This window comes from Monodelphis domestica, chromosome 6 (genome assembly GCF_027887165.1).
Source record: "Monodelphis domestica isolate mMonDom1 chromosome 6, mMonDom1.pri, whole genome shotgun sequence".
Classification (NCBI taxonomy): Eukaryota; Metazoa; Chordata; class Mammalia; order Didelphimorphia; family Didelphidae; genus Monodelphis; species Monodelphis domestica.
In genome coordinates this window covers 49695585-49983942 of record NC_077232.1, presented here as the reverse complement: position 1 = coordinate 49983942, position 288358 = coordinate 49695585, and the positions used below count along the sequence as shown (strand labels likewise).

Sequence of the window (288358 nt, the reverse complement as noted above, 5' to 3'; positions counted from 1 at the left end):
ATTTTCTAAAAATATTGTAAAAATGTAATCAGTGGACTCCTTGGACTTTGTCTACTAGTAGATGGCAGGCCCCTACCCTTGTCCTTCTCACACTGTTAGTATATTCTGCCATATGGCCCCTTCCTCTAATTGACGGGTTCCTTCCAGAGCTTCTATTTTAAGGAAAGAGTCCAAGTCATGGGCATTTTCCATAGGTTCTACCTAATATCCACTAAAATATAAACTCCTTGAGGACAGATTATCTTTCCTTCTGCTTGTATTTGTATTTCCAGTGCTTAGCACAGTGCTTGGTGCCTGCTAAATACGTATTGCTTTGGCTTGTTAACTTTGGAAGGTGGTAGCATCCTCTGTATTGGAGACCAGAGACTATATGCCCATTTGTCAGATACATTATTGGAGATTCCTTCTGCTTATAGTTTGGACTAGACAGCCACTCAGGTCCCTTCTAATTATAAAGTTCTGTGATCCTACTTCACATTGTTTCTCTGGACTTTACTTTTCCCATCTGTCAAATGATTATGGAGTTGAACTAAATCATTTCTCATTTTCTTTCAGCTCTAACTCTTATGATTTTTTTCATCCATTAACTTAAGTTACTTTTCAAAAACTACCAAAGACAGTGCCTTATTCTGTTAACATCAAGCATCTGTTGTAAGAAAGGAAAGGAAATCAGATTTAGACAGGGGTCAACATTTTTATTGCCTCCCTTCCTCCCCTACTGAAGGTGCTGAACTACCCAAGGGGTCACTTGGAAAGCAAAGAAGAAAAAAAGGAAAGGACAGCCTGGCTTGTGAGCATTAATGAGTTCTTTGATGGAGCTGTTAAACATTTTTCAGAAAATGCTCCCTTTTAAAGACTTGGGGCATCCAAGCTTGATGTGGGTTGGCTGATTCGGCAGTTTATTCTGACCGAAATCAGCTGATTTATCCTACTTTGTTATTAAACTTCTCAAGAATGGAGCCCAAACGGGAAGCCTGAGAGCCCTCCCTCCACAATGGGAGGCTGCTGCTGGACATCTGTTTCTCATAAACTACTACCAAGGAGCATAACAGGCCATCAACCTCTCATACCTGAACACCAAGACTTTTCGAAACTATTTTTGTTTCCGGCCACTCTGGTTCTGTCTCCCACACTGAGGCTAAATTGGAGAAACTGATGTCAGTTTAACAAGCAGTCATCCACACTGATCTGGTTGAGGATTTTTCACCATTTACATAATCATCACTTCCAACACCACAATCCAACAAACATTTATTAAGTGACCACTGTATGCCAAGCACTGTGTGACACAAAGAAAGGCAAAGGGCAGTCTCTGATCCCAAGGAGCTCATAGTTTCGTGAAAGGATGAATATACAAACAAACTATGTATAAACAAGCTATCTACAAGACAAACTGGGGAGAGTCTTTGAGAAAAGGCACTAAAATTGGTGTTCATCAAAGAGAGGCACAGAGTGTTGGACTTGGGAGCTATGGTGACCCCACTTAAAATTCACCATGCCTCTTACTGTGTGACCACCAATAAATCACTCTCTCTGAGTCACAATCATCTCTAATACTGAGTTATAGATGGATTTCAATCTGTTTCCCCAATTCTGAAGCCATGAGCCATCAATAGTGTGTTAGAGATTATAAAGTCTTTTACATATTCCTTTCATTCAATCCTTCCTGTAAGACAGATGGGTAATGCAAATATTATTTTTTTATTTTAAAGTATTTTTCCATGGTTACATGATTCATGTTTTTCCCTCCCCTTTTCCCTCCTCCCTCCCAGAGACAACAAGCAATTCCACTGGGTTATACATGTATTATCACTCAATATCTATTTCCAAATGAGGGGATGTCCCTCATTTGGGGAATTGCTGAATAAATTGTGCTATCTGGTGGTGATGGAATATTATTGTGCTGTAAGGAATGATGAACTGGAAGATTTCCGTGTGAACTAGAAGAACCTCCATGAACTGATGCAGAATGAAATGAGAAGAACCAACAGAACATTATATTTAGAAAGTGAAATGCTGTGGAACAATCAAATATAATGGACTTTGCTACTAGTAGCAATGCAATGATCCAGGACAATCCTGAGGGACTTATGAGAAAGAACATTATCCACATCAAGAAAGAACTGTGGGAATAGAAACACAGAAGAAAATATATGACTTATCACTTATATATATGGGCATATAATCCGGGGTTTGGGTTTCAAAAGATTGCTCAGACTGGATAATAAACACAATTAGATAATAATTTCATTAGCTTGTTTTTACTATTGTTATTAGCAACTTAACTTCTTTTTCCCACCAGTGACCTTTTTCCTTAGGAAAGTATACTCTGAATTTAGACCATCCTAAAATGGATAAACTTTGTCCTAATGACTAACCTATCAGGAAAACCAAGTATTCAATCCCTGACCCCATATCCAATATATACATACAGGTTCTTAATTATCACCAACAGCAGACATGAGAAATCCGTGGAGAATGGGCCAACTAAAACATCAATATAACCAGGAGAGTTTGGGTTTATGTATCCTTCAGTATCTTTGTTTGGGAAAGCTCATTAGTCTGAAAGTCTGATATTTGTAAATACCTCCCAAAGCTCTCCATAGTGTGATCTAGGTTCTGGGATTCGTTTTCTATAATCTAGTTATCTACACTTTATAAAGAGGTAACATGTGTATTGATGTGATCAATCTTCTCAGCATCTGAAAGCTTCTCCACACATAGCACAATCTATTTCTAGGAGTGCTCTGGGAGCCTACAACTTAAATCATGGTAGCATCCTTAAGAACCTTGAGATTTTCAAAAGAAATCAATCTAACAATACAATACAAAACAAATTTAATAAGTGTCTACTATGTTCTAGGCATTGTGCTAAGCCAGAGGATATAAATAATAAAAAGAAAAGACAAGCTCTCTTCTCAAGAAGCTTAAAATCTAATGGAGGAAGATAGCACAAAAAAGGAAGCTAAAAAGAGTAGGGGAGAAAAGGCATGATGATGATGATGAAAGGAATCCAAAGAGTGCAGTTCATAGGAAGTGAAAAATTGGCAGGGTTTCTGAGTCCTCTTCACATGAAGGCTTTCGGAGGTTTTTGTTTGGTCCTCCTCCATCCCTCCAGTCAGAAAGGCAGAGGTTATTGAGGAGTCTGATGAGATGTGAGTACCAAAGTTGAACCAATCTCCAGGATGAAGAGTTTCTTGAATTTTTCCTAAGGGAAGGAGGTTGATGATGAAGGTAGAGTGGAATCCAAGAAGTACAGCTGATGAGAACTGAATATATACAGGAAACAAGAAACAGGTGAGGAATGTCTTTTGCTCAGACTGTGAAATGCAGCTAAGGCAGTCCATTGGATTAGAATAGCATTTACTTAATAACAAGCATTTTACATTGTAGGCACTGGTCAAAGAAAAAATAATCCAAGTAGTCAAAAAGAAAGGGTTCCCATACTAAGGAGCCACAGTCAGATTCACAAAAGACTTGACAACAACTACCACAAAGGACAGAAAATCTTGGAATATGATATTCCAAAAGACTCTCAACCAAGAATACCTTCTCCTACATAACTGCAATCCTATGAGAGCAGGGAGTGTTTTTTTTTTAATAAAATGGAGAACCTTTAAGCATTCCTAATGAGAATACCAGAGATAAATAGAAAGTGAAATGCAAACACAGGAGGGTAGAGAAAACTTGGAAAATAAAAACATTCGAGGTATTGGAAGAAGCTAAAAGATAATAAACCACTTTTATTCTAATAAGTGGAAAGCAGCAAATGACTTCAGAATCCTATATTTTCAAAATTAACAGAAGGAATAAATAAAAAACAAGACAAACACAGATCTTTAATGTGTGTTTGTTCCATTTTGTTAATATTGAGAAAGGAAAAGGAGGGGAGAAGGTCTTAACTAAGGAACAGATTAATTAAAAAGGGAAGAAACTTGCTATTTCCATCAGTGGGGCAGTAGTATAATATTCAAACATGATAGAGGTTGGACTGGCACGTATCTCTAGACCTCATTCTGAACTAATGAAATTAAGGAGAATTTATCACAGAGCAAGAGCAAGAAAGAGAGAGAGAGAAAGTTTGATACAGAACTATATTAAACTTAACAGGGAGATTGGCAGGGATAGAGAATTAAAAGGAAGAATATAGTCAAAGAGGAAATAGTCAAAAGAAAAAGAGATTGGGGAAAAGATGATGGCAGAATGGAATCCAAGAAGTACAACTGATGAGGAATGAATATATTAAAGAAACAAGAAATGAATAAAGAATGGCTTTTTGCCCAGACTATGAAATGCAGTAAAATGGGCAGTCCATTGGATTAGATAGCATTCCTTTAATCAACAAGCATTTATTAGGTACCTATTAACATTGTAGGCACTGGTAAAAGAAAAAATATTGGTGAATAAAAGGGGGCAGAAGAGTAGGAATAGATTATTTCAATAAGACAGCATTTCCCAGAGTTCTTTGGGAATACCTTGTAGCTATTACTAGTTAAATATGATCTGTCTCTGGAAATTACTTAATTAAATCCCTCAATTAATAAACATTTTACTAAACACCTACTGTTCTAAGTGTTGGGAGACAAAAAGAGAAAAAAGTCAGTCCCTTCTCTCAAGGAGTTTGCATTCTAATGGGAGAGTCAATATGCAAATAAGTATATACAAAACAAAATAGTACAGAATAAATAGAAAAATAATCATCAGAGGGAAGACACTATAATTAACAGATGGAAAGTTTCCAGTAAAAGATGGGATTTTAGTAGAGATTTAAAGGAAGACAGGGAGGTCAATAGTAGAAGTGGAGGAGGAAGCATTCCCAGGCAAGGGGGACAGTCGGAGAAAATGCCCAGAGCCAAGAGATGGAATGTCTAAAACATAATAGAAAGGATTCTACATAATTCTTGACTAATCATGACAACTTTATAAAAATATGTTTAGAGATAAACTTTATAATACATAAATATTAAAAAATATTTTTGCTGACTAGAGTACAATAAAATTTATAGTCAATTAAAGAACATTTAAAGACATTATTCAAAATTAAATAGAACTGAATAATGCTGCCATCAAGAATTAACACAAAACAAGTTATGGAAACAAAAAATAATTTCTTCTTGTCAAAAATGAGAAGAATGATAGAACCTATCAAAAATCTTTGGGATGCAGCCAAAGCAGTTCTTAGGGGATATTTGTATCTCTAAACTTTCATCAGACAAAAAGAGAAAGAACAGATCAATGATTTGGACATACATACAACATTTTAAAAAACCTAGAAAAGCAATGCCAAAACAACTAAACTCAAAAACAAAATTCTGAAAAAAATTGAAAACAAGAAACAGTGAATTGATAAACAAAACCAGTTCTTTTTCTTTCAAATAAAATAAAACATAGAAACTTTTAGCTAAATTGCTAAAAAAAAATTAAAAAAAGGAAAAGCAGGACAGTTACATGGCTCAGTGGATAGATAGCCAGGCCTAGATCTGGGGGCTTCTGTATTCAAACTTTGCCCCAGACACTTTCTAAACTGTATGATTTTGGACAAGTCACATAACCTCAATCACCTAGCCTTTACCACTCTTTCGTCTTGCAACCAATACCAATATCAGTTGTAAGAGTTTTTTTTAAAAAGGAAAAGAAAAACAAATTGCCAGTATCACAAATGGAAAAAGAGGACTCTACAAAATAAGCTATTTTGCCTCATTTTAAGTCAATTAAAATTATAACAAATTAAATGGATGAATATGAATAAAAATATAAAATACCAACACTATCAGAATACAAAAGAGAATTTTAAATAGCCAGTCATAGATGAAGCAATTGAACAAGATTATTTAAAAAAAACTACTGAAGGAAAAAAATCTCAAAATCAGAAGCATTTACAAATGAATCCCTTCAAATATTCAAAGAACAAGTAATTTTGCTATTTCAGAATTTATTTATAAAATTAGAGAAAGAGACCATTCTACCATCTTGTTACAATGAGACAAATATGACCTGGATATCCAAATCAGCTAGAAAAAAGTGGAAAAGAAACTTTTAAATCAATATCTCTAATAAATATCAATACAAAGTCTTCCATTTTTAACTCAATCCTGTATATCAGTTCCAAGACAGAATAGCGGTCATTGTAAAAGTTAAAATTAAATCTTTAATAATAAAAATATTATATTTTAAGGGATTTAGTAATGATCATTAGAAATCAAGGAATTAAGAGGATAAAAATTAAAAATCACATGCCCATGGCTGGTTAGCCATTTTTAAAATACCCACTCACTACCATCACTGCTGGCTACAAGCCCAAGAAGAATGGGACTCTCCCCATCCTGGCATTATATCCTCTGTCTACAGGAAGTATGTAATGACAGGAAGTCAGTGGGCTCCCAGGAAATGTAGTTCTTTTTTAGGGTAACAGATTTTCAATTATACATAAGGGCTATGCGATGAGGGTCAAGTGACTTGCCCAGGGTCACACAGCTAGAAAGTGCCTGAGGCTAGATTTGAACCTAGGATCTTGCATCTCTAATTCTAACTCTCAATCCACCAAACCATCTTCCTGCTCCCTGTAGTATAGTTTTGATCAACTCAGGCACATAGGATAAGGATTTACTCTTCAACAAAAACTGCAGGAAAAATTGAAAAAGAGTCTGGGAGAATTTAGAATTAAATCAGCATTTCATACCACATACTAAAATAAACTCCAAACAAATGCGACCTAAAAATAAAATATCATAGCATAAACAAACTAGGGAAGAATGGAAGGAGATATCTCATTCACAATTATGGTCAAGAGCAGAATTCTTGACCAAACAAGATGGTAAGCTGATCTTAGGTTTTAAAATGAAAAATTCTGGTTACATAAAATTGAATAGTTTGAGGACAAACAAAAACAATGTCGTTACAATTAGAAAAGAAGCAGTTAATGGGGGTGGGGGGGATCTTTGCTGTATCATTCTCTGAAAATAATCCACTATCCAAATTATATCGGAAATCAATGCAAATATAAATGAACAAGAGTTATTCACCAATTGATAAAGCCAATGGCTATGAATAGGAATTTCTCGTGGGAAGAAATCCAAGTCATAAAAAACCAACCTTCTGATAACGGTAAAATGCAAATTAAAACAACTCTAACTCTAACTAAAACAACTCACAACTATTAGGTTGGCAAAGATTACAAAAACAGAAAATGCCCATTGTTGTGAGAAGACAGGCAAACTAATGGACTGTTGGTAGAGTTATGGATTGGTCTAGCCATTCTAAAGGCAATTTGGAACTATATCCCAAAAATCATGAAACTTTGCATAATTGGTAATATCATTACTAGGCACATACCACTTCCAACCCCACCCCACACAAATAAATAAATAAATAGATCAATCAATAAATAAAAGATAGATAGAAAGGACTCAAATATGCAAAAATATAACAGCACTTTTAGCCATAGCAAAGAATTAGGGGGAAAAAAGTGGGTACCCATCAATTGAGGAATAGCTGAACAACTTATACTATAAATCATTGTATTATATATTGTACTATATTAATATAATGGAATATTATGACTGTCCTATAAGAACTGTCAAAAGGGATGGATTCAGAGGCACCTGAAAAGATTGATTTTAATTTATTCAGGGTTAAGTAAACAGATCCCAGAAAACCATTTATACAACATCATAATTGAAAACAACTTTGAAAAACCTAAGATCAGTGTAATGCCCATTGTCAGGCAAAGCCAGGACTCCAAAAAGACTAAGGATGAAAAATGTCTCTGTCCTTTTAATTGAGAGGTGATGGAACATGTAGGTGCAGAATGAGCATTAAATTTCCAGACTTAACCAATAAACAACAAATTTGGCTTTTTCGACTGATAGATTTTTGGTTACCAGATATGTCTGAGAAACAATGGGGCATGGGGTCATGAAGAGTCAGACACGACTAAAACGGATTGAACAATGACAAACAAGACAATCTGCCCCACCAGAAGGAGTTATCTCCCTGCCATCAGTGAGATCACAAATCTATTAAAATATCGAAAAAAGAGGAAAGCTGTGGCAGAGCTGCCAATACTAATAAAAGCTCATTTATTTTATAGTGCTTTACAAATACAAATCGATTAATCAAATAATTTCGTCTGCTATCCGTGATTCCTGAATTAATTTGATCTTATTTTCAACACAACTCTTCGTGGGTAGGTAACGTAAAAATTCCATGTAATAAAAGAAAATGGCGCTTGAATAACAGGGTTGGGATCTGCACGCTGTTCTCTTGACTCCAGGTCCCGTGATCTTGGCGCCATACCACTATTTCTTGGTTTTTTGTAGGTTGGGGGAGGAAGGTGAGGGAAGACGATAATTTCATCTATGTTGAGAACTCCTAGATGAAGATACTCTTCCTCCCAATAAATATGAGACTGTGAACTCCTTGAGAAGAGTGTCTGGCATTTCTTGGTATGTTGTTGTTTTTCAGTAATTTTGTCATGTCCAACTCTTCATGGACTCCTTACCATACTGTGGGTATTGAGAAAAAGAACGTATGCTGGAACTACATCCCCCAGCATGCCTTGCACCTCTCAGAGTCCCTCCCCCCTACTTCCTGGAGTGGGATGGTCTATAAATGGACCAATCCCGCGCCAGGGGGGACCTTTGAAGGGGACGTGGAGCTGGGGAGCAAAGCAGTGTAGAGGAGAATAAAGAACCCTTTTCTTTCACTTTTTTTCTACTGTTCTTTTTTTTTTTTTTAACATATCACAATACCAATAGTATTCATGGAGTTGTCTTGGCAGAGATACTAAACAGGTTTGCTATTTCCTTCTACAGTTCATTTTACAGATAAGGAAACTGAGGCCGAGTTATATAATGTGCCCAGAGTCATATACCTAGTGTCTAAGGTCTTCTTGATTCCACATCTGGTGCTTTATCCACGGAGCTACCTAATTGCCTGTTTTTGAATACCCAACTTTGAGCATTGTGCTTAACACCTAGTAGGGGCTTATAAATATGTATTGACTGACTAACTGATGTTCCCATCTGCTCTGCAATTTGAAGTCTTAGAGAGTTGCCTGAGACATTAAGTGGATAAATGAATTGTCCAGGGTCTTACAATCAGTAAATGTCAAAGATTATTTGAATCCAGGTCTTTCCTGCCTCTGAGGACAGTTTTCTACCCACCAGGGAACTTACATCTGTATTCTATTACTTGAAAAGTTGAGTTAGCAAAACTTGCCATAGTGTCTCATGACAGTAAAGCTCTCAGCCAGAGTGCATACATAGCATCACTAAACAAGAAAGAGGACAACATATTGCCTGGGAAAAAAAAATCCAAAACAATCTCTAAAAGCATATGTGAGTGACAGATTTCATAACCAATTGAAACATTCCCAGAAATGGAAAAATAAGTCCTTTTGGCCTTCTAGAAAGCAGTTGTGTTTTCTGAATTGTTTTCTGCCTTCAAATCAACTAAACATCCATCAGTCCTCAGATTGTCACAAATTATCGCAAAAAAAAAAAAAGAATTCTTAAACCTAACGAATGGAAAAAAATGTGTCCTTGGCACTAGTGGGCACATTTTTTAATAATAAAAAAAAAAGCCAACTCAAGTCAAATAAATTAGCATTTGTTAAGGTTGAAAAAGACTTTACACAAGAAAATAAGACAGACAAATCTGTAGAAATGTTTAAAGAAAATTTGCCTTTAGACTTCCACTTTCTGAAGAAGATACTATTAATTTTCACTTGAATCTTAGGGCTCCCTCTTGTGCCTAAGAATACCACACCTCTGAGCTTTATGCTTACCAGTACAAATGGGGAAGAGAATAATAATAATAATAAAATCTGTGTATAATGTTTTTGGCTCTTTGAAATCCACAAGTCTGTGAATTAGTTACTACAGATATCACCACTTCCATTTTCCAGATGGAGAAACTGAGTGTCAGAGAGGTTGTTGTCTGTCCATGGTCACTCAGCCAATGAACAGGATTGCTTCTCTCCCCAGTGACTTTTCAAAGACCATCAGCAATTAAATAACAATAAATTTCATATTTTCCTAGCGCCTTAAAAGACTCTCATATGGGGTTATTTCATTTGTGTATACAACAACCCTGCCCTCAAGGCTATTATCCTTATATTTCAAAGAAGCAAAAAAAGGGTAAAAAAAGTTAAGTTACTTGTCCAGGGTCACACAGAGGTAGGGTTTGAATTCAAGTCTTCCTGACTCCAACTTCAACATTAAGTTGAAGTGTCACTCCCTGACACTATGGCAAGTTTTGCTAACTCAACTTTAGGGTTTGAATTCAAGTCTTCCTGACTCCAACTTCAACATTAAGTTGAAGTGTCACTCCCTGACACTATGGCAAGTTTTGCTAACTCAACTTTTCAACAGTCCATCTGTAAGAGTACACTTCCTGGAAGGAAACCCCAATGGATTAAAAAAAAAAAATAGTCTTAGTCAGAAAGACAAATCCAAATCTAGTCTCAAGCACTTACTATCTCTGTGAGGCTGGGAAAGATACCTTAACCTCTGTCTGCCTCAGTTTCCTCATTTGTAAAATGGGGATAATAATCTTGTTGGGTTTTTTTAATATGACCTTCCACCTCAGAATCAATCCTATATATTGATTCTATTCTAAGGCAAAAGAGCTAAGTGATATGGTTAAATGATTTGCCTAGAGTCACCTAGCTAGGAAGTGAAGTGAATCTAGGACCTCCCATCTCTAGGACTAGCTCTCTAGCCACTGAGCTATCCAGATGCCTCCATCAGGGTTGTTTTAAGGATAAAATGAGATCATATTTGTAAAGTGCTTTGCAAACCTTAAAGTGCTACATAAATGTTACCTATTGTTATTACTATATATTTATGTTTTAATATCATTTTATTAAATTACAAACTTTAATATATCACAGTATTATCACTACAGGGATAGAGGCTAGCCCTATAATTTCATTGTTACAGGAGACTCATAATATATGTATTAGCATTCTGATGTGATTTCATACCCATTCCTCCTATCTGATCAACAAACATTAGGATATGCTTACTAAGTATTAGCCATGGTACTGAGCCCAGGGACCCCCCCCCCCAAAAAAAAACAGTCCTTGCCCTCAAGGAAATTCTATTCTAATGGGGGAAAACATGCATGAACATAAATAGGTATATACAAGATATCTACAGATGGTTTTTTTCTCTATTTTAAGAAAAAGAAATAAGCAATTTGCCCAATGTCATATATAGATAGCCTAGTAAATGAAAGATTATATAATTGAAAATCTGTTACCCTAAAAAAGAACTACATATCCCAAGAGCCCACTGACTTCCTGTCATTTTGTACTTCCTGTAGATAGGATAAAGAGAGTGGGTGTTGAGGCTCTTCCTCCTCTTTGGCTTGTAGTCAGCGGTGATGGTGGTAAGGTGGGGATTTTGAAATGGCTAATCAGTCTGGGCACATGGTTTTTATTCAGTATCCTTTATTCCTTGATTTCTAATGATCATTTAATAAATCCTCCTTAAAATAAAATATAATATTTTTATTATTAAGATGTAATTTTAAATTTTACAGCATCCAAACTAAAATCTAGCATCCAAACTAAAATCCCATGACCACTGACTACCTACCAATAACTCAACGCTCTTTCCACTAGATCTTGAATCTTCTTTTTAAAAGCAAAATGAAGTTATTTCATCTATATCCCCTTTCCCACACCTATCATAAGCTTGTCACGTTCAGAGGACACCCTCGGTTTCCATTTCTTATAGGTTTCCCTACAGGCGTAGATGAAGGATCCAAGGGAGATCAGCTTGAAAATTGTTTGATTTTTTGTCACAGAAAAGCACCAGATTATAGTCTTGGCTCTTCCAGTCACATGTTGTAGAACCTTGGGCAAATTACTTCCCTCTCTAGAGATTCATTTCTTCTTCCACTCAAAAGGAGGTATGGAAGGATTGGACAAGACAATCTCCAAGGTTCCTTTCCAGCTCCAACATAAAAAGTTCTTTATGTTAGCCACCAAACTTTATGTCCTTTTCAACTCATGATTCAGGATCTTGAGAGGGATTAAATGAATGACCATATATTTGTTAACACTTGTATCTGAATTTTAAACATAAGGAAAACCCAGACAAACATTCCCATAAAGACATTCTATCCTTCCCACAGACATGCCTAGGATTAGTGACAAACACAAACACGTTTCTGGGAAGGGTAGTAATTTGGAAACATTTTTTCAAACTTAACATTTCAAGTTCTCCCTGAGTAATATGGCAGGCAGGCAGTTGGGAAGCATCAGGGAAATTTAGAGGAGGATATTTTTATATTCAAAGTCTCAATTCAGTAGAAATCCTGTCACTGATATTTGTACTCCAATAATTCAAAAGTAAGTAGTGTAACTTTAGGGGGTCATAGGTTAGGCTTGTGATCTGATGAGAGGGATTTTTAAAATGTCAAGTCTAGGGGGCAGCTGGGTAGCTCAGTAGATTGAGAACCAGACCTAGAGATGGGAGGTCCTAGGTTCAAATCTGGCCTCAAACACTTCCCAGCTGTGTGACCCTGGGCAAGTGACTTGACCCTCATTGCCTAGCCCTTACCACTCTTCTGCCTTGGAGACAAAATACAGTATTGATTCCAAGATGGAAGGTAAGGGTTTTAAAAAAAGTGTCAAGTCTATAGTAATTCTGCCCTTAGAGTTGTAGTTAGGAAATATGAATGGCTCATGAGGACATCCTGGGTTAGAAGAGAGAAAAGTGGGTAACAATATACTGGGGATTAGGGTCCTATCCCCAAGAAAGAAAGTTCTCTCTCCCCTATAAGGTTCTCAGAAATGCCCATGGCATCCCTTGTGCCCAAAACAAAGGGAAACGAGGAAATGCATAGGACAAGTCTAGATATTGATGAGAAATAATATTCAGTCTCCTAAATGTAATGAACTAGGAGGGGGCAGCTAAGAGGCTACAAGGGGGGCAACTAGGTGGCTACATTTCCTAGCTATATAACCCTGGACAAGTCACTTAATCCCAATTGCCTTGCCCTTAGAAATCTTCTGTCCAATACATAGTATAACTTCTTTTTTTTTTCAAGTTTTTTATTTATTTTATTTTAATACATTATTCACTGGAAACAAAGATCGTTTTCTTTTCCTCCCCTCCCCTCCCCCCCCCCTTTCCCTCTCCCATAGCCTACGCATGATTCCACTGGTTATCACATGTGTTCTTGACTCGAACCCATTTCCCTGTTGTTGGAGTTTGCATTATAGTGTTCATTTAGAGTCTCTCCTCAGTCTTATCTCCTCCAACCCTGTAGTCAAGCAGTTGCTTTTCAGCAGTGTTTTTACTCCCACAGTTTATCCTCTGCTTGTGGGTAGTATTTTTTTTTTAGATCCCTGCAGATTGTTCAGGGAAATTGCATTGATACTAATGGAGAAGTCCATCACCTTCGATTGTACCACAATGTATCAGTCTCTGTGTATAATGTTCTCCTGGTTCTGCTCCTCTCGCTCTGCATCACTTCCTGGAGGTTGTTCCAGTCTCCATGGAACTCCTCCACTTTATTATTCCTTTGAGCACAATAGTATTCCATCACCAACATATACCACAATTTGTTCAGCCTTTCCCCAATTGAAGGGCATCCCCTCATTTTCCAATTTTTGGCCACCACAAAGAGCGCAGCTATGAATATTTTTGTACAAGTCTTTTTGTCCATTATCTCTTTGGGGTACAAGCCCAGCAGTGCTATGGCTGGATCAAAGGGCAGACAGTCTTTTATCACCCTTTGGACATAGTTCCAAATTGCCCTCCAGAATGGTTGGATCAATTCACAACTCCACCAGCAATGAATTAATGTCCCCACTTTGCCACATCCCCTCCAGCATTCATTACTTTGCATAGCTGTCATGTTAGCCAATCTGCTAGGTGTGAGATGATACCTCAGAGTTGTTTTGATTTGCATCTCTCTGATTATAAGAGATGTAGAGCACTTTTTCATGTGCTTATTAATAGTTTTGATTTCTTTGGCTGAGAATTGCCTGTTCATGTCCCTTGCCCATTTGTCAATTGGAGAATGGCTTGATTTTGTGTACAATTGATTTAGTTCTTTATAAATTTTAGTAATTAAACCTTTGTCAGAGGTTTTTATGAAGATTGTTTCCCAATTTGTTGCTACCCTTCTGATTTTGGTTACATTGGTTTTGTTTGTACAAAAACTTTTTAATTTGATGTAATCCAGATTATTTATTTTGCATTTTGTAATTCTTTCTAATTCTTGCTTGGTTTTGAAGTATTTCCCTTCCCAAAGGTCTGACATGTATACTATTCTGTGTTCGCCTAATTTTCTTATAGTTTCCTTCTTTATGTTCAAGTCATTCATCCATTTTGAATTTATCTTGGTGTAGGGTGTAAGGTGTTGATCTAAGCCTAATCTTTCCCATACTGTCCTCCAATTTTCCCAACAGTTTTTATGAAATAGTGGATTTTTGTCCCAAAAGCTGGGATCTTTGGGTTTGTCATATACTGTCTTGCTGAGGTTGCTTGCCCCCAGTCTATTCCACTGATCCTCCTTTCTGTCTCTTAGCCAGTACCAAATTGTTTTGATGACCGCTGCTTTATAATATAGTCTGAGATCTGGGACTGCAAGACCCCCTTCCTTTGTATTTTTTTTCATTATTTCCCTGGATATCCTTGATCTTTTGTTCTTCCAAATGAACTTTGTTATGTTTTTTTCTAAATCAGTAAAAAAAATTTTTGGAAGTTCCATGGGTATGGCACTAAATAGATAGATGAGTTTGGGTAGGATGGTCATTTTTATTATATTGGCTCGTCCTACCCATGAGCAGTTAATGTTCTTCCAATTGTTCAAGTCTAGTTTTAGTTGTGTGGAAAGTGTTTTGTAGTTGTGTTCATATAGATCCTGTATTTGTCTCGGGAGATAGATTCCTAAGTATTTTATTTTGTCTTGGGTAATTTTGAATGGGGTTTCTCTTTCTAGTTCTTGCTGCTGAGCTGTGTTGGAATTATATAGAAATGCTGATGACTTATGTGGGTTTATTTTGTATCCTGCAACTTTGCTAAAGTTGTTGATTATTTCAATTAGCTTTTTGGTTGAGTCTCTAGGATTCTTTAAGTAGACCATCATGTCATCTGCAAAGAGTGATAATTTGGTCTCCTCCTTGCCTATTTTGATGCCTTCAATTTCTTTTTCTTCTCTAATTGCTACTGCTAGTGGTTCTAATACAATGTCAAATAATAGAGGTGATAATGGGCATCCTTGTTTCACTCCTGATCTTAATGGGAATGGATTTAGTTTATCCCCATTGCAGATGATATTAGTTGATGGTTTTAGATATATACTGTTTATTATTTTTAGGAATGACCCTTCTATTCCTATGCTTTCTAGTGTTTTTAGTAGGAATGGGTGTTGTATTTTATCAAAGGCTTTTTCTGCATCTATTGAGATAATCATGTGGTTCTTGTTGGTTTGCTTGTTGATGTGGTCAATTATGTGGATAGTTTTCCTAATGTTGAACCAGCCCTGCATCCCAGGTATAAATCCTACTTGATCATGGTGGATGACCCTTCTAATCACTTGCTGGAGTCTTTTTGCTAGTATCCTATTTAAGATTTTTGCATCTATATTCATTAGGGAGATTGGCCTATAGTTTTCTTTCTCTGTTTTTGGCCTGCCTGGCTTTGGAATTAGTACCATGCTTGTGTCATAAAAGGAGTTTGGTAGGACTCCCTCTTTGCTTATTATGTCAAATAGTTTGTATAGTATTGGGGTTAACTGTTCTCTGAATGTTTGATAGAATTCGCTGGTGAATCCATCAGGCCCTGGGGATTTTTTCTTAGGAAGTTCTGTGATGGCCTGTTGGATTTCTTTTTCTGATATGGGATTATTTAAGAAAACTATTTCTTCTTCTGTTAGTCTAGGCAATTTATATTTTTGTAAATATTCATCCATATCACCTAGGTTGGTATATTTATTGCCATATAGTTGGGCAAAGTAGTTTTTAATGATTGCCTTAATTTCCTCTTCATTGGAGGTGAGATCCCCCTTTTCATCCTTGATGCTATTAATTTGCCTTTCTTCTTTCCTTTTTTTAATTAAATTAACCAGTACTTTGTCTATTTTGTCTGTTTTTTCAAAGTACCAGCTTCTAGTCTTGTTTATTAGCTCAATAGTTCTGTCACTTTCTATTTTATTAATTTCTCCCTTAATTTTTAGGATCTCTAGTATGGTTTTCTTCTGGGGGTTTTTAATTTGTTCATTCTCAAGTTTTTTGATTTGCATTTCCAATTCCTTGGTCTCTGTCCTCCCTAATTTGTTAATATATGCACTCAGGGATATGAATTTTCCTCTAAGTACTGCCTTGGCTGCATCCCATAAGGTTTGAAAGGATGTTTCGCCGTTGTCATTTTCTTCAACGAAATTGTTAATTGTTTCTATGATTTCTTCTCTAACTATCCGATTTTGGAGTATCATGTTATTTAATTTCCAATTAATTTTTGATTTGGCTCTCCATGTACCCTTGCCGATCAATATTTTAATTGCCTTGTGATCTGAAAAGGCTGCAGTTAATATTTCTGCTTTTCTGCATTTAAGTGCCATGTTTCTATGACCTAGTGTATGATCTATTTTTGTGAATGTGCCATGTGGTGCTGAAAAGAAGGTGTATTCTTTTTTGTCCCTATTTATTTTTCTCCATATGTCTATTAATTCTAATTTTTCTAAGATTTCATTCACCTCTTTTACCTCTTTCTTATTTATTTTTTGATTTGATTTATCTAAATTTGATAGTGGTTGGTTCAAGTCTCCCACTAATATGGTTTTACTGTCTATTTCCTCCTTCAATTCTCCTAGTTTCTCTATTAAAAATTTGGATGCTATACCATTTGGTGCATACATGTTGATTAGTGATATTTCCTCATTGTCTATACTTCCTTTTAGCAGAATATATTTACCTTCCCTATCCCTTTTGATCAGGTCTATTTGTACTTTGGCTTTGTCAGATATCATGATTGCAACTCCTGCCTTCTTTCTATCGGTTGAGGCCCAAAAGGTCTACTCCAACCTTTAATTCTAACCTTGTGAGTGTCAACCCGTCTCATATGTGTTTCTTGAAGACAACATATGGTAGGGTTTTGGGTTCTAATCCAATCTGCTATTTGTCTGCGTTTTATGGGTGAGTTCATCCCATTCACGTTCAAAGTTATGATTGTTATTTGTGGATTCACTGGCATTTTGATATCTTCCCCTAGTTCTGACCTTTCTTCTTTAGCTTTCTCCTTTTGAACCAGTGATTTACTTTAGGTCAGTCCCCCTAGTCCCCTCCCTTGAGATGCTTCCCTTTCTAGTCCCTCCCTTTTTGTGCTCCCTTCCCCTCCCCCCTCTCCTTCCCTCCCTTTTTGTACTCCCTCCCCCCTCCCCCTCCTTAATTTTCCTTTCTTTCTTGCCCTAATGGATAAGATAGAATTCAGGATCCCACTGGATCTAGATGTTCTTCCCTCTCAGATTTGATTTCACTGAGAGTAAGGTTTAAGTAATTCCACTTCACGCTCTCTTCCTCTCCTTCTCATATGAGAGTTCTTCCCCTCCCCTTCCCATGTGTATCTTTATATGGGAAAGTTTATTCTATTGATTCCCCCCCTATTTCTTGAAGTTAATCTTAGTATTATCGTGGTTCCCCCCTCCCTTTTCCTTTCTTTGCCCCAACTTTCCCCAAATCTTCTTAATGCCCCAATCTTTCCCTATGCATGTTTCTTCTAACTACTCTTATGATGATACAATTTATGAGAGTTACACAAAACATTTTCCCCACATATTAATATATATAATTTGATGTAAATGTAGTCCTTATAGAAGAGAGTTTGACTTAAAGAAAAAGATAAGATTTATCTCCTTTTCCCTTTCTTTCATATTTACCTTTTCATGTTTCTCTTGCTTTCTGTGCTTGGATATCGAACTTTCCACAGAGCTCTGGTCTTTTCTTAGCAAATGCTTGGAAATCTTCTATTTTGTTGAATGCCCATACTTTCCCCTGGAAGTATATAGTCAGTTTTGCTGGGTAGTTGATTCTTGGTTGGAGACCCAGCTCTCTTGCCTTTCTAAATATCGTGTTCCATGCTTTGCGGTCTCTTAGTGTGTTAGCCGCTAAGTCGTGTGTGATCCTTATGGGAGCCCCCTTATATCTGAAGCTCTTCTTCTTGGCTTCTTGTAGGATTTTCTCCTTTACTTGGAAGCTCTTGAATTTGGCAATTACATTCCTAGGCGTTGTCTTTTGGGGATTTAGTATAGAAGGTGTTCTATGAATCCTTTCTATTTCTATTTTGCCCCCTTGCTCCAGAATGTGAGGGCAATTTTCTTTTATAATCTCCTGTAGAATAATATCCAATTTGTTGTTTACCTCTGGTTTTTCTGGGAGACCGATAATACGGAGATTTTCTCGTCTTCCTCTGTTCTCCAGGTCCGTGACCTTCTCAGTGAGATATTTTATGTTTTCTTCCAATTCATTAATTATTTGGGTTTGCTTTATTGATTCTTGCTGTTTTATCATCTCACTTTCTTCGAGGTGCTTAATTCTGGTCATTAGGGACTGGTTTTGCTTTTCAGCCTTGTCTGCCCTTCTATTGGATGCTTTGAGTTCTTTTTCCAATTGAGCAGTCTTATCTGTCAGACAGCTGATCTCTTTCTCCCATTTTTCTTTCCAGAAGGTTTCCATCTTTTGGATAAGTTCCAGTTTGAGATCTTCCAGAGCTTGTTGATAGTTTCCATTTTGGGAGGCGTGTTCTGAATTTTTTTGGATTTCCTCCTCATTCTCCTCTTTTCCTTGGGTACTTCCACCATAAAAGTTTTCAATAGTCACTTTTTTCCCTTTCTTCCTGGAGGCTTGATTTTGGGCCATGTGAGCCATCCCTTTGGTGGTTTTATTCCCCTTTCCTTTTTGGTCTGGGGTCTGGGTTATATGAGCGGTTTTTCTGTGAATTTAGGTTGCTTCAGACTAGTTCTTCCCAGCCTCCGAGCCCAGGTATTCAGCTCCGCCCAGATAATCAGCCCTGGTCCGCGTTGTTCAGCACAGCCCGCCCCAAGTACAGCTCCGCTGGGTTCTCCAGTGAAAGCGCCCTGAGACATTTTTTCCTGGCAGTCCCCAGATCCCAAGGACCCTGGAGTGCCCCCCCAGACAGAGACGCTCCCCACTCACTCGCTGTCCCGGTAAGCGCTCAGGTAGCTCACTCTGGTTTAGTAGGGGAGGTGGGGTGGGGGAAGGGCGGCTCAGTTCACTTTTCTGTGCAAGCTTTTCCTTCTTATTTTAGTGTGGAAATGTTCAAGCCCCACGTACCTTTGCCTCTGTGGGGTACTGGGGAGTCCTTCTGTTCCTCCAAAGGTGATTTTATGCTCCTTTGATGTAGTCTATTTCGTTCGGTGCCGGGGAGAGGAAGCGTGTGGCGTCTAGATTGCAGCCATGATTACCCGGAAGTCCCATAGTATAACTTCTAAGACAGAAGATTAAAGTTGTTTTGTTTTGTTTTGTTTTTTAATGCAGTGGGCTGATTTATAAAACATAAGAGTTGTACTAAATACTAAATACTTATTTTTTTCCTTAAACCTACCTTCCATCTTAGAATCAATACTGGGTATTGGTTCCAAGACAGAAGAGGGATAAGGGATAGGCAGTGATTGTTAAGTGACTTAGCCTGAGTCACCCAGCTAGGAAATGTCTGAAGTCAGATTTGAACCCAGAATCTCTCATCTCTAGATCTGGCTCCCTATATATTGAGTCACCTAGCTGACCTCTAAATGATTTATTTTTTTATTTCATTTTTTTCTTCCCAATTATATGTAAAAACAATTTCCAACATTTTTCAAAGAATAATAAGTCTCAAATTCTTTTCCTCCCTCCTTTCCTACCCATCCTAAACCAACCTCCCCTGAGGAAGTAAGCAATCTCATATAGATTTTACATGTGCAATCATGTAAAACATTTTTCCACATTAATCCTTTTGTGGAAGAAAATTCAACAAAAAAAAATAGGAAAGTGAAAAAAGTTTGCTTTGGTCTGGTGTAAAGGGAACCCCTTTCCTCCCAGGATCATGAACTTTCTGCTCATCCAAACCAGCCCATTTGCTTGACTGGAATGCTCCAAACAGTGAGACTTTGATTTTCTCCTGAGACGTGATAGACCAGCACAGAGGGAAAGGAAGTGACATGGAGAAAGAGGAATATAAAAATGAGACTTATAGAGGAGATCAGGGTCTTCTCTGGAGGTTTTTGGCTATGGGTCTTTCTGTGATTCAGCATTAGTGGCTAGGGTGAAAGACACTCTCATGGGCTGGTAAGATTAGAGTGGTAGGCTAGGAAATATTTTTCATATTTCCTTCCCTCCTTATTTCTTTCTTAGACTATATTTATATTAAAATTAAATTGTTAAAAGCTACTATCATCCTTGTGACTTAAGAGTTTACTATTTTATAAATGGCAACCACAACAATCTTTAATTAATATTACATTTGGTGTAATGTTAATTTTCAATATGACAGTCTGGATCCAGACTCCATAATTTCTTTCTCTGAAGTAGATAGCAATGTTTATCATGAGTCCTTTAGGACAGTTTTGAATCATTATATTGCTGAGAATAACTCAGTTATTCACAGTTATTCACTATATTGTATTTCTGTCACTATGTACAGTGTTCTCCTGGTCCTGATTATTTTACTCTGGTTCAGTTCATATAAGTCTTTCCAGGTTTTTCTGATTTCCTCCTGCTTTTCACTTCTTACAGCACAACAGTATTTTATTGCAATCATATACTATAACTTACTCAGCCATTCCCCAATTGAAGGGTATCCTTTCATTTTCCAACTCTTTGCCCTCACAAAAAGAACTGCTTTAAATATTTTTTGCACATATAGATCATTCCACTTTTTGTTTTTTTAATCTTTATGGTTACAAACCTATTAACAGTATTGCTGGGTCAAAGGATATGTACTGTTTTAGCCCTTTAGGCATAGGTCCAAATTGTTCTCTAGAATTATTAAATCAGTTTACAACTCCCCCAACAGTGCATTAGTGTCTCAATTTTCCCATATCCCTTCCAAGTTTTGTCATTTTCCTTTTCTGTCAGGATCCATTCTGATAGGTGTGGGGTGGTACCTCAGAGTTGTGTTCATTTCCATTTTTTGCATAACTAAAGGGACCTTTAATTACTTTGTCAGAAAACTGTCTGTTCATAACCTTTGACCATTTATCAACTGGGGAATAACTTGTATTCTTATGTACTCAAATAATTTCTCTATGTATTTGAGAAATAAGGCCTTTATTAGAAAGACTTGTAGAATTTGCACTATTATGATTGCTCTGCTCAGGAATGTTTGAAAGTTCTCTATTTCATTGAATATCTATTTTTCCCCACGAAAGATTGTGTTCAGTTTTGCTAGGTAAGTGATTCTTGGTTGAAGTTCTAGCTCCTTTGCCCCATGGAATATCATTATCCAAGCTCTCCTATTCTTTAATGTAGATGCTGCTAAATCTTGCATTATCCTGAGTGTGACTTCACAATATTTGAAGTGTTTCCTTTTGGTTGCTCACAATATTTTCTCCTTGACCTGGGAGTTTGGGAATTTGGCTATAATAATCCTGGGAGTTATCCTTTTGGGATCTCTTTAGGCACTGATCAGTGGATTCTTTAAATTTCTATTTTATTCTCTGGTTCTAGAATATAAGAGCTGTTTTCCTTGATGATTTCTTGAAAGATGATATCTAAGCTTTTTTATCATGGCTTTTAGGTATGTCAATAATTCTTAAATTGTTTCTCCTAAATTTATTTTCCAAGCCAGTTATTTTTCCAAAGAGATAGTTCACATTTTCTTCTATTTTTTCACTCTTTTAACTTTGAGTGTTTCTTGATGTCTCATGGAGTCATTAACTTCCATTTGCCAAATTCTAATTTTTAAAGCATGATTTTCTTAAGCGATCTCTTTTACCTCACTTTCCATTTGGTCATTTCTACTTTTTAAAAAGTTCTTTTCCTCAATGAATTTTTGTACCTCTTTTTCCAAAGGGCCAATTATGTTTTTCAAGAAATTGTTCTCTTCAGTGAATTTTTGTACATCTTTTTCAATTTGGTCAATTCTGCTTTTTAAGAGTTCTCTCCTTTGGAATTGTCCCAGTCTGTTTTTTAATGTATTAATTTCTTCAGTATCTTCTGTACCTCCTTTATCAAGTTGTTGACTCTTTTTTTCATGATTTTCCTACATTACTCTCATTTCTTTTCCCAATTCTTCTTCTACCTCTCTTATTTGATTTTTTAAATCAATTAAATCAAAATTAATTCTTTTTGGGCTTGAAAATAAAATTTTTTGAAACTTTAGATGCAATAGTATTGACTTTATTATTTCTTTCTGACTTTGTATTTTGGTCTTACCTGTCACCAAAATAACTTTCCATTTTTTGTTGTTTTCTAATTTTCCAGCCTTTTTCTTTTCTTTTAATTAAAAAAAATGTGAAAGTCAGGACCTGTAATTGTGGTGAAGGGAGCTCTATTCCAAGCTTCAGGTTCTTAGTGCAGCTGCCTTCAGAGCTGGCTCTGGGAATCTATCTGCTTTCAGTTCTTCCAAAGTGGTATAATGTAAGGAGAGATGTGCTTAATACTCTCAGGTCCTGTGCTCTGGTCTGTGAGTAACCCTAAAAACTCTTTTACCACTTGGAATTATGACCAGGGTTCCCTGATCCCCTGTGGCTAAAAGTGATGGTGTATGCTTGTGCTCTTCCTCCCCCTGAAACTTTGCCCCAAGACTGCTCCTTGGATATGGGCAATGCAACAAGTCTAACATCTAGCCAGCAAAGGGACAAAAATTCTCAATAACCTCCTTTCAAGCAGTTGTTTGATCTCCCTTATGGCTGAGAGTTCCAGAATCCTCTGCTGTTTCAGCTGTGCCCAGGACCCTTTGCCTCCATGGGGTCTGCCCTCGCACACTGTTTTGCACTCTTCCTCCACCATGGTGCACTAGATCTCTCGTGCTGGTTTTCCAAGTTGTTTTGGGCTTAAAAATTGCTTCACCCCATATTTTGTGGGTTATGCTGCCCTAATTCATTCTGAGACATTATATCAGTTTTTTTTTAAATAATTTGGTAGAGATGAGATGGGTCTGTGTATCTTTCCTGCTATCTTGGCTTTAAGGTCACTTCTAAATTCAGACCGTAATAATGTTGACAAGACAAGAGAAAAATATCTTAATTCACGATCCAAAATCCTTTTCCCTCTATCAGGCAAGAACAATGTAGTTACCCTTCAGGACACAAATTATCAACCTAATATTCAAATTTTCATCAGAGAGCTCAAACTGCAAAACAGAGCAAAGAATTCCCAAGTTGTCCCTACAATTGCTACAGGATTCAAGAAATCGCTTCATGAACAGATTTTGTTCTTTAGCCCTTTTCTGTATTGTCTTTCTCAAGTTTGTTTTGGGGATTTCTTTAGGTTTTTGCTTCCAAAGATAGACTTTACTAAAATTAGGGAATAGAATTAGCTTGCATGCCTCTAGTTCTTTCATCACAATGATCCAGTGAGCTAGGCAAGTCAAGCCTGTTTCCTGGGTCAGATTCTTACTGGGCAAGTAGCCCTGAGCAAATGACTAATCCCTTAGCCTCAGTTTCTTCATCTGTTCAAGCCAGTATCAATCTCACAGGGTTGGTGAAAGGATCAGATGAGATGATATAAAGTGCTTTGACAACTTTCAGACACTATATAATGTAAGATATAATAAATATTGGCAACCACATAATATAATAAAATTATTAACCAACCATTTAATTTAACCTTTACAATAAATAATATCTATTAGGCACCCCAAGGCCCCCAGAGGTGAAGGTGACATGACCAGGAGATGTTTCAGGCTAGGTCTCAAACCTATATTCTAACTCCTAGCACACACATACTCACACACCCAAAGTTGGGGGGGGGGGGGTGTTGATTCCATTTGATATGAATTCAAATCATTATCCAATTCATTTGCCTACTTCTCTAGTCTCCTACAAAAAGTGAAAGGGATAATCATCATTGCTCAAATTTTCTATGATAGTTTTAGGACATAAGGAAAAGAGAATATTAAATGTATGTATACTGAAGGTTTACAAAAGATTTAGCCCATTTTCTAGAGGTTCAAGTCATTATTCAATTATTATTCAGTAATTCTATTAGTCAATTAACTTCCCATTTTTCCAGTCTCTTGAAAAGTTGAATAGTAATTAAGATTTCTATGGCTTTTCCCAAAATGCTTTACAAAAACCCTCCAGTGGGATACTACCAAGAGACCTGTGAAAGTGGGTGCTGTATTATTGCTTCTAATTAGCAGATGAGCCAAGTGAGAGGGCAAGTGACTGGCCCTCACACACGCACACCTACCTAGTAAGTAAAGGTGGTATTCAAAGCCAGGGTTTCCTGACTCCAAGACTAGCACTCTTTACTCGACACATAAAGCTGCCTCGCCCACAAAACCAATTTGTCAGGGAGATTTGCCTTCTGCTTCCAGTGACTCATGTTCTAATCAATTAACCATGTCCTTAAACACATTGTCCTGGGGCTCAGAACTCCGCCGTTGTTCTGTTCCTCAGGAGAATGATTGCGCCCAAATTTTTTCCAACTAAAGAATTTTTTTTTTCTTGGAGAAACAATGTTGAAATTCATGCCATGCCCAACCACAGTGACTTACACTTAACAGCCAATTAACGAATGTTTGTTAACTCAAACAAGAATGGTTTCAACTGGTAATCAAAACCCCAAACCAGTGCAATGGGTACTCCTGAATTTAAATGAGCAAATTAAGAACATTTATATATGGGGGGGGGGGGCAGTAAATGGCAGATAGAATTGCTGGGTTACTGTAGACAACCTGAAAAGTCATGCAGAAGGAAAAACATGCCATCTGGCTAAAGATAGATAAAAGTTGACAAGGATTTTTTAAAAAATTATTAAAAGGTAGACCTCTAAGCAAGAAGCTAATGAGATTAATTTGGATTCCTAGCAAGTTTAAAGTTCATATTGGAAAAGTGAATTATTTTTTAGCATTTAGAAAAGAAAGTAGTGATCACTAAGAACCACGGGTTCATCAAGACTACATTGTGACAAATTAGCATCTTTGCTCTCTTATTTTTTTTTTTCAGTCAGGATCAATAGATCAAAGCACTATCTTCAGTAGAGAATATTTGTCTTTCAGGAATGGAGGAGGATAGCTAAGTGGTTAAGTGGATCAAGGACCAGAGCCCTGGAGTCAGGAAGACTCATCTTCCTAAGTCAAATCTGGCCTCTGACACTTACCAGCTGTGTGACCTTGGGCAAGTCACTTCACTCTGTTTGCCTCAGTTTCCTCATCTATAAAACGATCTTGAGAAGGAATGGCAAACCATTTCAGTATCTTTGCCAAGAAAACTCCAAATGGAGTCACAAAGAGTTGGACACAAATGAAACAACAGCAACATTTCAGGAAAATACTTAAAGTCTCTTGATATTCTTGTGGACAAGAAGGGCTGGATTTCAGACAGAACCAATCAATTCAATTGAATTGAGAATTAATCGAATGATCAGACTCCAGAAGTAGAGATTAATAATAGCTAGAATTTATGGGGCACTCTATGATTTGCAAAAGTCTTCATGAATTATAAATATGATAATGCAAGACAAAAAAGTCTTCAAAAATTAACTCATTTCATCCATAAAAAAAATCAGAGGAGACAGATGTTATCATTCCCATTTTACAGATGATACGATATAGACAAAATTTGTCCAATTATGAGTGACTTTCACAGGGCCACACAGCTAATAAGTATGTGAGACTAAATTTGAACGCAGACATCCTATCCACTGTAACCCCTAGTACTTGATTTGTTGTTGTTGCTGTGGTTATTCGGTTGTTTCAGTCATGACTGTTCCTGACCCCATTGGGGGTTTTCTTGGCAAAGATCCTGGAATGGTTTGCCACTTCCTTCCCCAACTCATTTTACAGACAAGGAAACTAAAGGCAAATAGAGTTAAGTGACCTGCCTAATTGTCCATAATCAGTTCTTAATTGATTGACAACAAACTGGAGGGAGGTCTTTGTCACCCATGAACATATTCTTCACCCTGTTGATCAGAGATTTAAATGAAGGGGCAGAGGGCATGTTCATCAGATTCACAGATAACACAAAATTCAAAAAGACATGCTAACTTGTTAGAAGTCAACATCAGGTTCTACAGAGATACCTGCAGGTGAGAAAGATGGATTTAATTTTAAAAGATGGAAGTGAAATGAGATAGATGTAAAATCATTTGTTTGGGTTCAAAAAAAATCAACAATATTGGCTGCCTATGAAGAAAGCTTCCATATCCAGAGCAAGGGAGGAGAAAAGTCTTCTGTGCTCTGCCAGGATCAAACACTCTCTCCAATATGGTTATTTAGTTCTGGTCAATATTTTTAGGAAATATATTGCCAGTGTAAAGGTGAAAATCACCTTTGAAGGTTGTTATAATATTAAAACTATGGCCACCAAGGAATTTACTTATGAAATTCCTAGAATGAAACACTCAAGTCAGAATAGAATTTATGGTGGTTTAATCACAACGGAAGTAAGAAAAAGAGAGGGAGAGAAGGAGAAAGGAAGAAAGGGAACAAGGTTAACTCAACCTTCTGGCAGAGAGACAGAGGGAGTTTAGGCCCAAAGGGCCAAGGTAGAGAAGGAATCAGTCCTTGACTCACATGACCGATCTGAAGGGAAGCTGTCTGTGGGCCTCCTCCCTGCTCAAGCTCCTAGCAGGAACTCCCGCCTAGCCCTGTCCACAGGAAATGAGCGAATTCCAGAGGCTGTTCCCTACCTCACTTCCTGTGCCTCACAAGTGCCAATGGTGGCTCAAGCTTGGCTTAGGACAGCCCAGGTGGGCAGTTAGTTATTTCTGATTTGTCATTGACTAGCACATGCCCATGTAGTGCCCATGTGTGCACAATTTTGGATGCTAGACCAAGCAAGATGGAGATTTTAAAATTCACAATCCCCCCCCATGATGATTGGGGGACAAGTCTTCCCAATTGATCACTAACCTAAGCATACTGCACCCCAAAAAATTCTAACTGCAAGTGTATACAAAATGTTGCCCTATAAGAGGAAAACTCTAATAGTTGTAGATTAGGGGAAATAGAGGAGAGAGAAAGATAGCAAACCAATGTTTTGCTGGGCGCATTGACAAAAGCCAATTAGGGGGCAGTCCCCTTTGGCATAAGAGTGTACATTTGAAATAAATTCAATCAACCGCACCCCAAGGTTCATTCTGGATCTTCCTGTGGTGAAAAGGTTTAGATATCTTTCTGCAAACAGTTCATTCTCTGGATTCAGTCAGTTAGCAAGCTTCTTCTCTGAAGATCTATCTCGAACAAAATTTAAATCTTGGATTTTATGAAATACAATCCCCCCTGAAGAAAGTGTTGAAAAAAACACTGAGTCCAGCTGAGGATGCAAGGTTTAGATGTGGGGGGGTGTGAGTTAATTCAAAAGGAAAACAAGAACAAAAATGAAAACAGAAGGGAAAAAAGGGAAAAATTTAAGGGAAAAAATATAAACCCTTTATATATATATATATATATATATATATATATATATATATATATATTTATATTAAAGAAGAATTCAAAATCAGTATCAAAATATCAAAAATCTATGTATACAAAATTTTGAGAAAGCAAGAATAAATTTTCTCACAGGCCCCTGTATTAGGATCCAGTTAAGTAATTTCTAATCCCATAAGTCTGTAGGACAGAGTGCAGTAAATTTCACTTGCCCATTTGCAGACAAGGCTACAGGAAGTTTCCATACTATAGGAGAGAAAATTTTTATTTTTTATTTATTTATTTTTTAATATATATAGGGAAGTGTCATTCCCTCATCTGATTTTACCTTCATTCTCAGGGATGGATGGAGCCAGGATGGTAGCCAACCTTAGGTACTTGTCTGTAGGTAGTTTCACGAAGAGTGTGGATACAAGGAAGACCTACATCTTAACGTATGTCAAGTGTTGCAACCCCGAGTCACACACTAGGTTCAAGTCCTTAGTATTGGCTTAGAAGTGCATCAATCCTACCTGGATTGGTCTTTGATTTTTAAACCTGTGAGCTCTTTTGGCATTATCCAGGTTATCTCTGTGCTCCTTTTCTGATCCCGTTCCTAGAATCAGACACAAACATTAATCATAGTCCCACAACAATTATCAATAAATGGCAGGTTCCCATAGTCTAAAGCTGTTTGGGTGCATATTAATAATAATAACAAGTATATATATTTAAACTAATATTATTGTAGAATAAAATTGATATTGATTGTATGTACCTTAAGTACATAAAAGTTTGTTATAATATTAAAACTATGGCTGCCAAGGAATTTACTTATGAAATTCCTAGAATGAAACACTCAAGTCAGAATAGAATTTATGGTGGTTTAATCACAACGGAGGTAAGAAAAGGAGAGGGAAAGAAGGAGAAAGGAGGAAAGGGAACAAGGTTAGCTCAACCTTCTGGCAGAGAGCCAGAGGGAGTTTAGGCCCAAAGGACCAAGGTTGGGAAGGAATCAGTCCTTGACTCACGTGACCAATCTGAAGGGAAGCTGTCTGTGGGCCTCTTCCCTCCTCAAGCTCTTAGCACGACCTTGCATCTAGCCCTGTCCACAGGAAGTGAGCAAATTCCAGAGGCTGTTCCCTACCTCACTTCCTGTGCCTCACAAGTGCCAATGGTGGCTCAAGCTTGGCTTAGGACAGCCCAGGTGGGCAGTTAGTTATTTCTGATTTGTCATTGACTAGTACATGCCCATGTAGTGTGGGTGTGCACAATTTTGGGTGATAGACCAAGCAAGATGGAGATTTTAAAATTCACACCAGTGTTGAAGTACATCCATAGGAAGCTGACGATGGAGGGGAGGGAGAAGTTATATGGAAGTGGTTGAAGGAATAGGAATGTTTAGATCAGAGATCTTGGAAAACAGAAAGAATTGATGGGGAGGGAAGAGTGACAATTGTTGTATTTAAGTATTTGAAGGGCTAGCATGATGGGATAGGATTAGACTTTTCAACTTGATCCCAGGAGAAAGAAGCAATGGGTAGAAACTGTAGAGAAGCCAAGGATGGCTAAATACTAACAATCAAATAATAAGTTCTGGAGAAAGAGGTAAGAAAAACAATTCCTCCCTTCAAAGAGCTCACACAGGAGACAACATGCAAACAAGCAAAACTATATATTTAAGATAAATAAGAAATAAGTAACAGAGGGGAGTCATTGGAATTGAGGGGTTGGGGAAGGCTTCCTGCAGAAGATGAGATTTTAGTTGGAACTTAAAGGAAGCCAAGAGACAGAGTGGAGGAAGGAGGGAGACCCATCCATGAGAGATAGTTAGAGAAAATGCCCAGAGCTGAGAGATGGGATATCTTGTTTTGAGGAAATGTCTCCAGATTGAAGACAATGTTTTGGGAAGTAAAGTATAAAAAGCCTGGAAAGATAGGAGAGAGCTACAAGGAAGAATTTCCTAACAACAAAAGGAGCATGGATTCCATTGGAAGACATTGAGTTTCTCATCAAATTAAGTATTCAGGGAAAGGCTGCATGATCTCTTCAGGGGTGTTGTTAGAGGAATTTGTGGTTGGCTGTAGATTGGAATAATGGATCCCTAAGAGGCTGAACAGAACTAGACAGGACTTGTCCCTTTTAGCTGTATTTTTATTTCTTGTGTTCAAGCCAGCCAATTCAACTGCCTTTTGAATTTCTTCAGATGCCAGATGTAAACCCCTGGGCTCCCTCAGATGGCATAGACTGTCAGATCCAAACCTCTGGAGTATTAGTGTATACAAATAATCCTGTCCAGTTCAGCTCTACCATTCTATCATAAACACTAGTTCTCTGTGAACACTTATTTTTAAGTGTTTTAATTCAAATATCATTGGACCCAGAATATATCTTTGGTTTATAGCATTATCACTATAGAGCTAACTTCTCCCAGAAATGCTATTTCCCCTAAAGTCATGTTTTCAAGCTGTGGATCAATGGCTTTAAATGGGAATATATCTTTAATTAAAAATACTCCTCTGGAAAGTAATGAATGCTGGAGGGGATATGGCAAAAATTGGGACATTAATGCATTGTTGGTGGAGTTGTGAATTGATTCAATCATTCTGGATGGAAATTTGGTACTATGCCCAAAGGGCTCTAAAAGACTATCTGTCCTTTGATCCAGTCATAGCACTGCTGGGTTTATACCCCAAACAGATAATAAGGAAAAAGACTTGAACAAGAATATTCACAGCTGCTCTCTTTGTGGTGACAAAACAAAATTGGAAAATGAGGGGATGCCCTTTGATTGGGGAATGGCTGAACAAATTGTGGAATCTATTGATGATGGAATACTATTGTGCTTAAAGGAATAATGAACTGGAGGAATTCCATGGGAACTGGAGCGACCTCCAGGAATTGATGCAGAGTGAAAGGAGCAGAACCAGGAGAACATTGTACAGAGACTGATACACTGTGGTACAATCAAATGTAATGGACTTCTCTACTAGCAGTAGTACAATGATCCAGGACAATTCTGAGGGACTTATGAGAAAGAATGCTATGCAAATCCAGAGAAAGAACTGTGGGAGTAGAAACACAGAAGGAAAACAACTGCTTGAGCACATGGGTCAATGGGGATATGATTGGGGTTGTAGACTTTATTAATATTATTATTAATAACATGGAAATAAGTCTTGATCAATGACACATGTAAAACACAGTGGAATTGAATGTCAGCTCTGTGAGGGGGTTGCAGAGAGGGGAAGGAAAGAACATGAATCTTGTAACCAAGGGAAAATATTCTAAATTAATTAATTAAATAAAAATTTCCAAATTTAAAAAATACTTCTCTGTAAAAATGAAGGAATTGGATGAAATGATTGTCAAAGTCCCTTTGAAAGATAAAAAAAAAACCTGAGTCACTATAATGATTTCATATCCTAATCAAAGATACTTTAAAAACACCTTTAAATCCAAATTTCCAGGAGCATCTGCGTGGTACAATAGATGGAGGTCCTCAGATACTTCCCAGCTGAATGACCCCTAGCAAGTCGCTTAATCCCCATTGCCTAGTTGCCTAGCCCTTATCCCACTTCTGCCTTGGAACCAATACACAGTATTGATTCAAAAACAGAAGGTAAGGTTAAAAAAAATCCACATTCCCAGAAATTCAAAATCAATGATAATGTCAAAAGATATTTATCAAGATAGCACAAGACAGCTGATGTGAAATGGACTGAATAACACAATTCAATGTCATAAAAATAATAAGATTAATAGCTGCTGACATTTATATTGTGATTTAAGGTTGGAAAATCATGTACCAGATGTAAGCCCACAAGGTCCTGCCCTCTGGATCCCCCAGAGTCCACTTGCCAGGTTCCAACCAATGGACTGAGATGCCAATTGCAGGGGCCTTGAATGGCAATTTACCTATCTTGATTGATTTATTCTCCTCCCCATACCCCCCATCTTTAAGGCAGTAGGGGAGAACAGAACCATCTGGACTTCATTCAAACCAAGATATTCAGTTGCTTCCCATGCTAATACTCCCAGGCATGGAATCACTCCAGAACAGAAGACCATCTCATCTGGACAGAAATGGGTCATTAAGGCCATGATAAAACAAAATGAGTACACATGCCCAAGTGAGCATAGCATCCTTCCATTTTCCCCACAGAGTAGATTGGAAAAAAGAATTTTTCTACCCAGCAACAGCAAGAAAGGGACGTTGGTTTTTGCACCTTCGCTGGAATGCTACCTGTCCCTTACGAGTACCTGGGTGACCACCTGTAATCATGGACACACTATGGCAAAGGGGATCAAGTGCTGAACTGGAAGTAAGGAAGATTGGAATTCAAACTCTTTATCTCTCACTTACCAGCTGTGGGACCTGGGCAAATCACTTCAATTCACTGGACAATTCAATTGTTCTCTATAGTGATAAAAAAAATAGCACCTGACTTATAGAAATTTTGTGGGGCTTAAATGAAATATTATATGTAAGTACAATAAATAAATACATAAAGAGTCATGTAAAAGTGAGCTATGATGTTCTATAGCTAGCATAATAACAATTCCTTCAATTGATATGATGCTCTGTGCTTTGCAAAGTGCTTTAAAAATATTTTTATTTTACCTTCACACCACCCCTTGGATATAGATGCCCCCCACTTTAAAAATTAGGAAGTTGAGGCAGGCAAAAAGTAGGGACTTGGCCAAGGTCACACAGCCAGTAAGTGTCTAAGACTGGATTTGAATGCAGGTCTCTCACTGATTCCAGAACCAATGTTCTATCCACTATACCACCCAAATACCCCAATATTAAGTGACTTAATCTTTCCCAACCTCAGTTTCCCCAGTTGTAGAGTGGAGATTTACTACCGTTTTTACAGAATTATAGTGGACAATAGCCAATGTCAAATGGAAAGCCCTGTCAGAAAAATGTGTCCTAATTATTATTCTGAAGGATTTAAAAGAACTTTCTGTTTCTAGAACCTTTATAATGAGATTTCTCCTAAAGAGAGAATCTATCCTTAAGCTTGCAAGTTCCTGTACTTGTTTTTGGAAATACTGTGAAAAGTCTAATCAGGCTACAAATAGGAAAAGGAAAAGATGACCAATGGCAATTGCATCTTTTACTACCAACATGATCATTAATATTGAATGTCCTTTTAATCTGTTTAACGTTTTAATTCTAAAATCATGCTTTGAAGTTCTGTTGGAGGAACTCTATAATCTTCATGTAAGAACAACATACCCCTACCACCTGAAATAACAAAAGTTGGGAGTTTTGAAAGAGATTTGTTGGTTCTGGCCTATCATGAAAGAGGGCAGCCCATTCCACAGATTACCCATTTCAAAGTGGGCCAATTTAACTAATTCAGAAGCAAAAATAGTTCATATGGTTAGCAGAGAAACATAAATTTAACAAATGGACTGTCAACTACTTTGAAAAAGAAAAAGTTCTGTGTAAGAGAAAAGTGGGGAAGGAGTGTGTGTGTGTGTGTGTGTGTGTGTGTGTGTGTGTGTGTGTGTGTGTGTGTGTGTGTAGGGAGTTGTTGTGTAATACACAAGCCAAGCTTGTGGCTGCCATCTTTGTTATTTTCACAGCAGCAGAGATAATCTACTCTGTCATGTGGTTTCACTGATGGAGTTCATCCCAGTTGGAATTGGTTTGCAAATCATCACTCCTTTGTCCTTCCCTGGGAAATCCAGTAATCTGAATATGATCTTCTAAAAACTAGGGGACTGAGCAAAATGAGTTCTTTTAAATAATGGGATTTCTTGTCAGGTTGGTACGAAACTAGACTAACGCTATTTCTTGGCATGAAAGGGTTAAGCACTCAGTTTTCTAATCTGAGATTTGAAGCAAGTAAACATTTTCATATGTGCTCCATTCATTTCTCAATGCTCATAGTCAGGGATTCTTAATCTTTGTGTGTGTGTCAGACTTCCCTTGGTAGTCTAGTGAAAATTATGGGTTCCTTCTTAGACTGATGATAAAAGAAAATATAAAGGAATAAAAAGGAAACGAATTCTATTGAACAGTTGATGTTATTCAATCATGTCCTTACTTTGGGATCTTCCTTTTTTTTTTGGCAAAGATACTGGAGTGGTCTGCCATTTCCTTTTCTGACTCATTTTTCAGATTCGGAAACTGAGGCAAACAGGGGTACGTGGTTTGTCCAGGGTCATATACCTAATTAAGTGTCTGAGGCCAGTTTTGAACATATATTGAACATACAATTATAAAAAAATTTTTTAAGTTCTCTTTTTTTGCCCCCCAGAATGGAATAAACAGAATGGTCAAACCCATGCTGAGTATCATCATAATCCTGCCTTCTTTCTCCTTTCTTCTCCTCACCATTTTTGACTCACATTTTTCCTAGTGATAACATTTATTAAGTTTCTACAGCATACAAGGGATTATGCTAGGTACCAGGAGCACCAAAATAAAAATGATAGTCTTAACCTTCTACCAACAGCCTTCAACACAAGAGGGAGGAAAAGGTGCCAAAAGGGAGTATGAAGAGCTCTAGAACTAGGAGAGAGAGGGGAAGTGATTTAGGGGGAGGCTTCATAGAGGAAGACATATGACTGAGTCTTGAAAAAAGATAAGAATTGGGACAGCTCAGTGGCTCAGTGGATAGAGAGCCAAGCCTGGAGATAGGAGGTTCTGGATTGTCTAGGTCTGCTCTAATTATTTATGTTTTGTCTCTATCAGTGGATGATGGCCCTTGAGGGCAGGGACTGTTTGGGGCATGTATTTTTTTTGTTTTTGAACCTTTCCTTCCATCCCCAGTGCTTGAAACACTGCTTGGCATGTGGTGAGCACATGATGATGCTTCTTGACTGACTGACAGAAGAGAAGAGCTAAGAGCCTGAAGTTGGCTGGCTGTGCCATATGAATGGGAGAAAGGAACCTTATCCATGCCAGAAATGATCTGTGGGGCCCCTTAGAGTCCCAGCAATGGCCTACCACTTCACTCCCATAGTTACATAGATGGTGTAAGTTTCAGAAATAGGATTGGAATTCATGACTTCATGGATTCCAAATACATAATCATTGCCACAACATCACATTAGCCTCCCTGACTAAACTGCAAACTCCCTAAGATAGGATGATGTCTTATTCTTCCATGCAACCCCAACAGCTGGCAGAATGCTTTATACAAAGCAAATACTTAAATATTTGCTGATTAATGTCAGAAGACAATTATTGAAACTTGTGCTAATATGTAATCTGGAAAATTTTTAAACTTAATAAAAAACAAATATTTGTTGATTGAATAAAGCCTCTTGCCTTCTCTGTGACTCAGTTTCTTCATCTATGAAATGAGGTGATTGGACTAAGGTCCTTCCAGTTCTCAATCTATGATTTGTGTGGATAGAATTTGCTTCCCAGGACTCTCTTACCCAGCATCCCATTTGCATGCTCACCCTGAGTGAGAACACTGCTTGCATACATAGGGAGGATAAAGTTTTGGTGTGACCCCACCTCTCTCTCTCTCTCTCTCTCTCTGTCTGTCTGTCTGTCTCTGTCTCTGTCTCTCTGTCTCTGTCTCTGTCTCTGTCTCTCTCTCTCTCTCTCTTTCCTTAAGTAGCTGGTGAAGCTGGCTTTCAGCCAGGCAGGAGAATTTACACATATGGTCTTATTTTAGTTAGAAAATTAGACTTTGAACTTCTATTTCTTTTTTTTTTAATTCTTGTACTTCAAGTGATTATTAATAAACTTTATAAAATTAATACTTAGAGTTATTGATAGTAACTTAAATCTTAGTTTTTATAATCCTGACATGTTTATTTTATATTTAAACAGAGGGGTTATTCTTTAAAATTTCATAGGACTGTAAAATTTCCAAAGATTATAGAACTAACAGACAGGGGCAGCTAGGTGGCTCGGTGGACTGAGAGTCAGGTCTAGAGATGGGATATCCACAGGGTTCAAATTTGGCCTCAGACATTTCTTAACTATGTGACCTTGAGCAAGTCACTTAATTCCCATTGTCTGCTTTTCTGCCGTGGAACCAATACTGAATATTGATTTTAAGATGGATCTGAAGGGTTTAAAAAAAAGACTAAAGGGCAATTTTACACATAGACTAGCACAAAAAAATAAGGATAAAGTCGAAGGTTAGGAATCTTATCTAATCTCTAAGCATGGGCCAGACAAGGGAGCTATGGGAAGGTAGAATCAGGAAGGGAACACAGGTGCCCTGCTCTAGCTCTGGCATAAGATTTGCAAGATGGATCTGCCAGCAAGACCCTCAACCTTGCAATTGTTGACCATGGAAGGATTTCCTGAAGGGACTCACTGTATGGATTTCCCTACTTTGGGGTGGCAGCCAGAAATGTACCAGGCCACTTCGGGTGTGTGATCATTTCCTTATCCCACTGGATAACTTATTAATGGTTTGTTTATTTTAGCCTTGGCCACAAAAGCCTGCATTCTTTGAATGCAATACCTTGAAAAGCCCAACACTACGTTTCATTGGACCAACACAATAACAGGGCACTGTTAAGAGTAGAAGAACCATTCATCTAAGCTGGGAGTTGATTAGGTTGCAATCATTTTCCACTGGTGCCTTCTGTCTCTCAAAAAGTATTACATTTTTATTATCAATCTAGAGCCTTAGTACTCATAGAACTGGTTTTTTTCAGTGCTTTAACTCTATGTTAAAGCACAATAATTCTCAGGTTCCTCATCTTTTTAGCTAGGAACGTAAAAGAACTCAAAGAAGAAAACAAACTGTCAAAGAATGTCATTCCTGGAGGCCAGACACTTATTCAGATGTGTTTGTCTTTATCCCCTTCTCCTTTACCCCCAATCCCAGTATATACCATGGCAGACTCAGTCAGCATTAAAAAGATAGGAATTAAACTGAAGATTCAAGTGCTCTCTAAATATCAACTGTTATTACTCCGAGTGCAAATAGGTCCCCTTCACTCCAATGACGGTGATTTCCATTGATTGCACCTTAGTTACATATTTCAATGACTTGATCATGTCATAAACCAAGAAGAGTTGTGTAGGGAGTTATTTTGTACTCTTGATTAAGCATATTGAAATGAAACCAAATATTTTTAAAGTAGCCTAACTTATTGATACAAAAAGAAAAGGAATGTATTGTTTAAAATGATATATTCTTCAGCAGTTGGTTAGGAAATTCTGGATCCCCATGGCCAAATGGAAAGAGAGGAACGGACTGGGACCCACGAGTCTTAAAGCTGGAAATTCTCAGAGGCCACCTAGTCCAAATCCATACCTGAACAAGAATCCCCTGTGGTCATTCAATTGAAGGCACTAAAATACTGGGAACTTCACCTATTGAGGCAACTCATTATATTTATATACTAGTTAAACTTTGTACAAAAAAAAAATATATATATATATATATACATACATACTTGTTTTTCCATTGTATGCAGATTTGAAAGTAAAATGTACCATTTCTCTGTTGTATGTTGGATTATGTAGGAAATGTTTGTGAACAATTCAACAAGTGATTAAAAAAAATCCTACTCATGGATGTTTTCTGTAGTATCTTGACATTTGTATTAATAGTTAAAAGTTCTAATTTCACTTCCAAATAAAAATAAACTCACAATTTTTGGGGGGGGGAAATAAATAAAAATACACACACACACACACACACACACACACACACACATATATATATATATATATAAGTCTTATCTATCTTCCATCTCAGGATCAATACAATGTGTTGGTTCTAAAGAAGAAGAGTGCTAAGGACAAGGCAGGGAGTTAAGTGACTTGCCCAGGGTCATACAACTAAGAAGTATCTGAGGTCAGATTTGAACATGGGACCTCCTATCTCCAGCTCCAGCTCTCCATCCACTGAGCCACATGTAGCTTCCCCTACATTCTATATTTCTAATTGTCAGGGGGTCTCCTTACATTAAGTCTAAGCTGGCCTGCATTGGAGTGCTCCTTCCAGGTGAAATCAAATTATTAATCACTTCTCTGGATCTGGGTTCTCCAATCAGTTTTCAACTCCCTTCACTCTATCATCCAAAGTCTCCATGTTTTTCAAAGGAATAGTTTGAGAGATTTCACTAAAGGCTAGGTAAATCCTAATACATGTAACTTTCCCCTGTTCTGTCAGCCTTAGTAACACACACACTCATACACATACACACACACACACACACACACACACACACACACACACGGTCAGTCTGACATAATTTATTTTTATTGATATCTATAATCACTGTTTCCTTTCCAACAATCTAGGAGACTCCTTAAAAGAGCTTTCTAGAATTTCGCAAGGAATCAAAATCAAATTCATTGACTTGTGCTGATTCCATTCTCTTTAACTTTGGGGAAAAATCAGAGCACTACATGCTTTTCTCCAGAAACTATATTATTCTCAACAATATTTCCAAAATCATTGACAATGGTTTAATAATGAAATCCTCTAATTCAGGGATTCTCAATTCAGCATTCCTGAACTTGGTGGAGTTTTTTTTCTTTAATTTTACTATTATTTGTCATTTTTTGGTAATTTTGTGTATTCTACCTTATGAGTTTAAAAACAAAAATGTTTAGAAGAATGTTTTCTAGAATTTGTCCATAGTCTTTTTTTAACCCTTGCTTTCCATCTTCATCTTAATTTTCCATTTGTACATAGTCTTCACTTTATTGTACCAAAAGGAGACCATGATACCACAAAAGGTTAAGAACCCCTGATTTCATCTGTGAAAGACCTAGCTATTCTCAGCAATACAATGATCTGGGACAATGCCCAAGAACTTATGACAAAGAATACTCTCCACCTCCAGAGAAAGAACTCTCAGAGTCAGATGCACATCAAAGCATACTATCATCCACATTAGTTTATTTACACTTTTATTTGGGGTTTTGGTTTTATATGACTATTCTCTTACATTAATGACCAATATGGGCAAATGCTTTGTATGATAATGTATGCATAATCCAGATCAAATTGCTTACTATCTCAGAAAGGGGGAGGGAATAGAGAGAGGAAGAAAATTTGGACTTTGTAATTTCAGAAAACATGTGTTGAAAATTATTTCATGTAATTAGAAAAAAGTAAAATATCTTTGAATTTCAAAAAAAGAACCCGTGATCTAGGTTCATTCATTACCCAAGACTGGAGTTCATCTGGGTCTGGCAACTTGAGCTCATTACCGGTAGTACTCTTCCTAGTTCCCTAGTTCTAGTAAGTATTCACCTGCTTGTTAGCCATTTTTGTTCTGTTGCTTCTAATCTAAATCCCAGTCTTTGGAAAGCAAAAGAGAAATAATCCTTCTCACTACTCCCACCATTACCACACCCTTCACAAGCTTTGTTCATCTCTATCACTTCTTTGGTCCTTTTGTTACACAATTTATCTGTAAATTATTATGTCCCTAGCTTTTATTCAACCTCAACTCATTCTGAGAGTATTCTCACAGGATTAGGCCATTGCTTCTTTATTCATCCTCTATTAACCCACCCTTCCTTCTTCTTTCTTCAGTTGCTTCCATAGGACAAGGAACATAAAGAGAAAAAGAAATAAAGAAGGTAAATAAAAAAGAAATTAATAATATACATATTACTTAAGCCCTTTTCATTCTTCAACCCTATTCCTTCTTTTAATTCAGTTCAATTGTGAACTAGAAAATAAAATTCAGAATAAACTAGAAAGAAAGAGAAATAGAAAAAGGACAAAAGGAAGAAAAATTTAGGAAATAAGTCCAGTCAAGTTATTAAAGCTGAATCGGAAGAAATGAAAAGTTTTTAACTACTAGCCTAATGGAGAAACAAAAGAGAAGGGTCAAAAAAAGGGAGTAAATCTGAATATATGAGAAAGATAAATGAACAATTTAAATAAATTTTAAAATTTCAGACCCAGGCAAGGGAAAAAAAGGGGATCCTATGGGAATAGACTAGTGTCAAAGCATATTACATAAAACTAATTGCCGAGACAAAGTAATGCCTAAAAAGGGGAAGATTTTAAAATTCAGCATAAAAGGAACAAGTGGAGAAAAGCTGAAAACTATACAACCATGATTTTAGATGTGAATTGATTAAACAATTCAGTAAAACAAGAGAAATGGACAAAACTCAATAAGTTTAGTCTGTAACATGTGAATCACATCCAAAAATAGAAACAAATGTCTATTACAGTATTGAAAAAAATTTCCTCCATATCAAGTGAACTCAGAAAAGGTGTCACAATCATGCAAAAGCAAAAATAGAATTCATATTATCAATAGAGATTAACAGGGAAACACCGTGTTAAAGGAAACAAATTATTGGCCACTACAAATGCTAAACATATGTGTACAAAATGACATAGAATCTAAATTCACAAAAGAAAAGTTAACTGAATTGAAAAAAAGATATAGTAACAAGATAGGACACATCAAAGTTCTTATCTTAGAACTAGAAAAAACTAACAAAGATAAACAAAAAGGAAAAATAGAACTGAATAAATTGTTGTATAACTTATAACTGAAGTATTTCTTCTAAATTAGAATATTAATGAATGTACATATTGCTTAAGTCCTCATCCCTCAAGTTCTTCTGTATTTTTCCCACTGATTTACTCCCATAAAAACCAGAAGAAAAGAAGACCCAGGTTCACATCTCAGCAGTGATACCTGCTGGATGTGTTTCTTTGGGTGCGTCTTTTAATATCTTGACCTCAGCTGCCTCATCTGTAAAATATGGACAATCTCTCTTGCCTTAACTACCCTCGCCAGAGTAGTTTAAGGAAAAGGGCTTTGTAAACAGTAGAGCTATATAAATGTCTGATTTATTATTCAGATACATAAAAATAAGCACAATAGATTATTGCCTCAGCAAAACAAAATACAAGGTGGAAAGGTCTCCTTAAACAAGTTGTTTCCTATGTATATATTATTATTTAATATTTTGTGACAAGTGTAATTATGTGAATAACTTTGTTCAAAAATATACTCAGAACTAATGTTTTAAGTGAGATTTAGGGGGCAGCTGTATGGCTCAGTGGATTGAGATCCAAGCCTAGAGATGGGAGGTCCTGAGTTCAAATCTGGCCTCAGACACTTCCCAGCTGTGTGACCCTGGACAAGTCATTTAACCACCATTGCCTAGCCCTTACCACTCTTCTGCCTTGGAACCAACACACAGTATTGACTCCAAGAAGGTAAGGGTTTTTTAAATAAACAAATAAATAAATAAATGAGATTTAAGTCAGGAAGATATGTGCATCTCTAAATTTTGTAGAGAATGTCCTACCCAGAATACAAGTAGAAGTATCTCATTTAGATAGTAAAGTACTCCAGATGCTCTTATTCATAGATGTCTTTGTCCTAATTGTTTGACATCAAGAACACTACAAAAAAATTCTCAGTAAAATCCACAGTTATTTGAAGAAGGCTGAACTAGAGGGGGAATAATTATATGAAAAAACATCTTACTTATACTGTAGTACATCCAATAAAATAGGCAACCCATTGAGTTAGTCAGACTGACTTCTCCTCTTCTCCCTTAGCATTCTCACCTTAGTTATCAGATTCACTCTCCTGGCTTCAATTATCATCTCAACACAGATGACTCTCAGTCTTAATTTCTCTTTTGACATATATTTCCATTACAGATCCATTGGACAAAAATCTACTTGATCTCCCACTATCTCAAACCTGACCTGTCCAAAGTGAAACTCCTAAACTTCCAAACTTCTTAATTTCTTTTGGGATTCCCATCCTTCCAGGAACCCAAGCATGTAACTTTGGCATCCAAAGTTTGGAGTCAATGTTCTCTTTTCCTTACCTTCTGAATCCAATTAATTACCAGATTCTATTGATCTGTCCTCTTTGTTCTATTCATACTATTCTTATCACCTCTCTTCACCAAGACCTGTTGCAGTAACCTCCTAACAGGTCTCCACTGTCTTCAGTCTCTCTCCTCTCAAATCTATCCTCCACATAGTTGCCAAAATAACCAATATCTGACCCCATCACTCCTTTGCTCAAAAGCTCTTACTAATAGGATAAATTGAAAACTTCTTCAGCCAAGTCTTTAGGGTTCCCAATCTGGCTCCTTTCTCTCTTTCCAGTCTTATTCTACCATATTGCCTTTCAAGAATTTTATTTTCCAGAAAAACTAGACTATTAGGCATTTACCAAGTTTAACATTCCATCTTCTCTCAGCTCCACACCTTCATAATAGTTAGCCTCAGTTCCTAGATAATGGGCCTCACTTCTAGTTCTCAAAATCCTTATCTTTTTTCAGGATCCAACTCTATTAAGTCTTCCTCATTCTTTTTTCCAGTGACCTTTTAATGGCCTTTCCTTCCTCAAATTATCATGTATTTACTTATACGTGTAGATGTAATTTCCTCTGATTGAATGTACTTTCCTTGAGGGCAGAGACTATTTGTTTTTTGTCTTGGTATGCCCAATACCTAAAACTGGACCTGTAAATAATAGGCACTTAGTAAATGTTTGCTGATTAACTGATTGTATACTTCTGCTATAACAGAAAAAGAAATAAATCTAGATTAAATGTACTTAGGTTCAAATTCTGACTGGTTCCCTTGGTGACCGTGGGCAAGTTACTCCATTTCTCTAGGTTTACCTAATGCCCTTCCAGCTCTAAACCTATTTTAGTGGAATATAAGCTTTTTGAGGGTTGGCACTATGATTTCTGTCCCTCATCACCTAACATATAGGGCTCTGCCCCATAAAGGGTGAATGAATGCACACATGAAAAGCTAAACAATACATACAAGACATTTGATGCTAAGTGCCAAATGAGTGGTACAGACACTACCAGAGGAGTTAAAAGGATTCCAGAAGGGCACGCTGTGGGCTGCTGTGGTCCAGACTTCAAGGAATTGGAGCTTTGACTGCCCCTTGAAGCATAAATAGGGCAGAAAGCAATTATAAAGTTAAGGATTAGGAGCTCCTCCAACCCTCTCTCCCACCCTCACCTAACCCTCTAACAGCTATGCCATTTCAGCAAGGCACATTTCTCCAGAAGACTCAGGAATGCCAACTATAATTTAGTCCAGATGTGCATATAAAGACAATGCTTAATGACAGATTGTAACATTGTGCAACTCTCACAGATCCCAGGTTTTGTAACTTTTTTATATTGCAACTTTCTCATGTATCTAAAGCAGATTCCAAAATTTCTGTTCAATACTTTAAAAAATATTTTAATAATGTAGAGCAACTAGAAGAGATACAAAAAGGGATCAGGTGCAAGAGGAAAACTAACATAAAGCCTTGAAACTCAGCTATCTGTCCCAGGGTTGCAGAATCTGGGACACAAAAAGGAACTAAGCCAGTCCTTCTCCAGAATCACCAGATTTTGTATTCTAGAGGAAGGATACCCTTTTCATCCACTGCAGGTAGGGGGTTCCCAGGCTGGTGCTACCTAAGAATACTAGCATTTTGCAAAAAGTTTATTGAAGAATTTGGTAATCTCACATATAGAGGGTAAGTTAATGAGAAAGGATACCAGTATTCCTTAACCTGAATATTTTATCTTTTTTTTTAAGTTGATGAAGGAATGGTAGAGAAAAGGAATGTCCCCCACCTCTAGGCAATCTGAAAAGAAATTATTGCTCCTTTCCACATGAATAATCTGGATTTCATTATACCAGGGCATTTTTCTATGGGGTTGATCTCCTGCCAAAAAAAAATCTAATCAATACTTTTCTTCTCTGTTCAGCAAAAGAAGTATTTTGAGTGAAATGTGGCCAATATGCACTCACGATCTATCTTGCCTTCCTTGGCCTCACTCATTATTTCACTCTACCACAGACTACATAGAAGGTAAAGACCTTTTTTTCAAAGAGGCTCTTTGAGGAATATTTATGATTGATTTTAAACATGGTGGTATGAAGCAATGGAGTTCTAGATTTGCCATTCAAGATCTGATTTCCATTCTAATTGTCATTTTCTTTCTGTGCGACCTACCTTAGGCAAGTCATTCAACCTTTGTGATCCTCATTTTCCTCATCTGTTAACTGGTGGGCTAGGGACTGGATTAGCGTTGGTCTTTAAGGACTCCACTAGCTTTAAAATCTAGGATCATATAAACATTCTGGCTGGCAAAAAGTCAGTCTTTTCCTCTTGTTATATTCAAACTGAATTATTGCATTACCACAGAAGGAAAATAAAATACCATGAAAATTTGGACCAACATTTTCAAACATTCATCTGGACCTTTCTCTTTGGGTCAAAAATGACTCAAAAAATTGATTGGAGCAAAATAGCGATTTTCCTGGCACTACTTTTTCACTTAGGCACCTAGGTGGGACAGTAGATAGAGCACCAAGCTTGGAGTCAAAAAGACTCATCTCTCATCATGAATTCAAATCCTTCCTCATTTACTAGCTCTGTGACCCTGAGTAAGTCATTTAATCCTGTGTGCCTCAGTTTCTCCATATGTAAAATGAGCTGGAGAAGGAAATGACAAACCACTCCAGTATCTTGGTCAAGAAATCCCAAATGGGGTCATGAATAAATGGAAATGACACAATAACAATATTTTTTCACTTATGGCTCTGCTTTGAGAAATAATTCTTTTTGACTGGGTACAGGGAGCTTGGGACACTGGACTTGGGGGAAAAGACCTGGGTTCAAATTCCAGCACTGACAAAATGACTCTGAATAAGTTCAGGTAACCTCTTGGGGCTTCAATTTATTCAATCAGTCAATTCTCTTTTCTCAGATTTTGAACCAGATGATGCCCTATGGCAGAGTAGGCAAAAGTTTTCAAATTCAAGTGCCCAAACTGCAACTTCAAGCTGCTTGTGAGCCCCTAGCATTACCCCAAAGAGCAGAGGGAGGAAGTGCCCGCTTTAGGCAACTGGGCAGAGGGGCGGTGCATGCACAAAATGTCCTCAGCCTCTGGAAGAGGGAATGGAGAAGCTTCCTGAGTGCCACCTGGGCACGCATGCCAATACTTCATGGACACTGTTCTATAGCTATGATCCCAAATTCTGATTTATCACGGCGTTGAGGCACTACCAGAACACTGCTAAAAAAGCAAGGGTTATTAAAAAGACAACTGAATCTTAATTATTAAGGATGTACATGTGGATTACCCAAATGGTCTAGGCCAGTTTCATGATATTTTCCATCAGGTTCCCAGGCCTAGTGGATAAAGCGTTGGACCTGGAGTGAGGAAATTCTGGGTTCAAATCTGGCTTCAGATACTGATTAGGAATGCAGCAAGTCTGGGAAAATCATTTAATAGCTGCCCACCTCACTTTCCTCCATTGGACACTGACCCCTGGAAACAAAGCTCTGGTCACGCTTCCCCTATAGTTTTGCAGTCAAGAGGCCATAATTTTAATAGCACCAGGGAGAGCTCCCAATTAAAGGATTTCATCAGTGAAAGGATCATTCGCCCTTTGTATCCTCCACAACTCAGATCTTCTTTAGTTGGCTTTGTCCTTAATTGTGGCCCTTCTGTCTTTGAGAAGGCAAACCATGGTCTGAGGAAGAGTGAAGGGCTCTCTATCTGAACTGGATCTCGAGGCTTCCTCTTCTAGGCATTTTGGGAGTTGAGCTGGAAAGTTGACTCAGCTGTGAACTTTAACAGAGACTGGTTCTTTAGGAGCCATAAGTTCCTTCTTTTCTAATTGTCTTCTCCCATCATTACCTGTGAAGAAAATTAATATTGGATCATATTAGTTATAAGTAATATTTCTACAGGAAATCATTTTCTCCTTAGTCTGCCCTCCCAAGGGCAGGCTGGAACAGCCAAGCTAAGATTTCTCCCAGCTGCCCAAGCCATCAAATTGGGCTGGAACTTTTGGTCTTTTGATAAGACCTTGAAAGGGTTAAAAGCAGAGCCCAGCTACCATGTTGAACTTTGATCCATTCTAGAAGTAGGGGGTGGCTGGTGAAAGGGTGTGCCTGGTATTTTTCTTATTTAGGCAAAGATCCACCTCTCTTGGGATGAAGAAAGGATGGAGGAGTTGAGGTTGCCAAGTCCATCTCCTCATTAGCTACTTACCAATTAAAGATGTCTGGATATTCAAGGAAAGGGAAGTATAATGAGCTCCCCAAAATGTATTTATAGATCACTATGAAGGAACTTCCTGGTCTTTGATCATTAATTTATTTGTTTTATTTATTAATTTATTGGTTAAATGCTAGCCTAATCAATAAATGATATTCTTACCCCACTGCTCTCTTGAATATTTTTCATTCAAACTCTCCCTCTGACACTTATTAGGTGTGACTCTGGGCAAGTCACTAAACTGTTTGCCTCAGTTTCCTCATACTTAAAATGAGGATGATATGATAATAGCACTTACCTCCCAGGGTTGTTGTGAGGATCATATATTTGTAAAGTGTTAATTGCCAGCCATTATTTACATAGACCAGTAATTCTTAGCTTTTTGTGTGTGTTCTACAACCCCTTTGGCAGTTTGGTGAAAGCTATACACCTCAGAATAATGTTTTTAAATGCTTAAATACATTGGATGACAAAGATGATCAATTTCATTGAAATATCCATTAAAAAAAACTGTCTTAATCATAATGTTACTAAGTGTTGATTCTAAGACAAAAGAGCAATGAGGGTTAGGCAGTTGGGGTTAAGTGACTTGCCCAAGGTCACATAGCTTGGAAGTGTCTGAGGCCAGATTTGATCAATTTTTTCCAAGTGCAGGGTCTTCAGGTTAAGAACTTTTGATCTTGGATAAAGTAAATCAAATCAACAGCACTTATTAAATGCCCACTATATGCCAAGTACTGTGTTAGGCATTGAAAACAGGAATGAAACAGTCCCTGGCATCAAGAAACCAACATTCTAATGAGGGAGATAATAAGGGACCAAATGAAGGAGGTAGCAGTGTGAGTGAAGAGAAGAGGGCAGAGTTGGAGAGATGCTGGGCCAACAGAATTCACCAGAATCGGCAAATGAGTGATTACATGAAATGAGGGAGTGCAGAGCTGAGGAAGATCTCAGGGTTATAAATTGGGCTACTGGAATATAGCAATGCATTCAACAAATATGGAAGCTCTGAAAGGGCCTCCTCAGTTTGAAGAGAGAAGCTCTGTTTGGGGGCATTTTAATTTTTTTTTAATTTCCTAAGCCCTTTCCTTCTGTTTTAGAAACAATGCTGTTATTGGTTCCAAGTGTAAGAGAGGAGTTCCAGTTCCCCAGTGTGTGTGTGTGACCTCCCTCTGGTTATATATTACACAAGGCAGAAGAGATAAGGGATAGCCAATGGGGGTTAAGTGGTTAAGTGACTTGCCCAGGGTCCCACAGCTAGGAAGTATCTGAGGCCACATTTGAACCCAGGACCTCCTGTCTCTAGACCTGGCTCTCAATCCTAGCCACCCATCTGCTCCTGGAAACATGTTGAATTTGAGAGGCCTGCAGGCCCTCCAGTTGGAAATGTTCAACTGGCAGTTAGTGACACAGAGTTCAAGAGAGACACTAGGGTTTATATACATGCGTCTGGGAGCCATCTGTATGGAGATAGTTACTGAACCCATTGGAGGCTTCCTCTGATACCTCTTAGGCCATGGAAGTGACTTTAGATTATTTAAAAGTTGGATCACACTATAATGGAGCAGCAGGTCCTATACCAAGCTAGAGAGTCTTTTAAGTTTAAACTCACGAGAGTCTATGTGTCCTCATCAGAAGACTAGCCTAGCCAAGACCAGTCTATCACCAGAAGGATCACCAGAAGCTCCACCAAGTACTGATTTTTCTGGCCACAGAGACACATAAGGGAATTGATTAGGCTTACCATCAGTGAAAGGAATACCCAAGCTGATGAAGCAACAATTCATCTGAAGAATAAAATGTTCCACCTCAGTATCAAATTTTAGAAAAAAGTCGGATTATGTTGTCCAGTTTCAAAGTTAATTTTCCCATGGGATTCCAAAAATTATTTCATTGGCTTAAACAAATTGTTTCATTTTTTAAAATTATTTGTCCCACAAATGGAGGCTCTTACCAGCTCCATTTCTGACCAGTGATAGATCTCCCCTCCTTAGTGTGAAATTGAGATTTATACCCTATAAAATAGGCAGATAATAGCTCAGGATTTTTGAGCCTCCACCTCCCAAGTTGTAAGAATCCAAGGCAGGCACCACTATAATGACTATTTTAGTTTTTAAATTTTATTTTGCTAGCATGTTCATTTAAATTGATTTTTTAAAAACCACCCATACCTTCTGTCTTAGATTAGATACAACGTATTGGTTTCAGGGCAGAAGAGAAATGAGGGATTGGTCATTGGAGTTAAGTGACTTGCCCAGGATCACATAGCCAAGAGGCCACATTTGAAACCAGGACCTCTCTTCTCCAGGCCTGGCTCTCTATTCACTAAGTCACTTGGATGCCTCTAAATCGATATCTGAAAGCTCCTTAGACAATCAAAAGCTGTCAAACTATTCTCAGCTTTGTTCTTTGAAGGATTATAATGGTTGCATTTCAGAAACTCATAATTGTATGTAGGGTTAAAGAAATCACTTTCCTCAGAAGCCCAGGAAGCTTTGTTTTGGAAATAATACACTTGCCTGTGGTCAACAAAGTTAGCATCAGAGAGAATATTTCAAACCCAGACTCTTCTGACAGACCCAGGGCTTTTCCCAGCATCCTTGTACTTCTCTCCCTCCCAGGGTTGTTGGGAGAATCAAATATTTGTTAAAGCACTTGGGTAGTGGCTGGAACAAAGGAGACACTTAATGTCTGTCCCCTCTTATACCAAACTGCTTTTTTCATGATGCCTCAGGTTCTGATGGCCCAGTCCAGTCTTTCTTGTCCGGTGGCCTGAGTGATTTTCTCCAAGGGCTTACACTCTCCTATGTGCTAAGTCTTGTAGGCAAACAGCTGTTCTGTCTTCCTATGGTTGATAATGAGCCCATGCTTGACCCACCCCTCAACAAGAGCCTTCCCTACTCTCTCTAGACTGACCTGGAGAGCCTTCTTCAGTCAAGTCTCAATGATTTCCTCATTCCAGGACCATTTACAGGGCTCTCTGCACCCACACTGTGCATTGACTTGCCCCAAAACACACTCTCTTTTTCTCCCCCCACCTCCATGCCCTGTAGTCCTCCTTGTGGCCATCCTTAGTTGCGAAGTCTCTAATAACAACCCCACTCCACCATTCCTCAACTCCAGTGACTCCCTCTCTCTCTTCTCTATGTCTGCCCCAAAGCATCTAGTTGGTGCTAAGCTTTGGGGGTGTAAATAAAGGTAAAAAAATCAGGCCCTGCCATTCAGGAACATCATCTCATGGGAGAGAGAACGTGCTAACACCTAGGAGCCAAGAAGGGTTGACTGAAACAAGGTAAATTGGAGGCAAGTTCCAGGGGAGGCTCTGGCATTGAGGATCAAATTCTCTTTTGAGGGCCATAAAACAAGAGGTTGAGAAGAGTGAGTGACAAAATTGAGGTATCAGGTGGATACAGGATTTAGTGATGAGGAGGAAAAGAGATGGGATGGTCACGAGATAGGGCAAAAGAATTAAGGAGAGGCTTTGTTAAGATTAAGGGGGATACTGCAGGAGGATGGGAAGGAGTGATTACATAGGGCAAAACTCGAAGCAAAAGGAGAGAGCTGGGACAAACAGGTTGAGATGTTGGGGGAGAAATAGTAAACAGTGGAATTTTGAATAGCCTTGAAGTCAAAGGTGGCTTTGGAGGCAAGTGAAGCCAAAGTTGGGGACATAACTGATTAAACAAGATTGGCTCAGAGTACATAAAAAGGGCTGAGATTTGGTTCAGTGTTAATCAGAGGGAGGGGTAAAAGATGGGCACGGTTAGACTATCAGTCTGGAGTCTTCTAAGAAATATCACTCAAACATCATGAGCTCTGCTCCCAGCTTGGGTGTCATTCTCAACCCTCTGGGGCTCTCTCTCCATATGAAATCCTGTTTGCCTTTTAAAACTACTTCCTACCTTTCCAGAATTCTTACATGTGACTGCCCGCCACATTTCCTGTGATCCTGCAACTGTCCAACTTGCTGTTCCTTGCCAGGGCCATTTCAAGTTATACCACTCAACCACTTAGGCAGGAAAGAGCAGACCCTTAGATTTCAAACTAGGACCCGATTCAAAATTCAGCACTTTCAGGGGCTCCTTCCTAAGAATGCTTTCTCTTGCCTTTGCTGGCTCTTCTTCCCATCTTTATCATATCCACCAGGGGTCCTATTCTTGGCCGACTCCTTCTCCCATCTCTTGGCCATCTCCTTTGCCCCATGTTTTAACTAGCACACGGCTGTATAAATCACCACCAAATTTGCCTTCTTTATTGAACACATCTCTCTGCCTGCACACTATTTCCACCTGGATGACCCAGAGGCCCATCAAATTCTACACATCAAAGCCTGCTTGTCTTTTTCTCCAAGAATGTTCTTCCTTGTGAATTCCTGCTCCCTGTGGCACCACCTTCCACTCTGCCTCCCACATTTCTAACCTTGGGGAAGAGTTAGGCTTGACTCTCTCTCCCTCCTCTTTCATATCCAATCCTTTGTTCACATTCAGGGTTTTATGCTATATAAAGCACTTTCACTTTCTAGTGCACAGAGCCAAGTCACTCACCAGCTCAGAATTTTCCCCTGACCCTTCTCAGCTGCCACAGCCCCTTGATAGGCTCCAGTGCCCAGCTTTCCTCTGCTATCCCAATGCCATCCCACTCTCTGACCTATCAAATTCTGAGCCAGCCTTCCCTTCTCTTCGAGGCCTTTCCTGATCCCTGGGCTCACAACTGATTTTCCTTCAGAACTTTGTTTTACCTCTTCTATTGCTATGTTAATGTAAAATGGTGATGTGATGATGTTTTAGAGATTTATGGTGACTAAGTACCATAAGAGTAGGGATCACATCTCACCTACAATTAGTGCCATTTCCAGAACTGGGCACTTTTTGTGCACACGGTAGGGAAAGACTTTTAAGTGTTTATTTAGGGGGCAACTTTGTGACTCAGTGAGAGCAAGGCCTAAGGAGAGAAGGTCCTAGGGTCTAATCTGATCTCAGACCCTTCCTAGTTGTGACTCTGGGCAAGTCACTTAACCCCCACTGCCTAGCCCTTATACAGCATTGATTCTAACAATGAAGTTGAGGGTTTTTTTAAGTGTTTATTTAATGAATAACAGAAAATCATAACAATGACTAAATCAACTCTCTGAATCTAAAAGTTCTCAAATATCCTAATTTTGCTTTGCCCCCACTCCACTCCTACAGTTTGCTACTCTCACCATGCTACATTTTAGGATCATTAATATCAAATGCTTTTTAAAGTTACACTTACATTATTGAGACACTGGCCGGCTTTATAATCTCCATAATATTCTGGGGATTTATGGAGTAGCCAGATGGTTCTGAGTTGCTTTCTAGTCTCCACTTTTCCCATGTCATTTGATTAAGTCTAGAAGACCTCTGTCCTCTAAACCTGTTGCTCACACCATCCCTCTTTCACCCTTCCCCGAAGGCTGTCTGACTGCTGGTGGATTTCTGATCGCAGGAATGCCACAGCTAGGTAACAAGGGAGGCTCTGCCAGTCCTAAGAGACATTGGAGGTGTTCTGTTTCCAAAAGCTGCACCTGAGAAGATAAATCACCAAGAGTTTGGGCCCGGGTGACATGGGCAGAGCTGTAGAGCAATTCTTTAAATAGTTATCACTGTGACAAAAACTTACTGATGTTTATATTGCCACAATAAATTTTCATTCCGTGGTCTTCTAAAAGGAAAAAAAAAACAATCAGACAATGATAAAAAGTTTAAAATTTTAATAAAACTGTGGGCTGTTTAAAAAAAATAACTCTTTGATACTCTTGTTGGTCTCAATTTATCAATAAGATCAGTTATATCACTTTGTGAAAAAGATCTGTATTTATTTCCTTTTAAACAGTAAAAATGCATAATTCTGGGACACAGATTTTGAAGGAGTAGATTTTTAAAAACAACATCATTTTAGGAAACTAAATATCATTTCAGCCAAGTTCAAATATAAATGATCATCAACTGATCATTTTCTCCAAAGTACTATCTGATCTCTAAATAGCTAAATAACTGTCATCGCTACTATGAGTTATCTCTCGTCACAAAACTCAGGACTCTCAGCTCAGCTTTCAGGCCAATAGTAACTGCTAGTTGGTGGTTTGTTTTTTCAAACGAAATTTTTGCGGGAAATAGTAAAATCACCAACAAATCTAGTTTCTGATTCCCATATGATGCCATCCTATAAAGATTCTTTTAAGCTCTCTGGAATAAGCAATTTAAATGATTATAAGATTTATTCTAATTACATTGCCATACATAATCTTAAATCCAAAAAACATACATTGTGGACATACATTATGGAAGAACATAGGAACGATCTTTGATTTTATTGATGTTACAGAATAGTTATAAGCAAGTTAAATACAAACATATTTCTTAATTGCATAGATACTAATTTTACAAACATACAACCTTGAAACATTTATAAAAATAAAAAAATGTGCAAATATCTCCCTTAATTAACTTGAAGGTTCCTACTGACAAATACAAAAATGATAATTGATAAATCATCACAAAATATTGAGCTACAACTGAGTAACAAAAATAGTTCCAGTATTTAAAAAGAGGGTAGTTTAGTGTTTCAGCTATTTGGTCCATATACTATCTTTGTATTCTGTACAGAGTACCCAGGCAAAGATTACCCTTGTTTTTATGAAAGAACAATGACGAAGATCTGTAAGGCTGACTGGACATAGGCCTTTTGCTCTTCTTCACAGTAACAGTCTTTGCTTCCTTAGATGGGGGAATGTAAATAGGCTTCCACGGGATTGGATTATAAAAGCTTGGTGGTGGGCAGGCAACTCCATTGTAGTAACCTAAATATGAAAAATAGATTGATTACCCTCCAAAAGCCCTCATGTTTAAAAGCCCAAAAAAGAGAGTAAATCATTTCTAATGAATACTGGAGCCAGATGAAAAAACAATTTAAAACTAGCATCTCAAAGAAAACTTCACTAATGTATAATAACTGAGGATAAGCAATTGTAAATTGGTCTGGCATTAGGAAAAGTTTGAATTTGAACATATTTAAAAGAAATGCATCTTAATTTGGAACTATGGCCAAAGGGCACTAAAAGACTGCCTGCCTTTTGATCCAGCCATAGCACTGATGGGTTTGTACCCCAAAGAAATAATAAGGAAAAAGACTTGTACAAGAATATTTACATAGCCACACTCTTTGTGGCAAAAAGTTGGAAAATGAGGGGATGCCCTTCAATTGGGGAATGGATGAACAAATTGTGGTATCTATTGGTGATGGAACACTATTGTGTCCAAAGGAATAATGAACTGGAGGGATTCTATGTGAAGTGGAACGACTTCCAGGAATTGATGCAGAGCGAAAGGTTATACACAGAGACTGATACATTATGGCACAATTGAACATAATGGACTCCTCTACTAGCAGCAATGCAATGATCCAGAACAATTCTGAGGGACTAAGAGAAAGAACACTATCCTCATCCGGAAAGAACTGTGGGAGTAGAAACACAGAAGAAAAACAACTGCTTTATCACATGGGTTGATGAAGATATGATTGGGGATGCAGACTCTAAATGATCACCCTAGTGCAAATATTAATAATATGTAAATAGGTCTTGATCAGCGACACATGTAAAACCCAGTGGAATTGTGCGTTGGCTACGGGAGGGGGATGGGGGAAAGACCATGATTCTTATAACCATGGAAAAATATTCTAAATTAACTGATTAAATAAGATTTTCAAAAAAAGAAATGCATCTTTCCAAATACAGTCAGTCCTAAAGCTTTTTTAAAGTGTCTACTGTGTGCCAGGTATCATGCTAAGTGTTAATGTGACACACTGGAGCTGAAACAATAAATTTTACTACCAAAACATCATATGAGTTCATTAAAAACCAAACTGGCAAGGTTAAAAACAGTTGAAAATAGCCTTACCTATCTTGAGTCTCTTGCCTGAAAATGTTACTGATTTTAGACTCAACGTCTCACAAGAATAGGCATGAACATTTACAGAGAAGAAATGATACAGAACATTGAATATAAAATGAATTGCATGCCCAAGTCTATTAGTGAACTGGTGTCATGAAAATGAATGAGGATTTGCTGCATTACTATAATCTTAATACACAATTAGTTATTAACAGTTCCCATTAGAATGAATGTAAGCAAGCAAATGGAGTGATGGCTCCTAACAACTAAATGCAAGTCTGTGAAAAAAGGCCATATGCTAAATACCATGCAAAGTCCAAATTCACCCTTTCACATATTTCATTTAAAATATATACAAAAAGAAAAAACAACATAATTTGGATACAAAGACTACCACCAAGCAGCTTAAGATTGAGACAGTGGGGCAGAGTGGAAAGAATACAGGGCTGAGAGTTTAATGAGATGTGGCTGAATTCTATCTGTGATGTTCACATTGTCACCTGAAAGTATCCAAGTGTCAATATCCCACTATATAAAATGAGGAGAATCATAATAATACCTACAGTATCTCCCCTTTGGGTTGTACTGGATTTTTTTAAAGGATTAAATAAGATAATAAATATAAAGTACTTTTTTTATTAAAGCATTAAATTAATGTACTATTTTTCAGATATTATTATGATACTATTCCTACACAAAAATTACCTAAGGAAAAAATGAAGTGATAATAAAAAAAGCTATCAATAGAAAAAAATTTTTAAAGAAAAAAAATCCATTAAAAAAAAGTCACCCAGCAATTTAACTACTTTAACAATTAAGTCCTGGTGAGTATGGGGATAACTAGTCATAGCTTTGTCTCTGCCATTCACTCATCTGATTACACTGATGCTACTTAATTATTACCCTTCTTCAAATAAGTAGAAACCAAATAAGTAAACTTGGTTTGGTACCTGTAACTGATGACCTCTGCAATGAGTGGGAAAGGCCACGCCCTGACAGCAGGAATGTGTCAGTCATATAATGGCAGTCCCCATCAATGGGGAAGATATTTCAACACACACTTCACTGGGGTGGTCAAAACAAAGTCTGGAATATGTTTTATTGTGTGAACACAACCAAATGGGAGTATTTTTAATAAATCACTTAGACATGTGAAGGCAGCTGTCAGCAAGTTATGAGCTTCCAAAAGAAAACACAAAGAAAATGTGCCCCACCATCTATAATCAGACCAAGCTAAAGAGCAACTGGCTTTTTTTTTCCCCTTCTGGTTCATATGTTGTCTAGTGTCTGGAGTTGTGAGAATAATCTCCCAAACAGATCTGTAACTCTAGAGTAGCAAACATGAAACTTCTCCAGAAAAAGCCTTCATTGGCCAGCTGGAAGAAATGTCAAATTTTATATTGCATTTTCATCATCAAACATTCTCATCGATTTAAGGATATAGTTTTACAACTGCTTTAGAGGTCACAGCTTTTTTTTGTTTGTTTTTTTTAAATAAAACCCTCACCTTCTGTCTTTGAATGAATACTGTGTATTGGTTCCAAAGCAGAAGAGTGATAAGGGCTAGGAAATGGGGGTTAAGTGACTTTCCCAGGGTCATACAGCGAGGAAGTTATCTGAGGCCATATTTGAACTCAGGACTTCCCTCCAGTCTCTGGGCCTGACTCTCAATCCACTGAGGCACCCAGCTTCCTCCTGACAGATGCTTTTAAAAGAAATTCAATTATGATTCAGAACAACAGTAAGTTTGTAACAACATATAGATTTTATACCTCACTTGTGTAAACCTTAAAATTCCTTAGACTTATAAATGTTGGAAATTTCACCATTGGGAAATTTCATACTTGGAAAATTTCTTACTGATAGTCTATTGGAATGTGAACCCCATTGACATGGGAGGTTCCTCCTCCTCCTCCCTTCTTAAGATTACTTTAGGACAGAAACCTTTTGCTGAACAATGGAAAGGGCTTTGACCTATGCTTAAGCATAGAACAGGAATTTCTTTGAGTCATGATTGATTTTAGAATTGATACAATGGAGATACTTGGAATCAATCTCCACCCTACTCAGTCCTAACAGGATTGAGGAAGGGCTGCAGCATAGATCAAAATTTAATTATTCCAATCTCTACCCTACTCAGGTTAACAGGATTTAGGAAGGGCTGTAGCAAAGGATCAAAGATTTAATTATTTGAAAATATGACCTTCAACAGACATGTGCAAAGCCAGAGACCTCTGGGCGGTCCTGGGTTAAGCTAGAGCCTCCATTGGCACAGGGAAATTGATGGACAGTGATTGGTAGATGTGAGAACTGAGGGGAGGGAACTTGGATGGTTTCCTTAAAGATAGAGGGTCTGAAGACACAGGGTGGTGGTTGAGGAGTTGGTCTGAGTGGTTGGAGTGTGCTCTGAGAAGCTTGCTCTGAAGGAAGCTGAAGGTGGGGGCCTTTGAGACTGTTTCTCCATTTTGGTCACGTGAGTAATAGGGACTGATCTCTTTTCTTTGCCCCAGCTAACTAAGGGCTTGGGCCTTTTGGCCCAGCCTAAACAGAGGGGGTATTTAAGCCCTATTCCCTTCTCTCCCCTTTCTCTCTCTCTCTCTCTCTCTCTCTCTCTCTCTCTCTCTCTCTCTCTCTCTCTAATTCCTTTCTTCCTCCTGTTTGTAATTAAACTCTATAAAAGGCTGACGGCTGACTTGAGTTTTCATTTAGGAATTACATAGCTGAATTCCTTGGCGACCTTAAATTAATATATATCAGTCTTTTAAAGTGATTTCCTTGTCACACTTGCTGAAATACTCATTTTAGATGAAAGGAGTTTTTTCCATAAGCTCTTATTTTTTTTCAAGAGGAAACAAACAACATGAACTTCCTCCCCTCAACCATGATCTCACTCACTTGTCTTTATTCAGGTCACAGAGTACAAGAACTAACCTGTCAATTTCCCATTGGCATAACCATAGCTCCTTGGAATGGAACGAGGTTTGTTTTTCACATTTTGTAGCCATTCCTTGAACTTCTTTTCAGAGATTTCTTTTTTCTCCTGTTGTTCAGCAAGGCGCTGCTTTTCTTTTTCCTTAAAATGATGAAATCAAAGACTTCATAAAGGATAGTATTTGAATCTGCATTAAATTTGATCATTCTACCTAAGAGACTATTGGATTTGTTTTGCTCTTAGTTTTCTACTTCAACCATTCATTAGTTATTAAAAAAAAACAAAACAATTATCTGAGGGTGATTAGGGGGAAATTTACTCTTGCCTGGGACTAGTAAAAGAGTCTTTTCCTTAGGATCTCTCAAGTCAGCAAGGGGGAAACTTGTCTTTTTTTAAAAATATATTTTGAACATTATAATGACAAATGCATAATGTTAATACCACTAAATGTTCCAAAATAACCTAAATTTGCTTTATGCCTAAGCAAACCCCTCTCCACTAAAAGTGAAAAACACAAGACAGCATAACCTTACTCAAAATTAGCATATTTTCTATTTTTTTTAAACACAGGACTCGAAGATAATGAACATCAGATAATAACTTATCTCATGCTAACTTTATAATGTCTTTAAATCTTTTCCCAGATAAACCAAGCTCACATAGAAACTAAGAGATGAATGCTCAATTATGATCATGAAATCAGAATGGTCAAAGAATCAATGTTAACATTTAAACATCATACAGATATCTGAAAGATGAGAAAATCTAAGGCCTAGAATGTTAAAAGCTCAGAAAATCAGTGTGTGTCTACAAAAAAGCCAAGATGAGGATCCCAGTCTTGTGACATTCCCTGTACCATGCTGGATCCATACCTTTTCTTTTTTTTTTTTCTCATGTTCTTCAGCCATTTTTTTCTTTAACCATTCATTATATTTTTCTTTAGCTTTTTCTTGCAAATGCTCTTTTTCTAGATCCTTCGCTGCTTTTTCTTCCATTTCTTTATTAAGCTTCCGTTCCCTTTCTTTTCTTTCCTTTAAAAATAAGAAACACAAGAAAACCCTTCAACAAATGTGCTCAACAATGTATTTGATCCTAGATCTTCTTGTTATAATTAAGAGGCAACATTCAGTCCTGTAGTTCTAATAACTAGCAAGACTATATCAAATGATAAAAAGTTCATTAAATTGAAGTCCTTAAAAAGGACAGACTACTTACTCCAAAAAGGAATTGTGCCATGTATAATCCTTTGATAATGGAGTTTACAAATATTAACAACCTGTTCATCAATTCAACAAATATCTATTAACCATCTAACGTACAAAGCTGTAGGGATGCAAAAGCAGAAATGAAACCAACCTCAAAGGCATATATTCTAATGGGAGCAGGCTAGGGTGGGCGAAAAGTATTTCAGCATGTACATAAACAAAAATTATACAAAGTAATGTAAAAATTATTATATCATCTAATTTTGCTTTCTACTTAGGATTTAAGGATTGTCAAATACAAGATTTTGCTATCGCATATTAAACACTGCTCCAAGACTTTGCTGGCTGTTGAGCTCTGGCAAAAACAGATCCCAGAATTCTAAGGGATAAAGCCGACAATTTCCCTTGAAAATTCAAAAATCTCTAAGCTCTAGTCCTTCTAAACCACCAACTGAAAAAGAAAACTACCTCCCAAAGGAGATACATTGATTGAAAAGGACCTAGATGGATTGGCGATGAAGAAAACCCAACTAGGGACCTTCTAGGGTTGGTGAAGCACAAAAACCCTTGAGACTATAGAAAAACAAGTTTATTTAGCTTATGAAGGTTAGGGAAACTGATAGATAAATTCCACAGGGTCCCTCTGTCTCCAAAAAACTTAATCTCCACCCACTTTTCTATACTCCCCTCACAAGTAGGCTCTTCTGGTCTTCTCAAGTGCTCCTTAACAGCTCCCTGATCTATCTAGACCCAAAACCCATTGACTACCTTAGATTGTCTCTAAAAGGCTGAGGAGACAGGACTCACAGGTGGACTGAGTCCTTCCCCAAGCCTGGGGTTGGCTTCCTAGGTAAAACCCAAAGTCCTAGATGTAAAACCCTTTGGTTTACCTTAGCCAAATTGCCACAGTCAAATTGTTCCCAGCACTTCAGGGAAACACAGATCTCCTCTCCCGGGTATTCCTCTAGATCTGTGAATTTTAAAACTATTTCACCCTAATCAGACCATTCTTTAGAAGATGTGATTTAGCTATTTCCTGATCAGAACAATGGAGATACTTGGAATAACAGAATCAGGTCTTGGAAACTACATTTCTCCTCCCTTCTTAGTTTAACAAGATTTGGAAGGCCTGAATCAAACTTAAAGTCCTCATTGGTACAGATGAGATGCAGGAAAGTGATGTAAAACTGTCTATATAAGGCATGTCACTTCCTGTCTCTTTCTCCTTCTCTGGAGAGGCGACTCTGGCTGAGAGTGTGCTAGGCGTTTTGAAGTCTTGGAGTGTTGGGTGGTGAGTTTTGCCCTTGAGCTGAGATTCAGGTTCGAGCATCTTAGCTAAGCCCCTTTGGAGGTCAGGCTGATTCTTCCCTCCTTCACACTCAAAACCTTACTTTCTAGATCTCCTAATCTTCCCGCCAGTTACTTGCCCCTTCCTTCTTCTGTCTTCTTAAATCTCCTCCACTATATCAATTAAATCACCATAAAATTTCCAGCTGAGTTTGGGTGCTTCATTAGGATTTATAAATAAAATCCTTGGTGACCAAATATAATTATTAAATTCAGTCTCAACCATAATTTTAACCCTTAAAGACCCCAAAACCTCCTAGTTTTTCCACAAAACTAGTTAGTTCCCAGGAGTTGATGATCTATTCTCCCTTATAGCTCAGAGAGAAGGCAGTTCTGGAGTGATCGTTTTTCTCAATTAACTCCCAAAAACCCCCTCTGCAGAGCTTCCCCTTCCAAAGTCTTTTCCCAGGATTTATGGCTAAATTCTCTTCTCTCTCTTTTAGAGACAATCCTTTGCATTTTTCCCTATCCCTTATTCCTCTTATCCTTACAAAAGGAAAGTAAGCTAAAGACAACTCAAATTCTATCCAGTATGTTTCTTAAGCATCTTATTTTTCAAATTTAAAAAAATCTATTAAAAGATGTTTTTACACAAAATATTTTGTTTCCTTTTTATTTGGAGGGATAAAATAAATTTTAATTCACTTACAAAAGTGCTCACGTAATAAAGAATCAGAGAACAATTTTCAAAATCTAGAAAATGTAGGAAATGTCCTATCAACCAGAGAATGCCTGCCTCTATAAAGTAAAAAAAAAGATGGGTTCAAATTCAATTCTTTCCTTGAAAATCTGGCAAAATACATATTTTATCCCCTCCCCACCAATAACAAGAAACAACTCACTGAGTAATGTATAAAATGGCAAAGCACTATTTTCCCAAAAGTGGAAACAGAGGAAGGTAAGTCACTCTAAGATGTCAAAGTTAGTATGTGGGATGAGATTCAGTGTGTAATTCTCAAGAGTAGTATTTGGCTTATTGTAACCCCAATTTTCAAGACCTCATAGTATTACAAGTCTTTAGACTAAAACTGCCCTCCCACCCCATACAACTTTAAGTTTTCCTGACCTATTTTCAAAAGTCTTGGGAAGAGTTTATCTATACACTGGGAAGAAAGCCAAGCTATAAGCTAAGCTGAAGGAGAGAAAGTACAGTGAGTTTCAAAAGTAGCATTACGGTCCCAGCCTAGGAATCCCATGATAGTCATGGGTTTTTCTTGATCATAGGGATCTTTAGGGGTACACAATGTTGAAAATCACATGCTCAAGACTGTAAACGTCACAGTCCCACCTTCTGTTAGATTGTAGAGAGGGGAGGAGAATCTTGCATCAAAATTATTATAAAAGTCTGTGATTGTACCTAGAAGAGAAGACATTTTTGCCCCAAGCAAGCTGCTTGTGTGGGCAGAATCCCTTTTCTTCTCCTTTCCCTCCCTCCTCCCCATTCCCTGCTGTCCACTGTTTTCTTAGAATAAAGCTGCTTTTCTCTGCCAGCATCTTATCAAGTCTCCTGTCTGCTCAAAAGAGTGATTTCTGGAGGCATGAGACTCCCCAGAATTCCACTCCACACAGTAAGAAACAGAAATGATCCATAGGCTTTACTTTTTGCTGGAAAGCTAGTCAGGGCAGTGGCTGTTACAACTACAGGATGGGTGGAGTGGGGTGTGGGGGTACTCTTCCCTCTAAACAACAGAAGGCCACCAAGAATCACTCTGTTTAAGAATCTAAAACTAAAAACAAACCTTGGAGTAACACAACTGATTATGATGATTTCAGATAAACCTGGGAAGGCTTGTATATACTGATACAAAGTGAAGTGAGCAGAACCAAGAGAACAATTTATTCAATGACAACAACACTGTAAGACAAATAGATCTGGAAGACTTGAGATTTCTGACCAACCAAAAGAACCACAGCAATTCCAGAGGACTCATGCTCAAATATGTTGCCCACTTCTAGAAAGGGTCAGAACACTGATTAAAGTTTTTTATTCCTTTGATGGGCATGGCTAATGCAGGAGTTTGTTTTGATCGACTGTACATAATTTGTAACAGTCTTGTTTTTCTTGCTTTAATATACAGGGGAGGTGAAAGGGAAAGAATTCAGAATTGAAAATAAAAATAATATATAACACAAGTGATTTGTAAAGTGAAAACTGCATATAGAAATACTTTCACAATTATGGTCAAAAGAATAAGTAATTTTGTTTATATAAATTTGAAATTTTTCCTTGTATGAATTGAGTAAGGAAAAATTGTCCAAAGTAAATATGGAAAAGGAACTGGCATCCTACATAGGAATTCCTCTGGAACAAGAGGAGGTATAAAGAATATAAACTACTTTCATAGAAAGTAATAGAGGGCTGATGTTTTAATAATATTTTCAAACAGGAGGGAAAAACTAGTGCAGAGAGCAAAAGAGCATTAAGAGATTGAACAGTCTCAATATGCCCTGATCTGCTTTGGACTTTACAGGTATAATTCCCCCCAACCTCTGATGAAGCCAGGCAGAATCATCAAGGAAACTATTGGTAACTTATAAATAACAGAGAGGAAAGCAAAGTCAGGAAAGGCAGTAGGAGTAGAAGAAGATGTAGAAAAAAGTTTTGATCAACAATGGAAAGAAACTGGGAAATGGCAAGAGGAATTATAAATTATTAAGTTTGAATCATAAATCTCAATCTATAATGTTGAAACCTATAAACAAAATGTAAAGGAGTGAGCTGCACAAGGAAAGTTCTTATTTTTATATGCTCAGCAATGTTGAGCACACAGTAAGCCCTAGAAGAGAAGAGCAATAGAGTTCAGTGACTGACTTGCCCAGGGCTCGCAAAGTCATTAAATGTCGTGGCCAGTTCCTCCTAATTCCAGGCCTTCCCCTCAATAGAATCCTAATATTGGTTAAAGGAACAGACTTACACAGTGCTGTCAGGTGAGGAAAGGGCTACAGTATAAACATGTTTTCCAATTGGTTGTTACAGACATTTCTTTCTCTCTCTTTTTTAACCTTTATCTACCTTCCTTGTATCAATACTAAGTATTGGTTCCAAGGCAGAAGTACAGGCAATGGCAAGCTAGGCAATGGGGATTAAGAGACGTGTCCAAGGTCACACAGCTAGGAAGTATCTGAGACAAGACTTGAGCCCAGGATATCCTGTTTCTAGGCCTATCTACTGAGTTCCCTTGCTGTCCCCTGTCCCCCCCACCACACACATTCATTTCTCATAATGCTACACAAAGAATGTTTTCCCCATTAATTTTATTTACAAAAATCATAAGAGCAAACTATAGACCACACTTCAATTGTGTTTTATGGTTCCAAAGTGCTTTCTATGCATCACATGTGAGCATGTGATGCCAAGGTTGAGATAGACAAATCAATGTTATCACCCCCATTTTACAGATGAGGGAAGCAAGACTACCAGAGTTCTATGACTTACTCAAGTATATAAACTAGTAAAAGACTAGGCCAGGCCTGGCCCAAGCTCCTCTGCATCTAATGTTCTTTCCACTACACCAGATTTGAAAACAATGTTTCCAAGGAAGCAAAGTACCCAAAGAATACTGTTACTTAAGATTGAAACCACAGGGAGTTTTTCTAAAAAATTATGTCTTAAATATTGACTAAGTGGTTTTAGAATTATCTGGTGTTCTGATGAATAGTATCACTCTTGTTACAATGGTAGCTTTTATCCAGAAACATCTACTTTATCTGTGGTTTTGCAGACAATTATGGAGTCAGACGTCTAACTTGTGGGACATGTCCCTTGATAAACATCTAGTAATTTGGGAGCCAGATGAGTTGACTTTCATTCTTCTGCAATTCCTAGTCCTGTGAAACACATCAGTAGAGCCTCACTAAACCTTGTTCTGGCTCTCTGGGATCCTTTCTTTCCTTTCTCCCCTTGATTTCTGCAGCCATTCCTATAAAAGGAGGCTCTGAAAAAGGACAACTTTAGCAGTGAACAAACTCCAATTACAAGTCAAGCACCCTTTACCTTGTGTTTCTATGTCAATAATTGCCCACTAGTCACAAAATTACTTCTAGTTTCTAGAGTTCTCCCTTTGGATAGGCAAACAAATGTCTACCCAAAAGGAAGAGGAATCATGGTAGAAATAGCAATAATAAATTGTACTAGATAGGTGGCCTTTGCTAAAACTCTATGAATATATAGACATATTAACCCTACACTACATGAAATAATCAATGCCATATTATGAGAATTAGGGCATGGCTTTCATGTAAAAATATTTTAAAATAAGTCTCTTTGAAAACAAAATCGAAATTATGGGCAAGAAAAAGAAAGCAAATGTCCTTCAAAGAAGAGAAAGAAAGAAACTTAAATTAGTAAGATTACACAGAAAGAAATACAACCAGATAAGATAAGTCACTTCTTTTTAGAGTCACATTTCAAGAAAAGAGGCCAGTGAAAAGGATATCATGAATGCCACTTGTTGCTTTGTTAGGCAGACCAAAAGGAAAATGACCTGAAGAAAGAAACCACTCTTGATATGTCTAAAATACGAACAGTCTAAGGCAGCTAAAGACCACACATGGTGAATATAAACAGGGAAGAAGGAAAAAATGAGATGCCAGACAAGAAGAGAAGAACCAGGGGCTCCCACTTTTGTAAACGGATATTAAAATAGCCCACGATGAAAATCAGAAGAAATCTGAGGGAGAAAATTAAAGTAAATCATAGGATCCTAGATTGAGAGCTGAAAGAGATCTTAGAGATCCTCTGGTCTTAATCCCTCACATAATGCATTAGGAAATTAAGATTGAAAAAAGTCACATGATGTACAGTCATTAAAAAAAAAAGTCAAACAACAGAACCAGCATTAGAATCCAAGTCCTCTCAGTGGAATAGACTGGGGGCAAGTGACCTCAGCCAGACAGTATACGATAAACCCAAAGATCCCAGGTCTTGGGACAAAAATCCACTATTCGATAAGAACTGCTGGGAAAATTGGAAGACAGCGTGGGAGAGATTAGGAATTGATCAACACCTGACACCCTACACCAAGATAAATTCAAAATGGGTGAAAGACTTAAACATAAAGAAGGAAACCATAAGTAAATTGGGTAAACACAGAAAAGTTTTTGTACAAACAAAACCAATGTAACTAAAATCAGAAGGAAAACAACAAATTGGGAAAAAATCTTCATAAAAACCTCTGACAAAGGTTTAATTACTCAAATTTATAAAGAGCTAAATCAATTGTACAAAAAAATCAAGCCATTCCCCAATTGATAAATGGGCAAGGGACATGGATAGGCAGTTTTCAGATAAAGAAATCAAAACTATTAATAAGCACATGAAAAAGTGTTCTAAATCTCTTATAATCAGAGAGATGCAAATCAAAACAACTCTGAGGTATCACCTCACACCTAGCATATTGGCTAACATAACAGCAAAGCAAAGTAATGAATGCTGGAGGGGATGTGGCAAAGTAGGGACATTAATTCATTGCTGGTGGAGTTGTGAACTGATCCAGCCATTCTGGAGGGCAATTTGGAACTATGCACAAAGGGCGATAAAAGAATGTCTACCCTTTGATCCAGCCATAGCACTGCTGGGTCTGTACCCCAAAGAGATAATGGGGAAAAAGACTTGTACAAAAATATTCATAGCTGCACTCTTTGTGGTGGCCAAAAATTGGAAAACAAGGGGATGCCCATCAATTGGGGAATGGCTGAACAAATTGTGGTATATGTTGGTGATGGAATATTATTGTGCAAAAAGGAATAATAAAGTGGAGGAATTCCACGGAGACTGGAACGACCTCCAGGAAGTGATACAGAGCGAGAGGAGCAGAACCAGGAGAACATTGTACACAGAGACAAACACACTGTGGTATAATCGAACGTAATGGACTTCTCCATTAGTGGCGGTGTAATGTCCCTGAACAATCTGCAGGGATCTAGGAGAAAAAACACTATCCATAAGCAGAGGACAAACACCGAGGAAAAGCAACTGCCTGACTACAATGGCTGAGGGGACATGACAGAGGAGAGACTCTAAACGAGCACTCTAGTGCAGATATTAACAACATGGCAATGGGTTCGAATCAAGAACACATGTGATACCCAGTGGAATCACGCGTCGGCTACGGGGGGTGGGAGGGAGGAAAAGAAAATGATCTTTGTCTTTAATGAATAATGCATGGAAATGATCAAATAAAATACTATTAAAAAAAAAAAGAATCCAAGTCCTCAAACTCCAAATTCAATGCACTTTCATCCAACACCAGAATGCCTCTCTAAATAGCTAATGGGACCCTAGGGACCATGTGTATTCAGAAATAGAGATCTTTCCTGAGTGCACACTTAATCTCTAAAATAAAGAGATGTCCAATTGGCATCCACAGGATATTCAAACTCAAAGGCTCTAGTGTCCTAATTATCTTCCAGCAGCAATTTCCATTCTGAAATGAACAGTAGTATCTCACAAAACCAGATTAGGTTGAATGCCACCAATTATATCACCTCATGCCATTATATTGCATTCTTAGAAATCTAGCAACTTTGTTTAATTAATTAATGTGGCAAAATTAGCATCATGGAATTAGAAGATAAGAAGCTTATAGCAGGAAGAATGGCACAGCACAAGGCAGTTTATAAATATAAATTTCAAAAATGCATAAACCCAAAGCCTTTGTCATATTCACACCTTCTGAGGTCACCCAGCTTGTCAGGCTAAGAGTAGGATGGAGAGTAGAGTATGAGAACTATCTACAGCTACCTGAAAAGTTATCAAGTGAAAGCTATTTTGTTTGGCCCCTGAGAGGAAGACCAAGAGGTAAAAGTTACATGGAAGCCGGCATTGACTCAACACTACCTTTTAAGGACATGGTAAAATGGGGGGAAGGGAGGAGGGAGCACACTCATATTTATTTGTTATCATGGAAGAAAACATTTACCACATGGCAAAGAGCTATACCCTCTTTCATTGAATGTCTGAAAGTTATAAACAATTACCTTAGATTTTAATAAACACTTCTAATATATATATATAAAATGACCTTGTAAGTCAACTCCCAATTATGCATCTTGTAGGGGGGTAGAAGTGAGGTATAGAGTCCAAAGGAGAGCAGGACAAAAACATTTCTATTTAGCTTTAGAATGCTAAGGAAAAAAATAAACTCAATATATTATTTTAATTGATCTTCAGAAAGCTATTGTGAAAATGAAGAAAACTGTTAAGAAATAACATGAAAACTAAAGATTGATTAGTAAATTACTTTTAGAGAGGATTAACATAAAATTCCAGAGAGAAGGAAGCTAAGGTGCTCTAAACAGCCTAAATTAGCAACATAACTTGGAAGCTTGCAAAAGAGACTGTCATATGTTGGAAGGAAACTGTTCTCCCTCTCTATTACTGAGAAGGAGAATTTCCTAACAACATGTAAAAGCTTTCACCACCTTCAGAGAAGAAATGCCATTAACAAAGCATAACATAAATTCCATTTTATGATTTTCTCCAGTGAGGTTGCACAGCCCAGGAGCAAGAGTAAAGAGTTGGCAATTATAGGTAGACAAGAGCACACAGACAAGGCAATGAGGTCTTCCAGGGAGAAAATATTAGTTCAAACTAAGGCTAGGCATGAGAACAAACAGAAGAAAAAGTCAGAAGGAGACAAGGCACCAGAGCTTACAATGAGGGTCAAGGGAAACACTGAAGAAAATAAAGGAGTTGGAGGAGAAGAATTAGGGGTTGTGGCCAGGAAGAGGGAGTGGGGAAGTAGTCCCCGTGCCAGGATGGCTGGCTAGGGCACAGTGGAAGGGGCTTCTGGAATAGGAGGCTGAGCAAGTAGGTGATCGAGACATTAAAAGGATTGTCATATCCAAGGTTAATGGCAAGGGATGAGGTGGGGAGAAATGTCATAAATAAAGGGCTTCAGTCATGGAAGGAGATGGGGAAATAGTCTGCAGGAATCAACAGATAATGACCCCAAAAATGGAGAGTAGGACCTACTCCTGCCCTAGGGGTTGAGGTGGGGTTTTGTGGTAGAAGAGAGAATCACAGGATTTCAGTGATGACAACCATCTTAGAGAGCATCCTGTCCAAATCCCAGCATTTCATAGTTAAGGAAGCCAGTTTAGTGAGCTTGGTAAGTGACATATCCAAGATAAACATCAGGCCCTGGACTAGAACCCAGTTTCTTAGACTTGTAGTCCTCGGCTTTAGTCACTAAAGTTCACTACCAGGAAGACTCTGTAACTAATTACACAAAATAAAACCAATAAAGTCAACACACTCCATTTTGCTGCAATTCAGAAGCCCATAATGAATATAAGTAGATGGGACTTTACTGTAATCATGAAAAACCACAATGATGATTGATAAAAAAAATTAGTACTAGAAGCGCTATCCCTTTAAGTAAAATTGGAATATGATGTACTAAAAATTGCTATGAAAACAAATGGCCATTTTCCACTCCATATTGTGATCTACCAAGTCAAATGGTGTTACACCTGATTCATTCATGAAATAATATCTAAGGAACATCAATTGCCCAAAGTAACAAAACAAAAGGAAGTCTGGAGTGACTTATAAGGAGTTTGTTATGGAAGAGGAAATCAGAAACATAAAAGAATAACTAACATCGGAGACCATATATGATAAGCACAAAAACAGTGAAGAACATAGACATTATTGAAAGGCTATTTCAGGCTAACAAATCAAAATGGGGCAGTTCAAGTTGTAGTCTAGGATGCAGAGGTGTATTAGGAGACAAAACAAGAAAGGTAAACTGAGGCCCTACTGCAGAGAGCCTTAAAAACAAGGCTAAGTAGTTCAGACTTTGTCCCAAGCCACGAAGAAGCTCTTTGATGGCTTTTGAGCAGGCTGACACAATCAGAATAATGCTCTATCAGTAATAATCTAGTGAAGAAAACAGGGTAGATGAGGAATGGATAAAGAGACCAGAGGTCTCAGGACCAGGCGTAGTCATGGAAATGCAAAAGGAGTGATATATGCCAAGACTAAAGAGGAGCTAGATGGGAAGGGAAAAGGAATCAAAGTTTGGGGAAAAAATGATGACTTCAAAGGACCACAGATTTAAAGTGGGAAGTGACCTTTGAGGTCATCTTTTCCAATCTTACATAAACTGAGGTCCAAAGATGGTAACTGACTTACCCCAAGTCACACAGTAAAGGAACAGAAATTCCATTAACACTGAGAGTCTGAGGTACTAGCAAGACATCCAGATGGAAAAAAATCAAAGTAAGGGGCTGAAGAGGTATAGGATTGGGGGTCATGAAGTAGGGCAAATGGAGGAGATTCTCCAGGAGAACACAGAAGAAGAGAGGGCAGAAGGGCTGTAGGGAATTCCTCCACTGAATAGGCAGAAGGAGGAAGAAGTAGCAGCAAAAGAAAGAAATTAAGATCAAGAGAAAAATAAGGATTAATAGCAACAAGGGAGTCTGGCCTGACCCTGATTCTTACCTGTTCATTCTTTTTTTGAAGCCATTCCTTGTGTTTTTCCTCAGCATACTTTTTTCTTTTTTCACGCTCTTCGGCTTCTTTTCTTTTTTCTTGTTGTAGACTTATTTCCTTTTTTCAATATAAAAAAGTAACATCCAATAAAGTATTTAAATCAATGTAAAACAAACCAAATTATATAAAAATATTATTTCCTATTATAGTAAAAAATGGTACTACCTTAAGTAATTGCTATAATGAAAAATCTTTGATTAAAAAACTAAGGGAAAAAACACTAATTAAACCATTCTCAATAGAGTTATGAATCCATTCTGGCAAACAATTCAGAACAATGAGCCCAAAGTCACCAAACTGCATATCCTTTGACCCAGCAATAGTATTACCAGGCCTATACTCAAAAAGATCAAAGAAAGGGGGGAAAGATCCATATGAACAAAATATTTATAGCAGCTCTTTTTTTTGGAGGCAAAGAACTAGAAATTAAAGCAAGGCCCATCAATTAAGGAACGGCTGAACAAACACTGGCCTAATGATGTAATAAAATATATTTTAAGAAATGACGAAAAGGGATGGCTTTCCAGGAGAACACTGCACACATTAACAGCAATATTGTACCATGATCAACGGTGAATGACTTGGCTATTCTTAGCAAAACAAAGATCTAAAGGACTCATGATGAAAAATTCTGTCTACCTCCAGAGAAAGAACTGATGAAGTCTGAATGCAGAAAGATCAAATATTTTTTGGATGTTTTCTTTCAAAATCTGGCTAATATAGAAATGTTTTCCATAAGTACACATATATAATCTATCCAATTGTTTACTTTCTCAGGGAAAGGAAAGAAAGAATTTAGACTCAAATTTTTTAAAAAGCAAGTATTAAAAATTGATTTTTATATACATTTAGGAAAAATATTAGAAAATAAAAAGATGATTTCACAGGAAACCAGGAATAGGTATATGAACTGATGGCTAAGTGAAGTGAGACAAATCAGGAGAACAAGTTTAATAGAATTTATTCCCAGAAGGAGCAACTAGGTGACTCAGTGGATAAAGTTCAATGCCTGGAGATGAGAGGTCCTGGTTTAAATTTGACTTCAGATTCTTCCTAGTTATGTGACCCTGGGCAAGTCACTTAAGCCCAATTGCCTAGCCCTTACCTCTCTCTTTGACCTTAGAATCAATACAGAGTTTTGATTTTTTAAATTATTTCCCCCCCATAGTTTTGACTCTAAGATAGAAGGTAGGGATTAAAAAAAAAAATTATTCCCAGGTATTTCAGTCCCTTCCTTACCTCTCCACATCATAGAAGGTATCACTTGACAAAAAAAATGTGTGTTGTAAAGATTAAATGTAACTCTCCCCTGATTGTGAAAATGAAATTAACTCTCCCCTGATTGTGAAGATTAAATTAACTCCCCTGCCCATTTTTAGATGTAATCACCAAAAGTGTAAACATCCCATTTAATCATTAAGTGAGAGAGGTCTGTGTCCCACGTGTGCAATAGTGAGTGACAAAACAGAATCAAACTACCTACCCCCTTGGCAGTCCTAAGCAAAGCTTCAACTGTAATTGGAAGATGTAAAAGTGGAGGAAGGCACAAGAAATGACACAAAAGAAAGTGTCTTTAAAAGGGAGTTACAACTTCCTGGGAGGGATCTTCAGAAAGAACTTCGTCTTCTTTTGGAGTTCTGAGTTCAAGTTGGAGGCTGGTGAAGAATCTGCTGACTGGACCTGAGACCCTGTACTTGGTGAGTCTGTTCTTAAATCTCTTCCTTTGGACTGACATGTGGTTAGAGAAGGAGCTGGCTCCTTTCCTGGATTTTTTGAAGAGACTAGCCTCAGGAGAGAACTACCCTCTTGAGAGAGGCTCCCTGCATCCCCAAGTCTTCAGCTCAAGGTCAAAGCTTCTCCAGCTAAGTCTTGCCTAGGTTGAGTCAGGGGGTCAGAACAAATACTTAGCATGTAGACTAAATATCTTACTCTGTCCTCTCTCTGATTTCTTACTTCAATCTTTCTATATTTTGTAAACAAATTGTTAAATAAATCTCTTTGGAATTTCATAAAATTCCTGGTGACCCTATTCTTAAATAAGCCAGTCCAACCTTTATAACCCCCCCCCCCCATATCTATATCTATATATAATGTATTTTGTGTTTCTATTTTTCGGTTCATTCTTTGGAGATGATCATAAGTTGCAATTTTCTGGGGAACTCACACTCCTTAGGTGGAGAAATGAGGGTTAAAGGCAATGAGGAAAGGGTTGTTGAAAATGGCTTGCCTCACTACTCCCTCCCAGAGTCCCTGAATTACTTGAGGGACACAAAATGGAGATCTCCCCTCAGTGAAGGCTTGCCCCTTGGTGGCCATGCCAGCCCTCAAGGGCGGCAGAGAAGTCATCTTTACAAGGATAGGTATCAGGGACCTCAATCAGGAAATGCACTGCTTTGAGGCGCTCACAAGCCTCCCCCTTGTGTCTTCTTGAAAACTGGAAATAAGATGGAGTCTGCCAATGGACTTACTCTCTAGATGTAAATAAATGAGATTGAATTCACTATCTGACTGCTTATTTGATTTAATTGTTGATTGAGGCAAAGGGTAGAGGTTAGAGGGGTTGTGGATCGCCCTAAATCTCTATCTAAATAAAACTAATTACTGAAGTACAAGGTTTTCTTGTAGGCAGGGGAGACAGAAAAAAGGGGAGAGCACTGCTCACCAATATGAGTACAGTATCTCAATATTTCATGGAATGAAAGTCTTTGAAGAAATTAGGTTTCTTGACAAGAACCAACGATGCTTTAAATAGGAACCTGTGATGTTAAGATTTCTGTCAGTGTCAGAAATCTCCATAAGTGTCTTGAAAATGGCCCAGAGAAACAGCTCCTTCCTTCCACTCCCTTCTGCGTCTCTGTACCCACGACCTCCTCCCTCAGGAAAATTTCCCAGAAGTCCTTGTTCAGTTTCCAACTGCCGTTTCTGCCTCAATCTCTGTAGAGCTCTCCCAACAGTTCTTTTTTTCCCCTACTCCCCATCATTACTAAGTCATTCTTCAAAAATTAATTCTATAGCTGTATAGAATGCTCTCTTGGTTCTATTCATTTCATTCTTCATTATCTCATGTAGTTTTTCCCAAGTTTTTAAAAAACTAACCTGCTTCTTGTTTCTTAAGAGTGCAATAGTATTCCATCACAATCATACACCACAATTTGTCTAGCCATTCCCAAATTGGTGGATATCCCCACAATTTCTACCACAAAGAGGGCTGCTATAAATATTTTGAAACATATAGATTCTTTTCTTTTACCCTTTATCTCTTTGGGAACAGACCGAGCAATGGTATGCAATGGTATTGACAGATCTAAGAGCATACATAGTTTTATAACTCTCTGGGTCTAATTTCAAGTTGCTCTCCAAATGGTTACATCAGTTTGCGTAGTTTCACCAACAGTGTACCAGTGTTCCCATTTTTCCACATCCCCACCAACATATGTCATTTTACCCTTTTATCATTTTAGCCAATCTGATAGATATGAGATGCTATCTCATAATTGTTTTGATTTGTATTTCTTTAATTAGTAGGATTAAAGCATTTTTATATACTTATATATGGCTTTGATTTCTTCATCCAAAAACAAGCTATTCATATCTTGTGCTCATTTATCAATTAGAGGATGGCCAAGTAACTTTTTAGAGATACAATTATCTGTTCCATACTATTAACACTAACTTCTTAGTAAAATTTCAACTATATTGTATTTTGCTTAGTTTTTCTACATGTACATTTTGGCACCATTAGTACACTACAAACAGATAACTCGGAACCACTATGCCTGAGGGGAGGTAATAAGAATAACTTCAAAGTTTTTTGTTGGAGATAAAGGATAGGAATTAAAGTATCCATGAAGCAAAACAGGCAAGAGAGCTCATACCTACATCAAAGGATAAATTTTCCTTGGAGAAGACAGAATTCACACAGATTGCAATCAGACCTGGATTACCTATGAGCCTGGTCCAGTTTAGGTAGCTTAAAAATTTTTTCTTTCACTATCACAAGCAAGGTACTGAGACACATCTCTTGATTCCCTTCAAAAGAAGTGTCAAATGCACAGCCCTGACTACGCTCCCAGTGTGGCCTAAAACCTGATTAAAATTGATTTGGGAAATATTTAACAAAATAAATGAAAATACAATAAAACATAAATTATGTTAATATGTGATTTTCTAAACCAATCTGTGCCCTCAGAGATCCTAAGGTAGGGCTAAGTGGCCCTGGTGTCCATGTAAATTTAATACCACTTCCCTAAAGAATCATTCACTTAGAAAAAACAATACCCATCATTCCAATTTCCCAACCAACAGGATCCTAACACTAGTGATGTAGATTTGGATCAAGTTAGGGAGGGCTTTAACAAAGGGAAAATTTCATATTTGATCCCAAAGAGAACAGAGCCACTAGAGTTTATTGAAGATGGGAGTAAAATTATAATCTCTAAGATATCACCTCCTGTGGGAACTAAGCTATCCTCGTTGCACCTCGAAACAGTCTTTCCAATGTCAAAAGTCTAACTCTCAATTATCTTTCCTTTTTCATCACAAGTACATCTTCTGAAACATTTTTGTAATCTATACATGGAGGGGTAAAAAACTCTTAAGACCCAAGAAAGTTAAATAATTTGAGAGCAAGAATGCAAATTAAAGGGGGCAGCTGGTAGCTAAATGGATTGAGAGCCAGGCCTAAAGACGGGAGGTCCTAGGTTCAAATTTGACCTCAGCCACTTCCCAGCTATGTGACCCTGGGCAAGTCAGTTAATCCCCATTGCCTAGCCCTCTTCTTACCACTCTTCTGCCCAGGAACTAATACACAGTATTGATTCCAAGACGGAAGGTAAGGGTTTAAAAAAAAAGAATTCAAATTAAAATAATGAGTAACTTCATTTTTTCAAGGTTCTAAAGCATAACATATGGTCTATTTTTAAATTATTATGTATGGAAATATATATGGATAACATTGTTGGGCAAGAAGTTCTTAACACAATATTACAGATAGATTCTAAAGTAGCAGTGAAGGTCTAATATTTTGGCTTTCACATTTTATTCAGACATTTGCCTTTTCACACCAACAACTTAAAATAAGAATGAATTTTTCAATAGGAAAAATTTTCAATAAGAAAAATTAAAACTGCCTGATTTATTTCTGGGAGGCAGCATGTTAATTAGCACTGAACTTAGGAGTCAAGAGACCTTGATTCTGATCCCAGAACTATCATAAATTTGTTGTATGATCCTGAGAAAGCCATTTAATCTGGGCCTCAATTTCTTATCTGTCCATGGAAAACGCTGAGGGAAAGAAATAGCTCTTAATGATCTTTTTTTCTCCCCTACCACAAGTGTTTCATGAATGTCCCTTGAAGCTGAAAGGAAGTAACTATTTAGATACCTCAATGCTGACAAAATATATGGAATACTGATACAGTCAAATGCAAAAGTTATCATATTTATTAGGACACTAAGATTTCATGAAAATTCTCATTTAAACTGAGAAAAACATGTACAAGCTCATATATACCTATTAGATAAAAAAGAAACTTGCTTTGTCATTACCTCTAAGATTCTGTTTTGTAGACGAGCACGTTGTTCTTTTTCTTTGCAAACAAACCATTCTTCCCATGGTGTCAGACTTGTCTCTAATATATGGCACTGCAACTCTTTGTCTGAACTTTCTTTAATTCTGTTGATACATAAAGATATGCTAAACTGGTTAATAAGTAGATGCTGACCTTAACAGTCAAATTGTTTTAGAGAGTGAAAGTGAAATGTAATACAGATTTTATTATGACATTTTAAAAGAATTCATTAAAATATAAACAATGTTTTCCTCAGCTTGACTACCAGATTAGTCAATCATGAAGGAAAGGAATTCTTGGGACCACAACTCAAGGGGAAAAAAACTATATCCTGAGGGAATTTGATTAGCATTGCTAGGATCATCAATAAATGCAAGTCATTTAAATATTAACCACTGAACTATCTTTGTATTCATGCATTTCTATCAACAGGGCAAATAGAAACTCCCTAGAATTATGAAATAAATGTTCAGAAAACAAAATTTTACTTTAAGAAAGGGCAAGGGACTTCAGATTCAGAAGACCAGGGTTTCAATTTCAATTTCAAATCTTGACACTTGGTGTCATCCCTCTAAGGTTCAACACATTTATCCTCACTGATAAAATGGAGGTGATATTTTTACCATCTTATCTATCTCAAAGGGCTGTTATGAGAAAATCACATCATCCATCTTAAAATAACACAAATGTGAGCTGTCATTTTAATTCTCCATAAAATCCTACTGCAATGCCAGAGAAATACTATATGGCAGATTTTATTATGTTGGAAGGCTTTGAGACAGACTGTGTCTGCCTTCTAAGGACCTAGCTAATAGAGAAACTAAGGCTAATCACCAAGAGGATGGCCATTACGACATAATGAATTATTTGGCTTGGCAATACATAAGAAAAAAACAAACAGAAGCCCAGTAATAAAAGGTCCTCATTTATTATAAATAAATAGGCAATATCCTTCCATTTCTGCCATGTCAGTGGTAGAGTCAGAAAAGGAAGCAGAGAGTATGAAGTATTTGGACTACCTCTAAAATTTCAAATCTGTTCTGGTCTTTTCATCAAGAATGCTTGGAAATCAGAGCAGCTCAGTAGCACACTGGATAGGGCACCAGGACTGCATTTGGGTGGACCCGGGTTCAAATTTTACCTTAGATACTTCCTAGTTGTGTGACTCTGGGTTAAGTCACTTAATCCCAATTGACTAACCCTTGCTGCACTTCTGTCTTAGAATTAAAAAAAAAAAAAGTTCAGAAATCTTCTATTTCATTAAAGATTCATTTTCTCACCCAAGAATTATACTCAATTTTGACAGTTAAGTTTTTCTTGGATAGCCTTTATCTCTGGAGCTTTTTGGAATAGTCTTCCAAACTCTCCATTCTTGTATTATACTAGCTACCAGGTACAACGAGATCTTGATTGTGGTGACTTGTGCTTGGAATACACTCAGTTCCTATATTCCTGGCTGCAAGGGTTGAGCCTAATTAATCCTTAGTCTGATGGCTAAGATAAGACTCCACTTTCTGTAGAAACTGTTACTACTATTGGCCCTGCCTTCAGTTGCAACTGGGGACTCTGGGTTACTGGCACTTGGCCTTGCTCTGGGCCTCTTAATACCAGGCTATTTTGCATTTTGCCTCCCATTTACCCTGGCTTTTCTCCATTCTATGTTTCCATAGGGTTATGGTGGCCTCTTTATGTAGTCTGATTGTATGGAAATTCATATCTGATTCTCATTGCTTTTATTTATCACAGTTCCTTCTTGTGTATTATTAGAGCTTTACTAGGGTATTTGAGGAAGAACTTGGGTTCCTCTAGGTCCTACCTACATCATCATCCTCTCAACTACATGTATAAATCTGGAAATCATCTGTATAGAATCAACAACTAAAACCCAAAGGAAATGATAAGGTCATCAAGAAGGAAAATGTAGAAAAGAAAACTAAAGAAAGTCTAGAACAGAGCTTTGAGAGACTTGAATGGTTATGGGGAGAGGTAGCAATTATCCAGCAAAAGTGACTGAATTGGAATATCATAGTATGAGAACCAGATCACCACTTATATTATAAAAATCAGAAGGGGAGAGAATATCCATGAAGGAGTACCAAATCAGGATCAAAATTATCAGAGCTCAAACTGGAATATCAACAGTATCAAATTCTACAGGTCAAAAAAAAAATAAGGACTAGAAAAAAAGTGATCAGACTTAGCAAGACAAGAGAAAAGATAAAGCTGACTATGAATGGCCTTTTCTTTTTTCCTAAAGTAAGAAATCTGGTTCTCTGCTTAGAAGGAAGGGAGAGGAACAATACAAGAGGCCAGAGGATAGAAGATTTGGAAGAGCCATTGTGAGGGGTGCAACAGAGTCAATTAGATTAGAATAACAGAACTGCCATGCACTCATGAGAATCTAGTTGAGATTAGCCAACATAAATTTGAAGAAAACCCAATCAATATGAATAAATGACCTCAACTGGCATTCAGAAATATGCAAGAAGATGGACAAAAGGTGAATGGGGATAGTAACCCAAGACTGGGGTTTGGCAGAGCATACTGGTGATAAGACAAGGGTTTAACTAAAGATTCAAAAGTAGAAAAAGGCATATACTTGAACTGGGTTAACTACAGGGTCAAGATTTTTATGAGGAAAGGACAGAGAAATAAAAGACTGGGAAAGGAGGGATAGAGTGAATAGAAGTCTCAGTGAGGCCAAGGAATAGTTTTAGGAAAAATGAAACCAAAGGAAAGATAAAAAGAAAGAAAGCTGTGTAATCAGACAGAAGGATTTCAAGAATACTTTCTTTCCTAAGAATATGGAAGTGTTGGACATGCCAAGTACCAAATACCACTAAAAAGGAAAAAATGAAATTGAAAATATCTTCACCAAAAAGAAAGCATTGCTATTATGGGATACATACCAGAATCAGCTGTCTAAGTATAGTCTCATTATCTACTAGTTAAGCGATAGGCTTAACCAGCATTAAATCAGAAGGATAAAAACAGTAGTATGAAATAGGCTGAAAAGAATCCTAAGGACAAGAGCAGTTTTATTTATTTGGAGGAAAAAAATCAAGGCAGTGAATAGTGCAATATTACTCTATCCTGTCAAGAATGATCTTTCAACTGTGTAAGACTGTAGGCACACATGTCAAAGCCTCTTATATACCATCATGGTATCCAAAGGCAGCACAGTTGCTAGAATGCTGGACGTGAAGTCAGGAAGAACTTCAAGTCTTGTCTCAGACACTTGTTAGTTATGTGAAACTAAGCAAGTCACTTAATGTCTCTCAGCCAGAGATTCCTCAACTGAAAAATAAGGATCTAAAGCCTCACAGAGTTGTGGTGAAGAACAAGAAATAATAAGTGTAAATACTCTGCTCAACCTAAAGCACTATACAGTTACCATAGTTAGAATGAAGAGTAGTGGACTGGAGGTTGGTATGGTTAAGCAAATTAGAAACTGGTTGATCAAAGCAACCCCACCAAATGTTGATTAATAGAAGAATGTCAACTTAAAAGCAGTTTAATATCAACCAAAAAGTAGTGCTGTGAAACCTCTGTGGTTAGACCTGTTGTACTCAACATGTTACTCAATGAGTCAGAAAATGACATGAATGGCATGTTTACCAGACTTGTAGGTAACACAAAATTGAGATATAATTAATATAGATGATGAATGGATCAGGATAAAAAAAATACCCGTGGGAAGTTAGAATAATTGAATGACTCTAATAAAGTTTAATTGAACAGGGTTTATGAAGCTGGGCACTTAAGTTTCAAAAAACTAACTAAAAGAGTACATGAAGAAGACAGTATGGCTAGACCGTGGTTCATGTAGAAAATACCTGGGTGGTTTAGTAGGCTGCAAAAATGATTATGAGACAAGAACATGAAGTGGTAGTCAAAAAAGGTAATGAGTTAAGTACATTAACAAACAGTGACAAGTATGAGAAAGGTGGGGTGGCTAACTGCAGTGCCCTGGGGCAAGTCACATTATCCTAATTGCCTAGCCATCAGCTGCTCTTCAGCCTTGGAACTGATACTTGGTACTGTTTCTAAGATGGTTTAAATAAAAACAAAGAAAAAGAGATGGGTCAGTCTGTCCTGGTCAGAACACAAGAAGACACCATGCTCAGTTTTAGATGGCCCATTTCAAGAAGGATCAACAAACTTGGAGACCTAAGATCTACAGAAAAAAATTGGGAATATTTAGCTTGAAATTTCAGGGGGTTCCTGGTTCCAGAAGCAACATATGGAAGGATTTGACTTCTGTTTGTTTGGCCCTAGAAAACAAAACTAAATCTATAGTGTAGAAATAGCAGAAGCAGATATCATAGCTGAATGTAAGAAAATTTCCTAATAATTAGTGTTACCTAAAAATTAAATGGTCTACATTAAGGACATATTGAATTAAGGTCTCTTCCAGATCTAAAACTCTACTATTTTAAGACTTCCACCATATGTGATCATGTCTAACATCCATCAAGATGCAGACTACACATAAACTCTAAGATCTATTCCAACTCTTGATTCTATTAACTTTATGTAATGATAACACAAGGGGCCCACCTCAAGACAGATCTTGGCTAACAGGGCAGTCTCAGAAAAGGAAATTGTGATAATTGCTCTTATCATTGACAGGTGTTTCAAGGGCTTTCAAAGGGAAGAATGTTTAGAGAAAAACACACAGGATGGATACTTATGGGTTCTAGTCCTACTTATCTTGCTAACTTACTTCCTGACTTAGAGAAGACAATCAACTTTCATTGGGTCTTTGTTTCCCCACCTTCAAAATGAGGGATAAACAAAACATTCTTTAAGGTCTCTTCTGACTCTAAACTATTACTTCCATTTATATTATATGTAAGGTAAATGAGGTGACTTGATAGCATGACTGACAAGAAGTAACTGGATACTATACTAGAGTATTAAAAGTTAGAAGGGAACTTAAAAATCATCTAGTTCAACTCCTTCATTTAAGAGTGGAGGGAAATAAAGTTTGGAGTTGAAGTGACCTCCCTAAGGGTACAGGAAGAAATACAAAGCTAAATTTAAATTCTAGTTTTCTGACTCCAAATTCAAAGTTCTTTGCTTCTTATGCTGATCCTCTAGATATCCTTGGATGTATTATTTAACTTCACAGTATCTATAATATAGGGATATTGTGATTCACTATATCTACCTCATAAAACATAAATGATTGGGGGTGGGGGGGGCAGGGAAGTGAGGAAGAACAGGGTAGTTCAGTGTATAGAAGCTACTTCCTCCACCAATCAGCTTGCCACCAAAGCATATCAGTTGGCTTTCAGCAACTCTGGAAGTGTTGCCTGGGAACACTAACCAGTTAAATAACTTAGTTGCCCAAGGTGATACAGATGGCATGTGTTTATAAGCAAGAACCAAAGTTTTCTTGACTCTCAAGTCTAGCCAAATTCTCTTGCCTCACCTTACAATAGGTTGATTCTATTTCAATTTACTAAGTTTCTACTCTGTTCACTGTAGAGATAAAAGACAAGCTCTTTTCAGTTCTATGATACTTTCTTTTTGTGTGAAGAGGTTTATGAAAGGGCAAATTAACTAGTTCTATGATTTCCTTGGTATTGTGAGTTCCCAATGAGGAACTTCTTATAGTGCAGATCCATCAGCAGCCTCCTAGCCCGGCCTCTCCAATTCCTTTCAAGTTATAATGTTTAAAGGAGTTTCCTAGGGTACTGAAATAAGTAGCAAGTTCAGCCCACACAGGTAGGACTTGTCAGAAGCAGAACTTGAACCTAAGGCTTCCTGCCTTACCTTTTTTCCGACTGGGTTTTCCAGTAGTTAAATGTGCTGTACAAACATGGCCTGGAAAGAAGCCATTTGGAAAAGTAACAGGTCCTGAGAAGCCATCTAATCCAAAGCTTTAATTTGGCAGATGAGGAAGTGCCCAGGGTGGGGAAGGGACTTGCCTAAGGTCTCATGTGGAAATCCATGTATTATATGAGGAATAGAAGGCCCAGGGTGAGGAAGACCTTGCCCAGTCTCACTGTGGATGGGCAGTAGGAAGGGAGGAAGGGAGGGAGGGAGAGAGGAAAAGAGAAAGGAGAAAAAAACTGGCCCAAGCTCAAAATTTTTCCATAAATAATACAAAGAAATAAGTCAAACAAGGATGATTGAGAGTTGGGCAGTATATTAAGGCAATTTAAATTTTGTTTTTTCAGAAATATTTTAAAAGTAAATTCCTGTTTCCTGTTTGTTTTTCCTTTTCTTTTGTTATAGTAACTAGCATTTGGGTATATCATTGTTATGGCTGAGGTCTATTTTTAGATAAGTAATAAAATGAAAATTTGCACTTCAAAAAGAAGGAGGAAGAAAAAGAAAGAAGGACGGAGAGAAGGGGAAGGAAGAAGAAAGGAGAGGACGAGACGGGGAGCCTAGCAGTGCAGAGGATAGAGTGAAAACGGGGAACTGGGGGTGGGGGGAACCAGCGTGGACTTGACTCCAGAGCCCCCAGCTCAGCTTCAGGGTTCTGGAGGGGAGGAGCTGGGACAGGGCTGGGGGCGGGTCCCCTTTACCTGGCGCGCCCCGAGGCCTCTCCTCCTTCCGGGCTCGTGGCCCTTCCCCTCTGGCTGGCCGCTTTCTGAGTCTTCTCGCTCTCCTGTTCCTGTACGGGCTGTGGCGACTGCGACGGCGATGGCGGCGGCGAAGGCGGCAGGGACGGTTCTTCAGAACTCTCCTCAGCTGCGCCGGGCTGAGGCTGAGGCTCGGGCTGTGACTGACATTCAGGCTGGGGCTGAGGCTGAGACTTCACCGGCTCCCGCCGATCCTCGCCGCCGGCTTTGGTCTCGGGCTCGGGCCGGGGCTGGTGCTGTCCAGCGGGCTCGGGCCGGGGCTGGTGCCGCCGGTGTCGCCGCCGCCCCCGGCGCTGCCGCAGCTCCTCTGCCTCGTCGCTGTCGCTGTGCAGCAGGGACAGCAACGAAGCGGAGGCCGAGCTCGAACGGGGCCGCGCCAACGACGACGGGTCAGACCAAAAGTCCCCGGGGGACTCCCTCCGCCTGCGTGGCGTGCCCTCCTCACTCTCCATGGCTGGGTAGGAGAGGCCGAGCCGTACCCGCCCCGACGGCCGAAGCCACCGTCGCCGCCAAGTTCAAACCGGCGCTGCCGCCGCGGCGGGAACGCACTCCCAGGAGGCCCCGCGCCGCCCGCCACTACAGCCAATCCGGGGCCGAGAGCCGGCATGCGTTGCCAAGGCAGCGCGCGGTCCCCCGCCCTCCGTCCCCCACCCGGGGCTTTGTCTCTCCCCACCCTCAGCCACACTTCGGTCCCACAGTGTACACCTCCGGCCTATGTGGGGCGCAGTGGGGCCTCCGACATGGCAACGCCCCCTTCGGACTCGGCCCCATCGAAGTGAATGGTTCCTGGCTTCCCGCCTGTGGATTCCCCTCTGCACACTCAAAGCCAGAAGAGACAGAGAGAGGCCTTCTTTCTGTCATGGGACCCTTTGGTCTTGAGCGCCTACTATGTGCTAGCTACCGTGCCAACCTTTGGGAATACAAAGGGGGAAAAGAACCAATAAATATTTATTAAGCACCCACTATGTGCCAGGTACCATGATAACCTCTAAATATATAAAGGGGGAAAAAGAACCAATGAATATTAAGCACCCACTATATGCCAGGTACCATGCCAACCTCTAAGGCTACAAAGAGGAAAGAAGAGCCAGTGAATATTAAGCACCCACTATGTGCCAGGCACTGCCAACAGCTAAGAAGTTCCTGTCTCTAGGACTAGCTGTATCCACTGAACCACCTAGCTGCCCCTCAATGGACATTCATTAAGCACCAACCATGGGTCAGAAATTGTACCAACCTCTGGAGATAGAAAGGGGGAAAAGTCAATGAACATTAAGTACCAACTATGTCTCAGGTATTGTGCTAACTACAGGGGACCCACACTCACACACACAAAAAGGAGCCAGTGAACATTTATTAAACACATTTAAAACAGCGAGAAGGAACTAGAATTAAGGTGGATAGGAAAAGGCTTCTAGCTAGGACTTGAAGGAATCCAGTCAAGCCAGGAAACAGGTAGTTCACTACCTAGCCTAAAGGAAGCCTTCTCGGAAGAAGGTCTTTAGATGCATAAAATGAAATCTATAAGATTACAAAGGAAACAAATTATTGTATATTCAAATACAGTTACCAAAATACTTTTTAAAAATAAATTTCCAAATTCCTTTGATCTAGAAGAAACTCCTTGACATTAGGTTCTTTCATTCTTTGAATTTTTATCTCCAGTGATGAATTCCTACCAGCCATTTAGAAATACTCAGTGATTGAGCTGGAAGGCCATAAGAGTCCATCCCCTTCATTTACAATGAGGAATCTGAGGATCAGAATCTGGGTATCAGAATCGGAGTCTCAGGCTTAGGCACAATTCAAACTCAAGTCTTCTGGCATCAAATTCTCTTAAGTAAATGAGCTAGAATTCATGGGAGCATAGATTACAAAACTGGAAGATACCTCAGGGACCACCTTATTCAATCTATAAAGGAGGGAATTAAGACCCAGATAGGCTGTGACTTGGCCAAAGTCAATGAATGACCTAATAAGCACAAAGAGGGCTGGAACCCAGGTTATGGCATTCCAAATCTAGTGCTTTCTACCTCACAGGATTATTGTTAGGATCAAATGACATATTTGAAGTGCTTAGCACAGTTCTGGCACATAGTAGATACTCAATAAATTCTAGGTTCCCTTCTTCTTCCTCCTTCCTTTACAATCCTTTGCTTCTATTCTAAGATCTAAATCTTAGCGTTAGAACCAGAAGGCACCTGAGAGACCCAAACCTTGTATTTTTACAAAGAAACTAAGGTGCAAAATGGAGCAAAAAGATTTGGTTCAGGTCCCACAGTAAGTATCCCAGCTAGGATTTAACTTCATTTCTTGGACTCCAAAATGACTTCTTGACTCCTTTCCTTTCTACTTTTGATCATCATTTTGCAGATGGGAAAGATTGGAAATCTAGTCCAACCCCTTCATTTTATCGATAAAGAAACTTCAAGGAATTTGACTACATCTCAGAGTTAGCATTTGAGCCTATGTTCTCTAAGTCAAAATTCAGTGCTTTTTCCATGAACCATCCAAGTGTTCCAGAGCCAGAGAATCACATTCCCGTCTCAGGTGGTTTTGCCACATAACAGAAATAAATTGTTGACAACAAGAACCCTCTCTATTTTTCAACTCTTACTCTACCATAGAACTTGGATGGTTGCTTGTCAGGAATCTCAGTAAAATGTAATGCTACCTGAAGGCAAGGATTGTTTGGTCTTGGTTCTTTGGATCTCCAGCACACTCACCATAGTGCCTTTGCAGAATAGACTCGATATATGATTGTTAAACTTGATTAAGGGTATATTTGTAAATATAGAAATAGACACACATTTCAGGTTCAAGTTAAAACTTTTATATTTATGTGTGTGTGTGTGTGTATATATCAGAGGCTATTAGCTGGCATAGTGGATAGAGGCCCAGCCCTGGAGATAGGAAGTTCTGGGGCCAAATTTGAGTTCAAATCTCAGACACTTCCTAGCTGTGTGACCCTGGGCAAGTCACTTAAACCCCACTGTCTAGCCCTTACTGCTCTTCTGTCTTGGAACCAATGCCCTACGTTGATTCTGACATATAAGGTAAGATTTTTTTTAAGTTGTTACTAAGGCAAAAAGTAAAGATTAAAACACACACACACACAGTTATATTTAAGGAAAAAGGGAGTGGGAAAGAAACAACTGCTACAAAACTGGATTATCAACTCCCTCCTATCGTCATGTGCTGTTCTTCAATTTTTATTTACTCTTGGCATTTGAACCCAAATTTAGTACAGATGCCAGGAAAAAAATATAAAGCATTTATTTAGGGACTGCCCTTGTTTGATCAATTAGCCATGCTGTGCACCTGCAGTATGGCCCCATGATTTTACAAGTATTTGATTGGTTATTCTCACCACAAGGATAAGGGATTAAACATATTCTGTTTAACCCCAGAGGGCTGAAGTAGGAGTCATAGGATGAAGCTGTACAGAAGCAAATTGTGACTTTGGGGTTAGGGAAAAAATGTTCCAACAATTAGAAATATCCAAAAGTATGGGGTGGGGGGAAGAGGGAAGGAGTGGGCACTCCATTCATGGCAATCTTCAAAATGATGCTGGGTGACCACTTGTTAGGGATACTGCATTAGAGGTACTATTCAGATACAGGTTGGAATTATGACCTCTGAAGTTCCTTTCAATTCTTGAGATTCTATAATTAAGAGGTATCTTTTGGGAAGAAATCTTTCCAGTCAGTAAATTTGCCCCCAAATGGGCATTTATTCTTTAAATAGCAACATGTTTATTTTAACCCCTTTGGAAAGAAGTCATTCAAAAAACATTTATTGACTTCTAAAACATGGATCTGACTTCTTCCATTTGGACATTCCTTCCAACAATGCATATCATCCCAATCCATCCAAACCTGTCCATCTTGTGTCTTCTTGTTCATTTCTTCTCCATATATTTACCACAGAAAATCCACCCAACTTGCTGAAGTCCTTCTTCTCTTCTAACATTTCAGTTACCAAAGGTGTACACCTGTGATCTCTTGACACATCCCCAGCTCATTCTAATTTCTGATCAAACATTTTTCTGATGACATTTATTCATGTTCTTCACAGTCCCTCACTGCTCATAGCCTGCTCACACCCACCACCCACTTCTTTGTTTTCCTCTGTGCAATACTCATTTTGAAATCTTCAGAGACTGTTCTATGTATTGCAGCTTATATATCAGTAAAAGGTTAGTATTCTCCCTGGAATAAGAACCTGATCGAAGAGAAACATAGATTCTTTAAAATTTGGCTTGACTATCCACAAAGGAAAAACAAAGTGGATGAATAAGATTTATTTTCCAGACTATTACATGCTATTTCAGGGACAAAGTGAAGAGCTTGTCCATCATATGAGGACATAAAGAATTAAAGTGAGTCAATAAACCTTTATGAAATGCCTATCATATGCCAGACACTATGCTAATTTCTGGGGATACAAAGGAAAACCAAAAGCAGTCCTTCCTCTCAGGGGGCTAGCTAATGGGTGAAACAACATGTAAACAACTAGGTATAAAAATGCTATCTACAAATTGGACATGATTATTCCAAATAAATTGGAAATGATCAACAGAGGGAAGACACTTAAATTGAGATGTATTAGGAAAGGCTTCCTATAGGGATTTAAGTAGGACTTGAATGAAGCCAAGAGGCCAAGATAAGGAGAGAGAACTTCAGAAAACTGTAAAGCTTCCTAGTGACCTTAACTTCTGGAAACAAGCTCCTAGCCTTTAATCAATACATTGAACATAAATAGTCTTTAGTCAATCTGGGCTACTCCTCAGACTATCAACTGTTATACCACAATCTAGTGATGTTCTCAGAAACTATTGAAGCTATTTATTCCAGCCCACTCCATTTTTTAGTTCTTCATTTGCCCCTAGCAGCCTAATTACCACTTTTTAATTTACTACTTCTGATATGCCTTGGGCTAGATAAAGTCGATTTACTATAATATATATGTATAATTCTAATAACTTGATTAAAAGTATAAAGTATCTACTATCTGCCAGGCACTCTTCTAGGCACTGAAGATACAAAATGAAACAGTTTCTACTTTCAAAAGGTTATATTCTGTGGTAAGGAATCTGCATAAATGACAGCTTTTTGGACTTGCTAATAGCCTTGGATATGTTCCTGATAAAATTTCTGGACAAGGGGCCTCTGAGCAACTAATGGGCATTCCGCTGCCCAAGTCACTTCATAAATCACAAGTCTGACCTGTCACACACACACACACACACACACGCACACACACACCCCTTCTCTACCCCCCCCCCAACTCCAGAAGCTCCCTATTTTGATCCTTCAGGATAAAACAGAAAATCCTGTTTGGCCCCTTCCTACATTTCTAGTTGTCAGTCTTATAATTTACTCATCTCCACATACTCTCTTTACAACACTCCATCTCCTGACTCCATGCCTTTTCGGCTGTCCTTCATGCCTGAAATTCCCCCTCTCATTTCTACATTCCAACTTCCCTCATTTCACTTCAAATACTATCTTCTAAAAGAAGTTCTTCCTAGTTTCCCTCAATGCTAGTGTTTTTCCTCCCAGATGACCTCCAATTAATATAGTGTATATTGTTTGCTTATTGTCTCCAAAGTTGGAAAATGAGATCATAGAAGAAACAAGATTGACAGGGTGATAAGGGAGCAAGGTCAATGAGCTCTTTTCTTTTCTTTTTTTTTAAATAATATTTTATTTTTTCCCAATTACAAGTAAAAACGATTTTTAACATTTGGTTGGTTGTTTGTTTTTTTTAATTTTGGGTTCCAAATTCTCTCCCACCCCACTCCATTTCTTCCCCTTCCCTGGGAGAACCAGCAATTTGATATAGGTTATTATGTGCAATCATGCAAAACATATTTCCATATTAGGTATATTGTAAAAAAATATAGAACCTCCTCCCTAAAAAACATGAAAAAAAATAAAGTGAAAAATAGTATGCTTTGATCTGCATTCAAACTCTATTAATTCTTTCTCTGGAGATGGATAGCATTCTTCATAAGCTCTTTGGAATTATCTTGGTATTGCTGAGAATAGCTAAGTCATTCACAGTTGATCACTGTACAATATTGCTGATACTGTGTACAGTGTTCTCCTGATTCTGCTCACATCACTTTGCAGCAGTTCATGTAAGTCTTTCCAGGTTTTGCTGAGTTTGTTCTGCTTGTCATTTCTTACAGCACACTAGTGTTCCATTACAATAATAAACTATAACTTACTAAGCTATTCCCTAATTGATGGGTATCCCTTCACTTTCCAAATCTTTGCCCCCCCCCCCAAATAAAAGAACTGTTATGAACATTTTTTTTATCTCTGGAAAACAAATCTAGTAATGGTATTGCTGAGTAAAAAGATATGTACTGTTTTATAGCCCTTTGGCATAGGTCCATATTGGTCTCCTGAATAGATCTGTTCACAACTTCACCAACAATGTATTCTTGTCCTAGCTTTCCTATATCCCTTCCAAATCTTATCATTTTTCTTTTCTGTCATAATAGCTAATCTGTTATTTTAATTCACATTTCTCTAAATAATTGTGATTAAGAGTATTTTTTGAGTGACTGTAGAGAGCTTTAATTACTTTCTCTGAGAACTACCAGTTCATAAATTTGACCATTTATCAATTGAGGAATGACTTGTATTCCTATATAGTTGACTCATTTCTCTATGTATTTGAGAAATGAAGTCCTTATTAATGAGACTTGTACATTTTTTTATAGTTATGATTGTTGTGTATTACTTTCCGTCCTATTTACCCCTGTTTAGTTTCTGACCTCCACCTCCCCCAATTTACCTCCTTTTCTATCAAGTTCCTTCCCCCCTTTTCTTATCCCTTCCCCTCCTACTTTCCTGTAGGGTAAGAGAGTTTTCTATATCCAATTGATTGTGTATGTTCTTCCCTTATTGAGCCAATTCTGGTGAGAGTAAGATTCAAATGCTCTCCTTTCCACCTCCCCCACCTTTCCCTCCACTGTGAATGCTCTTTCATGCCTTTTTTAGGTGCAATAAAATTTGCCCCATTCTATGGTTCCCTTCCTCCTCCTTCCAATGCATTCCTCTTTCTCATGCCTTTTATTTTATTTTTTATACTATCCCATAATATTCAACTCTCACCCTCTGTGTTTGCATACTCCTAACTGCCCTAATAATGAAAAAGTTCTTTGGCATTATATCAGCTCCCCATGTAGAGATGTAACACAGTATAAAACTGAATGTCTTTCAATTTCTCTTTCATAAATTCTTGAGTCTTTTACTTGAGAGTCAAATTTTCCCTTTAATTCTGATCTTTTCATCATGAATGTTTGATAGTTCTCTATTTCAATGAATACATATCCCTCCCCCCCCCCTAAGAATTATGCTTAGTTTTGCTGGGTGATTCTTGGTTGAAGTACTAGCTCTTTTGCCCTATGGAATATCATATTCCAGGGGTTCCTATTTTTTAATATAGAAGCTGATAAGTCTTGTGCTATCTTAACAATTTGAATTATTACTTTTTGGCTGCTTGCATATATTTTCTCCTTGATCTGGGAGTTTTTAATTTGGCTATAATATTCCTGGGTGTTACCCTTTTGGGATCTCTATCAGGAGCTGGTCCATGGATTCTTTCAATCTCTATTTTGTCCCGTGGTTCTAGAATTTACAAATAGTTATCCTTGATAATTTCTTAAAAGATGATGTCCAAGCTCTTTTTTTTTTTTATCATGGCTTTCAGGTAGTCCAATAATTCTTAGATTACCTCTCCTGGATTTATGTTCCAGGTCAGTTGTTTTTCCAATGAGATAGTTCACATTTTTTGTTTATCTTTTCATTCTTCTGACTTTGAAAGTTTCTTGATGTCTTGTGGAGCCATTAGCTTCCACTTTCCCAATTCTAATTTTTAAAACATGATTTTTTAAAAAATCCTTACCTTCCATCTTAGAGTCAATACTGTGTATTGGCTCCAAGGCAGAAGTGGTAAGGGCTAGGCAATGGGGGTTAAGTGACTTGCCCAGGGTCACACAGCTAGGATGTGTCTGAGGCCAGATTTGAATCTAGGACCTCCTGTCTCTAAATCTACTGAGCTATCCAGCTGCCCCCAAAACATGATTTTCTTGAATGAGCATTTATACCTCTTTTTCCATTTGGCCAATTTTACTTTGTGAAGAGTTCTTTTCCTCAGTGAGTTTTTGTACCTCTCTTCCCAAAGGGCCAGTTCTGGCTTTCAGAAAGTTTTTTTTTAGTGCATTTTTTTTACATCTTCTTCCATTTGGCCAATTCTACTTTTTAAGGAGTCCTTCCTTTCTTTGGATTTTTGTGTCCCTTCTCAATTGGCTTATTATTTTTTTAACATTAATTTGTTCAGTATTTTTGTACCTCTTTTACCAAGTTGTTGACTGTATTTTCATGATTTTCCTGTATTACTCTTGTTTCTTTTCCCAATTTCTATCTTCTACCACTCTTATCTGATTTTTAAAATCCTTTTTAGCTCCTCCATTAAAATCTTTTGGGGCTTGAGAATAATTAATATTTTTCTTGGAGACATTGGATGCAGAAGTGTTGGTTTTGTTGTCTTCTGAGTTTGAGTTTACCCTATCACCAAAATAACTTGTTTGCTCATTTCCCTTTTTCTTTTAATTTAAAAAAAACTGTGAAAGTTGGGCTCTATAACTGTGGTGAAGGGAGCACTGTTCCAAGATTCAGATTCTTTGTGTAGCTGTTTTCAGAGCTGGCACTGGGGGGTCTACCTGCTTTTAGTTCTTCCAAGGTGGTATGATAACAAGGAGAGATATGTTTAATATTCTCCAGTCTGTGATCTGGTTTAGGAGTAACCTGAAGCACTCTTTTATCCCTTGGAATTGTGACCAGCTTCTCTGCTTTCCTGTAGCAAGTGCTGGTGTACACTGGTAATTTGATAGAAATCAGATGGGTCACTATGCCTTCTCCACCTCTCCTTTTCCCTTTAAAAAAAATCTCTTTGGAAAAAGGACCTAGTAATGATATTTCTGGATCAGAGAATATAAACAGCTTTATAGTCCTTTGTGTATGTTTCAAATTCCTCCCTAGAATGGTTGAGTCAGTTCACAACTGTGTCCTAATTTTCCTCCATTCCTCTCCAACATTTATCATTTTCCTTTCCTATCATATTAGCCAATCTGATAGGTGGGAGGTGGTACCTCACAGTTATTTTAATGTGATTTTTTCTAATTGAGTGATTCAGAGCATTTTTTTTCATATCACTTTGATTTCTTCTGAAAACTGCCTGTTCATTTCCTTTGATCATTTATTAATTGGGGAATGCCTTCTACTCTAAAATTTTTATTCAGTCCTCTATATATTTAAGAAATGAGGCCTTTCTCAGAGATATTTGCTATAAAAAAGATTTCCCCTCAGCTTTCTTGTTTTTCCTTCTAAACTTGGTTACATTGGTTTTGTTTGTGCAAAAACTTTTTATTATAATCCAAAGTATTCATTTTACATCTTGTAATGTTATCTCATTTGGTTAAATTCTTCCATTATCCATATATCTGACAGAGAAACTATTCCAGGATTCCTGATTTGTTTGTGATATCACCCTTTGTCTAAATCATGTACCCATGTTGACTTTACTTTGCTATATGGTATGACTGTTAGTCTGCCCCTAGTTTCTGCCATCCTTTTTTCTATTTTTCCCAGCACTTTTTGTCAGAGAGCAAGTTCTTGTCTCAAAGCTTGGGCATTTGGGGTTATCAAACCCTAGTTACTATGGTCATTTATTATTGTGCATTGTGTATCTGATTGGTCCCCTCTTCATAGAGAATGTTCAATTAGACAAGACCTGGGAATGCTTCTAGTATATATCATAACAAGTTTTGTTTTTCTTCTGTTCTTAATGGGGTGGGGATAGAGGTTTGAAGTGATAAGGCAGATCTTGCTGATTAAAACTATATATATATATACACACACACATGGCTTCCTAGTCAACATAAACACACTACTTCTCTCTTTGGAGATATTTAACTATATGTGTGTGTGTGCGTGTGTGTGTGTGTTATATGCAGATATCAAACTTAGGAACTGATCAATGGAACAACCAACCACAATTCCTCATAGCGAAATCCTTTGACAAAGTGATGGACGAGGAGTCCAGAGTAAGACTTTTTTTTTCTTGGACAGAGCCAATGAGAAATGTAGTTTTGCCTGACTGCACTATATGCCTGTAAAAAGAATTGTTTTTCTTGCTTTCTCAATAGGGGAAGGAAAAGATGAAGGAGGAAAAGAAGACTGGTCTTTGTTTGAAAATGAAATAAAACTTAATTAAAAAAAAAAAAAGATATGAGCTCTTTGAGGACAGAGACTGCGTTTTTATCTTTGTCTTTCCAGATCTTAGCCCAATGACTGGATCATAGTAACGGCTTAATAAATACTTTTTGACTTAACAGTGCCTGGCACCTAAAAAGCGCTTAATAAATGCATAACTGAAACGTTACTTTACCTGGATTTTTGTTAAAAAAATGTAATCTGGATCCAAAACCCCCCAAACTATTACACAATCATTAGCATATATGTATTAAACAAAGAAGCAGTTAGATTAGATGGAGACAAGAGTCAAAACCAAGGCTAAAGCAGCTAGGCAGATACATGTGCTGGACACAATACTGAAGAGAAACTCAACAAACTGCACATTTTAGTAGTACTTTTTCTAATCTGGCGTGGAAGGCTTTTAATCTGTACCCATGCAAAGTACTCACAATGATGAGATCTTAAGCTTTTAAAGTCCTAACCTATCTATAGCTACATATTTTCTCTGCTATAGAAAAAAATACCTGTTTTAATGCCAAAAAATCCTGCTCTCTGTAGCACATAAGTATTTGTTTTATAGTGAGTTGAGTCGCACGTGGTATGGTACAGATTGGACTGTGGACAATAACACTCAGGGGCACAACTTTCAAACACTGGGAAACCCAATTTTCAAGCATTGGCACTGAAATGCTTTGGCTCTGATTGGAAATTATCTTAATACAAAAAAAAATACATAAATCAGAACCTGGGAGTAAAATGATCTCATTCTGAGAACATTTCTAACTCCAAAGGAGTACAGCACAGTAAACCCAAATTTGTAAGCATTCCTTAACAGACTGAAAGTACATCTACAACACACCCACACCAAAGACCTGCTTTGATGCTGGGCCAAGAAGGTGACCCTTACTTCTCAAATTTATGCCAGCCAAGCACAAGCACAAGCTCTTGCAAGCCCTCTCCAGAGTTGGCACAGTTTTGAATGGTAATGACTGAATGATGTGTATCATACAAATGTAATGGAATATTAAGTGCCATAATTAAAAATAACTACAAAGAATTCGGAGAAACTTAGAAGACTTATATGTACTGAAGGAAGAAAAAAAAAAAGAACCAAGGAAACAACTTATGCAATAAACACAGTATTAGAGAGAAAATATATTTAAAGACATCTGAACTCTCATTAATATAGTAACCAGACTTGATGCCTGATGATTGATGGGTAAACATAAGCCTTTTTCTTTCTGGGAAAGAGGTAGAAGATTACAGCTGTGAAATAGCTATATTGCTATCTGTGGTAAATGTATTGATTTGTTTTTCCTGGAAATGGTTTGTGACAAGGGAGAGATATAAGAAAGAAACATTGATAAAATGTAAAAACAAACCAACAACCAATTCAAACCATTATGTGTGTGTATGGGTGCCAGTTACTACAAATAATGAATCCTCTAAGAATATGAAGTTATAATTAGGTAAAACATGGTTGACTCCATCCCAATGGAAATATACACTGAGAAACTGAATAAGGCAACTATTTCAGAAGATTCCCTATTCATACTGATCAAGACCTGGATCTATTTTCAGACAAGTCACCACCACGTTACTTGTTTTTGAAGAACTGTTTTTCCTTTGTTATGAGAGAGAGGTGAATTTGAGTTGTTTTGGTTAGAATTTTTATAGTATTTTAAGGTGTCTAAGGCACTTCCCATTTATTTAATTTAATCCTCATAAGAACCCTATGAAGAGGCTGATTCCATTTTACAGATGAAAAAATTTGGGTTGAAACATTAATCCCTTGTGCCTGTTGTCACCTAGCTGGTAAGGGTCTGAGGTCACAATTCCAACTTGGGTTTTCATGTTTCCAAGTTTAACAGGCTATTTATTTACTGTGCAACCTAGCTGTCTCTCTAAAAAAAAAATTATTTTTAAAGTTTAAAATTTTAAAAGTTTAAAGTTTTTTTTTAGAGATTTGAACCAATGGAGTGTCAATTTGCTTTGGACTGGCCTAGCTAAGTTTGGAGGGTTTTGTCACCAGAAGATTGGCTTCCAGATGATAAATTTCTTTGGTCACATCAACTAATGAGACCATCTACTAAAGGTGAGGAATGTCTGCTTCATTGTTGGGTGTGGAGGAAATATCCGATCAGATGAAATAACAAATCTTTTGAAGCAATGAGGTGTCTGCAGTTTTCATTTTTCTTTTTAAAAAAAGCATAAGAGAAAAATATTTTCAGCCTACTGAGCTTTTGAAAAATGCAAAAACAATTTCAACAATGCATTCTTTACCAATGTAATATTTAATATTTAGGAGATATGTAAATATACAAACAGCAATTTTTAAAACTCGTGAATAGTTGCCCTTACAAAATGACAGCAACCTGCAAATAAATCCCTCCCATATTTTTTGTACAAACTACATGATTTTGATATACAAAGATTCTGGTTTTGTGTTTTTTTTTATTACACTGACAATGTACAACCAAGAGTATTTACAATGCAAAAAAAAAAAGGATAGAAACCACAATTTAACATTCTGCTACTGGCAGCCACTATTGCTTAGGAGGTAGCTTGCTTTAATTAACAAAATGAACTGAAGCCACATTTCCCATCATATGTTCTATCAAATAATTTACATACAAAGATAAAAATTCATTATATGCACAGTATGTACAGTTTCAACTTTAAAACTGCAATCTAGCTTAAAAATTTTTTGATTATTTCCAGAATAACTGGTAATGGCAGTGGGTTGGCTAAATCAGTAGACTTAGCCTATTGTTCAAAACACATATTGGACAGCTGTGACTGGTTTTGAGACTTCACAAAAAGACTTGAACTACCGGCCCACCAACTGAAGCTTGTTTGTTAGATTTTTAACCTAAGACAAAAGGGTTTTCACACCTCAACGCTACTTTCAACTTACCTTACCTCACTAGATCTTCCCAATATCTAAGCTATTCCCTGCTTATAATTTAGGCACACATTTGGGAACTATAAGAATGCTAGAAAAAATTAATGCAGGTTCCTGATAGTACCTTAGATATTGGGAGAAACTAGTATACTAGAACTATGTGTTTAAATGTTTTAATTAGTCTATTTCTTCCGATTAAATCTAATCATTCCCCAAAGCCTACTTTTGTTTCAGTATAAATCAACACATACCATGCAAATTAGAAAATATCTATAGGGCCCATGATGTTATAACAGTGTTGTCTAAGAAAAACAGACGGATCTATGAAATATCTTACATATGGTTTTTAAAAATTCCATTTCACTCATTTAACCAATTAATTCTACTAAGCTCTTTAGTCCTTTAAAATCTTCTTGTCCTAAGATTTGAACAATCCCAGAATATGGAGAAAAAAATTCATTAAAACCATGTAAAACAGAAGAAAATAACCATGCAAATTCCACTGTCATCTAACAGCTGTTAATATTTTAATTTAATAGCCTTTGGAAATTTGGGGGTTCATCTATTCTTTACACAAGGTCTTATGCTGCTGAGTCAAATGGGGGAAACATAAACCCAAGTTTTGATGCCTACACCCCCCCTCACAGTTCTGTCTGGGAGACTCTTCCCTTATTGGCTCTGCACTACAGTGTCCTGAGATTAATGCTGAAAACACTATACAAAATTAGCAAGGATTTTTTTTTCTCATAGGAAGTCACATTTTAAACTAATTTTCTAATATTAACAGCTGTTTTTAACCTTGTGCTGAACAGGGAAGTGGTGATGGACTTGTCTCTTGCAAATCAGATGAAACTAAATATAATTAGGATATGTTTAAAAAAAAAAACTTTCAAGTTAGAAAACCAAAGAAAAGGAAGGACAGCGCTCGGAAATGGTATCTCCACCGATGACAATTTAGGGCTCTGTTCTTTGAAAATGCACCTTGTGACACGACCCCGCCACGTTCTCTTCCTTTTTAGTGACACCAGACAGGGACGTCAGAAGGGCTCCCCCAGTGAAAATTCAGAAAAGTGTGTGTACCCTGGAGGAAAACCATGCTTTTACTTTTAAAGGGGGGCCGGGGTGACAAAAGAATAACTTATGCACAGTGAGTTTCAGTCTTTAACTCTCGGTATGTTGTAGGCGTAGCGGACCAGAGGGAATCCCCTGCTCTGGTAGAAGCAGGCGCGCCCACAGGCCTGCACTTGGTCTGAACTGTCCGACACGAAGGAGTCTTCCTCGTCCGCGTAATCGGAGTGAGCAGACTGCGTTCCGCAGTCCGACCAGTAGCCATCCGGCCTCTGGCAGGGCGCCACGGCCAGGGCGGGACAGCTGTGCGATTTCATTAAATGTTTGCACGACACTGGCTTGGTGAGAAGGAAGGACTCGCAGCAGTCGCACACAGTCAGGTTGCCTTGCAAGTGGGAATACATGCTGCAGTCATAGTAGAAGTCCTGCGCCACGCAGCCGCCCTGGCTGCTGATGGAGACGGCCACGGAGCCGCTCTTCCGGCTGACGTGTCGCCGCAGTCGCTTCCAGTCTTCCTTGAACTGGGGGTTGAAGAAAACATAGAGCACCGGGTTCAGGCAAGCGGGCAAAGGGAAAAAGATCAGGGTGACGGACTTCATGATCTCTGGGCTGACGGAGATGGCGGTGATCAGCGGGGCAAACGAGAAGAAGGCGACGGGGCAGAAGAAGATGCAGTTGGTGAATATGAGCCAAGCGATGTGCTTGATGGTGCTGGCCTGCGAGTGCTCCGAGAGGTCCTCCTTTTCCAGGTTGCAGTAGAGTTTGGTATAGATGATGGCCATGAGCAGAAACGCTAAGGAGTTGAGCAGCACCAGGGTGACCGTGAAGCCCAAGGAAGCCGAGTCCCCGGTGGGGAAGGGCAGGCAGAGGGGGGAGGCGGAATACTGCCCCCTGTGGAAGAGGGGCAGGCACCCGGCCACCGCAGCACAGAGCACCGCCAGCGCGGCCGCCGCCTGGAACTGCCGCAGGTGATTGCTCTTCCCGTTCTTCAGCATCTCTCTGGCAGACAAGCTTCGTTCCACCGCCGCCAGTGTCAATAAAAATATGGCACTTTCTGAAGAAAACACCGCAAGGAAGCCGGCGACTTTGCACCCATTGCCGGTCTCCCACCAGATCCCGAATTCGGCAAATCTCCCCCAGGAGACAGCGTCCAGGAACGTTAAGATGCCGGTATAGACTCCCGTGAGCAAGTTAGACACGGAGATCAGGCCTATGAAGAGCTTGGAGGAAGGCCACGGGGCACGAGACGCAAACGTCGTGACGAGGACCAGCAGGTTGAAAAACAGGGCAACCAAGAAAATGAACCACACGGTGAGACGGATCATCCAGCTTCCCAGCAGATACTCACAGGGCTTAAAGGCACCTAAAAGGAGAAGGGGGGAGAGAGGTCAGCCTTCAAAAGGGTTGGCCCGAGGCACTCTGTCCTAAAAAGGGGCGCTTTTTCTGTTTCCAGAACCCACGTGCTCTGATGAAGTAACTTTAAAAGGAGCAAGACAGTTTCTAAGGACAACTTCGTCTGGAAGCCACCCAAGAGAATTACTGTGAGCATCGTGTATTATTTCCAAGAACTGCTATGGGCCCCAGCGACCTTTTAGTCTCATTATACTTCTCTATGACGCGCCGATGTCCTTCCAAGTGTTTTCACAAGGCTCCATAGGTATAAAAACAAGCAACTTTTTTTTTTGGGGGGGGGGGAGTAGAGCAAAGAAACCAAGCAGGTGTCCATCGATTGGGGGGGGGGGGGGTGACCAAGTTATGGCACATTAGCATAAGGCAATACTACTGTGTCTTAAGAAGGGAGAGAAACCTGGGGGGGACTTCTGTAGACTGATGCATTGGGAAATGAACCATGCCAAGAATTTATTTATAATTTATACAATAATAATAATAATAATATTACTTTGAAATCTGTACAAACTCTGACCATTGCAATAATCCACTAAGATTCCAGGCCTGATCAGATGAACCATGCTACAGGCAGAGATACAATGAACTCCAGAGGCAGAGAGAGAAACACACACACACACACACACACACACACACACACACACACACACACACACACACACACGTACGTATTTTAAAACCTTTATCCTCGCTCTCGGAATCAAATCTAAGACAGAAGGCTGTTAAGGGCTAGATAATTACGGTTAAGTGACTTGCCTAGGGTCACACAACTAGTTATATACTTTTCCCAATACAGAGAATGCCTTTGATTACATGTATTTGTTAAAAGCGTTTTCTTTTCTTTTTTCTTTTCCAATGGTGGTGTGGTAGGGAGGGCAGGAAAAGGAAGATATGGATAAGGTAGCAAAATAAACAAACTGTAAACCTTAAAATTTCTTAGACTTATAAATGTTGGAAATTTCACCATTAGAAGGTTTCATGCTTGTAGGGAATTTCATACTGATAGTGGGAACTCTATTGGAATGTGAACCCCATTGGCAAGGGAGGTTCCTCCTCCTCCCTTCTTAAGATTACTTTAGGACAGAAACCTTTTGCTGAACAATGGAAAGGGCTGCAGCATAGATCAAAATTTAATTATTCCAATCTCCACCCTACTCAGGGTAACAGGATTTAGGAAGGGCTGCAGCAAAGGATCAAGATTTAATTATTTGAGAATATGACCTTCAACAGACATGTGCAAAGCCACAGGCCTCTGGGCAGTCCTGGGTTAAGCTAGAGCCACCATTGGCACAGGGAAGACATGGACAGTGATTGGTAGATGTGAGAACTGAGGGGAGGGAACTTGGATGTTTTCCTTAAAGATAGCAGGGTCTGAGGACTGGGGTGGTTGGTTGGAGAGGTTTTGCTCTGAGAGGTTGTGCTCTGAGAAGCTTGCTCTGAAGGAAGCTGGAGGTGGAGGCCCTGAGACTGTTTCTCCATTTTGGTCATGTGAGTGATAGGGACTGATCTCTTTTCTTTGCCTCAGCTATCTAAGGGCTTGGGCCTTTTGGCCCAGCCTAAACAGAAGGGGTATTTAAGCCCTATTCCCTTCTCTCCCCTTTCTCTCTCCCTCTCTCTCTCTATCTCTAATACCTTTCTTCCTCCTGTTTGTAATTAAACTCCATAAAAGGTTGACTGCTGACTTGAGTTTTCATTTAGGAATTACATAGCTGAATTCCTTGGCGACCTTAAATTAATATATATCAGTCTTTTAAAATGATTTCCTTGTCACAAAACAAACAAGAGAAGAACAAAAAAATCTGGCAAAGAAGGGAAGAAAAGCCAGAAAAGAGGTCCTGGGTTCCAATCTGGCCTCAGACACTTCCTAGCTGTGTGACTTGTGCTTAACCATGCTGGCCTGGGAGTACTCCAAGCTGAGCACTTGCCTAGCCCTTCCCATTCTTCTGCATTGAAACCAATACTTTGTATCAATTCTTTTTTTTAAACCCTTACCTGCCATCTTAGGATCAATACTGTATATTGGTTTGAAGGCAGAAGAGCAGTATGGGCTAGGTAACTGGGATAAAGTGACTTTCCCAGGGTCACACAGCTAGGAAGTGTTGGAGGCCACCTTGGAGCCCAGGACCTCCTGGTCTCTAGGTCTGGCTCTCCATCCACTAAGCCACATAGTTGCCCCGACTCAGTATCAATTCTAAGACAGAAGGTAAGTTAAAAATAAAGAAAATATTCATTAAATTTATTATTTACTTAAAAGGAAAAGCAAGAAAGACATTACTTCTGTTCTGGGGTGTTTTTGGTGGCAAGGGCTTTCACTTCCATCGTCTCATTTGAGGCTCCTAACAACCTCCTGAGGCAGTTATCATCCCCTCCACCAAGGTGAGGAAACTGAGACCTAGGATGGTTAAATAACTGGGCCAAGATCCCAGAGTAGCGACGTTCCTGACTAAATGGACCAATTCCCCGGCCTAGAATGTGGCGCTGCCCAAGGAATCTGCAGAACGCAAGAATGCGCTCGCTCCGCTCTGCCTCCGTTTGCATTATTACACTTGTCCAAACGCCAGTCATCAGTTCTGGCACACCAGCCACCAAATACAAGCCATGCTGGAGTCACTTATAAAGTAACCACAAAGAGAAAGCCCACCCCGGAGTGGCAGGAGAGACAGCAACCGGCCTCCGGTTCTCTCTGAGACATTTGCTGACTTGTTATCTCTCCGTGGGAGCTGAAGCCTGCCTGATAAGCTCTACAAACACGCCAGCCTACAACTCTGCAAAGCTCTCTTCATAAAAATAGCCCAAGACCAAGGCCGGACTGGAACCGTTCAACGCTAACCTTGTTCCCAACCAACACAGGAAAAATAAATTTTCAGCTAAAATGAGGAAAATTTGTTCCACAGATCAACAAATAACCCCGTCGAGCCTGTGGTGACTGTAAACATTAAGAGCTCCATGGACTGTTTCTTGTAGACTTTGGCGAGGAATCATTCACAGAGTGAAACAGGCTACATAAAATTTGTAGGACACTTTGTATTCTCCTTCATTCAATAAATATTCTTGGAGTCTTGACTAGGTGTTGGGCCCAGGGCTAGGGTGCTACCAGAGGTGCAAAGACAGACGAGACCTGGGCTGGAGAACCTAGGAAAGTATCATTAGGAAGATGACATGAACTCAGGGCGAGTGAAGTGGGTCAGTTTTATTGACTTCATTTTTTATAGTTGAGGAAATTGGAAATAACCTCTGTTTATGTCACACCCCATAAAGTCACAGCCCCAAAGGGAAAGAAAAAAGGGCCCTCGCAGCTGCAGCTCGGACCACCCTCTAAGAGGGAGCAGACTGGAACTGCCAAGGGAAACCCCAGCCAGGCGACTGACCAGCAGCGGCTGGAATGCGGGCCAGGGTACCAGGAACCATCGAGGCTCTCTGCATCACGGTCCTTTCTGGGCTGGGGGGACAAGTGGGGTCAATGCCCAGCTCTCCAGATATAGGAGCATTGCTCAGAAGATGGAGATCAGACAGAGCTGGTAACAGCAAAAACGTCCAACTCCTGCTGATTGGGGGCTGGTGCATCCATGCTCTGTCAGTGAGTGAATTGACTGACATTCCTCACCTTTTCCAGAAACCTTAACGTGTGACCCAGGGTTCAATTGTGAGCCCAGCCTTTCATCCTGTCATGGAGGATGTTTTTCTCTCTTACCTGCCCCAGGTCCCAGTGACTCAGAAAGAAAACCCCACCTAAAAGTTAGTGGTTTTGATTCTCCGTGTAGATCAAACAAATTCTAATAGATACATTTTATTTCATTTTTACTTTTAAAGTAAAAATTCAAATCATTTTTCACTAATGGCTTTTCCTCTCCAGGAATCAGTCTCCTCTCTCTCTCTCTCTCTCTCTCTCTCTCTCTCTCTCTCTCTCTCTCTCTCTCTCTCTCTCTCTGTTTCTCTCTCTCTCTGTTTCTCTCTCTGTTTCTCTCTCTCTCTCTGTTTCTCTCTCTCTCTCTCTCTCTCTCTGTTTCTCTCTCTCTCTGTTTCTCTCTCTCTCTCTCTGTTTCTCTCTCTCTCTCTCTCTCTGTTTCTCTCTCTCTCTCTGTTTCTCTCTCTCTCTCTCTCTGTTTCTCTCTCTCTCTGTTTCTCTCTCTCTCTCTCTGTTTCTCTCTCTGTCTCTCTCTCTGTTTCTCTCTCTCTCTCTCTTTCTCTCTCTGTTTCTCTCTCTCTGTTTCTCTGTTTCTCTCTGTTTCTCTGTTTCTCTCTGTTTCTCTCTCTGTTTCTCTCTCTCTCTCTGTTTCTCTCTCTCTCTGTTTCTCTCTCTCTCTCTGTGTGTTTCTCTCTCTCTCTCTCTCTGTTTCTCTCTCTCTCTCTCTGTTTCTCTCTCTCTCTCTCTGTTTCTCTCTCTCTCTCTCTCTCTCTCTCTCTCTCTCTCTCTCTCTCTCTCTCTCTCTCTCTCTCTCTCATATCAATAAATCAGTAGAGGGAAAGTATTTTTGTTTTGTTACAAAGATGAGCAAATTGTAAATTCTTATAATTCAGCAACCATGTCATCTCAGAATCTAAGGGATCCACAAGCATTTATTAAGGGCTAATGTGCATCATGCACTGTTGGGAATAATAAAAGAAAGGCACCCTCTCTTGTACTCAAGGATCTCCCATTCTAAAAGAGAAGGCCAGAATCCTGGTCATGGAGTGGCCTTTGTCTCCATCAGAAGGCAAGTTCCTTGAGGGCAGGGATTATTCCATCCCACATATTTGCCTCTACTACCTTGCATTTGTACATCAGAGGTAAATTAATAAATGCTTTTGATTGACTGAAAACAGGGTTTAAACCCCAACTGTACCACTTACTAGATGAGGAATTCTTATTTATGCCCCAATTTCTTCATTTTATAAAATAAGAAAAATAGTATTTCCTGCCTTCCTGTTTTTACTAGGTGGTTATGAAGGTGATAGTAAGTCATAAAAATGTCAAGAGAAATATGAGCTATCAAACAAGGTGTTTCAAAAGTCTTAAAGCAATTTTAAACTAATTGACAATCAGGTGACTCAGTGGGTAGAGCACTAAGCTTAAGAGTCAGGAGGACTTGGGTTCAAATCTGGCCTTAAAAAGTTACTAGCTGTCAGACACCAGGCAAATAATTTAATCTCTATCTACCTCATTTTCCTCAATTGAAAAAACAGGGATAATAATAATACCTCTGTCTCAGAGTCATTAAGACTATCCAATGAGATAACTATAAAGTGCTTAACACAAGGCCTGGCAGATAGAAAGCCTTTAATAAAATGCTTGTTGTTTGACTGATTTAGAACTTCAAGATTCTAGGATGTTAAAATATTTTTGTTTTAAAGGGTTTTGTTTTAAGAAACACTTTCTTCTCTCTCTGATATACTGATTAACAGTGAGTTTTTAAAAACCCTTACCTTCTGTCTTAGAATTGATACCAAGGAAGAAGAATAGTATGGACTAGGAAATTGTGGTTAAATGACTTGCCCAGGGTCACACTGCTAGGAAATATCTGAGGCTAAATTTGAACCCAGGTCCTCCGAACTCCAGGCCTGGTATTTTATCCAGTGTTACCTAGCTGCTTCAAAACATTTATTTATTTATTTATTTATTTATTTTTAAACCCTTGCCTTCCGTCTTGGAGTCAATACTGTGTATTGGCTCCAAGGCAGAAGAGTGGTAAGGGCTAGGCAATGGGGGTCAAGTGACTTGCCCAGGGTCACACAACTGGGAAGTGTCTGAGGTCAGATTTGAACCTAGGACCTCCCGTCTCTAGGCCTAGCTCTCAACACACTGAGCTACCCAGCTGCCCCCAAAACATTTATTTTTTAAAAAAATAAACAAACAGCCAGAGATGTTCCTAAATGCTTAATAAGTTCTTGGGACACTTTGTATTAACTATGCAGTCTTCCTCCCATCTACTAGAGGGTGGGAACCTTATTTCGGAACCCCTGGAAGGCTTCAGGGAGGCAAACCCAGAAATCTGAAATAAAAACAGCAACCAGCAACATCCAGGACCCTACCTGTTGCAGGAGTACAGTGGATAATTGTCTGGCTGTGTTCTTCTTTCTCAGTCCTGCCTGTGAGATCTGCTGGATCAGCTATAACAGAATATAAAGTACAATCAAATTTTGATCAAAACATTGGTTCCTGCATGACATACAGCTGGAGTTTTCTTCAATGAGAAAGCATATTAAATCAGCCTCTCCTTTAGGATGCCCCCTTCCTGCCCTTGTTGGCATTCATCCACATATGAGGATAAAAAACACAAATGAAAAGTTATCTTTCACTTGTTAATGACAGAAATAGAAGAAAGGCTTTTCCTGCAGTTTTAGAAAGCACTTGCCTTTTTCCTGGTTGGATGAGACGCTGTGGTCAGCGGGGCCTGCATCATCTGCATTGGGGTTTGTGTATGAATCGCAACCCCAAAATGCACAGCACTGGTAAGCGTATGGCACAGATAAAGACCTGGACCGAAATGAAACAAGAGCTTCTGAAACAGGTACTAAGCCGCTTCTGGAGAGGGCTGTGTGTAGGGGGGTGTGGGGGGGGCATGCAGTCATACTTTCCCTCATATCATATGACTTGAACCCTAACGGTTGGGGGGGATGGGACGCTGCACTAGAAGATCCCCCCTACAGCTTCCTCCTCTGATGAGCAAGCTCCTCCCAGGACTTCTATTCTGACACACATTCCTTCATTCCTCTCCTCACTCATTTAGTATTATTATTATTATTATTTTTTAAATTCTTACCTTCTGTCTTAGTTTTTTAAATTAAATTATATTAATTAATTAAATAATATTATTACATTAAATCCATCCTAGAATCAATACTATATGTTGGGTCCAAGGCAGAAGAGCATAAGGGCTAGGCAGTGGGAGTTAAGTGACTTGGCTAGGGCCATATATTTTGAACCCAGGATCTCCTGTCTCTAGGCCTGGTTCTCTATCCATACCATCTTTTGACTCTCTGAATGTCTCCTCCCCAAGCTTATGGATACCTTCTCCTCTCCTCCTCCCAATCTCCACCTCTCAGCTTCATTTTGAGAAATGTCTTCCCTCATTAAAATGGGAAGGGAAATTCCTTCAAGGCAGGAATTGTCTTTCTTTTGGGCTTGTCTTTGTATTCCCAGCACAAGGCCCAAGGCTCTGTGACTCATTACACACACCAATAAATCACAGAGCTCTGAACCACAATAAATGGCATCAGGAAAAAGAGGTGTACTCAGCTTTACATGAAGGATGCTCCAGAAAAATTGAGTATAAACCAAAGTTTGTCAATAAAATCACATTTAAAGCATGTTAAAGGAGCTTGTGGCACAGCAGGATAAGGACTGGATTCAGAGAGGCATCGATCGAGGCCCAAGGGGAAGGCTTTAGAAGACTCAGAGCCGTCTCTGGATCTGGGCGAGTAAAGCTTTCTCTCCATCTGAGGACCTCTTAGATCCCTTCTAACTTTCAACCCTGGTTCCAGGAGTCAGAGCATCCAGGTGGCTATCCTAGCCTTGGCCCCAGGGCTTCCACCTCCAACTTCATGTAGGGGACTTCAGGAGAGTCACTTTCTGGGCCTTCGCTTTCTAGGGTTTGTGTGAAGATAAACTCAGGTCATGTTGGTAAAGCCCTCTGCAAACCTGTAAGCACTACCTAAATGCTGGCCACTGTTATATCTACAATTCTACGGCTCTTATCAAAAGTCATTTGGAAACGATCCACTCAACTCCTGCTTCTCTGATACGAGTTTGAATCTTCACGCATTGCATTTGTCTACACTGAGATACTGGATGCATCTTTAGGATTCTTGTATAATTCTCCCCTTACACTGCAGGGGAGTCTGATTAACAAATAATCCTGCTGCATGTCAGAGTACAAACCAAAGGAACCCACTCTGTGGATGGCCATCACCATCATGACTTCCACTTTCTCACCTTAAGAGACTTCACATTGGAAAAAGGGGACAAATAATTTCTCTGGGCACCAATAAGGGGAATGAGAGAAAAGTTAAGCTTCCAGAAATATTCAGAAGAAAGGCTGGATTTCATTTTTTCTTTTAACATGGATGCTACTTTATAGCAAGAGCATTTTTTCTGTCCAGAGCATGGGATACGGAGTCAAAAAGGCCCCAATTAAAATCTGCTTCAGTTACTTTCTAGCTGTAGGAGCTTGGAAAAGTCACTTAAACCCTCTGTCTCAGTTTCCTCATGTGTAAAATGACAGTTGGCTTTGAAAGCCTAAAAAGATCTTTCCATATCTCTGTATCTATGATCCTATGTTTTTTGGAGGGGTTTTGATCCTATGTTTCTTCCTTCCCTCCCTCCCTCCCTCCCTCCCTCCCTCCCTCCCTCCCTCCCTCCTTCCTTCCTTCCTTCCTTCCTTCCTTCCTTCCTTCCTTCCTTCCTTCCTTCCTTCCTTCCTTCCTTCCTTCCTTCCTTCCTTCCTTCCTTCCTTCCTTCCTTCCTTCCTTTCTTTCTTTTTGAAAATTGTATTTAATTAGTCAATTTAGAACATTATTCCTTGGTTACAAGAATTATATTCTTTTCCTCCATTCCCTCCCTTCATCCTTCCTATAGCTGACCCATAATTCCACTGGGTTTTACATGTGTCCTTGTTGATCCTATATTTTTTAATGAAGAAAAATGGGGGTGGAGATGAAGGAGGGAAAATACCTGAGATTCACAAAGTCCTTTGCTGATAATGCTTCTTTCAGGTGAAAGTTGCCTGTAAGTTTTAGCTGGTTTAACCCATTCAGTCCTTCTGTTGGAAATGAAGTCAGTTCATTGAAACTGATATCTCTATAAAAAACAAACAAACAAAAACCAAACCCATCAAATCTTAGATGAATGTACTATAATGTTAATCACATAAAGAAATTCTACAAATATTTTCAATATAAAATAAAATACTAGTGGCTGAAATCATAAGACCCAAGTCTTCAACAAATAAACATCTACCAAGCCAATTGCTTTCTCAAAAACCATTATTGTAGTGTTGACAAAATCAGCACCGAAGCAGCTTGCTCAGTTGGAAGGCATATCAAGTACAAAGGAGAGCAAGGAAAAAGGGGAAATATTTTGACAAGACCTCAGTGCTTGGGGACACCCGAGTCACAGTACTTGAATGTATTACAGTATATGATGACTGTATAAAATTGCCTACTTACAGGTTAGTGATTGACCCAAGCTTAATGAATGCTCCATTGTGAACTTCTTGGATCAGGTTTCTACTCAGATCTCTGCAATTATTAGAAGAATATGTTAATCTTCTCATATAAGCCCTTCAAGTGTCAGTCCCTTCTCCTGCTTTAGATCCCACAAGTCATATAACATCCCTGATAAGAAGGAAAATTCTCTGTCCTTTTTAAGCATTTTCCAACATTCTAGTGAACACTCCCTTTGTCCAGTTCCTCTCTCAGAAATGTTTAAGCAATACAGACTTTAGTTGGCCTGTTTGGAGCAGCTGGGAATATTCTGAACCTTATCATGCTGGGACTGGTTCAAAAATATAAATGATATAACCTTTGGTACTATTACCTAGGTGAGGAAAAGTCTGGCTCATAACAAGGCTGAGAATATTAATAGGTATTATATTATTTACTTGCTCAAAGGTCAGTGATAAAACCTTGAGAGTGGACAAACAATCAATATATCTATATTGATAGATGTGTAAACAATAGCATTCCAGGAAGAATTCAGATACACTTTTTCTAAGCAGGAAATAAGTCATATCACTAACAGGTTCATACTTTTACATAGAAAACATGGAAATGCAACATATAGAATTTGGATGTTATGGTATTCATAAGTCACAGAATTAACTTGATCAATAATGGCTAAAAAGTTGGACTTGGTAGAATTTTTAACCACCCTAATGACAACAGAGATCTTTCCATATTTCACCCACTGGGAAATAGGAAAATTCCCTCATTCTGGATCCTATAATATGAAGGAACAAGAGTGCATTGAAGGCAATGGCAGCTGGGAATCAGGACTTTTCCTTGTTTTTCTGCCCGGATCAACAAGCTGACCCATCATAGGTTCAGACCTAGCAGGACTACTGTCTGTAAAATAGTTCTTGTAGAAACATATATTACTTGCAGTAAGATTGGAAACACTAAGTTTGCTTCTTATATGACTTTTCTGAGACACACCCATTTTATATTTCATGATAGACCTCTCACTGATTTAGTTTCTATTCAATTCTGTAACATGAGTATTAAGGCTGCAGGGATACAAAGGCAAAATTAACATGATTCTCTACTCTCAGGAAGCTTATATTTATAGTAGTAGTAGTAGCAGTAGTAGTAGTAGTAGTAGTCTCTCGGTAACCGAGGATGACGATTGTCTTTGTGCATTTTTATATTATATTAATATGTTATATTATATTCTGCTGGAGGATTTGAAAATGACATATGTCAGTAAATTCAATGTGATTTGAAGAACTGAGAGAATCACAACCAGAATGATTTTTTAAAAATAATAATGAATTCCCATAGGAGGTGGTCTATAAATTTGAACTTGAACAAAGTGGGTGACTGTAAAGAAACGATGGGAAGGGTAATATGAGGCACCACAGGCAGCCTGTGCAAAGACGTGGCAAGGCAAGAGAGAATACTATATATTAGGAGGAGGGGAGGAGAGGATTACCTTGGTTCTAAAATGTTTATTTGAGTGACAAACTTCTGCATGGCTTTGTTCATGACAGCAAAAGTTTCAGATTCCATTTGTCAAACCATACATCACATTAACTTACTTTTAGTGATTTAAACAGCACAAATTACTCTCCAGTAAAACTTTGGGGATTGTTTATACAGAAGCCCTCCTAACCAAGAATGTTTTTAAAGCTACACTTTGCTGAATTCATACAAGCTAATAAAGTTATACAATTGTTGAAAGTATTTGACCACAAGAGAAGCTAAGTTGCAAAAAATATACTTTCGTTATATTTAATAGGCAATGCTAGAAACCAAGTCAATTATTTCTAAAGTCCCATAATTCTTAGCTGAGCTAAAATATATACATAGAATGGAATGTGATCTCTATAAATAGCATTCATCTGACAATGTAAATTCCTCTTAATTAGTGTATAAGTTCACTGACTCATAAAGACTGGCTTCAATAAGAATATGAAACTTACAGGATTCGCAGGGAAGTAAGTCCTTGGAAGGTGCTCTCTTTAATTTCATGGATCTGATTATGTTGTAATGAACTGAAATATGGGGGAAACAACATAATTTATTTTCATTTTTAAGGTTAAATTTAGTAAGTTTCAAAAACATTAGCATGTAAAACTACTGACTTGATAATTCTGAGATGTAATGACAGTCTTTTCACAGCACAATAGAAAAACTTTCAGACCATGATCCTCATTACCCCTGGACTCTAAGATGGCACCATTTCATTAAACTAGCTCTGTCTAAGTTAGCTAAGTCAATGAACTTCCCCTCTCTAGAGCTCTTGTCTTGTCACTTACAGAATGAAGAGACTGGATACCCATCAATTCTACTAATCCCCTTATTCTAAACCAATGCACATATCTACATTGAAGAGGAATACGGCATTACTTATTCGGTCTCCATACTATATAACTGGCATGTGCCATTTTACAAAGTCTTGGAAATTAAGACATATGTAGGATTATAAATTTAGCAGCTCAGATTCAGAGGTGGAAGGAATCTTAGTACTTATTGGTCTAATCTGCCCATTTTACAGATGAGGAAAACAAGACCCACAGACCTTTACTGCACTGCTCCAGGTACCACAGGTAATAAGTAGTAACTACATGGTAATAATGATGATAGCTAGCATTTATATAGCACTTTAAAGGTGTACAAAGAACTTTATCTTATTTTTAATAGATTCTCACCACAGACCCAGAAGGCAGGTACTATTCCCATTTTACAGATGAGGAAATTTGCCCAGGGTCACACGGCTAATAAGAGTCAAAAAAAGAAGTTGAAATTGGTCTGCCCTGATTCCAAGCTTAGTCTCTATTTATCTACACTACTACAGGGAATAGAAAATTACCACCTTCATTTCAAGAATTAGATCAAGTTTCCTAAATCATGCAGATCTCACTTTTCTGTGACAAAAACAACAGGGGAAAGCTGAGCTCCAAACATAACATCACTGATACACAAAGATCAGGGGGCTCCTTTTTCTGTGCTCTGGATTTGAATTTAAACTTCTGGTGATACAGGAAAGAGAAACCTGGACTTCAGAGGCAGAGGGTCTGACTGCGGGCACCAGTTCTATCACTCGATACAACCTTGGTCACCAGGATAACTGAGTTGTATGTCATCTCTGACTCCTCCTTAAAGGGTTGGGGTGTGGGGAGTGATCTGTGAATCCCTAAAATGCTATTTGGATACAAAATTATAAATGAATGGAGATGACTCAACCACTTCTGCTTCAACTGAACTCCACAAGCATTTATGAAACTCCTACTAAGTGAAAAGAAAGGAAATTATATTTGGAACCACTTCACGCCATTGAGAAAAAGTATACTGTAAACACCAACTCAGTTTAGAACTACATACAAGTCATCACAATTATAAGGAATAAAGGCAGACACTAACTTACATTTCCTCCAAAGCACTGCAACCATGGAAACTAGGAAGTTCTTGTATATTGTTGTAGGACAAGTCCCTGAAGACAGAGAAAAAAGACGATGACCTTAGAGTCTCAGTTACAGAAAGCAGTCAAAAACCTCCTAGAAAGGCTCCTAAACATCCCCTGCTGCACAAGGAAAAAAAGTATGTTTCCAAGGCTTGAGATATTAGAGACTCACAAGAGGTTTAACATTTTTTACCTCTCAACATTTGCAGGGAGCTTCTAAAGTGAAAATCCCAACTATCTGTATTTCTACAGGCACATATGCTTTAAATGTGTTATACAGCCATGTATTAGCAAATATCAAAATAGTTAAAACTTGCATCATATGTACCTTCAAGTATGCATGTATTGAACATGGTACAAAATTTTTTAAACATGGAAAAAACTTCAAGGATTTAAATTGTCATTTTCAGAACACAGTCGAATATCAACATTTCCCACTATAATCTGTCCCAGCACACTGTCAAGTACATAAAATAAATATCACACCACTTACACATGTGACTGCTTCTTAAGCCATATGATCAGTCAGTTACATTTATTAAGCAACTCTTAGGTGCCAGGCATTGTGTTAAGTGCTAACATTACAAAGAAAGGCCAAAAATATTCCAGCCACTGCTTTCAGGGAGCTCACAGCCTCATGGGAAAGAACACATGGAAACAACCATGTGCAAACAAGATACAGAAGGATAAACTGAAGCCAAACAGAGGGAAAGTGCTGGAATTAAGGGAGAGGCTTCTTTGTAGAAGGCAGGGTTCTAGCTGGGGCTTGGAGGAAGCCAGGGAAGCCAGGAGAGATGAAGAGGATGGAATTCCAGGTGTGTGTGTGTGCATGCTTTGGGGAGGGAAGTGGAGGAATCAGTGAAAAAGCATCGTCAGGAGATAAGAGTATCTTATCTAAGCCCAGTGTCACTGACACAGATTTACTCAGTGACATCTGGCTTCTATTTTTGCTGACTATCTCTGCAGCCCAAACCTTTAAACCATCCTGGTGCCAAAAAAGACGTCCCAAAAGGAAGTTCTGTTTAGTTTGGCAACACAATACAGGTAAGTGGGCAGGAAGAGGGTGGGCTCAGGAGGGAAGAGATGGAACAGCCACACAGCTCAGAGGAGCTCAGTCTTTCAGCCTTAGGAGGGACCTCAAATAGGTATACCTCCATGAAGTGGGTCACAGTGGTTTGCTCTGAAGACCCTTCATGTAGGGCAGCTCAGATCACTTCAAGACAGCCCTGACTCAGGACTGATAAAAGCTTTTGATTACATCAAACCAGAACATGCTCCCCTGTAGTTCCCAGTCACTGTTCTTAGTGCTGCTTTCTGGGACCAATTAGAACAAGTCTAATCTTTTTTGCCACATGAAAGCCCTTCCAATACCCACAAAGAGCTGTCACATTCCCAATGGGTCTTCTCTCATCTAGTCTAAAAGTCTCTAGTTCCTTCACCTAGTCATCCTAAGGCAGGTTCTCACCAGGCTGGTTCCCCTTGTCTGGATGCTCTCCAGCTTGCTCACATTCCATCTCAGATGGCTTTCTATCTACTCTGGAGAGATCTTGTGTGTACCCAGTAATGCATAATTTGTCTCCTCCATCCCTGGCACAGTGTGTGACAAAGAGGAAGCACTGAATAAATGCTTGTTGAGTAACTTTCAAAAATGTGGTGCTTAGGACAATGTGGTATTTGGACTGGACAGGGTAGAGTTCATCAGGACTGCCAGCTCTATACAAGTCAGCAGTAGCAAAGTGGCTCCAAATAGTTGTGTGTGTGTGTGTGTGTGTGTGTGTGTGTGTGTGTGTGTGTGTGTGTGAACTTGGGATATCAATAATATGGGACTCTCCAGATGAGGAACTCCCACTCTGCAGATGCACAACTTTTTGCAACTTATAGTCATCCAGAGATGCTTAGGAAACAGTGAAATTAATATTTTGCCCAAAGTCTCCCAGGACATGGCTGGGTTGGGACTTGGACAGAAGCTGTCCTAACTTCCAAGCTGACTCTAGCTATTATGCCATGTTGCCTCTCTAATGGGATATTGGGCTTCACTGATAGAGGTATGGTTCCAGAACAAGGGTGGTTGTACTCTTCCCTAATCAGATTAGTTTCTCCTGTCTTGCTCTGGGCACCATATTTTAGTACCTCTATGGATAGTGGACACTCTGCCTCTCTTAATGTGGTCCAGGATCTCATTAGCTCTCTAGGCTTTCATGGTACCTTGTTGACTTATATAGGGATAAAGCACCGTAAACCCTCCCAAGATCTGTTCATTTGAAATCAGTTCCCCAAACAAAATTCCTACACATTCCAAAAGCCAAACACAAGTTATTTTCACATTAGCTTCCAAATGGGCTTCCCCACCCCTATGCCTACTTCCTTTGGAAGAACCAATCAAAGAAGAGTGCATGCCTTAAAACTACCCTTCCAGGAAACACTAAAAGATAATCCAAATTCTTAGTCTCCTTTCAAATGTGCAGTGTGACAACAGGTGTAAGAGTAAAAGACTCCAACTTACAGAGTCTTAAGCTTCTTTCGATCCTGGCACAAGTTATTGGGTATACTGCTTATCTTGGTGCCTGTCAAGGTTCTGTGGGGGGAAAAAAAAAATCACACAATTGAGAGCCCATACAAGTGAAGGAGAACAGAATTTCACTCATACAGAAAAGTAAATTCTCTAATCTTTGCATACTAGCTGTCAATCCTAATACTTGAAGTCAACAGGTGTTGAGTAAGATAAATGAACTCTTCTTTTAGGTTTCCAAATCCATTGTTCCAAACCAAACCAAGTCACTAACATATGTAAAGCATGTCATTAACAATGGCAATAAAAAATATTCCATCTTTAACATAGGCAGTTAAGAAAAGTCCATCCATCACCTTAGACTATTCCCTCCCTCCTTCTCGAAACTAAGTGATTTGTGCTCAAGGTCATACAGTGTCTTCCTGACTAAGAAACAGAAGGAAGTAGTAAGAAAAGAAAAAAGGTCTCAGACTAGACAAGGATTCTACTAAAGAAACAACTGCCATGAATAGTTAGGAGAGGGAGAAAGGTAAATTGTAGACCAAAACATGTTAGGGGGCCTTGAAAATGGGGACGACATGAAAAGGCATAGGTTGGGAATGGGGAGTTGAGAGGAGTGAAGAATACATTTCTTGCTGAGGGTACTCTATGAGGAAGTAAATGCAAATGAATGTGGTGCCAGGAAGGATGGTAATTAGACTAGACTCCCTCTAGAGAAGGGATTTTTTGCTAGAGAATAGTAGGAATTAAGGCTGGCCTTAAATATCAGGCTAAGGAAAAGGGATTTACCATACTGGTCATGGGACTCACTAACATCTTTGAGGTAGTTGAAAGCTTCTGAGAGATTCACTTGGTATCTGGGAGACAGATGGACTGGAGAAGGAAGAGGCCTGGAGTTGGACTTCAGATACCACCTAGTTCAAGTTAGATGTGAATATCTGCTTCCTAACCCTAAATCACACCCTGGTCCCACAATGGTCATCCAACCTCTACTTGAAAGCTTCCCAGGGATGAAGAATTCCCATTCTGCATTGGGCCAATCCGAATTATTAGGAAGTTTCTTATTATACTGAGCTGAAATCTATCTTGGTCACAATTATCCTTGCTCCTACCTATACCCCTGAGACCAAGCAAAATAAATCTATTTCTTCTTCTATCACAGTCCTTCCAATACTTGAAACCGGAAATTCTCTCCCCTTTGGCCAAAAGTCTTCTCTGGACTGAGCACTGTCAATTCTTCCAAACATTCCTGTGCTGCCATATCTAGCTTTCTGACCAAATTCATCATTCTAATTTGGATATATTCAGGCTCATTGACATTTTAAATAAAATTTGACATTCAGACATGAACTCAATCTTTGGATGTGGTAATGACAAGAGCAGGATACAGTATGATTGTTGCCTCCCATAAGTTGGATATTGCACTTCTATTACCAAAGCTTGAGAAGTCATTAGGTTTTTTGGCTCCTATGTCAGAGTTAACTCACACTGAGCTTGCAATTCAATAAAACCCTCAGATCTTCTTGTGTTCTTTTTAAAAACAAGAATCTTTGCCTAGCTGAGACTCTCCCATTATGGTTCTGAAGTTGCTTTTTAACCTACATGTAAAACTTGCCCTTATCCTTGTGATGGCAAACTTCATCATCTTAGATTTGGTCCAACATTTTAATTAATCAATAAACTTTTAAGTGTCTGCCATGTGCCAGGCACCGGGGAAATCTTTTGGATTCTTATTCTTTTGTCTTTGTATTAAGCACCTTTTCCAGTTTTATGGGCACTTAAAATCTGCTCATTGTTGTAAATGGAATTTCTTTTGCTATTAGTGCACTGGAGGAAGTTTTTATATGATCAATAATAGTTTGCAGCTTGTTATCCTTTTATACCGAACCCCCTTGTCCACAACTATCCATGTACCCCAAGTTTTAAAAGGTGCATACTTACAAACTCTCTAAATTGGTGGTTCCGGTCAGGTTAGGAAATCCCTGTACCATGCCTGCGCCCCGAATGACTCTTTAAAAAAAAAGAAATTGAGAATTATAAAACAAATTCTTATAGAAGGTAATGTTTTAAACTTAACCTTTGCAATCTATTTTACTCTCGTCCTAGGTCAAATCACAGAACTGACTCTATATCAAAAACAAAATCAGCCTGAAATCCCTCCAACTAAGTCTGGAATGTTGATAACTGGACTAAGAGTGTTAATGTAAACAAGTTGGCCTGATCCTATTTCGGGCATCAGAGACAAAAGGAAACAGCAAACACTAACCAAAAAAACCCCCAAATCCTGGATCAATGTATAGTACTTACAAAGAATGCAACTCCGACAGGTTGTGAAAGGCCGAGTTCCCCACAAAAGATAAAGGGTTGTCATTTAAATGGCTGTAAAATTATGAAAAGGTAAATTTTCCACATGTTCATAAAATCAAGACAGTACTAAATCTTCCTGCATACAGATGCCAAATACCCAAAAGACTTAACTGATATTTTCCCTCCCTAACCAGATGTTTGGTGTGATTGAGGCAGCTTAACATAACTTTACATTTTTAAAAAAAAGCCTTCCAAAGTACTTACATGGTTTTTAGAAGTGGATTTCCACTAAATGCTCCATTAGGGATTACGGAAATATAATTACTACGAAATCCCCTAAAGAAAGAGAGAAAACTATATTGAAATTTCTATTCTATTATGAAGTTATCTTTATCAGCATACTATAAGTATTTAAAAATACTATAAGTATATACTCCTGTTTGGCTCAATTTAAAATACAAATAGCAAATATTCTAAAACTCCAAAAATGAAGAGAAGAAAATAAAATTCTCATCTTTTAGTAGTACTACACCTAACTCCAAAGCCACAGTTTAAAATAGAATAGAGGGTGTGTGTGTGTGTGTGTGTGTGTGTGTGTGTGTGTGTGTGTGTGTGTGAGTGTGTGTTTCTATAAGTAGATGGTATTGCCCCTGGGTCCTGTTAATTTATTATGACCTTGGAGTGAAGACACTCTCTGCAAGCTCTCAAAAATCTTTATCTACATCAACCTGCCACCTTCTCTCCACAAATATGCACACATATGTATATACACATATAGCATATAAATGCACAGGTGTATATATATTTGCTGATAAAATTATAGACACATGTATTTGTTCAAGAAAAGAAGAAAAGTTCTTAAATGGTGGTCTCTGACATGGAACCACTCAAAAAGCACTGGCATCTCTAAGCACTTACTGATTAACATTAGGTCCTCCCTGTCTACACCTGCCAGGTTGTTTCACATGGCTATTTGGTGCTTTATTATGTCTTTGTTCCTAATAGCTCCTACAGTGCTTTGAGTTCTTTCTTTATAATAATCACAACAGGCCAGTACTGCAACTATTAATTATTATTATTTTTAAACCCTTATCTTCTGTTTAGGGTACAAAGTATTGGTTCCAAGGCAGAAGAGTGGTAAGGTCTAGGCAACTGGAGTTGAGTGACTTGCCTAGGATCACATAGTTAGTAAGTGTCTGAGGACACATTTGAACCCAAGTCTTCCTGTCTCTAGGCCTGGATCTCCATCCAATGAGCCATTTAGCTGCTCCTTGCAACTATTGATGTTTAAACTATTTCATAGATGAAGAAACTGAGACTCATAGAGATTAAGGGACTTGTACAAGGTCCCACAACTAACCAGAGTAAACGTCATGGGGTTCAATTCTCCTGCTTCTAGGTGTCTACTCCTCCAAAGTCAGTTCTCTTTCTACCCTGAAGATGACCTGTCTCCCTGGCTGGCCTTGGAGAGCAGGTACCCTGGCTTCTAGCTCTTTGTACCCCCAGCACCTGGGCTGCTTCCCTACAGATTATAGACACCTAAGGGACATTTGTTGATGAAAATGAAGGTCTAATTTATATGCCATTTCCTATGGGAGGATTTGTTTTCTTTCTTTCTTTCTTTCTTTCTTTCTTTCTTTCTTTCTTTCTTTCTTTCTTTCTTTCTTTCTTTCTTTCTTTCTTTCTTTCTTTCTTTCTTTCTTTCTTTCTTCCTTTTTCTTCCTTCCTTCCTTCCTTCCTTCCTTCCTTCCTTCCTTCCTTCCTTCCTTCCTTCCTTCCTTCCTTCCTTCCATCCTTTCTTTTTAAACATTATTTTATTTGGTCATTTTCAAACATTATTCATTAGAAACAAAGATCATTTTCTTTTTCTTCCCCCCCACCCCCACCCCTCCCAATGGCAATGTGTGATTCCTCTGGGTATCACATGTGTCCTCAGTCCGAACTCTTTTCCATGTTGTTGGTATTTTTATTAAGGTGTTCATTTAGAGTCTGTCCTCAATCATATCCCCCCCACCCCTGTAGTTAGGTCTTCTTTTCGATCCCCCTAATTATTAATTCTGTATCCTACATCAAACTGTTAATAACTCCTCTCTCTGTCTCTCTTTCTCTCTCTCTCTGTCTCTCACGCACGCACGCACACACACACACATACACACAATCTGTTTACACAACTATCTTCCTAGTTTCCTGAGGGATGGAGTGAGAGGATCTTTTGATTAGTCCTTGTGCCCAGCACAGTGTGTTGCATATAACATATGCTTAGCACTAGGAAGACAGAATCAAAGGCTATCTAAGCCAAGCCCTCTTATTTGATAGATGAGGAAACTGAGGCCCAGGAAGGAAAGTAATTTGCCTAAAAAGTCATACAGATTTAGAAGGTAATTTAATTTACAAATAAATGCCTATTGGATTAAACAATGATACAGTCCATCTGGTATAATTATATAACAAACACTTCAGATTCACTAACCACTATCAAGTGAGAAGGCTTAGGGGGTAGGGATAGGGGTGCTGATAGAAGAATAAGGCAGCAAAAAAGCCAAGCAAGACTCACAGTTCCTTCAGGCTTGGCAACGCTTTAATCGCTTGAGGAAATTCTCCCAAATTATTATAATTCAAGTCCCTAGAAGGAATGTAAAAACAAAGATGAAACCAGATTGAATACTAATCACATCTTTAAGGCAGGGGTTTAAAATTCCTAGTCCTGGGCCTGAACCATATTAAGATGTAACTGGGAAATGCTTAACAAAATAAATAAAAATACAATGCAAAATAAGGTTAATTTGTGGCTAAGCCAACAACGGGGCTGCAGGGATACATTTCTATTTGAATTTGAGATCACAGTTGGAAGGAATTATATTTCTTTTAATTCTGTTCTAAGATATGACAGCATGTCACCTCTTGGTGTATTTTAGAAGTTAAAACTGTAAGAGAGAAGTTTTATGACCAAGACATTTAGAATACTTACAGATTTGTTAAAATTTTTTTTCATTAATTCTTTTAAAAAATCTTTATTACCCAATAATTGAGCTCACTACAGAGCCCTCCCTTATAAAAATAGATAAAATTAAGCAAAATAAATCAACCCATTGTCCACATCTGAGAACATATGCCACACTGTTCTAGCATTCTCAAGGAAATCTCAGTTCTATTGTAACAATGTTAGAGTAGGGCAGCCTGGCTGGCAAAGACTGAATTGGGTTTTAAGACATAAATCTGGGGTCCAGTTACAATGAACTAATCACAGGATTTTAGAATATTTGCAGAAATGTTACATACACTGTCTGCATTTTTAAAATATTCTAACTTTTTAATTATAAAGACCTAGTTCAATTTCTCCTAGATAATAAAATTAAAATAGCAATAAAACCAACAATTAACAGGAAAATGAAAAAATGTTTTTTCTTTTCCAACAGTCATATAAATGCATATCGTGATCAGTAACAGGGATTATCCAATATGTACTTACAAGGTTTCCAAGTTGTCTAATCCATCAAAACAGTGCTGGCCCAGGGTCTTAATTTTATTGTTATGAAGGTGTCTATGGAAACAAGAATCAAAACCAATTTGTAGACCACTAGGCAGTAGTTATATTAAGTACTTTACAGGACAAAGAATAGCTCAGCATAGAGTTCAGTACTAAACAGGTAAAAGTGACAAAGGCTACAAAGATGTCAAGAAGGATGGGGCTGAGAAAAAGCCATTAGAACTGTCTATTGAGAGAGAGTTGGTAACTCTGGAAAGGGCAGTTTCCAGATGAATGTTGAGGCTGGAAGTCAGAAGGTAAGGAGAGGCAGTGGAGGGGCTTAGGATAGCTACTGGACAATAGCTTGCTGGGGTGGTACTACTGGGAAGGGTTTTTTGTTTTTAAAAGAATGGAGATCAGGTTTGTAAGCACTGCAGAGTGAGCCTAAGGATAGGGGCTAAAGATAGTAAAGTGGTGATGAGAGTTGGGGCAATTTACTGGAGATAACGGGAGGTGGTGGGAACATAGGAGCACTTAGAGAGGTTGGCCCTAGCAAGATTAGAGACCAGAATGGTAGGGGGAAATGTCTGGTTGATAAAAGACAAAGAAGGAGCTATCAGCAAATGGCATCAATGAGGCACCTTCCATCAACATTCAGTCCTCCTCAGTAAAAGACAATTCTCCCTACTTTACTGGACTTTTAAAAAGGCTCAGAAAAGTAAAACCACTTGTCTCAAACTCCAGTCTAGAAAATCCCCTTCTCCAAGCCAACCCTCCCAATTGCCAAAATAATTTTTCTAAGATGGACATTTCATCTTGCTTAAAAGCTCGCAGAGGCTCCCTTTGAAAGCTTAAAACAGGATTTCTTAGCTGAATACTTACTTCTCCATACAATTAGACTTCCACCTACTTTTTAAATAATCTACAAACTTCACATACTGGCCAAACCAGACTATGAGCTGTTCCTCAACTCAATACCTAATCCCTTGCATTTACACAAGCTGGCTGCCATGTTGGCAGTGTATTCCCTCCTTGTTGTCTCCTCTCCTAATCTTCATCTTCCTTCAAGACTCAGCTCAGGTGCTAATTCCTACAAGAAGCCTTCTCTGAGCAACCCAACCATCTCTTCCCCACTGCTTTTTTTAGTGCTTTCTCATCCTTCAATTTTAATTGGTATACATGCACAGGAGAATATAAGCTCCTTGAGGATTTCTCTGTTATATCTTTTGGTATCCTCAATGCCTTCCACATAGGAGGTACTAAAGGTTGACTTTATGGAATGAAATTCAATTGAGGGAACCATGGGATAACGAAGAGAACAGTGGATTTGGGGTCAGAGAACCTAGATTTGAATTCTGACTCTCTATGTGAACTTGGACACATCACCTGTTAAGTTCCAGTTTCCTTATCTGTAAAATGAAGGCGTTGGAATACATGAGCTGCAAGATGCTGGTCAGATCTAAATCTTTGATCTTTATACTGAGTAACTTAGGTAAGTTAAGTACTCCTGGCAATAGAACAGTTTCTTTGCATTAATTTCCCATTTCCCTATTTAATATACAAGCTATTATAAAATCTTAATCATTTGACCTTGAGCATTTGTAAACAGGGGAAAGGGTAATTTGATCTTGCAAAAGGTTTGTAAAAGGAGCATTTGAAAAGAATTTACTTTCTGTTACCTTCTGGCATTGACATTAGAGACCTGCACCAAAACCTGGAACAAAATGTACTAATTTGCTAAGCCCTGACCCCAAATGAATCCAAATATAATTTTGTTTTACTGAGCCAAAACTAAAAAGAAACTCATGATCCCCATTAAAACCTAACCAAACATGATTTATATAGTAGTTGGCTCCTTGTAGCTCTTGGTATACAGAAAATCTGATGGCAGGGTCAGAAGGTCATAAAATGTCATAAAATCATAAAATCCAGTAGGATGCCGCCCTCCTCACTCTCTTGTTGGACTTTTGCTCTAGCCTCCTAACATAGACTCCCTGCTTCTCGCCCTTCCTCTCTCCAGTCTATCCTCCTCAAAGATACACAAATAACTTTAAAGGACAAGCCTGATCGTGTCATTCCTTGGCTCAAGAGTCTTCAATTGGTTCCTTATTATATCAAGAATAAAAGACCTCCCTAAATGACAAACCCTTCACAATAGGGTTTTATGGGCTACATTTGTTTCTTTATTTCACATTATGTCTTTTCATACACTCCAGATAAACTGCCCTGCTTCCTACTCCTCAAATGCAGGATTTCATCTCCTATCTCCATGTCTTTGCTGGGTGTCTCTCCCCATCTCCAAGAATCCCTACATTGAAATCAAGGTCTATCTCATGCACCAGCTCCTCTGGCAAGGTCTTGCTGATTCCTCTGAATCCCCTTCTCAAATTGTCTACATGCTCATCATTTCACGGGTCATATCTCACGCCATCCCTCCCATTCTGGGAAGAGTATAAGATCACTGTGGGCTGAGATTTCTTTATCTCTGTATTCTCAATGCCTTCAGCATAACCTCTTCAAATCTGGGTGTTCCCCTTAATAATGCAGACTGAGAGGCCCTCTAAGCTTACCCTTCACTCAGCTATGCCTGGCACATTAATAAATGTTGATTGATTGACTCTTGGTCAACCCTCTCACAAATTCACCAAAGAGCGTCTGCTTTAAGTCTCACTTTCCCTCATGTCCTCTCAAAGACAAAAGGAGACATTATTACACACACCAAAGAGATATTATTACACACATTATAAATGCTTATCAAGATTATTTTGTGTGTGTGTGTGTGTGTGTGTGTGTGTGTGTGTGTGTGTGGCCTGACCAGAAAGGTACTGCAGAATGATCCACAGAAAACCACGTATTTTTTATGGAGTTAAAGTTGGAAATGTCAAAAGATGCCCTTCTCTCACACTCCCACCTGTCTTGGGCTTCTTTTCTCAATTTGGCTAACAAGCGGTAACTTGTTTAATGAGCAGCCAAAGTCACAACAACTTGCTAATTTTTAAAATGTTATTAAGTTCATATTAACAATGTTTCTTGATTTCCTGAGAAATTAAGAATTCTTACATGGCCAGAGTTAGTCTAGTCCTCTGCAAGGGGCCACATCTCAAAAACCATTCCTCATGCTCCTAGTTTCTAACATTCCTTCATCCCCCAATTACTTCATCTATATTTTAATTGTCTATTTTTTTAAATTAACAGGCATTTATTTTCTCTCTCTTCTACCTCCACCCCACTACCAAAAAGGGAAATGAAACTCTTGTAATTAATATTTAAAGTCAAGCAAAACAATTTCAGTATTGTCCAAGTATAAAAACATGTCTCATTGCACTTGGATAGCATGTTTTCTTCATCATTCCTCTGTAATCATGGTTGATTGATGCACTGATCAAAATTCTCAAATCTTTGTTCTGTTCAATTCTAGAACAAACTGTCTAGGTTCTCATCCTTATCTATATCCATGCTGTCCATTCCCCTCTTTCCCCCTCGGAAGGTAAGCTCCCTGGGGACAAGGACAGTTTCATTTTGGTCTCCGTGGTGCCTCGCCCATACTAAGCACTTCTTAAGATAGAACGGAAATAAGAAAGTGTCGGATACTTACAGAACCACAAGGCTTGAAAGGTTGTTGAAGGCAAAGTCAGGGATGCTCGTGATCTTGTTGAGGGCCAGGGTCAGAGCTTGGAGAGAGGGGAGGTTGCTGAGTGGTCGGACAGGTACTTCACTCAGGCTGTTGTCATCGAGCCACAGATGCCGTAACTGAACGAGACCCTCAAAGCTTTCCTCAGGGACTGAGGTAATGTGGTTGGCATCTAGACGCCTGGAGCAGAAATACAAACAGCCAAGTTCATGAACACATTTTAATCATTAAGGAATGAGTCAACCAGTCACACAAGTCTTACAGCTTCAAAAAATTTGAAACTAAGAACAGAAATTGTGATGGCACTGATAATCTGGAATACACCTATTTCAGGAGAAAAAAAAATTTAAGCCCCATATTAACTTTCCTCAGAATTTTATCTAACTTCTTTCAAACGAAAGGAATTAAATGCTCCAAACGTCACATAGCTTTATTTTACTTTAAAAATCAGAGATGTGGTTAAATTATTTTTAACTGAATATACTTCATATTTATAAGACAATATAATCCAGCATCTTGCTACTTGTTTTTAATGTCAGAAAACATTTAATATCTTTGGTGGTCTTTTTTTTTTTCCAGACAGAAGGAAAGCTGATATGACACATAATAGTTCGCTCACAAAAGGGAAATGAGCACAGTAAGATATCTAAGGATAGGAAATATATCCCAGCTTTCACATATAAATAGGGCTGATGTGGTATAAACAGAATATAATTAGGGAGAGTAAATGGGATCATTCAGCTACTGCAAGAAGGCTGAAATGGTGTTTCACCTGGAACGGTGTTCCACAGATACATGCAACATCAGAGTTGGGAGGAGGAGTGTTAAAACAGAATGTTAAAATTGGGTAGAAACCTAGAACATGGAATGCCAGAATGGGAGAGTTGGGAGTTCTGTGTTCCAGTCCCAGATCGGCTATTTGAACTTGGATAAGTCACCTCACCTTTAGTACAATGCTTGGCACACAGCGGGAACTTGATAAATGTTGACTGATTAAGACCCCTTTTCCTCATTTGATAATCAAATTTGAGTCAGGGCTCTTCCAGTTGTGGTGATTTACAGGACTGGTTTTATGTCTGACACTTGCCACCTCAGAGCAGGGGCTCTTAACCTGGGATCCATGAACTTTAAAAAGTATATATTCTGATCATTTTATTTCATTATAATTGGTTTTCTTTGTAACGCTGTGTACTTTATTTGTATTTCAATGCTATTTGTACATATATATATATATATATATATATATATATAATTTAGAAACATTTCTGAGGCTTCATAGACTACCAAAGGGGTCCATAAAACAAAAAGTTTCAGAAGTCACGGCCGCACGCTTTTTAAGCACTAACCCGCTGCCAGGGAGCAAAAGAGTCACACAGGGCCCTAACCCTGCAAGAAGGACCACTGGACAGCTCCTTAGTGAGCTCCCTGGGGCGCTGACCGGTAAATAATTCCCCTAAGTGATAACTCTCGGGTCTGCCCTATGCTCATTTTATACCACTTTGCAGCCGTCCAGAATTGTTGCTCTCCTTTTCTATTAGGGAAATGATATCCCAGAGCCCCTGAGAATATTCTTGAATGTCAGAACTACAAATCATGTTGGCAGACTACTAATGTTGAACATTCAAGCTGGAATCAACCTTAGGAGTCTAACTGCTTCACTTTACAAATGTGGAAACTGAGGCCCAGCAAGACTAAGGTTCTTTACTACAGCCTGGAAATCAGAAATACATGAAGTGAAAAGCATATCTGGGGGGGAAGAAAGACTTCCCCACTTCTGGGCAATGCTGGATGGGCTGGCTCACTCGGGCACCAAGTCAACAGCCACTACCTCTCAGGTATAAAGTTTATCCTTGAACGGGAGGGTAAATGCATTTGTAACCACGGAGGACACATGGTACAAGGAGAAAAGTAACCAGGAGTTACTAAAAGAGGACCTGAGTAGAAGAAAATGGCAAGCTATTCCAGTATCTTTGCTGCAAAAACCTCAAAAGGGGTCACCAGTCAGGTAAGACTGAACAACAATTAGAGTTTGCATTTTTATATTTGTACGTATTGTTTCCTCAGATAGAAAATAACCTCAAGGTGTCACATCATAAAATATAATTTACTTCACTTTTGCATTGTGAGTTAAACAAAGAATCAGACTGAGCTGAACATAATTGGTTGTTGTTTTGTCCCTGATATAACTGAAAAACTTGAAAAGAAGTCAGAGCAAGGGGCAGCTGGGTGGCTCAGTGGATTGAAAGCCTGACCTAGAGACAGGAGGTCCAGGGTTCAAATGTGACCACAGACACTTCCTAGCTGTGTGACCCTGGGCCGGTCACTTAACCCCACTGCCTAGCCCTTACTGCTTTTCTACCTTTGATTCTAAGATCGAAGGCAAAGTTTTTTTGTGTGTGTTTTTTTCTTCAAGTAATGGTCAAGACAACTGTAATTTATCCCCACCCACGAAGGGAACAGGGACAGGTGTGAGGCTAGCAGTGCAGTGTTTACTAAAGGTCTTACAGGTCCTCTAATAGGAAAGAATGCTTTTAATTAGAACAACTTGTCTTCTCCACTTGAGGCTTCCAGAATTTTGACGCTGAATCTGGCTTGCATTAATATCTGAACATGCCCTCTGAGCAGTTATTGTGATGGTGAGCTTCTCAGGCAGGGACTGTTTCCCCCTTTCCTTGTATCTCTGGCCCTTAGTACACTCCTGGCACACAGGAGACCTTTCACAAATGCTGGCTGACTTGATTTCTTTTTTTTTTTCCCTATTGGACAAGATCTCATCTGAGGAGTCTGCATCCAGCTCAATCTGCTCCTTTGTTTAACCAGCCTTTCCCTATGCAAAGGTGAAGGGCAGCCCAGCGCTCGGGCTTACAATAAGAAATGCCTGTGTCAATAAACCAGGTTCTGCCAACACTCCCTTTTCCAGGGACTGCTGTTCTCCCCCCTCCCCTCGGTCGTGAAGCCATAGGACAGCCCATGCTCTCCTTCCTTCCATCAAGAACAACAGGAAGAGGAAAAAGAGAAGGAAGCTCGGCATTCGCCCCTTGAATCATTCTACTTAAAACCAGCTGGCCAGGGAGCGGGTTTGGGAAAGCCTGCCGGGAATGGCCTGCTGCCTGGGACACCGACTGGCTGTGTGACCTTGGGCCCTGGCAGCCCGGGATCCCAGAATGTCAGCGCTGGAGGGAACCTTCCAGACTGTTTGGAGCCTCATCTCTGCTCCATTACAGACCGGCCTGAGAGGGACCAACCCAAGGCTTCTCACTCCAAGACTGGACTGGGGAGTGCTGGGCTGCCACCCTCGAAGTGACTGCCCAGGAAAGATACACAGAGCCGAAGTCTCTCGTGTTCCAAATAGTTCCAAAATCCAGGAACTGGTGCTTTCCCTGGGAAGGAAAGCTTTTAGGTTCCTGCTTCTTTCCTCAGCCAAGGACAGTTGGCCAGCCATGCTGCAGAAGTCCCCATCGTTAAGGACTCACAGAACTGCCCCTGATAAACCCTGCTTGGTTCTAAGTGGAGTGAGTTAGGAGTTTAAGCAAAAGGCATGGTTTATCTGGCCTTAGACACTTCTTAGTTGTGTGACCCTGGGCAAGTCACTTGACCCCCATTGCCTAGCCCTTACCACTCTTCTGCCTTGGAGCCAATACCCAGTATTGATTCTAAGGTGGAAGGTGAGGGTTTAAGAAAGAAAAAAAAGACACAGTTTCAGAGCCTTCCTCCTCATAGGACTTCTTAAAAGTCCTACTTTTTTGCTTCTTAAAATATAAAAATATAAAAAATACTGTTTGCTTCTTAAAAATAAATATGAGCTTAAAAGGGGAAAAAATGAAAAAAAAAAGAAATAACTTTTCCATTTGGCTCTTTTAATGATTTCCATGTTATATTTTAGAGCTAAATAAAATGCTTTGAGCCCTAGGATGCTGTTAGGAAATGAAAATAAACAAATGAACAAATAAATGAATGAATGAATAAACAAACAAATAAATACACGCACACATGCATACATGGATGCATTACACACGTATGCACATATACACACATACACACATACATACATACATACATACATACATACATACATACATACATACATACATACATACATACGAGAGGGCAGCTGGATGGCTCCAGTGGAGAGGGAAATCCTGGGTTCAAATTTGACCTCAGGCTCTTCCTAGTTGTGTGACCCTGGGCAAGTCACTTAACCCATTGCCTATCCCTGACCACTCTTCTGCCTTGGAACCAATACACGGTATTGATTCTAAGGTGGAAGATAAAGGTTTAAAAATAAATATTTATTAAAATTTTTATTATTTAATTTTATTATTTTTAATTTTAATGTAGTTTTGTTATTTAATTATTATTAAAATAAATAAAATATCTATATATTGCTTGCCTTCTTGGGTGGCAGAAGAGTGCAAGGGAGAGAGAATTTTGAACACAAAGAAAAAGAATGTTAAAAAGAAAAACTCAAAACAGAGAAAATGTAAAACTGTGATTATATTTCAATATAATTGGTTTATATCATACTCCTACGTATCTTTGACATATTTAAAGACAGTATTAGCATTTTACACATTACCTCTTTTGAGCCTCACAACAACCCTGAGAAGTCTGTGCTATTATTATCCCTATTTTAAAGATGTGGAAACTGAGGCTCAAACAAAGTTAAAAAAATGTACCCAGGGTCAGACAGCTATAGTCAGTGTCTGAGGAAGGATTTTAATCTTTTTGACTGTTATGGTCTGCACTCTATCCATACCATCACCTCCTATGCCAAATATCTTTTAATCTTAGAGAACTACCAAGGGCAATTAAGTGACTTGCCCACAGTCACTCTGTCTGTATGAGTCGAAGGCAGAACTTGAGCCCAAGTCTTACTGGCTCCAAGGCTGGCTTCCTAGTCAACATAACACACTGCTTCTCTCTTTGGAGATATTTAAACATGAAAACTCTTCAAAAATGGAACCCTCAAGTTAAAAAAAAAGTCTTCTAGAAAGAGGTTTCTCCATGATGTGAATCATCAAATAGTTAATCCTAGACCTCAAATGATATGCAGGTGTCAATGGCCCCATGAGAAACAGGTGTGCACACCCTGATTTGTGAAGAGTTTTAGCTTTCACTGAGGATCAACATTTCAGCAAAGAAATGAAATCTTTTTTTTTTTTTGGAAGAAGCCTGAGGGCCCTTTCAGAGATCAGCTAGAAACTGCCTGCCTGGTTTTTTTCTGCACCTCCCAGAAGATGAAAAGGATTATGATTACCATCCAACCCTGGTCTTCAATTCATATTCAATTTCTTTTTTACTTCAAGGATGTCAAAAGGATGGGGGAACCAGTTTATCAGGAGAAACTCTGAGAGGGTCCAGGATAATTAGAGAACTGCAGATTGTCCATAGGTCTCTCTCTTCAGGTGCAATGTTGTGGCAAGCTGAGGTGGCCAGGTCATTTGCCATAGTTGGGGTATTTTTGAAAATTTAATGAAAATTTAAATTAAAAAAAAAAGAGCTTTAAAATGGTGGTCAGTGTATTAGATCAGAATGCTGGGTCTAGAGTCAAGAGATTCAAGTTCAAATCTTACCTACTAAACTTAGAAGACCACTCACCACCTCCCTGGGCCTTGGTTTACTCATCTGAAAAAAGAAGACGGTGCACTAGACTAAAGAACATTCCTGTTTGGCCTCACATTCAACTGTTCCCCTTTCTCTTCAGAGCAGAAAATAAAATCCTGGTGTTTCTCCTTCAGCCATTCTTCCAACCACCATGAGATCTTTTTCAGCCCGAGCACTTTCTACATTCTTCTCTTTGCTAACCCCCCCTTCAGAAGGGTCACCACAAAGTTCCTTCTTCACAGAAATGGAAGTTCAGAAGCTGGAATTGTGGCTCCTGACTCTGGCACAAACCAGCCAGATTGCCTTGGGCAAGCAAGTCACTTAATTCATTTTCATCTTAGTTTCCTCATCCCTCTCTAGAAAATGTTTAAATAATGAAGCTGACTTCAGAGTTGCTTTAAATGTTTACTTGTTTGTTTTAAAATGATTCCTGGCAGTTGGGAGCCGGAAGAGTCCTTAGACCTCACCTCATTATTCCAGCCCACTGACATTTTGCATGAGTAGAGCTAAGTGCTGCTTAAGACCTCCCAGTTCTAAAATTCTAAGTTTCTAAGATATTCCTCCCAACCCCTCAGGCTGCAGGCCTATGGCAAACATACATCATTCCTTCCCCACCCTCCAAAAACCTCCCAGTTCCTTTTTCTCTCCTTAGTCTAGGAAACTCTAAGCTAGCTGTGTGGTAACCCCCCCCCCCCCCCATTAAGGACTCACAAAACTGCCCTCAGCAGAGCCTGTCTGGTTCTAAGTGGGGATCAGACGAGGGGTATAAGGAGACAAGAAAGGCATCGTTTCATATAGCCGCGCGCTCTCATGCTTCCTCATAGGGATTCTTAACCTACAAGACATAAGCTAGGTGCTCTTTCCTTCATGTTGCAGTAATATTTCAGCGTAATTGCTTTCCTTTGCCATCTTATACGTTTTACACATTTAAGAATGTGACTTTCTTCTAAAAAACGTCCAGAGGCCCCACCAGACTTTCAAAGGTGTCCAAGACAACCAGGTAAAGAATCTCTGCCTTGAGGGGTATAAGCACAGGATGCCTTCAGTTGGGTAGGAGGGAAAGGCATCTGCCAACAGCCTAACCTGATGTCTGAGCTCAACAGAACCACTGGCAACTTGAATAAAAAGCCCTACCAACAGGGAGCCAAACGCTTCCTGCACAGCCAGCCACACCTCACCACAGCAAAGCCTGACACTTGAAAGATCCCCTTACTCAGTAAGCTCCAGGTAGGTCCTCTGCTCAAATCCGAGCATTCATCCAGCTCCTCCCTTCTTCAGCAGCTCCAGCTTTCCTTGGCTCTGACACTTGCTTCCTACCACTGCATTCCTGACCTTCTCTGAAAATCGAGCCCAAGGCCTATAAACTGGTAGAACTGCCTCGCACCTGCACTGTCTAGACCACCACCACACCTAGGCCAGATGAGAGAGGGAGCAAGAAGAGCAGGAGCCGTTCCTTGTTCGTCTTTTTTATCGAGCCAGCTTTAAAGCTAGATGAAGTTCCCTCTTTGGCACATACTGGCTATGTGACCCCAGGCACAGCCTGCTCTGACTATAACTTACAGAGATGATGATAATAATGATAATAGAGAATTTCCTCATCTGGGAGACATCTCTCACAAGTCCAGTCCCCTATTCCTTTCTATCCATCTATCATCAATCCTTCATCTATTCACCCATCATCCATCATCTATCCATCTATCATCTATCACCTATCTATCCATCATCCATCAATCTATCATCTATCCCTCATCTATCCATCTATCCATCTACCATCTACCCATCATCTATCCATCTATCATCTATCACCTATCTATCCATCATCCATCAATCTATCATCTATCCCTCATCTATCCATCTACCATCTACCCATCATCTATCCATCTATCATCTATCACCTATCTATCCATCATCCATCAATCTATCATCTATCCCTCATCTATCAATCTACCATCTACCCATCATCTATCCATCTATCATCTATCAACTATCTATCCATCATCCATCAATCTATCATCTATCCCTCATCTATCCCTCTATCCATCTACCATCTACCCATCATCTATCCATCTATCATCTATCACCTATCTATCCATCATCCATCAATCTATCATCTATCCCTCATCTATCCATCTATCCATCTACCATCTACCCATCATCTATCCATCTATCATCTATCAACTATCTATCCATCATCCATCAATCTATCATCTATCCCTCATCTATCCATCTATCCATCTACCATCTACCCATCATCTATCCATCTATCATCTATCACCTATCTATCCATCATCCATCAATCTATCATCTATCCCTCATCTATCCATCTATCAATCTACCATCTACCCATCATCTATCCATCTATCATCTATCAACTATCTATCCATCATCCATCAATCTATCATCTATCCCTCATCTATCCATCTATCAATCTACCATCTACCCATCATCCCTCATCTATCTATCTATCTGCAGAGATACAGATATGCATATATACATACATACACACGTAGTGGCTCCTGATAAAAGCAGCTAGCTATTATGCTGGATAGAAGATTGGGCCCAGAATCAAAATGACTTGAGTTTAAATCCTACCTCAAGACACTTACTAGCTATGTGCCCTTTGGCAAGTCATTTAACCACTCTGCCTCAACATCCTCAAATGTGAAATGAGGATAACAACATGTAGCTCCCAGGTTGGTGAGGATCCAGTGAAATCATATACATAAAGATCTTTCTGAATCTTTAAGTGTTATATACATTCTAGCCATTATTATTATTATTATTATAACAATGAATACAAACTTCTTGAGAACAGGAGTTTCCCCATTTGTATCCTTTTACCTCTACTGCCTAGGCCTGGGCGTAGCACCTACAAGACACTCAAAGCTTATGGATCGACAGGCTATGTGATCTCTAAAATCCCTTTTTAGTCCTCTATCAAGTAGCCAATGAACATATGATTCAAGAGCCACTTGCTTCTCTCCTATCTCTATTACTAATTAACTGTGTGATATGGATGGTCCTGTGGGTTTTAAAATTAATAATCAATAACTAAATATTATATTTTATAAAGTTTTATTAATAATAAGTAAAGCAAAAGAACTGCCTAATTTCAGCCCAGTTGCAGGTTCAAAAGAGAGGAAGAGGGAGGAGTTACAACCACTTTAATACAATCACGCAAAATGGGGGGATGCAAGAAAATGGAATTTTGGGAAATACTAAGGGTCTTCTGGGGGATAAAGTCCAAAGACTCAAAATCTCCATTTAGTGTCTTCTTCAGTAAAAAGAGAATACTTTCCAACTCTAAATTCTATGAGGAAGGAAGGAAGGAAGGAAGGAAGGAAGGAAGGAAGGAAGGAAGGAAGGAAGGAAGGAAGGAAGGAAGGAAGGAAGGAAGGAAGGAAGGAAGGAAGGAAGGAAGGAAGGAAGGAAGGAAGGAAGGAAGGAAGGAAGGAAGGAAGGGAGGGAGGGAGGGAGGGAGGGAGGGAGGGAGGGAGGGAGGAAGGGAGGGAGGAAGGAAGCAAGGAAGGAAGAAAGGAAGGAAGGAAGGAAGGAAGGAAGGAAGGAAGGAAGGAAGGAAGGAAGGAAGGAAGTAAGGAAGGAAGGAAGGAAGGAAGGAAGGAAGCAAGGAAGGAAGCAAGGAAGGAAGGAAGGAAGGAAGGAAGGAAGGAAGCAAGGAAGCAAGGAAGGAAGCAAGGAAGCAAGGAAGGAAGCAAGGAAGGAAGGAAGGAAGGAAGGAAGGAAGGAAGGAAGGAAGGAAGGAAGGAAGGAAGGAAGGAAGGAAGGAAGGAAGCAAGGAAGCAAGGAAGCAAGGAAGACTCAAAGTAGCACATAAGGCGCCCCATTCTTAAAATCTGTTCTATGGTGGGAGGTAGAATTTTCTTTCAAGAAACAAAAAGTAATACAAACTAAGAGCTTACAAGGTATGAAGATAGTAAGGAAGTGGTTAGGGTGTTATGGGGTTGCCATGAGACACAACACTATGCCTTTCTATTACAGACCTAAGTTATTAATATTCATTTCTAGCTAAAGACTGGATTTCACTGAAGAAATGCTACAATTGATCCTTTTAAGAGATTATATATGACATCAGATATCTTACAAAATGGGATATTTTTGAATCTTAAAGAACTTTGACATTTAAGTTCCAAATTGCAAATAGTTTTCCTTTATTTAAGGGAAATAAAATTTGCTTGCTAAAAGGTTGTCCACCCAGGGTTCAAATCTTCCCCCTCCTTTTGTTACCACTTATAAGACTATAATTGAATTTCTTAAGAAGCAATTCCAAATCTAGGATTTTCCTTTTACAACTTACTGGAAAAGTTTTCTATAACACTCTGCCCTGGGTGGGAAGATAGTAAGATAAGACTGATAAACAAAGTCATATAATCTAGATGGAGGTAGTAACCTCTCAGAAAAGGGCTATACAATTCAATGTTAGGATCTTAATGCCTGACTGAAGTCCTCTTCCTCCCCTTTCTAATACTCTTCTGAAAATGGAAATCTCACATGATTATTATAAATTCAATTAGTCCCACCTGTTTCTAAGATCAACTTTTCCACTTAAATCCCCTTCACGCACAAGTGTCTTTGTGCACACTCATCTATACACCATAGATGAAAATGCACAAAGACAATCATCATCCTCAGTTACCGAGAGACTACTACTACTACTACTACTACTACTACTACTACTACTACTACTACTACTACTACTACTACTACTACTACTACTACTACTACATATCTATTTCAAATTGGAAAGGATTTTAAAAGGTATCTAGTCCAATTCATTCTTTTTATGGATGGAGAAACTAGAAGGAATTTCCCAAAAGACCACCCAAATAAGAAGTAGCAGAGACAGTATTCAAACCTTAGTCCTTTGCCTGGAAATGCAGCATTCTATTTACTACCTGATGTCCATATGATGATGAAGATAACAATTTATATATATTTATGTAAATCTTTTGGATTTGCAAAGCACTCTATAAATATAATCCCATTTTAACCTCTCAACAATCTTGAGAGGGAGGTGCTATTATTATCTCTATTTGTTGCTGTTGTTGTTCAGTCATGTCCAACTCTCTATGACCCCATCTGGAGTTTTCTTGGCAAGGATACTGAAGTGGTTCACCATTTCTTTCTCTAGCTCATTTTATAGATGAAGAAACTGAAGCAAATAGTTACATCATATAGCTAGTAAGTGCCTGAGGCTAGATCTGAACCCAGATCCTGACCAGGGCCAGCATTGGATCAATTCTTCCTCTAGGCCCAGAAATCCTCTGATAATTGCACCACCACACAAGAAGGGTTTAAAAAAAAAATCCTTGTTTCAAAGCAAAGTTGGGTGTATATGAGTCTGTGTATGCGTTTTTCAGCTATGACTAAGAAATATTTAAAATATTAATTTGAGCCGTTCTGACATGTTATTTTAATATCCTGTTCAGTGAGTACTTTCAACTTTTTATGGCTGTCACCTAATGCTCATATACTATGAAATGTGAAAATGGGCTGTTGATATTTTTTAAGGTAACCATCAGGCATGCTCTTCCAAATCCAACCACTTCTGGCCATTTACAAAAGGTAATAAATGAACTTTGATCCTACCAAGAACTACTTGGAAACCATAGGGAAATCTCTCCAATAATTCAGGATCAGAGATCAGATTTTCAAACCCAGTCAAGTGCTGATAAGGCCTTTTAACATCAGGAGAGAATTTCAATTGTATCTAACTGGACAACTACACCCACTAGACTAACAAAATCATTCCTTTTCTTCCTCAAAGAGAACAGCTCTCAAGCCACAGCTACTGAACAGTACAGATGTAGATGAAAACATTCCAGAATATTTTTTATAAGTTGGCACATGGGCTTGAAAATGAAGGGAAAAATGTCAAAGCAAGCTTTTAAATATTGAATAAATGAATGCTAAACATAACACACCCTCTTTGAAAATCATTTTAAAGGGGGGGGAAGCATATGGATTTTTGCAAAGTGTTATTTTTAACAGTCTAAAATCATCCTTATCTTAAATATGTACACTGCCTAACAAAATAACCAATCCAGCATCCAAATCCATTCTAGTTAAAAGTCAACAAGTTTATCCGGTGTTTTGTTTTGATTAATGTAAGGTGACAGAATAGCCTTCTGGTCACTAAGACTTGGAATAGCAGCTAGGCAGCTCAGTGCACAGAGCCTGGAATGGGGAAGACTCCTCTTTATAAGTTTAAATCTGGCTTTGGACATGAATTAGGTGTGTGACCCTGAGCAAGTCACTTAACACAGTTTGCCTCGGTTACCTTGCCTACAAAAAGAGCTGGAGAAGGAGATAGCAAAAACCCCAAAGTATTTTTGACAAGAAAACCCCAAATGAAGTCACAAAGAGGTAGACATGACTAAAAACAATTGAACAAGAGACTTAGGAGCAGACAAGCTCTTTGCTCAGCAGCTCCTCAAGTAAATGTGGACAGTTAGGAAGAAATGGAAACTAGAACCAGAAAAGCCTAACAAATTCAGACCCAAGGGAGCAATGGAGATACCTCACAGTAAACTGTTTATAACGCAAACCAGATTTATTGAGCAAAGAAAGCTGATTTCCATGAAAGAATGCATTCAACCTGCTCATCTGGAGTCCCACAGCCCCATACAGCTGAGGCTGCTAACGTCAAACCCAGGTAAATGAGCCATTCAGTCCATCTGTTTTAAACACAGAACAAAAAAAATAAATAAATAGAATAGCTCTGAATTCAGGTGGAAGATATAAAACATTTATTGTCTTACACATAAGTACCTTAGGAGTAAATGTTTCTTTATATATTTATTTTCCCGTAAGTCCTGAAATATTTATTTTGGAGCTGTCAAAGTTAATGTTTGATTTCTGACAACTTAGATAGCTGTAAAGGATCTTGGAGGTCATCTAGTCCAATCCTCTTATTTTATAGACAGGTTAACTGAGGCTCAAAGGACTTACTGATGCAAGGTTACAGAGCTAGTAAGTGGCAGAGTTGAATTGAACTCAAACCAAGTCCCTTGATGCCAAGTCAAGCATTCTTTCTACCATGGGACATGCCTTGTCCTTTTAAATAAGTCAGTTTGCATCAAGACATGAATTTTTGCCTAAGCCTTTAATTCATTTCAAATTAATGAATTAATTCTAAATAAGCCACCGGTTTCCTCCTCTATAAAATATGGGGGGGGGGGGGTTGAGGGTCACATTAGAACATCTTTAAGTTCTAAAACTATGAACTCAACCCTACAATCATTAAAGAAACAAGTGGGAAAATTAATAATGTTTCAAAATGGTACCCAAACAAGTGAAGAAGTCATAATGACATTTCATAAATCGGAATTTATGAGTAAAGGGTCAGCCTGACCATATTACTCCCCTGCCCTAAAATTATACTATCAGAACTAGAAGGAAACTAAGGAATCATCTAGTCTAATCCCTTCATTTTAGAGATGAAGAAACCAAGGTCAGAGAAGGAAAAGGGATTTGCCCAGGACGACATGGCTATTTTTCCGCATAAGATTAAGTAGCAGAGGAGAGACTGGGCTGCAATGGGGAGACCAGATGCCCCACTTGGAGTCAAGAAGACCCTTGGTTCAAATCTCACTTCAGTCAATTACTAGCTATATGACCTTGGAGAAGTCACTTAACCTCTCTCATGCTCAGTTTTCTCATTTGTCAAATGTGGACCTAAACATCTTTTTCACAGATGTGAGAACCAAAGGGTTCAACAAATATATAAATACATATACATATGTAAATATGTATACACATATGTATACCAATGAGTTTTAGAAAATCAAAACGTCAAATCATCTTTAACTACCAATGAATGGCCCTGAGCATGTATACCAAGAACTCTTTCTTCAAACAGAAGGTCCACAAATACTAAACACTTGGTGTTTTGGGTTATTTTTTTTTGCTTTTTAATTTTTTTAAACCCTTACCTTTGTCTTAGAATCAACACTAGATATTAGTTCTAAGGCAGAAGAGTGGTAAGGGCTAGGCAATGGGGGATCAATGACTAGCCCAGGGTCACATAGCTGGGAAGTGTCTGAGGTCAAATTTGAACCCAGGACAATCCACTGAGACACCCAGCTTCCCCCAATACCGAACATTTGTAAGAAAACAAAGAGCTTTACAAAAATTCTACCTTGGGAGAAAATTGGTTAATAATATAAGGCATCATTTAAACATAAATTGTCTGGGTTCAAAGTGATTGACATATGACAGCAAAAGCAAAAATCAATAAGGAAAATTAGAAGAATAGATGAAGATAAAGAGATGATACAAGTGAGAAGACCTCGAATAAGAATAAGAATAACAAAAGCTGGCATTTATATAGAGCTTTAAGGTTTGCAAAGTGCCTTATCATATTATCTTCCCTTAAGTCTCACAATTACTGCACCCCCCACCAATCTTGGACGGTAGGTGCTATTACAATCCATTTTACTGTATTACTCTACTTATAAATATATATTTAGTAATATATTAAATAAATGTGTGTTACTATACATTTTACAGATAAGGAAACTGAGATAAAAGGAGGTTGGCTGCCTTGTCTAGGATTAGTCAGTTAAGAAGTGTCTGACCTCTGGTTTTCCAACTCCAAGCTCCATGTTCTCTCCACCAGACCAGATGCCTCTAGTACGTTTAAGGGATACAAGGAAGATTTAAGGAGCAATGGACAGGAATTATAGGTAGTTCACTGGACAGAGAGCCACACCAAGAGATAGGAGGTCTTGAAGTTAAATTGGGCTTCAGATATTTCCTCGCTGTGTGACCCTGGGCAAGTCACTTAGCCCTCATTGCTTGGTCCTTACTACTCTTCTGCCTTGGAACCAATTCACAGTATTGGTTCTCAGATAGAAAGTAAGGGTTTAAAAAGGGGCTGGGGGAAGCCTCTACATGGCAGCCCAGAGGCCAATTAAAATTCCACGGTAGTGCTTGTCATAAAGACACACTGGATGGAAGGATGACTTTGGAATAAATTGCCCAGGAATAACTATAATAAAAGAAATGAGACCAAAGAAAACAAGGCAAGGTCAGCCCAAGACCCAGGTGAACACTGCAGACCACAACTAACAGTGCATCCTAACAAAAGCATTCATTCAGCAGCTTCCACTGGAAATCAGGATGGTCACTCAGAAAGAGAGCCCGAGTGCTTTACAAGGAGCTTCACTGAAACGTACCCAGAGAAAGAGCAAAGGTTTGCAAGGCCAGGCAGACTGAAAGAAAGTGATAAGTGGAAACAAAGATCAATTCTATCCCCATCTTGTCTCTTCCTTCAGCTTCTTCCCCTCTCCTTTCTTCCTCCCTGTCTGTCTCTTCTGCCCCCTTCACCTCCCAACCAGGGCTAAGAAGCTCTTTATTATTCTAAGATGTCTTTACTGATTTGCCCTCTTCTCAGATGCCCCTCAATAAAAACTGCCACCCATCAATAACACCCAGGAATGTAGCTCTGGGTGGACGCACAATCTCTCCTCCCTCTCATGTCTTTAGCCCTGTTCATCTCCCTCTTGTGTATGTGTTTTCTTTGCCTGATTATACAGCATAGATGCTACGTTTGACTTTTAGAATGTGTGAAAGCTCCTGTCTGACCAAATTGGTCCTTCTTTGGGTGGCCTGACCAGTGCAATGTAACTAGCATTTATAGAGCACTTTAAGGTTGGCAAAGTGTTTTACAAGTCTTACTTAACTTTATTTTCACAACAAGCATGGAGGTGGGGGCTCTTATGCCTACTTTAGAGACAAGGAAACTGAGCGTGTGTTTGAGTGACCATTCCATCCATGGTCACAGGGCTAGGAAGTATCTGAGGCCAGATCTGAATTTGGGCTTTCTGATACCAAGTCCAGCATTCTGTCCATAATATACCACCTAGCTGCCATGAAATTAGTAGAACAAATAAGAGCTTTGGAATGACAGAACCTGGGTTCAAATCCTGGCTCTGCTACTTACTACCTATGTGAGCCTGGGCAATCCCTGATTCCGTCTACTTCTGTTCGACTGTCAAATGAGAACCCAGACCTGAATGGCCTCCTTTCTAGTTCTAAGCTCCTAGACTCCTAACTCCTTTCAACTTACAACAACTAAGAACCAAAAATCTCTCCAATGTGAGCAATCTTCAATTGCATATGATTAATAAATACAGCCTTCTGTTTTCCAAGAAGAATCTGTGAAAGAGTGAGCTATGGGGCACAATCAGTCAATAGCTTATTGCTAAATAACTGTCTTACCAAGGTTAAAAGTACTCAGGGTCATGGAACAGGGTCAAAAGAAGCCTATGTTAATAAGAGAAGCACTGCAAACAGAGCTTTCAAAGTCAATATGGGAAAGGCAAAGTTTCAATTGTAAGGAAGATCTGCCCTTGACCACACCTAGGTAGTGAAGGCAGGATAAGGGAAAAACTCAGCAATTCTTGCTTTTAATTTTCAATTTAATTTAATTCTTGCTTTCAACCATGGCTTTTCATCTTTTTATCCACTGTGGTTTGCATCATTATCCTCTGAAATATAACCATTCTGAAGTCAGTTGGTATAAAAAAGGCAAGCTAGGTTCAGGGAACCTGCTGACTAAATCCCAGGCTCCTACAGTTTTTAAATACATCACTATGTCATCAACAGGGTGGCTGAATAAATATCTGCACTGTTGGTATCTTATTCCCCTCTATGTTGGAAAATATACTCTGGAGCTGCACCTTTGGATGTACAGCTTTTTTTCTCCATCCTCTTGGCAAAGACCTCGGGTGGTGGCAAAATTTAAATTTTAACAAGTCAACCAACAAGACCTGGGTCTCTGCACACGAAATGCCAAACTACATTCAACATTCACTAGGGTAGGTTCTGGAGGATTTCAGCCAGTGGTGTGTAAATAAATGATTAACAAACATCTCTCGGAGAAAAGTCCTCATGACACCTCTCTAAAATTAATCAGCATTGTTAACATTGTCTCCATCACTTTCTGAATCTGGATAATCAACAAAACAATTAACTAAGCCTTGCTTTGTAGAGTTTATTGATTTTTGAAGCGTACATTTAATTACCAGCTCTCACAGACTTGATTCTTAGCCTTCAAAAAGCCACAAAGGGGTAGATAGATATCTATTTGCATCCAAGTATCTCAAAAAGAAATTTAGTGCCTTACAATCACCACATTAGACTATTTCAAAGTACCCACATGAAGGCAAAACCCTACTTACAAAGATTGTAGAGCACTCAGTCCTCGAATGGCTTCACTAGGAACCGTTTTCAACTGATTGTTCTGGAGTGTTCTGGAAGAAAAACTTTCATTAGTTAGGAAATATCCTTCCCCATCTGAACCATACAGAAAGAAGATGGAACCCCAGGGCCAGGAGAGAACTCAAAGGGCATAGGAACCTGTCTGTATTAAAAGGACATTCTTACTCTTTCCCCTATGATCATCCAACTACTGCTTCAAGGTTTTGTACAGACTCACCTACACACGTGAGATATACCCCTAGAAGGACAGAAGCTCTTTGAAGACAGAAACCATTTTATTTTGGTCTTTATATACTCAACACCAAACACAGTGCCTTGCATGTATGCAATAGGCACTTAATCAGTGCTTAAATAATTGAAGACCTTTCATGAGAAAGAATCCACTAGGAAAGGGAAAAATAGGATGGGACTGATTCAGAGGGTGAGATGGGATGGGTATCGGGGACCAGAAGTCAGTCTAAGAGGAATCAATCCTCAAGGAAGAAATGGCCGAAATTCAATGATGTCAACAAACACTTATTAGTGGCTGCTATATGCAAGGCAAGAGGCTGTGTAATATGAAATAGCGGTGACTCAGAAGTCAGAGATCCAGGTCTCCCAGTCTCTTCCAGTCTCACCACAAACTCCTCAGTGACCCAGGCAGGGGAAGGATTTTCCTGGGCTTTAAAAAATCATTCAATCAACAAGCATTTATTAAGCACCTTCTAGATACCATACACTGGGCCAAGTGCTGGGGTACAAAGGCAGAAATATTCCATGCTCTCAAGGAGTTTCCAGTCTAATAGGGGGGATAATATACAAACAACTATGTACAAACAAAAATAAATACTGTCCTGCTTGGGCCAGTGTAAGCAGAGCACATTTACTCACACTGTTTCATATTTTTCTTCTTTATATGAACCTTATTCTAGTTTCTCGATTCTAAGATAATAAATGGCAAATCTTAGTGCCAAGCTTTAGCACACATGTGCTCATGCTTGCGTGCTCTCTGTCTCTCTCTCTCTCTCTCTCTCTCTGTCTCTGTCTCTGTCTCTCTCTCTCTCTCTCTCTCTCTCTCTGTCTCTGTCTCTCTCTCTCTCTTGTCCTCACATAGTTTACATTCTGCTATACCCCTAGAGTGCACAATACTCCAGGCTCCACAATCTCTTAATAGGATGCAAAAAGGAAAGAAAATAGTCCCCAGTCAGGACAAAAAAATAAAACATTTGGTGCCCTTCAAGATTATCTTCACTTTGTTACTAATTAAACTCCCAGAGTAGAAAAGCATAAATCAAATCCTAGAGAATATCTGAGAGTTCTTAACCTCTTGACTATAGTTTTGATCTCATGCATTAAATGCTATTTAAAAACCTAACATCTGACTTTAATGTTGAGCTTTTATTGGTTAATTAAGATGTTAACTTTTGCTACCTCTCTAGGAAAGAGTATTTGAATGCCCATTTCTCTAAATTGCTTAAACGGCCAGCCCACATCTCCCTTCTCTTGCTCCCTTAAAAGGCATCAGCAGAAAGCATACCAACTAATTCAAAAAGAAAACACAGGGCTGGCTGTGAAATGCAAAAAATGTCATTACTTACAGAACTTTGAGCTCTTTCAACCCAGACAAGGCCTTTGGGTGGATAAAGGAAAGGTCATTGCCAGCCAATCGTCTGGAAAAAAAAAGGGGAGAGATAATAATAATTCAATCTGTTAGAATTCAAGATATTTACAGCCACCTAACATATGATTAGAGCACTGAACCTTTAGAATATCTTTAAAGCACAGCTGATAAAGAGAGAAATGTATACATCTTGAAATAACTCTTAAAATATAAGAAAAAGACTAAAAAAAAGGCAAGGGGGAAGGGGAAGATTTTCTTGGACACTTAAAAATCATTCAATCAACAAATATTCATTAAGCACCTACTATGTGCCACACACTGTGCTTAGGAGGATAATTTACCATATATAGAAAAAAATCCAAATATAGTCCTGCATATACCAGAGTAACATTTACTCAAATGGTTTCATATTGATCTTCTTTATCTGAATTTCATTCTTATTTCTCCAGTCCAGAGCATATTACTGACCAATAATGGTTCCATAAGATAATGAAACACACTTCCTTTTTCTGGGTACAGAAGTGGGGGACCATTGATGCTGAATGTTATATATGTTGTTAGATACAATTGCCAAGTCAGTAGCTTTTCCTTAATTATTCCTATGGAATAAGAAAGAGTTCTATGGGGGAAAAGAGATTTGGGCTTAAAAAAAAGAGCTATAAATAATGTCTATAAATTGGGAATGGAGAAACAAATTGTGGGACATGAATGCACTGGAATATTATTACAGAGTAAGAAATGCTAAAAATGCATGACACAGGGATAAATGGAAAACTTAAATAAACAAGTAAAATGAAGCAAAACAATACACACAGTGATAACACAAATAACAACAGCAGCAACAGAAATGAACAGTATATAATTATAATGACAGTAGGTACTTAATGAATCCTTATTGATAGATACTCAAGAGATAGGAAAAATAAATAAATTAAAATAAATAAAATAGATATAGGGGAAGTTGTTTCCCTTTATTCTTAGAAGAGGTAAAGACCAATAAAAATTGAAATGATGCCATATATGTTGAATTAACTTCCCTTCTCTCTCTTTTATTCTTCTTTTTTATTCTATATTTCTATTTATTATTATTTTTAATTTTAATAAATTTTATATTGTTTATATTTATATATTATAAATATATAATATATTTAATAAATCTTAATAAATATTAATTTATTATTATTATTATTATTATTATAAATAGTGACTTCTTAAGTCAAGGAGTGATTAGGTGGGTAGGAAAGAGGAAAATAAGCATTTAGCACCTTATGTGCTACTTTCACAAATACCTTATTTGATCCTCACTGCTACCCTGGGAGGTAGGTGGTATTATTATTCCCATTTTACAGATTAGGAAATAGAAGCAAACAGAAGTTTATTGACTTGTCCAGAGTCACAGAGCTATTATTGCTCCAAAACTTGATAGAGATTTCAACCATATCCTTCTCTAAAGACTTCTGAATTCTTAGATTCACTATTGAAATTGAGAAAATCATTAAGCATGATTCAGACAGTCATATTTGATCCATGAGGCCAAAGAAGCTATTTTGGATCCTGGTCCAAAATAACTTGTCTGCTTGGGCTGAGCTCTTCTTAAACAAAACCATAAGATTAAGAAGTCAGACTCCAGGGGCAGGTAGGTAGCACCATGGATAGAGTACCAGGCCTGGAGTTGAGAGGACCTACGTTTAAATCTGGCCTCAGACACTTTTTGCTATGTGACTCTGGGCAAGTCATTAAACCCCCACTGTCTAGTTTTAGTATTGTTACACAGAAGAAGATAAGGGGGAGGAGGAGGAGAAAAGAGGGGAAAAGGGAAAGAAGTTAATTGTGCCTACAATTGGGGTTCCTAGTTTGAAGATGGGATTAACTCTCCCCTGCCCATTTTTATGGTAATCACCAGAAGTGTATACAACCCATTTATCCTTAAATATGGGGAGGTCTGTGACCCACATGTATGATAGTAGGTGACGAATCAGAAACCCACTGACTGTTCCCTGCACAGTCCTAAGCAAAGCTATAGCTTCAATTGGTCCATGTAAAATGGAAGGAAGGCACAGGAAGTGACAAAAGAAAGGGTCTTTAAAAGTGGCAAGAACTTCCTGTGACCAGCTTTTTCACCTTGGAACTTGGCCTTGAAGGAGCTCCGGCTTGGGACCTTGGACTGCTCTTTAATTTTCCCTTACAACTACTACATGGGTGAGTGAAAAAGGCTGACTCCCTTTTCTGGCTTTTCTGGAGGTACTAGCCTCCAGAGGCCCCTAATCTTAGAAATCTTGTGGCTAAAACCCTTGTTTAATTTACCTCTGGGGCCCCCTTTGTTGGGGCCTCTGAAGCCCAGCCTGGTTCAGACCCAGCCAGAGTAATTACCTACTCTCTCTGATTTTCTTACTTTTACTCTTTCCTTCTATTTTATAAATCAATTACTATAAAGTCATTCTGACTTGAGTAATAGTCTCTGGCAACCACATTTTTACATATTTAGTCCAACCCTTTAATTTTTAACCCTTTCATTAGGCTTATAAATTTAAACCTGGAAGGAGTTTTAGAATTCATTTAGTCCAAGCCTGTCTTTTACAAATGAGGAAACTGAGGCCCAAGGTAGTTAAATGTCTTGCCCAAGGTCACACAAGTAGTGTCAGAGGAAGGATTTTAACCCAAGACTTCTCACTCCAGAACCAAGGGGTTTCCCCTGCTCTAGGACATGCATTGCTTACAGTGAGAGAACCTACAGTTTCCAAATAAGAAAATCACATAATGTCATCAACTCTCATTTTTATCCCCCACTAACTACTACTTTAAACATGGCCATGTTTCTGTAAGCTTTCCCTGTGTGGTCTGATAATTTCTGCTGTGCCAGTAAACAATACAGTAAACTTTTCCGAGTGAGAATGGGAGTGATGAAATGCAGAACACCTGCTAATCCTAACTTGTCAACTGATCCAGGTCCATAATCACAATTGAGCAAAAAATTGGCTTCTTCTCCCCATATCTGTCCTTTTTGTAAATACTGAGAAAGAGGAGGTAACAGCCACAAAACACATGTTCTCCACTACTAATAAGTTAATACCATAATTATCAAAAATACTTAATTAAGGCCATTACAATGCAACTTTTTCTGAAAGATGGACAAAAGGCACTACCAAGACACCACAACTACAGATACAGAGGGGCATTCTTTCATTTTTCACATGGCTAAAGGTGTCAGGCTAAACATCAGGAATCTCTATTCTGCTTTTATCTATCTGCTAAATTGACAAGAAAAGCAACAGCCTAAGAATGAGGACTAGACTTGGAGTGGGGGGTGTGGGGGGGGCGGCACCTGAGGTCCCATCCCCTAGTGAACATGTTCTTCTGTTCTGGGCACCAAGATCAGAGAAGGACAAGAATGGTAAAGGTCCTAAAGTTCATACTTGGCTTGTAGCAAATACTTAAGAAATGTTTTTCATTCATTTGTACATGCCATGAGAATCTGCTGAAACTAGGCAGTGCATTAAAAATAGATCTTGATCTGTAGAGTGTGAAAGACCTGGAAGAATTTACTAGTGAGGTGACATTGGGTAAGTCACTTGACTGTAGTCTGCCTTGTTTTCATCTGTAAAATGGGGCTAATAACAGCACCTACATCCCAAGGTTGTTGTGACGATAAAAATGATATTTGTTAAATACTTTCCAACCTTAAAAACCTATGTTAATGCTAGCTGCTATTTATGTTTTTTTATCTAGGAATATTTTATTGAAGAACTTAGAAACTCTAGGAATTAGGATTATTTAACCAAGAGAAGAAAAGGCTGAAGGAGCTCTTGACAGTTATCAAACATCTAAAGGGATGTCCATCTTGTTCTGTCTGGCCCAAGAGAAAAATCAGGATGAGTAGGAAGGTGTCAAGAGGCAAATTTATACTTGATGGTCAAGAAAAACTTGCTAGCAAATAGAGCTGTCCCAAAGAGAAATGGGCCACCTTGGAGGGAAATGGCTTCTTCATCCCCCTTGGAAGTCTTTAAGCAATGGCTAAAAGACCATTCTCAGGTATGTTGTCCTAGGGATTCTTTTTCAGATATGGAATGAGCTACATGGCCACTCTGGTCCCTTTCAATTCCAAACTTCTTTGGATCATGTGTAAGTCACTTAATTTGTCTGTATTCTCAGTCTCCTTTCTAAAACTCCATCTCCTCCACTTTCAAATGAAGATAAGGCTCCAGCCCTATCACCCAGGGTTGTTATGGAGAAAGTGTTTTATAAACTGTTGAGTGCTATATATTTATATAGTGAGCTACTCTAATGACATAATAAAGCCCTTGTTCAAGAACAAACAGAACTCTGTTCAAGGGCCCCGAGAATTCAATAACTACATTTACCAGCTTCTCTCCCCATTCACTTAGTCTGTAATCCAGTCCCTCTGAAAGTTAATTCCGGAAATCATTCAGCAGTCTCAGAGACAGACTGTGCTAGATTAGGGAAGTTGGGAACAAAGCACCAAATGGAATCACCATTTTGGAAAGTAACACCTGTTTGGAAAAGCTGAAGGAATGAGGATTCTGTAGTCTGGAGGGAGATGAGGAGACTCAGACGTGCTTCAGGAATCGGCTTTAATCAAGCAACAGCTCACTAAGAACACAAGTTCAAATGGACAGAGATGGATGATGTAAAATATTGAGTTGTGTTAAGAAGAAAAATCTTCAGACAGTGAGTCATCAGATGTTCAATTCTGAGCTAAAAAGGAGTTTAGAGATCTAATCCAACCCCTCATTTCACAAGTAAGGAAACTGAGGCTCTGAGTGTCACTGACATGCCCAATATTACACAGATGTTAAGGCATCAAGATGGGAGGCTCTATTCTGTCTCTCATTAAATGAAGAAGCATCAGTAGGGCTAACTGTGGTCCTTTTTCCTGGGAAGAAGCTACCCAATGAAAGGGAAGCAAGTAAAGAATGGAAATGGAAAATCCACTGGACTTAACACTTGGCCAGCTGCATTCTTCTTTTGACCCTTTCTTAATAGCAATATCCAGCAATCTATCTGACCCCACTAAGAGAAAGTTGTCACACAAATGAATGACAATCTATCCACAGGATCTGCACATAGTCTTCATACCTGAGTTGCAACCACAGGATTGATTTGGTTACTGTTATACTATCTTCCAATTAGGGCTGCTGGCATATCCCATGGTCTTTGCTCAAGGAAGAATCAGATTTTAGAAGTCTAGTCCAATTCTCTCATTTTTTAGATTACAGAACTGAGGTCCAAGGGGGTTGGTGACTTGCCCAAAGTCACACAGTTCATAGTAATTATCAAAACAAGGTTTTGAACTGAGGTCCTCTGAGTCTAAATCCAGCTAGCAAAGAACAGTAATTTAAAAATTACTTATTTGCTTTTTTTGATAATTATAATACATTGTTTTAATAAGCTAAAATTTTCTAAGGGAACTATTAAAATTAAAAGCTCACATGTATACACCTTATGGTCAGAAGGTAACACTGTGAGCTTAAACAATGACAACCTGCTACAATGTAAGGAATTGTATAGAAAAACCAGGATAGATGTCAAAGAAATCCATAAGCAGTGGGGGGTGGGGGGGAAGAGATGGGGAAAGGGATGGTCCTCATGCTCCACTAGCAACTAACTAAATAATAATCAAGCAAAAAGGAGGAAAGTCCCCAGCACCATGGATAATAATAAGAGGTTATCACTTATACAGAGCCTACTATGTGCCATTTATATAAAGCTCCTAGTGTGCTGAAGCACTTTTACAGATTATCTCATTTGATCCTCACAATTACCCTGCAGAGTAGTACTATTATTATGTCCATTTCATAGATGAGAGAACTGAGGAAAGCAGAGGTTAAGTGACTTGCCCAGGGTTACACAACTAGTTAGCCTCTCAGGCCAGATGTGAATACAGATCTTTCTGACTCCAGGTCCAGTGCTCTATCCACTATGCCACCAACTGCCCATGTGGAGTTAAGAAAACCCAAGCTCAAATTCTGCCCTTAGAAATATCTACTAGCTTTGTGATTCCTGGTGACCAGGTCCTTTCACTTGATGTCTTGCTTTCCCATCTGTAAAATGGAGATCATAATAATAGTAGTACCCAAAAGCTATTGTGGTGATCAAAAGAGATAATATAAATTGCTTTGTAAACCTAAAAGTGCTATTTAATAATAGCTGTTATTATCGTTCATATGTATGTATATGTATATAGGTATATATTTGGTTTTTTTCTTTTAAAAAATTCATTGTTAAAAGGGATGCTTCAAACCTAAAAGTGCTATTTAATAATAGCTGTTATTATCGTTCATATGTATGTATATGTATATAGGTATATATTTGGTTTTTTTCTTTTAAAAAATTCATTGTTAAAAGGGATGCTTCCTGGGGAAAGGAAAGAGGAATGAGATTGGGGAAATTTAGACAATGTGAAAAACAAATGATTTTTAAAACTATTTAAAAAAATAAAAAGAATGCATATAAAAAATACCAGGATATGTGGCCCACCCAGACCCAGTATTAGAAAGAGGCTCTAACCAAGTGAAAATCAGCCTCTGGGGACACAAAGGGGAACAACATGCCACTATTTGCCCAATCAAGGTTGTGGATAAGACGCAGAAATCATTAGAGTTCTTTCCTTCTCCCTTGAATGTGACACCAATCCAAGAAATCTGGTTTAAGTGACTGAGTGTGGAACGGCTCCCAGAAGCTGCCTGCTCCAGGCAAATTTAATTGCATTGTTCCCCAGATTCACATGAGGAAGCTCCTTCCAAAGGACATGTTCATCCTGGTTCATCCAACCAGCTTTGATTAAGAGACATCAACGCAACTCTCTTTGCCTTTAAGTAGCTTACACTCAACTGGGGCAAAACAATGTGTATGTGTTAAGTCCATATTAAACATATACAAAGTAAATTTGGATCAAGAAAGACCTCATGCAGAAGATGAGGCCTGAGCTAAGCTGGAGAAGGCAGCTCAGGCTTTCTAAGAGTCAGAGGTAAGGAGTGAGCTGCTGATATAGATGGCCTTCCTCCCCTCCATCTCCTACCAGCTTTTCCCTAAGGCAGGGATGTAATGTGCACAGCTCTGAGGACAGATTTCAGAGAGAACCGAGTGTCTTTATACTTATATGGGGGATGGGGGGGAAATTACATTTTTATTCCAATATAATTAATTTCCTTAGCAATGCAATGCATTTTAATAAATGCATTTAAAAACATTAGCGAAGAGAAATCCATAGGCTTCCCCAGATTGCCATGAAAGGTCCACAACACCAAAAAATGTTATATTGCTTTAGCTCAAGCACTAATAATTCATTTTTTTATAACAAAAACTTTTCTTAACAATGTGTTAAAGCACTCTTATCCCGATTTTACAGATGCAGAAACTTGAGGCTCCAGGGTTAGGTGATTTATTCAAGGTCACTCAACTTTGTTCATTATTAGAATCAGGATTTGAAACCAAGTCTTTGAAGGTGTCTATGTATGAGATGCAGCGGAGTCAGGAAGACCTGAGTTCAAATCCTGCCTCAAATATGACTAGCTGTGTGAACCCTGGGTCAAATCACTTAACCTTTGTTTGCCTCAGTTTCCTCAGATGTAAAATGGGGATAACAACACCTACTTCCTAGGGTTGTTATCATGAAGATCTAATGAGATAATATTCCTATTGTGCCTGGCACATAGTAGGCAGTAATGCCTTTCTGTTTGGGTACCGGTTGCATGGGGAGGCCCTGAGCTCTCTTTCCCCTCTGACACTCAGACCCTCTGACCTGACTGAAGTCACTCTCTGTAGAAGGTAGGTTTAAGGGTTGTTTACACAAAGGGCAGAAATGCCTGCTAGATGCTGGGTTCCAGCGCTCAGAGACCAAGCTGGAGGCTTCTCCTCCCTCCCGGGTCCCTCCAGGAATTCTTCCTTCAGAAAGAACAAGGATGACGTCCCTTATCTGAGGAATGCCTGGATTGATGTGGCTTCTAGCCTGTGGTGGCAACTTGATTGTCGCCATTTGGCTGGAGTTACTGCTGAGTTAGGAGGAGGAGGAATGTGTGTGCCGCCGACCAGATTCGTGCGCTGGAGGGGCCTGGGAAAGGGGCTGCCAGCAGCTGCTGTGAAACCTGAGGCTGGGGGGAGGCGGGGCAGAGGACAGCCCCGGGACAGGAGGGCAAGGCCTGGCCCATAACCTCGGAACAAGCCATAAAGAGCAGGTAGGGCTCCCTTCTTACCCTAGTCTGGGCTGGGCAGGGCAAGCAGCTTTACATTTTAACCAGCTCACCTTTCCTCGGCCTTTGCGCTTTCCAAAGCACTTTCCCCCTCACAAGTGTAAGAAGAAAAAGAATAGCTGGCATTCACAGAGCCCTGAAAGGGGACACGAGGAATTGGTGGCAGCAGCATCCTTGGTGTTTTCTGGATTTGTTTTTTTGTTTTAGAAATGGGGCAACTAGGAAACCTCGGCGCCCCACTCCCAGGAAGTTCTGGTGTTATCTGAGCCTCGAAAGAATCCTGTGAGGTGGGTGCATGGAGAAAGCTAACCCTCTTTTCAGAGAAGGGAGCAAGTATCTGGGTTCTCCTGACTTCCAGTCCAGGACAGTGTTCTACCCCCTGTACCCTGCTGACATTCATTCCCAGAGACAGGACCCCTCGGAGGACGTATACCCAGAGGCTGGCTTAAATTCCCCCAAGCAGTGAAAGACTGAATTTTAACAATCAAAATATTGACCTTGACAGAGCCTTCTGGGAAAAAAAAGATCAAATTTCACAACAGATATTGTCACCACCCAAAAAGGGAAAAGGACATCGCAGACTAAACTAGGTAACTTTTTAAAATCTACGTGGATGAGGCAGGAAATTAGAAGATTAATAAAGTCAATATCGAGTCAATATGTTTTGAAGAAAGGCAGAGTTATACAGTGGACAGAGCACTACAGTTAAAATGAGGAAAATATGAATTCCAAACCTATTTTGGATACTGGCTAGCAGCCACTTAACCCCAGTCTGAGCTTCATCTTCTGTAAAATGGGATACTAATGACTTACAAGGTTTCAATCAGTCAGGCAATGAACATTTATCAAGCACCTGCCAGGATTAGGGGATACAATATAAAAATAACAGATCCTCTGCCCCCAAGGAGCTTACATTCTATCTGAAGAAACAAAGGAGATGTTCAAAACATTTTGTTGTTGCTCAGTCTTGACCCCATTTATTTCATCGGGGTTTTTGTGGCAAAGATATTATGTATCTTTGTATATTTTTTTTTTCTTGGCAATGATACTATTTGTGGATTGGTTTGCCATCTTCTCCAGCTCTTTAAAAGATGAAGAAACTGAGGGAAACAGGGATTAAATGACTTGCCCAGGGTCTCACAGCTGGTGCCTGAAACTGGATTTGCATTCAGGTCTTCCTGACTCCTGGCCCTGGTACTCTATCCACTGTGCTACTTAGCTACCCCTCAAAAAGTTTGGCAAAACCTACAATATGTTAGAGGTGTAAGCTGCTGTTGTTGCTATTACTGTTGTTGATAAGGCAAAAATTTAAAGATGGTTTATGAAGCAATAAGTATTTCCAGATCATACCTACCATGTTCTCTGAATACAGAAAAATATAGAAATGCAAGATAGATTAGCTCTTCTTGCAAGTTTAACAATCTAATTTGGGAGAGAAGACTAAGAGATGGAATGATACACCCCAGAAAAATGTAAATATATCCTAAATTACATGGCATAAGCCATAAAACTGGGGGGCTGGGCCATCAATACAGCTCAATGTGTTAGGAAAAAAAAAACTTCATGGAGGACATAGGGAGAAATAATGCATTTATATTAACTTTTTTAAAAACATAACAACAATTCTCAGTTTTAAAAAATGTTGAGTATGTCAGTGTAGGCAACAGCCCAAAGTTTCCTGTTTATTGATATTCCTTAACTATGAGGTCTGACAAAAGATTATTATTATTTTCTAAGAAAACAAGCTTCAGAAAGAGAAAGAAACAAGCAAAAGAAGTTATCAGAGCTGGAAAGGACATCAGGGCCATCTAATCCAAACACCCTCATTTTTCAGATAGATGCTGAGCCCCAGAAATGATAAATAACTTGCCTGAGTTTGCATAGGTATAATTATCAGAAGCACCCTAACTCTTAGAACACTAAAGATTTCCCCACACCATTGAAATCATAGGTTCAGAGCACCAACACAAGCAAAAACAAAATCCCAAAGCAGAGGACAGCAAATTAGACATGATGTATCAAGTTAGGGTACTTATGGAATCGTGCCACCTTTAGAAAATCACTTCTTCCTACAAGATCAGCCAAACTGGTGATGGCAGGTTCATTAAAGATTTGGAAAGTTTGTTCAGTAATGAATGGATTTAATCATAGCAACAGTAGTATAAACAGAGCTACTTCTCCTTGGGAACCCTGAACAAGTTTGGCTGCTAATCCTGAAGAATTTCACATCTCTTTTCTCAAAAACACTACCTCAAAAGAGACAAAGCATCTTGGGAAATGGGAGCCTGGAATAGCTGGTTAATCATGCCAATTCATGAAGTGGTGCATAATATTTGTATGTATGGTAATGATTTTCCAATATTCTATAAATGTGATTCTCTCTCTCTCTCTCTCTCTCTCTCTCTCTCTCTCTCTCTCTCTCTCTCTCTCTCTCTCAGATATATGGTGCTTGTTATTAACTATCACTCTTTCTTATACATTCCCCCCATTAGCATTCAGTTTGGTGCACATGCAGTGAAAAGAACATGGAATTTGGAATCAGAGGACTGGGTTTTGACTCAGGCTCTGCCATTCTCTACTTGGTAATTTCAGGCAAATAACTTAACTTCTCTGGGCTTCAAGTTACTCATGTGTAAAATAAAGGATTCAATAAAATCTCTAAAAATCTTTTCTAGCTCTAAATCTGTGATCCCAAACCCCAATATCAATTCTAGACTGATACATTAACAACTTCCTCCACACCCCAATTGCATCCTCCAAAATGCCTATCCCCTAGTCATCTCCTCTTACTTCAATATGATACAGTCTGTAATCCCAAGAGTTAGAAAGAAGAGCAAATCCAACTTACAGTAGGAGGAGAAGAATCTCCTTTGTAGCATTCCCTGGGAGGTCATTCTCAGATTTATTTGATGACCTCCTTCAAAACCTCGTTCAAAAGCCACCACAATCCAACCAAACATTTTCTAAGCACTTGCTACATGGGTGGCCCCACACTCAGTCCTAGAGAAACCAAGATAAAATGAAGGAAGTAGCATATTTCCAATAGGAAATGAGAGTTCACTTGATTTACTAAGGTGATAAGGCATCTTGGCCTTCTCCTTCATCTTCTGTGTCATAATTCTAATGATATCAATTCAAAAGTGTTTATTATGTACCTCTATGTTCCAGGGGCTGAGGATACAAAGACAAAAATGAAATAGTCCCTGCCTTTAAGGAGATTATGTTCTACTTGAAACAATATTTATAAATAAGCAAACAGAAAAAAATACAAAGTAATTTCAGGGTGAAAGGTTGCAGACCCAAGAAAGCACTCAAACTGAGCCTTGAAGGAAGCTAGGGAAGAAATAACAAGAATAATTGGAGATGGATGATGTGCTATAAGTGAATTTTGGGAACTGAAGTTGAAAAAAAATCTCAACAGCATAGAGCATTTAGATTAATTTAATGAGACAAATTTTAATAAGGATAAATTTAGGAGGCAAATAGAGGTTAAGTGACTTGACCAGGGCTGCATAGCTAGCAAATGTCAGAGGCAGGATTTGAACTCCTGTCTTCCTAATTTTAGATCCTAATTCTCTGTCTACTATGTCACCCAGCTGCCTTGAGAGTCATCCCCTTCAAGAGTTACTTCATATAAAATCCCTTCCTGACTTGTTCCTCCACATAACACTTTTCCTGGTTGTTACTGATTTCTTCCTCCTAGAGTAATACTATATTTACTTACCCTTGTTCATGGTAAAGTCTGTCACTAAAATGGAATCTCCAAGGGAAGGCAAGAAGTTTATTGTTGCTGTGTTCTCTGTCTAAGCTCAGGGAAGTGGACATTAGGTAGTCTATAAAAATCATTTAAACTGAAATGAACTTCAAGGTAAGGAAGTCAGCAGAGTGACAAGGCAGCCCAACTGCTCATTTAGTCCTTGGGCATCAAAGCATCCAGATCAAGGAAAAGGTCAGTTCCATTGTGTTCTACCCTAATCAGACTACATTTAATTAATTATTTTGACACTGGGGTGTCATATTTTAACAAGAAAACCAATAAGCTGGCACATGTCTAGAAGAGAGAGAAAGAATGATTTTTAGGTAATTTAAAACAACTTTGACACATAAAGGGAACCTGGGACATTCATCCAGGAGAGTAGACTTGGGGAGTGGGGCGTAATAATAGCTGCCTTAGGGTATTTAAGGTGTGTCAAGTGGAAGAGTAGAGTTAGCCTTGTTCTGCTTGTATTCAGAACCTGCCTGCCTAGTGGTAATATCATAATTACAACAGACACTATACTAGCTTCTAGCTATCTGGAATAGGGGGGAAGGGCCAATATAACTAGACAGAATAATGTGCCCCAACAAGCCCTGTTAACTGCACTTTCTATTGTCAATAGGGTAGGACCCTCTTGATGCTAGACTGACTTTGCTTCTGGAAAAGGGAAATCCCTGGTGATCTTCAGATCTAGCAGCCCTTGGAATGAAAAGGATAAAACTGTCTCCAAACCTCGAGAGGAAAAAAAAAGATTCTTACTATAGATCATGGAAAAAAGAAGCATGACTATGAGGATGTGACTGGATCAAACTGGAAGTAGATCTTCTGAGGAACCTTGCTCTCTTCGTGGTAGACACAGGAGCAGAAAGCTGAGATAGTCTGTGTTCTCTCTGACTCTCTGTCTAGCTCTCTCATTGGGCAGGGAAGCAGTGCTCTTCATTTTATCTTAGCATCTTCCCCTCTTCCTTATGGCAGAGAAAGGAGTAGAAGGCAGGACCTTCTTGGTCAGCCATTTCTCTTCTCTTGAAAGATGGAAAGGCAAGAAGCTATTCATCTTCTCTGTGAAGAGCACAACTCTTTTTTTGCTGGGAGTTGGGATGTCTACATAGGCTCATTTAGAAGTAGACTGAAGGGACATCTAGATAGCACAGTGGATAGAGCACCAGATCTGGAGTCTGGAGAACCTGAGTTCAAAACTGGCCTCAGACACTTCCTAGCTGTGTAACCCTGGGCAAGTCATTTAACCTCAATGGCCTAGCCCTTATGGTTCCTCTGTCTCAATTCTAAGATAAAGGTTTAAAAACAAACAAAAAAAAAGGAGATTGCAGTTCAGCGGAGGAAAAGTGAATTTTTTCATGAATGTTTCCCTCTGATCTTTGGAGTTCTTTTTCTTGATTTTAAATGTACCTTTCAATCATGTGCTTGACAAATATCATGTACCTCATAGTCATTAGGCAGTTTCAAGTAACTGTTTGGCCCCCCTGCCAGATTTCTCTTGTATCCCACTAGAAAAATGAAGCATGAATATGTATGTTGTCAGAAAAGCCCGAGTTTAATTCCTGCCTCCACTCCTTATTAGCTATGTGACCATAAGCAAGTCGCTTAGTCTTCGTTTCCTCATCTGTAAAAAGGGGGAAATAATACTTATCTCACAGTGTAGTTGTGAGGAACCAAGCGAAAGAGCTTATATTCAATGCTTTGTAGTAACCTTTAAGATGCTATATAAAGATGAGCTCTTCATTTTCACTATACCAATTTTCACACATTTCTCAGAGATACCATAAGTCCATTAGCAGGTCTAAAAAACTATAGAAAGCATGTTCTATGGCAACATGTCTGGCAGTCTCTATTAATGTTCTATCCCTGCCTCATCCTGGTGTAGAGAGGAGCCTGGTTCTAGAACCCCACACCAGTGTGGCACAAGTTCTTAGGGATCCTCCCATTCCAGCATAGACAGGCTCCCACTGTGGGCTTTGGTGATAAATCAGGGATCTGTCTTCTAAAGACCATCCTGGTCATCAGGGAAAGAATTCTTTTTGGCCACAATGCTACACCGACTGTCTACGTTAAGACATGGAGGTGCTGGAATCACAACCAGCAAAGTCACAAACGTAGTGAAATCCTGATGAATGCAGAGCTGAAAGACACTGCTAATATCAAGTGGGCTGTTTTCTGCCTCTCATTTTATCACAAGGCGCCTTTACGGGACAGGAGACGACAGAAAAGTATAGTCAAAAACAAATACGCTAGAAAAAGAACTGAGGGTTAGTAACACATTTTTAAAATATATATGAGCAAACAGAAGGTCAGAAAGAATCCCAAGCAAACCAATGGCTTTTAATATTACCTACTGAATTCATGAGATTCTCAAGAACAAAAGCTAGAGATTCAGTCTCACATATGATTCTCTCTGTTCGACTATGGGGATGGAAGGGCTCTTTCTAAACAATGGTTAAGTTCACAAAGGGAAGCAAATGTGATTTTTAAAAACCAAACAAACCAAAGGCATGAATAAAATGCAAAAACCAAAATCTAAACCAGTGAGTGACACATGCCTCCTTCTTCTCAGAGGTGGTGGACCACAGGTGCTGAATAAAGCAGACCTCAAACATGGGCAATGTGTCCATCTGGGCTGCTCAACTACTTTTTGGTTGCAAGGCCAAGTTCCATTTTGGGGGGTGGGGGGTGGGAGGAGTCACTGGGCAACTGGGGATTAACTTACATTTGTAAAGCATTTTGTAAACCTTAAGATATATAAATGTTTCCTGTAATTAGTGGGAAATGATAGTGATGTTAAAGAAAAGAACAGTGATGTTTTTGTTTTTGTCTTTACAGGGAGGAGGACTATGAAGGTTCTAGTATTCCCTACACATCGTGGCCCGGGATCAGACCAATCAGTGTGGTTGGCATCTCCAGGAACATGTGTAAAGGCAGAATCAGCTGGCAGCATCAGTATTCCAGACTAGGGTCCCGAAAACAGGTCCAGAAGCAGGGTTTCTCTTCTAGCAAGACACATGCCAGCAAGACACCCTGGCTCTGAGGTTCTCTGGAAATCCTCTATAAATACTTCATAGGTGTGGTTGGGAAATTACCTTAACCACACGTTTCAAGCGTGTTCAGCTGGCATATCAGATTGAGGGCCCTAGTTCAGTCCTGTTCTCCTTTGGAGTGAGGGAGGGGACCCATTCAGCTGCAGCAGCCAAACTCTCAGAGGGTTTGTTTTCCCCATTCCTACTCTGCCCATTTCAGCTTCACAGTCACTTCCAAATGACTTCCAGATGATTTCTGGTTACCAGGGGAATAGAGAACATTTGTGCCATTTATAAATATAGCAATGGTCACATAGACATCATTAGTGAATAATCAAATAAAGTATAAATTTCCAGGAAAAGAAAAGGCCCTTTGGGGGGTAATCTCAGGAAAAAGACACAAGAAATGTTTTGTTTTGTTTTTTAATATTTACCTAAACATAAAAAAAAAATATTCTCCATTGTCTGGCTAATAATGGGAAGAACTTGAATGCCAGGCAAAAGTCCTGAATTCTTTACCACACCTTTGTGGCTTTGGGAAAGTCCTGTAATGACTCTGGGCTTCACAATCTTCCTCTGGAAAGGGAGGCTGGACCTCCAAGTGTACAATGATAATAATAATAGCTCACAATCATAGAATGCCATAAGATTTACAAAACACAAAACCTATTATTTCATGGAACAGTGAATAAAGAGTTGGCCTTGGAGTCAGAAAGACCCTTGGACCGACTTCCTCCTTGGACAGATGGCTGTGTGACCCAAGATAAGTCATTTAACCTCTTGCTTACCCCAGGCAACTCTCTAGGACTATAAACTATGGAGAATCTGCCACTTTACCTTGAAAGTTTTTATCTATACCAGCAAAATCAGGTCAGAAAAAAAATCTTATAAAATAACATGTTCTGAGAATCTTTATTTCTAAGTAATAATAAAAAAAAATACATAGTGACTCCCTTTTTTTTTTAATCAGGATTTTTAAAAAGGTGGGCTGATTGTGACATCCTCCTAACTGTAAATAAGGGCAAAATAAAGAAAGAACATGACCTGCCTGCATTGGATTACCAGGCAAATTCAATTTGGTTCCAATTTAAAAAGGTCCACTTGGCAAAACCAATTAGGCTGAGGTAATTTGAGATTTTGAAGAAATCCAAGATGTGGAACTCAATAAAGCAGAGATTAACCAGGTCTGACTCCCCAACTACTGCCTCACTCCCTAATGCCCCCAGAGTATAATCTGCAGCAAAATCCACCATTGAAGGTGATTCTTACATGGCAGCCCAGTCCAAGGCCGTGAGAGTTTCTTCATCTCATACCTTGGCACTGTAACACACCCCACAGCTTAGCCTGGTTATACAATGTTCGATCACGTCCTCAGTTATGTTTTTATCACATAATTGCCTCTGTAAAAAGAGGATAATCCAACCGTCCACAAAAAGGTGGGTGGTTTAGGGTCTATAAGCTGCATGTGAAATGTGAGAAAGTCTTTTTTTTTTAAGGGGGGAGCTTTTTTTTTTTAACTATTGTATTTTAACTGTGGGAGAATAAAATTTTTCTGGTGAAAGAGAGGCAGACAAGAGACAGCCAGAGAGGGAATGAGGAAGAATCCACACTGGCGTAAATATCGTTTTAACTCTTAAGTCTTTAGGCTTTTTTTTTTTAACCCTCATCTTTCATCTTAGAATACTTGGTTCTAGGTAGAAGAGTGGAAAGGGCTAGGCAACTGGAATTAAGTGACTTGCCCCGGGTTGAACAGTTCAGAGTGTTGGAGGAGAAACCTAGGACCTCCCATCTCCAGGCCTGGCTGTCTATCCACGGAGTCATCTCATTGCCCCGACTCCATTATGTTTTGGTAACAGAATTTGGTAACACAGTCTCAGACCCAGGCCCCTAGGAGCCCCACAGCTGACGGTCTGTTCCAGGAAGTGGGGCTGAGCTAGAAAGATCTCCATTCAGTTTGGATGAAAAGTCCCTCCATGCGAGGTGAGGGCTCTTAGGGACACACTTTATAACACGAAGGCCAGCCTCCTAAAGGCCCTGAACAGCAAAATGGCACTTTCCTACCTCCTCCTCACATTGCACAACACAAATTATCCTAGACATTTTTTTTTAAGTTTAAGACTGGGTTTAATTAGGGTTTTTTTCAACCTAACTTTTAGGAGGAAGAGTACAAAGCATCAGCTTTAGCTGAGGTTTAATATTGCTTTTTATTCCAGCCATTAGGTTGTTCTTGATTTTTGGTTTTGATTTTTTAAGATAACAGCAGAGATAGTAAAAGGGGAAAAAAGGGAACAGAATGGAAAAGGTCTATGAACGAAGTCTATATTTGTACTTGGAGTTTCTCCCTTCACAGCATCCCATCCGTTCCCAAACTTAGAATAAACACCAGACTCACACGTTTCATTGGCTCCAACAGTCACTTCTTGAATGCTGTAACCAGCCCTGACCCACTGCCCTTCTTCGCCTGCCACTCTCTCCCAGCCCCATCTGCCCCCTTCCCCTACGCACTCCCTAGCCCACTTCACCACTCAGAGCTGTGGCAAATCCAGTCTAGATCCAAGGCGCTCACAAGGGCCTGCACCGAACCAGAATGCTCAGAGCTCTGGGCCTAGCCAGCAGAATAAATACCCTTTCAATGACCAAAAGGACACCCTGGACAAATGACACTCCATTTTTCCGCCAATGGCTGCCCCCCAGAAACAAGGAACCAAGTCTGTGGCATGGAGATTGTGAAACACACCCCTTCTAGAGGCTGCGTGTAGCTGTACAGTAACCCCCTTGGAAACAATGGTAATTACCCAGCTCCCTTATCATCTCTGGATAACGCTGTAATTAACTTGGGGCATCGCTATATCCGTGGTTAAAATAATTATTGCAAAAAAGGTCTACATAAGTAGCATTTTTCAAGTCCAGGGTTTCAAAAATAACTTGGGCAGTGACACGGCTTAAAATCCATGGTCTGTTGGTTTCATCTCTTGGAAGGGCATGAATTTTCTCCTCTTACTGGGCTTGAAACTCAGCTATTTACTTGTCTCCTGATCTGTTTGTATTAGTCAGTCTCTGTCCTGAAAGCTTCCCACAAAAAGCAAAAGACATCTTTGAGGGATACTTACAATTCTTCCAGAAAAGGAAAGTTCTTAAATGCATCTTCTGGTAACTGAGTGATATTATTCATACTGATGTCTCTGAGAAAAAGAAAAAAAAAACAGAAGTTAGCTGATAGCTCTATAACATCAGGTTTATAGAATTATGCTGATTTCACAGGGATGCAAGTATGTTTTAAGGTGACGAAGTTTCAAGGAGCATTGATAACTGAGGCCGCTTTGGCGTGGTGGAAGACTGGATTTGGAGTCGGAGGGGGTGGGCTGGCATCTTTGTTTTGGAACGCATTCAATTTCAGCTCAATAATAAGTATTTATTAGACATCTACCTAGGCTTAGGGTTAGATGCTAGGAGTTCCATGAGACAAAACCAAAAACATTTCCTGCCCTCAAACAGTTTATGCTAGATTTATTAGCTGTATGCTCACGTGTCAAGTCTGAGATGGTGGAAAGACTCTTCTGTGCATGGTGGGATTAGGTAGCCTCTCTGTGTGACCATGGATAAGCTACTTTTCTTCCATGTAAAATGAGAGAACCAACTCTTTTACAGGAGTTTTGTAAGCGTCCAATGAAATATGATATATAGAGCATTGTTCAAGCCATCACAACAATAACAAACAATAACAAGCACTGATATATAGTGGTCCAAAGATTAGTATGTGTTTTATATGTATCAGCTCATGTGGGTCAACATTGTTCAGTGGATGCTCTCAATCAAATAAAGTGAGCAAGTATTTATTAAGCACCCATATAGGCCAGGGACTCTGGGAGGCAACAGGAAACAATAACTAAAAAGAAACAAATAAGCAAACAAAAAATCACCAAATGGCTTGTTTGTGGCCATATGAGATCTGAGGCCAGGTTATCCTGACTTTTTAACCACTATGCCAATGGTAGCTGAATGCGATTTGTTGCACTACTCCAGAAGCAGATTATCTGAAAATATAAACCAAGGTGAACCTTTTTTTTTTTTAAATTTTAAACATTATTTTATTTGGTCATTTCCAAACATTATTCACTGGAAACAAAGATCATTTTCTTTTCCTCCCCTTCCCCCCTCCCACCACAAGGTGAACCTTTTATATGACTAAAGTAAATAAGCCATGTTTGGATAACTTCTAAGAAGGCTTTTTCTGCCTAGACCTTAGGTTGGGGTTGTACGAATTTGGGGTTTTGAAGATGAGCTTCTTCCTTTTATCTTTTTTTTTTAACCCTTACCTTCTGTCTTCGAATTGGTACCAAGTATCAGTTCCAAAGCAGAAGAGTGGTAAGGGCTAGGCAATGGGGGTCAAGTGACTTGCCCAGGGTCACACAGCTAGGAAGTAGCTGAGGCCAGATTTGAACCTAGGACCTCCCATCTCTAGGCCTGGTTCTCAATCCACTAAGCTACCCAGCTGCCCTCTCTGCCTATATAATCTTGATGAGACTAACCATAACTAAATCTTAGCTCAGGCTCACTATACACCCATCTGTTTAACAAAAATTAAAACTAAAAACCAATGAATCTGGGACAGCTAGGTGGCTCAGGCCTAGAGATGGGGGATTCTGGGTTCAAATTTGACCTCAGACACATATTCTAATTGTGTGATCCAAGGCAAGTCACTTAACCCCAACTGCCTAGTCCTTACCACTCTTCTGCTTGGAATCTGTATCAATTCTAAGAGAGAAGGTAAGGGCTTTTGAAAAATCAATGAATGCAATAGGACTTGATAAAATCATGGGCCTGCAGGTAAGGGTGGCTTCTGGAGTCACTGACAAAAGAGAAAAAAAAAGGCAGAAACATGTTCTAGTTCTATAAAACCTACAAAAGTCCTCCAGGTAAAAGTTTAAAGTAGATTTCGTTTTAGCCAATGAACAGACACAGGCGAGTAACAAGTGCATACATGACTGGCATGCAGGCCAATTTGAGTGCATATATAACCAGCACACAGGCCAATTCAAGTTCTCCTTTGTAGAGACACCAGAAAGGGACAAACCCACTCAAAGATACAACTTGAGAGTCCCTGTTTCAAACAGCTACGCAACACTTTACTAACCTTTTCCTCACTCCCAACTACCTGCTTTTAGAATTTCCCCTCTGTTCCTGCCATCCCCTTGGCACAAGGCTCATCTCCTCCCTTCCTAACTACTGTAACAGTCTGCTAGATGGTCTGTTTGCCATTTCCCCTACTCCAGCCCATCCTCCAGTAGGCCACCAAAGTGATTTCCCATCGTGTTTTATATATATATCCTCCTTATCCCCAGTGGCTCTCTCTGACCTCCAGGATCCAAATCCCATCATAATCTATCCTCTCCTAACCTTCCCAATCTTCTTACCCAGGACACCCCACACACCCCACCTCCTTGTACTCTTCAAACTAGAAACATTGTCCTCTTGGCTGTTGCCTCAATGAGATATCCATCTCCTGGCTGTGGACATTTTCTCCCCATGCCTCAAACTCTCTCTCCTGGCTATTTGGGCTTCAGATCCTAATCAAACTCCCACCTTCTACAGGAAATCTTTCCCTTCCCTCTTAAATCCAGTCCCATCTTCTGTTAATTATTTCCTAGTCATAGCCTTTCAAACCTGTGTACTGTATGTGTTAGTTTGCATGTTGTCTCCTTCATTCAATTTTGAGCTTCTCTAAAGCATGGACTGATTTTTTGGTTTGTTTTTTGCCTTTCTTTGTATCTCCAAGTACTTAGCGCATAGGAGGCACTGATGGACTAAAGTGGAATTGTTAAGATTTAAATTAAAAACTCCAGGTACTTATTTCCATAGGATGTATTAATAATCACTTGAAATAGAGAAAACAGATATTTCCAAGTTCTTATTTTCCATAAAGTTTATTAAAAAATCACTTGAAGTAAGAAAAGCAAATAGAAGTTTAAAGCCTATTTTTCTAACCTAAGTGACCGTGTGTATTGAATCTCTCACATGGCTCTCAGTCAAACTCTCCTGCCACGCTGGGGAAATACCAAGGGGAGGGGAGTGTCACACACATACCTTTTTTATTCATGTTCATGGACACAGCGCAGGCATGCAAAATGGAATGAACTGGGTAGGCAATCCAGGAGGGGGAGGGGATGAAACTCCCTCTACACAGAATCAAATTTGGTTCTGTGCCTTTCCACCTTTACCCACTCCCAGCTTCCAATTGTTAAGAACATGACTTGGAAAGTAAGGGAAACAGCTCATTGGATCATAAATCAAGAGCTTGAAGGGACTTTCAAGGCCATCTTGTTTCTGTTTTTTTTTTTTCCAGGAAGGCTGAAGGATAGTACAATAGTTGGGCATACTGACATGATGACTAGGTCCAAGAATAAACTAGCCTGTCACAGAGGTCTGTTATCAAAGTCATAAGTTGTTTTTTTCTCCCCCAAAAAGAGTCCTTTAACATTGAGGAGAGGGGTCAAGTCCTCAATTACAAACCCTGGGCTTCATGAAATACTACTAGAGTCAGGGGAACAGCATATGCCACCTTCTGCAAGAGACCTTTAATTTTAACTTTCTATCCAATCACCCTCTCTTCCCCTTTAATAGGAACCACTTTGCAAACGAGGCCATCAGAGCCACCAAGTTAAGTGAGAGACATCAGGCACCCCAACCTGCCATCAATCAGCCTCTAGGACACAGGCAGCATTTGCCACAGAAAAAGGGAGAACTGGAAATAACTTCTGCAACGAGGACGCCCAAGCTCATATAAATTCCTTTAGAGGCATGTCACTTCTCTTGGAAAGAAATCCGATGACAAAGAGACTCCTAAGAGACATCATTTTAGAGCACTAAGGAAAAACTCAACTGTTTAAGCAAACTTAGAATGACCACAGGTCATCTAGTCCAACTCCCTCATTTCACAGATGAGAAAATGAGCCTAGAGAGCTTGGGTGACTTTCCCCAAAACTATACTAAAGTACTAGAGTAGTTAATTGTATGCGTGTGTGTACACACACACACACACACACACACGCATACAATTAACATGCTGGAGGGCTTTTCAAGAATGATCTTTTTAATAACTAGTTCCTAACATTATTTTTGGCAGCTCTCTCAACACTTAAAAAACAAGTTTTTCATTTATAAACATGCTTCACTCAGTTCATACTGACAGCAAATAATGCATTGAAGCATGGCATGAATAGAAGCATGCCCCTGTAGCAGAACGGTGATTATCTACTAAAAAGTAATCCAAAAGGAAGAATTCTATGATCACAATAAGAATGATGGCTGGCATTTATGTAGTACCTTAATGCTGGCAAAACATATATAGATTTTACATATATATTATATCATTTAGTCCTTTAAACAACCCTGAGAGGTAGGTGCTATTATCATCATCCTCCCCACCCTTTACAGATAATGAAACTGAGGCACAGAGAAGTTAAATGACTTGTCCAGGTCATGTAGCCAATAAGTAAGTGTGGCCAGATTTAAACCAAGGTCTTCCTGACTCCAAATCTAGTATTCTCCTTCATGTGCTATCTTTTTTTTATATATAGAAGCTAGATGGTGTGGAATCAGGATGACAAGTTCAAATTCATTCTCAGCTACTTATTAGTTGTATGACCCTAGACAAGTCATTTAACCCTTTTTGCCTTTGTTTCTTCATCTGTAAAATGAAAATGATAATAAAAGCACACCTATCTCCTATCATTTTTTTTTAATTTTATTAGTCAATTTAGAACATTTTCCCTTCGTTACAAGAATCATATTCTTTCCCTTCCCTCCCCCCATACCTTCCCTTAGCCGGCGCGCAATTCTACTGGGTTTTACATGTGTCCTTGATCAAAACCTATTTCCATGTTGTTGATATTTGCACAGGGGTGATCATTTAGTGTCTACATCCCCAATCATATCCCCATCCAACCACGTGATCAAGTACATGTTTTTCTTCTGTGTTTCTGCTCCCACAGTTCTTTCTCTGGATGCGGATAGTGTTCTTTCTCATAAGTCCCTCAGAATTGTCCTGGATTGTTGCATTGCCACTAATGGAGAAGTCCATTACATTCGATTGTACCATAGTGTATCAGTCTCTGTGTACAATGTTTTCCTGGTTCTGCTCCTTTCGCTCTGCATCACTTCCTGGAGATTGTTCCAGTTCACATGCAATTCCTCCACTTTATTATTCCTTTGAGCACAATAGTATTCCATCACCAACATATACCACATATACCACAATTTGTTCAGCCATTCCCCAATCGAAAGACATCTCATTTTCCAATTTTTTGCCATCACAAAGAGCACAGCTATGAATATTCTTGTACAAGTCTTTTCCCTTATTATCTCTTTTCTCCTAGCATTCTTGTAAGGAGGTTAGCACAGTACCTGGCACATAGTAAGTGCTATATAAATGTTCATTATTATTATTACTCTTCTCCTATTTGATTATAAACTTCTTGATGTCAGTCAGTAACTATCATGCTTGCTTTTACTTTTATCCTAATTGTTCATCATGATGCCTAGACCTTAAAAATAGCTTAATAAATGTTCTATATGTCCCATTTATTAAAAAAAAAAAACAACTCTACACACATGACCAAGGGTTTGGTACTAGGAAATATGTTTGGTTGTTTTTTAACTTCTTCATAATGTAGTAAGTCCTGAATCTATATTTAAAGGGAAAATATCTTTCGATAAAGGCCAAAATTTGCAAAAATTACTATTAACAAGATATAAGTAGTTATACCAGATCTTTTGGCACTGTGGATTTGCTCCATGGATTAGGAAATTATCTCTTGTGTATTTAGTGCCTGATTCCCAAGGTACATAAATGGAAGTTTTAAAATATTTCCCTTGAATGGAACCACCTCAAGTGATGTCTCCTGTTTATGTCTTTCACAGAATAGGGTTAAGGAAATTAGTTACTACTGAGGTGCTTATTTATATTCTATGTTTCTTTTATTATAGAAGAATATCAGATTTCATTAAAAACTTAAGCATTAGAATGTATTATTTGTAATTAACTTAATATTTATATTATTCAAAAAGATTGTCCTCCTCAAAAAAGAATTTCCCCTAGGAAGGGTACTAGGACAACAAACTCATGAAATTACTGAAAAGTTACTCATTAATTGCTTTAACAGAAAGGGCCAAATGGTCAACAGATGGAACAGATATCACTCTAGTTCCCTGACACTCCAAATGAATAATGATGAAAATGAAAATAACAACAATCATTTCCTTCATTTGTGAGTTTTTTTTTTGGTGAAGTGAGCTACTGATGTGGAAACTCCTTCCATCACTGCCAGACAGCAGCTTATGATTTCAGATGGCATTGTGGGAGCACTGATTTTAAGTGGCTTGCTAAGTCACAGATATGTGTCATTGGATGTCATTCTGATTCTAAGATCACTCTGGATCCATTCTATCATGTTGTTTCTCCATCCTTATCATTCTCCTCCTCCATACGAATGCAAACAATATAGGAATATTTGTCAACAAGAAATTGGCAACAAATGGCTACCATAGGGACTAGTTTATATAAATGACATGGTTATTAGAATGATACAAGATCAGGTCATTTGCTGATATTAGAAATTCAGAACATTCATCCTTAATTTAATCTAGAAGTGATATGGGTCACATACAAAGAAATAATACAGACAAACTAAGTGACATAACTTTGTTGCAGAAAGAAAGAAAGAAAGAAAGAAAGAAAGAAAGAAAGAAAGAAAGAAAGAAAGAAAGAAAGGAAGGAAGGAAGGAAGGAAGGAAGGAAGGAAGGAAGGAAGGAAGGAAGGAAGGAAGGAAGGAAGGAAGGAAGGAAGGAAGGAAGGAAGGAAGGAAGGAAGGAAGGAAGGAAGGAAGGAAGGAAGGAAGGAAGGAAGGAAGGAAGGAAGGAAGGAAGGAAGAAAGGAAGAAAGGAAGAAAGAAAGAAAGAAAGAAAGAAAGAAAGAAAGAAAGAAAGAAAGAAAGAAAGAAAGAAAGAAAGAAAGAAAGAAAGAAAGAAAGAAAGAAAGAAAGAAAGAAGAAAGAAAGAAAGAAAGAAAGAAAGAAGAAGAAGAAAGGAAGGAAGGAAGGAAGGAAGGAAGGAAGGAAGGAAGGAAGAAAGAAAGAAAGAAAAAAAGAGAAAGAAAGAAAAGAAAGAAAGAAAGAAAGAAGAAAGAAAAGAAAGAAAGAAAGAAAGAAGAAAGAAAGAAAAAGGAAAGAAAGAAAGAAAGAAAGAAAGAAAGAAAGAAAGAAAGAAAGAAAGAAAGAAAGAAAGAGAAGAGAAAAAAGATAGGAAAGAAAGACAGAGAGAAAGAAAGAGAGAAAAAGAGAAAGAAAGACAATAGAGCCTAGAGGCAAGCATGATAGAACAGAGATAATGTTGGACCTGAAGTTCAAAAGATGTGGACTCAAATCCTACTTCAAACATTTGCCATCTTAACATCTTGTGGCCTCACAGTTCTTCATCTTCAAATTAAGTCACTGGATTCAATGGTTACTAAGATCCCTTCTCTTTAAATATATGACCCTATGAAATGACTGGAATTTTACATGTGAAGCTTGCTATCCTTCATGAACTGTGACAATAAATCATAAAATCATAAATATAAACCTCAAAATATCCCTGAGAATTCAAGAAATGGATCTGAAGCATCATTACAGACAAAGTCATTGATCACAATGGCCCAGAAACAACATTTACCCATAAAAATGTAATAACTATGTTTTTAATAGATGTTGTCACAATGAATACTCATAACCTCCAAATTATGTGGGATGAAATGTTCTCAAGGCATAGAGACCTAGCAGAAGAAATAAAAAACATCTGGGAAAGAGATGGAGTATATATCATTCATATCATCCTATATGTAACTGTGATTGTTCAGAAGGATGGTTTCAGTTTGCATACCAACACTTTTATCCAAATACCATGTACAATCATTTAATCCAAATATGCAATAGTTCACAAAACACTGAACACAAAAGGAACAATAAGTAGATGGCATTTTGTCCCAAGACATTTCTCTACAAACCTCATCAATTATAAGATGAGAAGAATGAGAAAGACATCAAGAATAAGAGACTTTGGATATTTGATATTTTAAGAGGGGAGGAAAACAATCTTGGAGAGACAGTTTGTCATCTGGAGGGATTTAAATTATGTCTGTGAGAACTTCTTTCTGGAAAGGTTGAGTGAGTTGACTACCATCTTTGAGAAAGACAAAAGAAATATTTTGGGAGGACTGAATAAAATAGCCTGTGAAGAAGAAATAATCCAAAGAATGCTTGAGAACATTGATTGCTGTCCTCAGAGAACTGGATGTTGTTTCTCCAATATCTGTGGAGAAGTCCACAGTTGTCAACAGTTAGAAGTAAATGACTAAGTCTGAAAAAACTTGTGTTAACTGATGCATACTGGGGTAAGCAGAGGCAGGTGAACATTTTCTGCAAAGAAACACAACTTTGAAAGCCTAAGAATTCTAATCAATACAATGACCAACCACATTTTTTGAGGAGACCTATCAGGAAGCAGACTACTACCTCCTGAGAGAGGGGATATTACTCAAGATGCATAATAAAACTTATGAATTTTAGGATGTCTACAATATGTTAATTTGTCTTGACTATGAGTGTTTCTTAGAAAGGTTTTGGGTTTTTTTCTTTTTTCCTAATTGGGGTGGGTGAAGAAAATAGGGGATTAAGAACAAAAGTAGCAAAAAGAAAAGCAAGTTATTGAAGCATTTTTTTTTTTAAGTAAAAGAAGGGACAGCTAAGGGGCTCAGCGAATAGTCAGGTCCAGAGTTGGGAAGGTCTGAATTTGGCCTCAGACACTTCCTAGTTCTGTGACCCTGAGCGAGTCACTTACCTCTAGTTGCCTAGCCCTTGTGACTCTTCTGTCTTGGAACCATAACTTATTGTTGGTTCTAAGTCAAAAAGTAAATGTTAAAAAAAAATTTTAAGTACAGAACAGAAAAGCCTGAAGGAATCACAGATAAGCAGGGCAGCTTAGAAAGTTATTTATTGAATTTAGTATGTATTTTTAAGAGAAAAGCAAGTTGCACATAAGGGATCTAAAGTTTTTCCATTCTACTATGCTCATTTTATTTGGTATTTGAGTTCAAAATTTTAAAATGCAAATAAAAAATCAGTGACTGAAATTTATAACAACTGGTTATAGTTAAAATTCTTAAAGGTCTTTTTCTTATGTTGTGTTACTAAATTTTGTTGCAGTAACATTGATGTTTGTCAAACACTATGAGGACAGGATTTGATACCAAGAGATGAGTGAAAGCTTAAGGGGAAAAATGTTTCTCTGATTTATTTCTAAACTGAGGTACTGACTCAGAACTATGCATTTCTTCCAATTCATGAGGAAGTATCAGATCATACTCCTTGATTATCTTGGAACCCTGGCAGAAGATAAATAAGAAAATGACACCATGCAAGTTGAGAGAGGAGAGTTGATACAATTGTCAATTAGTATACCATGTAGCCAACCACTCAACTCCTCACCAAGCTGTCTGAAGAGGGAGGCTTTATCCTCTCTAAAATCTGTTAAAATGCCATTAACACTTTCACTTTTCCCTTTGAAACAAAGACAAAAGCTTATCTCATCTTAGGTTGTTTTCCAATTAGCTCTAAATACCATGAGTGATATTCTTTATCCAAAAACCAAAATGTAGTGAGGGCAATTTAGGGGAGGGGTGTAAAGAAGGAAAATGGCCATAAATCAGGAAATAATATTCAGTTAAAAAGACTGAGGTAATGGAATACTATTGTGCTAGAAGGAATGATGAACAGAATGATTTCAGAAAGAGCTGGAAAGACCTACATGAACTGTTACAGAGTGAAATAAGCAGAACAAGGAGATCATTATACACAGTAACTGCAATATCATGGAATGATCAAATGTGATAGACTGCTACTAATAGTAATACAGTGGGACTTATGACAAAGAATGCTATCTACCTCAAGAGAAAGAACTGTTGGAATAAGAATGCAGATGAAGCATATGATTTGTCACTTGTTTTTTTGGGTATATGTTTTGGGGTTTGGGTGTTTTAAGATTGTTCACTTACAAAAATGAATAATATGGAAACGTGTTTTACATGATAATACATATATAACCCAGACTGCTTGCCAGCCCTGGGAGAGGGTAGAGAAGAAAAGGAAACAATTTGGATTATATAACTTTGGGAAACTCATGTGGATATTTGTTACTAAAATAAATAAAAATAAAAATTTAAAATGCTGAGGTGATATTTCCTTATAATATAGTAATCATCTCATCTTCCCAAAGCATCTACACAATGACAACAGCAAGAATGCTGCAGTTGTTGTGTTATTTTTCTTCTTTGTTTTGTTTTGTTTGTTTCTTTGCTTTGCTTTTCTTTTTTCTTGAAAGTCATAAGGGAGCAAGAGCAAGAATAAGATTCATACACACAAGACAGAAAGAAAGCTACCCCTTTTTCCCATCAAGATTTTCAAACTTTTGCTAGTCAACATTGGAAAATAAGTCAAAAAAAAAGGGGGGGGAGGAAAAGCACAAGATTTTATCTTTATAGACATGTTAGAAACATGCAGTAATAAAGGAAAGAATGAGTGGGTATGTGTCTGAAACAATAAGACCAAATAAATAATACTTGTAGATAAGAACTCTACCAAGTGCCAAAGGGTAGATTTTAGACCTGGCTATTGGCAGAAGAATTTCAATTAGAAAAACAAAACCTCCAATAACAACAACAAAAAGCTATCAATACATTAACAGAAAACAATCATACAGTTTGGGAGGATTCAAATGAGATTATGTGCAATATGTGCTTCGCACAGTACCTGGAACATAGTGGGTGCCATACAAACGCTTTCCCCATCTCCTTCAATCTGTTATTATAAAAGTCAGATTTGTAAATCACATACATTACAAAATGGCCTGGGATTCAAAAAGTTATACAGATACTTCTACTACTTGTGTGACTTCAGTCAAGATATTTATTTTACTTTCCTGGGTTTCTCATCTGTAAAATGAAGCTAGACTAGAAAGCCTCAAAGTTTTCTTCTAGCTCTGAGTATATGATCCTATGATACTATTTTTAAGTCAAAGAATATAATTAATCCAATAGCTCCTATTCTTATTTATAACTGAATATTTATGCTTAGGACTATATATGTATGCATAGTGAATGATAGTCACATATATTTTATATATTATTAAAATGATCTGTATATATATAAAACAGGTAAGCTATAAAAGGCTTCAAATCCAATTAACTTCAAATCCAGTGTTCTTTCCATTACAATATACTGTGCGATTATGATGAAACAATTAGTTCCCAAGCCAGATCAATGCTGGCAAGAACTTGAGTTAGAATACCAATTATGTCACTCCTTGGATAAATCATTTAGTTTCCCTAGAACCCCATTTCCTCATCTGAGAGAGCTGGCCTCAATGGCTGCTAAGGACTCTTCCATTTCTACATTTATGATATATGACCTAGGATCTTTATATACCACTCAGGAAGGTTGGCACTGATTTTTATTGAACTTTTAAGATGTCTGAGTCTGAAGAAAAAAAAGTCTAGCTACAAGCCAGACCCTTCAAGCACACTACTCCTTTCTTTCATAGCTATCTAATTCTTACACTAAAGGAAAACTTGGAATGAAACCAGATACTGGTAGTCCATCTATGATCTCTGGTCACTTTCTTTGTTAATATCTTGACACCATAGAATGTTGAGGCTGGTAGAGATCTTGTAGGTCCATTTAGTTTAACCACCCATTTTGAACAGAGGCCCAAAGATAAATGACTTTTATATTTTCTAAGCTTTCAAAAAAAAAAAAACCTGCACTCTTTGGAAAGAAAAGAAATTTTAGAATGGAAAAGGACTTTATATATATATATACATATATATATATATATATATATATATATATATATATCATCCAGTCCAATCATCTCATTTCAAAGATGGGGAACCTGAGGCAAAAAAGGTTATGCAGATTTATCCAAGATCACATAAGAGGATCAGATTTTTTTCAGTGCCATGTCATCACTAAGTTAAATACAATTCTCTTCAGGGGTTATTATTTTTTAAAGAAAGTGATTCAGAATTAAAGGAAAAGCAATAGCTATGATAAATTTCTATCAAGGTAATGACAAAGAGATGGACATTAGCAACAGTAGAATGAGCTCTTAGGACATATGCTACCATGAAATTCAAATTATTTTTTTAAAAAGCGTTATCTTTTCCAGTGGAGTCATGCATCGGCTATGAGAGAGGGAAAGGCGGTGGGAGGGGGGCGGGGAGGAAAAGAAAATGATCTTTGTTTCCAGTGAATAATGTTTGGAAATGACCAAATAATGTTTAAAATTAAAAAAAAAAAAGCGTTATCTTTAAATGGACAGTTTGGCATAGTGGATAGAAGGCGACCTCAGAGTCAGGAAGACCTGGATCCAATTTTTGTCTCTGTAATACACTGGCTGAGGTCAGTCAACAGGCATTTACTAAACACCTACTATGTGCCAGGCACTATGCTAAGTGGTGGGAATACAAAGTATGGCAAAACTTCCAAAAACAACATGCAAATAATTCTGCATAAACAAGATAAACTGCAGATAATCAAGAAGGAAGGTATGGACAAGTTACTTATCCCAAGCAGCTAGGAAGCTAAGTTGCAGAGGCCTGAATGAGTGGAGGGATTTCCATACTAAGAAAAGGAGTTCCTCACACATGACAGCATAGGCCTGGACCAATTATGGGTTTCAGTTTCTCTGTCTACAGACAATTGCGTCAGTCCTGTAGGATGCTCTACTTATCCTACTGTGCTCAGTGTCCACTCCACAGTGCCTCCAAATTGTTCTCAATACAGTTTGGCAAATTAGGGAAATCAGAAAGCCCAAAGCAAACTCCATTCAAGAGATAAACAAAGCCACTACCAAATAAAATACCCACAGTAATGAAATGAAAAATGCAAATTGGAAAGATTGCTATGGTTTAATTGAAACTGCTAATGGATAAAAACTCTTCTCTAGTTTGCCTTTAAAAAATAAACTTCATAAAAGCTAAAATGTCTACAGAGTAAAGAAGAACATCATGTTTCAACAAAGCACCTTTTAAAAATCCCTGTAAAATGCTCCCTAAGCAAGCTTAACCTGTTTGCCAATAGATAATAGCCTGTAATACCATGGGTTCCATTCAATCCCTTCCTAGGCCTGGGCCCTCTGCCATGGAATTATTCAATTTATAACTATACAATAATTTAGGCAATGTTATCTGCACTTGAATAAAGTCCCCCTCCCAATGGTTTTAGATAAAATAATATTGCTACACATCTTTAATATCTCATTTGGCAAGTTTAAAAAAAGTCATTGAATTCTACAGGCACTAGAGGTCCAGGAAACTGAATATGAGAATCAGGACCTAATATAGGAAACTCTCTGGATTTGAAGCAAACATGCATTGATAAGAATCAAGAGTTGTTACTATCTTCAAGCCTTTCTCCAGGGCCAAATGGAATGAACAATTTCAGGCCAGTTGTCAACGGACTGATATCCACAATATGGCTGCCAAGAAAATTCAGCCTGGGAGAAAGACATGAATCAAACCTTGGCCCAGTGCCTGGAATTTAGGTGCTTAATAAATGCTTACTGACTATAACAGAAATGAAAGTGGGTTCTGGTAGACCTGGGTTCAAATCCCAAGTTTATTGCTGATAGATCATGAGCCTCTTGAGAACAGGACCATTTCATTTTTGGTTTTGACTTTGTAGCCCCAACACCCAAGACTCTACTTGTAACATGAAAGAAGTTTGGTAAATGCTTACTGACTGACTTATACCACTGTGATGTGGGACAAACACTTATGCCTCTAATTCCACTTCTGAATAGGAAATTTAATTCCTCTCCCATGGGATTTCAATCATCATCTATAAAATGAATGGTAAGCCTAGAGAAGTAGTTATCAAACTTTTTGGTCTTAGGACCTTTTTAAACTTTTAAAAATTACTGTTGATGCCAAATAACTTTTATGTGCATTATAACTAGCAGTATTTGCCATATTTGAAATTTAAATGTCAGTATTTTTATGTAAATCATTTTGATCTTGTGGACCTCATGAAAGAGTCTCAGGGACTCCCAAGGACAACACTTTGGGATCTGCTAGAGGACTCTGAAGATTCCTTCCTGTCTAAAATCTAGAATACCAAATGGACAACTGCTTACAATTCAGTTATGGGCTACTGCTTCTCAAGTCTGTCTTCTCACGTTCAACCAGACTTCCATCAAAATTTCAACTGGGATTTTAAACCTGTTGTTTTGTTGTGCTTTATTCCCTGTCTTCTGGCAAGTGACTCGATGAACCACCAGATTCTTCCTATGGGGAATGGGACCAACCTTTTCAGTGAGAACCTTTCCTTTCAGATACAGTACTTAGCAAGGATGGGGAAAGACAGGAAATGTTCTATTACTAGTTCAATTTGAAACCCATGTTTCAAGCTTCTCAGTGATACCTATTGAACTTTCAGTGTGCTTTTATAAGGATAATCCCAGTCACCAATTAGGGAGGAGGTTGTTCTTTTAGTCAGAGACTGTCTCAAGGTATACGAGAGGCCAAAAAAAAAATTCTCATAATTTTACTAAAACATTTTAATTTCCAGTATGGTAAACACAGGTAGATAATACCCATGTAAATAAAAGTTCTATGAAGGAATCTCACTAATTTTTAAGACTGTAAAGAGGTCCTGAGACCAGTAAGTTTGAGAAACACTGATTTAATATAGTATATGGTCCAAATGTATCTTATCCAAAGGCAATGTGGCATGAGTGTTGGGTCTGGAATAAAAAGGGGTCCTCTTGCCTCTGAAACATCTACTTACCTATGTTACTAAGGACAAGCCATGTAACTGCTCTGAGACTCAAATAACTAAGACATTACAGTCTATGAGACTTATCAACAATTCTTAATCCACATCAAAACTATAAAACTATTCTTATCATTTAAAACTATTTTTCCCCATGTAATGTTGTGTGTGACACCTAAAGATTTTAATTGGAAGAACACACAATCAAAAAACCATGCCCCTAATGTCCAATTCTGGATTAGTTTAACTAGATAATTGTTTTCATGTTAGCTGGCAATATTCCTTGGTTATCATTACTTTATATTTCAAGTAGACACAGTTGTTCCTAATCTTACCCCAACCCTGTTTTTCTGAAGTAAAAACAAACCCCAGAAAAATGAGAAATAAGTCCCTAAGTAATTTTAGATTTTTTTAAAATGCTAAATAAACTAGAACTAAAAAATGGCTCTCTGAAACCTTACCCTATAAATTCTACCTTAAGGGGCTGTTGAAGAACAAAGAAAATCCTTAGATCAAGTACACCCAACTTAATATAACTATTGCTATAAAAATACAATTTCAACAATCCCTGAAGTCTTGAGAGGCAAAGTTCAAGCTAATGTAATAATTTTGCTCTTTTGGGGGGTGGGGGTAACATGATATACATCATATATGTGTGTGTGTGTGTATAAATACATATAGAGATACACACACACACACACACACACACACACACACACAATCTATTTCCTCAGTACAAGATGGAAGCAAGGCTAAAGGGGTAGATGTTCTAATAAGAACCTGGAAGATACAGTGGAGTGTTAGTTCAAAATGAGTTATCAGTGGGATATGGTACCATCCCAACTCATCCAAAAACTAATATGAATTAGAATGCAACAAGTGAAGTAGAGTTTGAGTATTTAAGAATGCTATTCCCATTTTAATGTGCTCTGCTTCATTTGGAGTATTCAGCTTGATTCTGGCCATCTTGAATAAAATGGAGACTATCTAGATCAGTGATGGCAAACCTTTTAGAGACAGAGTGCTAGTCCCCACCCCCCAGAATGAGTGCTATACCCATCCCCTCCTCCCCCTGTGATTGTGTGCTGTGCCCCTCCCCCAACCAAGTACCAGGTACACGCTACACTCCCCCCTTACCCTACACAGGGGAGGGAGAAAGTACTACCATTGGACTGGTGGACAGAGGAGTGGGTGAAGTGAGGAATGTCCTCAGTTACTGTATAGATGGGGAGGGGTGTGGCCTGAGTGCTCTGCTCCCCTCCAACTCTGCCACCTGTGAGCCACCCACCTTACCCTGAGTGTGCTCCCATTGGGCTGCTGGGCAGGACAGGGGATATGAAAAAATGTCATCAGGCATGGTGGAGAGGGGGAGGGGAGCAGCTCCACCCTAGTTCCTCTGCCTTTCTAGGAAAGGACTCTGGCAGGGGAGGAGGGGAGGGTGGCCAAGTGCCCACAGAGCGCTCTTTGTGCCATCAGTTTGCCATCATTGATCCAGACAAAGCTTTAGAAGGATTTATTCGGGATTTGGTGAGGAAAAAGGAGGGTAGGGAGAGGAGCAGGAAGAAGGCATGACACCTATCTTCAAGTACCTGAAAGGTTATCATAGGGTAAAAGAATTTCATTTTTGTGTTTGATACTGGAGCACAAGCTTTCTTAAAATCTTTTTTCCCTCATTTCCAAAGAGAGGAGGTAAAAACAAACAAATTTTCTGTTCTAGAAAGTAGAGAAAATTATACCTCATTTTATAAAGAAAAAAGGGCATTCACTTCCAAGAAGGGACATTCCTATCTCATAGCCTTTGAGGGTATTGCTATTAATGAGTTTTAAAGTCAGATTGCATTTCTGCAACTTTAAACCCAACCCCCACCATGTCTTGGTTGTCTCTTCATTTATCTATTTAGTTGAACCATTTAAAGTTACCTTAGGAACCCTTTCTTGCCATACACACATATGGATAGATGGTTATGGGCTAGTGGAGAAAAGGCTCATCTCCAGAACAACAAAGAACTGGGTTCAAATTCAGCCTCTTACATTGCCTGGTCACTTAACTTCCCAATAATAAAGGCAACTTTTTAGGACCAAGTTACAGAGAAGGTAGTGCCCTGCATTAGTAGAGGAAATTATCTCATCTAATAAGTTCCTTTCATAAATAAAATAACAGTTTTGTCTATTTATATCAATATCAATATAGATATACAGGGGAGGTCACTTCCAGAGTTCAAATTCATGGATTCATGTAGGCCAGATGAAATTAAACTGAAGACCAGAATCCATACTTTTCATAGATTGAAAGCCTGAAATAGAGCAATAAGATCTTATGAAACAACAGAGAAGTTAGCATTCCAGCTCCCAACCCATAGTATATGTACTTGAGAAATTCCATATTGAGGTTGGCATTTTTCTTGTGAGTGTAGGCACATTTACCAGACTTAACAAGTGTATGGCTACACAGAGACTAAACATACCACCTTCAAAATTACAAGAGTTTACCAATTAAGAAAGACGCATTACTTCATTTCCAAAGGTAGTATTTTACATCGTAATTGTCTCTGCACTGGATGAAGCAAGCTAGCCTAGGGTGTGTCCTTTGCCAGAAAGCTAACAGAATGGGGTTAAAAAATGGAAGAAAAAAACCAGGAATGCCACCTTTGCAAATTGGCAACTTTTTGCATATTTTTTATAAAATTCAATGTCTTCTAGAAATGAATGAAAACTGAAGATTGTCTAATTTAATGCATGTTTTACCCTTGTATTAAAAATGGGAATTTATTTTACAAAGTTCCTTGATAAGGTAAGGCCCTTCCAGTAACAGTTATTTAAATAAAGGGGGTCATGGGAGAGAAGGAAAAGGTACTTTGGAAACCATCCAATCCTCTCATTTTGAGATTGCGAATCTGAAACCCAGAAGTGAAAGACTATATCCAAGGTCCCCAAAACAACAGAGTTAAGATTTGAACTCAGGTCCTCTGACTCTAAATTCTAGAACTCTTTCCCTTAAAACTCTGAATTTAAGGAGCTTATAAACAAATAGAGGAGATATCATTTGCATTCAGTCAAAAAGCATTAAAGAGCTAGCATATGCCAAGCACTGGGGACACAAAGACAAAAATGATTAGCTCTTACTTCTTAGCTTTGTGGCAAAGAAATGACTGGGCAGGTAATAGCATGTTATCTGTTCCTACTTCAATCCAGACTATGCTCAGTTACCAAAGTCTTCTTCCAAAAGTGCAGGCCAGTCCATGTCATCCATCCCCTCCCATCTACTCAATAATCTCCAGCAGCTTTCTATTACATGCAGGATGAAACAGAAGATGGTCTGGAAAGCACTTCCTTACCTGTCCCCTTCCTACATTCACTACTTACACTTTACTCCCTTTCATGCACACAATAGACAACTAGAAGGTATTTTTCTTAGCTGTGCTTCTGAACTGGTTGATCCCCACTGCACATCTAGATGGTTTCCCTCCTCACTGCCCATCTAAAGTTCCCCGGCTTCCTTCCTGACTCACTTCAAATCCTACCTCCTGCAAAAGGTCTTGCTTTGTCTTCTCTCTGCCTGCTCCCCCAGCATCTAGCACCTTTCCTTGAGATTATCTCCAATTGATGCTATCAAATCTTAGATGTACAGAGCTTTGGCATGTTGTTGCCTCCATTAGAATGTAAGCTCCTTGAGGGGAGAGCCAGTGTTTCTGCTTTTCTATCTCCAGCACTTGGCATAGTGCCAGGTACTTTGATAAATATTTGTTGAAGGATTTCAGCTTTTTCTGAGCTTTCTCCTCTGTAAAGTGAAGATGATAACCCTCATGTCACTTTTTGATCAGTTCTCAGTGCTAATTTCTTTAGAAGCCCAAATCGTGGCCCAAGTAGAAAAACAAGGTCAGGAAACTGAGCTCCATAAAATTTTTGTGTCTTTTTTCTCCTCATCCTTTTTCTCCTCTGGCAATCACTTGGGCTTCAAAACTGAATATCGTGGGGCAGCCAGGAAGGATAGCAGATAGACTGCCAGCTCAGAATCTGGAGGACCTGGATTCAAATCAGGCCTCAGATACTTCCTAGCTATGTGACCCTGGACAAGTCACTTAACCTCAATTGCCAAGCACTTCCTACTTTTGTCTTGGAATTGATACGGTTTAAAAAAATAAGAAAGAAAAAAAAAGATTGAGTGTCTGTAGACAGATGGAAGCTGCTGAAGTTTGTTGGCGGACAGAGAAAACTGAAATGACGGTCATCACAGATTCTATTCATTGCACCCACTGGCCATAACCGCCTCCTGGGCTCTGAGACTGCTGAGTGAGCCCTAAATTTTTCCAGATCCGTTTGTGATAAGATCATGACATGTGTGACTCAAAGGGGCACAATTTCTCTTCTATAAATACCCCCTCCAAAACCAATACTTTTTTTCAAGAAGTATACTACTTTAAAAGTTAAAAAAAAACAACCTAAAAACAAGGCAGCCTAGCAACAAACTTCCTTTAACGCCAGTCAATCTCCTCCAGTGCCAAAAGTCCAAAATGCATATCAGGGTAAAGTATTATTTACACATTCAATAAATCAGCATGGGCAAAGGGAACTTTGATTTATAAGATATAAAAGCCCTGGCACCTTTTCATTGGTGCAGAAAGAAGAAAATTATAAACAATGAGGCAACATATACCCCCTCCCCCCCACCAGGCTTGACAGCAGCAAGTAAGGCCTTTCTGGGAAATGTACTTCCTGGGATTTAAAAAAGTCACCTATAAAGGCTTTAGCAAGCACTCAGTCCTACGAGGGCCATGTGGCATGAATGTTCTGACAAACAACTTATTTTGAAATACCCCCATGAAATAAACCCCCAAATATGCAATAACCTTTCGAAGAATTTTTAAATGACCCTGCATCTTGCAAGTAATAAATCAAAACTGTTACACAGGGATTTGAGATCACTCTAAACTTAGAGTTCTACTCTAAAATTCACAATAGTATATTCTTTTCTGAAAGTATCCCATCTCACTACTGCTTCTCCCAAGCCAAGTAAGTCATTGTACATGCCATTTAATCAGACAAATATTATAGTTACAGTAAAATTAAACCTAATTCAAAGTAGTTTCCCCCAATTTAATTTTGTGAAACACAAAATATCCCCAATTATCTCCAACAAATACATATGTAGGGTGTGTGTGTGTGTGTAATTTATTAAATAAAAGTTCCAAAAACAGTTTTCTTTAGTCACTTTGAAAAAAAAAACAACATAGGTCACATAGGCAATTATGGTAGTGAGGCCAGGAAGATTTGTTAAGAAATGCAGTAAGAAGGCAGTTACAAGAAATGGACAGAAGTTACTCCCTTCAGGCAATATATAATTCATTCTCACTAAATTGTTCTACCACCTGCTACTTGGGTAACTTTGGAGAGGTAATAATCTCTCTATATACTGGTAAATGTTTAACAATTGACTCTACAAGAAATAAATGTGCCCAGGGCATAATTTTAAGTTTAATCTGGACAATTAACATTTTCTCCAATATTTTCATAAGTTGAGACAATCAACAAAACAGCAAATTAAGTCCTGACTTGTAGTTTGCTAATTTCCAAGATATGAATGCCACCACCGAAAATTTAACAATCAGTTCTCTTGATGATGACAACTACTACTACCACTACTACTATTATTAATAATGGAAGATAGCAAATAAACAATTCCAGTAGTTCCATGTTACCTAAAGGATGTCAAATATAAAAGCTTGTGGCTTTTCAAATCCCTTCCTACCTTTCTAGTCTTCACACATTTTACTCCCCTCCAGGAACCAATGCAGCTTACAATGGCCTACCTGTGATTGTGAATGAAACTGCATCTCCAGTCCTAGAATTCTCTCACTCCTCCCTTCTGCCTCCTAGCTTCTTCCTTTAAGGCTCAGCTTAACTTCTGCCTTTTACAAACCTTTTCTGGTCTTCCTATTGCTAATGCAATTCTTCTGGGACTACCTCCCATTTACTGTAGAGCAAGAGACATATAGATATGTAAATACTCTCTAGCTTGTATGAGCATGGTCATTTGCAAATTGTTTTTCATCAGTAAGTGACCAACTTGAGCACAGGGACTGTTTTTTCTTATCTTTATAACTCTAGCACTTAGCGTAGTGCCTGGTACATATTAAGTGTTTAATAAATGCTTAATAAACCACCACCCAGGTTAGTGCTCTCTGCCTTGGACAGTTGCACTGAAAGACGGGTGGGGAAAGAGAGAAGAATCCCCTCTACATGAGTGGTTGAAGAAGAGCAGAAACGGTACACTGTCAGCTACTGAGATGATGCAGGGCATTGTGTGTAAGCTGCTTAATACCAACAACTCTGTCAGTTCTTTTTCAACTAGATTCAATTCAATGTCACATTTTTTGTTTTTTAACCTAACATGTTTTCCTAGCTCCTCTTCAGCAATTAACTCTAATGCATCATTAGTAGTCAACTGTTAGTCAAAGCATCACTGAGATCTAAGGAGAACAATATCATGATTATATGGAAAGCCTATTACTTTAAATGAGCATGGGCCATAACATGCAAGCAATTAAGCTATGACACACAGGTAGGCTGGAGTCAAAATGGATATAATAAACCCCAGCTATATAGAAGCCTAGAGAAAAGAATCATTTCAGAGAGTGGCATTTTCCAGATAGCTCCAGGTCCAGTCCATTCATTCATTCATTCATTCATTGGAAGAAACCACATTTACAAAGTACAGTCTACATGTAATATTATTCTGTCCAATGGGTGTTAGAGGATGGGAAAGGGGGACAAGGTGTAACAAGATAGTCTGTCCTTAAAAACAGCATATAACATATCCAGAAGGGGCCAGAAAAGTTTTCAGCAATGCTACTTACCCTGTGTTTGGACTTATGACAAGAAAGAAAAATTGCCTGGTGTGACTTGGAGGATGGTATTAACTTTTGATATAGAAAGCTTTCTAAAATATGCTCTATAGTTCCCTGTCTTCTTACACAAAAATAATGATTGTAATTTAACTTTTCTTGTTTGAACCTACTATCAAAATACACAGTTGGTGCAAAAATATTCCTACATACATGGCCTACTTTCCACCCCCATTTCAACAGACATTAAGTACCTACTCTATGCCAGTCATTGTGCTAAGTGCACAGGGAGTACAAAGACAAAATGAAATCATTCTTTCCCTCAAGTAATTTATATTCAACCTGAGGGAAACAATGTGTACATTGAAAACTAAATACAAAATAATTACTAAGGCATTGGCCCAGGTCTAATAAGAAGGGCAGTTCAATAATGAAAGATCAGAGGTCCAGAGGGACCAATAGAAGGAAGGACAAGGAAGACTGGGATAGGGACAAGGAAGAAAAAAAAAACTAGGAAAGGAGTTCCAGGCCAGGAAGCATTCAACTCAGAATCTAAGAATAAAAATAATCCAAATAATCAGACATTTATGGAATGTCTACTGTTTGCAAGGTGTTGTGGGGAGATGAAGAAATGAACTAATTGAAAACTCAGAGGAAATTACAATCTTGTAGAAAACTCAAAGGCCTTAGTTAGGACCTTGGAGAACCATCTAGTCCAAAATCTTTGTTTTTACAGATAAGGAAACTAAGGTCCAATGAGGGAAAGTAATTTTCCTCAAGTCATTTGAGTTATCTCAAGTAGTAAGTGAAAGAGCTAGGTCCTCTGACTCTAAATTCAACATCCTTTCCATTAATACTACTGTGCTTATGTGCATGAGACATGTAAGCAGATGACTAGGACAAAATCAGGGGCAGTTCTGGACTTGGGCATCAGAAATATCCTCCTTTGAAACCTATAATACTCGATGTCTGAATGACCAAGGATAAGTCATATAACCTCTCCACCCCAGATTTCTCATATATAAAATAGGGCTAATACCAGTAGTACTTACCTCACAGACCTACCATGGGATTTGTAAACCTTAATAAGCTTTTATCATTGTGATTCTTGAATATGATAAATTAAAAAATGAGAGACATAGGAGAAATGTGAGAAGGTAGCAAGTCATTGCATCTAGAATGTCACTTCAGGTAAGAAGTGGCACCTGAGCTCCTAGAAGGATTTCAACAGGTGGATTGATAGAAGGGAAGCAGAAAAGTGGGGGCAACAAGAGGGCAGGAGTCCATTCTCAACATGGGGGATGGAATGAGATGAGAGGCACAGGGTGTGATAATCTGGCTACACAGTCAGGGATTGGTGGGAAATAAAACAAGAAAGAAAGATTGGAGAGAGCTGTGAATGTTAGACCAAGGAGGTGGTACTTGATACACCAGGTGATGGCAAATCAAGATTGTGGTATAGGAGAAAGATGGGTAATTGGGAAATTCTTGCACCTGACTAACCAACTTCACAGAATCACAACATCTCAGAGCTGGAAGGAAATGCCAAGATCATCCATTTCCACCTGAACCTGAATGAATATCCATCACCTCTACAACATACCTGACTTGAAGACTTCTACCCACTGCCTGCCTCCTAAGGCAGCCCACTCCACTTTGGGATTACTTTAATCTTTGGGAATGTTTACTTACATCAAGCCTATGAATTTGGAATCAGAAGACCAAAGTTCCAGTCCCAGATTTGTCAATTACAAGCCACATTACCTTGGACAAGTCACAACTTCTCACGGATCATAGAAAAGGTCAAACTCAAACATCTAATCCAGTTCTCTCATGTTACAGATGAGCGAAATGTGTTGCAGAAGCCAATGTGCTTTGACAGTGAGAATTTCCTCCCTACAAGTTTCCTATTCTAATAAAATAGTCCAACCCCCACCCCCAAATTTCATCAAGCAAATAAACTTTACATAATGTAACTCTGGGCCGGCCACATAGCCAGTTTGTGTCCAGTTTGAACACAGGTCTTCCTAACTCTGAAACCAGCCTATCTACTCAGTGCCTGGCACATAACAGGTACTCAATAGATTTTGGTTGATAGGATAAGACAGAAGATTGATCCTTAGAGCCCAGCAGAGAGAGCTATACTGAAACAGAGCTTCTTGAGGACTCCACAAAGGCAGGAAAGTACTTGGAATAATCTAGAGTGGTGAGTTCACCGTTTGGCCACAGGACCTTCCTGTCTGAGTCCACTCTCCACAAAGTCTTTGTTATAACTCTCGAGAGAAGGAATAATCTAGCCCTCTTTGGTTAGACTTGTTAATGCAAGTGGGAATTGGAAAGCTGAACCTCAGAGCAGTTACTGCTCCATGTGCTAGTTATATGACCTTCAGCATAAGACTGGGATTCAGTTTCCTCATCTAAAGAATGGTGGGGTTGGACTAGATGACCTCCACTTACCCTAAATCTATGATCCTAAGAAAGGCGAATGGTAGTAAGAAACATGTTCTTGAAAGCCATTAAGATTTGGGGGCAAGTAGGTAGCACAGCAAAGAGTGTCAGCCAGGAGGACCTGAATACTTCCTAGCTATGTGGCCCTGGACAAGTTCCTTAACCCCAACTGCCTCACCCTTACAAGACAGAGGGTAAGGGTTTTTTGTTGTTTATTTTTTTAATCACTAAGATTGCAACAACGAAAATTCAAGTACCTCATTTGGTAAAATGCTGATTTACCCTAGTACCTCTTTACCATGGTCAAAGGTGTCCATACAAATAAATGAGACCCAAATCCCCAAATTCAATGTATTTTAAGATCCCAAATTTTAGATGATGGGAGCACCCATCATTTTGCTCTATATAAGCCATACTTTTCATTCCATAGAAAAACCAGTTCCCAAGTTTGTGTGGCTGGGTTAACTGACTACTTTTCATCTCAATCATTTTCGTACATTTTATTTCAGTCCTCTGTTTGACCCCACCCAATATTTAGAAGGCAACATGAGATTAGCAGTCAGGATCAGCCTGAGATTTAGGGGTGGGAGGGAAAAACAGAAAAACCCAGCCCCATACTGCCAACAGCCACTTATGCAGCTCTGCCAGAACACCCAATGTAAACATGTCAGTCAGTCCAAATATACACAGTCATTTTTTATTTTAAAACTCTTTCGGTATCTTGGTAATCATTTTCTTAAAAATATCCAAGGAGCCTATTTTTTTTGGCAATTTTAAAAAAGTAACAAATTCCTATTTTCAAGAGGAATCATAATTATCCATGCATGGTGGGTAAACCAAAGGCAGACTGCTAAATAAATTACAAAGGATCTCCTGGCAGTGATTATGTGTGTGCACATGTGCAAGTCCACACACAAATACACACACATAAAATGTGTGTTTTTACACAGTACTTCTTCAAAAATGTCTTAAAAACAAGCTGAGTTAAATTTAGGATAAGGTGGTTATTTTTACAGACAAGCACTAGGTTTCAATACTCCCTCTAAACAGTTTTAAAAAGCAGAACCCATCAGCTCTGGCAATCCTTTTTAAAATGATGAAACAGAGGTGTCAGTGCGTACCATTTGAAAGTATTCCAAGGTAACCTCAATCAGTCAATAAACATTAAGTGTCTATTATATTTCAGGCACTATGCTAAGTGCTGGGACTATACAAAGAGGCAAAAACTGTCCCTTTAGAGCTCAGGGTCTGGAGTCAGAAAATTCATCTTTCTGAGTTCAGATCTGGACTTACTAACTGTGTGACCCTAGACACATCACTTACCCTTAAAAAGGAAGGAAGGAAGGAAGGAAGGAAGGAAGGAAGGAAGGAAGGAAGGAAGGAAGGAAGGAAGGAAGGAAGGAAGGAAGGAAGGAAGGAAGGAAGGAAGGAAGGAAGGAAGGAAGGAAGGAAGGAAGGAAGGAAGGAAGGAAGGAAGGAAGGAAGGAAGGAAGGAAGGAAGGAAGGGAAATAAAAGGGCTACACTAGGCATTCTCTAAGCCACATCCTGGTTCTTATGCTCTGGGATTCTACAAAAGGAATTATGAACTTTAAAGAATAAAATGTGAACACAATTGAACAAATGTGTATTAAGCACCTACTCTGGGCAAGATACTGGGCAAGACACTGGGGACACAGAGGCAACAAAAAGCTTGCACAAACATGGCCAATATAGGGAAGGATGAGGAATAAGCACCTACAATGGGCCAGACTCTGAGCTAAACACTTTACAAATATAATCTCATCTGATAGAAAGAAATAAAGAGTTTATTCTTTGCACAGTGTCTGTTTATCCTTGCCTCAACAGAATTATGTGAAAAATAAATTAATGCCCAGCTCCAGAGAAAGTACTGCTAAAGAGAAACATGAATGCCATGATTTTAATTTTTTAATTGTATTTTATTTTTAATTTATTATTATTTAATAAATATATATTTTTTGTTCTGTCAAATGATGCCTTTTCTAGAGTGAGGAGGCAAAGCAGGAAGGGATATACCTGGGAACTTTAATGTAACAAACAAATTAAGAAAAAAGATGAATAAAAAAATTTTAAACAGAATCATGTTTTCCATTCTCACTGCAAAGAATGTGACTTAAGGCCTATGTAGCCTTGGGCAATCTCTGTGTCCAAGTTACTTCATCTGCAAAATGCAGAGGTTAAACCAGATGACCTCTAAGGTCCCTTCCAGATCTAAACGAGTAATCCTATAACTATTTTTATTTCAGGCCTTCAGTTGCAAGTTGCTCCCAATACTTGCAGTTTCCTGACTCTCTCTCTTTTTTTAATCAAGTAATTAACAAACCATCACTTCTGAATTCACTAGGGTACTCACTCTTAAATGAGCAGGAATGAATTCTTTTTAATGTGAGTAACCACTTTCCAATTGGCCTTTTTAAATTACTTTCACCTGTTTAATTCTTAAAGTAGGGGTGAATCCAACACACCTGTATGCTGAAGCCAAATGCCTTTTTCTCCTCCAATTCATTTCTGAAATCTCCCTCCACTCATTATGTGAAACTGGATAGGAATAATCCCACATCATTTCAGTCTCTTTAACATGCACCTGTTAAGGTGATTGGAGAAAAAGGTCTTGAGACATGGGGGGAACCATCAGTCATCAAATACCTCATAGGAAAAAGGCCTGATGAATGACAGGAATTGATGGGAAAATTTTCAATGTCTTTTTCCTCTTCTACGACTTACATCTTGATGTAAAGGCTATTTAGCAACATTCTCCATCCCTTTCTCAATAGTTTTATGTTGACTCAATTAGCCTCAATAAACGGCTTAACAATAAATTTTTGTACCCCACCATCAACTAAATCAGGTAAAATTTTTTTTTAATTTTCATAAAGCAATTCTTAAAATCAGAAGAGATAACTTTAGTGCCATAAAAGTTTTCAAGAGAAATGGAAAGACCATAAATGTAGAACAGAAAAAAAACCTTTCACTCATCTTTCTACCTACTTGACAGACACCTCACAGTATGCAAATCTAAAAGTACCATATAAACAAAAGCTCTTTTAGCAAACATCTCTGGACCTCATTTTCCTTTAATGGTTTGTCCAAGATCAACATTTAAAAGGAAAAAAGCAGGGATCTGAATTCAAGTTTTCTGACTCCAAATCCAAGGGTCTGGAAAAATGTCAACCATATCTTTCAACCAAATACAGAGGCAGCAAGATGGTGCAGTAGAGAGAAGGCTGGGCTTGGAAATCAGCAAGACTAGAGTTCAAATGTGGTTAGCTGTGTGACCCTGGGCAAATGAATTAACTTGTTTGCCTCAGTTTCTTCATCTGTAAAACAGAAGTAATAACAGTCTCAATCTGCCACACTTACTTTGAGAATAAAATGAGTTCATATTTGCCATGAATTTTGCAAACTTTAAAGTACTATATACAATTATTTTAAAGATGAATACAACTGAGACCCAAAGAAGTTAAGGCTACATAGTTAATTAGAGATTATAATAGAAATTAGGTTTTCCTATACCTTTAAGTTTCATCTTTAGATACCAATATACCATTAAAATTTTAACATCTGTCCCAGTAAATAATCTTTTTTCCCTCACATAAATGAGTTCATTTGATCATGATTTAGATTTTTTTTTTAGTCATTTCCAAATAAGTTCCATCAGTGCCACTAAATTCTCTGGTTTTCACAATAGAAATAGACATAGAAATACACATACATGTATATACACGTACACACTCATACCTCCCCCTAATCTAGCCAGTTAGCTTTCTTTAATAACCATGAAAACTCAAGAAAATCAACTAACAAAATGACTATAACTTAGAGCATACACAACATTCTTCATCCAGTCACCCACCTCTCCAAGAAAGGGGGAAGAAGGGAGAGAAGAACACATTTCCTCCTCTCTAAAGAAGGAGGTGAGTGAAAAAAAAAGGTTATGAGACCCTATGATTTGTTGCTTTTGCAATCTTTCAATCCCACTGAAAATGTGGAACAAAAGCATTATCTGCACACTGGAGCATAGTAAAACTTGTTCCGGTGAAAAGAGAATGTTTTAGAGAAGACAGAGAAGGGAGAAACAATAAAGTCAATGTACACAGCTTCATGGCAAAGCTGTTAGCATCTTTAAAGGGAGTTTGGATTTTCCATTATTTCTCTAAACCGCCAAGAAATTTCTCTGTGTTGTATGTAGGTAACTTAGTCATCTCTCTTGGCAAAAATTAGACATGTACCTTTAATAGCAGAGCCCAGATTCCTCAGGTGAATTTCTGATAAACTATTTAGTAATTCTCACTATGAGAAGTTTTAATTCCTGGCTACCTGTTATATTTCATTTGTATTAGGAATTGTAAAAATGAGGAGGAAGGTAGGATGAAATGTGAGAGGACTGATCCTAGAAATCGTACCTGTTGTTAGTATACACTTATAGTATTTGAGTTCATTAACCTTGACTAAGTCAGCCTCTATGAGTTTCATTCACCTTATCTGTAAAGTGGGTATAACACTTGCAGTACCTAACACCAGGAGATTTGTGACAGAGGCTGGCACTAAAGGAATATAATATAATATGTTTTTAAATATAATATGGCCAAAATGCTTTGTAATCTTTGGACTACTGCCTCAGCTTTGGAGAGGCAACTTGGTTCTAATGATTAAAGTTGTCCTCCGAGTCTTTAAGACCTGGGTTCAAGTACTACCTCTAACCATACACAGGCAATTTGACTCTGGGAAAGTCAAATTTAAGTTCTTGGTACCTCCAGGCAACTCACTAAGACTCTAGATTTCTGAGCAGCAGCTGATCTCCCCTTCTTCACGGGCAGGTTTCTCAAGTGATGAATGGCAGGCTCCAACAACAAAAATAAATGTCAGTTATTATAATTGATTCTCACAAGTTCCCTGGAACAGCCCTGTTTTTGCCTCATTTCCTTGCTGTTTGGAGGAAGTGACAGGGAACAAGGAGCCAAGAGTGGGATGAAACAACTCTCTCCAGGGCTGCCCAGGTGAAAGCAGACTGCATCCTTCCCAACCATCCACTCACTAAACACTCAGGGCAGCTAGGTCACAGTTCAGACTCGGGGACATTGGCCCATTCATTCAGTTGTGGCATTCTACACCCCCCTTCCTTTGCAGTGGCAAGTGAAAACAAGTGGGTAGGTGGTCTGAGAGGGGGAGGGGGGTCTCACATACCAGAAAAGTTTGGGAACCACCACACTCAACCACTCGGAGTCCCAAGAATAAATTCCAGTGTGCTTTGTAAGCAGTAAAGCACTATGTAAATGGCAACTGGCATTGTCAAGATCATTCCAGCAATTCTGAAAAGGTTAAAGAGGGGGCCTTTTAAAGCTGTCAGAGGGAAAATGATGAACAGATAACAAATATGTATATGGTATGCACTTCCCTGCTTCAAGTCTCACTCACTCCACTCCAATTCATCCCCCACAAAGTTGCCAAAGTAATATTCCTACGGTCTACCCATGTCCCTCTCGGGCTCAATAAATCCAGTGGTTCCTCTCTTGCTGTTAGGATCAAATAGAAATGCCTCTGTTGAGTATATAAAGCCTTTCCCAACTTAACCTTTCTACCTTTACTACACATTCTTTTCCTTCACGTAAACTGCTCCTCACATACAACACTATCTCTTGACATCTCCATTCCGAGAATGCACTCTCTCTTCACCTCTGCCTTTTAAAGTACCTAATCTTCGAGTCTGCCCTTTAGAATACATCATCTTCAATAGTTACACTAGAAGACAAAGTTTCTAGGCCCCAAACCCACTTTCTACCCTTTCCTGGTCCTTCTGCTTCTCCCAGACCCCCAAACAATCACCTTGTGTCTTTTCTGTGTATCCTCATATATAATGCACCTACGTGCCTCCACTAGCTAGACTGTAAGCTTCTTAAGAGCAGGGCCTGTCTCGTTCATATTCCCAGAGTGCCTGGGAAATAGTATGTGCTTATCAATAAATGCTTGTTAAATGACTGATGAAAACCTTTTCAGAACACGTACAAATGGTCTCAAACACTAGGCACCAATGTGGAGCGGCCAGGCAGGCTATTAAAGCCCCTTCTTTCCCCAATAAGTCTCAGCCCACATTCCTAACTGTGGCCAGGCAGATTTTGGTTTTCCACATATAGCTTGGACAAAAATAAACGGTCCTCCCAACATCCTTGGGGTAGAAAAGGCCATATTTGCCTGCAGTTAAACCCAACTGCAGCTGCTCCATGGAGAGAGACAGCTCCATAATTGGTTTCTTTCACCTCTGTTAACCAGGAACAAAAGTGTCATTCAGTTTCAAAATGGACAGAGGGGCACCAATGGCTGGGCCAGCTCTGCAGAGCCAATGGGCTGGAATAACAATAACGCTGTAGCATTTTCCTTTTGCCTTTTGTTTGGGCTTTCAAAGCCCTTAATTAAGACCTGTACAAAGCACCCCCACAGGCTTTTCTCAATGGGGCATTACACGCCTGTTTTCTTGTATTTAAAGGGGGGAAAAAAGTAGCCAGGGATTTTCTGAAACCCATTAAGCAGAATACACAATTTCCATTATTTACCACTGAAATACTGTTAAAATTTTAGAGCTTAAATATTATCGTCACTAACAAAGAGGGAGGGGGGGTCTTTCTCTTGCAGCCTAGAAGTGGAGGCTAGAAGGATGTAGGAGGGGAGAGGGAAGGGCCTGGGGACTGGAGGCAGCATCAACAGGCTTTCGACACTTGCCTCGACAACAAAGTTAGCAGCCCCCAAAGTGAAAATAACAAGGAGGGTCTTCCAAAATAATGGAAAAGCTTCACACTTCTAGACTGGAAGCCAAGGGCATGTCAAGATGGCCCCCACTGTCAGGCAGCACCCTAAATGCTCAGAGAAAGAAATGGGGCAGTTTTAGAACAAAGGTCTAAAATATGGTTTCTAATCCAAAGTCAGTGTCTAAAAGGTAAAATTTCCCTGTGACCCAAACAGACTGAACTATTTCCCACATGCAATTTTGCATAAATTTCATGGTATTTGGGGGGGGGGGGGGGTTCTCCCTTGGTTCAAAAGATCCTGCTTCTCATCTACTCTACTTTTATGAAAAGAGATTTTCATTCTGTAGAGGATTTTCTTTTCCGACTTAAAAAGCCAATCCTCATTATCTTATGAAGGTTTGGTTTCTAATTGGTACATCAAAGTCAACTGATTTTTTTTAATGCACTGAAATATAATCTTCAGGCCTGTCTGGAAATAGAGAGACTTGCACATAGCTTCTTCTTCCCCTCCTTTCTCAAAAATACTCTGAGTGACAGCTTAATGTGACCACAATCCACCAAGGAAGAGGGTCAGGTAGGGTGCTTTGAGAACAAATATCTAACAAAGCCATCATTCTGGGGAGTTACTTCCAATCTGTCGATCCAATCCATCAAGCAGAATGTGGTCCTCTATTCTCTTGGAAATGTGCCTATTCTCTGCATGGGGACACATGGGCAGCCTCTATACATAGGACTAAGAGATAAGCCACTGCAGTCAAAATACTGCCATCATAATTTCCAGCCAACCTTCAGGTCACTCACATGACAAATATTTATCCAACTGTATTGTCAGTGGTCTGACTGCAATACAAAGATGAGCTGGCCTAGTTCCTGACCTCAAGGTGTTTGTAATCTAGCTAGACACAGACATGCAAAATAATATCAAGTGTTGACATGTTGTATTTTGAGGGGGGGTCACTGTCAGAGTGAAAAGTTCACAGTTGTTTGTTTTTTGTAAAAAATGTAATCTAGATACTCCCAACCAAGTACTGTATAAAAAAGGATTGTTGTAGTGGGAGTTAAAGAAAAAAAGAAAGACAGACAGACAGACAGATAGACAGAGAGATAGAGGCAGACAGACAGAGATGGTGGGGGAAGCAGGAGATCTGAAGGTTAATTGGTTCTAGTTAGGTCTACATCCAACACATAATTGTGTAACTCTGGATCTAGAATTCCAGGATCTCTTTGGAAGCTGGAAGGCCCTCAAAGAACCTGTTTGGCATTGAAACTTCCACAGTCTGACCTCCAAACTACTTTGCTAAATTTATTCCTAGACTCCCCTTCACAAACTCTACAATGCAGTCAAACTGTTCCCTATGCACACAAAATGATATTTCTAATCCTTCCTGCCACCCTAGAATACTCCCCCCACCTCCTTTCTAACTCCCTTTTGAGTGTAGCCTTCCCCAATTAGAATGCAAAGTCCTTGAGGCCAAGGTCTAGCTTGCTCAATTGTATTTGTATTCTCAGCTGCTTAGCTTAGTGCCAGGCACATATGAAGCACTTAATAAATTCTTTATCATTCATTCCCTCCTCAATTCCAAGTCTCTAACAAATCTCCAGCTTCCTTCCAAGTTTTTGGCTCCCAGGCCATCTCTGTATCTACATGAAGGCTTTTCCTGACCCATTTAGCTATTAGTATCTATTCTTAGAAATGATGCTGTGCTTACTTACTTTGTATGTATTTATTTACACATATGTGTCCAGGTCATCTTCTGCCAGAGAATGTTGGTTTTCTCTTTGTGTTACACACTAGGTACTTACTAAATGCTCCTTAACTGACTGAGCTAGTCCAGGGGATCCATAAGCTTGTAGAATATTCTGATAATTGTATTGGTTTCCTTTGTAGTCTGAAGTATTTTAGTTTATGCATTTTAAGGGTTGCCAAAGAGATTCATAATAAAAAATGAATCCTTTCCATAACTGATTAAGTTAATTCTTAAACTAGCCACTTGGATTCCCTTGAAGAGTCTCAGTCCTAACCCTTCACTCTCAGTTGAGTGCTCACTGTATCTGTTTTGATTACACATGTCATATTTGATTACTTGAGTATATGTTTTATAACCTAGAATAGAATGTAAGCTGAGGGCAGGGTCTATACTGTCTTGGTCTTTTGGTTGCATTCCTAAAACAGGAGGGATTTTGCTTTCCTAGTGAAAGGGTAAACCAGCTCATGGCTTCATGGAGTATATTTATTTTCATCTTGAGGTTTTAGCAAATGTTTATTAAATTAAATTTTCTTCCTTTTTTAAAAGACCCTAAAAGCACAATATAGCCAAAAATATAGTTTAAGTAAAGGTTCCAAATTAATTGGGTTTGAGGCAAAGTTTGATCATAAAACAAAATCTCTCATTTGCTTGTCTGTTTCTTTTGACTTTAAAGAATAAGTCCATTGACTAAGATTAACTTACTGGTTAGACTAAATGGTCTCTGAGCTTTATTTAAACTCAGGTACTCTACTGATTGCTGCTGCTCCTAATACTACGACAACCACTTAACATTTATAAAGCATCTATGTGCCAGACACTGTGTTAAGTAATTCTATTACAATTATTTATCTTCTTTGATCTTCATTACAACCCTGAGAGGTAGGTGCTATGATTCCCATTTTACAAATAAGGAAACTGAGGCAAACAGAGTTTAAACTACTTGCCTAGGGTCACACAGATGATGCCTGAGGCCACATTTGAACTCAGGTCCTCCCAACTCTGATCTAGTGCTCTGTCAACTAAGAGCGTCAAGTCACATCTCTTTTCAAGGCCCCAACTTTCTCATTTATAAAAAGATAAAACTGGACAATATGACCTCTACTATTGCTTCCAATCTCAAGTATTTAAAGGCTTTGACACATGTAAGTCTGGCTCTGTTCCAAGGCCCTAAATCAAAAGAGGAAATTGTGGAAGGAATCTTGGTGTTATGGATGTTTTGTTACATTAGTTCCAATTTTACTTATGAATCACTTCAGTCTGTATAAGGCCATGTAAATATGCAGCTTTGCAATCTCCTCTCATGCCTCCCTGCAGTTCAGAGGACTTTCCTCATTTCCTTTGAGAGGCAGGCACTGGATCATTATATCCACTTTTTACAGATAAGGAAGTTAAGGCTTCCAGAGAAGGGAATTCAGCAAGCATTTCAGGAGATCAAACAGGTATTTGAACCCAGATCTCTCAGCTCCCAAGAGCAATGCTCTTTAAACATTGTAATTGTGGGGGGGGGGGATCCCAATTACCACCACCATGCCCCAAACCTCCCCCCAAATGGAATACAAAACAAAAACCAAAAGTCACTATGTATAAATAAATGTATGCTCAATCTTAGGTGGCAAAGTCATTATAAAATGTTCTAAGATAAAAAAGAACTGGGCTAAATTTTTAATAACCCCAATTCTTCTTGAAATCGGTCCACAATATTCCCATTGGAAGGTGATATGTATAGGTAGAAGCAACCTGGTATTGTAGGAAGAGTGCTGAATTTGGAGTCTCAATTTGGGCTCAGTTTCCTCATCTCTAAAACAAAGGGGTCAGACTAGATAGCCAAGATCCCCTTCCTGCACTAAATCTGTAATCCTAGTATTATCATATTTTAATAAGTTTGAGAATTTTTGAGATAGCACTTAAAAGGTACTACCTACTTCTTCTCATTTCCTTATCCATAAAATGAGGCAGTTGAACTTAATATAAGTGCCCTTCTGATTCTAAATTCTATGATTCTACAGACTTGTGTTTGTCAGTATTAGGCAGATTATCTCCTGAGAGCAATAACAAATTGGGGGAAGTCAGTATAGCGTTTTGGTTGAACATCACCTGTGATTCCTCTAGGGCAGAGATAGCATTTTCTTCCTTTGTATATTTATTGCCTAACACTACCCTCTATAAAGGATAAAAACATGTTTATGATTATATTTTAAGACATTAAAGATAAAAAAGATTCTGCATTCTTTTCTGCAATGATGTCTACAAGAATGTTTCTTAAATCAACATAAAATCTGTCACAGACTATTACAGAATGACAAATTTAAGCAGCTGGGTAGCTCAGTGGATTGAGAGCCAGGCCTAGAGATGGGAGGTCCTAGGTTCAAATCTGGCCTCAGATACTTCTCAGCTGTGTGACCCTGGGCAAGTCACTTAACCCCCATTGCCTAGCCCTTACCACTTTTCTGCCTTGGAACCAATACACAGTATTGATTCCAAGATGGAAGGTAAGAGTTTTAAGAAAAAAATAAAAGGCTGGATGCAGTGGAATTGCGTGTTGATTATGGGGGAGGAGGGGAGGGAAAGAACATGAATCATGTAACCATGGAAAACTATTCAAAATTAATTAATTAAATAAAAATTTTCAATTAAAAAAAAGGGCTGGATGGAAGACCATTGGCAATGTCTTTGGGATGTCTTTGGGAATAATCATGTGCAAAGTAAAAGTACCTTGAAAGGAAGCCAGGGACTAGGAGAAACTTGCAATGGTTTAAGAAAAAAAAAAGAATAATAAATTTTAAACTGTCAAATTATTACCTTCATTTAAGAGTGATCTTTCAATGTTGACAATCCTAATATTTATGGAGTGGGTAATAAAAATCTAAGTAATAAATAGAGAAAGGATTTGGTGTCAATTCAATAAACATCTTATTAAACAGATATGCAGATATAAGTCCCTGAGCAAAGGAATACAAAGATTTTTAAAAATGACAATCCCTGCCTTCAAGGTAAAGTTTACCTACTAGTTGGGAGGCAAGCCTGGAGACATCAGCAGAAAAGTATTATATAAAGTAGGGCCAAAGGATTTTAAGACCTCAATGCTCAATGAAAAGGAGAATAAACAAAAGAATGTGTTCCACTGAGGAGGGGACTTCATGGATTTGCTAGCTTTGAATGCTGGTTCTACACCCTCAAAAGCAATGTGACTTCATCTCTGTAGACCTCAGTTTCTCTATTTGATATCAAATATTTAAAAAATGAAGGAAAGGGGCTCAAAGACTCCTAAATTTTTCTTCCAGAATGAAAACCTAAGACTAACAGTGAATTCTTAATCTGAATCTTAAAGGATAACATAAAAGTACAAGGAAAAAAAATCTAGGTTTTAAAAATTATATTTGTGCATATTATATACTCTAAATATATATATTTTAAAAGTATATATTTAAGGTAATCAGTTCTCTGCTAAAGTCTTCCTTTGATGACTTTATGATGGCATGGTGATAACCCTGGATCCTCTAAGGCTATGCCAGGAGGGCAAAACGGCTGCTGGCTCCTACCAAGCTGAAACAGATTTTCTAGGCCAGGGAAAGCCTCCCATGTCTTTAGGCTGTGTTTCTTCTATCCAAAGACCAGTCTTGTGAAATTCAAAAAGGGTCACCACAAGAAGACTGGCCAGCTGGGATGAAATTTTATTTTGGCTTGGGTTGATGTGTTCTTTTGAAGCAAAGCAACATCAGGAGAACAATCATGTCATAAGGTGTGAGGGGGCCTAGAAAGAGGACTCACATTTAATATATCAGATCTTCTGAAGAATTCAGGTGTCAAACTCTCAAGGATTGTTCAATCTAGTCACACATAGGCAGGCAGTTCACTGAGCCAAACCCTGGGTGGAATCTCTGCTGGCACCAAAAAACTTTCAATTCTACTCTAGAACTTGGAACCCAGAATTTCTCTGAACATAAGCAGCTACTGAAAAATGTGATGATACATGTATAACCCAGATCGAATTGCTTGCCAGCTCTGGGAGGGTGGAGGGAAAGGAGACAATTTGGAACCTATAACTTTGGAAAACTTATGTGGAAATTTATTACATGTAATTAGTAAAAAAAAAAATAGAAAGAAAAGAAAAAGAAAATGTGGGCATTTTTCTTTGGAATACAGGTTTTGTTCTCCCTGCCCTGCCCTCTCAGTTTTATGAAGTCATTTTTATGGGGCTACATTGTTTAATATAGCAGGGACCTGTTACCCAACACTGCATTCTCTTGCATAAAACTAAATTTATGTCAGATTTCCTTGCGATAACATATGCTCTCAAAGCAATATCATAGAGGCCCAGGAATGTTTAGGAGCTAAGAACTCTGAGGACACTGTGATATGCAGGAGTTAGCCAAAGGTGACAATAGGTTAAGTTATTTGTCCAGGCTTTAGTTTCCTCTCTATAAAATAAGGGGGTATTGGACTAGATAACCTCTGAACTCCCTTCTAATTCTAGACCAGGAGTTCTTTGCCATTTCTATCATGGACCCCTTTGGCAATTCTGGTGAAGATGATGGACTCCTTCTTAAAAGAATGCTGTTAAAAATTCAAAATCAAAGGAAAAGTTAAATTTCACTTCGAGATGAGTGAAAATAAAGATTTGTCTTTTTTCCCTCATCCAAGATCATAAACCCCCTGAATATCTAGCCACAGAATTGGGGGGAGGGGCAGGGGGGAAGAACTATCAATGGACCTTTGGTGAAGGATTCCTGCTCCAAAGCTATGCAGGCAGCTTCAATTGCATCAATGCAACATAACTTTCTTCAACAAGTCTTTCTCTAATCCAAGTAGCTTTTCTTCCTGAAAGTAGCTCTAGCCTTCTAATTCTGGGCCATCCAAGAATAGGCCTTCAAGCACTGTGGCTTCCCTGCACACTTTGGGCAAAGGTATAAATTAAGTTTCAGCAGGGAGCCAGCTTCAGGCACTGCCTGGTTTGGAGGGAGTCCCTTACACTAAGTAAAAAGGGAGGTTTCTCCAAACAAACTCCACCTTTAAGAGGGGAAAGGGCTAGTGATGGCAATTATTGGAAGGAAATCTCTCACTAGGCCAAGAAGGAATAATTAAGTCTGTGTATGCTCAATCCCAGCAGCTGAGGTTAACAGGGAAACAGGACCAGCGTAAATGGTGGCAGGCTGCATCTACAGGAGTCCTGAATGGATATTGAGGGCATTGTTGCCCAAAAGTCAGAAAAAAGAAGACTCCCAAAACTTCATTCACTCAGTCCCAGGGCTCATACTTTTAGGCAGGAAGCTAGAAACTGGTTAAGCCAGCAATTAGAAGAAACATAACAAAATCACCCAAGGTAAAAACAGCACTCAGCTAGTTCCACATTCAGAGAAACAGGTCACACATTCCTGATCCTCCCCAGGCTGCAGTGCCCGGGATCCAAATGATGACTCTCATGAGATGGAAGATTTCCAAAATTACATCCCAAAGTACTCATGGTGAAGATCCAAACCGGAGACTGAAAGGATTTACATTCTGATGTTTTGGGACTTTTTGCCAAACACAGGAACCCAAAGAAGTGTTTATTATTGTGACCTTTATGAACTATCCCAAACGTCAGGAGAGCTCGTAGAAGCTGTCATTAAATGAAAAGCCCTTGGCTTTTCAGAAGAGAGAGCTCAAAAGGATTAGATGGAGATTTCCAATTTTAAGACGTAAATTGATGGGATGGGGGTCAGGGCTGGAGGAGTATCCGGTAAAGAGCACCCAAATTACAGTCAGAAAACCATCTAAGGAGTCTTTTCTACACAGATGCACAAGTGACTGATCTGTCCTTTATCAATACATCACATGCTGCTGTTAATAAACAATATTATACTGGGATGGAGGGCATCTGAGGGTGGGCTAGGCTCAGCTTCCCTCACTTATAAAATAAAGGGGTGAGACTAGATAGCCTCTAAATTCCTCTTTACCTTTAAATGCCTTCCTCTTAGCAACAGGCAAGAGCTGCTAGGGAAGAAGACAGTATATTTGGCATCGGAATAGAATCTGTGTTTTTGCTCAAATGTTCTTGTTATGTGGGAGGGCTCGTTTGGGGCAAAGAAAGATAATATACTGGTATAAAAACAAAATAACTAATGTAAAAACAAAAAGGGCATTAACAAATATGGGTTGCTTTTTAAAGAGGATGAGATATTTGCACTCTTTTATGAGAATACTGTGTAGAAAGCACTATAATAAGGTATATTTTATATATATCATATATATAAATATATAAAAGGTATTATTAAAGTTACTCATTTCTAAGGTTTCTAATTTCTAGAGTTATTAATTTCCAAATTAATTCTAATTTCACATTTAAGCTTAGTGGGAAACACTCTAATAGTAGGTGATAAATATTCAGGAAAACCTGAACCTTCAAATCTTGCCTCAAACATTTACTAGCTGTGGGATCTTGGGCAAGTCATTTAACCTCTATTTCAGTTTCCTCACCTATAATAAAACGATAATACTATCACCCACCCATGATTATGGAGAGATCAAATAAGATAATATTTGTAAACTTTAAAGTTTTGCAGACTTTAAAGCACTAATTATTAGGTCTTCTTCCTATTCAGCTTCTGACATCAGATGCCAAGAACAAAGAGATAAATATTACTAGTGCCCACATGGATGTTATTTGCATGGGTCCAGAGAGACAGGCACAGAAAACAGTTATTTATTTGATATCAATCACAGTATGGGTTCAGCAGTGTCTGAGATCATACATAGGCTCCTCGATTTAAAACTTGAAGGTACTTCAAGGTCATCTTGTCCAACCCCAACTCTTCATTTTACAGTTAAAGAAGGTGAAGACAAAAGAAGTAAAATCAACTTGCTGAAGCTCCTCTAGTTCCATATTCAGCCCCTTTTTCCATTACATCATCCTGAAGATGGGCTCTATCTGCCCCCAATCCAGGCACCTGTACTTTTGAAACAGGATATTAACACCACATCCACCAACTTCTTTCTGAGAAGCTGGACCATTCTGACTCTTTAAAAGTAATAATTGACATTCACATAGAGATTTGCAAAGATCTTTACATAAAAGCCAGCATCTCATTTAAGCCTCCCAACAACGCATCCTTTGAGAGCTGTACTCCAAACATGACTATGGCCACTTTTATATAATAAGAATCTGGGACTCAAAAACATTAAGTGATTTATTCATGAGCAGGCAGATAGCTAGCAAGTATTGGAGGTAGGATCTGAACCCAAGATCTTCTCTCTGGGTCAGACTGCCTCTTTAACAACCAAATATATCACAAAGTTGAAAATTAAAGTCGAAATGCTTCCGGGAATCTACTGACTGTAAAAGTAAGCAAGTCAATGATTGTCAAACTGGAGGTTTACTATTGCTTGTATATTCAACACCAATACTGTTGCTGCCAGTACATTTGTCCTTGGGAGGGACATGACTTTTTTTTCCCTAAAGTTCTTTCACACAGAAAGAACCCTGACCCTGATACACACACACACACACACACACACACACACACACACACACACACACAGAAACACACCAAGTCTGTAAAATATTAACGATTTATTTAGCATTAGCATACAGGCTCAAACAAATGTTAAAACTCCTTTAAAAATCCTACTACATTAATACAAAGTTGATAAAATGAAACACCTAAGAGAGCATAAGCTGTAATATGGAACATTCATAAGTAATTCATTTTTATGTTGACTTCCCTATGAAAACATCTTCAGAGGGAGCGGCATGGAATTCCAGGGAGTGGAAAGGGAGAAGTTATAGAAATAGCTGCTCAACACACTTTCCTTCCATTTTTCATTTCAAAGGTTTTAAGAAACACACTCAAACCTCAACAAACAGAGTAGATAGGTGAATGAGCCAACCTGGCTGATTCCTGGACTCCTATGCTAGTGAATCAGAATCAGAAATGTATTGACTGGGGGGAAAGTTGGGGGGGGGGAGGAAGGGAGGAGCCTCAGAGTCTCTGTAGTCCAAGCTTCTTATTTTACCGATAAGGAAACTGAGGCCAGGAGAGATGAAATGACTTGTCCAAGTCAAAGCATCTCTCTGTTTAGATTGTCAGGGCCTTGGTTTCCTCAGCTCTATAGAAAGAGGGGAAACCATTTATCTCAAACATCCTTTCCAGCTCTAAAACTCTGATTAATACTCACCTTCCTAATTGGAAAAGGAATTCAAGTAAATTGTTACAGGAACAGATACAGACCTAGACATGTCTGAGATCAGTTAATAATTTAAATCTTAATGGAGTCTGGAACAACCTCCAGGAAGTGATGCAGAGCGAAAGGAGCAGAACCAGGAGAACATTGTACACAGAGACTGATACATTGTGGTACAATCGAAGGTGATGGACTTCTCCACTAGGGACAATGCAATGTCCCAGAACAATCTGCAGGGATCCAAAAAACACTATCCACAAGCAGAGGATAAACTGTGGGAGTAAAAACAGTGATGAAAAGCAACTGCTTGAGTACAGGGGCTGAGAGGAAATGACTTGAGGAGAGACTCTAAATGAACACTAGTGCAAATACCAACAACATGGAAATGGGTTCGAGTCAAGAACATGTGTGATACCCAGTGGAATTGCACATGGGCTATGGGAGAGGTGGGGGGGGGTGGGGGAGGGAAGAAAAGAAAATGATCTTTGTTTCCAATGAATAATGTTTGGAAATGACCAAATTAAAAAAAAAAAAAACAATTTAAATCTTAATAATTGGGAAATATTTTTTAAAAAACTCTTACCTTCTAGCTTAGAATTGATATTAAGTATCTATTCCAAGGCAGAAAAGTGGTAAGGGCTAGGCAACTGGGTTAAGTGGCTTGTCTGGGGTCACAAAGCTAGGAAGTACCTGAGGCCAGATTTAAACCTAGATCCTTCTGACTCCAAGCTTGGCTCTCTATTCAATGAGCTATAGGGTGCTGCCTCCATAACTGGAGAATATTTCAATAAAATAAATTAAAAAGACAATACAACTTAGATGTTACTTTGTGGTTTTCTAGGTAAATCCATGGTAAAAGGGATCCATTTCTATTTGAGGATGACTACTGTTTTTCCTTACCCAGAGGGAAAGTGACTTGTTCAAGGTCACACATGAGTTGGGATTTGAACCCAGGTTTTCAGATGCCAAATCCCAGCATTATTTCCCATTCCCCTGTACCTAGGTACTGGTAGACCAAAGCCCAAACCCCAAACTCCTTTGTCCTGTACTTGAAAGCTTGTCTTTCCGGACCAGTCTCTGACAGATCTGGACCACACGCTGGGAACTATGATATGAATGGGGAAAACAAGGCAACCCTGCTCTACGGTTCATTCCATTTGTGCAATTCTAGTTTGAACAGCTAACTGATCCCCGCCCAGAACCAGCCCACACTAACAGCTTAGCAAGGGTTATTTTGCTAGCGTTGGAAGGTATATATGACCTCTCAAGTCTCTGCCGGCTGGCTCTAGGCCCATGCTGCTAAAAGCCAAACCTTATAATAATGCTAGGATGGTAAAAAGCTGAGCTTCAGAAGTGGAGGCTTTACTGAGGATTTCAGGAAAAAATAATGGTCGTGAGGGCAGCTAGGTGGCTCAGTGCATTGAGAGCCAGGCCTAGAGACAAGACATGCTGAGTTCAAATCTGACCTCAGACACTTCCTAGTTGTGTGGGCAAGGCACTTAACCTCCGTTGCCTAGGCTTTGGTTGTCTTCTGTCTTAGAATCAATATAAGTATTGATTCTAAGACAGAAGGTAAGGGTTAAAAAAAAAAGAACGGTTGAGAGAACTTTAATTAATTAATTAATTATAATTAAATTATTAATGTTCTAATGAAAACTGACTCTACCAAATCACCAAAAGTAAGAGAAATGCAACGTCACTGCTGGCTAGGGGGGCTGCGGGGAAGACAGATGCACAAAAGCACTATTCGGGGAGCTGTGAACTGTCCCAACTATTTTAGAAAACAATTTGGAATTGTGTGAGAAAAGTGACTTAACTGTTCAAACCCTTTGACCCACTGATCCCACTAGAGGACATATATCAAGGCCAGAAAGAAAGGTCCAATAGATGCTAAAACACCCATAACAACACTTTCTGGGGTAGCAAAGAACTGGGAACAAAGTGTGTGCCTGCCAATTCTACCGATTGGGAAATGGCTGAACCCAAAAGCAGTATGTGAATGGGATGAAACGTTTCTTGGGTCATAGGAAATTATAAATGTGAGAAATTCAGAGAAGTGTAAGATCTGAATGAAAGGATGAGAGTGAAAGTATAAAGCCAGAACAATATACGCACATATTAGCTACAACAATGCAAAGGAAAAGATGGATTAAAAAAAGGAAGCCAGACTGAGAAACTGACACATCACTAATGTTCTCAGAAACAGATGAGACCTGAGGTCCCTCCTTTCACCGGAAGGATGGTGGCTGTGGGATCTAGCCACTTAACTGTCTCTTCTTAACTGATTTAATGGGTCCCAAGAGGCAAATCCAGAAATGGCATCAATAAAACTTGTTTTAAAATAAATCTAGGCAGGATGTTTTCCCTTTAAATGGCCATTTAAAGTGAGATATTTGTGGCCCTCGAAAAGGAAAGTTAAAACTTTACATATGTGATATCCCTTCTAATTCTTGGAAATGCTTCAATTTCTTCAAAGTTTCAACTGGAGATGTCACCCCTTTTGGGAAGCCTTGCCTACCTGGCTAGTGCTCTCTCTCCTCAAATTATTTTCTATATTTATATATATGTTGTAGCCTACAGTAGAATTCCTTGAAGAATATAAGTGTCATTTAAAATTTTGTTTTTGTATCTCTAACTCAGCCTAGTACCATAGACACTTAGTTGGAAGGTAAGGGTCAATTTTTTTTTAAAGGGTCAATAAAAACGTTCTACAAACATACATATGCATACATATGTATGACACATTTATACATATGAGATACATACACCAAATGTAGGTATACATAGAAATACATTCATTGGATTTTAGATTTAAAGCTAGACGAGGCCAAGAAATCTCTTCCTAGTCTATCTTCCTCATTTTAAACCAGAGCCCAGAAGTAGCGAGCTTACAGGCTTATCTCTGGCCATACATATATTCAGTTGATTTGAACTCAAAACTTCTGACTTAAATCCAGACCTCTGTCTATAAACTCTTGGTTCACATAAAAGCCACAAAACTAGAAACTTGAACCCAATCGACAAGGATAAGAAAGGGACTTCAAAATTCTCATCAATGCTTATTCCTCTCAAGTTATATCTTTCTTCTTTGTTGCTCTGGCTTCTACTTTGCTGAGGTGGAATTTTAAAGGGGTGGGGAGAAGGGGAAGCTACTTATCTTTAAAATAAAAAACTCACAAAATCCAAAAATCAGTGAAAGAAAATCAAATAAATAGTGCATTAATACAGCTTTTCAAAAATTAAAAAAAAATGTATTTCTTCACAACAGTCCTTTGATAGGTAGAAAGCATGAAGAAAGCAGCACAGAGTTTGTTCTCCATTATGATGCCACCCAGAGTCTTGCCTTTTCCAATAGGCCTGAACCCTGCTCTCTAGGCTATTGGCTCCAATGCCCACTTTTCCTGGACATAAACCAAATGCCCGTCCATAAGCAATTCTGCTAACTAAACAAGGAAGAGAAGCAGAACTTATCATTGATGGATAGAGAAACTTTAGAAGGCCACAGCCGTGGGCACCTTGCTGGGATATGAAGATGATCAATTAGTTTCATTCAGTGGAGGGACAAGGAGAAGATAAACATAAAGGCATACAGTCCCCTAGGCATGTTCCACTGGGAACCAAACATCTGGGTTCCTATCTTGTGTAAGCTGCCAGATAAATACCAACTTCAAACACTGAAGAGTGGTGTCCAAAAGTACTGTGGAGGAAAAATTCCCTTTCGTAACATCTATCATTAACCAAAGAACAGGACCATGGAAACGAATCTTACTAGAAAATGATTCCAACTGATATTTGAAATTCGTTTGCTCAAAATATGAGGTTTCCTCCCACAGACACAAACATGCAACGTCATGTAAAGGGATTTTTGCAAGAAAGCATTTTGATTACTAACAGCAAGCCTTGTGGTTAGCTGACAAACCTTGCCAATCGAGCACGCTGATGTATGGAGCCTTCCCCCGGCTGCCCTCACTGCCTCCCATTCTGTTTGGGAGAGACAGGAATGAAATATTCCATATGTTTTCTTTGTCAGTGACATGGCTATTGAAAGCAAGGCCACAGCAGTTTCCCTGCTGAGGGACTGGGGCAAGCTATTCATGTGTAACTGGGCAGATGTCAAGATGGTAATGAGGGAAAAATCTCAAAACATTTTTAAAAAAACAGAACAAGGACATAAAAATGCACAACTGTATTCAAAACCCTTGGCCAGTCTAAACAGGTTCTAAACACTGCCATATTTGTTACAAGCTGTGCTGGATTTATGATGCATTTTAAAAATCATATCTGTATCAAAATCCAGACTTTAAAACTTTCTGGAGAGCATTTAGTGTGCTTACCAAAGATCCACTCCATTTTTTTAGGTTAAAAAGAGATTTTGCCTGTAAAGTTTTCTTTTCTGAAGTCATTTTTTTTTAAGAATGAGCTTCTGCTCAGACACAAAGCAGTAATACAATTCCTCAAAATAGAATGGAAACCTAGATATCAAATGCCCAATAAAATACTACATTAGAAAAACACTGAGAGACCTTATTACTGTTAAGATTTAAAGCAACCCAAACTGCTCTATCAAACCTTCTAGATAGAGTTAAAGCTGTGGGAAGGAATCTAAAGGCTTTCCTGAATTTATAAATCTGAGGGATTTTCATCTACTTTCAGAGTGCCTCTTTTCTTTACTAAAAAGAAATCGGAAGTAATGATGGAGAGCATTATACTACTCTGGAAGAAGGAGAAAAGTAAAAAAAGAAAGCATAAACAACCCTTTTTTAAAAATCCTCAAGAACCAAATACACTCAAATTTAGCCCCAGAAAACAGAAAATCAAGCAGGTTTAAAGATTACAGAGGTACCATCCTGATGATACGAAAGGCTATGTCATATCACAATGCTAAAGAGACATACCAAACCCCAGCATGCTCCCCAAACTTGTTAATAAACCCTTTCTTTCCAGCTTAGTAATAACTCTAAGACAGAATGGCAAGGATTAGACAAATGGGGTTAAATTAAGCCCAGGGTCACACAGCTAGGAAATGTCTGAGATTAGATATGAACCTAGGTTCTCCTGATTCTAGGCCTGGCTCTCTACCCACTGTGCCACCCATCTGCCCCTGGACTGCTCCCTTTGTCCCTGGCCTGCCTCCCTGCAACTTGCCTCCTTGGCCCGAGGGACCAAGGTTTGTAAATAACTTTTAAGTCTATGATTTGGGGATGGCACAATACTGTCAATGGATAAAAAAACCATACTCTAACTGGTTTTAAAAGAAGGGCTGGCTGGCATGTGTTTTTTCAGAATGACAGCTGTGTCAAACTAATCTAGATTTCCTCAAGACCAAAGAAATTAAGATGTTAGACCAACAAGGAGTCTGTGCTTTGATCCTGACATACTCATCAGGAAACTTGATTTAATGGGTACTTCACAAAAGAAAAAGAAGTAGTAGTAGTAGCAGCAGGAGGAGGAGGAGCAGCAGCCAACACTTCTATAGTTCTTAATATGTGCCAAGAATTGTGCTAAGCCCGTTACAATTTATCTAGTTGATCTTCACCATGACGTTGGGAGGTAGGAGCTACTATGATACTCATTTTACAGATGAGGAAACTGAGGAAACTTAGTCCAGGGTCAAATAGGCTAAGAAATGTCTGAGGCCAAATTTGAACCCAGATTTCCCATCTTCAGGCCTGGCTCTCGATCCACTTAGCCACCCAGCTGCCACACACCACCCCCCTTTAACTCTTAAATGATAGATGCTTTTTCACTCATTTATCCTGATTAATGTTTGAACTGAATGAAAAGAAAGCCTTTAACTACCCAGTTAAAGCAATATGTTACAATACAAAGCATTCTAGAATATGTATCAGGAGTCCTGAGTCTCATCTGTCCATGGTATGCTCAGTGGTCAAATGACATGAGTTCAAATCTTAACTCTGCTATTAACAGAATGATCTTTAGCAAGCCACTGACAACCTCTCTGTGCCTCAGTTGGGCTAGCCATCTAAACTATAAATTTTGTAAAGGAGACCGGCCATCAGAGCTCGATCAGAGGTTTAACAAACCAAGGCTGACCTCTGCTTTTGTATGTCTTAAAACTGAAAAATACTTGTTTAAATACAGACTTTATCTGAATGTATAAAAACTACACTCGACTTTCAGGTCGTACAAAAACAAGCAGCATGGTTGGGTGACCCCTAATTTAGATGATAATTGGGTTTTCTAAAATTCATCTTTTTATTTTCTCTAGTAAGGGCATAGTAACATTCCTCTATAGTGCTGTCCAGGTGCAGTCTGGGACCTTGATTTAAAAAAAAAAAAAGAAAATATGGAGAATTTGAAGAGGCAGCAATAAAAATTAGCAAATTTAAGAAATAAGCAATAAGTACTTCTTTAGAGACTGCTATAAGCCAAGAACTGATATACATATTTATATACCTAAATTTCTCAGTGGTTTTTTACTTCCAGGTCACTGAGAGATTAACAAAGTGATATAATGGAGAGAGAAATTATATTCCAACACCTTTTTCTGCAGACATGGACAGAGTCTGGTGTCAGGAAACCCCAAGCTCAAATCTGCCCCAGACCCTTCTGGCTATGGGACTCTAGGCAAGTGACTTAGCCTTAGCTTGCCTCAGTTTCCTCAACTGCAGAATGAGAATAATAAAAACAGGACCGACTTTTCAGGGTTGAGAGATAGTAATCTGTAAAGCTCTGAGCACAGTGCCTGGCACATAGCAGGCACTGTATAAATGTTTATTCCCTTCCTTTCCCTCTTTGCTAAGACAGGTTAGTCTGGGAATCCAAATTCCGTTCCAGCTCTGGTACTTTACCACTTAGGTGACCTTGGGCAATTCAATTCAAAACATTTAATAAGCAGACAAGTCACTTAAAACTTTCTGGGCCCCAGTCTCCTTATCTGTAAAATGAGACGTTCAGCCTGGATGATCTCTAAGGCCCCTTCCATCTCTGGGTCTATAGTAATTTTGTATTTGCAAAATAAAAGAATTAATTAATTAGGTTTTGAGTGATGTATATAACCCAGTGGAATTGCTTGTCAGCACTGGGAAGTTGGAAGAAAAAGGGGAAAGAGAAAAAGTGAATCATGTAACCTTGGAAAAATACTTTAAAATAAATAAATATTCCATATTTGCATGTAGGGGTAGCGATATGCAATGATGTGACACCATGTGTGATCCTAGGCTAACTCTGACCCTTTCCTTCAGTTTTAGAACTGATACTAAGATAAGAGTTTAACAAAAATAATAGAGTCAGTCTAGATGGCATCTGAGGTCTGCTAGCTCTAGAACGATGAACCTATGACCTTTAGGTCTCTTTCAACGGCGATTCTTATCATTTTAAAAAAGAAATCCTGACACACATGGACAGGCAGGCTCCATCGGGTGGACACAACATAGTCTGGCTGTTCCTCCAAGTACGGTTTGGGAAGGGAAAGACAAGATGGGCAAAATTTCTCAACGCACAGCGGATCTCTTCCAGGCTTCAGCAATGCACAGACCTGCCCGCCCGACTCTTAAAAATGAGAATTATAAAATCCATCTAGCTGCACATTAAAAGAAATTCTCCACAGGCTTCCCAGTCCAGTTATAGATGTTGTCACTTGTTCTAAATTACAGTGGTTTATGCTGGAAGTTCCACATTGGAACGTTCCAGGAGAGCAGGGGGGAGGGATGAGGGAAGGAAGTTCTGAAGCAGAGCTGGCCACATTCTTTGGCTGTGCCTAATACCGCTCCAAGGTAAATCCGCTGTCTCTGGGCCAAATTTATGTCACTCTTCACATGCTCTTATTAAAGTAAATTTCCCCAAATAGAAAAAAAAAATTTTTAAATGGGGAAGCAAGGGCTGGGGCAACTAACTCATTTTCTGTGCATCAAGTTCAAACATTTGATCACGGTTGTAGTTGTTTGTTTAAGTTACACTGAATTGCTCAGTTTTCAAATAAAAACTCCCACAGACAGCCTGGCATAAATATTTAATTTCTGTTCTTAGTCAATAAACATTTGCTAAGTACCTACTATGTGCCAGACACTATGCTAAGCACTGAAGATATAAATTCAAAAAACAAAACAAACAATCCTGCTAAAAGAAATCCCAAATAATTTTACAAATTGAATCAAAATAGTCAAAGCTGCCAAATATGTAATCATAATGCCAGAATTTATGTAGCATTTTAGGATTTGCAAAAGCACTTTCCAAATGGTATCTCATGCCACCCTGTGAGGTGGGGGCTATTATGATACTCGTTTTACAAATAAGGAAATGACTTGCCCAAGGTGACATAGCTAATAAGTATCAGAGGAGGGATTTGAACTTGGGTCTTTTTGAGTCCCAGTCCAGTGCTCTATCTACTGTGCCACCAATTATCATGGAATATTTTTCTCCTGCCCAGACAACAGACCAGGGTGAATTCTGTCATATTACTATGAAAATTTTAACATCAGTGGCATTTATGACACTTTGCAATTGTTAAAAGCTCTTTCAGCAGGGAATATCACTCAGTCATCACAATATACAGTGAAGTAGAGACTCTAGATTCATTATCTCCATTTTAATTGATAAGAAAATGGAGGCAGACAGGCAGTGACTATTCCACCACCACCAAGCTAATATGTGCCTAAGGCAGGAATCCAAGCCAGGTCTCTCAACCCCCCCTCTCCTACAGGTTTCACTGGATCCCCTCCAGCAAGATGCAGGTCACAGAACCAATAGGTCTTGTCTCTGTCTACCTGCATCCGACAGTTGGGGTCCTTCACCCCTCCCCAGGTCACACAGCTACTTCCAACACATGGACCCTCCAGTAGCTCAAGGCTTAACTCATGCATCGGAAAGACCTTCCTTAGGAAAATAAGGAATGAGACATTCTGCTTTTTACTTCTTGCTTCCAGGATTTTCTGGAGGATGGCCCTGACTCTCAATCATACCCACAATCCAGAACAACACAGATGAGATGCAGCCAGAAGGAATACTGCTGGAGAAGGCACTGGATCAAAAGGTCCTGGGGCAAATTACAACTTTGCTAAGGCTCAGTTTTCTTATCACTAAAATGGGGAGAACATTAGCCCTACCTGATAGGTTTTTCATAACATCAAATGAAATAATATCTACTTAAAAGGAGGACAAAGAAAGGAAATGAGCACTTATTACGAGCTACCTTGATTTATTAAGCACCCACTAGGTTGGAAGCACAGGACTAAGAGCCTTACAAATATTATCTCATTTGATGTTCAGAAAAATCCTGCAAGGCAGGAACTATTGTGATCCCCATTTTACAGTGGAGGAAACCAGGACAAACAGAGGTTAAGTGATTTGCTTAGTCACACTGCTACTAGCTGTCCAAAGCAAGATCTGAACTAGAGTCTTCCTAACTCCAGGTCCAGAATTCTATCCACTTCCCAAGGTCTAGCTGCCTCTGGTTAGTCTGTGTTATACCACAGCTAACACCACAACTGCCTAAAATGTGAGATCTTTCTGGAGGCTGAAAGTCAGTAACTTGTAACCAGAAATTCAATGGGTCTCATACCACACAAGCTTCTTAACAAATACAATTCTTGGCTTTGTCATCAGTTTCTAACAGGGTTTCAATTAAAATCTTTTTTTTTTCCCTGTGCCTGGAGAGAACCAATGAAGCACACTATATAATTACATCTTGCCCTTTAAATGGTTATTTACGGAACAGACCATGAATCTTATTAAAGTTTCTAGAAAGCTGATGATTCTCCACATTTAGCCAGACTCTCCAAAATTGTCTCCCTCCCCCACTCCAGATTTTTCTAAGTCCACTCTGTCTGGGCCAGTGGCAGACAACAGAGTTCACAAATGGCAAACAGTTTGACAATCAAGTGTTGAAAACACAAAAGAATTGTCTGAGCAGGCCTGACATGGTGGCTTTTGTGATGGGTGCCAATTTGCTAAATATCAGTCCCTATTGTTTCTTCCTTCATTGACAAGCCAGGCTTTCCAATGAAAACACTTGTTAATCCTAAAAAAGGAAAAAACAAAAAACAAAAACAACTAAAACATTTGATCTCCCTGACCAAAAAATAAAAAAAAGGCTTAAAAAAGTGGGAGAAAGTAGCAATAAACTGGACAACTTTTTTTAACTTTTTCAAGAAAAGTGGACTTTAGAACTACCAAGAAATGAATCTCAGACACTACCACGCAGCAGTGATTGAGGAGTGATTGACAGGTATTTCAATTCAAAGCACTTTTAAAGAGTGAACTTCCTCCATGTACACCATCCTGGGCTGTGTGACTCTGGATAAGTTATATGATCTCTTAGCACTGTAGGCAGCAATCAAAAATTCTAAAATTCAATGCCAGATTCTCAGCTGCACTGAGAAAGTTCTCTGCAGGCCCTGTGAAATTACAGATCTGGATTTTTTAAAAGTCTTTCTCAATATTGGGGGAGAAGAGGGTAAAATTTGGAACTCAAAATTCTAAAAAATGAATGTTAAAAATTGTTTTTACAATGAAATTGTAAAAAATATCATTTTAGAAATCTAATTTCTTTAAAAAAAAAACCAACAAAACAACTCCTCTTATCAAGACAACTGCAAGTTATATATTCCAGAGTCAAGGGCACACCTGTCAGTTTAATCTTTAACAAAGGCACAACAACAGATTTTAGACTACTTCCATGAACTAGAGTTAGTGGCTGGATATCAAGGCACAAATGAGTACTTAGTTGAAATAGACACCATCATAGCTGACAAATGAAGGGAGGAAATAGGTCATTTCCCCCATAGTAAACACTGCAAAAAACAAGTCATTGAAAAAGTTTTCAGTGACTACAAAGACTTCAACCACAGAGAATGTGGGGCTCCTTTCGTTTATTACTCCATAGCTGGCAGAAGTACAATGTTTCAGAGCAGGAAGGAATCCTTAAAATCCCTCAAATTCAACCCACTCCTTTTTAGACCGGAGGGAACATTCAATGGGAAATGACTCCAACAGGATCATCCAGTGACATTGCGAGGGGACCTATAAGCCAGGTCTCTGCTGCCATTTTCTTCTCTAACTCATTTTAAGATGAGGAAACGGAAGACAACCAGGATAAGAGACTTGCCCAGGGTCACACAATTAGTATGTGTCTGAGGCTGAATTTGAACTCAGGAAGAAGAGTCTTCTTAATTCCAAATCCAACATTCTACCCCCTGCACCACCTTGCTGCCCAAATTAAATAGCCCCTTCATTACTAAAACGTTCTTAAACAATTTTTCCATTGCAGATTTACTAATTCTTGAATCAAAAGGAAATCATCTTCCACACTCAGAAGCAACAAGTCAGGTCACATTTTACACTGGAACCAAGCCGGTTGGGAAGTCATTTTACTGCCTCATCACATATGCTAGGTTCCAGCTGTTTGTGGCTCCTCATAGGACATGTTCCATCTTCTGCCTGTGATCCCCGAGCAAGTAAGCTCTCTCTACACTGGAAATACTCTTCAAAAAACCTTAGCTTCTCCCTTTGAGCCTCAATTCTATCTCAGTTTTCTATCACCAGGATGTTAAAACAAAGGGCACTTTTCCCATTATCTCATTTCGTCTTTTTTTTTTTTAATTCTTACTTTCCATGTTCCAAGGCAGAAGAGTGGTAAGGGCTACCCAGTCTGGGTTCACACAGCTAAGCAGTATCTGAGGCCACATTTGAACCCAGGACTTCTCATCTCTGGGCCTGGCTCTCAATCCCCCAAGACAACTAGTTGTTCCATATCTCTCTTGATCTTCACAACAACCCAGAAAGGTAGATGTGTTTATTAACCCCATTTTACAAATGGAGAAATGAGGAAAGGTGAAGTGACTTGCCCAGAGTCACACATCTTGTAAGTATATAAGGTCAGATTTGAACCCAGATATACCAGACCTTTGAATCCAAATCCTCTCTTATCCATTGCACCACACCTCCCTTCAGGCTATAAATCTCTAATACTATGATTGAGTACTCAGCCTGTGAGCTTCCTTCCAGCTCAAGATCTATTTAACCAATGAGCCCACAGAATTTATAAATCAAAATTAGGTATCTGAGCACGTCAGCCTTAAAAAAGATTAGAGAAATGTTCAAGTACCACACATTAATGTTGTTATAAATCACCTTCACCTGATCTAACTTTGTTTCTAGGAAGGGGGAGCAGAAAAAAAGAAAAAGGAGAATTTTGATGAGAACATGACTTATGCATGGAAATCTACAAATGCTTTACAGATCTTTTCAGCCACTTCATTTACCTCAGGGGTAAGACACACTCAATATAAATGGCACAGTTATGAAGTACATCATAAGGACAGAGATTGGAGTTCTTCCCTCAAAGTTTTAAGAGACACAACAAGCAAGACCCACTTCCTCTCAACTAGAATTGTGAATGAAGGGCTAGCTTGAGTTTAGGTCCTAGTTCTACCCCACGGGAGCTGTGTCATCACAGGTAAAGAATTTAGACCCTAGGTTATGCTCTGAAACTATAAATTAGAAACAATTATCCATCTTCATGGATGGAGGGGGTTTCCCCACACTGCCAGTCCTCCTAACCAATGAAATCACAGGTCTAGACCACCTCCCCCTCAAACAGCCAAAATTCAGTCTCTTAAGCAATCTGTTAAATAAAGATAACCTCAATTCTGCAGTCCTGCTCTTACTCAGAATCACCTCTAAGATATTTATTGCTGTTCTCAGTTTGATCCTTCGCCATCATTATTTTTTAACAGCAAGGGATAAGCTGTCTGTCTTTGGAGGAAATGCCTACCACTGAATATGGACAGCAGAAATGGCAAACCAAACCAGACCCAGTTTGTATTCATCTAAAAAGCTGTTGTTCAGTTGTGTACAATTCTTCTTGATTGCACATGGGGTTTTCTTGGCAGAGATACTAAGAGTGGATTGCTATAGTCCTTCTCCAACTCATTTTATAGATGAGGAAACTAAGGCAAACAGGGTGAAGTGACTTGCCCAGGGTCACATAGCTAATAAGTGTCTAAGGCTGGATTTGAACTCTGGAAGATGAGTCTTCCAGACTCCAAGACTGGAGTTCTATCCACTGTGCCACCTAAGAGGACCACTTGCATACATCTATTATTTTACTTTTAATGTGAAGTCTATGCATAAACACAAAACCAAAGGACCACAGTTACAGAGCTGAAAGGGACCTTAAAGATGATTTATTCTGACCCCTTTATTTTGCAGATGAGGAAGCTGAGACTCAGATTCAAGGTGCTTTCTCTTTGTGTCCCACTGGTGAAATGTTGTATTCTTTTCCCTATATTAACAGTACATTTTTTTCTACCAAGGGTTTTTGAAAGTCATGTTAATAATTTATAATCTGGGACTAGGTAGCACAGTAGATAGAGATGGGGAGGTTCTGGGCTCAAATTTGGCTTCAGACACTTCCTAACTCTATGATCCTCAGCAAGTCACTTAGCCTCAGTTGCTTAGCCTTTACTGTTCTTCTGTTAATTTCCATTCTAAAACAGAAAGTAAGAGTTTTTAAAGAAATAAATAATGTGCAACTTGGTGCAGTTAAATGTATGCTGCATTTTTTAAAGGCAATAGACTCTATTCAAACTCTATTTCAGCCCCTTTCTGCCTATATTACTTTGTTAAGCAAATTCCCTCAACTCTCCAGGCCTTGGTTTCCTTATCTGTAAAATGAGAAGTTAGACTAGATAACCACCAAATAAATCCCTTGCAGCTATAAATCTATAAATCTATGATCCTTTCATTCTAGCCAGTTTATGACTTTGGGGTCTTTTGTTGGAAATAAAGATTCAAAGACAGTGTTGCTTGGGTTAATGTTAGAAGTTGTACACTAATCATTTAAAATTAAAATGCCTACAAAGGCACAATTACCAAGAAGGAAAATTATCAGAGTAGGAAAAAACCTATAGTTATAGTAGAGACCAAAGTGGGATGCAATGGTGTGGACCACACTGATAACTAGAATAGTCTACTCAGTAGAAATCCTTTCACAAGAATATAAACACTCCATTTCCATCACTTGTCTGACCAAATATCCATCATCCCTCTTAGAGATAAGAGCTTTCCATAAGGGATTCAGCCATCCCCACACTCCTAAACCCAACCATACTCTCTAATCCTCTTCATTTAATCATTCATTAGTCTTATACTACAAGGAAGACAAGAAAAGGATCTGGGATTTAAACTCCTTGAAGGCAGGGACTTATTATCTCATTTATGAATCTGAATTGAGTACTTGGCCCATAATATAAGCACTTATTAAATGTCTGTTGTTTGATTCACCAAATCTCTCAATGGGAATTCCCTCCATCAACCTAAAGGTAAATTACAATTCCTGTTAGAAGATGGGTCCAAGGGTAAATAACTTCCCCAGAGACACAGCGGCTATTGGATCTGGGGCATGATTTGACCTCAGATGTTCCAGACTTCGAGTCACTATTCCACAGGACACACATAATTGGATGTGCACCCACGGTATTCTGTGTAAGTGGCATGGGACCCTTATGTTTTTCTAACTGTTTTCCTTTATTTCTAAACTGAGAGATAGGGGTCTTTAGTTAGCCGTTCTGTTCTGTAGGTTCATTATTGAATCAGAACCCTTTGAGTAACTCAAGTCCAGGAAACAGCTAGGTCAACTCAAAATAATTAGAATTGAAATTTATCATGGGTCAAAGAAAGAGACAAGCTATCTTATCACCCAAGTCCAGGCTTTTTTAGGTTCTATTTTTTTTTTTCTGGACATCTGCACCTCCCAAAGGTCAACATTCCATCTTTAAAAAACTAATGTTTGGACAGACAGTCTTCTGATGCAAGAGCAACCTTCCACTTCCTCCTCCCTTCCTCAGAAAGCTCCTGGTTCTTAAGTTTTACCAAGGGGGCTGGAGGGGAGGGATCTATCCTCTACCTGGATCTAACCAAACTGCCAACCTGTGCGGGAAGAGGGAGGAAGGAGAACGAATCACAGATTGTTTCCTTCCTCCACACGTGCAGAGACACAGGAAAATCCAGGTTACACACACATCGCAGCGTGCCTCGCTCTGGCATGAATAGAACCCCTTAGAGCCAGGGCCCTGGATGGCCAGATCCCTTCATCCTTCCTCAGTTTTTCTTTCTTTCCCTTCGTCCTTCATCCCTCCTCCCTTTCCTTTCTGTTTTTCTCTCCTCTCCTTCCTCCCCCTTCCCCCTTTCTTCCTTCTCTTCTTCCTCTCCTTCCCCCTCTCTCTCCTCCCTTTCCTCTTTCTTTCTCCCTCTCCTTCCTTTCCTTCTTCCCTCCTTCCTCCGCTGCCTTCTATCCTCTCCCCGGCCCGGGCGCGCTCCCAGCTCTGCGCCGGGAAGCGCCAGCCTGGGCAGGCCGAGATGTAGTTGGGGGCTCCAGGCACCGCGCGCTCCGCTCCCCTCTCCGCCTCCCTCCAGTTCGCTCCGCGTCCCTCCCTGCAGCCCGGGTGGGGCAGAGGACTCACAAGGAATGGGTGAAGGCGCTCAGTCCTCCGGGCACGGCCGTCAATCCTCTGCCGGTGCAGTCCACTCCGCGATCGCCGTCGCAGCGGCAGGGAGCCGGGCAGGGAGGCGGGGACGCGCCGCTGGGCCCGGCCGAGCTGCCCCAGCCCAGAGCCAAGAAGCAGAGCAAACCGAGGCACAGCATCGCCGCCGAGGCTGGGCTCACACGAGCGCAGCGCAGCGCCCGGCTCTGCGGCCCCGCTCGGGCTCCTCCTCGTAGTCCGCTTTCTCCGACTTCTCGCGCTGCTCTCGCCCCGGGTGCTCCGAGTCCGCGCACTCCTAGCCCCGGGCGGCGCTGGCGCTGTCTCTAGCCGCCCGTGACGGCAGCTGCTCCATGGATAGGCAGAGGCGACTAGCCCCGCGGCGCTCGCTGCCTCCCCCGGCTCAGCAGGAACCCCTGCGAGCCGGCAGCGGCGACACGCAGCCCGGCCGGGGCTCGGCCATGGCACTCCGCGGCTCCCTCGGCCCTCCTCGCTCTTCAGCGCCACCGCCGCTCCTCAGGGCTGCAAAGCGGGCCGCTCGGCCATTCCGCCCGCGCCCGGGTCGCCCCACCCCCGCCCCTGCCCCAGCCCCTACTCGCGGCTCTCGCACGAACAACCCCTGCTCCGCGAAGCGCTGCAGCCGCCGCAGGCCTCCTTTTCCCTTCTAGGGTTGCACGCTCGGGCTCCCAAGCCCCAGACCGCCGAGTTATGCAAATCACTTAGGTACATGCAAAATGAGCCCTCGTTCCCGAGAGCTATAGGCCCGGAGACGGCTCAAGTTCATTAATATGGACAGAAGCGGGTCTCCATTGGGCCGGAGAAGGAGGAGGCGGGGAGGAGGCTGGGGGCGTATCTCTTGGGTGTGAGTGACAAGGTAGTGGCAGAGGTGGGGGTGGAGGGGTGGAAGGCAAAAATCCCTGACTTGGCTGGATTTGTGGAGCAGGTTGAGAGGCCGCTAGGCTGGTGGACTAAAGACCCGGACGAGGCTTTCTAAGATTCCCCCTTCCCTACCCTTTTATTTCTTCTTCCTGCCCCGACGCTGTCCATTGAAATTGGATCAGGCTGAATTGAGTGACTGAAAGGTAGAAAGCCTGTCCCTTCTGCTCCCAGTTAGGCTGGAATTGTCTCCTTACCGGTATATTAAAAAATTAAAATTAAAACAAGGCAAAGGAATCTGGCGTGGCCTGGACTTGACAAAGAGTTTTTCGAACTGACAAAAAAAAAATCTCCTTTTTTTTTTTTTAACCGACTACTAGAAACCCTTGGCCCTCCAGAAGAGTATAAATAAATCCCAAAGCCACATTTAATCTTGGGTGTCATACCCACACCGATCTCGCCTTTCCTCTGAAATGCTTTTGGAATGGACAGAACTGGATTTAATTTCTATTTCTACCTCAGATCACCTGGGTGACCTTATGAAAATCCCTTAAATTCTGAGCTTCAGCTTCCCCCTCTAAAAAAATATTGATGGGGGAAAGTGGACTAGAACAGAAAGGAAGTCCCTTCAAGCTCTTCATCGGGCTCCTGAAATCTTGAAATCTAGTTATATTACATCATCACATACTATTTCTCTTATTAAGCTATTGAGCAGTCAAGAAGCATTTATTAAGTACTTATTATATAACAGATACTTTGCTGATAATAGGAATGAATTATCCTTCTTTCCTTATTATAATCCTATAGAGGAACCTTGAGGGTATGGGACACAGGAGGAGGAAATTGTAATTGAGAGAGAAATAGATATAAAATCACTCAAAGAGCATTTATTGAACCTCTACTAACATTGAAAGAAAAAAGAGAAGAAAAAATCCTTGCCCTGGTGGAATTTACATTCCAGTTTAGTCACCCCAGTTTTGGGGTACTTTGCCTAGCATTTTGGTTTTAATGCTAAATTCAATATATTCATTACCTTTAATTACCTTTTTTTGTTAGAATCAGAAATTTATTGTCGTTTACAGTCTTTCTGAACTGACCTTTCACCAATATACACATCTGAAAAATGAGAGGTGACCAGTTACAGACAGTATCCAAAAGGTTCCCCATCAGTCAGTTGGAGTTAAGGAGGAAAGAGCCAATTTTAGTTTAATTGTTCCTGGCTTGGAGTTGTCTTATCCCAGGTGCCCTAACCTCTAACAGGAAGAGATACTGAAATCCAAAGTGAACCTATTCCTAATAGCTCTAACCCTTTGTAAAGTTAGGACACTATTAAAATCAGACCCTAAAATGTTTCTGCAGAATATTTCCTTTCTCCTTGTCTAGACTCACATCCATCTACCTAGTCTTTGTTCCCTAAACACATCCCACCTTTTTTCTACTTCTGAATCTTTGCCCAAGACCTAGAAGGCCCTAGCCCCAGGCGGTGACTATGGAAATCCTGCCCATCCTTCCAAGTCCAATTCAAATGTAACTTGGTAGATATTTATGGAATTATCATATTCAAGATTTATTCAAAAGAATAAATTTCCTGGAGGGCAGAGACTTATTTCTGGTTTTTGAATCTCAGGGTCCAGAAGAGAGTCTAGCATATGATAGACACTCAGGAAATGCTTATGGAATTCACATGAACTGAATTTTTCATAGTAAAATTATTTAATGTAAAAAAACAAAACATTAAACTAGTGGGGAGAATGGGCAAAGGTCTGGAGGCCAAAAATGGAAACCTGCTCTTCAACCTTGTATTCACATGGCTTATTCAAAAGATAGTAAACAATGTCAGGCTGGGAAACACAGGGTATAACTGTCTCCTAAACAGAGATTCCTGAATGTCAGGAAAGGTTTCATTTTTGTCTTTGGGACCCTAGCACCCAGAACAGTGCCTGGTACATAGTAGGTATGATGATTGATATATGATATATGATGATTGAACAAATAATTTTCACATTTCATCTTTTATCTACAATTGGCAGAACCTCCTGACCAATCTAATTTATACAGTAGGAAGGAGACTATCTCCATTTCCCCTCCCTAACAAGAGGCATGATACAGCAGATAGAAAGCACTGAATTTGGACCCAGACACCTGGACTGAAATCCTAGCTCTGTTATTTACTATTTGTGTGACCTTGGTCAGGCTCATTTTCCTATTTGTAAGAAAAGAGGGGCAGGAAGGTGGAGTCAGGAAAGCCTGGGTTCAAATTTGACCTCAGATACCTCTTATCTGGGTGACCCTGGACAAGTCACTTAATCTTAAACTTAAAGTTTCCTGGTACACTTCTACCTTGAAACAGATAGTATCACTTCTAAAACTGAAGGTAAGGATTTGAAGAAAAAAAAAGAAGGAAAGAAAAGAGGATTGAACTAGGCAGAATCTAAAATCCCTTCTACTCTAGATCCTAGTTTATCATTCTTAAAAGAAAGGATTATAAAAAAATAATAATAAAGAAAGAAAAGAAAAAAGAAAGGATTATTCAGACCTGTTAAATTGACTAGTTATAGAATAAGGTCTGTGAATTTTTTTAAAATTTTGGTAACTATTTCAATGTAATTGATTTTCTTTTGTGTGTGTGTGTGTATTTTTGTATATATTTTGTGTGTATTTTTGTTCGTATTTGATTTTATGTATTTAAAAACATTATTCTGAGAAAGATTCCATAAACTTCATCAGACTAACAAAGGAATCCACAACACACACAAAAATGAACAGCTCCTGATATGGAAAGTTCTTTCAATTATATTTAGGTTGAAAGATCAGAAAGACATAAATGAGAAAAAGGATTTCGCTTTTTAAAAGTTCCTGGACTCAAATGTGACCCAGAAACCACCAAGCCCAAGAGATCAAGCCAAATCCTTTGCCATCTCAGCAGTCCAGTGAAGGACTACAAACACATGTTTCAGATCGCAAAAGCCACAAGCCGTTCTCTGTGCTAAACTTGTACTGTTTCTCATAATTGTTCCATTGTTTATGTGTCTTTACTCTTCCCTTGCATTAAAGGTAGATTTGACAAATGGGATATGGGTTTCGGTTAAGGTGCCCCATGAACAGTGAGAATTAGAGAGTTCTGATAATCAGGAACCAACCAGGAAAATAATCACCAATCCTGAAAGAAATCACTGACTAAAATAAATCAGTGTCTTTAAAACCAAACAAACAACAACAAAAAAAGTGGCTGCCTTGATGGTCTCTTCTTGTCAGGTTTTCATGGAAGTCTGCAGAGGGAATATAGCTACAGAAGTCATTTGTATTCTAGTAACATCTTTCAAAGACTCTAAGTTGAAAAAAAAATTTTTTTTTAACTTTGAAAGAAAGGCAAACTTGAAGATTAGCTTTACCCAGGGGTTAGAATAATACACTTTTTTTTTTTAAGCTAGAGGAAATTTTTGTATAACCTTCTAGCTTTCGAAAATAATTTGTAACATTATTGGAGAAACTTAAAATTCTGCTCTTCTCACTGAGTCAAAACCCTCAGGAAAATGTGTAGGGGAGAAATAAAGAGTCTAAGACATAGCAAGAAGGATGCTGTGGCTGGGCCAGTAAGGAGCTGTCCTGGGTGGGATGGGAGGAAGAAAGGAGAGGAAATTCAGGACCTTTTGCTATCACTAACTCAGGTATTTAAGTCCATTGGCTGTCATAGACTTTTAGGAAATTGCTTATCCTTAACGGCATGGCACAGCTAGGATAAATTCAACTATTTATCCAGTGCAGACCCCACACATACTCATACCCTTTAGGTGATTAGGCTTCATTATTTGTTCACCTAAATTATTTCTATGCCTAATAAGCTATTGCTTCCATGGGGACTGTGAGAAATGGAGATTGAGGTTAGTTACAGAATATTAGTCCCCAGATCTGTTCCCTAAAGATATAGTCAGCATTATATTGATAACGTTGAGAATGACATTGAGCAGGGCAGGTGTGACTCACACACTGGCAGACTTTAATTTGTAACCAACGTCCAGTTAACTTTGTTGATTATTACCTGGCCTCCCAAAGGAAGTGCTTCTTCAGACCCCAACAAGCAATGAAGACATCTCTGGCATCTCTGATGCCAGAACCCTTGGTGAACTTCCAGTCCCTACCGCAATGATTACAAGCCTCGAGTTAGAAATTTTGACACGTTTGTCTCTAAAGGCTTATGAACTGTATGTGTATATTAGATATGTTTATTATATAATTATATATTTATATATATTTATACATAAATTATATAATATTATATTATATTTATAAATATATTTGTTATATATTTATATATAAATTATATAATATAATATATATTATATAATTTATCATATAATTAAAATATCTATTTTAATATTTATTATGTTCATTATTAAAATATATTTATTTCTATATTGTGGAAATATATATTAAATGTATATGCATATTAATATTACCTGTATATTAGCTGTTTCAAGTCAAAAGGATTAATTAAGTGCCCACTCTGTGCCAGACATCATACAAAGTTGCTTGAAATCCTAGGCAAATCTTAACCTCTTAATGCTCTAGATTAAATTATTACAGAGGTGCCAACTTGCATTGATAGATAAGGCTTTTCCCTTTCTATCACTGAAATCACAAGTCTAAACTTCATGGCCATAAAATGAAATTCAAGCAATGACTATTTTTCAATATGTTTTTTAAAGCATGCAGAGGGTTAGCTAGATGGCTCAGTGGATAGAGCACTAGGTCTGGAGATGGGAGGTTCTGAGTTCAAATGTGATATCAGATACTTCCTGGCTGTGTGATCCTGGGCAAGTCACTTAACCCTAATTGCCTAGCCTTTGCCAAATTTATGCCTTGGAACCAATACTCAGTATTGATTCTAAAACAGAAATGTAAGGGTTGGTTTTTTTTTTTTTAACTTTTAAACATGATTTTATTTGGTCATTTTCAAACATTATTCATTGGAAACAAAGATCATTTTCTTTTCCTCCCCCACCCCCACTCCTGCCACCCCAGGGTTTTTTTTTTAAATCATAGTTATAAACAAATTATAAACAGAGTGTCCCTTTACTGTTAAACTATACTTTACAACCTTTCCCCCAAGAATATGGGCAGAATGTGAAGACAGAACCAGCAGCAAACACTTCTTTTTTATTTTTTAATTTCTTCAGAAACAGTAATTAGTTGATGGATGGTTCACTTATTGCTGGAAGGAGAAGGTATGACCCCTATGCCACTGCTGTGGCAATCCTTCTTGAACTAAGCCTAACAAACAAACAAAAAAGGTCTCCCCAGTCCCCACAAGCTTCATGTTTGATTCAGAAGAGGTTGGGAAAAGTAGATTTTTCTGTAGATCCTCAGTGGCTCTAACCTGGCTTATGATCAGAGGTTGAGAACCACCCAGGGAAATCTGTGTTTTAGAAATGGGTTCCTTTTTTATCTCTAAGTTCATACTATTATTTTTATTGTTATCTTGCTTGTTATTTCTTTTCACTGCTTAATAAAAACTACGTCTTCCCATTCTAGGTAACTAAAATATAAAAGGAACATAAACCGATGTCTCTCTACTAAAAACTCATTTAAAAGATTTCATGTTAGGAGCAAGATAAGAGACCAAACTTTTAAAAAGCCAGAAGTTGTTTCAGATAGAATTAAGTTCCCATCAAGAATCAGGAACAAGTAGGGGAGAGAGTCTCAGGAAGGAAAGCTGGGCCTCTGGGAATTCACTGGAACCAAAATATCAAAGAAAAAGTTAATCTTGTGAAAAAATGGCAAATAGTAGAGGTATTGTAGGAAGACCCGTATATCTCTGCACCACTGGCAAAGCAAGAATTGGTTCAGACCTTCTGGGGAAAAGTTTAGAATTATGCCCCCCAAACCCCAAACAAACTACTAAGTGATACATAACTTTTGATCCAGTGATATCATTGCACACTAAACATTAACTCCCAAAGAGGTGAAAAACAGGAAAATGTTCCATATATATGCCCACACTCCCAAAGAAACAAAATTTATGGCACCATTTTTATGCAGTAGCAAACACCTGGAAGGAAAGGAAATACCCATTAATTGGGAAATGGCTTAGCAAGTCATGGTATAAAAATAAAAGGGAATATCCTTGTACTGAAAGAAAGAATAAATGGAAAGAATCTAGAGAAACTTGACAAAGATTTATGTGAATTTCTACAGAGTAAAAGGAAGTGGAGCCAAGAAAATAATATACAGAATGACTATAACATAAAGGGACAAAATGATGACTGACTTCAAAAGTGATAATGGAAGCACCAGCCATGACTTCAGATACCTGACTGTGAAAAATCTCTACTGCCTCCGGGCAGAGGCAAGTGGTAGGCTATGAGTGCAGAATTAGGCCAACATTTTTAGACATGACTAATTTGTTCATTTGTTTTACTTGAATACATTTTGCTAGAAGAGAGAGTTCTAATTGTTGAAGCCCAAGAGGCATCATTGGGAAATGACAATAAACAAAAGAAAAGAACATTTGAAAAAGCATTTTTTCAACAAAAGGAAAAATTAGTCTTGGAGTTGCCCTTTGAATTATATCAGTCTTCAATAAGTTTTGGAGACAGAATCTTGAGCCAATAAAAAGATAGTTGGAAAATGAATAAGAAGAATGTGAGTAATCAATCAGTCTTGGGGTATGGGAATAACAACATTACCCAAAGTGATGAAAATCTGTACTAATGGACTATTTCCATTTTAGGGCAGAACTAACCAAAAGGCATCAATAAATCTAGGCAAGGATTTGGCATGGTATGTGGATCTTCTTGGAAACTGATTTTATGAAAATCCTGGAGAGGAGATCAGGAGAAAGAAAGTAATTCTCAGATCCAAGGAGAAACATTGGAACCTGGATAGAAGGAGTCCATGGTAGCTCTTCTATTTGTTTAGATTTGAAGCTCCTTGGGAACAGAGACTGTCTTTTTTTTAGCCTCTTTTTATATTCTCAGAGCTTAGTACACAATACCTGGCACATAGTAGGTGCTTAATAGATATTGTTTATTTCTTCTCTCAGCCTAGCTTCCTAACATTTTCACAGAAAAAAAATCAACTAACTTACAAATCATCTTTTGGGATATTTCAGAATTTGTATAATGATTTGCTGAGTACTGTCATGGTATATTTCCACACAGAAATCCCAACTAAGTGTTGGGAATAAAAATGCCAAAAAAAAAAAAGGAAGACAGTCCCACCATAAATGAGCTTACATTCTAAAGGAGCAAGAAAACAGATAAAGTGGTCCAGGTTTGAGAGGCAAGAGAAAGTATCATTTGTGGGATATAGTGGGGTAAAGTCTAATGAGTCAACAGAAGAGTTAGAAGAGAAAGGGCTAGCTGGCCTAGGCACTGCCTGAAATGGGAGGAAGTTTGCTCAAAGTCACATAGTAAGTACAAGAAACTAGATTTAAACTTAGGGCACTTGACTCCAGAGAAGTTATGAAGATTTGGGAAGGGTGTGGATCTCTTGTTCAGTTATTCTTCAGTCATGTTCAATTCTTGGTGACCCCATTTCGGATTTATTGGCAAAGACACTGGATTGGTTTGCCACTTCCTTCTCCAACTCATTTTACAGATGAGGAAACTGAGGCAAAACAGGGTTAAGTGACTTGCCCAGGGTTACACAGCTAGTCAGTGTCTGAGGCTAGATTTGAATTCATGAAGATGAGTCTTCCTGACTCCAGGCCCAGTGCTTTATGCTCCATCTCTGTTTATGACCAAAGATTTCACCGCCATTCCTTATCTACTTTCTCAATCTGGAAGATCCCCCTAGTCTTCCAGTGCCCTCCTTCCATTGATACTCTCTCTTGTTTCACCACCTTGCCCATCCTTTCAGCTCCCTTTTATGTGTTGTCTTCCTCCATTAGAATGCAAGTTCCTTGAAGGCAGGAACTATCTTTACCTCCCTAGGCTTCAGTTTTCTCATCTTTAAAAATGAAGGGGTCAGGCTAGATGGCTTTGGAAGTCCCTTCCAGCCCTAAACCTTTGATCCTACAAAGGCTTTATGATTAATAAGATGCTCCCCTCAAAATCACTCAAGTTATATGAAGGCAGAGAGTTGCTATTTATCAAGTATTTTTACTTTTGGATTGTACTGATGATTTCTTCAGTGCAGCAACTTTTCCCACCCATACAGACACTTAGAAAGTGTCTTTGGACCAGCAAAGTTAAATGATTTGCTTAGAGTCACACAGTAAGGATGTATGATGGGCTAGACTGGAACCCAGGTCTTCCTGACCCCAAGGCTGACTCTGTCCTCAATGCAAACCTTTCCCTTAAACTATTATTATCTGATATTTGCAGAAAAGGAAATGAAGACTCAGAGCAAGGCAGTTGGACAATATGATTTCTGAATTTCTTTCCAGCTCTCAAATTCTATGAATTCTCTAAGTCTAGATATCCAAGCTATATTCTTTTCCAACCTGTACCACTGGCCTCCTAACTATCCCACCAAACAAGACACTCCTCTCATCTCCCAGCATTTTCTCTGGCTGTCTTCCTGCCTGGAATACTCTCCCTCTGCACCTTCGACTACCGACCTCGATGGCTTCTTTTAAAAGTCTCAAATAAAATCCCATCTTTCACTGGAAGCCTTTCCCAGCCCTCTTGATTCTAGTGCCTTCTCTCTCAATTATTTCCTATTTATCATATACATAGCTTGTTTGATACTCATCACCCTGATGAGTGGCTGATCCTTCAGATGGAAAATGGAACAAAACACAGTATAACAGTTGCTGTTTAAAGCAGCTTCTTAAATATTCAAAGCCATTCTTCTATCAGATTTTTTTTTTAGCCCTAACTTCCTGTCTTAACAACTCTAAGACAGAAGAGTAGTGAGTGCTAGGCAAAATGGGATTAAGTGATTTAAGAAGTGTCTGAGGTCACATTTGAACACAATCCCTTCCAACTCCAAGCTCAATCTACTGAGCCACCTAGCTACCCCTTACCCAGTAGATTGTACATTTCTTGAGGCTAGGAATTGTCTTTTGCTTCTTTTTGTGTCCTCAGCTCTTAGCACATAATAATTGTTGATTGACTGATTGATTGATTGAATATAAAAGCTTGTGGTTCACTGAGGAATTACAGGAATATTCATCTACTTCTAAAATTCCTAATGCTGGAACATGGAAAGCTAATCTTACGGCAACCTTCATTTTCTTGTAGCATGGACCAGTTTTATAAAGAACTCATCCTGCATCCAAAAGGCATCACAACCTTGGGAAGAACAATGTGAAATACAACCTGAGGATATCGATGCTATCAAGCAAACCTTCTATTTGCTGAATCTTGTAAAATGGAGATTTGAACCTTAGACTTCAATCCCCAGAAGTCCTTGGTATTTCCCAGAATTCCCTATAATCTCACCTGAGTCTCCACCTGGTCGAGATCACAGTGAGTATTTAACTGGCTCTCTGCCTCTTAACAGGCGCCTCTTCCATTTTGCAATGATGTAGTAAGTAAGCTAAGGGGGTGGGGGGGTCTACATTGACTAATCAGCCATGGGCACAAATGTGGTTTATTATTTTGTATCCTTGATTTCTAATAATCTTAATAAACCTCATAAAATATAATACTTTTATTACTAGAAACTAATGTAAATGTTACAGTCTATACTTACTTTGAATGAGGCACTATATGCCGGATATCACCATATATATATCTGTATATATATATATATATATATATATATATATATATATATATATACACACACACACATACACATATCTATCTGTATATGTATCTATGTGTATATGTGTGTACACACACACACACACACACACAGAAGCCGCAATTTATGGTTCCTCCCTTCATTGAGCTTTCAATTTAGTTTTTGTTCTTTGTAAAATAGTGGCTAAATACGTGACTCCATAATGTGTTAACTCATTAACAAAGGCATTTCCTGCCACCAATTCAGGACTCCTCTCTGTCTGGGGACAAAGTTTGATGGGTTGCTATGGCCAAAAAAACCCACTCATCACCCTGATGAGTAGCTGATCCTTCGGATGGAAAATGGAACAAAACACAGAATAACAGCTGCTGTTTAAAGCAGCTTCTCAAATATTCAAAGCCTTACTCATCTATTTTTCATTTGATCCACACAATCCTTTAAGGTTTGTGCCATTACTGACCCCTTTTTACAGATGAGGAAATTGAGGCTGAGAGAGATTCAGTAACTTGTCCATAGTTATACAATTAGCAAAGTATCTGAGGCAGAATGGGAACTCAGGCCATCCTGTCTCCAATCTACTATGCAACTTAGTTTCCTGTGCATAGGTACAGTGAAGCATGTCATAAGACTGTTAACAGTGGATTCTGAATCCTATTTTATTCTCACCTCCTCAGAGCCAAGCACACAGTGTGCTCCACATAAATTGGTGTTTAATAAATGTTTTAGTAAATTGAATGGAAAGACCTGAAGATTTATTAATTTTTATAATTTTATTTTATTTTTAATTTATATTTAACATTTTAGGTGACTTACTAATTATATATTAAATTATTAGTTTATTAATTTTTATAATTATATTTTATTTTTAATTTATATTTAACATTTTAGATTAATTACTAATTATATATTAAATTATTAGTTTATTAATTTTTATAATTATATTTTATTTTTAATTTATATTTAACATTTTAGATGAATTACTAATTATATATTAAATTATTAGTTTATTAATTTTTATAATTATATTTTATTTTTAATTTATATTTAACATTTTAGATGAATTACTAATTATATATTAAATTATTAGTTTTATATTTAATTCCTATTTAATATAGTTTATCTGGGGAAATTTGGCTACTTTCAACAATCCTGAAAGACTATGATGGGGAATGTTCTCCCGTCTTTCCCATCCGTGTATCTTTGGTTTTATTTGGGGATTTGGGTTATCTGAGTGTGCTCTTATAACAAGGACCAATATGGAAGTGTGCTTTGTATGACAAATAAAGAATGAAAAAAAAAGCATATAAACTTATCTTAGGAAACATATGCAATATATTAATAGGATGAAATAGATAGAGGGGGGGAGATTTGTATATTTGCTTTTACTCAATTTAACTTTCTTTAAAATAGAGTTAAAACTTGTGAAACAAATGATTTTTAAGAGAGAAATACATGCTGGCAGAAATTACTAGAAGATTCTGAAAAAAACGCAGCATCTAGCGACACCTGGTGGTAATATATGCAAAGGTAAGGGAAAAGGTTGATTCATGCATTCATAATACAGACTATCCAATAAAAAGTGAGGAGCAGTGAGTGTTGGGTAAAGAAGGACTTAAAAAAAAAAAAAGCAATCCTCTTCCTTACAAGATAGCTTCTTTTAGAATATTATTAAAAGGCAATAAAGAAAAAGAGGCATATAAAATTCCATGAGCTGTAAGGAACAATCTTGTTCTTGGAACAAGATTCATCGTTTGATAAAGAACTTTAGCTCCCTTTACTCAGGAGGAGGTTTTACACTTCAGATATTTCCCCTTTCAGGGACTAGTCTCCCTCTGAGGAAGGAAAGCAGTGCAATGAAAGGAATGGCAGTCAATCTAACTCAGCAAGGGGGGAAAGGGAGAAGGCTGATGACTGTCTGGTGAGAAGGATAAGTCACCAGGGCTTCCCAGCTGCCTTTTGTGTAACCACCAGAGCATCTTCCTAAAGAAGCTGGAGATGTAGTGATTAGCCCATGGTAGCTGGACCTGGCTAGAGCTATCACATTTTTAGCAAGACAGTAGGAAAGTGAAGTTACCAATTCTCAGTGGGAACAAGTAACAGAGCACCTGATGAGCAACTGAGAAGGCAGAGAGGTCAGTGCAAAAGGGAGCTCCAGATCCAACGACCAGAGAAGGAACTGGAATTTAGGAGCAGTATGAGGTACAAATGTATAAATGGAGATTTTGAGCCTTTGGACTTCATCCCCCAGAAGTCCCTTAGAATTTCCCAAAATTCCATTTTTCTTGTGTCCCCATGTTTTTTGTGATTGTATTTAAGTGGCTGTAACCCTTCCCTCATCCTCTTTTGAACCTGTGACCCAGTTGAAGTCAGGCAGTTCTTTTGCTTTAGTTATTATTAATAAAACTTTATAAAATATAATATTTAGTTATTGATTATTAATTTTAAAACCCTAGATCACCATACCCCTCTTTAGTATCAGGTAAACTATGCAGGTCCAGAGAAGGGGTGTGGGTGGGAGGATATCTCCTGATCCTGAGTTTTTCCACATTTTGAGGCAGTGGGAGAGGACTCTCAACCCTAGAGTGGAGCTAATAAATAGAGAGTGACTGTTTGGAGCCTTATACATAGGGGATTCCACAATTGGTAGGGGCAGTGGGTAGGAAATTTTGTTAACTGTCTATGGGATCAGGTATGAGTATTCTTTGTTGCATTTTAATTAAAATATATTGCATCTTCCAAGCCTTTGTAACATTACGTTACTATGTTGGACTTGTATATGATGAGAAGGGTTATTAAATGGTCCAAGTTCATAGTAATTCTGCTTTTGGAAGTTTAGTTAAGAAATGGCTTTGATTATTCCTTTGGTTAAAGAGCACAGACATTCTGTTCCATGGGAAAAGAGAGGAGGGGATTTGAGATGCAGCCTGATTCTCCCACTCCTACTCCTTTCCCACTAGTCCCTTTGCTGTTCTATACTATTAAACTGCAAACAAAAGAGTACCAAGAAATTTTAAGGAAGTGGCCAACCAGAGACCTTTATAAGAAATAAGATTAGATCTACCAAATACAGTCTTTAAAATAATCATTTTTAAAAGGATTTAATTATAAGTGGGTGTCCATCATAACCAGTTGAAGGAAGTACAGCAAGATGTAGGATAAGTACTTCCAATTTTGGAAAAAAACACAAAGGAGAAATATGATGAATGTTGGAGGGGCTGTGGAAAAACAGGTACACTAATGAACTGAAGCCATAAATTACACCAGCCTCTCTAGGAAACAATTTGGAACTTTCCCCAGAAGGTCAGCAAACTATGCCCTAGCTACAAAGTTATTAGACCTCTACCCCCAAAGAAATCAAAGAAAGACAAAAAGGCTTTATCTGTAATATATTATATATATTTAAATTGGTTCTTTGGGTGGTAGCCTGTATCCTCTTATTGGGGAATCATCAGACAAATTGTAGTATATCAATGTAGGGAAATGTTACTGTGGAAGGAAAAATAATGTAATTTTAGAGGAAATGGGGAAGACCTTTATAAATGGATACAGAGGAAAGAAAATAGAGATGAGAACAATTTGTACAATGATAACATTATGGAGAAAAACAACTCTAAAAGACTTTAAAACTCTTATTTATATAGTGATGCGTAAACCATGAGTCCAAAAGAATGAAAATAAAACGTATCACTCACTTCCTAATAGAAAGGTGATGACCCTAGGATGCAGAAAGAGACCTACATATTAGGACATGGTTAATGAGGGAATCTTTCTTGTTGGATTTGAATATGTGCACTGAGCTATTTGGGGATGTGGGGCTTTTTTAAAAAAAATGCTCAATTAGAATATTGGAAAGGACAGTTTAGTTTTTTTAAATGTGAAAAATTTAAAAATTAAATGTATAAAATGCCCAGGATTTTTTTTAAAGGACTGCCAATTGTTGTTGTTGTTGTTCAGAGCTCTGGTAGCTGGTAACAGAGCACCTGATGAGAACTGTGAAGGCAGAGAGATCAATGCAAAAGGGAGCTCCAGATCCAAAGACCAGAGAAGGGACTGAAATTTAGGAGCAGTATGAGGTTTGATTCCAGCTACCAGATTACTTGCCCATGATATAAAACAAAAGAAAACCACCTGCACTTCTCTGCTTGTCTATTTAGAGAAAGGGTCCCTAAAAACTTGAATTGAGGAAGAGAATTGCAGCTAATCCTGCTATCATGGTTGTTTCAGTACTTTTGTGTCAAGAGAAGCCTGGTCACCTCCTTCTTATCTTTTTCCCCTCTGGAGAGATCCTCAAAATTCCTGAATTCATTGGGAGGAAAACAACCTGCCCTCCAGTCTTGATCTCACATTATTCTTCCTCTCTTCCTAAACTGAGAAGAGATACAACTCCCAGAAGCAGGATACCATGGAAGGTCTTCCTGACCAGGAATCCAGTTGCTACTATATTCTATATACAACTTGTCTCCAAAGAAGATACTCTATTGTACCACCTTGCATATTTATGAAACACTTTCTATGGTAGGCTCTGGGGTTAGAAAAGATGAAACGGGCATAATCTCTGGCTTCAGGAAGAAATGTCTCCCCTACAATCTCAAGCTTTGTTGTCCCAAGTACTACCACATTTCAGTTTACCTATCTCTAGAACAGAAGCACAAATGGGCCAAATTCAAATGTTCCCAGGGCCTGAATCTGGGCTGGGCCAAACACTTGTGCCAGAGATTATTTTCTGGTTCAACCTGGTCTGTCTGTCAGTGGCAAAAGAACTGAATTTACCCTTTGAACACATGATCTATAAACATGTTATAAAAATGTCATTTAGTGATTAAAAAGACCTATTGGTTGTTACTATTTATTTTAGCTACTTTTCTGGTGAAGTTCCATTTTTAAATCTTTAAACCAGAGGTGTCAAGCATATGCCCCAGTAGCCCAAACCAGATTAAATGTAATTGGGAAATATTTGACTAAATAAAAATATATTAGAATATGGATAATATTAATTTTTGGTTTTCTGAGTCAATATGCAGTCAAATAGGATCCTTATTTATGGTTTATCTGCTCTTGTTTCTACTGAGTTTGATATTTCTGCTTTAAACCCCATAGAGCCTGTTTATTCTTGGTAATCTTAGAGATGTGGAATGCAGAATCTCCTCCTATGTTAAAGAAATACAATATTTAAAAATATCTCAAAATTTTCCTACTCTGAAGTCTTTTGATTACTATGAAAGAGAAACCATTATTAGTATTTCTTTAACTGTTAATTCTGAAACAATATCCTGCTCCCCCTTTCTGATCAGTCCAAGAAAGATTCCTTCCTTGAAGTAGTCAGGGAAGTGACCAAAGCAGGGTCCTTTGAATGATCAACCTAAAAGTAGTAGCCTCTTTCCCCAAAGGGATTAGAGTAACAAAAGGAGGAGTCTCTGATTACTTCTGTTAATGGAAGAAAAGGAGGTATTGATCAGGTTGGGGGGAAAAAACAAAAAAACAAATGAACTCTTGAAGAAATGGCGCAGGAAAGAATGAATGGTTTCAAGGCTTCCTCTACACAAGGATGCCAGTTGTGCCTTTCAAACATAAAATACAGATGATTCAATGAACTTCATAAATACAAGTCCCATCGAAGTTTGTGGGATTCTGAAATTTTAAAGGTTACCAAAATATTGGGATATTCTATTGCATTTTGCTATGGTATCATCTCAGTAGTGAAAGCCTACACAAATTAAAATATTTTATATGGGTTTGATGCAGCTGATATTGACTCTTTGATACTGATGTTGACTCTTGGGTACCATATGTGATTTCACACAGCTGCTTAGTAAGCATCTGAAGCAGGATGCCAAGGAAGGTCTTCCTGAATGGGAATGCACTAGATACTATGCATTATATACAACAACAACATTGTCTTCTGTCTCCAAAGCAGTTACTCTGTCACCTTGCTTCTTTATGAAACACTTCCTATGTGTGAGTCTCTGAGGTTAGAGAGAGGAAAAGGACATAATCTTTGGCTTTGGGAAGACTCAAAAATAATCTAAATTAGAAGAGAAGCAGATCACACCTATCTGAAACTTGCTAGTGGAAACAAGACATAATTGTGAAGATAAAGAGTAAAGAATGCCTGCATTGGTTTTTGGTCAAGATCAATCAATGTTAGTCAGTACTTAACATGTAAATAATTCACTAAAAATGTCATGAACTCATGATTGTTGAATTTCAGGAATATTGACCTTCCTGTCATTAACAGTGATCATAACACCTATATGTTCTAGTATGTCTTTGTGGATGACTGAGCAAAACAATCCATAGTCTTGTGGCCAGCATTTTCTGGATGTCAGATTACATTTCTTGAAGATAGTCCTGGGATAAAAGATTTACTTCTCTCTAGTCTCAAATTCATAGGATCATAGATTTAAAGCTGGAAGGAATTTCCGACATCTTCATAGCTAGTAAGTGTCTCAGATGGGAATCATATCTGGGGCTTTCTGGTCCAGCATTCTAGCCATTGGCATTTGAAGTCTTTCACATAGCCTCATCAAAGTGAAAAAATGTCCTGGATTTTGAGACCTGAGTTCAAATCCTATCTCTGCTATTTACTACTTGTATAAATTTGGAGAAGTTATTAACCACTAGGCTTCTTCAGTTTCTTCCTTTGTAAAATAGGGAAGGAGGAGAATATGTGGACTTGATGACTAGCTCTAAATCTATTTTCTTAAGCATGGTAGGACTCAGCATTTATGCAACACTAGCATAACCTTTGGGAACCCAGGATCATCTCCATTCCAAAACATTCTAAAGGTTCCCCATATTCTTGGATATATGGGAACTTGGGTCTATTTGTATACCTGTGAGTCTTAGTTTCATGATTTTTTATATCTATCTAGTGATCTGTCTGTAGATTTCTTTATAACATGAAGTTTCAGGGGTAGCTGGGTGGCTCAGTGGATAGAGTGCAAGGCCTAGATTCAGGAGGACCTGGGTTCAAAAGTGGTCTCAGTCACTTCCTAACTGTGTGACCCTGGGCAAATCACAACCCCAATTGCCTAGCCCTTACTGTCCTTTTGCCTTGGAACAGTGTATTGACTGGAAAGGTGTATTGATTCTAAGGCAGAAGGTAAGGGTTTAATAATAAAATAAAATATGAAGTTCTTTCCTTACATAAAATACACAAAGGAAAGGATCAGAATTTAGAAAGGAAAGATCACAGAATGCAATCTGTACATGGTACAAAAGAAGAAACTAAGTCCCAGATGAAATAAAGCTTTTTGGCTTATCTGGTTCAAATGCCTGCCTATTAAGGAGGAGACCCTTGGTATAAACATCAGTGAAGGCATGTTTTCTGTCCTTTCTTCCTTATCAAAAGGCAATACTTTGGGTCAGGGGGAAATAATTTGACTTTGTTTTCTCTTCAGGGTTTTAATAATACCCCTTAGGGGAAAGGATTTTTTTAATACTATATACTTGAACCCCAATTCTGATGTGTTTTCCTCAATATCAAATCAATAGTTACAATTTGTATCTTCCTTACATTATTGCTAGCCTCCAATTTAACTAATTAATGTTAATTAGCTTGTTTACAAAAGGATGTTTGCCAATCTAGGAAGAATAGAAGCATAAAACATCCTCTTAAATAGAGATACACTTTCCCCTGTACTGCTTCATTCTTTAGGCCAGTGATGGTGAACCTATGGCATGGGTGCCAAAGATAGCACACAGAGAGCTCTCTGTGGGCACTTGGCCACCCTCCCTTCCCACCTCCCACCCCCAGAGTTCATTACTAGAGAGGAAGAGGGATTTGGGTGGAGCTGCTCCTTCCCCCTCTCCACCATGTTTTGATGACATTTTTTCACATCCTTGACACTCTGGACTGCAGTCAATGGTAGTACACAGGGGGTAAAGTGGGCAGTGTGAATTTTAGATTTACTCTACCCTGCTTAGTCTAGCAATCAGGAATGTATACACCCCTACTTAAGGATTAAGTGTTGAGAAGGATAGCCTATGAAAGACATGTGCTAGCAAATGACAAGTCAGAAACAGCTGACAGATCCCCTGGGCTGTCCTAAGTCAAGCTTAAGCTACCATTGGTACATATGAGATGCAGGAAGTGATGTAAAAAAAAAGTCTATATATTCTTGGGACTTCCTCTTGCCAGTCTCTCTTTGGCAGTAGAGGAGTTGAGCTCGGGGGTCTCTCTCTTGGAGACATTGGGTTCTACTAGCAGTTTGGCTCGTGGCAGCGTTTTGGTGCCTTGGCATCTTGGGGTGGGTCAGGTGAGGCGTCTTCCCTGAGCTCTCTCAGAGTTTAGGCTGATTCCTTTTTTCTTTTACCTTTCCTAAAACGCCATCCTCCTAGGATGCCCCTCATCTCGGAGGAGGCCTCATGGCTGGAAGTTCTCTGAACTCCCCTTGGCTCAGACTAGGCCAGAGAAATATTATACCCCTTTCCCTCTCTCTTCTTCTTAATTCCTTCCCTCTATAGTAATTAAACCACCATAAAATTCCCAAACTGACTTGAGTATTTTTATTGGGATTTAGAAATTAAATCCCTGGTGACCAACTAAATTTATATTCAGTCTCAATCCTAAATTTACCCCTTACAGCAGCTCATAGGTGGCAGAGCTGTAGGGGAGTGGGGTGCTCAGGCCATTCCCCTCCCCCTTTCTACACTCACTAAGGACATTCTTCACTTCACCTGCCCTGCCCCATCCAGCAACCCAATGGGAGCACTTTCCCCCTCCCCCATGTGGGGTAAGAGGGGGATGGGGGGGAAGGGGCATGGCACTAGGTCTAGGGAGTGGGGGCCCTGTATTCTATCTCTAAAAGGTTCACTATCACTGCCCTAGGCCCTGGGGGCAGTAGTCTCAACCTTAAAAGTTGTTACCACACTGTGTTCATTTTATCAAGCGCATTTCCAGTTTTGGTGAAGCCAAATGGACAGGGTTGCTCTTGTTTGTAAGTTCTAGTATCTTGACTAAAGGGCAAATCTACTGCTGCAGATTATGTGGAAGACTGGGTTTGGCTGCCCCAACCCTCTGGCATAAACTCTAGCTTCCAGAAACTCTAGAGGCTCTCTTGATCTTTCAAAGCTTTCAAGGCTGTACCCTACTTCATTCCATCTACAATAATCCTTCAGCCAAGAACAGTAAAGAATAGATAAAAGAGGGATAGAAGGAATAGCAGAGCCATATGCTCCTGACTCCATGCTGACAAGAGTGGGGAGGTTGGCCAGTAGGACTCCCTCTGCCTGGGGGCTCACACATAGCCAGGAAAGAAAAGAGACTGAGGTCAAGGATGAGTAATTAGGTCCTTTGTATACGTATCCAGTTCTGCCTCAGCAGCCAACCAAAAAGTCTCTCTTCAATTTTCAGTAAATGGACAGAAAATAATCATGGGATGACTAGGTCTGCTCTGAAGTAGAGAGCCAGGTCCCTCCATTCCATGTCAAGGTTCACGAAACACTAAAACACCCAGCCATTGTAGGGCAATCCTTTGTTTAATAATCAGTCCATCACCAAGCATTTATTAAAGGCTACCTATGTAGCCCCCATTAGAGTGTAAGCTCCTAGAGGGCAGGGACTATCTTTTGCTTCTTTTCTACATGTCCAGTGCCTAGCACAGTATCTGGCACATAGTTGGTACTTAAGGTTGATTGATTGATTGATATGTCAGACTGGGGGTACAAAGATAAAAATTTTAAATTACATATAAAGAAATAGGCACTGGACTTGTGATTCCATTGATCTAGGAAGGGGGAAATTCTTCTACCAACAGAGAGCTCTGTATAACTTAGAGTGCTAGGGAGTTGATTAGAGCACCAAAAGATGAAGTTATTGCCCAGGGGTAATAATTGCCTTGCCTCTACGGATTATCTACTGGGTGTATTTTTTCAGCTCTCTTACACACCGTTGAATTATTTTGACATTTTACAATAACATATCTCACAAATTATGTCATAAATTATCACAAAGATTATATGTCAGGGGCAGCTGGGTGGCTCAGTGGACTGAGAGCCACACCTGGAGATGGGAGGTCTAAGGTTTAAATCTGGTCTCAAACACTTCCTGGCTCTGTGACCCTGGGCAAGTCACTTGACCCCTATCACCAAGCCCTTATTGCAATTCTGCCTTGGGTCCAATATCTAGAATTGATTCTAAGATGGAAGGTAAAGGTTTAAAAATTTAAATTAAAATAAAAAAGATTATATGTCACAAAAATTAATGTTGCATAATATAATTATATATGCAAATATATGCAAAATATAAGCATATAAACAGTCCTATGTGTCAGAGGCAGAAGCAGACTTGAACTCAGGTCTTGTTGCCTCCAATACCCCCTCTCAATTTCCTGAGCATCTCAACTATCCACTTACACTAACCACAAACTTTTGTATTTAATTTGTACTCTTTGCCATGAGGTACATTGTACAAATTATTTCAAAACATTTCTTAAAGTACTAAAAATTGGAACAGACTTGCAACATAAATGTAGGTTTTTGAAACACAGAATGGTTTATATACTAACATAAGCACTGTGCTTAAAAATTCATGTCAAAAAACAGATGTAGCTGTAGGCTCAAAGATAATTATAGTTTTTCTGCTGGCCATTAAATGATCTTAGGCTATGTTTATTTACTAAAGTTTCAATAATCAAAATTAAAGGGTACCCCACCTCCACAGCTTACCCTCTGCTGAAGTTAGGACCAAAGATAAATGCCAGAGATAAGGAGTAGCTAAAGACTGTCATCCTAACTTGGACAGAATTATATTCTATTTCTCCTATTGAACAGGAGAGTAGCTCTCAGTAGACTGAATAGACCAGTATTTTATTTTTTAACTGGGGTATTAATAGCTCTGGCAAAATTGGGACCAACTGAAAGTTTGTTTCTAAAGAAAACATTTTTTAAAAGACTCTAAATCTAGACCAGGCAGTTTTCAAAATAGACCCTGAAGTTGATGAGAATTAAGAGCACTCCTATTGTTAGCCTGGCTTTGGCTTGGAACACTTAAGCTGTTTTTAAAAACACCTGCACTTAAAGCCTAATACCAAAGGGACAAAGGACACAATAGGGACCTTCTGAATTTCCCTTTGTCCTGTGCTTGCTGTAAGGTAAGCCTCCCAGAGATTGCAGATGCTTCTCTCTCTGGCTGTATTTTCTCCCTGTTCTGCAAAAAGCATTGATAACATAACAAGCAAGAGTTTATAATAGTGTGGTTGAACAAGTGAGGTCATGAAAGCCTTAGCATGAAATGTATACTTTAAAAGGTTATATAAGCAAACAGTAGCTGTGTGTGTGTTGTGTGTCTATTGGCTTGGGACTAGCTAGGTGAGAACAATTGGGCTTGTTTCTCTGGGTAGCCCAGTCAATTACCATGTGATGGGGGAGGGCTGCATCTGGACAGGTACCCTAGTCAGGAATGACAGAATAGCTCCACAAGTTAGTTTAAAAATAAAAGAGAAATGTATTGATTGGAAGAGAAGTGGAATAATGAAGTCAAATGCCCAGGAGGCAATAGGCACTATTGCCTCCTGGAAGAGATGGGGTTTAGGATATTTGTTTCCTCTTGACAACAGGGTCTACATGAGCAGAGGTGGGATGATGGTGGGGTGATGTGTGCTTTGGGACTCTGGGACCTGAGATGGGTCATGTGGTTATGTCCTCTGCCTCAAGGTCAAAAGGGAGTGAAGTGTCCAGTTTAGGGGTCAATCAGATATCTGGGATATAAAACAGATGCTGATCAGAAGCAAACTTGGGAGGTGCCTATTTGTGCTCATCAGGAATGAGGGGAAAGGAGGGAGCAGCTGGTAGCTCAAAGGATTGAGAGCCAAGCCTAGAGATGGGAGGTCCTGGGTTCAAATTTGACCTCAGACCCTTCCTTGCTGTGTGACCCTGGGCAAGTCACTTAACCCTCATTGCCTAGTCCTTCCTGCTCTTCTGTCTTGGAACCAATATATAGTATTAATTCTAAAGCAGAAGGTAAGGGTTTAGAAAAAGAAAAAAGAATGAGGGGAGAGGCTAGAGGAGATGTTCCTCTCATTTCAAAGTCACCTTCCCTCAACATTGTAGGAATGCAAGGGAAAATTAATTCTTTATGTACTCTCTGACCTGGGACACTTTCTGGGGTTTTTGGGGTGTCCAGGGGAAGCCCATACCCCCATATCATATAACCTTCATAATTTTATAGCTTCTTATGACTATACTAAACCAGAGTCCAGAGGGCTTTGTGAAGATAGAATTAACTCTCCCTTTGTCTATTTTTAGTTAATCAAATCAAGAACTTAAAGTACCCCTACTTAGTAGTTAGGTAACCATTAGGTAAGAGAGCTCACAAGTCACTTACTAGTTCATACCCCCAAAGGCCAGGAGCACTGCCCCCTTTGGGGACAAAGGACACAAAAGGGACCCTCTAAATTTCCCTTTGTTCTGTGCTTGCTGTAAGGTAAGTCTCCCAGAGATTGCAAATGCTTCTCTGGCTGTTTTTTCTCCCTGTTCTGCAAAAAGCCCCCCTTGGGCAGTGCTAGGCAAATTGAAAGACTGAAATTGGTTCCTGTGGACAGAGGTAGAGACAGGAAATGACATGGAAAAGGGGGGGGGCATAAAAGAAGAGACCAACATGGTTTGGCTTTTTTTCCTTCCTTGGCTTTTGGAGAGACTCTTCTCTTGGATTCTGCATTGGTGAGTAGTTATAGAGACATGCTTTTCCTTGGAGTCATTCTGTGTTGGTGGAACTCTGGTTGAAGATGCCACCAGGACTTCCATTTGGAGATCTAGACTTGGGGAAGTCCCTGCCTGGGGCTGAGCTAGACTTCACCAGAGCAGCACTTCAGGCTGGTAGGCTAGACTAGGCTTTGTCTCCTTCCTATATTTCCCACTTTCACTATTTCTACCTTGTAAATAAAAGCTGCTAACAGTCATTTTGAGGTAGGGGCTAACATTTTATAAATGGCGACCACAATATTCTTTTTTAACTCTCATACTGAGTCAAACCCAATTTTAATTCTCACAAGTTCATAGGATTGGAGACTCTTAGAGGTCAATTTGATTGCACAAGGCAGAGAGCAGTTAAATGTTTGGGCAAGATAACATAACTAGTAATTGTCTCAGGAATAAAATTTGGGTCTTCCTGACTATAAGCTCAACACATACCGAAGGTAGAAGGTAATTCTACATTCTCAGATAGGAGGTAGAAGAGAAGTATAATAAAACATCTCATACTATATTATAGTGTCACTATTCATTGATAATAAGTACAGAAGCTCATATATAGCATGGCATTTAGTAGCCTAATGAATAGAGTTGGACTTGGAATAAGGAAATCTTGAGTTTGAATCCTCCCTCAAATACAAATACCTTCATAACTCTGGGACATTTACCTGCTCTCAGCCTCAGTTTCCTCATCTGTAAAATAGGGAAAATAATGGTATCTACTTCACAGAGTTATGATGAGGATCAAAGGAGATAATATGTGGAAAGCACTTTAAAGTGCTAAATGTAAGTGTTGGCTAGTTATTATAATTAACTTTGGTCATTATTCCTGTTCAAAACCTTTCAGTGGGTCCTTAATTTATCAAATGGTAAACTAAATCCTTAGCCTAGCCTTCAAGGCTCTCCCAGACCTGTCACTATTTTATCTCTCCAGTCTTAAGTCATGTTGCTTCTCTCTAGCATTCTGTTCTGGCCATGGCAGTCCTCCATTCTTATCCTATACTTTCCTGTCTCTGAGAACCTGAGCACTTATACCCTCCATCTGGAATGTCCACCCCTAAGGGCCATTTGAGACTTCCCTAAATACCATCTTTTCCAGCTAACCTTTGATCCTCCTGGTCACTAAGGACATCTGCCCCCATACACCTCTTATTGCATGTCTTGTAGGCTGCCATATTATTCTGAAGTTTTAAAATAAACTTACTATACACATAATATGATTAAATGAAGAGGAATAAAATACCAAACAAAATGAAATTTACCTTTATAAAAGAAAAAAGCTAACAAAGCAGTTTTTTTGTTCTTTGTCCCCTTCTGATTCTTTTATGTACTTGTTAAATTTTGTTCTCATTTTTATAGAGCTATAGACCAGGTTTATGATGCTGTTTTCTTTGTTCTCTATTAGTGGTGTCAAATTCAACTAGAAACAGGTGCCCCTAAACCATACATAAGGTTCCCTGTGGCAGCAAATTGATTTAATTTTAAAATGCAATATTATCTATGTTTTACTAGATTTTTATTTACCTTGTTAAATATTTCCCAATTATATTTTCATTTGGGCACTTGTAAGTGTTGGGCTACATATTTGACACTTTTGTTGTCTATTACTGTGAATCAAATTTTCAATATTTTGTGGGTTTATTTCATTTTTTTACAGAGCATTGGTATTCCAGTACTTGAAAAATTACAATTCATCTCTACATTTCTCAAGCATTAGGATGGAATTTTCCAATTTTTTGTTGTCATAAATGAGCTACCTATAAAGATTTTTGTTCACATGTGAACATCTTAAGGTTGTTATTGTTGGGTATTAGAATTGTGTCTATCATGTGTCCTTTAAAATATACAAAGGGGAGGGGGCCTTTGTACCCTGGAGAGGTTGGGGAAGGAGCTATTTCTACACTGTTGGATTAGGTACCATTTCTCCTTGTAATGACATATTGTAAGTCATGTGATATTCCCCTGGATAAGGGGTGTGATCCCCTAATTCATTAGCCTATTAGTTTATTTGGGGCCAATGAACAGTTACTTATCACAAAGTAGTTCAGAATTGGAAGGGCCCTCCAAGATCATCGACTCTAATCTGTACTTGAAGCAGAATCTATCATACAATATTCCCAACAAGGAATCACATTTAGTCTTAGTTTGAAGATCTTTTAAAGAAGGAAAATCCACCGCTCTTTAAAACAGTCCATACTTTATAATAGCTCTGTGACTGTTAGGAAATGTCTTCTTTATATCAAGATTAATTTTTTACCCATTGCTTTAAATTTTGCTTTGGGGCCAAGTAATTCAAGTCTAAAATCTCTTCCACTGGAAAGCATTTCAACTATTAAAAAAAAAAAAAACTACCCTGTGGCCCCTAAGTCTTCTCCAGGGTAGATTCCATCATTCTTCAAATTAGTGGTTCAGGTGAAAAGGTATAGTTAGAACAAGACAAAAGCCCATGATTAATCAGGCTTCAACCTCAACTGAGCCAATTCACCAGGTCAGTTCTGCCTTGGCCAGCCACCATCTTCTTTTTTGAGTCAAGCTGGAGTGAAATGTTCTTGGGCCGTTGGAGGAAATTGTGGTAGCTCAATTTAGCCTAGAGAAATGTCAGACAGGAAGGACAGTTTAAGAAATTGGGATGCCATCCCTTATGAGTTGCTAATTCAAATCTTATTGATGTGCCATGAAATACTTTACTAATGCAGGCCAGCAACTTAGAGTCTTAAGAAAATTATCCAGAGCACTGAGAGATTAAGTGACTTGTGTTGATAGCCAATATGTGTCAGAAGCAATATTTGAATCTAGATTTTTCTTGATCCAAGGCCAACTCTATCCCTTAAACCACAATGCCTCTAGGGAAACAAAACAAAACAAAACATGTATAATATGGAATGTAAGGTAAAGGGGACAAAGGAGGACAATAAGGAAATACTAAAGATTTGCCTTAAGCCTTTTTTGTTTCAATACACTTTGCTTAAGTATAATTCCCAGCCTTTTAAAGCAAATTATCATGAATGCAACAGAATTTTATAAATTTTGAGTTGAAATAGACCTCAGAAGGTTATCTAGGTCAACCGGTACCTGAGCTGGATAAAATATTATCCACCTCTTGCTTGAAGAGGAACTTGAAGACTCTCCATAAGCAGCCCATTATTCAACTTTTGGACAGTTCTAATTGTTAAGTTCTTCCTTGTATAGAATTGAAATTTATCTTCCAGTAACTTCCACCCACTGCTCCTAGTTCTGACTCCCAGGGCCAAACAAAAGCAAACTTAATTGCTCTTTTCTATAATTGCATTCAAGCATGGGAAGTATTATACCAATCCTCCTCTAACTTGCCAGCAAATTCCCTAAAATATGGCCTCCAGAATTCTAATGATTTCAGATCCTGCTGTGCCTTAATGTGACCATTTGACAAACTGAATTCAATAAACATTCCTGCAATATGAGGTACTATATAGGTGCTCCCTATTAATCTATAATGGTCATTACTCACTGGTATCATAGATGTGGAAGACTGCATTCTAATATGCAAAAATTATTTTGACTAAAATCCCTGAACTTTGACCAAAATAAATAATTTTGGATTCTAAATTTCCATTTCACTAAGCAACAAAGGTATTATGGAATTGGGAATTTTAAATATGTAAATCAATTTCAAATTTGGGAATAACCAATTTTAAGCAAAACCTGTATAAAATCAAAACTTAGAAAACAAAGCCAAGGGCACTTGATGAAATAATTTTGTTTTTAAAATTGACTGAAGGATTCCTTTAAAGGGCAAACTTCCTGATTATATATAAAATTAACATAATTTAAAAACTCCTTAGGGATATAAAGGCCAGAATTATAAGGGGGTAAAAATAAAAGGGTTGGACTTTATCAGTAGGTTGGAATTTATCAGTGTGGTCACCAGGAATTAATTCCAAATGATTTTTTAGCAATTTATTTATAAAATATAGAGTGAAAGTAGAGAAATGAGAAAAAGGGACAGTAAGAAATCTAGCTTAACAAGCTAGACTATTTGCTCCAGTCCTGGCTTTACTCCAGCAGGGCTCCAAAAGCCCCGGCTGGAGGCCCTAGGGGTCAGTTAAACAAGGATGCCTCCTGCAAGATGAGTGGCCCCTACGGAAGCTAGTACCTCTCAGAACAAACCAAGGAAGGGAGTCAGCCTTGTTCACTCACCTATGTGGTAGTCCCAATAGATAGCAGTCCTCAGCCAGAGCTCCTCTAAGGTCCAGTTGAAGACAAAAGACACAACTTGAACTCAAAACTCTGAAGAATGAAGACCCACCTCACAGGAAGTTGCAACTCCTTTTAAAGATGCTTCTTTGTATCACTTCCTGTACCTTCCTCTACTTTTATGTGGACCAATTATAGTCTATAGTTTTGCTTAGGACTGCCCAGGGGGCAGCCAGTAGTTTCTGATTCGTCATCCACTTTTGCACACGTGGGTCACAGACCTCCCCCACTTAAGGATAAGTGGGCTGTATATGCATTTGGTGATTAAATCTAAAAATGGGCAAGGGAGAGTTAATCCCATATTTAACAGGGACACAACTAATTCACCCATCAATAAGCATTTATCATGTACCTAACTCAGTACCAGGAACTATACTAAGTACTAGGAACATAAATATTTCCTCCCAAAGAGGTTATGTCTTTCTTTACAAAAATAGAGACAGGATATTTTTTATTCATACAACTTGAACTTTTGAAAAATTAGTTTTAGAAATTAGGTTTTATTGTGGGGGGGTGGGAAGGGAGGGAAGAAGATGGTTTGGATCTAATAATTTTGGAAAATATATGTTAAAAATTATTACATGTAATTGGGAAAGTAAAATATTTCTGAATCAAAAAATAAAAAGTTTTAGAATTAGGTTTTCACATAAGGCTTAATTTTATGAAAATGCTTTCATTAACTCAATTTTTACTTGTTCAGTTGTTTTTCTTTGCTCCTTCACAGCATAAACAAATAATGTAGTGGATGGAGAGCTGGTCTTGTAGTTGGGAAGATATAAGTTGAAATCCTACCTCAGTCACTTCCTGGCTATGACCATGGCCAAATTACTTGTCTGTGCTTTGGTTTCCTCATCAGTAAAATGATGAGGTTAGATCCACTGGTTTCTTAAGCTCTTTCTAGTTCCAAATCTGATTCAATGAAACTCTAAACCAAACCTCAAGAATTCAAATGGATACTTAATGTTAGCAAATGTTTCAACAATCCAGGAATCAGTGGCTTCAACTTTGCAGGAACAAGTACCACTATGATAAGGATAACGAGAACTCTATGCCTTAGGAGTTAGTATCTGTAAAGGTGTTTTTAGCTAAAAAAATTCATTCCCTGGTGGCTTATTCTGGTGATAAATCTCTGATCCAAGTGAGCCTGGTTTTTGGAGAATAGACCATTTCCAGGCTTTTAAGTTTTTCTACATTGGCAGGAAGGTTTGCCAGAGTTTATGCTCCAATGACATAGCCTTTGAAGGAAGGGAAGAATCAATCTATTAAGTGCCTTCTGGATGCTAGATTTATAGTGGTAAGCACTTTATAAGCTTTATCTCATTTGAGCCTTACAACCTTGGGTAGCAGGTGCTAGTAAGTTTCCCATTTTTACAGTTGAGGGAACTGAGGCATGAAGAGGTTAAATGATTTGTCCAGGGTCACACAGCTAGTGATTGAGGCATGGTGGGAACTGAGGTCTTGACTCCAGGCCCATTGCTCCATTCATCTGGCTGCCTCAAGATCTTGTGATTGCTTCAATGTAATAAATATGAATAGGACTTTTGTGGGGGATTTTAAGGGGTTAAAATAAAAGCAAAAAATGCCACATAAAAAAATTGAGTTTAAATTAATGGCTCATATGGAAATGTTGGTGTTAAGTTCCTTAAAGGAAAAAAAAAAGGATCCTGGGACATGATTTTACTTTGGTTTGTCTTTTTTTTTTAAACAATGTCCAGTTTATGAATGCTATTTTCTGATCATCTAAAAGTAGAAGTTACTAACTCCAATAGTCCAAGGATCTGATTTTGTTAGTGTGAGATGTACTTCTTCCACTGATGCAGATTACAGCCCCCTCTGACTCGAATTATCATTAGCATCACCACTATCATCTGCTTTGTGGTTACCATTCCATCTAATTTGGAAGTGAAATCTCCCACTTATGTTATTTCCCCCCATTAAAATTTGAGTTTATTAAGAATAGAGGCCATCTGGTTTTTTTATTTGTATCCCAAGTGCTAAGCCTAGTGCTTTGCACATAGTATTTTATAAATGCTTTTACATTAGTTCACTGAATGGTTTTCAAGAACTGATGTTGAAAAATTCATCAACTCACAGCTAACCCAGTATCATGAGTTGGCTCCAACCTTAGCTAGACCCATCCTTAGGCAACAGTTTTTACCTGGGCCCATCCCTGAAACTTTTTAAGCTCAGTAGGATGCCAGTTTCACCTTCAGAACATCTCTCAAATACCCTTTCCTCTCCTCTGACAAAGTCAGCCCCTCATCACTTTATCCCTAACCTACTGTAATAACCCTGTAAGTAGGTCCACCTACCTCAGGTTTCTTCCCATTTCTTCACTCCTCCATTCTGGCACGAAAGAGATTTTCCTAAAGCCTAGATCCCTAACCATCTCAGCCCCCCAACTCACTCAATAAACTCCAGGGATTCCCTATCACCTCCAGGGCCAAATTAAAAACCCCATTTGATGTTCAAAGTGTCTTATTAGGTCCCTTTCTAACCTTCCAGTCTTCTAACACTATGCTCTCCAACACATATTCTTTGGTCCAGTGACACCAGCTTTCTGATTATTCCACAAGCAAGACATTCCACTTTCTAAACTGCAGGCATTTTCTTCGGCTGACCCTCATTCCTGGAAGGCTCACCTTTCTCTGCTCCCATCTTCTACAGGAAACCTTTTCCAACCCCTCTTAATTCTCTTTCCTTTCCTGTTATTTCCTATTTATCCTGGATATAGCTTGCTTCATATGTATTTGTTTGCATGTGGTTTCCACCTTTGGACTATAAGCTTTTTGAGAGGTGAAACTGTCTTTTGCTCCTTTTTATATCCCCAGATCTTTAGCATAGTACCTGGCACAGAGTAAGCATTTAATACATGTCTACAGATTAAATATACCCAAGTTTTACTTTTTCTAGGTTAAATATTTCCACTTCTGCAAATACATGTCCAGGAACCATCTTCTTAATGATCTGTTCTAGAATTTCTCTTTGATTGGCCTACAGACAACAGGTTCTTTGAGCATCAAAATGTTTCCTATTATCCAGGATCCTTCAATTATCATTGGTGAGAGATTCTTTCACTGAGGATGTAGTTCCTCTGGGACAGATGACCTGAATTTATTAAGGATACCTAGGTACTCTATTATTTTTATTAATCTTGAATACCAAGTCCTCAGTTAGCCATTTTTGCTCTGTCCTTTCCAGTGAAGACAGTGAAGAATTCTTCCCTTGAAGACTTTGGTGAAGGTAAAGTGTAATCTGCCAAACTTTTTTTTTGGCAGAATAAAAGACAACAAAAAGAGTTTAAGTTAGAAAAGTCATAAACATACATTTATTCAGGAAATACAATTATTAAAGAGTAGTTGATGTTTCAAATGATTTCTCCACATTATAAAATATTCACAACATATATTCTTTTTAGATTCACACTAAATCATGCTCATATTCTATTTAGTTAAATCATCATCACCATCTTTTTCATCAAATGCTGCAATATCAATATTAAATGTAAACAAAGTATTTTTAAAAAGCTAACTTCAAAAAAAAAAATCCAGCAGAATAAAATAAAATCATGATGGTATCTTTAAAACACATCTGGATCTTCAGGTTGCACACAACCAAACTATTATAATTTAGTATTAATAATGAAAGACTTGTTATATAAAATTGTTTTGTAATTGTCAAAAAACATTTCTCACTTGCATTCTTTTTGCTCTTTCAAATAATGAGCTTGTTTTTCTATATAAAGCTATTATTGGAATTCATTTCTAGAGAAAAAACATCCTTAGGCATATTTAAAATTTTAATATTGCCATTTGCAAGCTTTAGTAAAAAAGAAGGTAGGTCCTAATCACTTTCAGTTAAGGAATGACTACTAAATAACTTTAAAGAAAATCCTACTTGCTAGTGATTTTTTAAAAAGTAAATGGCAAGTTGAAGATAAATCATATTTATTACCTTATATCTGATTTTAAAAGTTTATTGAATTATTACCTTATAGCTGAATTTGCAAAGAGGTCCTATATACTCAGGGCCCTGAAACAAGACAAAAAACCACCATCTCCTAACTCCTCCATTCCCTCCCCCCAATTAAAAAAAAAATTAGTGTCCTTTGAAGTTAAAAGGAAATAAATTAAAAACTTTAGAGAAAAGTGCCAACCTCCTTATTCATGAAGCCTATCCTGATTCCCCCTAGTCATTAGTGATCTTTCCTTCCCTAAGCTACCTTCTATTTACTTTTCTGGGTAGAAACCCTATACCCTATTAAAAGATCATGTTCTTGAGAGCTGAGACTATTTTGCCTAATGCACGGTGTTATATCTTGCACATAGGTGGTGGGGAGTTAATGAACATTTTTTGAATTAATGTTACTCATGTTTTGTTTTTATTGTGACACCCTACTAAGTTTATTTAATTTGTCAAGGAGTTCAAAGACCAAAACTCCCTCTTCCTAAGGTTGATAGCAGATACCTTTCTACTCGATGTAACCTGTGACTAATTACCAAGAGACCTAGGTGACACTGAGAAGACTGAATTTAATGAGAACAAAATGCTACTACTGCTCGTGCTTAGCAGTAGCTCAAGTGAAACTACTGTACTTGGCTCCCTTTAAGTTATCCTTATTTTAAGAGTTTCAAAAAGGTGCCAACCCACACAAAGAACAGACTGTGGATTACTGGAGAAGAAAAAAAATAGCTTACTCAACTTACTAAATTTCAACACCAAAAAAGATTTAACTTGGCTGACAGAGTTGAAACAGCTGAGATGCTGAACCAGGAAGCCATAATTTATAATGAAATGTTGACACGCCCTCAAAAACTATTGCAGCTGTAGCTATACTAAAATAAGATTTCTTTAGGGTATGCTTACCCTGTAATGCAAGATATACAAGTTTTACAATAATATTACTGTTTTTATTTGCACCAATACCTCTCTTTAATATATAAAACTCTACAACAAATATTTCTAATAATTTCCCACTTAAATTAAAATATGTCCATAACTCTACACTATTTTGGTCTCAACATTTTAAAACATCAATTAATCCTGAAAAATATACAGTTTAACAACATGATCTTACCAATACAAGAAACATTTTATAATGGACTAGAGACATATTCAACCATGCAATCCAGTGCTCAATACCTAAATGATAAATAACAAAGTTGTGACTGACTCCTTACCATAAAAACCATTGGAAACTGGAATAATCTTTAAAGACTCACAGTGCTAACAAACATGCAGAAAAGGGTATATATTTCTAATTGTCCTGAAGAAATATTACAAAATTCCAACTTTTTACAATGGGTCATAGAATTGTACAGTTTTTTCACCTCAGTTCAACATTAGACCTTCCTTTTACCTCTGCCACTTATTAAAGAAAAAACTCTTCATGTTATCTAAAAGAATCTTTTGCTAAAGATAAATATGCCTCCATTTTAATTTCAGCCTTTGAAAATTACCTTACTCACAGTCAAAGGTGTACTTATAGCTGCCTTTTAGAGAAACAGTGACATCCGGTGGACAAATGAATGAGGTACCCCCTTTAGTGTTCATCATTATGTCTGAATCATGAGCAGTATCACACATTCCATTTTGAGATTCTCTGCCACTTGGATACATTCTTGTGAATGAATTTATTAAAAATTATCTAACATTGTAAATACATCTATCTTCCTTTAATATCTTCATTCAAAACTGGGCCAATAAAATGTATTACTCATGGGCATAGTGAGGCATTATCATTATTCCTCTGTGTCTACTACTCCCCTCTCCTAAGAACACTGGCTCATCTCTACAAACGACAGGATTGCAACATATGGATTTACCTAAACAAAAATGAATGCCACTAAAAGAGAATAAGATAATTTAAAATTGCTTCTGCATTTTGAGATCTTAAGAGATTTTGCTGAATACAAATTAGTAAGAAAGATGTAACCAGGGATAACAGAATCAAATAACATTCTTTTCAAATATAATGAAAGAATAACACTTCTTAGGAATGATTGTTTCAGTTTAAAAAAATTTGCTTTGATAAATCAGTATAAATCATTGAATATGTTTCAAATAAAGGTAAAAAATCTCATGTCATGCCAAGTTAAAATTGCATAAATTATATATGTGTTCATCAAACAGCACTGACGTTAATATTGACTATGTAATATAGATTGTGACAAACTGTGATTTCTGATGGTATACTTCATTTCTTGTAAAACTACAAAGAAATTTCACAGGTTAAAAAAATAGCAAAAAAGAGTCACACTTGTTACCTTTAAATAAGCAAAGGAAGCTTTTAAAAATCATGAATGTAAAAGTACATTTTAATATTTAAAAAGCATTTTAAAAGTCTATAACAACTTTATGACAAAAACTGCATTTGAAAAAGGTTTGTAAAAAGAGTTGGACAGAATTGCCCTCATTGCCTTTTACTTTTCTTGTCAGAAAAAAAGGGAAAGCTTCTCTGTAATCATAAATGATATTAAAACAGGAGTTTATAAAATGGCAAATAGCATCTTATGAGAACTTTTTTTATATAATCCCGGTCAGTGCAGCCCTCAGTAGGTCCTAAGTAAAACTGTTTTAGCTAAATGCAAAATGAATACAAAGTTTAGTAAGGGCTATGTATGTAACATTAAGTCTGTTGCCTGCGCTTTGCAGACCTCATTTTTTCAAACCGTGACTCCATCTCTTCTAAGACCTTAGGTGTATATCGCACTACTAATTTGACTTTCCCTTGTGCTGCCTTTAGCAATTCCACAGCTTTTTCATGGTGTTCTCCTTCAACACTCTAAAAAAAAAAAGAATAAAACCATTAGTGGGACATTCCAAAACAGTTTTATAAGATCCTAAAACATTTAAAAGCTTCAATGTCATTATTTTAAGATCGTAAATGTAGGTCAATTCATCACCTACAATTTTCACCAAAGTAAACTACTTTGCTCAACAATATTCTCAGTCATGGTGTTCATATTTAATGCCTGTATAACCATGACTAAGTACCTTGTTATAATTTTACCAAGCCTGAGATCAAGCATACAATCTGTTCTGTATCTGGCCAAGTCAGATACTCTTGAGTTTAATGTCTGTTCTATACATTCGAAAACAGAACTCACAGAATCAAACTTACTACAACTAATTCACACTGGCAAATAAGGGTTTCCACTTCCACTATTAAACAAAGGCCTTTGGATTATTAGTTTTCTAATGTTTACAGAGCACTATACAATTTCTTTGCATTTCCCCCAAAATTAATCCTTTAAATTTCTATGAACAACATACACCCTCATGTGGTCACAACACATTATTGCAACTATAAAGAAAGATCATTCCTACCACTCCATTAACAGACAGGAGTTGATCCCCTCGTTTCAGTCCCCCGTGTCTATCAGCTATACCACCAGGAATAATCCGAGAAATGTAGATAGGAGAATTTTGCTCTTTTCCTCCCATAATATTAAATCCAAGTCCCTCTTCAGTTTTTGGTAATTCAACAACTCGAGGATGAGAATGTCCTTCGCTGGCAGCAAAGGCAGCAACAGTAGCCTGAAAGAATAAAACTCTAAATCTTACATATGTATAAACATATAAAAAGGTCCAATATTAGCTTCATTGCATACCAAACAATGATGATACGGTATCTCCTTTTGTAGATGTTGTTTAGATCAAACTTTCTGGGACGCCTCTGCAGTAAAGTTTGAAATCAATCAGCACGGACTACCTAGCAGTTTGGGAAGAATAGGTGATCCGAATGCTAGGTACAGTGCTGGGGATTTTCTCTAAAGAGGAAGACTTAGAAAAAGAAAGCCCTTGGATTGTACAATCAGTATAAATTTTACCCCCACCCCTTTATTCGACATTTTAGGGAAGAACTGAGCACATCTAGGGATTGTGGTTAAAATGAGTAAAGATGTTAGGTCCAGATGTAAAACCTAGAGAGATTTATTAGGCAATAAAGTTAGTTGTCTTAAAAACTACACCTGGAGGGGGCAGCTGGGTAGCTCAGTGGATTGAGTTAGGCCTAGAGACAGGAGGTCCTAGGTTCAAATCTGGCCTCAGACACTTCCCAGCTGTGTGACTCTGGGCAAGTCACTTGACCCCCATTGCCTAGCCCTTACCACTCTTCTGCCTTTAAACCAATACACAGTATTGATTCCAAGACAGAAGGAAAGGGTTATAAACAACAACAACAACAACAACAACAAACTACACCTGGTTTTGAATTTTACTGCTGATATGTACTAGTTATGACAATATGAACAAGTCATTTAACCTGTCAACTTTCCTTTCCTTATATATTTTGGGATGAAGGCTAGACCTGTGATTTTATGAATGAGGAACTTTCAGGTGAGGAAACTCCTACCAATGCAGGTCAACACCTTCTTTGCAACTTATAGTCTCAATAGTTGCCATTAAGGAGGGCAGCTAGGTAGCTCAATGGATAGAGAGCCAGGTCTGGAGATGGGAAGACCTGGGCTCAAATATGACCTCAGCTATTTCCTAGCTATGTGACCCAGAGCAAGTCATTTAATCCCAAATACCTTCCCTTTAATTACTCTTCTGCCTTGAAATGGATACTTAATACTGATTCTAAGATAGAAGGTAAAAGTATTAAAAAATCAAAATATAAAACACCGAATGTTAAATGATTTCCCCAGGTACATATAGCCAGTATGGGTCAGAGGTAGCCTTGGGCCCAGGCCTTCTTGGTTTACAGGTTTTCTCTCTAATCACCATAACTTTGCCTCTCAACTGGGGATAATACCTGTAGTACTCATCTCATTTATTCTTCTAGGCTCAAATGAAGCAAGTTACTCTGCAAGTATTATAAGTACTAAAGAAGTTTATTGCTTACAAAATACTTTCCTCCTAATAATAATGTTAGCTAAGTAGTGTAAATTACTGACCCCATTTTCCAGAGAAGAAAATCAAAGCTCAAAGATAAGGTAGGCTGTCTAAACTTATAAGTTTCAGAGCTGACACATGAAACAGGTTTTCCAATTCCAGTTATGTCATTTCCACTAGCTTTATGGCCTGTTTGGGATGTTTGGTACAGTGGTCCCAAAGGTAAGAGTTTCCTTATGTTATCTATCCTCAACATATACAAATAAGTGATCATTATCATCAGGTACTTCCTTAGTGTGCTGGTTATAGCAAGACAAAGTCATTAATTCCTGAGCTACTAGCATTGAAAGGCTTTACTGTCTTTTAAACATTAATACTTTTTAAAGTGAATATGAAGAGAAAATGCTGAATTGTACTATTTGAGGTAGAATGAGAAAGATTTAATTACCCACCCACATATATAAGACCCTGAAGATGGCCAGTGATGAGAATGGGGTAGATGCAAAGGCTGATTGATCAGCAAAAATCAGCCATATTATATGTGGACTGAAAAAAGATGGGAGAAGGAAGTAAGACCCATAAAGATTAGAAAGAACATGGGGCCAGGTTGTACTGGGTTTTAAAAACTAAAGAGAGTTGATATGTGATTCCAGGGCAAACAGTAAGCCACTAGAGTTGATCAAGTAGGGAAATAATGTGGTTGGATCTGTTCTTAAGGAAAATGATTTTGGAAGGAGTATGTAAGAGGGATTGGAATTGTTTAAAACTTGAGGTAGGGAGATGATAGATCTGTTGCAAAAACCTAGGTGAGGGGATAAGGCCCTGAACTAAAGTGTTGGGCTGTGTGAGCAGAGAGAAGAGAGTTAGATGCAAAGAGAAGTTGTGAAGGTAGAAAGAGCAAGTTTTGGTAATTTACAGGATATTGGGATCAGGGAGAGTGAAGAGTCCAGGATAACAATGAGATAATTAACTTGAGACATGAGAAAAACGGTGGTGCCTCTGAAAGAAATGAGAAGTTTTGGAAGATAGGAGGGTTTGGGGGAGAAGGGGGAATGACAAGTCCGATTTTAGACAGGCGGAATTTAAGACTGTCTCTAGGACATCTAGTTTGAAATGCTGAAGAGAAACAATTGGCAATCTAAGGCTGAAGCTAGATAACTATTTCTAGATATAGAGATAGAAATCTATTCCTTTATCTATCTACATATACACAAGATATACAGATGCAAATCTGGGAGTCATCTGTATGGAGATTAAAGTTAAACTGAAGAGCTTTACTGTTACTGTAACATTAGAGATAAACAAGAGGGAGAAGTTGGTCTAGGAGAGCACCTTGGGGAACACTCTTTAGTTAGGGCATATTAAATGGATTAAGGACCCAACAAAGGAGACTGAGGAGTTGGTCTGCAGATGGATAGGAAACAAACAAGGAGAGAGAAGTGTTATGAAAATCCAGAGGAGAGTAGCTAGCAGGAAAGAGTGGTCAACAGTATCAAATAACAGAAGACAAATTGATAAATGTTAAGAGTTAGAAAACCTGCCAAATTTGGCAATTAAGAAGTCATTGATTCTAAGATGGAAGGTAAGGGTTAAAAAAAAAAAGAAACCACTGGTAATTTTAGAAAGGAGTTTCAGTTAAATGATGAAGATGGAAGTCAAACTGGAAAGATCTATGGAATGGAGAGAAATTGTGGTAACAAGTGTAGACAACTTTTTCAAGGAATCTGATTGAGAAAAGAAATGGATATATCTTGAAGGAATAAAAGAATCTAAAAGAAGTTTTTTTGTTTTAAAGGACACAGGGGACTTTAGCACATTTGAAGACAGTATGGGAGATAAAACAGCTGAAATGAAGACATTCAAAAGACTGGAAAAGATGAATAAGGTTGCCATTTTCTGGAGGAATGGGATCAAGTGTAGATGTAGAGACCTTGATCAGGAGAAAGGCCACTTCTTTGTCCACAGAGAAAGAGAAGATTGAGAGATGATGTCAAAGGGTTTTGAGTACTCACTATGCCATATTATCTTCCTTTTCCCAGTTAAAAAAAAATGTTTTAATGTACCTCCTTTTTTTTTATTATTATTACAGTTCTATAATTTTCTAACTTTAAATCTTTAATCTTAGTGATATAGCAATTTTGGAATCTAAAATTTTTTACCTTGGCAGTAGCATTAGCTCTCACTTCAGGACTACTGCTGATATCCACAGTTTCATAAACATGTTCATATACCTGAAAATCAAGTCATGGGAGGAATTTTTACTTAATTTTATAACATTTTAAACATCTATATTTAATCATGAATGTTAAGCTAGCTTTATGTAAAGTCAGGCATCAATACCAAATTATTTTCATTAAACCAAATTCCGTAGGATTGTGCTTCACTTTATTTGAAATGTTGAGTATGAAAATAGTGCTTTACAAGAGTCAATAATTCAAACACAATAAATAACTATGACAAAGTATTTTAGTCAAATATTCTCACCTCTCTCACAGCATTGCAGAACTCACTTTGAAGAACTCTTTGCAAAGCCTGAAGTTTTTGTGGTGGTACTTCCCCACTCCTTTGTAGTTTTTCTAATAATTCAATTGCTCTACAAATATCTGCAGGTAAAAAACAGGTACAAAAAAAGATAATCCTTGAACAGAGAATAAGAGACTAGAGTGATCAATAGAACATTAACTGTTAAGTGACATTTTTAACATTTGCAAAGCATTTGAGATACAGTAACTCGTTTGATTCTGACACAACAATTTTGGGAGACAGGTATTACTACACCTATTTTACAGAAACAGACACCAAGGTTCAGAAAGATTAAAACCACCCACAAGTTACAGAGGTAGTAAATATTTAAGAATCTGAATTCCAATCTTTCTGATTCTAAATCTACTTAGTACCTACCATAACCACCATGCTACCTTGTCTCTTGATATTTAGAAGATTAAAAACGGGATGGGATGCTATTGAAAACAAGAAGGAATTCACAGGTGTCCCTAAGATTAGGAAAAGATGTTGATTAAAAAAATAAATTTGGAAACGTTAAGTGTAAGACCTGGAAAATAGCACTTATGTGACATAAGATAAAATGGACCACTCTGATTACATCAAATGCAGCTAAGATCAGAAAGGAATAGGTAACTTGGAAAAAAAAAAACCCTTTGTATTAAGTTTCGCTCATAAAGGTTTCATTTTCTATATATAGAAAGACCCAATTCAAATTTATAAGAATCAGAATCATTGCTCAGTTGATAAATGGCCAAAGGATGTGAACAGGTGGTTATTAAGAGAAGAAAACTCAAGCTATCTAAAGCCACATGAAAAAAATCTTGCAAATTACTATACAAATGAAAGCAATGTACTTCCTACCCTTCGTATTAGCCAAGATGGTAAAGAAGGTAAATGGAAGAGCTGTGGGAAAAACAATACACTGATAACTCTACCGATAAAAGTTGTGAATTTGATATCACCATTCTAGGAAGCATTTCTGAATTATGTTTCAAAAAGTTATTAAATTGTGTGAACTCTGTGACCTATGGTTATCAATGCTACACCTAAACCCTGAAGAGAATAAAGGTAGGAGAAAAGATCTTATATGCACAAAAGTATTTACAACTACTCTTTTATGGTGGCAAAGAACTGTAAACTAACAGAGTATCCATCAAAGGAAGAATGGCTGAACAAACTGAGGTATATGAAAGTGAAGGAATACTATTTTGCTGAAGGATGACGATAAAGGAGATAGTTTCAGAGAAACACGGGAAGGCTTATATGAACATTATAATGTGGCACAAAGTGAGCAGAACTAGGAGAACAATTTATACAATAACAACACTGTAAAATCAAGCAAATTTTAGACTTAAGAACTCTCAACCATAATTCCAGAGATCCAAAGATGAAGAATTCTACCCACTTTCTGACATAAAGGTGATAAAGCTTGCTGAATGAGACATTTTTAGATAAAGGCCAGTGCAGGAATTTGTTTTGCACGACTATGCATATTTGTTACAGAGATTTTGTTTACCCTATCCCATATGAGTGTACTATTATATACAATAGTATTTCTTTACTATGGTTTTCAAGAGAAAAGACTAAAGTCTTAATGTAGATATATGATCATACTAATATTTGAGAAAACTTTACAGAATATCAAGAACACAAATTTCTTTTTGAACAATGATGTTAGCTAATATTGATTCTATGCCTATTAACAGACCAGACCTATATAATGTAACACCTTGCAGAATCATAAAGGAAACAAAATTACTTTTCTTTCTCCAAGAAATGAAGAATTAAGGGGGGGGGGAGGAGAACTCAATTAAAACATATTCTCAACTGTATATATGTGCTGTAACTGGTTTAGAAAAATAACACACAAATGGGACATGTTCTCTTGAATTATTTTGATAATAATGGTGGTAAATTTGTATTGACGGACCAAAACTGCTTCACTTGGAAACCATTTACAAGATAGCTAGCTGAGGTAAAGGAAGGATTGTGAGGCTGTTTACATAAACATATTGCTTGGCAGAAATGGAGGAGCCCCCTATGGAAATGTTTAAGTGCATCTCAACATTTTAAATGTTTAATAAGCTAAGTAACAATATTTTTGATCCTCTCACCTCTACTTGGATGGTTCTCTTCTGAACTCTCTACATTTCATCAAGTAAGAATAAGTAATGTTCATTAAACGTACCTAGTGTGCTTTCCCCTGATAGTAGAAGGAAGGTCCAAAGGAATTTCTCCCTCTCAATTGAGGGAGCAGGCCAAGGGCAGAGGAAAGAGCTAGATTTGGAGTAAAAAGGCTTCAAAAAGAACTCTGACTCTGCTTCTTACCACCTGTGTGACAATGGGCAAATCACTTAACTCTTCTGGTCCTTAGTACCTGGTTTGTAAAATGAGGTTGGACCACATGGCTTCTTAGGTCCCTTCTAGTCCTACATTTACAATCCTTTGATTCTAAGCCATGAATTTGATATTACTTGTTTCACTTCAGTACTAGGGATTTCCTTTATAGGATTAGCAAGGATTTCTTTGTGCTCCCAGCTGGAATGCTGCCATGTACACATTCTATGAGAATGTTAGAGACAAAAGGGCAGATCAGAATTTTTAACCTCAACTTTAGAGGATTAAAACTGAATTTATGCTAATCAAATTTAATGGCAGTTAAGGTCCCTTTCATCCTAATTTTTTTTAGCAATAAACTATTTTCTGGGATGTCTGATAAATGGAGTTTTCTGGTTATTCAAGTATGGTGGTTAAGAGTTACCATATTGGGTGCATATAATAACCAAATGTTAAAATACAATAAAACATGCTACTCTAAAATTATAGTGAACACAATTTGAGCATGCACTTTTTGCAGAACTGAATCTGTTTTGATGATTCAGAATGCACTTTGGACTATTGAAGGACACAGGCCATCATTATGAACATCAGATATCACTGTACTCTAGATGAGCAGAAGTATCAGTTAAAAGAATTATTGTTAATAAAATACCAGATAAGTCTACTGTAATTTTATTTTCTTGACATGATAAATTTGCTATCACTAGTAATTCATTAAAATATAACTTTTTGCCATTCTACTATCATCTAAAACAAAAGAACAAAGCCAAAATTGAAATAGGAAAGATAGTCATCACTACCAAAAATAGATACTAGAGGTAATGCTACATGTAATTATTCTATCCCAGTACTTAAAAATACAAAAGAACACTCAATGTCAACATGTTAGAATTCTAAAACTAGCTTTTAAGAAAAAAAACAACTACTTCTATTAAAACCAAACAGATTTGATCCCTAGTATAGCACACAGTGATTCCAAGGATGGGAATGTTATAGCCTTATATTTTCAGCGAAGTTTTATTTTTTTATTTTACTTACTTTAGAATATTTTCCCATAGTTACATGAATCATGTTCTTTCCCTCCCCTCCTCCCACTCCCCTCCCATAGCCAACAAGCAATTCTGCAAAGTTTTTAACTGGGTTAAATCTCCTGGAAAAATTGATCCTTTAATTAATAGGTTAGTGGAATAGGGATGGGTAAAAGGACAGACCTCTCAGTATGTTCTAGGTAAAGCACACTAAATGTATCTAGATGATGAGCACAAGAATAAGAGATAGTATATGTGAGGAAGGGGAAAGATTAAAGTATGGTGGGATTCGACAATTTCATTTACATAGAAAACTCCCTGAAATTCTCAACAAAGCTGCAACTTGTAGTCTTAAGAGTGTCTGGAGCCATGACACAGAGTCACAAAAACCAATATATGTTAGAAGTGGGCCTTGAACCCAGATCTTTTAGGAAGTTTCTGGTTTTGACTATAAAGTAAAACACTCTAAAAAAGGTTACCTGCCCTTGGACACTAAAGCTATTTAACATTTTGGAAATGTGATTATAACTTGGAGGATAATTTTAATTCCATTCAATTTTTATTACTAAAAATATTAATTCCTGTATTTTTATGTTAATCATGTACTTAAAAAACAGACAGACCCATAATTTTGCCCAAATGTGTTACGAAAGTTCTGTTCAAAATAATAACATAAGAGTTTCTTATGGTAGAAAGAATTTTAAGTTGAAAACCTCTAATACTTGTTAAGCAAGTGGTTAAGCTAGGTGGCTCAGTGGATAGTCAGGCCCAGAGGCAGGAGGTTATGGATTCAAATGTGACACCAGATACTTCCTAGACACCAGATACTTCCTAGAGGTAAGAGCCTGGAGAAGTCACTTAACCTCAACTGCCTAGCCTTTTTGGAACTTCTGCTTTGGAACAGATACTTAGTATTGCTTCTAGGATACAAGGTAAGGGTTAAAACAAACAAACAAACAAACAAAAACAAACAACTATCCAAGCAAGGAAAAATTCAATTTATTCAAATAATTCTATTTTGTATATACTACAGAGTAACACACAACTTTCTCTTGATCAGTTTGAATTCATTAATCAACTACTGTTAAGTGGTAGGGAGGCATAAAGTTATAGAGCAAGGAAACTGATCTCTGCTCCACAGCAAATTAACATTAATCCCGTCAGATGAGTCATGTAGGCTCATTCACTGTTCAAAAGTCCTTCAATGTTAAGAACACTCAGAGAGTTTAAGAAAATAACACCCGCCTTTTCCTGTAACTTTATGATTCCATCCTTTTTAGGCCAGGCAATCAGTAAACCCTTACATAAAAGTTATCCTTTGTAAAGTGTGTGGTTTAGGTAGCTCTAAGATGTGAATTTGTAGGCCTGGAAATGATGTATATGGCTGGGTGAATTAGGTAATGTCTACCTGTTATGTATGATTTAATAGAGGTGTTATGTTGTATATATACTTAGCATGTATTCTGTAAAAATGTAGAATATATTTGGTATGAATGTATGGTCAAAAGGAAGAAATATAAACGGTTCCCAAAGTCTAAGTTTTCTGTACATGTTTCAGTATATCTATGGTAATATAAAGAGTAGTTTGTATTTGGCAGACATTAATATACATATGTGTGTATGTCTTTATTCAGGCTCTAGTAAGAGCTGTCTAGTAGGCAGCACGAGAGGAGAGAGTAGTTTAAGACTCCAGTATGTCTAGATTGTGTTCGTGCTTCTGGAGTGTGTAGTAGGCAGTGTAAACATATATGTGCTGTAGGATTTTAATAATAATCAAAAGAGAAGGAAAAGAAAAAGGGTTCTTTCAGTCAAGTGAGCAGAGAAAAGAGAGCCAGCGACTCACACCTGCAGCACTTTACCAAAAGCACAAGCTCCAAAAAAAACAACACAAAAACAAAAAAAAACCAAAAAACAAACAAACAAAAAAAATCCAAGAGCGGTGTGGGTCTCTGCCAAATTTATCTCCCAAGCATCCTTATGTAAAATGACGGCATAACTTAAAAGGATGCCAGAAATGTAGTTCAGTTGTGGCATTCCATCTGCACAGTGCACATGTATGTGATTAAGCTTGGGGGGGGGGGGAGGTATAAGGAAAGGGAAGTGTAGGTTCAACTAGGCAATTTATCTGAGGTGTGTTAAGTCTTCTATATCTAACCAAGTAGTTTGTATGTCTCCAAATCTTGCCACTATTACTAGAAATAATATCTAACATTAGAGAACATTTTGAGGTTTACAAAGCACTTTATATATATTATTTTATGTGGAGGGTAGTTGCTATTTTGCAGATGAGGAAAATGAGACAGAATTTGCTCAGGATCACAGAGTAATGGTAAGTCAGGATTTAAACCTGGGTCTTCCTGCCTTCAGAGTTCTCACCACCAGGCCATTGAGCTAGTGAGGGGCCCAGCGGAAAAAGGTGGGAAACCCTGGCCCCCTACATGTAATGTGACAATAATCCCACCCTCCTGTGCAGCTTTGATCAAGTTACTGAATTTCAATTTCCTCATCTGTAAGAGGAGTGAAGTGGACTAGATGACCTCGATGATCTCTTCCTACTCAATCTACAAATTCATAAAACTGTCTAGATTTAGAAAGGACAGGAGTCTATAACACAGCCCAATGAATCTAGGCTGTGAGTTTGCTTTGTGCTCAGATAAGCAGTGTGATTGTATGTATGTAGGGATGTGCATAACACACGTGTGGGCATACATACAAAGTCTGAGGATATTCTAGGAGGGGAGGTAACTAGTAGTATGAAAAAATTGCTTGATTTACTTTGATTTTTGTCTATGTAACACTTAGCAGAGTGAAATACAGTAAAGGCAATACTGATATGATAGAAACATAGCAAAATACAAGTTTTATATATGTATATGTGTACACATATCTTTTAGTTTAAGATGTTTATTGTGTGAGCCAGGCCTAGAGACAGGAGGTCCTAGGTTCAAATGTGGCCTCAGACACTTCCCAGCTGTGTGACCCTGGGCAAGTCACTTAACCCCCATTGCCTAGCCCTTATCACTCTTCTGCCTTGGAGCCAATAATTGACTCCAAGACTGAAGGTAAGGGTTTAAAAAAAAAAAGTTTATTGTGGTATGGAGACAGCAGGGAGAATGTGAGATACCTAGGAATTTTAATGTGACAAAGCTTTAACAAATAAAAAAGGCTTCTTAATTGATGGCTGGATTATGTGACTGGATGGTGTAATCTGTATGCTTAAAGAGTTGAATGTATGCCCATAATTGGGCAGTCCTGTTGGGAGGATCACAGGATTACAAATTTAGAGCTGTTAGAGGCTCTTGGTGAGGCAAATAGGTGGTGCAGTAAATCTAGAGATTCAGGCCTGGAGTTAGGAAAGCTCATCTTCATGAACTCAAATCTGATCCCACACTTGATACTATTAGCTGTGCTATCCTAGGTGAGTCACTTATTTCTGCTTGCCTCAGTTTCCTCATCTGTAAAGTGAACAAGAGAAGGAAATTAATCTACTCCAGTGTCTTTGCAAAGAAAACTCCAAATTGGGGATGCTGGTGGGAACTAGGTGGCTCAGTAGATTATGCCAGGCCAGGAGATTGGAGGTAGGTCTTTGAGTTCAAGGTATTCTAGTTCAGCCACTCATTTTACAGTTTAGGAAACTGAGGCTCAGAGAAATTAAGGAACTTACCCGAGGTCAAACAGGTAAGAGAGTGGCAGACCTTATCCTGGTTTCAGAAACGACAAAGTCATACTTTCCACAAGGATAAGGCTAAGAGGTGAAACCTACCATTCAACCCAACCCCCTTAACCCCCCCTACCCCGGTCCTATTTGTGCTCGTACTGGGGTGAGTAGGGAACTGGGAACCCTGTGTGTGTCTGCGGGGAGAGGGAGGAGAAAGAGGGATTCTATCTATCTATCTAAGAGGCCCTGTCTATACCCTACCCAGCACAGTGACTACCGGTGGGTGTGAGTTGATTCACGTGGTACTTGTTTCTGTGTCGGCACATCGCTGGGGTAGTGGGTTAATGTGTGTCAGTGTCGCACATGTCAGCGCCGTGCGTGCCTTCGCGCTGTGTGTCCGGGAATCAATGCTGCGTGTCAGCAGTGGCAGGACCTCAGTTCAGGGAGGGCTACAGCCTCTGCCTCGGTCCCAGCAAGGGATACCTTCCCGTCCCCTCTCGCCCCGCCCCATTCTAGGCCGCGGAGGGGGGGGGGCGTGCCCGGGTCCCGCCCCAGCTCCCAGGCCCTAGGCGGGGCCTCTTCTCCCAGGCTGGGCTGCCGTCCCGTCGAGGCCTCCCTCTGCCCAGATCTTGACCTGGTCCCTCCTCAGGGAGGGGGCCCTGCCCTCCCCGCGCCGCTTCTTCTTTCTCTCCCTCCGACCCCAAGTTCTCCCCACGACCCCAGCGCTCACCCCGCTCCAGCCTCACAGGTTCCCCCAGCGCCGCCATCTTCTCCCTCGCGCGCGCGGCCCGACGGGAAATGACAAACTACGGACGCCCCGCGTGCCTGGGGAGGAGGCCAAAACAGGGGAAGGGAAGAAACGGGAGGAAATACCGCGAGATCTTGAGAGGGCGTGGAGTTGTGGGTTTAACAAAGCATACATCTGATGAACATGCGCTTGCGCGGTCCTACTCAGACGCTTCTCATAAGTAGTTCAGTTTGCCAACGGCGCAGACCTGTTGTCCTCCTGTACATCTTAAAACCAGGCTCTTTATGGCGTTGTTCACTCGCCCCTCCCCTCTCCCCACCACCCCATCACTCCCTCACGCCAAGCTGGTAGGCTACAGGTGGAAACTGACAAGGAGGCATCTTCCTGGCACACACAAGGGTTCATAGAGAGCCAGATAGAAAGACTTGGATTTCAGTCCTGCTTAGTATATACTGGCTTTACATCCTGGGCAAAAAGAAGAAAAAAACAAACAAACAAAAACAAAAACCTTTAGCCTCTCCAAACCTCAGTTTCCTAGTCTGTAAAATGGTAAATGCCTACCCCCACTTCATTGAATGGCTCTTAAGGATCAAAGGAGATGACACACGGGGTGTCCCAAAAGATTTAATGAAGTTTAAGCTTCAGTGAACTCTTTTGGAATTACCCGTTAAACTACGGAGAGATAGGAAACTTTGTAAACTTTTGTCTCTGTGTATGTACATTACATAGAAATGGACATAAACCTTGTAAACCTCTTTATAGATTTACACTATCTAGCACATATTACCCATGTTATAAATGTACCTTGTACATTAAGAGAGGTTTACTTATATAAATCCAGGTCTATGCTTGCTATGTGTGTGTTATATAATGTTTTATGTAAATGAACATCAACCTTGTAAACCTTAAAGCACTATACAAATCTCAGGTTTAATAGTTGACTCTGGGCAATTCTACACTCCCAAGTTGGGGTAAAGATGCTACTTGCCTCAGTAGACTGCCTTTTCTCTCTGGGGAACTTCCACCACCAGTGGCATCATAGGTCTAGTTCTCAACCTGCAATTTCAAGCCTGTTAGGTCTGAGAATGAGAGTGACAGAGACAGACAGACAGACAGACAGACAGACAGACAGACAGACAGACAGACACACACACACACACACACACACACACAGGACACATGCAGTATCTCTCAACCATGTTTGCCAAAATATACATAAGACTACTGATTTTTTTATTACAAGTTTGTAAAATTAGCTCTACTAAGCAGGACAATTATCTAAAGTGTTCAGAGCAGCCCAGCTTTGAAGGTTGTACATTTCCTGTCTCAGGAGTGTCCTGATCTGAGTGGAATCCAGGAGAATGAATGGCTTGTCTCTGTTCACATTCTTCAGATATGAAGAGCCTTTATTCGAACTCTACTCTGAGTCTAATGCTTTCTTGACTACTCCACACAGCTTTTTATTGCAAGAAATATATATGTTGTAGCTACTGCTGAATCTTTGGACTTAAAACAAAAAGAGCGGGTGGGAGAAGTGAATAAACATTTGGAACTGCAGATCCTCTTACTGACCCTTGGGGTAGGTGCTATTATTATCTCCATTTTATTATAATTAAATGACTTGACTGGGTCATATACCTAAGTGTATGAGGCAGGATTTACATTTGGGTCTTTCTGATTCCAGGCCCAGCAATCCACCTCCTAGCTCCTTCTGCATAACCATTCTCTCAACAAAGCTCTAAAGCTTTTTCAAGTGTTACTGACAATCTAATCTAATCTAATTTTTGACTTTAGGGAGAGTGCTTTTGGCCAAACCAGCTACTCTTAAAGGTCAAGGCACTTAATAGCCATCAAATTCAACAAATGTTATTAAGTATAAGAGCTGGAATTAGGAAATTTTGCACCCTAGCCAACACATACCCACTCCCCATACCCCTGCATAATACTCCAAAGGCAAGTGACTCTAAAGGTACCTTTGAGTGAGAGAGGATCCAGAGGAGAATAACCACCTCATGGTTGGAGAAGTGGAGACCTTGGGGATGAGGTGAGGCTGCTGCTTGGGACTGAAAGGTTTTGGTGCTGACCAATCTGTACCATTTTGTAGCTTCCTTCTTTGACCAGTTATTTTTATTAACCAGTTGCTGACCTCTCGCATTCATACTGCTGAAGCACTCCAAATGCTGTCAACATCTTCTAAATTCAGTGCCTTGAGACAGAGCCCTGATTGCCATACTGTAGTTACAACTTATTAGGCACCTGGTCTATTCACAATACTGTTAACACAAAGTTGACATGGGATGTTCTCTTTGATTCTCAGATTTCAAGCAGCCTATTATAATCACTGGAAAAATCCCACATTAGAAAACTTTCTCATCTTCACCTTGTACTTGTACCATTAGATTGTGAGCTTGTTGGGGACAGGGAATGGCTTTTGCCTCTCTTTGTGTCCCTAGCCCTTAACACAGTGCCTGGAATATAGTAGGTGCTTAATAGATGTTTGTTAACTCACTGCCTGGCTTCCTGAGCCCAGGGTTCTGATGTAATGTAGGGAAATGGGACATTTTGTTCAGATAGTCATTAATAAATGAATCAAATGAATAATATGATAGAGACCTAGTTCATATATTCAGAAGCCTAAATTTAAAGCCACAAGGCATCCTAGATTGTTATTTTCTGCTTTAGCAAGAAGCCTATAGTGACAGTGGGGAAAACTTGGAGAAGGAATCAAAGGATTTGGGTTTTCATTAGTAAGCCAGTTTCTTGATTGATTGATAGAAACATTTTGGCTTAGATAAGGTTTGAGGTTTCACAGCCAGCTGGTGGCATTGGCTAGATTCAAACCCAGGTCTTTTGACAATTCAGTATACTTTCCTTTATAAACCAGGTAGCTAAAGGTGACATTATTTGCCTAGACCAAAGACTGAGGAAGCTTTGTTATCATTGTTATTGTTATTGTTATTTTTTGAAGCTGGGTGAGTGATAATGATCTAAGGACCTTTTTGACTAGCTGCAATGATCTGAAGGAACTTGCCCTACTGGGTTTTTAGTGTCAGAGTGTGAGAGAGTATGGGAAGAATTAATACTATGTATTGGTTCCAAGGCAGAAGAGTGATAAGGGCTAGGCAATGGTGGTTGTGACTTGCCCAGGGTCACACAGCTAGGAGTGTTTGAGGTCAGACTTGAACCCAAGACCTCAGTTTCCAGGTGTGGCCCTCAATCCACTGAGTCACCTAGCTGTCCCCACAAGTTAGATCTTAAATAAGATTATTTTCACCAATTTTTAGTCCAAAGCAAACAGTCTATCTTCTTCTAGGATTCATACCCAGGACCTATATTCCTCAAGGTATATCAGCTGGGCTGGCTGGCCACAATATCCAGCCTGAATTGCTGGACTCATTTTCTGGTGACTGCACTTATAAAGTAAAAGCATAAACCAAAAAGCCAATGCCCCAGACCTATCTCTCAGGGCTATATGGCCTAAGGAGGGGTGAGGAGTAGAAGGGCTTCTTCAGACCCTCACCCTTGCCCCATGGTGTGAATGGAGCAATTTTTTACTCTTAGAATTGAATGCAACAAAAAGTCCCCCTGAATTGTTGAATAAACCTGTGTTTTAAAGACACCAAACATTTCTGGCTAATAGAAAAATCTGTTGTAGGCCAATGTATAATGTTCACACATGCTCCAGTAATCTAATTACCTGGAAGCAGGTCCCTTGTGTTTTTGAAGTAGATGATACCATCTTTCCTCTATTCCATATGAATGCACAGTATTGTTATGTGTTATCTTAGGTGGTCTAGGCATGCATGAAACCCTGATTACACAAGTCAACAAGCAATTATTAAGTATTTACTATGTGCCAGGCACTATATGAAGTTACAGAGACACAAAGAAAGATTAAAAAGATAGTCCTTGGGCTCAAGGAGCTTATATTCTGATGAGGGAGAGAACATGTAAATAATGAGGTTATAGATATGATATATACATGTAAATAGGAGGCATTCTGAAAGAGGAGAGGACCAAATTAGCAAGTTGGGGATGCAGGAAAGGTCTTCCAAAATAGGTGAGATTTTAGCTGAGATTGGAAAAAAGCCAAGGAAATCAAGAGGATGGAGATAATGACAATAAACAATAGGTTAGTTATTCAAGTAGTTGGTTAATATTTTTTAAGCTTTTACTATGCTTTTCTGTTAAACTTCAAGGATATAAGAAGAGTCAAAAGACAGTTCTTGTCAGTAAGGAACTCACAATCTAATGAGGGAGACAACAAGCAAACATTTTAAGCAAATTAGTTACAGACAACATTTTAAACAGGGAAGGCAATAGAGTTAAGAGGGACTAGAAAATGGGATTTTAATTGGGATTTTAAGAAATCCAGGGAAGCTAGGAGCCAAAAGTTGAGGAGAGAGAACATTCCAGGCATGGAAGACAGCCAGAGAAAATGCCTGGAGTAGGGAGATGGAGAGTTGGTTGTGGAACAGAAAGAAGACCAGTGACACTAGATGGGAGAGTAAGAAGAAAGAAGATTAGAAGGGGATAGGGTATAGGTTATGAAGGACTTTGAATGCCAAACAGAGGATTTTTAAATTTTATTCTTGAGGCAATATGGAGCCACTGGAGTTAACTCATTAGGGGTGTGATTGGTCAGGGACCTGAATGGAGGAGGATGGATTGGAGTGTGGGCTTTGCTTAATGATTAAGATAATTGTTATCTAAGGAAAATATACCCTGGTTTTTACCATTGTCCTGAGAGCAGCTCCAAGTTTGTGAGTTCCTTGGATACAGTGGCAACTACCAACAGGAACGAAGTTGGGGCTGGGGCCAAAGCTGGAGCAGGAACAGGAGCAGGATTAGGAGCAAGTAGGATAGGCAGCAGCAACCAAAGGCAGCAGCGAGGAATGAGGAACCCTGGCTCAAGCAGATGGGTGAGAGAAAAGGCTCATTTCTTTTCTGGAAAAGTCCTCAAACTGAAAACAGCCGGCCATAGGGAGGGCCACCGGGCAAAAAGTAGGGGAAAAAAGGCAGCAGCTCCAAAGAGAGGGTGGGTGGGTAGGTGGCAGGGTGGGTGAAAAGCCTTGGCAGGAGAAACATGGCTTAAAATTTATTTAGGCTATCTTTAAAAAAAAATTGAGAATTCTTTTCTCCAAGTGGTTTCCATCAATGTAAAAATTAAAATTATTCTCAATAAATAAACATATTTTTGGAGATTTATTAAATGATCACTAGAAATCAAGAAATAAAGAAGATACAAAATAAAGACAATATGCCCATGACTGATTAGCTTATTTAAAATCCCTGAGCTTAGTTTACCACTGCCACCATGCTGATTACAAGCCCAGGAGGATCACCCACTCACTAAAATCCTTTGTCTATAGGAAGTACATAACAACAGGAAGTCAGTGGGCTCCCTGGAAATGTATTTCTTTTTTAGAGTAACAGATTTTCAATTATACAGGTAGGCATTTTGAGCAGGTAGAAAACATAGTCATGTGGTTCTATTTTGTCAGATAATAAGCTTTAAAAAATAATACTTGAAATCTTGGATATTAATTTGTCTTATATCATGATAGAATACCAAGGACACTTCTGGTTAGAAGTCATGACCAGGAAGTGAGTCCAGCAAAGGAACCTGAGAAGGAGTTATCAGGTAAGTATGAAGAGAATCAGGAAAGATTAGTGTCCTGAAAACCTAGAGAGAGAGAAAAGAATGTGAAGAAGAAGAGGATGATCAGCAATGCCAAAGGCTGGAGAAAGGTCAGGGACAAATTGGATTAAGAAAAGGCCACTGCGGTGTAATGTCCCTGAACAATTTGCAGGGATCTAGGAGAAAAAAACACTATTCATAAGCAAAGGATAAACTATGGGAGTGGAAACACCGAGGAAAAGCAACTACCTGAATACAGCAGTTGAGGGGACATGACAGAGGAGAGACTCTAAATGAACACTCTAATGCAAATATTATCAACCTGGCAATGGGTTCAAATCAAGAAAACATGTAATGCCCAGTGGATTTGCTCGTCAGCTATGGGGGGTGGGGGGGGGTAGGGGGGAGGAAAAGAAAATGATCTATGTCTTTAATGAATAATGCTTGGAAATGATCAAATAAAATATAACTTAAAAAAAAAAAGAAAAGGCCACTGGATATGCATTACTAAAGAAAACAGTTTTGGTTAAATGATAGTCAAAAGTCATATTGTAAGGGGTTAAGAAGTGAGTGAAAATGAAAGTACCTATTGCAGATTGCCTTTTTGAGTTTAGCTAAAAAATGACAGAAGAGATATAGGACAATAGAGTCCAAGGGGAAAGTAGGATCAAGGAAGCACAGATGATTAAGGGTACCTCTCCTTCCTCTTAGCAGAGAAGTGTGGGACTCTGAGCTCAAGAATTACATAATCAGATATCTTAACAACGCCAATTTACTTTATTTAATTTTTCTTTGGGATAAAGGAGAGACCTAATTCAGGAGCAGAAATGTGTGTGTGTGTGTGATGCTAATGTGGGAGAGAAAAAACTGATGAAGAAAAATTTTGTAAAGGCTTCAATAAAACATTGACAAAGATTGGTTTTCCTCTCTAATACCCTGAATACTCCCTTTGTTTCAGTTAGATATCATTGAAATATACTTTGATTTCATTCACTTTTATAATAATCCCAGGGACTGTACTGTTAAGAGTCCAAGTATGGTAGCTCTATTGTCCTTGGTGGTTAAAATTTTATAACATTTTTCATAGATTATTCTCATTTTTCCCATTTGTTGCCCTTCCATTCTCATCTTTAAATGAAGCTGCTGGATATTGTGGATAGAGTGCTGATCTTGGAGTCAATGAGACCTGAGTTGAGAGAGTGCCTCAAATACTTACCAGCTTTGGGAAGCTGGACAAATCAATTAGTTTCTCTCAGCCTTAGTTGTCTTATCTGTAAATTGGAGATAATAATAGATATAATATATGTAAAGAACTTTGCAAACCTTTAAATGCTCCATAAATATTAGCTCCATTGATTTCCTATTACATAGGATCATAGATGGAAGGGACCTTAGAGACCATCTAGTAGAGCTCCTCCACTTTACAAAGGAAGAAACTAAGGGAAGGACCTTTTTTTTTTTTAAACCCTTACCTTCAGTATTGGTTCCAAGGCAGAAGAGTAGTTAGGGCTAGGCAATGGGGGCTAAGTGCCCAGAGTCATAGAGCTGGGAAGTGTCTGAGGCCAGATTTGGACCTAGGACCTCCTGTCTCTAGGTCTGACTCTCAATCCACTGAGCTACCGAGCTGCCCCACCCCCTTTTCTTTTTTGTCTTTGTATCCTCAGTGCCTAGTGAAGTATCTAGCAATTAGCCAATAAACATTTATTAAATATCTACTGTATGCTAACTGGGAACTGTTATAGGGAATTTCTTAATTTCTCCCTCTGTCTCCTTAAGAGGCTAGAGAGCAGAATTTCTAAGTAGATCAGAACTGACAGGGGTCATTGAGCCACAGCTGAAGATTCTGTTACCAGGAAGACCAGGACTGAGGAGAGGAAGTAGCCTGCCCTCTGACAGGAAGTTAGGGGGGTCAGTGAAGAGATTAAGGAAGCCATGATGAAAGTTGGGGGGTCTTTTGCCTCTGGGATTTCTAGAGAGCAGGAGGTCTGTCTCTGAGGCAAGGATCTGCTGGTAATTGGCTACTGACATTTGGGCTGCTGTTGAAAACTGATTGAAGGAGTGAGTAAGTGGTGGCTGTCTGTTATTTCAGGGAGTTAGGTAGTTAGTGAATAATTTATTGATAGAGTAGATCAGGCCTGGCAAGTCAGGCAGACAAACCTGTCCTCAGAAGACAGAGATAGTTTTAGGAAATTTTAGGTAGTTATTAGGAATTTTAGGTATGTCTATAGGATATAAGATTAATAATCTCTTTTCTCTTTTCCACCTTTCTATCTGTACTTCCTTTTTAAATTAAAGTTTCTATTAAACTGCTCTTCTCACTTTGTTGAACTCCTTAATTTAACCCTTATGGAATACAAATAAGAAAAAGAAAAACAACTCCTTCCCTCAAGAAGTTTATAATCTAATGGAGGAAGGCAACAAATAAAAGGAATCTTAAAAAGGGTGGAAGTGGGGTGGGGTGGAGAGGAAGGGTGGATAGATGGCCTGGGCATTCTCCTTAAAAGGAGGGGGAGTTGTTTTTTTTTTTAATTTAAAAAAAATTTTTTTAGTTTTTTAGTTTTATTTAATTGGTTAATTTAGAACATTATTCCTTCATTACAAGAATCATATTCTTTCCCTCCTCACCCCAACCCCTTCCCATAACCGACTTGAAATTCCACTGGGTTTTGTATGTGTCTTTGGTCAAAAACTTTTTTCATGTTGTTGATGTTTGCAATCGGGTGATTGTTTCTACATCCCCAACCATATCCCCTCGACCCATGTAATCAAGCAGTTGTTTTTCTTCTGTGTTTCTACTACCACAGTTTTTCCTCTGAATGTGGATAGTGTTCTTTCTTGTAAATCCCTCAGAGTTGTTCATGGTCACTGCATTGTCACTAATGGAGAAATCCATTACATTCGATTGTACCATTGTGTACAATGTTCTCCTGGTTCTTCTCCTCTCACTCTGCATGAATTCCTGAGGTCATTCCAGTCCCCATGGAATTCCTCCAGTTCATTATTCCTTTAAGCACAATAGTATTCCATCACCAACATATACCACAATTTGTTCAGCCATTCCCCAATTGAAGGGCATCCCCTCATTTTCCAATTTTATGCCACCACAAAGAGTGCAGCTATGAATATTCTTGTACAAGTCTTTTTCCTTATTATCTCTTTGGGGTACAAACCCAGCAGTACTATGGCTGGATCAAAGGGCAGACAGTCTTTTAGTGCCCTTTGGGCATAGTTCCCAATTGCCCTCCAGAATGGTTGGATCAATTCACAACTCTGGGAGTTGTTTTTCTCTCAGCCCTTCAGTCAGAGAGACCTCAGGGGCAGAGAGTACTGATGAAGCATGAATTTCCAGATGATGGCTCATGGTAAGAGTCTAATAAATGTTTATTGATTGATTGATAGTAGGTAGTGAGGTAATAGTGGAGAAAGAGCAGATTCTAGAAATGGTGTTTTAGTATATAGGTTTGGGATCCCGTGTACTTAAAGAGTACTATATCAACACCAGGACCAAAGGGGAATCAGAATAAAAGATTGTTTTTATTGGTGAGCAGTTGACCTTTATCAGTAGGGAGGGTCGCCATTTTGTTGCTGGCAGGGATTCAGGTAAAAATGTGCCAAAACCTTTTAGTCTTGTTAAGTGAAGCTCCCAGGGTGATTTGTATGGATGATGAGAGACTGATGAGGGTTGAAAGGAATTAAAAAGATTTTTCTCATCCCAAATCACATAGTAGGTGTCAGGGAGTGGCTGCCAGGGGCATAAGTGAAAGAATTCAAAAGACAGCCTTAATCTAAACCTGAGGGTTTCTGCTTGCTTTTGCTGGCTGGCTGAGTGTGACACTGGTTCTGGACTCACAAAAGAAACCAAATCGTTTTAGGATCTAAGATTAGAGAATCCTTTCTGTGGGAGAGGCAACATCAAATGGTGATTCAGAGGATGACCAGGAGATGGCAGAAGAGAATAGATGAGCTGTGTGACCCTGGGCAAGAAGTCACTTGACCCCCATTGCATAGCCCTTACCATTCTTTTGCCTTGGAACCAATACACAGTATTGATTCCAAGATGGAAGGTAAGGGTTTAAAAAAAAAAAAGAAGAGAATAGATGAGGACCTGAAGAGAAGAGTCTGCTGAGGAGAGCCAAAAGATTTTTTTGTAGTCCTTCAGATCAGTGTTCCACTTTATCTCTCCCCACTCCCCAAGCTGACAAGCACTTCAATCTGGGTTATGTACTATCACGCAAAACATAGTTCCATATTATTCCTGTAAGCAAGTAATCTTTTAGAACCCAAACCCCCAAACATATGTCCAAATAAACAAGTGATAAATCATATGATTTAGTCCATATTTCTACTCTAACAGTTCTTTCCCTGGAGGTGGATAACATTCTTTTTCTTAAGTCCCTCAGACTTGTCCTGGATCATTATATTGCTGCTAGTAGCAGTCTATCACATTTGATCATCCCACAATATTGTAGTTACTGTGTAGAATGATCTCCTGGTCCTGCTTATTTCACTCTGTATCAGTTCATGTAGGTCTTTCCAGCTCTTTCTGAAATTATCCTGTTCATCATTTCTTCTAGTACAATAGTATTCCAGCATCACCACATACCACAATTTGTTCAGCCATTCTTCAATTGAGGGACATCCCTTTAGTTTCCAATTCTTTTCTACCACAAAAAGAGCAGCTAAAAATATTTTTGTACAAATAGATCCTTTCTCAATTTTTTTTTTAGCTCGTTTAGATACACACATAGGAGTGGAATCTCTGGATCAATGGGCAGACAGTATTTTATAGCCCTTTGGGCATAGTTCCAAATTACCTTCCAGAATAGTTGGATCAGTTCACAACTCCACCAGCAATGTCTTAGTGTCCCAATTTTGCCACACCCCCTCCAACATTTATCATTTTCCTTTACTGTCATATTGACCAATCTGCTAGGTGTGAGGTGATACCTCAGAGTTGTTTTAATTTGCATTTCTCTAACCAAGAGGGATTTAGAACATTTTTTCATGCAATTGTTGATAGCTTTTATTTCTTTATCTGAAAGTGGCCTATTTTTATCCTTTTCAGGTCAGCCTACTTTAAGAAAATTTATAATAGAGGCAGCATTGTATAGTAGAAAGGGTACTCCACTAGGAGATGAGACCTGGGTTGTCTTATTAGCTCTACTACTAATAGGAAGGAAGAATACAAGCATTTGTTAAGCTCCCATTATGGGCCAACAACTGTGCTAATCATTTTAGACATATTTTATCCTTACATCAACCTTGGAGGTAAGTGCTGTTATTATTCCCATTTTACAGAAGAGAAAACAGAGATTAACATAATTTACTTAGGATTACATGGTTAGTAAGTATTTGAGGCTCGATTTATATTAAAGATATCCTTACTCTAGATCTATTAAAAATCTATTTATAAATATATAAATTTTTATTAATGATAAATCTATAAATTTATTATCTATTATGCCATCTAGAAGTGTGATCAGAGATTTACAACTGGAAGACACTTTAGGGATCATCTTTTCCGATTTCCTTATTTTCTAGGTGAGGGAACTGAGAATTTAAGTGACTTGTTCATGATCACCCAGAGAATAAATGTCAGAGCCAAAATTCCAACTCATGTTCTCAGACACCAAGGTGCCTTCCAGTTCTGATACTCTATATGAAAAGGGAAATTTAGGGAACAGATAAATTATAGGGACTCTTTCAGTAGTACCCATCATGGTGTACTGAAATATGTTTTACCTTGACTCTGGAAGAAAGGGAAGAGAGAAATTGTTAATTCTGGTAATTCCTTTTAGTAAATAAATAAATAGTAAAAAAAAGTGTGTGTGTGTGTGTGTGTGTGTGTGTGTGTGTGTGTGTAGCTACAAAACTATGTGCAGGATATTCCACAAATCTTAAAAGAACACTAAGATTTTTGGGAATTCCAAGTAATATTGGTAGTTGAAGGATAAACTTGCTGTGGTACCTAAAAGGCTGACCTCTTAGAAGTCAGAAGGACCTGGATCTAAAGTCTTTCCTCTGAGCTATGCCAGCTATGTGACCATAGGCCCTTAGAGACCAGGTAAATCCTCTTTGTAAAAATGGAGACTTGAATCCAGGACTTCAATCCCCAGAAGTCCTTGCTCCACTTTCCCAGAATGCCTTGTAACCTCACCTGGGCAGAGAGGGAGATGGGGTATTTAACCTGGTTGTAAAAAAGCTCTGCTCCTTTTTCCTACTTCTGCTTGGATTTTTAAAACATTTTAATCTTCACTAAACCTCTAAAAATATAATACTCCTTGCAGAGAGAAACTAATTTCTACCTCTATCAGTTTTCCCCCTAAATTTTCATCTTTACATCTTGCAACATATGGTATAAATAAATTGCCAATCTATGTCAACCTATTAAATCAAAGGTATGGACACAAAATAGATCATTCCCATTTTTTTCCCATTTGTTGTTGTCCTTCCATTTTCACCTTTAATTATGTTAGACCTAGATGGGGTTATAGATACATTGTGAATGTATGAAAGAAAATAGGCCAGCATGGATGAAACATGATTTATGTATTGGAAGAACAATCAAATCAAAGAAATCAAGGATCTATTTTTTATTATCTATAAAAATTCAATTATGGGTTCCTTAAATATTAATAATAGCTAACATTTATAAAGCACTAGGCACTAAAGCAAATATTAATCTCATTAGACCCCTCACAACAAACCTGGAAGGTAGGTGGTGTTATTATTCCCATTTTACATATAAGGGAACTGAGGTAGACAGTGGTAAAATGACTTACCCTGGGTTACACAAACTAGTAAGTGTCTCAGGTGAGATTTGAACTCAGATCTCCCTGACTCTGGGCCCAGCATTTTATGAGATCTTTGTTCTGCAATTAGTAAATTGGCATTCACTGAGAAGATTTGAACTATATGGTTCAAACCTATAATACCTCAGGGAAGGAGGCAGGAAATCTGAATGTCAAAAATGTCAGAAAACAATTGTCAAAAATTGTTTCTACATGTAACTGAAAAAAAAAAGAAATATCTGAATCACCTCAGGAGATTCTTGTGATAAACACAACCAAAACCAAACAAAGTGGCAGATAAATAGAAGGCTGATTCACAGACTGTCCTTGGAGAGGCAAACAAAGAATTGATCCCTTCCTACTCCGAAAGCATTAAGAGGACAATTGTGGGGGCATCTCTTCTTGTAACAATGAGCAGAAGGAAATAGACCCCCTTGCAGAGGATGACAAGCTTATGTATTAACCTCTGTGGCAGTGGCTGCACAGAGAAAAGAATGATCCCTCCAAATCTAGGTGACCCCTGCTTTGATATTCAATAGAAAGGTGGACAGTGAAGACAATGGGGAAATGTGTTGGAAAACAGGGTTCAATACACAGTTACAGATTTAAAACCTGAAGAATAATTTATGAATATTGCCTCCAGAGAATATAATGAAAATGGAAACATGAAAGACATTTTATTTATATATATATATATATATATATATATATCTGTTTCCCAGATGATACCTTTTATGATGTGGGGAGAGGAAGGTGGGGCTAAGACACTTGTAAATGAATTTTATTAGTCAAAAAGAAAAAGATAAAAGATATCTTAAACTAAAAAATCAGAGAAAAGAAAATATGGTTCAATTTGAGAAACAAGAAGAACCCCTTGGGGGTGATGGGGTACATCACCAAGTCATCCCTTCTCTTCTTGTGGCTTCCTTCCTCATGATCTTGCTTCTTAGATGCCTTTGCTGAGGTTACCTCGTGCTTCCCCTCAGCTTCATCCTCTGCCTTTTCTCAACATAGGGCTAGGAAGGGTTCAGAAAATCTAAAATTAAAATTTTATATGAGACATAAACTGATTTAAAAAATTTTTTAAACATTATTTTATTTGGTCATTTCAAAACATTATTCATTGGAGACAAAGATCATTTTCTTTTCCTCCCCCCCCCCCCAATAGCTGACGCGCGATTCCACTGGGTTTCACTTGTGTTCTTGATTCGAACCCATTTCCATGTTGTTGGAATTTGCATTTTGCATTAGAGTGTTCTTTTAGAGTCTCTCCTCAGTCATATCCTCTCCACCCCTGTAGTAAAGCAATTGCTTTTCATCGGTGTTTTTACTCCCACAGTTTATCCTCTGCTTGTGGATAGTGTTTTTTAGATCCCTGCAGATTGTTCAGGGACATTGCATTGTCCCTAGTGGAGAAGTCCATCACCTTCGATTGTACCACAATGTATCAGTCTCTGTGTACAATGTTCTCTTGGTTCTGCTCCTTTTGCTCTGCATCAATTCCTGGAGGTTGTTCCAGTCTCCATGGAATTCCTCCACTTTATTATTCCTTTGAGCACAATAGTATTCCATCACCAACATATACCACAATTTGTTCAGCCATTCCCCAATTGAAGGGCATCCCCTCATTTTCCAATTTTTGGCCACCATAAGGAGTGCAGCTATCAATATTCTTGTACAAGTCTTTTTCCTTATTATCTCCCTGGGGGTACAAACCCAGCAGTGCTATGGCTGGATCAAAGGGCAGACAGTCTTTTAGTGCCCTTTGGGCATAGTTCCAAATTGCCCTCCAGAATGGTTGGATCAGTTCACAGCTCCACCAGCAATGAATTAATGTCCCAACTTTGCCACATCCCCTCCAGCATTCACTACTTTCCGTTGCTGTCATGTTAGCCAATCTGCTAACATAAACTGATTTTTGAGCTTTTCATTATTACTGAAACATAGAGGAGTAGAACCTGGGCCAGCAGCTCCTCACTCAATTACACCTCACATTTCCCCTTACTGATTTCCTTCCTTCCTTCTCTCCCTTCTTCTGGTCTTATTTTCTCTTCCTTACTTCCTCCCTCCCTTCCCTCCCTCCTTCCTTTCCTTCCTTCCTTCCTTCCTCCCTTCCTTCCCTCCCTCCTTCCTTCCTTCCTTCCTTCCTTCCTTCCTTCCTTCCTTCCTTCCTTCCTTCCTTCCTTCCTTCCTTCCTTCCTTCCTTCCTTCCTTCCTTCCTTCCTTCCTTCCTTCCTTCCTTCCTTCCTTCCTTCCTTCCTTCCTTCCTTCCTTCCTTCCTTCCTTCTCTCCAAGAGTAGTAAGAAGAGCTAGGTAATTGAGGTTAAGTGACTTGCCCAGGGTCACATAATTAGGTCAGATTTGAACCCAGGATCTGCTGTCTTCAGTCCTGGCATTCTATCCACTGAGCCACTTAGCTGCCCCTCATTATTGCTTTCTCATGATTGCATTCTTTAAGCTATCTTACCACAAATAGGAATTCCCCTTCCCTTCTTCAATCACTAGTCCAGTGTCTAATTATTCCCTTGATCTTAAGACAATAGAGGCTGCATCCTAGTGGTCTTAAAGAAGCCTGAGAGTAGGGATGGCTTCATTTATTTCTGTGCATCCCAGTGTCTGTCAGGCAATTGATTAGCATTTAGTAAGTGTTTATTATCTGCACTTAGTTGTACACTGGGCTAAATAAAGGCTGGGGATAACAAGAAAGGCCAAAGATAGCCCGTGCTGTCAAAGAGCTCATAGTCCAAATGTGGAAGGCAAATAGTAGGTACTTAATAAATGTTTATTGATTAGTTGAACTTTATCATCTCCTTGAAGCCCAGCAATATCTCCAGCTCCTCAGCATCCTCTCTCAGAACAGAGGCTTGAACTTATAGTTCTTGTCCACCAGGGGGTTCTCCTCACCTTTATAAACAATATCCCTTGGCCTCAGAAAAGAAAGTCAGACCCGGATAGGAGAGATGGAATGGGATGGCAAGAAGGACTGAAGGGACTGGGGTAAGGACAAATAACAGGTTTAGGAGAGAGGCAGTAGGATTAGTAGAAGGAAAAGAGACATCTTGTCCGAGAATGGCATTTCAGAGATCATCGTCACAGAGATGAAGCAGTTTGGGGTGATGCTGAGGGCTCAGGTGCGTCCACTCTTGTAGGGGGCTGCTGTGGGATGGAGGTAAATGTTGTGGAATTGAGGAGGTTGTACTTGGAAGCCAAGGAGTCTAAGGGTTCATCAATAAGTATTAAAGTCACCAAAGATGAGGGAAGGAGTTTGTGGGAGAGGGAAAGCCTATGAGCCTGGTAATAAGGAAGGGAGAATGCCTGAGAGATCAATAGATAAGCATGGTATGGATCTAGATAGGGTCAATAGATGCAGTGATCTTCAGAGGAGGGGAATTTGCTAGCTGGGGTGCAAAATATGCCAACCTTTTCTTCCCTGGTGAGTTGAGAGGTGTGGAGGTGGGGGGGGATGAGTAAAGGACTGATTAGCTCTGGAGAAGATAGCAAGGGGCAACAGGTCTTCAGGGGGTGACAGTGAGCACCCAGAGACAGAAGGCAAGATGAAGACAGGAAGGGTTGTTTGTTAGTAACAGAGCAGGGGTTCTAAAGGTGCAATAGGGATAGAGGAGGCAAGGGTCTGGGAAAGGATAGGGCTGAGCTAGATAGAAGGAAGAAAGTAAAGAATGGTAGGGAAGAAAGGGCTCCTTGCCCCTATAGCCAGGGACTCAGAATAAGCCATAAGAATTGTGAAAAAGAAATGGAAATTTGTTGGCTAAAGAGCCTGGTCAGTATCAGGTTTGGGAAGATCACTATTAATGGTGGAGATAGAGGTGAAGAAGGCACTATGCCAATTGTGGTCAGCCTCACTGCCCTGGAGAAACCAGTGACAGCTCTGCTTATTCCTCCAGTGTCAAGAAAAGTGAAGTGAAAGGCTCAGATCTCAGTGCTGTTGAATGACCCAAGTAGGATCTTGACTAGCGCACAGTCTAATTCCTTCCTTCCTTCCTTCCTTCCTTCCTTCCTTCCTTCCTTCCTTCCTTCCTTCCTTCCTTCCTTCCTTCCTTCCTTCCTTCCTTCCTTCCTTCCTTCCTTCCTTCCTTCCTTCCTTCCTCCCTTCCTTCCTTCCCTCCCTCCCTCCTTCCCTCCCTCCCTCCTTCCCTCCCTCCCTCCTTCCTTCCTTCCTTCCTTCCTTCCTTCCTTCCTTCCTTCCTTCCTTCCTTCCTTCCTTCCTTCCTTCCTTCCTTCCTTCCTTCCTTCCTTCCTTCCTTCCTTCCTTCCTTCCTTCCTTCCTTCCTTCCTTCCTTCCTTCCTTCCTTCCTTCCTTCATTGCTTTCAGGCTTCTCCAGTTACATATTGGCACATTAGATATAGCTGTTTTCGTGAGCCACCATAGAACAGGGGGCATTTAAAAATCCTTACTGAACAAATGCAAGCAAACAAGAATGGAGCGACTGTATGGTGAAGTAGAAAGAATAATGGACTTGGATTCAGAAAAAAACTTGGTTCAAATCTTCACTCTTGTACTTTCTAGCTATGTTGCCATGACAATTTAATTAACCTCTCTGAGTTGCAGTTTCCTCATCAGTAAAATGGGAATAAAACCTGGCACCTTCTATACACCTTACAAGCTTAGAGAGATGCCTAAAGCAATGGTTCTCAAACATTCTTTCTAGTCTCAGGACTCCTTTATGTTCTTAAAAACTATTGAGGGCTCCAAAGAGTTGTTGTTTACATGGCTTCTATGAATCAATATTTACCAAGTTAGAAATGAAAACTGATAGATATTAAAAATGTTGATTAACTCATTAAAATAACAATAAACTCACTGCATGTTAACAATAACATATTTTATGAAAAATAACAATATTGTCCAAAATGAAAAAAATTAGTGAGAAGAGTGGAATTTTTTTACGTATTTTTGCAAATCTCTTTACTATCTAGCTTCCTAGAAGACAGCTGGATTCTTGTAAATGCTTCTGCATTCAATCTGTTGCTATATATTATTTTGGTTGAAGTATAGGAGGAAAATCTGGCCTCACACAGATGTGTAGTTAGAAAAGGGAGGAATGTTTTAATAGGCAAAGAATGTCAGTAGAATTATGAAAACAGTCACTGAAAGGGTCTCAAGGAGCCCCAGGCATTCACTGACCACATTTTGAGAACTGATGGCCTCTGTACTGAGAAGTTACGTGACTTTCCCAGAGTCATATGGTTGGTGGTTGTCCTTCTACTTGAAGAGGATCAAAATGGCACCACTATGTCAATATCAAGGTATATAGTGTGTCCATCTGGGGATGATCAGCTTAATAGGAACAAAGAAGGCCTTACCATAGGCTGGGCACATGTTTGGGATGGAGATGTCTCTAAATTTATAAATCTCAGTTTTTTTTTTGAGCTGTGGCCATTTTGCTTTGCACACAAAATACAGTGCCTTCTTGGATGTGGGTGTGCCAAGTCATATAGCCAGTATAAGACAGAGGACAAGACTTGAACTCAAGCTTATCTAGCTCTGAGGCCAGTTTTCTGTCTGAGGCAGCTGGTAGTGCAATGTATAGAAGACCTGAATTCAAGTCCTGGGAAAGTCACTTAACCCCCATTATCCTTACCACTTTCTTCCTTGGAGCCAATACACTGTGTTGATTCTAAGATGGAAGGAAAGAGTTTTTAAAAAGTGCTTAAAGAACCATATAAATGTGGGTTTATAGATCTAGAGCTGGGAGGAACCCCTGGAGCCTGGAGCTATCTAGTCCTCCCATCTTTCAGTTTATAGATGCAGAAACCAAGTCCAGGAGAATTTAAATGACTCAACTTCACACAAGTAGTAAGTATAAGAGGTGGGTTTTGAGCCCCCAGCTTTCTAACTCCAGAATCTCTGCTATATAGACTTGGTAACACTACCTCCAAATGATTATTATTATTTTTAAAACCTTTCTATTTTAGTAATAACTCTAAGACAGAAGGGCAAGGGCTAGGCAAACAGGGTTAAGTGATTTTCCCAGGGTCACACATCTAGAAAGTGTCTGAAGCCACATTTGAACCCAGGCCCTCCCAAATCTAGGCCTGGCACTCTATCTACTGTGCTACCTTAGTGCCCTTGACTCCAAGTTATTATTAATTAAGAGTTCTACCTGACCTAAACTAAACCTAAAAAATATTTAGACACATTTCAAGGCTGGGTCTGATCACTTTAATAATCTCCAATATGAATGGTCTAGACATTTTTTCTAGCCATGAATCAGCCATTAAGGATTTATCGCCCATACGTTCAGCTGATCGTTGGCCCAGTTTCCTTTCCTGAGCTGAGAGTTCTGAAAGTTGCTATCATCCATCAGAGACTGTGTTCCATGATTCATTTTGCAAACACAGATTGGTTTTTGCGTATATTCCACAATCTGGGCTGTGTCATGTCGCATGCATCATGAGGGACTAAACGACACAATGAATGAGGAATTTGTTTCTGTGAGTGTGGGAGCAGGCCAGCAGATGGGCTCTGTTCCATTTCTGCTGCTCAGAATTCTCATTATGGAATGATAGGGCCTGTCACATGAGCTGGGCGACAGTGCTATTCTGGGGAGTTCTATGAGTCCAAGGAACGGCCAGAGGAAGGAAGCGACGAAGGTTGGAGAGGCTAAAGCATTGGGACTGTCCACATCCCAAAGAGCACGTCCTGAGATTCAGTTTAACTTAGGCACTGAAGGCTGGGCCAGACTCCAACAATCTAAAACTCCAGTGAATCTTATTTCTGTGGGTGTTCCTTTTGGCAAAACAGATTGCCACCCCTCCGTGACTCTCTATCCAATGGGATGCTCCTCCATGGCTTCCCCTAGGTTTGCTATGAGAAGAACAATGGAAATGGGAAATGGTCTGGGGGTCTTTCTTGTGTTCTCTAGATAGCATGAGTTTTGTACGTTCCATAGTTTAGAGGATTTATGTTTTCTGGGTTTGTTGTTGTCCAGTCGTTTTTCAGTCATGTCCAACTCCTTGTGATTCCACCTGGGGTTTTCTTGGTAAAGACACTGGAGTGGTTTGCCACTTTCTTCTCCAGTTCATTTTGCATGTGAGGAGCTGAGACAAATAGGGTAAATGACTTGCCCAGGGTCACATTCCTTATATGATTTTCAAAATGAACCCAAGTCAGTTATGGCATAGTTCTCTCTCAACAACAATAAAAAGAAGGAAGTAAAAAAAAAAGAGAGATTACCTTGTGCTAACTAGGTATTTAGGGGGAAGGGAAGAAAATGATGTATTTTAGGGAGAAGGGAAAGGAATAAATATTTATACAGCACCTATTCCATGACAGACACTGTGCTGAGTGCTTCACATGTTACCTCAGCTCCACAGATTCCAAAAAGTTCCCTGTAGGTTCATGTCTTTTTGGTAAGCCAGACCTGGATTGGTCTTAGCTGGTGGCAAGGAGTCATCTTCTCCAGAAAGTGTTGGAATAGATGTGAAGGCTCATCTCAATGTGCAGTTGGTACCCACTGAGGATCCAGGATTTCCCAACTCCTTGAACTCATGTCAGTGTCACCAAGGCTACGAACATCCATCTTGTAAGGACTATATAGATAACTATAACCAGTAAAAGGAACACAAAACAAAAAAAGGTGACCATATCTATTGCTCTGAGCACAATTAAAATTAGAGTAAGGAACCAAGATTATATAGTGAATTGTGGCAAGGTCCATGGGCGAGCTCAGCTCAACTTTGCTCTAGATGTCATATAAGAGTCATAGTCATGCTGCTGATTTGACAGAAGGGCAATAACCCCGTCCCTCTCCCTTAGAAGAGAGGCTGGATTATATTTGTTCAGCGTCCTCAGGGGTGTCTGAGATAGCTACCCACATTGTGGTACCTGGACCTCTCCCAGAGGATGTCTGGTCCTTTGTTCACTCTCTGGACTGGTTCATTCACTCCAACCTGCCTTCATCTGCCAGGCGTGAGTTCCCAGAAGAGGACCATCACTATGAGTTTATACTGAAACTCTCCCAAGATTCTAGGGTTTATAGAAGAATATATTCTTCCTATTTACCTCTTTAGCTTTCATGGCCCATGTGATGCTCTTTCCTTTACACAACCAGCTATGCAGAATGATGACACATCTTAAACATAACCGTTTACTTAGCAATAAGGCAAAGAAATAGTAACAGCATTACAGTTACTTCCATTATAAAGCAAATCCATAAATAATGAATAGATTATGACATATATGTGCACACATGTGTATATATACTATATGTGTATATATCCAGTATATATATATAAAATTCTTAAACATAACCATTTATTTAGCAATAAGGCAAAGAAATAGTAACAACATTACAGTTACTTCCATTATAAAGCAAATCCATAAATAATGAATAGATAATGACATATATGTGCACACATGTATATATACTATATGTGTATATATCCCAGTATATATATATATATATATATATAATTCTTAAACATAACCATTTATTTAGCAATAAGGCAAAGAAATAGTAACAACATTACAGTTACTTCCATTATAAAGCAAATCCATAAATAATGAATAGATAATGACATATATGTGCACACATGTATATATACTATATGTGTATATATCCTAGTATATATATATATATATATATATATATATATATATATATAAAATTCTTAAACATAACCATTTATTTAGTAATAAGGCAAAGAAATAGTAACAACATTACAGTTACTTCCATTATAAAGCAAATCCATAAATAATGAATAGATAATGACATATATGTGCACACATGTATATATACTATATGTGTATATATCCCAGTATATATATATATATATATATATATATATATATATATATATATATATATATATATATATATATATATATAAAATTCTTAAACATAACCATTTATTTAGCAATAAGGCAAAGAAATAGTAACAACATTACAGTTACTTCCATTATAAAGCAAATCCATAAATAATGAATAGATTATAACATATATGTACACACGTATATATATATATACTATATGTGTATATATCCCAGTATATATGTATATACTTACATATATATATACTATGTATTATATTTTACCCAGATGTGTATATATACGAATACAACTGTCCTATCAGAGCAATCAGAATCTATGGGGAAGAGTAGGTACACACTTAAAGAAACTAGCAGAGAACACATGAGGGAGGAAAACCCATTGGTTCAGGTGAACTCACAACTCTGGATTTTGGCCTTGGATGTGATTGGTTTGTTCAAGAACATCTGCACCAGATGAAGCTGACAACTATTTTTTAATATTAATAAATGTTAATGATTAAATGTTTACTTTTAGTTAACTTTTAGTTAGAGGATAACTATTTGTCTTGATTCTTGCTTCTCCAGCAAGGAAAATCCTCTTTCTTTCTATTTAAACAAATGACCCATTTACAAGTTCTTTTATAATCATCCTTAAAAGGGCACTGGAAAAGTGTTAATTCAGGTAGCAGCTCCCAGAGAACTCAGGCTCAGCTAGCTATTTACCTACTAGGATGTTGCACTGTCCTATCAGGTCATAGCAAAAAGAACTCATGGCAAAACAGCTAAGACTGAGTTTTGGGTCAAGGCAACCAGTTTAGCCAGCTCTTTACTCACCAGGATTCTGTATAGCTCAATTAGACCAGAGTATTTCTTCCTATGCAGCAAAACAGCAGTAAAACCTATCTTTCCCCTTTCTGCTTTTCCTTTGCTAACTAGAGAGGTAAACAGATTGCAGAGGGCACTATTGAGGGGCTTCACCTCTTTTGAGCTCTAGCTGACCTTGAAGGGCAAGCTCTTGCTATGAGCTTAAATCTTTATGTCACCAATCAGGAACTAGCACCCAATGCCTTCTTAGCATCCTCCTGCTCCTGCTGCTGATTTTTCCCAGCTGACTTTTTCAAACAGCTCTGACAGAGCTGCATTTTTTGACTGCTATATTACACCTTTCCTCTCTTACCAGAATTTCTCACATTTTTATTCTTTTCAGTGATTTAACTAAGAACTTATACTTATGAGATAAAAACTCACACAGTTTCCCCCATGAAATCAATAGTTCTTATTTTATCATATGATTTTTCATTAACATTTTTTTTACTCTATGTCTTAAAAGAGTTGCTTGCAGATAAGCTGAGGGACCATAATGTATTACAGGTCTAGTTTTTAATCAGTTTTCAAAATAGTCTTTCATTTGTGTTTCTGCCCTTGAAAATGATATTTCTTCATATTCACATTTTACAAAATTTTAATTAATAACAGTTTTTTCTCTGTCCCTTTAAACCATTAAGCTATTTGCATATAAACAAGGCATATAACACCTATATAATCACTCTACATATTTTACAAGGCAACTTAAGCTTTTATATTTATTCCACAGTTAATTTTCTGTCCCAAACTGCTCAAATTCTATATGACAACTATGTTTCTTTATAAATATATTTTAGCAGTTTTTATTAAACCAAAGTTCTTTCCATACCCCTTTTAAGAATTACACAGTTGATCTAAAAAAGAGGCAATAGCTTATATTCTTTTCTAGTTCATTTGATTATTTTTCTTTACTCAAAAGTACTTCTTTTCTATCCCTTTCATCATTAAGTTGCTCCACGTGAAAAGTCAGTGCCTAACACAGTGCTTTGTGAAAAGCAGGAGTTTGGTAAATGTTTGTTGAATGTAAGTGAACTGAATATATAACATTTCCTTTGCCTCTGCCTTTTCCACTCCTGGAATTTACAATCAGATTCTAAGACATCATCATGTTCTTTAGTGCTCATAGTGTCTAAGTAAGGGTAGTAACCATCCCCTCAAAAACAATAGAAAATATACCTGATTATTTTGCTATACAGAGTTACACAAGTTATATACTAAATCATGGAAAAGGCTGACGTCCACATAGATGCCAGATCTACATTGATAGACTCATAGATTTAAAACTGGGATGGGTCCTAGATAATCTAATCCAACCACCTTATTTTATAGTTGAAGAAACACAGGTGAAAGGGCTTGTCTAAACTTACATAGCTAGTTAGTAGCAGAGCTGGGATTTGAACTCAGTATCTTTGATATGAGATCCCTCACGCTTGCCTCTCCTTTGAGCCTGTAAACCCCTTTTGGGGGAAGTTGTTAAATGTGAATTTTTTCCTTGTTGTATTTCTTTGGCAAGCTTCATGCTCTGGCTTAATGATTTCCTTCCGACAGATGATATTCTATTAGGAAACAGAATGCAAATCAGAGTGCAACTTTAAGCTTGGAGTGGGTGGGATACTATTATGTTACATTCTCCTTTTGAAAATGGTTCCATGATATTAATTTAGCATCGACCTGCTTATTAGGATTCCATTATTAAAGGAAACAAGTAGTAAAAATCATTAAGAGCATTTTTACAGATTTTTGGTACTGACTTAATTCACTACTTCCTCATTAAACTTGACCTGAAGATTTCTCATTCAGGAGTATCATGTATAATACTATTTCCTAACTGTTGCTAAACATAGAATTTTTTTCCACTATATATTTTTCCTGGTAGAACTCATAGAGATTTGTTACTGCTGATGTCTAAGATAAGGGGTATATAGCCTTATAGGTGGGCTAAGGCTTTATGATTTTTTAAACTCACAATCTGATAGGCATTTTATAAATGCCTACTATGTGTTAGGAATTCTATTAGTGCTAATTAGCATTAGAACTAATTAGAATTAGAATTCTATTATTCTATGAATGGTAATAATGATATTTAGCATTTATATATGCTTTAAGGTTTATAGAACTCTACTCATTTCACCCTCACAACCCTGAGAAGTAGGTGCTATTGTTATCCCCATTTTACAGTGAAGAAACTGAGATAGGCAGAATCTAAGTCTTGCCCGTGTCATACAACTAGTATTGTCCAAAGCTAGACTTTAATTCAATAGGACTTCAAGGAGTCTTCCTGATTCCAGGTCCAGTATTCCATTCATAGTGCTACCTAATTTCCTTTTATTTAAAAAAAAATTCTTATCTTCTGTCTTAGAATTAATATTAAGTATTGGTTCCAGAGCAGAAAAGCAGTAAAGGCTAGGGAATTGGGGCTAAGTGACTTGCCTGAGGTCACATAGGTAGGAAGTGTCTGAGGCCAGATTTGAACCCCAAATCTCCTGTATCCAAGCCTGACTCCATCTACAGAGCTCTCCAGTTACCTAGTTACTTATAAAGGCAAAACCAACCAAACAAAAACAAAAAGGACAAAAATAAAACCATTCCTTGTCCTCCAGGCACTTAATAGGGTTATACAACATGTAAATAGATTTGAAAGGTCTTGCTGAAAGATTACCTTCCTAAGAAGTCTTGCTCCTTGGCTTCTCAAAAGTTCCTGAAATTTCACAAGAGGCAATGTGTGGTATAGTGGCAAGAGTCCTAGATTTGGAGCCAGAAGATCTAAGTTTAAATCACAACTTTTCTATTGACTCCTGTGTATTAAGTACATATATAGATCCTGGCAAAGCTATTTAACCTTTGTGGGTCTCAGTTTCCTCATAGGTAAGGTGAGGGTGTTGATTTAAATACTTCCAAGGATCCTTCTAGCTCTCAGCCTAAGATCTTGTAACCTCCAGGGCTTGATTCCTTTCAATCAAAGTATTTCATGTCATATTAATACCTCCAGAAATGAGAGACACATCAAGGCATCATCAGCTGTTAAGTGACCAGGCTTTTGAATACCGAAAGCATTTTAGCCATCATCTAACCTAACCCCTTCGATGAAGAAATAGAGGCTCACAGAGGTTAATGACTTGCCCAATGAAACAAGTGGTAGAGTGGGAATCTGAGCCCTGGTCCTCTGACTCCAGAACTAGGGTCTTTTTACTATATGTTGTCATTAAAAAAAAAAATTAGCTTCCTTTCTCAGGCAGTTGCTTAGCTTATTTAAAAAAAAAACATTTTTAAACCCTTGCCTTCCATCTTAGAATCAATACAGTGTATTGGTTCCATTGTAGAACAGTGGTAAGGGTTAGGCAATGGGAGTTAAGTGTCTTGCCCAGGGCCACATAACTAGGAAGTGTCTGAGGTCAGATTTGGACCTAAGACTTCCCCTCTCTAGTCCTGACTCTCTATCCACTGAGCCACCTAGTTGTCCCCTGTTTAGTTTATTTTAACTAATTCCTTTGAAAACCTAGAATATTTTATCACCAGCTCCCCCCCCCCCAACCCACTGTTATTCCCAAACTAGAGGGGATTCTTCTGGACTAGACAAAGACCGACTCCTTTTGATGAAGTTGCAGATGACACAGAAAAAGTTAAGAAACTCAGAAATGCATATTTAACCCCAAATTCACAATGAGGTACTGTAAATATCCCTTAAAAGAAAAAGAAAAAAAATGTGGACTTCTCTGCTATGAAGGGAGAGCCAAAAATGTTTTACAGGGATTTTCCAGATCTCTAGAGTATCCTACCTCTTATCCCCTTAGTGTGGAAGGAATAACTATGTAGACAGGATGAATTAATAATAATTAACAGAGGGAAGGCACTAGATTTATGGAGAGTGGGAATGGCTTCTTGAAGATGGAATTTTAGATGAAACTTGAAGGAATTCAAGGAAATAAGGAGATGACAATGATGAAGGACAGAGTCCTAGGAATGGGAGATGGAATGCCCTGTTCAAGGAACACCAAGGACACCAGTGTCACTGGATCACAGAGTATGCATGGGAGGTGGAGGGATAGGAAAAGGTCATGTATTAAAGGTCTTTAAAAGTCAGGGGTCTTATATTTCATTCTGGAGGTAATAGGTAGCCATAAGAGTTTATTGAATGGGAGGTGTATGTGATGTGTACTTTTAAGAAAGCTCTATTTGACAGCTTAGTGGACAATGGATTGGAATAAGGAGAGACTTTGAGGCAGGCTGAGCCACTGTCTGGCTATTGTAATAGTCCAGATGTGAGGTGATGAGGGTCTGCACAAGGGGGATGGCAGAATGAAAGGAGGATAAGAGGGTTTAGAAATAAAAGAACTTGGCAACAGATTGGTAATGGGGATTGAGAGAGAATGAAGAGTCAAGAATGGCATTTAGGTTTTGAGTATGGTTGTCTTACAGGATGGTGGTCCCTTCAACAATAATAGAGAGGTTAAGAAGAGAGAAGGGTTTGGGGGAAAAGGTAATGGGTTCGGTTTTGGACATGCTGAGTTTAAGATGTCTACAGGACATCTAGTTTGATTTATCTATTTAACAGTTGGAGACACAAGAATGGAAGGCAGAAGAGATAGTAGGGTTAGACAAATAGATCTGAGAATCATCTGCATTAAGATGATAATAAAATCAATGGGAGCTAATGAGGTTGCCAAGCAAATAGCATAGAGGGAAAAGAGAAAAAGGCTTGGGGTACTCCCATGACACCTAGGCATGACATGTGTGAAGATCTAGTATAGGAGACTGAGATAGTATAGTCTGACAGGTAGGAGGATATCCGAGAGAGAAATGTCAGGAAAAGCTAGTGAAAAGAGAGAATGAAGAAGGGGAATTTTTGGTATTGAATCAATTAATCAATCTACAAATTTTTATTAAACACATACTCCATGCCAGGCACTGGACATACAAAGAAAAAAAACAAAGGCTTCCATCTTTTAGGATCTTACATTCAACCAGAGGATGGGATGATGTCTAAGGAGGGTCAAAGTATGGATTAATTGCTGGACCTGAATAGGCACAGGAAAATATGATTATGGTAGGTATCTGGGAAGGGGCAGGGCAGGCTTATGAAGCAAGAAAGGAGGAGTCCAAGATGAGCTGGGATAGACTTATACCACTTCACAACCCTGTCCTGCTTATTCTTCTAGTTCACAACCATCCACAGGCTTTCTTACATAAGATGATAGTGTTGGACGAAATGTTTATAACAAACATCTGTCATCCTAGGGGAAAAAAACCCAACAAAACCTCTCAGTCATTTATCATTTAAGTTGGATCTAGTTTTCCCATCAAGGCCCCCCTCTTTTGGCTAAGACTGTGAGGCATCTTTTCAGGTGTGTAGGTTCAGCAGTGTTGGCATACCTTTATGCACATTAGTTTGATTCTGCTCAAACAACTGTTCTCTCTCTCACACACACATATCCACATCCACTTAATTTCATTTTCTTTCCTTCACATAAAGAAAAATTTTTTAGTAGAGAGTCTTATGCTATCCATTTGTAATCACTTCCTTATTTTTCTATGGCTTATGCTGATCTGAACTGCCTTTCTGTCTCTCTGTCTCTCTCTCTCTCTTTCTGTCTCTCTGTCTGTCTGTCTCTCTGTTCCTCTCTCCCCCCATCTTTTTCTCCCTCCCTCCTCTTCTTTCACTTTCTTCCTCTACTTCTATTCCTCCCTTCTCTCATTCTCTCTCCTTGTTCCCTTTTTTCCTCTCCCTCTCCATCTTCCTCTCTCTTAAAGTATGTTTTTCTGATCCCCTTTGCTCTTATAAAAATCATTTTACTCCCCTTATCCCAACCAGACAGAACCTTCACTTGTGCCAAAGAAAAAGAATTAAGCAGAAACAACCTCTACAAGACCCACAGCTGACAAGGCACACAATAATTGGTTCTAGTATCCTTTCCACCTCTATGCCATGAGATGAGAGGAGTTGTGTTTCATCTACTGTTCTCTGGAATCTTCTCTGTTTTTTTAATTGTTCTCAATTCAACTTGTTTTCAGTGCTCTGTTTATTTATAGCATTGTGATCATTGTGTATATTGTTCTCTTGGTTCTGCTTATTTCACACTGAACTGGTTCATCCAGATCATTGGATCATTGGAGCTGAAAGGGTAATCTAGGTTAGTCCTCTCTGTTTCCAGATAAGAAAACACAAACCCAGAAGCTAAATAACTCTTTCAAGGTTACACCAGTAATAAGTAGAAGAGCTGG

The 288358-nt window shown here is 38.6% G+C and overlaps 3 protein-coding genes and 1 long non-coding RNA gene across 8 annotated transcripts; 1 reads left to right on the top strand and 3 right to left on the bottom strand.

Moving 5' to 3' along the window:
• Positions 1-44739: 44739 nt before the first annotated feature.
• On the bottom strand, positions 44740-81144 carry CCDC34 (coiled-coil domain containing 34). 3 transcript variants are annotated; one of them, XR_008912765.1, is made up of 9 exons: positions 80540-81144; positions 73975-74101; positions 68377-68484; positions 57249-57407; positions 56376-56517; positions 52178-52351; positions 51172-51213; positions 50785-51076; positions 44740-45168 (listed from the first exon to the last, which is right to left on the bottom strand). XR_008912765.1 is itself a non-coding variant. In XM_016423460.2 (6 exons), the coding sequence occupies exons 1-6, from the start codon at positions 81046-81048 to the stop codon at positions 52137-52139; spliced, it is 1260 nt and encodes a 419-aa protein (XP_016278946.1). In that variant the 5' UTR covers positions 81049-81144; the 3' UTR covers positions 51248-52136. The 3 variants fall into 3 exon arrangements, 1 of the variants encoding a protein (XP_016278946.1); XR_008912766.1 differs by having other exon boundaries at positions 51172-51210; XM_016423460.2 differs by lacking the exons at positions 44740-45168; positions 50785-51076; positions 51172-51213 and having other exon boundaries at positions 51248-52351.
• A 12001-nt stretch (positions 81145-93145) lies between these two features.
• On the bottom strand, positions 93146-214199 carry LGR4 (leucine rich repeat containing G protein-coupled receptor 4). The gene is made up of 18 exons (XM_056801997.1): positions 213444-214199; positions 157313-157384; positions 139187-139258; positions 137570-137641; positions 120726-120941; positions 117134-117205; positions 116219-116287; positions 113929-114000; positions 113665-113736; positions 113299-113367; positions 111352-111423; positions 108813-108878; positions 107368-107439; positions 105395-105466; positions 104901-105026; positions 102583-102704; positions 102260-102337; positions 93146-96206 (listed from the first exon to the last, which is right to left on the bottom strand). The coding sequence occupies exons 1-18, from the start codon at positions 213623-213625 to the stop codon at positions 94930-94932; spliced, it is 2853 nt and encodes a 950-aa protein (XP_056657975.1). The 5' UTR covers positions 213626-214199; the 3' UTR covers positions 93146-94929.
• On the top strand, positions 141331-155144 carry LOC130455001 (uncharacterized). 2 transcript variants are annotated; one of them, XR_008912764.1, is made up of 3 exons: positions 141331-141408; positions 142936-143238; positions 154009-155144. It is a non-coding gene; the product is annotated as an uncharacterized LOC130455001 (long non-coding RNA). The 2 variants fall into 2 exon arrangements; XR_008912763.1 differs by lacking the exon at positions 154009-155144 and having other exon boundaries at positions 142936-144075.
• A 30056-nt stretch (positions 214200-244255) lies between the features above and the next one.
• LIN7C (lin-7 homolog C, crumbs cell polarity complex component) lies at positions 244256-260342 on the bottom strand. Of its 2 annotated transcripts, none has more exons than XM_056801996.1 (5): positions 260199-260342; positions 252279-252397; positions 251954-252025; positions 248286-248495; positions 244256-247740 (listed from the first exon to the last, which is right to left on the bottom strand). In XM_056801996.1, exons 1-5 carry the CDS (start codon positions 260245-260247, stop codon positions 247585-247587), a joined length of 606 nt encoding a protein of 201 aa, XP_056657974.1. In that variant the 5' UTR covers positions 260248-260342; the 3' UTR covers positions 244256-247584. The 2 variants fall into 2 exon arrangements, with proteins under 2 accessions (XP_056657974.1, XP_001368355.1); XM_001368318.4 differs by having other exon boundaries at positions 260056-260199.
• Between the last annotated feature and the right edge of the window lie 28016 nt (positions 260343-288358).

Excerpts from the sequence above, each read along its gene's own strand:
- CCDC34 (XM_016423460.2), bottom strand. The coding sequence starts at position 81,048 with ATGGAGAGTGAGGAGGGCACGCCACGCAGGCGGAGGGAGTCCCCCGGG. Across the intron at positions 57,408-68,376 it reads TTCAAAAAAAGAATGAACAG|GAAAGAAAAGAAAGGGAACG; the intron begins GTAAGAATCAGG and ends TTATTTTTAAAG. Across the intron at positions 56,518-57,248 it reads AGAAAAAAAAAAAAGAAAAG|GAAAAAGAAAAGCAGCGCCT; the intron begins GTATGGATCCAG and ends CATCATTTTAAG.
- LIN7C (XM_056801996.1), bottom strand. The coding sequence starts at position 260,247 with ATGTATGCTTTGTTAAACCCACAACTCCACGCCCTCTCAAGATCTCGC. Across the intron at positions 252,398-260,198 it reads CGCCCTCTCAAGATCTCGCG|ATATTTGTAGAGCAATTGAA; the intron begins GTATTTCCTCCC and ends TTTTACCTGCAG. Across the intron at positions 247,741-248,285 it reads TCCTGTCTGTTAATGGAGTG|AGTGTTGAAGGAGAACACCA; the intron begins GTAGGAATGATC and ends TTTTTTTTTTAG.
- LGR4 (XM_056801997.1), bottom strand. The coding sequence starts at position 213,625 with ATGCTGTGCCTCGGTTTGCTCTGCTTCTTGGCTCTGGGCTGGGGCAGC. Across the intron at positions 120,942-137,569 it reads CTGAGTGCTCTACAATCTTT|GCGTCTAGATGCCAACCACA; the intron begins GTAAGTAGGGTT and ends TTTCTGCTCCAG. Across the intron at positions 113,737-113,928 it reads AATCCACTTCTAAAAACCAT|CCATTTAAATGACAACCCTT; the intron begins GTAAGTACTTTG and ends ATAATTTTACAG.